This window comes from Triturus cristatus, chromosome 5_1, assembly GCF_964204655.1.
Source record: "Triturus cristatus chromosome 5_1, aTriCri1.1, whole genome shotgun sequence".
NCBI lineage: Eukaryota > Metazoa > Chordata > Amphibia > Caudata > Salamandridae > Triturus > Triturus cristatus.
In genome coordinates, this window is record NC_140587.1 from 75697068 (window position 1) to 75938017 (window position 240950).

Sequence of the window (240950 nt, forward strand, 5' to 3'; positions counted from 1 at the left end):
ATCCCTTTGACGTCCGTGATGTAGCACTGATGGCAGCAACCCCACTCTGAAAATTATTCCAGCACCACTGTGAAGCGGTATACTTTTTGGAAACAAATAGGGGAGACGACCTGGAGGTCTGGTGGGAAACTACAATGCCTTCTTTCGCTCTTTCCCAGAAAGGATACTTGCTTAAGGTTTACTCAGTACCCATCAGCATACGGAATAAAACACTATTTTGGCTACCAATGTGTGTGCTCAGGCCGTGTGCTTACCCACACTCTTCCTCTTTAACAAAGTCTACGTTAGCCGGCACGGACCCTTGTGTTTAACTCTTTATTGTGCGAAATCCAGCGATTAAAGCAAAGGCCTCGCTGCGGCGTTGGCCTGACACCTATCGAGCACCAAGAAGGAAGACAATTGACTCTGACCTGCGGCCAATGAAGTTACTAATCCGTCAGACCCCATTCCAGAAAGATCACTGATTGGAGTTTAATTTGGAACTCTGGACTCGATCCTCGCCCATCCAGATCAATAAGGATAAAACTAATGTCTGCGGCATGTGCACATCCTGAGTCCGAAGTCCCAACGGGGATGCTCCTGCTCTGCAGCATTACCCAGGCCCGACAAATTGTTTTTTAGGTCTTGCCTGAGCCAGCACATGCGCTGCTCTGGCGAGACTTTTAGTAAGTGGGCTTTAAAAAGCTCACCACATGCTTTTTCTTGTGGCCTAAAGCTTGTGGTTACGCGCACTGTTACGCGCAGAGGCGCCATCTGGCTTTCCTCTCTCGTCATGGCACGCACATTGCACACCACTCGCTGGACGTGCCTCTTTTTTTTTTTTTTTTACTTTCAGCATGAGGCGCTCGCGCACACGCACCACTCGCGTGCTTGTTTTCTTTTTGTCCACTCTCCCGCTTTCCTTTCCTTTATAATCCCTCTTGTTCATTTAGCTTCTTGTCACTCAGTTTGCCCGTAGTTCAAAATGTTCATGATATTTTGTGGCAAACTAATTACAAACTTATGTTACACCGGATTGTCTACAGGGATGATATGATATATAGTTATTTGCTTGTTAATCTAGTATAATTCTTGCGTAATAATGATCTTCGTACTCATGGAAAGCAAACACTTTCTTCCAGAATAGTAAATAAACCTCTGCAATGAATATGCTGTGTGTATGGAATTTCTTATTTTTCAGTTTCTGTCATCCATACTGGACAGTTGTGCCTCACTAGATAAGGGTCAGTTCTGACCTGCCTAAAAACACTTCTGGTACGTCTTGTCCTCAATTTTAAACGTTGATGTCTTGACCTCTAGAGGATAATTGTTAAACGTCTACACCCGCTCAAAACCTCTTCAGATCCATGTTTCGTTAACATTTCCGTATTTTCACATTGTTTTGTAAATGAACCTAACTAGATCTGGAAGTACCAGTTTCACCTGCTTGGTTGAGCCATTGGTCGTAGTGTGCTGCAAACTGTTCTGGCTGCTAATTGATATGCTTCCGGTTTTTGTTCTGTCATTTTAGGTCTTCGGATATGAGCACAAGCAGATGGGCTATGGTGATTTTACGTTTGCTTGTATGAACAGTTAGCATTAACATTTTGTATTGTGCAGTATTTGCAAAGATGGTTGTGTAACGCTAATATATTTATAATGCATTTTAAAAGGCTTCTCAATGAATGCCACGAATTATGGAAGTGATGCTCCATGGTACTTGATACTCTGACTGCTTTTGAAACTTAGCGATTTCAACCGTGCACTCAGATTTAATGCCTATTTCAGTGCCTTTGACCTTGTTACATAATCTTGCAAACCTTGTTTAAGAACAAAAAATGAATGCTTTTAGAACAGATTTTAAATATTGTAAGGTTTTTTGCCAACAAAGGCAGGAAGTCTACAAGAGTGTTTTAAATCTTATTCATGATAATCAAAAGCTGAAATGAATACATAATTGACGTGTTCGTTTTTGGTTAAACAGATGAGGATAGCTGTGCATATGAATCTGGCAAATTCTTTTTCCTTTGTGGCTTTGGAATTATAAGCTGTGGTACAACACATACTGCAGTTGCAGACTCTCACTCACAGACTCTCACACTCACAGACTCTCACTCACAGACTCTCACTCACAGACTCTCACTCACAGACTCTCACTCTCACTGACTCACTCTCACTGACTCACTCTCACTGACTCACTCTCACTGACTCACTCTCACTGACTCACTCTCACTGACTCACTCTCACTGACAGACTCTCACTCTCTCACTGATTGACCCTGTCACTGACTGACTCACTCACTCTCACTGACTGATTGACTCTCTCTCACTGATTGACTCTCTCTCACTGATTGACTCACTCTCACTGATTGACTCACTCTCACTGACTGACTCTCTCTGACTGACTGACTGACTCTCTCTCACTGACTGACTCTCTCTCACTGACTGACTCTTGCTAAAAGACTGACTGACTCACTAAAAGACTGACTCTCTCACTGACTGACTTTCTCACTGACCCACTCTCTTTCACTCACTGACTAACTGACTCACTCTCACTGACTGACTCTAACTCTCGCTCTCACTGGCTGACTCTCACTAACTGACTCTCTCACTGACTCACTCTCTCACTGACTCACTCTCTCACTGACTCACTCTCTCACTCTCTCACTGACTGACTCTCTCTCTCACTAACTGACCGACCTACCTTCACCCTCCTGTTATTTATGCCCCCCATAACAAAACACGCTTTTGCAATGCAATAGGTCTCGCATTTGCGAGAGTTTGAGCTATTGGATTTGTAAATGACAATGCTTTTTATTTATGCGTTTGAAAACCTGCAAGCTGTGCGTAAACATGCACTTTTTACTTCTAGTCCTTGCTTACGAGAAGCAAGGCTGGCAGTCTCTTTTTTTTGCCAGCCTTACTTCTCGTAAGCAAGGACTATACAGGTCTGTAAGAGAATCTGCCAACAGAGAATGATGCCAGGAGCCATGGGGTCCAAGTGGTAGCTTACAGGAGGTCTGTAAGAGAGACCCTCCCACCCCAGATAGGGCATGATGCCAAGAGCCATGGGGTCCAAGTGGTAGCTTTCAGAGGCTTGGTTGGCTTTGGTGCTGCAGGCATGACAATGTTTGTTGGCGCACCCCAAAGACCTCTGTCGCTACGGATTCCCTCCCTACCACCCTTTAACAGCGCCCCTCAAGTTTCCAAAACCACTCTCTCACATGCATTTCTTTTGTTTTATTGCACCACTCATGCCAGTGTAGGGTTTCAGAGCACTTTAGATCACACATACACACACTACACAGAGACGATGAATCATACATGTGTAAATCAGTGTATAGGAAAGGTTACATAAGACAGACGACTACAAGGTGTAGGAGTCACATGTCATCCATACTGATAGGCATTATATTTTAAGAGTGCTTGGTCTGGGAAGCACACACTCAGGATTTAAAAACAGAAGACCATAGTTGGGGGGTTCTCTTTAATAAAAATATTAATAATCAATTTTTACCCAAATTAACCCTTTTTGTGAATATAGGATAATGAAAGGCTGGGTAAGAAAACAATGTTCTGTAGTAGGGGGATCTCTGTGTATAGTCATAATCTAGTGAATAGTCCCGCCCATGTGTGCGGACCCCGGAGCAATAAAAATATTCTCTTAAGTTGTCAAGCCATGCATACCTGCATCTATACTTAAGAGAGAATTTCAAAGACAGATAATGCTGCCTATATCCACAGGCTACACTGTCCAGTACTTCAACTAGAAAAATTTCCACCAACAACCACCAACAGCACTGCCTGTCCAGCTTTTTCCACAGAGAAAAACCTGCCTCTTCCAGCAAAAGCCTCTGGAATGATAGAGAGGAAGGAATGGACAGACAAGCCCCATAGGCTGCCATTATGTGGCTCAGAACAGGATACTGTGCCTTTAAGAAAACTTTCCAGGACTTTTCCAGTATCCCAGAATGCACAGCAGGTCCCTTTTACTTTCAGTTCTTTTTTCCGGCTCTTGCTAGCAGGACCCTGCAGCATTGAGCTCTCCCTTTTCAAGGGTTTATTGGTGATTTTTGTCAAATTTTCAAGTGTTTTAGTGTTGGGACTTCCTTCTGGTGTTGTCAACATGCCTGGCTTGTTTGACAAGTGCCCAGAGTGCGATAGGAAGAAGGCTAAGTCAGACCCCCACAAGGTGTGTATAGGCTGCCTTCCCCAGTTCCATGTGCCGGAAGAGTGTGAGATCTGCCACTCGTTCTCAGCCAGGACCCTGAGAGAAAGAATGAAGATTAGGCTCCAAGTCCTGGAGGACAGAAGGCTGAAGGCACAAGGTGGGTCAGGAGGGGCTGATTCTGCCCATGCTGAGGCCTCTGGGGGGCTCCCCAGGGGCAGGAAGACCGGAAAACGCCCCCATTCTCCACCGGCGTCGATGACGTCGACTAAGGCGTCGAGAGGGATGACTACGGTCTGTTCGCCGTCTCCCCAGGGCTCTGGGGAGAAGCGACGTCGACGTTCAACGTCGAGGGAGCTGACCAGGCCGCCGTCGACGACTTCGGCATCGTCTGCGTCGACGCCGTCAACGTCGCCGTCGAGGCATCGACGTTGAGATCAGGCCCGGCGTCGGCGCTAACCATCGAGGGGAGGTCGCCGGTCGCTGTCGGCGAAGAAGAGACGGTCGCCGTCGAGGCGTTCGCCGTTCAGGCACTCGAGGCGGCGTTCGCCGTTGAGGCACTCACCGTCGACGTCGAGGAGGCGATCGACGTCAAGGAGGCGATCGACGTCAAGGAGGCGATCAACGTCACGGAGGCGATCGACGTCACGGAGGCGATCGATGTCGAAGAGGGATTCATCGACGTCGAGGAGGCGCAGGGGGCGCCCAGACACCAGGAGTCCCTCGACGGAGTCCCCGGGCTCGGGGTACTCAGTGGTATATACGCCGCCTCCTCCTCTGCCACCACCACTAACGCCACCACCACCACCACCGCCGCCTCCTCCTCCTCCTCCTCCTCTGTTAGGGTTTGTGCACAGCAAAGAGCATGTCTCCTCTCATTGCACTAGTGGTCTTAGTAATAGCTCTCTTTTAAACATACTATTGAAAGCCTTTCTTGTTATCTCAGCCCCCTCCCTAGGCTTCTGTGTATGTTGCTTAATTTATTCACAAGTTTGGATTTTTCTGTTTGATTGCACATTGGACCTTGCATTTACCAAGGCTTATTTAGAAAACCCCTCCCTAGGCCATGTGTTACTTCAACTCATGTGCTTAATAACTGAAAATCTGCACCCCTTTCTAGAACATGGGCAGCAGGTGTTAATTCTACTCATTAGCATAATAACAGAAGCTCTGCACACCGGCATGTGAGAACCACACCCAGTTCTTTGAACCACACCCAGCTCTTCGAACCACACCCAGTCCTTCGAACCACACCCAGTCCTGTCTATAAAAGACAGCCCCTGAGCCTCATCCAGTGCTTGTGCTCGTCTACCTCCTGCTTACCTGAGGACGTATCCTTCGGCACTGGCATTCCTGCTCTCTCCTGACCTTCATTGGCTGCAACGGGCGTGACTGCTGACTCTTCCTTCTTCCGGTTTCCGGCTCCTTCCTGCCTCAGTCCCTCTTCTGCCCACTGCAATCAACCTGCAAAAGAGAAAGAGGACAAGGTTAGACTGATCAGTATCCCTTTCCAGCAACAAGTAAGTGCAAAACCTTTTAATACCTGAAAGAACTTTGACGGCGATTTCTGGATTCATGTATAGACAATTTGGAACAAGATAGCTCCCACGAACTTGTGGAAGAATACTTTGTGGAACTTAGTGAAATAAACATTGTTTTACTTGGAACTTTTGAAAATCGAACAGAGGAAATCATTGTCAGCAAGGCCAACAGTAAAGCAAGGACTTGAACTTATTACCTGCGTTATCTTGATGTAAAAGTACAGTATTTGTTTTATAAAAGTCTGGAAATGTGTGAAAAGTGAGTTTACAATTAAGAACTTCGGCTTTAGTTATATTAAGGTGAATGTTAGATGTTGATAACTCTGATAATGATATTCGTTTGATTTTTATAGGAATTTTACAGTAATAGAAAACACATCCCAGAACAGTAACACATACCAAACCTGGAGGCTAAAGACCAGGATCCAAGAGGTACTTGTAGAAGGGAATTTCTAATAGATTAAGGGTTAGTAGGAACACATGTAGGGATAGGTTGCACTTATCTGTTCTTTGTTTATATTCCAATAGGCACCAGTTTCTACAGAAATCAGAGAGGGCCGCAGCTTGTAACGGCACTTCAACAGTGGAAACGCAAGAACGGTGTTGTCTCTCTCTTTTTTTATTTTATCCACTTCCCCCCTTCCCTTGAGCTTCTGGTTCTTAGTGCACTGTTTACACTAGTGTGCTAGAACAAGCGGTTTCAGGGTGGGGTCGGACTGTCTTCAACCTCCATCAGAACTGAACAGAAACTCGGGTGAGCTGGGCTTTGACAGAAGCACAAGCCTTTAAAATATTCAGTTCTGTTGGACGATGAACGCCGGGGAAGGAATAGAGGGCATTGACGTCACAGATATGGCGCAGGCCCTAAACGAGGACTTGACCCATAATGAATCTGTGTCTGGCATCTTACAACATATGCAAGAGGAAATAGAGAAATTAAAGTTGGAGAAAACCTCTTTAAAACAGGATTTAAGCAGGTATAAACCTAGGGAATCTCAGTGGAACACAGCTTTTACGCCCTTGTTTAAACCTCCTTCAGAGACAGGGGCGCAATCTAGACATGCAACTTTCCCTCCCCCAGTTGAGGTTACTGTTAATGTCCCTAATGCTGTGCCTTTAGCAGCACCTGAGTGTTTTCATGGAGATAGTAACAAATTCCATGTTTTTATCAATCAATGTCAATTACACTTCGTTTGTAAACCACAACAGTTCCCCACAGAGGCTACGAAAGTGGCTTTCGTCTTGTCTTATTTGGGTGGTACAGCAGCCAATTGGTCAATTCCTTTTGTGGATAGAGATAATCCCATCCTCCATAATTGGAATCAATTTCAAACGTACTATGACCGGCCTTTTTGCAAGACACACTGTTATGCAGGCTAGTGATAATGAGCTTTTAAATCTTAAGCAAGGTAACAAGGATTTATTGACCTATCTCACTAGTTTAAATCGTTTACTCACCGAGACACAGTGGCCAGAAGAAAAGCGTGTCTCCCTTTTTTATAAAGGTTTGAGAGACGAGTTAAAAGACGCGTTGGCTCATATTGTTGATTTGCCAGAAGACTATTCTAACTTTGTAGATTTAGTCGTGAAATTGGAACACAGACTAAGAGAAAGAAAGGGAGATAAATCTAAACTAGAATCACGGTTAACTTTTATTAGACATGAGAAGAAAAAGACAGATAATAAACTCCCTGAACCTGAGCCTATGCAAATAGGAACACTCAGAGGACCACTCACGTCAGAGGAAAACTTAAATTATGTTTATATTGTGGCAAGGCAGGACATTTTGCCAGAGAATGTCCAGTAAAACCTAAAACTTCACGATGGGGTACTGCTTCCTCTATCTCCTCAACTGAGTCGGGAAACGATTAAGCTCGACAGTTTAATTGTAACTACCCAAGTTAGACATTCTCTCCCTGTCCTACTGGACTCGGGAGCAACAGGAAATTTTGTGGACAATAAGTTAGCTAAAACGTTAGGTCTTCCTATTTGTTTAAAGCCTTGTCCCGAAGCAGTATGTGCAGTGGATGGTTCAGAATTGACCTCAGGATTAATCACAAAACAAACAAGTCCACTTATCATGGTCTGTCAAAACGGACATACAGAAATGATTAACTTTGATCTAATAGATACCCCTAATTTTGGCTTGATTCTCGGGGTACCCTGGTTAACAACTCATAACCCAAGAATTGACTGGGTGAACCGAACAGTTGCTTTGGATTCCTCATTCTGTAGAACCAATTGCTATCAAGAAGCAGGTACAGAACAAAGCACGGTAATACACTGTGCTAGTGTTTCACAAGATGAACCAAGTCTCCCTCTTGAATATTCTGACTTTAAAGACGTTTTTGACCCAGTGAAGGCTAGTGTATTGCCCCCACATCGGTTATATGACTGCCGTATAGATCTTATCCCAGGGGCCCCTTTACCTAATAACAGAGTATATGCTTTGACTGACGAAGAGACCAAATATTTAAGAACCTATCTAGACGACCTACTGCTGTCTGGGTTCATCCGACATTCCACATCTCCAGTGTCATCTCCACTTTTTTTTATCCCGAAGCCGGATAAATCTTTGCGCGCGTGTATCGACTATAGAAGATTAAATAAGGCTACAATAAAAAATAAATATCCTCTTCCGCTAATACCTGTGTTGTTGGATCAATTAAGACATTCTACTGTATACACTAAACTTAATCTGCGGGGAGCTTATCACCTGGTCCGAATAAAAGAGGGGGATGAGTGGAAGACAGCTTTTAAAACAAAGTTTGGTCTATTTGAGTACACAGTAATGCCCTTTGGGTTGTGTAATGCCCCTGCGGCTTTTCAATTCTTTATAAATGAGGTCCTACACGAATTCTTGGACGTTTGTGTCATAGTATACATAGACGACATCCTCATTTACTCTAAGAACCCGGAAGAACATACCCAACATGTTCGTGCAGTATTATCAAAGTTAAAAGAAAATCATCTCTTTGCAAAATTAGAAAAATTTACTTTTAATGTCAGCAAAGTGGACTTTTTAGGATACTGCCTGTCACCTCAAGGAATAACTATGGATGTAAAGAAAATTAGTGCTATCACTGATTGGCCAGAACCATCATCTGTGAAAGATGTTTAGAAATTTCTGGGTTTCGCCAATTTTTATAGGAGATTTATTTCTCATTTTGCAGACATTGCGGCCCCAATAACCACCTTGTTGCGACAAGGGCAACGATTTCTTTGGTCAGTCAGTCAGTCAGTCAGAATATCTTTATTCGACTTATTACAAGTCATACAAAGAACAAAAAAATAAAAAATAATTACTTTGCAATGCAATGCCTACTATACATCTATTTACATTTCCCACACAAAAAAACCTAATAAACAAACAGAAGAAAAATTTTAGACATGGATAAAATATTTCTATACAAATCTATCACGTAAACATGCTCAAACAACAAGAGAAGTTTTAAAATAAGCTATGGCTAACAGGTTTCGCCCGCATTGCGGCTACCAGAAAGTTTGCCATACAAAAAGTAACATGTATGTTAGGTAGTAGTTGTAGAAAGAGCAGGGCTGGTCTTACTTGGACAAAACCAGCTTTTTTCAAAATAGGCAACAAATATTTCTTTCTCTGCTCATGGTATATACTACAAAACATAACAAAGTGCAGAGTATCCTGCACCGAAAAATTGTCGCAGCAGCACGGTGGGGCCTGCTCAGGCTTCTGCCAGGTCTTAAATGAACCTAGATAAAAATGTATCAAATTAAATCGGAACTTTGATAATAAAAACCTGTGATATGGGAATGTGACAAAGTTCAAGTAGGGGGCGAGTGAGGGTGTACAAACCAGGAGGTTATGTGCCCTTACTGCGGGTTTCAACACTTCGAGATCCTCCCTCCGTGCTTCCTGCCTATCCCTAAATAACTCTTTGATGGTTACTATGTCCTGTCTCCTAATATTTTCCGGAGATGAAAAAAGATCTGGGCGACCCAGATCTGCAAGGGTTTTAGCTACATATGCCAACCAAGGGATACTGGTGTATTTATCCAAGGATAAGACATCGTGCAAAATCTTGTGGTTCAGAGGTAGGTCATCATTTGTCCACAATTTCAGCCACAAAGTTAGCGGAGCAAGGCTCAGGGTATCGGACAGATAGGGCAGACCCACCTCCTTATGGATGGAATACGTTGGGGTGGATTGCGGGACTGAGAGCAAGGATCTAATGAATCTATTTTCTGCTCTCTGAATTGGATCCAGGTTTACGTAACCCCACAGTTGGGAACCATAGGCCGCTATGGCCACTGGTTTGCTCTTGTAGATTTTCAGAAGGGCTTGCATGGGCCTAGCCCCTAGCTTCCCAGCAAAGCCCAAAACCGCTGAGGAGGATCTTATTACCGCCAATCTTTTTGCTCTTATCTGAGGGCCCCAAGTTCCTTTCTGGTCAAATATTACCCCCAAATATGGAAATGTGGACACGTTGGTGACAGGGACTCCCCTGCAAAAAAATGTTTTGTGTCTTTTTTTGTTGCATTCACGCCCCATGACCATCGTGTGTGATTTAGAGGCATTGACCTTAAGGTCCAGCGTCTCCATGAAGCTACCAAAAGCGTCCAGGAGATGCTGTAGGCCTACCCCAGTGCGGGCTATCAGCACTGCATCGTCCGCATACAGGAGCGCTGGAATTTTGACATCTCCTGCATGCGGAACGTCGGCTGCCTGTCCCTGCAGGTGACTGCCCAGCCTGTTGATGTAGATGGTGAATAATACAGGGGCTAGAATACAGCCTTGCCGCACCCCCTTAAGGGATTTAAACAGGGGGGTACGTCTGCCATCATTTGTGACTCGGACAGCTGCAAAAAGCTCCTGGTGCAGTTTAGCCATAAACACAACCAAAGACTCATCAATGCCCATCTCCAACAATAACTGCCACAATTTCGACCTATTCCCCAGATCAAAGGCAGAGGAGAGGTCCATAAATGCAAGGAACATGGAGCCCTCCTTTGCCACTGTATATTTAGAAATTAATAGATGTAAGTTTATACATTGTTCGATCGTCCCCTTTTTTTCTCTGAATCCATATTGTAGTTCAGACAACCCTCCACGGCTCTCAACGTTGTCATTAAGTCTGGCTAGAAGAACTCTGCCTAATATTTTTACCGTTGAGTCCAAAAGAGATATGGGCCTATAGGAGGCGGGATCATCTCGCTGGCCTTTATTTTTATAGATAGGGACTATGGTGGATGTGGCCCAAGAACTGGGTACATGGTTGTTGGCTGCGTTAAACACTTTCGACAATACCGCCGACCACTATTTGGGAGAGTACATGAAAAAATCAGCGGGAACACCGTCAGGGCCGGGAGCTTTATGTCTTGTTGTGGCCATCAGGGCTTTTTCTACTTCTTCGGGGTTGAAGACCAACGGGTCTGCCACTATAGCAGGTACTGAAACATCTGCAGTTCCTTTGGACCCACCCTCATATACATTTTTGAAGTGGTTTAGCCATTTGTCGTCGGTGATCACACAGTCCATAAGAGCATTATTGTCTTCAGAAAATAACGGTTGTCTAATAATCTCCCAGAATCTTTTACTGTCCTTCAGTACTGCAGCTGAGAGGAGATTTTCCCATGCTTCGCGTTTAAGGGATTCTTTGCGGTTCTTAATGGCAACCTTGTAGCGTTTCCTTAATCTAACAATATCCTCCCCAGCCCTGGGAGAGGTTTTTAACGCTGTCAACAATGCTCTATGCGCTTTTGAACAAGCAGAATCAAACCAACGTTTTGTTCCAGAAAATCCTTTTTTTGGCTTGACTAAAAGATCCTTAGCCACCTGGCCACAAATTTCCTCAAAGGCCTCTATAATTTCTTTACCTTGCGCCCCCGATTTTTGACAGATGGCCACTTTGTCCTTTATTTTTGGAAAATTTATTTCATAGAAATTATCCGGGATCACTTTGGCCCACTTCAGTCGTCTGTCTTGGTCGCAGGGTTTCAGGGGGTGTGCTGGTTTAAGTGCTTTTGGCGGTGCTCCCATCTGGCCACCCCAGGCCACTTCAAGTAGTACAGGGTTGTGGTCACTGTAGGGTATTATGACTGTACAATAGACCATAGACCGGTTTAAAATACCTTGTGAAACAAAGATGTAGTCTATCACTGAGCCATGGTGACTGCCAATGTAGGTTGGTGCCCTAACGCCCTTATCGGGTTCATAAAGGTCATGGTTTGCTAATAATTCTTCTAACTCAAGCCCCTCTGTAGAGTGTTCAAAGTGGGGGCCCCAAGGGGCCTCCTCGCCCCCCTCAGTTACATTGTCACCTCTTCCCATACAACCCAGATTACATAGATGAATATTAAAATCTCCTAATAGGATAAACTCATAAACTAAATAGATATTCTGAGACACTTTATTTAAGATATTATCTAGGTTAGCGACATTACTCCCACTGTGTTCGCTGTTCCTAGAGTTGTAAAAATTAATATATATCGTCCTGCAATTGTTACTAGTCGTCCTTTCAACCATTAGGATGTTTACGGAATCTGTATTTATCTGCCTATAGGTGCCCTTCAGATCTAGAGAAAACAAAATGGCCAAACCTCCTTTAGCTCTGCCCATGCGGCTAGGGACTGCAGGGATAGAGAAGCAGGTGAATCCATCCCACCAGAAATTAGCCGATATGTCCCACGTTTCTTGCAGGGCAATTATATGTTGCATAGAAATAAAGCTCACACATGCTTTGTCCTGTCGTTTTGCAGATGAGCCAGCTATGTTCCATGTTATAATTTTACAGGCGTTGGTAGGTAACCTCAGCTCTTTTTCCCCCAACAAACACCCCTCAGCTAAGCTTAAGGATCTGACCGCCTTGTTCTGAGCTACCTCAGGTGCGTTCTGTGTTGGAACGATGTTCAGGGTTGACGCTATGCAACCCTCCCCCTGGTATGATAGCCCAGGGTTGTCCAACGGGACATAACTCTCAAGTGTTTCATAAAATGTAAGCAGGCGGAGACCGTCATTGGTGTAACACTGGCTAAGGTTTATTTCGGGTCTAGTTATGGACTCACTTGCTCGGACATTGCAAGGTTTAAGTCAATCGCAGTTATTTAGATCCGCTAAGGGAGCATACCTATTCCCCAATCCGCCCCCCCAATCAAAAGGGGTAGCTGCCTGACCTTGACCCATAGCTGCGATGTTCCACATAGGTAAAGGGGTATTTGGGCGTATCGGAAAGTAATCGTTTCTCGCCCATGGTACGAACCTATTGATTCGCCCAATGGGATCTTGGCCCATCCAACCCGGGCCCCAACCATTGACGGCAGGGTCTGGTGGCATGGGAGGCCACAAATTTGACTCATGCGCGTGGTTAGATCTTCCGTGCTCAAAGTTAAATATAGGCCCAGGGCGCTCGTTGGGGAATCTATGTCTAAAACCGCCTTCCCAGTTTGGGGCGTTATTCGCTCTCCTAACTCTAGTAGGGTTAGAAAAGGTAGGGAGCTGAGCCTCACTATAGAAGAATTTTAGGGTGAGCGGGACTATAGAGCCGCTTCGCCTTTGGGGTGGGAAGATGTTGTTCAAAATTTTTGGGAGGACTTCTGTGTTGGCAAAGTTTATAATCACACAGTCCCCCTTAAATTTTTTGGGATTGGACCCAATCCAAGGTACCCTCCTGGTCATAACAATATCCCTTGCTAAACTATCCATCCCTTGGGGGGCCATGGTCATGTTTGTAGTAAGCCAATGAAGAGCTTTATCCTTCAAGTCCTGTTTCGATTCTATTTTGTTTTGTGCTAAGACTGGGACATTTGCTAGTACTAGCACAACTGGGGAGGCTTCCAAAATAAATTGGGCTGATATATCCTCATGTATTGTCCCAATTATGTCTCCTGATGATGATGTCGGCGCGGCTCCGCCTGCTAGGTCCTGACTGGGAGCCGTTAATAGAGTTGAAGCTACTGCTAAGGGCCCCTCTGGCAGTGTAGGCTGTGGGACACTCTCATTTGGTAGAGCCTCTACGGCTCCCGATGCCAATTTTGTGACAAGAGCAGATAGATTGGCCACCTCTACCACCAGATTACTTTGTGCACCCCCCGCCTTCTTAACCTCCGAAGTTAATTTATCCAGTTTACCAATCAAGGGCTTGATGATTGTCCTAATTTTTATATCAATCATATCTTGGATCCGATTAAAGAGTTCATCATCAACAATACGTCTGGATTCTGCATCGGCATCAAAGTCAATTTGTTGCCCTTCACGTCTTGGGGGTGGTGTAGCTGCCTTTCTCCTGCCTTGTTGTTTCCCCCCTCTCTTTGAGTGAGATTTTCTACAGGTTCTCACTGGCCGTGGAACGGGCTGCCCCGGTGACGGTACTTCCTCGATGGAAAATGACTGGTGATTATGCTCTGAGGTATTGCTGTTATTGGCCGACGAGTTAACCAAAACATGAGGATCTTCTGCATCGCTGGCCAAGTCTTGTGGGATATGAACTAGGCTATTTGACTGGGGAAGATCTGGCGGTGTGGTCAGTAACTCTGGAGCAGATGCCCTTGCGGGCGGGCTTTCTAACGGAAGAACTGGCGATTGGCTCAAGCCTAGCGATTGCCTCCTCTCATTGTTGATCTTATTGACTTTTTGAACCACATATGAGAGCATTGTGTTGAGGGGCTCCGTCGCAGCAGATGCGGGCTTTTTCCTTACCATAATGCCTACCTCTTACAAACGACCGAGCCAATTGACCAAGGTATGTGTCAGGATCCACAGGCAGATGGCAGAAGACATGGGGGTAATGAGGGTTAATAGAGTTCTGTACCTTACTAATCCCAGACGGCGAACCTTAGGGGGGTGGCCTCGCCTCGCCTTCTCGTGCCTCTGAGGGCCACAGAGGGCCCGCCCTTTGCCCGGGCTTAGCCCCGGGCACTCCCACGCGCTCCCGCGCAGCGAGGCACGTCACTTCTTGTAGGCGTTGGTTAGGAGGAACATGAGGGGCGGGGCGGTCAGGGAGAGCGGGCCAGGTGACTTGGCCTCGGGATCGCCGGGGCTCCTGGGAGAGTGAGTCCCGGTTCCCAGCGCTCGCAGCCCTGTCACTCGCGCACACACCCTGCAGGTAACAACACTCGGCTGGGCGACCTTGGCGATGCGGGACCCGCGAAGCGGGTTCCGCGAGGTGTTGACTGGGTCCTCCCTTCTGCAGCAGCGAATCCTCCTTCCAGGTAACAGCACAGCAAACTGTAGAACTTCCCGGTTTCCCGCTTGGGCGTGCTCCTTTTCAGCTGATTTGCAGGGCGGGGCGGTCAGGGAGAGCGGGCCAGGTGACTTGGCCTCGGGATCGCCGGGGCTCCTGGGAGAGTGAGTCCCGGTTCCCAGCGCTCGCAGCCCTGTCACTCGCGCACACACCCTGCAGGTAACAACACTCGGCTGGGCGACCTTGGCGATGCGGGACCCGCGAAGCGGGTTCCGCGAGGTGTTGACTGGGTCCTCCCTTCTGCAGCAGCGAATCCTCCTTCCAGGTAACAGCACAGCAAACTGTAGAACTTCCCGGTTTCCCGCTTGGGCGGGCTCCTTTTCAGCTGATTTGCAGGGCGGGGCGGTCAGGGAGAGCGGGCCAGGTGACTTGGCCTCGGGATCGCCGGGGCTCCTGGGAGAGTGAGTCCCGGTTCCCAGCGCTCGCAGCCCTGTCACTCGCGCACACACCCTGCAGGTAACAACACTCGGCTGGGCGACCTTGGCGATGCGGGACCCGCGAAGCGGGTTCCGCGAGGTGTTGACTGGGTCCTCCCTTCTGCAGCAGCAAATCCTCCTTCCAGGTAACAGCACAGCAAACTGTAGAACTTCCCGGTTTCCCGCTTGGGCGGGCTCCTTTTCAGCTGATTTGCAGGGCGGGGCGGTCAGGGAGAGCAGGCCAGGTGACTTGGCCTCGGGATCGCCGGGGCTCCTGGGAGAGTGAGTCCCGGTTCCCAGCGCTCGCAGCCCTGTCACTCGCGCACACACCCTGCAGGTAACAACACTCGGCTGGGCGACCTTGGCGATGCGGGACCCGCGAAGCGGGTTCCGCGAGGTGTTGACTGGGTCCTCCCTTCTGCAGCAGCGAATCCTCCTTCCAGGTAACAGCACGGCAAACTGTAGAACTTCCCGGTTTCCCGCTTGGGCGGGCTCCTTTTCAGCTGATTTGCAGGGCGGGGCGGTCAGGGAGAGCGGGCCAGGTGACTTGGCCTCGGGATCGCCGGGGCTCCTGGGAGAGTGAGTCCCGGTTCCCAGCGCTCGCAGCCCTGTCACTCGCGCACACACCCTGCAGGTAACAACACTCGGCTGGGCGACCTTGGCGATGCGGGACCTGCGAAGCGGGTTCCGCGAGGTGTTGACTGGGTCCTCCCTTCTGCAGCAGCGAATCCTCCTTCCAGGTAACAGCACAGCAAACTGTAGAACTTCCCGGTTTCCCGCTTGGGCGGGCTCCTTTTCAGCTGATTTGCAGGGCGGGGCGGTCAGTGAGAGCGGGCCAGGTGACTTGGCCTCGGGATCGCCGGGGCTCCTGGGAGAGTGAGTCCCGGTTCCCAGCGCTCGCAGCCCTGTCACTCGCGCACACACCCTGCAGGTAACAACACTCGGCTGGGCGACCTTGGCGATGCGGGACCCGCGAAGCGGGTTCCGCGAGGTGTTGACTGGGTCCTCCCTTCTGCAGCAGCGAATCCTCCTTCCAGGTAACAGCACAGCAAACTGTAGAACTTCTTTGGTCTGATGAGGCAGCACACGCCTTTCAACTCCTGAAACAAAAGTTCACTTCAGCCCCAATTCTGACACATCCTGGGCCCGATTCACAGAACAAACTTAAGACAAAATCCTAAACTTAGTACCATTTTGCTATTCACAGAATGTACTTACTACTTCTGATATTCACAGAATGAACTTACTACTTTTGCGATTCACAGAATAAACTTACTACTTTTGCTATTCACAGAATGGATTTACGACTACTAACTTTACGTCCGCACTCGGGCCGGAATTTCCGGCCCGGAGGCGGGACTTCTGGCCCAGAGGTGGGGCTTCTGGCCCAGAGGCGGTGCTTCCGGGCCGGAGGCGGAGCTTTCGGCCCAGAGGTGGAGATTTTGGCCATGGCTAAATCTCCGCCACTGGCCAGAATCCCCACCTCTGGGCCGGAAGCTCCGCCTCCGGCCCGGAAGCCCCGCCTCTGGGCTGGAAGCTCTGCCTCTGGCCCGGAAGCTCCGCCTCCGGGCCGGAATTTCCGGCCCGAGTGCGGACGTAAAGTTAGTAGTCGTAAATCCATTCTGTGAATAGCAAAAGTAGTAAGTTTATTCTGTGAATCGCAAAAGTAGTAAGTTAATTCTGTGAATACCAGAAGTAGTAAGTGCATTCTGTGAATACCAAAATGGTACTAAGTTTAGGATTTTGTCTTAAGTTTGTTCTGTGAATCTGGCCCCCTGATCCTGACTTGCCATTTTTTGTTGAAGTGGATGCTTCACAAGTAGCTTTAGGAGGAGTTCTCGCTCAACGGAATGCTTTAGATGGCCAATTACATCCTATAGCATTCTATTCCAAAAAGTTATTACCAGCTGAACAAAATTACACTGTGGCTGAAAGAGAACTATTAGCTATCAAAGTAGCCTTTTCGGATTGGAGGCACCATTTAATGGGAGCTTAGTACCCTGTTACCATCTTTTCTGACCATAAGAACCTACAGTTTTTCGGATCACTAAAAGCACTAACTCCACGGCAGATGCGCTGGTTAAATTTTTTTAGTACTTTTGACTTCGTTATAACCTATAGACCAGGTGCACAACAAGTTCAATCTCATGTGCTGTCTAGATACAGACATACCTCAGACATGAAACAAGACAAAATAGGAGAACCGATTATTCCTCCCCAAAAGCTTTTGGCACCAGTACAACAGAAGGATTTCATCACAGATCTATATAATGCACACATGCAAATAGCACCTCAAGATTGGTTAAAGGATTCCCATAACACAATACAACGAGGTTTATTGTATTACGACAACATGCTGTTAGTGCCCACCACAGAATTACAAACACAGGTGATAATTTGGCATCACGCCTCACCGTTGGCAGGTCATCCTGGCTGGGTAAAAACTCTGGAAAATGTGCGAAAACACTTTTGGTGGGATAATATGAGTAAGGACATTAAGCAATTTGTCACTACCTGTCCAGTTTGTGCAAGGCATAAATCTTCTCATAAGGCCCCTGACGGTTTGTTAATACCAATGCCATCACCCAAACAACCTTGGCACACTGTGAGTTTAGACTTTATTGTAGGTTTACTACTAGTAAAATCCTTCACAACAGTGTTAGTGATAGTGGATTTTTTGTCTAAAATGGCACATTTTGTACCATTACGGAAATTGCCAACTGCGGCAGAATTTGCCGATATTTTTATAAGAGAAATTGTGCGTTTACATGGTTTGCCAAGTAAAGTGGTGTCAGACCGAGGTAGCCAGTTCAACTCTAGATTTTGGAAAACCATATGCAAAAAACTGAAAATAGATGTGGCTTTATCCACTGCTTTCCATCCGGAAACAGATGGACAAACTGAACGACTGAACCAAACCTTACTTCAAACGCTACGTTGTTTATTGCCTGATTATTCTAGTGAATGGTTGGAAGCTCTCCCAGTAGCGGAGTTTGTTTATAATAATACTGAACATGCAGCTCTACTTTGTTCACCATTCTATTTCATGCAGGAGTATCATCCAAGAGCTATACCCATTTTGTTAGAAGATTCCCTGTTGCCTACAGTCACAGATAGACTAACGAGATTAGGTGACATACAAGACAAGGCCAGGAAACATTTATTAAAGTACAAAGAAAACATGAAAAAACAAGCAGACAAACACAGATCTGAGGCCCCAATGTATAAAATCGGTGACAAAGTATGGCTCTCTACAAAGAACCTAAATCTAGAGGGATCCCGAAAGCTGCAACCACGTTTCATTGGACCCTTTAGTGTAACTGCCATAGTAAACCCGGTAACAGTAAAATTGGATTTAACAAAAGAATACCCAGTACATGCTACTTTCCATGTGTCCTTGCTTAAGCCGTACAACCCAAAAACCCGACCTGAACCACCACCTCCACCCATACCAATTAAGGGAAATCTAGAATATGAAGTGAAAAACATAAAAGACGCAAATAGAATTCGGGGACGTCTGTTTTATTTAGTAGAATGGAACGGTTATGACAAAACTGAGAATTCATGGGAACCAGCATCCTATGTACATGCCCCGCGGTTGATTAGACAGTTTTATCTCAAGAATCCAGGGAAACCCCGTCCAGTAGGAGGGCCTTTGAGGAGGGCGACTGTTAGGGTTTGTGCACAGCAAAGAGCATGTCCCCTCTCATTGCACTAGTGGTCTTAGCAAGAGCTCTCTTTTAAACATACTATTGAAAGCCTTTCTTGTTATCTCAGCCCCCTCCCTAGGCTTCTGTGTATGTTGCTTAATGTATTCACAAGTTTGGATTTTTCTGTTTGATTGCACATTGGACCTTGCATTTACCAAGGCTTATTTAGAAAACCCTTCCCTAGGCCATGTGTTACCTCAACTCATTTGCTTAATAACTGAAGCTCTGCACCCCTTTCTAGAACATGGGCAGCAGGTGTTAATTCTACTCATTAGCATAATAACAGAAGCTCTGCACACTGGCATGTGAGAACCACACCCAGTTCTTTGAACCACACCCAGCTCTTCGAACCACACCCAGTCCTGTCTATAAAAGACAGCCCCTGAGCCTCATCCAGTGCTTGTGCTCGTCTACCTCCTGCTTACCTGAGGACGTATCCTTCGGCGCTGGCATTCCTGCTCTCTCCTGACCTTCATTGGCTTCAACGGGCGTGACTGCTGGCTCTTCCTTCTTCCGGTTTCCGGCTCCTTCCTGCCTCAGTCCCTCTTCTGCCCACTGCAATCAACCTGCAAAAGAGAAAGAGGACAAGGTTAGACTGATCAGTATCCCTTTCCAGCAACACGTAAGTGCAAAACCTTTTATTACCTGAAAGAACTTTGACCGCGATTTCTGGATTCATGTATAGACAATTTGGAACAAGATAGCTCCCACGAACTTGTGGAAGAATACTTTGTGGAACTTAGTGATATAAACATTGTTTTACTTGGAACTTTTGAAAATCGAACAGAGGAAATCATTGGCAGCAAGGCCAACAATAAAGCAAGGACTTGAACTAATTACCTGCGTTATCTTGATGTAAAAGTACAGTATTTGTTTTATAAAAGTCTGGAAATGTGTGAAAAGTGAGTTTACAATTAAGAACTTCGTCTTTAGTTATATTAAGGTGAATGTTAGATATTGATAACTCTGATAATGATATTCGTTTGATTTTTATAGGAATATATGAATTTTACAGTAATAGAAAACACATCCCAGAACAGTAACACATACCAAACCTGGAAGCTAAAGACCAGGATCCAAGAGGTACTTGTAGAAGGGAATTTCTAATAGATTAAGGGTTAGTCAGGAACACATGTAGGGATAGGTTGCACTTATCTGTTCTTTGTTTATATTCCAATAGGCACCCGTTTCTACAGAAATCAGAGAGGGCCGCAGCTTGTAACGGCACTTCAACAGTGGAAACGCAAGAACGGTGTTGTCTCTCTCTTTTTTTATTTTATCCACTTCCCCCCTTCCCTTGAGCTTCTGGTTCTTAGTGCACTGTTTACACTAGTGTGCTAGAACAAGCGGTTTCAGGGTGGGGTCGGATTGTCTTCAACATCCATCAGAACTGAACAGAAACTCAGGTGAGCTGGGCTTTGACATCCTCCACCTCCTCCTCCTCCTGCTATTCCGCCTCGCAGGCCTTCGGGCCCACCACCGGTTCCGACGCGATCAGTCTCGTTGCCCAGGTATCCGCCGCCGCCGCAGGGAACGCCTAGGCCGCGGCACCAGGGTAAGCCACCGTCACCGGGCCCGGCGAGGCCGGCAGACAGACCGAAGCCAAGGAGATCGCGCTCCCGCTCCGGACGGAGAGGGAGATCGCGGAGCCGTGGGCGTTCGTCGTCAACATCGAGGCGACGCCACAGGAGGCGCAGATCCAGATCACGCACTCGATCATCTGCCAGGGACTTCTTGAGGAAATAAAAATTATGAGGCCTATGTGTCCCCGTGTGTTCCCCGTCGCTTATGTGCACATGCATGTATCCTATGCATTTCCCCTCCATGGCCTGTCTATCACGATGCTTATTCTATAACGTGGCCTGCCATCATCCAGTCTCCCATGAGAGAAACGACAAATCTGCACTGAGGCCTACACATTTTGCATCATGTTTTCCTGCATTTTCATGAAAACCCATGTTTGTGGCTCAGCCAGAGCCGAAAAGAGGTTTCAGGCCTCAGATGCTCTGAAAGCTGCAGCTGCGTATCCTTGGCCTTGCACACTTGGGCCTCAGCCAAAGGGGCCCTGTCCGAGGTGCCGAGACAGTATTGAGCACGGTTATCTGCTTACTCCTACTGAACCACATTCCTGCCTGGAGAAGGAGGAATAAACACGACCCGTCTGCAAAGGAGAGAGCCTAGCCTTTCTGTCTCTTTTCATGTGATTGCAAAGCTCACGTCAGTGAAAAGCCCATAGCCCCCATGTAAGGCCTACGCAGTAAATGAAGAAATAGATGCCACATTGGCTCTTGGTGATGGGCAACCTATGTCACAAATCAGTCCCTGCTCCAGACTTTAGATATCAGATAATACAAGATGTGCTGGTCGTCCTGACACTGAAGGCCTCACTTCCAGACTCCCCGATTGCACAGCAACCCTTCCCCACGTCAGTTACACGTCATGCTCAAGTTGAGCACAAGTAAGGCAAAGTTCCAGTAAAATTCCAGCTGATCACGCCTCCCCTTCTAGGCATCCACCCACCTATGACATTCACCTATGATCATCAAGTGGACGCCCACATAGACGCCCACCTTCACGCCTACTTACACACCCACATGCTCTTATCTCATTCTCTCTTGCTCCGCCTGAAGCACTCCTGCTTACGTATATTATTGAAATGTATATATACTGTACTCTGTGAATAAAGTTGGAGAATATTTTGATAATTCTGATCAGAAGACCCTTCCTGATCCCTCGTGGTGATGGAACTATTCTCCCTATAACTCGAGTTATTGGAAGAAAGCCCTTTTGAACCTGATACCACAGACTCGGCCTCTTGCTTTATGCATGATCATATTGATACATAAAGAAATTATGAGTGCGTAATACTTTATTTACGACATTAATGGCGCCCGAACAGGGACTCGTCTCTTTCCCCACGCGCTGGAGATGAAGGTCCAGTTTTGCCCCCTTCTACAGCCGTGACGGACTTCAAGTGCGCACGTCGCGGGTTTTTCCCGCCAACTCCCTCAGGCCAACGAAGGAGACGGACTGCGACCAGGCATCCATACGAGGCGGTGAGGATTGCGGATCGTCCCGACCCAGAGCCCACCCTGCGAGAGAGCTGTGTCCGAGGTTTCTAGAGATCCACCAAAGATACGCCATTCCCTGCGCAGCGTCAAGTGTCCGAGGCCTTCAAGTTCTGCTTCCCGGTGAGTTTTTCATGGGGGTTGCATTAAAGACTGGTTCATTTAATGAACACGGTAAAGACGTGTCTCACTTGTGAGACCGGTATGTTCAAGAGCATGCATCAAGTATTAAAGTATTAAAGAATTAAAGTAATCAAAGTATTCAGGTGCACCGATTCAACTGTATGAATGTTATTGTATTAGTCAGGTTCAGTTAGGTTCGAATGTGTCAGGTTTTTATGTAAGTTTGTTTCATTGTGATTTTTGTTTTTGGGTCATTGTGATTTTTGTTTTCGGTTACATTCCAACATGCCGTTGTTTTCGAAACTGCGTAAGATATGTACCAGAAAAGGTGTACTAGAGGAACCAGTTAACATTCCGCCTAGAGACACACCTGGACATTTCATGTACTGTAAGCATGGTTTAGATGCCGTGTTGTTTTTAGAACTATGGGTGGATTACACGAAGGATTTAGAGACAAAGTATAGATGGCCTATCACGGGAACGTGGGATGCGGAATGCATTATGAAGGTAGAGGAAGAGATTTGGAAGAGAAAATCTAGACCTGCTCAGAAGGATGCCATTGAGTTTTGGCGCAAGGAGTCACATAGAAGAACAGAGAAAGAGTTCCACAAAGCAGAGAGAAGTAGACAGGAGTCCGAAAAAGCCAAAGAAGAGAAATTACAGGAGGAAGGGGAACGGGTAAAAAGAGAGCAGACTGAAAGAGAAAGAAATACTGTTGTTGCTGGTATTTATCCCGTCCTTTCAGAGGAACTAGCAAGAGTGGCCCCAGTAGAAAGACCCATTAGAGTGCCACCGCAAGTACCCCGAAAAATAAAACAAACAGCCTCCGAGACGTTTATTAACACCTACCTAGAGGAATCCCCACCAGCATACGTGGACGGATCTTTCCCTGCACCCCCAACGCAAGACCAGCTCCAGGAACTCGAGGACGGCGGGGAGGGAGGATCCGGGACAACATCAGGAGGGGGGCCGACAGTAAAAGTAGACATCTCCGAATGTATATATGATCCAGATCCAGGAAAGGGCAGAATGCTCGTGTTTTCACTACGGCTTAGACGAGCAGTCGCAGATTTGGAAAAATTACCAGATATGGATAAACATCTAAAGAAAATGTACACATTCATAAGAACAGGGGAAGTTTCTGAGTGCATAGCAGAAGCTATACAAAATAGAAAAGTAATTATTAAGAACTATATCCTTCGCTTCCTAATTAACTGTCTGATCAGGGAAAAAGACGAAGGTGACGGGGACGTAGACCGTTGTTATATTGGTTGGAGTGATCGCATAGATGCCGGTCAGCATGATAAATCAGGACAGACAGACAACATGTTGACTAAAATCCGAAAGGCAATAATAGCGTCACATGAAGCAGGACCGAACGAAAAGACTGAGTTACCATCTGATGATGAAGCAGGGGACCAAGACAGAATACAATATGTGGGCCATGCCCGGCGATTCGAAAGGCCCAAGGGCCTCAATCACCGTAAACAGGGAACGGCTATAAAAGAAAGATATTCCCTTGAAAGTTTGTTCCAAATCACCGAAAAAGCGGTGAATAAATGGTTAGGTAACGATCAGCCCCTCACCCCGACCGAAAATGAATTAGCACGGTCAGCCACCCTGTGGGTATCCCAATATGATATATATAATAATGATATCATAGCACAGACGTTCTTGAGCCTCCCACCAAACGAACAGCGCATAGCTGGTGTTTACATGGTCCAACATTTGATCACGTTGTACGAGAGTCAATATTCTGGTCCTGGTCTATTGTATAAGTTGCTGGACGACATAATACTAGACAGGTGGATGAACATGGGTACTGAATTGATTAATGTCATCCTGGATCAGCGACACAAATATATAGTATACGTGACTAGGTCCCTGCTTCCCGCTCCACCACAGGTTAAGGGACAGTTATACGACAAGCTGAACCCCCTACGAGAGGTTCATCCTGTAAAGGATGCAAACAATGTGCTGCAACGGGTGTATGTCTACACCCCTTTGTCAAAATTAGAGATACTGGAAATGAAAAAAATGTTGCCCTCCCATGATAAAGACCCGGGGGGTTTTCACCGAGAACTAAAAGACATTTTCCGCTTAGGAGAATATACATATGCTGACATTCTAAAATTATTAAAAGTACTATTGCCTGCTGGTATTTACGAGAAGCTTAAAGGAAAGGACTGGGAGGTAGGAGAGAAAAAGATCAGCTGGGATCTGTTGGAAACAGAGGAAGAAGCAAGAGGCCCGGGGGTTGGTCTGGGTCCCCGAGCTAAAGACTTACCTGAACTCCTTGTACAAGTTTTGCCTAGATTATTAGTTACTAAGAAGGAAGACTGGGATGCTATTTCAGCCTGTAAACAGAAACCAGACGAGGACACTAGCGATTTTTACTCTAGATTTGAGAAATGTTTTACTATCAATAGTGGCCTTAAGCCCGGTAGCGATTCATATCCCCATCTTTTCGTGAGCAAACTAGTAGAAAATTCCCTACCAGAGGTAAAGTATAGGGTACTGAAGGTTGAGAGTACTTGGCAAGCAAACAGCCCTTCCCAAATGCTACAGATGTTACAATATCACCAGAACAGAATTAGAGAAGAACATGACCAGGAAAAGAGACGCATGAAAGACACAAAGATGAAGATGCTGGTGGCCCAATCGACACCGGCAAACACAAACACGAACAAGAATAGCACGAAACAAACTAATGGGACCTGTAATTATTGCAAGAAGCCAGGCCACTTCGTAAATGAATGTGCAGTCCTGAAACATAATATAGCTATAGGTAAAACAAAGCCACGTCCTTATCCTCCCAAGGAAAATAACACACATCAGAGATCAGATACGTTTCCACCGCCGCCACCGCCTGTCCATGCACCTGCACACGCCACAACACAAATGTATGAGCACGCTCAAACTAACTATCCTGAATACCAAGCATATTCATGAAGCAGCCCAGAGAGGGAATTCGACTTGCCCCTTATTCCAATTCCTGTCGACCAAAAGGGTCCCTATGTACATGCACGTTTACTAGGACAAAATAAAAAGTTTTTGATTGACATTGGGGCGAGTAGAACTACCATCAGTCATTCCGAGGTTCCAGGGGCACCCCTCTCGAGCTCAAAGAATATATCCCTGGGCTTTTCAGGAAAGCCTATTATTAATGAGGTTTCAGAACCAGTCTCTTTAGGGGTTGGTCCACTAATACATACAACAGACTTACTGCTTACTAAATCATGTCCAGAAAACTTACTTGGTATAAAAACATTAAAGGAACTGGGAGCAATTATCTGTTGCTCGTCAGAAGGAGTGCGACTGTATTTACGTGATTTCAAGGGACATTTTGTAATGAAAGATATTGACATCAGGCTCCAAAATGTACCACAGCACCTATGGGCACAAGGCCCGACTGACGTAGGTTTCATGAACATTACACCACACCAGGTCACCCTCAAGGAAGGAGTAGTGCTGCCACGGATTAGACAATACAAAATCCCACCTGAGGCTGAAGTAGGGTTACTGAAAATAATCGATGAACTCATCGCACAAGGGGTGGTGATAGAGACAGATTCAAACATATGCAATTCACCTGTTCTTCCTATTCTTAAAATAACTGATCCCAATACATCACCTGTCTATAGATTAGTTGTGGACCTGCGAGAATTAAACAAATGTGTGGTGCCACAGTACCCTGTGGTCCCGGACATTTCTTCATTATTGACTGCCATTGATGCGAAGGCTACGTTCTTTACAGTTATCGATCTGAAGAACGCATTTTTCAGTATCCCAATACATCCAGACAGCCAATATCTTTTTGGTTTCAGTTTAAAAGGCCGCAGCTTCAGATTCACAAGAGCACCACAGGGCTTCACGGAAAGCCCTAGCATCTACAGTCAAGCACTCAAAAGACAACTAGACAGTATTCATATGCCTACCACTACAGCACTGATACAGTATGTAGATGACATTCTCATCACTGCAAGATCGGAAACTGACTGTGAAAATGCATCACTCACGGTTTTACACTTCCTGGCTGACAAGGGGCACAAAGTGTCCCCTTCGAAGCTACAATTCTGTGAACAGCAAGTGGCGTACCTTGGGCACTTGCTATCCAAGGAGGGTAGGCGACTGACACCAGAACGTATTCAATTGATTTCTGGCCTTTCACAGCCCAAGACACAAAAGGAGGTACGTGCATTCATTGGCCTCACTTCATATTGCAGGCAGTGGATTCCCCAGTATGCTTACATAGCCAAGCCCCTAATACAGTTGACGACACAGGAGGCAGCTTCTACTAATGTCCTCCCTTGGACACAAGAACACACTGTGGCATTTGAAGAATTAAAAAGAGCTTTATGTCAAGCACCAGTTTTAGCGATCCCTGATTACAACAAATCTTTTATGCTTTTTGTGACAGAGCGGGATGGAACAGCACTATCTGTCCTAACACAAGATCATGCAGGAAAACACAAGCCCTGTGCTTATTTTTCTAGTACATTGGACCCAGTAGCACAGGCTTTGCCTGTGTGCCTAAAATCTGTTGCAGCAACAGCCTTAGCCATAAGACAAAGTGACTCGATAGTGCTGGGCCAACCCCTGACAGTACAAGTACCGCACGCAGTGGAGGTTCTCTTGAACCGGACACAAACACAACACCTGACTGTAGCGAGACTGACAGGTTATGAGCTGACGTTATTTCAACCACACATAGAGATCAGACGATGCAACATATTGAATCCTGCTACTCTTTTGCCCTCCAGTACAGAAAGCGTTTCCCCACATGACTGTGTTGAAGTAATACATACCGTGACTAAACCAAGACAAGACTTGACAGATGTTGCACTCCCAGACCCTGACCTAACACTCTATGTTGATGGCTCATGCATGAGGACAGGGGCGGGAGAATTAGTGGCCGCATATGCAGTGACCACTGCTACTGAAATCATAGAGACTAAAAGAATAGACATACTGTCAGCACAAGCAGCAGAGCTCATCGCCCTGACACAAGCGTGCATAAGAGCTAAGTACCTGAGAGTAAACATTTACACCGATTCACAATACGCATTCGGGGTAGTTCATGACTTCGGAGTACTGTGGAGAGAAAGAGGTTTCTTGACCTCTCACGGGGCCAAGATACAGCATGGCCCCCTTATTCAAGCCCTTCTGGAAGCGATACATTTACCAACAGCCATAGCTATCCTGAAATGCAAAGCACATACTAAAGCCACAGATACCATTTCTCAAGGCAATGATCTGGCAGACCGAACTGCTAAACAGACAGTTCAGACCCCACTAGACATGACGAACTCACAGATACCATCAATGACAGTCAGGGATCCTTCCAGGGATGTACAAGACATACAGACACATGCTACTCTAGACGAATTAAAGAAATGGTCGGAACACGGAGGGGTACTGACTGATCAGGGTTGGATGACTAAGGGCAAAGCAACATGGTTTCTTCCTGATTCGATGGTACAAGTGATCATAAATACCGCACATAGTCCTGCACACTTAGAAGAGAAAGCAATGCTAGACAGCTTACAGAATATATGGTTCAACAAGCACCTGCGTGCAGCAGCGGAACAAAAGGTCAGAACATGTATGATCTGTTGCCAATTCAATCCAGGTAAAGGCATTCCGATGGAACAAGGTGGATTCCATCCACCTGACCACCCTTTTGAAGTCCTCCAAATGGATTATATCCAAATGGACAGATGTAGAGGTTACAAATATGTCCTAGTAGTAGTATGTTCACTGACAAGGTGGACAGAAGCTTATCCAGTCCCTGATTATACTGCTGTAACTACCGCCAGACAATTGGTGCGAGAGTTTTTCCCATGTTATGGATTACCGCGTGTCGTATATTCCGACAACGGTCAGCCTTTCTCCTCTGAACTCATGAAACAGGTGTCCCTTCTGTTAGGGTATACCTGGAAGTTCCATTGTGTATGACATCCTGAGGCAGCAGGCCTTGTAGAAAGACACAATCAGACCTTAAAGATAAAACTAGCAAAGATTTGCGCAGACAAAGGTGTAGATTGGATGGTAGCCCTGCCGGTTGCCCTCTTTTACATGCGAATGGTAGCCCATTCTAGAACAGGCTCATCTCCCTATGAAGTGGTCTTTGGTAGACCACCGAATATGTGGGGCACTCCAATGCCTAAAAAGATTACTGATGTTGATAGTAACATGCTGACAGAGTACCTGGCTTCCTTGATGTCTGCACTACTCTCTTGTCGTTCGCAGGTTGCTGCCGCCTTCCCTGACAACACCCAGGTCAAGGAACACTCCATCGCTCCTGGGGATTATGTCCTAATAAGGAACTTTGATAGATCGAGTCCTCTTGAGCCGAGGTGGAAGGCGCCGAAGTTAGTGTTATTAACCACGAGGACAGCCGTTAAAGTCGAAGGACGGAAAGGATGGGTTCATCTTCATCATTGTAAACGCTACTTCGGGAATAACGATTCTTTTAAAAAGGACACAAACTTTTCAGACTTTGGGCCCCCTTTACTAGAGGAGACTCCCCAGCAGGAGTACAAAGCTAAACTTAGATCTAAAAAGTCAGAACCCGTTTGATCAATTAAGTCCACTAAGTGGTGAAGCGGTTGAACATGTATTCTGGCTTGCATAAGATCTCGGACACTAATAATGATAAAAAGAGCAAGATGAAAAGCAAATACTGTAAAATATTACGTGGTAGATGTATAGTGACATTGATTTTTCTATCTCTTCTGTGTATCACGATAATATGTATCCGCTTAATACTACATGCTATTTTTCCTCCTATTGCCTCACTCTTGCACTCCTCCACTAATGATACCATAAAGCACACATTTAGTGATCTGCCATCCCATGAGCTATCATATCGACTTGCCTTACTCAACAATACCTTTATTCAGATGCTGCACAGTTCACATCAGACTAGTAATGCTACAGACTGCTGGGTCTGTGGCCGACTTCCCCCGTATCAGAAGGTGAAGGGAGTGTTGCCTCTTTTCCCTTTTCCGTTCTCCCATAATGGTTCTTGCGGAGCATGGTTTGCCTTAATGACATCCATCAACGGTGATGCCAAAGAATGTCAAGACAAGGAGTGTAGGGGCGACTGGGTATGGGGTAACTTGAATAAGGTCATGAATAAAGCATGTTTTCAAGATGAAGAAGGTCTTCCCCAAAGGAAAGGTACAGATCTAGAAAATGAAGAGTATCTGCAAGGAAATGCGACCCTCGACTTTATAGTGTTGAATGTCAAGCCCATACACAATTTAGGTCCATCCTCAATTACAGTCCTGCCAGTAAAAGGGAACTTGTGTGTCAGAAAAGAAGGCTCAGTACATTTGGGGCACAGCGAGTGTAATACTATAATAGTGTTTAAAGACAAAGGAAAGTCCTATTTCAGAGCATCACGACACACCTACTTTATTTGTGGCCAGACAGCCTATGTGCAACTGCCCTTAGACTGGGGTGGGACGTGCTACATATCATTTCTTTTACCACCCGTTTTCTTGGCCCCATCGAACTATCATCAAGATCTCCGACTAGCACTTATCAGACACAGACGAGGGCTCGATGCCTCTGGCATTGACCAGACTGAAACAGCTTGGGAGCAGTATACAGATTTCAACAAAGGATTCTTTTTCTTCATAGGTCCCGTCCAGAATAGTAAACTCATCCGCAGGCTAACAAGGATTCTAGAAACAGTTGTTAATGAGACTGCATCAGCCCTGGGGAACTTGACCCAGGAACAGTCTGCTATGAGAATGGTCGTTCTTCAGAATCGTCTTGTTCTTGACGTCATCCTGGCGGATAGGGGCGGGGCTTGTAGGGTCATCGGCTCCAGCTGTTGCGTTTTCATTCCTAATAACGCACCGTCTGTATACAAAGCAATAACAAGGCTCCACAAGATTGCCCAAAGCATACATCAAGACCCAGGCACGTGGACTTGGTCCAGTTGGCTCTGGGGAATAATATCGGCATGGGGATGGAAAGTGTTGACCGTCTGTGGATTAATACTACTAATGATATTCAGTTGTTGTCTATGTCTGCAGTGTGGCCCGGCCGTTTGCGGTCTGTGTGCTACTGCATGTGTTCCACATCCCCATTCACAGAGCATTGAAAATGGAAAAATAATGCTGCAAGAACAGATTGACTGTCTCATGAGAATAGATGTGACATGAAGGGTCCACTAGGGGACAAGGAGGGAATGAGGAAATAAAAATTATGAGGCCTATGTGTCCCCGTGTGTTCCCCGTCGCTTATGTGCACATGCATGAATCCTATGCATTTCCCCTCCATGGCCTGTCTATCACGATGCTTATGCTATAACGTGGCCTGCCATCATCCAGTCTCCCATGAGAGAAACGACAAATCTGCACTGAGGCCTACACGTTTTGCATCATGTTTTCCTGCATTTTCATGAAAACCCATGTTTGTGGCTCAGCCAGAGCCGAAAAGAGGTTTCAGGCCTCAGACACTCTGAAAGCTGCAGCTGCGTATCCTAGGCCTTGCACACTTGGGCCTCAGCCAAAGGGGCCCTGTCCGAGGTGCCGAGACAGTATTGAGCACGGTTATCTGCTTACTCCTACTGAACCACATTCCTGCCTGGAGAAGGAGGAATAAACACGACCCGTCTGCAAAGGAGAGAGCCTAGCCTTTCTGTCTCTTCATGTGATTGCAAAGCTCACGTCAGTGAAAAGCCCATAGCCCCCATGTAAGGCCTACGCAGTAAATGAAGAAATAGATGCCACATTGGCTCTTGGTGATGGGCAACCTATGTCACAAATCAGTCCCTGCTCCAGACTTTAGATATCAGATAATACAAGATGTGCTGGTCGTCCTGACACTGAAGGCCTCACTTCCAGACTCCCCGATTGCACAGCAACCCTTCCCCACGTCAGTTACACGTCATGCTCGAGTTGAGCACAAATAAGGCAAAGTTCCAGTAAAATTCCAGCTGATCACGCCTCCCCTTCTAGGCATCCACCCACCTATGACATTCACCTATGATCATCAAGTGGACGCCCACATAGACGCCCACCTTCACGCCTACTTACACACCCACATGCTCTTATCTCATTCTCTCTTGCTCCGCCTGAAGCACTCCTGCTTACGTATATTATTGAAATGTATATATACTGTACTCTGTGAATAAAGTTGGAGAATATTTTGAGAATTCTGATCAGAAGACCCTTCCTGATCCCTTGTGGTGATGGAACTATTCTCCCTATAACTCGAGTAAGCCCTTTTGAACCTGATACCACAGACTCAGCCTCTTGCTTTATGCATGATCATATTGATACATAAAGAAATTATGAGTGCGTAATACTTTATTTACGACACCGACGCTGTCGGACTCGCCCGGGACGAGGGTGTCGCCGGTTGACGATCTGGTCTCCTTCCAGGAGGTACTACTGAGAGGTGCAGCCAAGTTGGGAATCACGGTGACGGTACCGACACCTACGACGTCCGTGATATTCGAGACGCTGCACAAGAAGCACCTGTCTCGCCCCCTGCTGCCTCGCGTGCCGGGACTGGTGGAGCCCGCTATGGAGTTGTTCCTCACTCCGGCAGTGACGAAATCTGCCCCCTCCCGGCTTATGAAGAAGTATCGGGCCCCGGACTCGGACCCGACCTTTTTGAGGACGGACCCAGTCATTGTGACGGCGGCGAGGAAGCAGCATGCTACCACCCCTTCATCGACAGTTCCGCCCGACAAGGAGAGCCGATGGCTACATTCCGCGGGCAGGAAGGTCTGTGGGACGGCTGCTACCACCATGAAGGCGGCAAGTGCCGGGGCTCTGTTGGGGCGTTACGACCGTGCCCTGTGGGAGTCTCTCCAGCAGTACGCGGAGCTGCTGCCTCGCGACAAGAGGGAAGACTTCTTGGAGACTTTGCGCGAAGGGATGCTGGTCTCAAACCAGGTGATCAGTGCGGCAGCGGATGTGTCCCTGCTGGCGGCGCATGGGTACTGTCATGGCGTCCACCAACGACGTCACGCGTGGCTTCGCCTTACCTCGCTCAAGCCGGAGGCTCAGCATAGAGTGGCCAATCTGCCTTTCTCAGGGGAAACCCTGTTCGGCAAGCATGTGGACGACGAGATGGCCCGCATGAAGACGGAGGCAGAGACCCTGACGGCTGTCGGGTTGGAGAAGCCAGAAAAGTAGAAACGCCCGTTCCAGAGACGGTTCGGGTCTGCGGGCAGAGGGCGTGGGCAGGCCTCTGGACAGCAGCAAAACCAGCAGCAGCAGTTCCGTAAACCCTTCCAGAAACGCCAGAAAGGTAGAGGGGGCCAGCAGTCCGCTACTGCTACCAAGGGCCCGGCCGGGTCGCGGCCCTGAGCGTCTACTTCCCCTGCAAACGTTACCCACTCCAGTGGGGGGAAGCATTCAATTTTTTCCGGCAGAGTGGAGAAAAATTACTCAGGACAAGTGGGTGCCGAATATTGTTTGCAATGGATACAGTCTTCGGTTCATCAGGCCGCCTCATGCGATTCTGCCGGTAAGCTCGTGGTATCAACTGCGAGAGCTCCAGGCGGAGGCAGACATCCTGTTACGGAATAAGGCGGTGGAAGTCGTACCTCTGTCTCAAAGGGGAAGAGGTCTGTACTCTTGTTTCTTCCTGGTTCGCAAGAAGGACAAGAACGAGTTCAGGCCCATTCTGGATTTGCGGCAAGCAAACAAATGGATTCGCAGAGAGAAGTTTTGCATGCTGTCGTTGCATCATATTTACCCTCAGCTGCAACAGGGAGACTGGCTCTGTGCCATAGACCTACAAGATGCGTACTTCCATGTGCCCATTGCACGGAAACACAGGAAGTTCCTGCGATTCCAAGTCGGCGCCAATCATTATCAATACACAGTACTGCCATTCGGGCTAAAGTCTGCTCCCAGGACCTTCTCGAAGTGCATGGCAGTGGTAGCGGCGCACCTGCGAAGGAACAAGGTGTTTGTCTACCCGTACCTGGACGACTGGTTGATCAAGGCCTCATCTTTTTCGGAAGCGCAGGCACACTTCCGGAGGACGTGCGCTCTCTTGAACAAGCTGGGGCTCAACGTCAACATGTCCAAATCTGTCCCGACTCCGGTCCAGTGCATACAGTACTTGGGGGGCCTCCATCGATACACAGTCAGCAAGCGTGTCTCCTTCGGAGGAGAGACGGTTATCGCTACTTCGGAAGGCTCGGGACCTCTTGGGCGCTCCATCGGCGACAGTGAGGAAGGTGTCTTCGCTGCTGGGGTCGATAGCCTCCTGTATCTTCCTAACTCCGCACGCACAGCTTCACATGAGACCACTGCAGGAGTGCTTGGAGGATCAATGGGATCGGAGAACAGGTTCTTGGGACGACAAGATACGGCTGTCTCTACATGCTCTTCAGTCTCTGAGATGGTGGTGTTCGGCAGAGAATCTCCTCAGGGGGGTTCCCTTCCACAAGGACATTCCCGAGACGAGTATCGTGATGGATGCGTCTCTCCAAGGTTTGGGAGTGCACTCCGGAGACTTACAGATACAAGGAAAGTGGTCCCCGGTGGAGTCGACGTACCACATCAATTTCCTGGAACTCAGAGCCGTGTACTTGGCATTGAAGGCCTTCCATCCGTCCTTCCAGACCAACTCGTTGCTGATACAGACGGACAATACAACCACAATGTATTACCTCAACAAGCAAGGAGGGTCGAGATCGCGCACTCTGTTGCAGGAGGTGCAGGCGATCTGGCGCTGGCTTCTGGCCCGGGGACTGATGATCACGGCCACGCATCTGCCGGGGGTGCTGAATGTTCAGGCGGACGCACTGAGCAGGCTGCTTCAGGAGAACCACGAATGGGTCATAAACGGCGAGGTACTAGGAGAAGTCTTCGCAAAGTGGGGAACTCCAGACGTAGATCTGTTCGCCACCGCCGAAAACAGCAAATGCCGAGACTTCGCATCCAGGTACTACCAGAAGGTGACGCTGGGGAATGCGCTATGGATCGACTGGTCGAACAGCTTTCTGTACGCTTTTCCACCCATTCCCCTGATTCCGGCAGTGCTCATCAAACTGTCCAAGTCCGGGGCGCGGATGATCCTGATTGCCCCGGAATGGCCCAGGCAGTGGTGGTTCACGGACCTGCTTCACCGGTCTCTCCTTCCTCACATGCGGCTGCCGTTCAGGCCGGACCTTCTCACGAAGTTCGGGGGGCGGATGGTGCATAGCAACCTCTCGTCTTTGAGTTTGGCGGCATGGCTCCTGAGATAGTGCAATATGGTCATTTGAATCTACCAGAAGATTGTATGGGCATACTGAAGGAGGCTAAACGTCCTTCCACTAGGACTTCCTATGCTTACAAGTGGAAGAGATTCTGCATCTGGTGCAAATCCAAGAACTTTGACCCGACGACCTGTAAGGAAGATGTCATCCTTCCATATCTTTTACATTTGGCGCAGTCTGGCCTTAATTTCCACTCCATTAAGGTTCATCTTGCTGCTTTGACTGCTTACAGGAAATGCCCTTCACAGACTTCCTTCTTTCAGATCCCTGTGGTCAAGGATTTTTTGGAAGGCTTGAAGATGATGTTCCCTCCTGTCAGACTTCCCTCGCCTTCCTGGGAATTGAATGTGGTGCTGTCCAGCTTGATGAAGGAGCCTTTTGAACCTATTCACAAGGCTTCGTTGCAGCACCTGTCCTGGAAAGCGGCGTTCCTAGTGGCCATTACATCGGCCCGTAGGGTGAGTGAACTTCAGGCGTTGTGTTGCCGAGAACCTTATACTGTATTTCATGCTGCTAAGGTTGTTATGCGTACTCACCCTAAATTTCTTCCTAAGGTCAACCAGACCATAACTTTACCTACGTTTTTTCAGAATCCTTCTTCTCCAGCGGAAAGGTCTCTACATTCCCTGGACGTTAGGAGGGTGTTGAAGTTTTATCTTGATAAGACCAAAGATATTCGTAGGTCAGACCAATTGTTTATCAATTATGGATCAGTCAGGACCGGTCTTGCTCCCTCCAAACAGTCCATCTCTCGGTGGATTGTGTCCTGTATACAGTTGTGTTACCAAAAGGCTAATAAGACCTTAGGGGGTAAACTTAAGGCTCATTCCACCAGGGGCAAAGCTGCCACGACTGCTTTGCTGAGTAATGTTCCAATTGCAGAAATCTGCAAGGCGGCCACTTGGAAGTCGGTTCATACCTTTGCTGCGCATTACTGTCTGGACGCGGATGCCAGGGCAGATGCTCAGGTTGGGCAGGCTTCGCTGCGAAATTTGTTCGCACAGTAATGGTATTATTTTGTAATCTTCTCCACCGCCGTTTTGGTGTGGGGATGGGCTTGCCATTCTATTCACTAGATTATGACTATACACAGAGATCCCCTACTACAGAAGGAGTAGTTTCTTTTCTATAACTCCAGTTCTGTAGTAGGGGTATCTCTGTTATAGTCATAAGCGCCCGCCCTCCTCCCCGGTGGAGAGATGAATGTTAATATAAGGAATGCTACAGGTCTGGCGTGGTACGCCTTCAAAAAGAACTGAAAGTAAAAGGGACCTGCTGTGCATTCTGGGATACTGGAAAAGTCCTGGAAAGTTTTCTTAAAGGCACAGTATCCTGTTCTGAGCAACATAATGGCAGCTTATGGGGCTTGTCTGTCCATTCCTTCCTCTCTATCATTCCAGAGGCTTTTGCTGGAAGAGGCAGGTTTATCTCTGTGGAAAAAGCTGGACAGGCAGTGCTGTTGGTGGTTGTTGGTGGAAATTTTTCTAGTTGAATTACTGGACAGTGTAGCCTGTGGGTATAGGCTGCATTATCTGTCTTTGAAATTCTCTCTTAAGTGTAGATGCAGGTCTGCATGGCTTGACAATTTAAGAGATTATTTTTATTGCTCCGGGGTCCGCGCACATGGGCGGGACTATTCACTAGATTATGACTATAACAGAGATACCCCTACTACAGAACTGGAGTTACAGAAAAGAAACTACTCCTTCTAACCTATATCCTGCAGTGTGCATGGTGCCCTTTGACAGTCCATAGGTCACGGTGTTATATTAGGATTTTAACTTATAAACTCAAGGAACAAAAGGATCTCTGTGACAAACGCAGTAACGCACTGAAATCTTTACATTATATGCACTTCTGTGATCTGCATGGTACATGCAGCAAGCATATTAACCCTCTGTGCGACCTTATGAGCAATCAAAACTTCCATTAGACATCACTTCAATCTCTCTCCACCATCAATAGTAATCACATCATTATATTGACATTTTTACTGTTGCCTGGAAATTGCTGGAGGCAAAGAATCTGCAGCAGGTGCTTTTACATCCACAATATATTGTGGAAACATTGCTTCCCCCACCCAAAGTCAGCGCCCGGTGCAGTTGCACCGTTCAAACCACCCTAGTGCCGACCCTGGATTTAGAGGTCTACCTGGATATACACAGCATAAGTGAAGCACACAATCTGTGGCCGATTGGGGGGAGGGGCACCGACAGAAGCAGTGAACCACGGATAGAAACACGCAACCCCCCTACAATCCCTGTGCGATGGATAGTGCTGCTAGCATCACCAAACACCCTCTCCAGGAGCTAGCTTATTGCCAGGGGCCCTCTGGAGCAGCCCTCACCCCACTCGGGTCCTTGACCCCACACCCAACCCTGGCCGTCTCTCAAGACAGACTGGGGATTCGCCTGGCACCCTACTTCTAGCGGCCCCTCGAACACCTTACAAACATTCTTTAACAGATTTGGTCTGTGGTTGGTCTGTAGCAAGACCAGGCTGTCGTAGGCTCTCAGCTCAATCAGCCAGTGGCCCCCTGAGTCGATGAGACTGAGAGGCCCGCTTGTGCCAGTGACTGCAAGCGGCACCACCACCCCACTGCATGACACAGTGCCCAGCACTGGTGCCAGCCAGGCACCCACACTGCCGACAGCCCGGGTCCACCAGCCTCATCCTCTACCAGGAACCGGAGGCCACTTATACAGCGCCAAGTGCGAGGGGAGCCAGCTAGCACTGCCGGTGCTATTAACCAGCAAACTGGTACTTTTGTTACTGACCGACCTTGGAAGTATAAAAAGCTGAACTGGCCCTGCCGAGATCCTCCCTTCTAGATCAGTAAGAGAGACATGCACAGTTTCTTAAGTATGACATGCACCACATTTGCAAGTATGCACACACGCCAATACACTGAGTACCACCTGTGCACACACACAGATAATTAGCCGCCCGCAGTGCACGTACTCAGTACTGAGGCAGCATTCTCGGCACGCCCACTCTTCAGAGGCCATGGGGAGTATACTCAGTGTCCTTGTTTGTGTGCACACGCTCTAAGGAGAAGCATAAAAAAGGTCAGAGAGCATCGTTGCGCAAGCACATTCCGCAATGCACGCACATGCACAAGTGTGCGTGCGTATGCCTGGATGGCTACATGTGTGGATGTGTCTGAGGGTGGGTGGTTGGATGGGTGGCTGTCTGATGGTGGATGGATGAATGCATGAATGTGCGAGGGTGGGTTTGTGGATGGATGAATGGATAGATGGATGGATAGAGGGATGGGTGGATTTATAAATGAATGTGTGTGTCTGAGGGTGGGTGGGTGGTTGGAAGGGTGGATGAATGAACAGATGTATATGTGTGTGTGGATGGATTGTCAGGCAGACTGGTTCGGGTCAGGTTCACCCGCATCACTCTGCACGCACTCAGTGCCATTTAGGATATATGGTTCAAACGGGTATGAATGTTATTTCCGCAGCTACTCCCTCGCTGTGATTTTTCTACAGACGCCTATTCCTTCTGTCGCGTGTTTACTGTAAGTCTTCTCCGAACCCACTAATGCTGGTGAGTCTTGGAATTTCCTGCACACTCGGGTCCTACATTTGTAGGGCGCTCACCCCAAACATTCCAAAGGGGTGCTATCGCCTCACGGCTCTTTGTCGGGGCCATTGCAGCTCACGGGTTCCAATCATGTGCTAATATGACCACTTTCACACGACTCCTGGAAGAATGTGCCGATTTCAGCGCTTCGCTTTCGCGTGGTTTCTCTCGTGAGCAGGTGCCAGCGCCCAGTACCAGCAGCCAAATGGGCTTTCTGCCTGAGGGCGAAAAACCGTAAGGAGAGAAGTTTTGTTGGGAGGAGGGAAGGTGAAACGAGAGGAAGTACAGAGGAGGAAGGGGGGCTCGAGCGTGAGACCAGGACACAAAGCTGTTTCTCGTCCAGGCGCATGCACATCTCCTGTCCGAGATGATCTGGAGCCGTACACGTGCACATCACATGTCCGGGCGCGAACATGTCCTGTCACCCTTCGCCCACCAAACCGACGACAATAGTCCCGGCAAGGCGAGCAGCGCATGCGGTGCATCGCTAGGCGAGACCTAAAAACGACATCATCTGACTCTTTAATAACACACTTCGGTGAGGTGTAACTTAACTCTGCTAATGCAGACTGCAGGAAATTATTATTATTCCCAGCTTTCATATTATTGTAGCCCAGGATACTGCTTCTTTGTGGGACTTCTTTCTAGGACAGCTTCCATCACCCAACTATTATCAAACATTTCCCAATAAAAAGAAACTCTGACCTTTTGGCTTTGCCGATGCATGTTTAAATATGCTTGTGTACTGCTCCAGCCATGGCTCAGTGGAGAGAGCGCTACAGTGTTTGAATGAGGATCTTCCATCCATAAAAGACAAAATGGAGGTGACATACAAGGTCCGTTGCATGTAGACTGTAGGACTTTACTAGAACGAGGCAGTAGCATTTGATATATTAAGCATTGTGTTGCACAGGAGCTTAAGTGGGGGTGGGTCTCAGGCCTGGCAGTAATTAAACAAGCATTTACAATGCAATGGTCTCGGCATTGTTAAAGTTAGAGCTATTGGCATTGCTCATGACATTATTTTTGTTTATGTTTTTGTTTTTAAAACATTTAACCTCTTCAATGCCTATGACGAGCTGGTCTCGTCATGGGCCGCGGTTGCGCTGTGCCCATGACGAGACCAGCTCGTCATAAACCCCGCCCGCTAATACAACGGCCGGCACAGGGCGGGGAAAGGGGCGGGCACTGAAGGGGTTAAAGAAACGGCAAGCTTATTTACAATGTCAATAGCTTAATCACTCTCAGATGCGAGACCTATTGCATTTGCACCCACACACAGAGCCACACACATAGAGCAACCTACACACAAATAGAGCCACCCACAGAGCCACCTACACACACACACACACACACACACACGCAGTAGCCCACTGACCTATTTACATTATGTGAACTTTGTGATCTGCATGGTACATGTTCTTTGCTGCAGGCACATTAACCCTATGTGCTACCTTTCCAGGAGTCAAAACTTCCACTAGACAAAACTCCGATCTCTCTCTGGGAAGAACATTAAACACCAGAGTAATCATGACATTTTTATTGTTGCCGAAAATTGCTGGAGGCCAGGAAGGAGGCAGCAAGCGCTTTTAAAACCTTAATTTACTTGCAAACATAATGTCTCCACCCAAAGTCAGCGCCCGGTCACACCGGTTGCACTGCCCTAGAGCTGGCCCTTCTCAAGGGTCCTGTGACCTCAGTGACAGAGTCACTGTTGTTCTTGGCTGTGCTGCTTCATAGGCCTGCTAGCAAGACTGGAGGTGAACTTCAGTATGGATTGTGGTGGACAAATCTTGAAGGTTAACCCCGACTTGCCAGTGCAAGGGTCCACCTGCTGGTGCTAAGACACCAGCGCTTCTAAGGTCTTGCGAAGCCTTCTAAGGTCTAGCATGGGATGGTGCTCTCTCAGGAGAGTCGTCTGGTGGACTGGTTATTAAGGCTGAACTTGGTTCCCCAGTTCCAAATTCAGCAGCTCTGGCCATAGTGCCACATCGTCTCCCTCACTGAACACCATATTGTCCCACTGAGAAAAACTCACACTGCCTTCAACTAAAACCCAATTGCTGCCGGCTATAAACACCTGGATGAGGCAATAGACAAAGAACAATATGCGGCCTACAAAAAAAAGTAACATCATCCTGGAAAAAGCAAACACTCATAGGGGAATGCAAAATTTAGCAAACCATGTGAAATGCAAGCAGGAACAACATTGTTACCTTAACGCTATTACACTCACTATTCAGAAATCAGTGAGTGCTTTTGCCTGAAAGGGGCCTTGAATGGTCCCATTTCAATGTCCATTGCTGATATCCTTACAAAACGTTAGCAGTATGGTAAAAAGACCACATCCCTGGACGCAGAGCCGCAGTACACATTTTGTTTTCCAATCCACACTTTGCAGTACCTCCAGGATTGGTACACTAGTTGCAAGCCCCGGGAAAACAAAGACAAGAAAAGAGAAATAGCGCTTCACTGGCAAACTCTGTAAAAGTGCCGCTAATGTGTTTGTGTGTGAATAAAATCAATCTGGCCAGTTTGCTACCACTGTCTTACTTTATTTAGTTGTTTTTCCTATTTTTAACCTTTTATTCCAGATGCTGCACCTTAGAATTAAAATACGACATTTCCAGCAAAAATGATTTTCTTTTTTGGATCCATTTCACAGGGGAGCAAATAAAAGAAAGTAGAGGAAAGAGAGTGAGAACCCCATCTTGAAGTCAAGGTTCAGTAAGAGAAGAACTGCTAGACAGAAAGAGAGGGAAGAATGAAAGAGTGGGGGGGGGGGCAGCTGAAGCATTTATTTATTTATTTATTTTTATTTAATGCAATTTTATATAGCGCAAACATTACCCAAAGTTGTCAGAACACTTTACAACAGAACCAGTCGCGTTACATAAGGACTTTGGATTACATGAGTTACATAAGAGATACAAACAGAAAAAAATTGCAAATGTACAAGTTGTAAAGTCACTCAAGGCATGTTAGGGTCAGGCAGGCAGGCAGTAAGGCAGGTATACATTGGCCGAAATCAGTGGTTAGCAGTTAAAAATCAGAACCAATTAAGCCTATTTAATAGCAGATCGTGGTGATCTTTAGTTTTAGCTGAAGGGACTGGCTTTTCCGCGTACGGCCGCACCTCTAAATAGTGTTTCAGAGCCTTGACGAGACCACGAAGAGTTCCGATTACAATGAGCATTATTTTTGCAAACTATTCATGTGCTCCATGGAAACACCCTGTGATACAAGCTGGGCCTCGTGGACCCAGGTGCAAAACAGAGCCCTTCATGCACACGGCCTTGAGCGAAGTCTCAATTCTTTCCCCAGAGTATGCGGCTTAAACAGTTCAAGCCAAATGTTTAACCCGAATTGTAAGCGTTTAAGGGTTTTCCCTAAAAAATGTGTACATTCACTCAAAGCCAACAGAAGGCGCAACTTTCAGAATGTGAAGTTTCTTTTAAATTGACACCAAGACTGCCCGAGACACGCGAGGGGAGCAGTGTGAAGCACGTTTTTAGTCTACAGAAAACCGTACTTACTTTCGCTGCGTTTCCCGCTGATGTCTGAAGGCCCAGTGCAAGGCAACGCAGAAGTAAATCAACAAAATGAATGCGGCCTCTCCTGCCTGATCCGGCCTGGAATTTGGGCAACGAAGGCAGGCCTTGGGTGTGTAGAGAGGATGCAGCTTTCTAGGTAGGCGGTTGGGGCGAGTGAGCAGCGAGGCGGCCACCCCGGTCCCCTCTCTATCTTGTTAGTGCGCGGTCGAAGCAGCAGGCCTGGGGTCTTCTCACTTCAGCATTGTCACACAGGGCGCCACAGGCACTAAAGCCGGCCCTGTGTGCGTCGAAGGCGCTGTACAAAACACTGTTGGGGCAGCTGAAGCGGCAGAGCAGAAGCGGACACTGTATTTTCCTTCTCTAAGTAAGAAGGAAAAGACAGAGTCCTGTTACTTCTCTGCCGCCCGTCCTCGAGCGCCAGGAAGCGCCGAGCTTGAGGGGTGAGGAGGAGGGGAAGGAGTGGGGGGGGCAATTGAAGCGGCAGAGCAGAAGCGGACATTCTATTTTTCTTCTAGTAAGAAGGAAAAGACAGAGTCCTGTTACTTCTCTGCCGCCCGTGAACCATGTGAAATGCAAGCAGGAACAACATTGTTACCTTAACGCTTTTACTCACGGGACTTGAAACGCCGATCCAGCAGCAAGGAAGAGGCGACCCCACGGCCCGCTCCGACCGCGCACAAATGGGCGAATCTTCCGACGCTAAAAAAAAAAAAAACACGCCCACCACGTGTGAAAGGGGCGGGGCTTCAAAAAAGCGAAAGAAGTGAAAAAACATGCCCCCGAATCGGAAAAAGACGGAGCTTGTTTGGAGAGACAAAGCTCTTCTCCAATGGCTGACCAGCATTTAAGAGGCCAGCCAATGGAGAAGAGGGAAGAAGAGGGGCGGGTTAAAGCCCCACTTCTGAAAACATTAAATCTCGCGAGGGAAACTGCGCAAGAGCAGCCTTCGCTAGCCGAGACCTAAAAATGATGTTAAAATGGGTCCTATATTAATGCCCTTAACCTTATAGGCAAAATGCTGACCAATATTTGAACAATGATTGTAAAAACATCAAGTTAATCCATGTCTGTCATGTTTTCTTTTTACCGTTCATTTTCATGCTGCTTTTGCATTCCCTACGAATACTTGCTTTTTCCAGGATGTAAGCTTGTTAGAACAAGCATTGGCATAGCCAATAGGTCTCGCTTTTGGGACCTTATAAGTATTTAGTTATGCAGCACAATATCCTTGGTGCAACAACATCAACTGCATGGCTAAACACTTATAAGGTCACAAAGGCGAGACCTATTGGCTGACGTTGTTAAAGTGAAAGTGTCATGAAGATGTAAAAAGTCAGATGTTGGAGTATGAAGAACTGCGGTTTGTTAAAGTGATAGCGCTATGGAGATCTTAAAAGGCACACACCGGAAAGTGTAGCGTTGTGGTTTGTTAAAGTGAAATCGCCAAGGAGGTGTAACAAGTGATATACCAGAGAAAATGTGCTGCATTTTGTAAAAGTGCAAGCCTAAGTAATTTGTGAAGTCATATACTAGAGAATAATGTGGCGCATTTTGTTAATGTGAAAGCGCTATGTAAATTTAAGTAGTTACATTACGGTGAATGCAGCGTCGCGACGAGCTTCCTAAAGATTTCAACGCCAAGGAAGCATGTTTTATTTAAGTGTTACTTTGGCATAGGCACAGCCCTGATACAATGATGCGGAGCGATAGGTTAGTGGCCGACCAAGGCTTCCTTTGTCCCTTATTTTGCTGCATGGTGTTGTTAAAGGGAAAGCCGGTGAAGATGCAACAAGTCACATACCACTAATGGAAGTGCTGCAATTTGCTAACGTGAAAGCAGCATGGAGAATCAAAAAGCCCCATACCAGAGAATAAAGCGCCGCGATTTGTTAAAGGGAAGCGCCATGAAGACTGAACCAGTCACATACCGGGAATGTAGCACAGCTTTTGGTAAACTGATAACGCTAAGGATAATTAAGAAGTTCTATATCAGACAATAAAGGTGTGATTTGTTGAAGTGAAAGCGCTATGTAAATTGGAAAAGTCATATAGCGGCGTATGAAGCGCCGCAACGCTTAGAAAGCATGGTAATTAGGTCAGTGCTGTATTAATAAGAATCACAGCGGTACAAAAGGGGGTGGTGATGGACGGAGCATCAGAACCAATCAAACACTCACACCCAGTCAACAGATCTGGGTTTAATCCATCACTGTTCTTTAGCCCACTCTGCCACCCCAGTTCAGACATGGCCATATGCAAATCAGTCTGACCCTGTGCCTCATGGGAACAGTCCAGCCCGAATTGCCAAGCCATACCTTCCCTGGACCGGAAACAAGCTTCCTAGGACCGGTTTCTGCCATTTCAGCCGTCTTCAGCCAGGCTTGCTTGAATCCAGTGGCAAAGTGAGCAAGGGACTCACGTCCATCATCCCCTTTGGTATCGCTTTGTTCACCCTAAGTTGGCAGGGTATACCCAGACGTGGGTCCCTTGCTCACTTTGCCACTGGATTCTGGAGAGAGAACTGACTCCTGAGGCGGAAGCCGGGAGATATCGCTCGCATTTTAAAAATTGTATCATTGTCAAAACTGTTTTTACCTGTAACACTCTGCTCCCTGGGCACCTCCCCCCCTTGCAGACCTGCTGAAATATCCCCGCGCAGCTCGTGACAACGCTGCCGCGGGTCGGAAAAAGTTACAGCCGCCATTAGCCTCGCAAGCCACAGGCCACGCCCACTGCCGGGAGGCCACGCCCCTTCTGCCACTACAAAGATGTGCATTCACAGGACGCGCAGCGGGCGCGCCGTCAGCGCGCCAAAGGCGAGCCCATCTGCGCCCGTCCGCGGCTGGTCGGGGCAAGGGGCCACCCCCCCAACAACCTTTCCCTCACGTACCAGAACAAATAGGCAATACAGCATGGATACCCTCTACCAGCTACGGCACACTAACAAAGCCAAGTGCGGCCAAACTTTCCACCCTCTGGAAATCCCCCACCAATGCCCTCACTGCAAAATACACCTCTCCAGCCCTCTGCAGAAGGAGGAGCTGTGGGAATACAAAATGCTGTTACTAAACTGCAGATCTCTCCCAAAACACCGTCTGGAGAATTCAATGCTGCTGGATGAGCTCATGCCAGATATACTCTTCTTAACCGAAACATGGCTCACCCAGGCATCTGAACCTGACCTGGTTCAAGCACTCACACCAGGCTACCAGATTGCACGCTTAGACCGCGCTCAGGAAAAAGGCGGGGGCTCGCCATCTTTTATAAAGACACTTATACCTGCCGATAAACACCTGAGCCCATCGCAGACTGTGAAAGCCTGCACTTCACCATCAAATTCTCCCCCAACAAACGTTTCACGGGCCTCCTTATCTACCGCCCCCCCGGAGCACCCAAACAATTCCCCACTGCACTTCCTCATACCGTGGCCGAATTAACCACCTTATCGGCAAACTTCACAATATTAGGCGACCTTAATATACATTTCGACAACAATCAGGACAATGTCGCCAACGAACTCATAGCTAGTCTAGCAGCAATCGAACTAGAACAGCTCGTCCCCTCCCACATACTAGGCCACTTGCTAGATCCCGTTTTTAGCAACTGCCCCCAACTAACAGTTGGCGCCCCCACTTGCCTCCCAAGGACTGATCACTTCCTCATTCCAATCACCTGGACCACACGCAAGTGTGTCCCATCCCCCCACCTCCCCTCCAGATCTAGGAACTGGTCCAAACTCTGTCCGGATAAATGGGCTAGCAACCTCACTACAACTAAACCGCTACTCAACAGTGACCCCTCAAAAGGCAACATCGAGTACAACAACTGGATCACGAGCTCACTAGACTCCATACTACCCCTTGGCATCACCAGATCAAAAAGACACCATAATACAGCCCCCTGGTACACGGAAGAGCTCCGGAAAAAAAACGTACCTGTAAGAGGCTTGAAAGGAAGTGGCGTCTTAACTACATGGCCACGGATAAAACTATATACAGAGATGCCATCAGAGCCTATAAGTCAGCAATAAAGCTGACTCAATCAGCCTACTATGAGGCTAAAATAATGGCAGCCAAGTGCAAGCCCAAAGAAATGTACCGAACGGTAAAAAGCCTCACCACGCTTCCCCCGCCCTCAACCACTAACCCCACTGAACCCCCACGATGTGACGACCTAGCTGAGTTCTTTTCTACGAAAATAAATAATATCTACACATCCTTTCCAAACACGGGAGCAGAACCCTCCTCCAAAAGCTACTCCTCCGTAGCAGAAACAGAGGTATCTCCCCACAACACCTTAGCCCACCTCCCACAACTAGACTCAGTCACACTAGACTCGTTAATGCACCAAATAAAATCTGGCTCACCCTGTGATCCTGCCCCACCAAACTCACTGATCTCGCTTGGACAGGCAATTCTCCCCACACTACTGGAACTGCTGAACTCCTCTAACAACTAGCACAGTCCCACTAACATGGAAACATGCGAGGGTACGTGCACTTTAAAAAAAAAACAACCTCGACCCTTGCAACCTCAATAACTATCGGCCTATCTCACTACTCCCCTGGACAAGCAAACTCCTTGAAAAGCATGTTAACACCTGTCTAATTAAATTCTTCGAGAGTAACCAACTGCTGGATACTACACAGACTGGCTTCCGACCCAAGCATGGTACGGAGACGGCCCTGGTAGCGGTTACAGAGGAGGCAAGGCGGATCTTAGATCAGGGAGGAGCAGTGGCAGTGATCCTCCTTGATCTGAGCGCCGCATTTGACACGGTGAACCATCAAATCCTCCCCCACCGCCTACTAAGTCTGGGAATATCGGGAGAAGCCCTGGCCTGGCTTAAATCCTTTTTAAAAGACCGTACCTTCAGTGTCTTTGAAGGAGCCTCAGTCTCCGCAAGCAAGCCTCTGGGGTGTGGGGTGCCACAGGGCTCCTCACTTAGCCCCACGCTTTTCAATGCATACATGAGACCACTGGCAGAGATTGTTCGTCCGCACGGCATTACCATCGTCACCTATGCGGACGACACTCAGCTAGTGGTCTCCCTTGCACACAAGGATAGCCAGCAATCACAAACCAACCTGATTCCCTGCCTGGAGCAGGTAAAGAGCTGGATGACAAGCTCATGCCTAAAGGGGACAAGACGGAGCTAATGCTCCTCGGCTCTCTGTCCCCCTCCACTCTAGAGCTTCTGTGGCCCCCTAGCCTAGGCGATCCCCCCGCACCCAAAGACAACATAAAGAGCCTTGGAGTATGGCTAGACAAAGATCTGACTTTTAACACACAAGTCACTAAAGTGTCAGCAACCTGCTTCGGCCTAATTAGGCAACTAAAAAAAATCCTACCACTCCTCCCTTTTGAGGCAAAACAGGTAGTCATCCAGGGCCTAATTCAGTCTCGTATAGACTACAGCAACGCTCTATATCTGGGATCCCCAGAATACTGCTTAAACAAACTTCAGCGGGTCCAGAACTGCGCTGCACGCACCCTCCTCGGAATTTCGCGTAAGAACTCTATAGGGTCTTGCCTGAAATCCCTGCATTGGCTCCCTGTCAGAGAGAGGATCAAATTTAAGGCCATGTGCATTACCCACCAATCCTTCTGGAGATCGGGGCCATTGATCAATCATTCCTTGATCACCCCCTACCATCCAAAAAAAGAACTCCGCTCATCGAAAGCCTTTTTAACTGCCGTTCCACAGATACGAAGAGCCAGAGCAGGTGGTCGCAGCTTTTCCTACAATGCATCCAAGATGTGGAACTCTCTCCCCCTCCACCTAAGATCTAACCCGAACCTGCTCACCTTTCGTAAACAACCGAAAACCTTTCTTTTCAACCAAAAAAATATCTAAATAAAATCATCCACCAGCGATCCACCCCAGCAGAAGTTCCTCTATCCATCAGCGCCTGGATGCCTCAGGGTAACTGTCCGCGCTTTATAAAACTCCTTTCCATTCCATTCCATTCCATTCAAGATAGCCTGGCTGACGAGGGTTATGAACCCGAAACCGGTCCCAGGATGCTTGTTTCCGGTCCAGGGAAGACATGGCTTGGCAGTTAGGGCTGGACTGTTCTCATGAGGCACAGGGTCAGACTGATTTGCATATGGCCATGTCTGAACTGGGGTGGTGGAGTGAGCTAAAGAATGATGATGGATTAAACCCAGATCAGTTGACTGGGGGTGAGTGTTTGATTTGCTCAAACGCTCCGTCCATCATCCCCTTTGGTATCGCTTTAATAAGAATCACAGCCATGATCTATCCCCAGCGTATTGGCTCGGTGGCAAAAAACAAACCAGAGACTCTAAAACATTGCAATAGGTACACAGAAGCTTTCCTGCTGGTTAGCGTTTTTTTTTGTCGCGCACGCACACACGTTCCATAAGATATCACGCATACACAAATACACACCGTTGCCGATTACGGCCTTTATAGGTAGGTGAGGCAGACATCACCAGGCAGTAATCGACCATGAATGAACTTGAAATAATATCTTGTGTTGCTAAAGTGAATGTGGCGTGAAGATATAAAAAGTCCCATAGGGTGAATGAAGCGCCACGATTTGGTAAATGTAAAGTGCCATGGGGATTTATGAAGTCTCACACAGTAGTGTGTAGCGCTGCGGTTTGCTAAAGTGTGGGCGCACGATATCTAAGATTTTACATACCAGAGTATATAGTGCCCCATTTTGTTGAAGTGAAAGCGATGTAAGCTTAAAAAGTCATATATTTTTATTTATTTATTTTATTTACTTACTTATATAGCGCCTGAATCACCACCGTAGGGGTATCTCTGCGCTTGCGGACGAGTAAGAAGATGCTAATACTGTGTGAGACGTCTAGAATAGGTATGTTTTCAAGGACTTTCTGAAGTGGAAATGGTCTGTGCACTGCCTCAGTGTAAGCGGGAGTGAATTCCAGTTCCGTGGGGCATGGTAGGAAAAAGCCTTCCCCCGGTCCTGGCTTTGTTAATGCACGGGACTTTAAGAAGGGATTTAGAGCTGGCTCCCAGGTCTCTAAGGGGAGTGTATTGACTAAGCTTCTCCGCCAAATATGATGGCCCGTTGCCATGCACTGCCTTATGGGTGATGCAGTAAATCTTTTTTTTTTTTCTTTTTTTTTTTTAAAAACCTTTATTTATGTAGGTCTGGAACACAGCTATTCAGCCGACATCCCGGAGGTTCGGCAGCCAATTAAGTACAACACATGGAGGTGTCCACAGCTCTGGTACCAGAAAAACAAAGGTTCCTTTTTTTTAAAACAACCTGAAAGTAAATAACACAAGCAAGGCAGTGTACACAATAAACTCGTGCCAGTTCCCGATGGGGGCGCGGCCCCATTCCCAAAGTCAGAACGAAGCCACCGGTCGGGTGGATGAGGGAGAAGCAGAGGCGCTAACATTCTAGAATATAATCATCATAAAAATCCCAAGTTGGAAGTGAAGCTAGGGGGAAAGTTGCTCCTCCAACGGTTCAGTGGCCGGGGGCAGACATATATCACCCCTATACTGGTTCCATCTCCCCCATATCTTATGCCATTTCTTAGGGCGCCCCCGGGCACCATACACCGTTTTCTCCCTAAACATGCTCCAGTCCATATTTTCCATCCACAGCGGGAGGTCTCTGAGCACCCCACAGTCGTGCAATATCACGCTTCGCCACCATATTCCCTAGGGTCACCCATTGAGTCTGCGCCGCATCATAGTCAGTAGGACCCCAGACATTCAAAAGACAGCGCCGTGCCTCTGGCAGCAGTGCAATACCCGTGACCTCCTGCATCACAACATGAATTCGCTTCCAGAACTCCGTGATCACACCACATTCCCATATGATATGTAGGAAGGTGCCCACCATCCCACAGCCCCTCTTACATAAGCCATCCTCCGAGAAACCCATATGAATCAGTCGGGGCCCCGTAACATAGACTCTATGAAGTATCTTAAGCTGCACCAACCTTAGTCGTGCCGGGATCGCGACCTCCTTAGGAGATGAGATGGCATACTGCCAGTCCTCATCATCCAGTTCAAGGCCGTCCCTAGTCCACTGATCACGCACCCCTAGGAGGAGGTCAGTCCGGACATTAACAAGTTTCTTGTAAATTAAGGAGATTGTACTCTCCGGCATATGGCCATCCAGGATCCGATCCTCCAAGGGAGAGGACTCAGGCACAGTCTCCCCCTCGACGAGGACGGACCGCAGAGCGTGGTGTACCTGTGCATACCGGAAATATTCCGTACCCTCCAAATCGTATTCCGTCCGTAGCTCGTCAAACGACTTCACTCGTCCCTTAACCAGCAGGTCCCCCACCCTGGATATCCCAATCAGGTCCCATTTCTCGAACCCCTTCGTGTGCCAAAGTTTCCCCAACATATCGGAGTCAAACAGCGGAGTAGCGAGGGTAAGCCTATCCTTCCAACCCAGCGAGTTCGTAACTGCCTTCCACACGTGCACCGCCGTCTTGGTTGGCCCCGTGAGGGACCCATCCGTTGAGTGCTCTAAAGTAATTACCCCCGCGCAGCAACCACCGATCCATAGCGAAGCCGGGGCTCAGCGCCGGACCGTAGACTCCATGATTGATCGCACTCAACTGGGTGGCCCAATAATATCTTCTAATGTCGGGAAGCGCGATACCCCCATCGTACCACGGAAGGGTCAGCTTTGCAATAGCTATACGCGGTCAGCCATCCCACAGCAACGAGCGCTGGAGGCTCTCGACCTCCCGAAAATAGCTGGTCGGGACCAGCTCCAGGGTATTCTGTAGGGCATAGAGAAAGCGGGGAAGAGACATCATTTTGAACAGCGCGGCCTAGGAGGGAAAGCGGCAACCGCCGCCAACCCGCCACATCCCGCCGCAGGCGCGTCAATGGAGGGGGCAGGTTTCTCTCATATCGAACAATTGGATCAGTGGAGATATAGATCCCTAGATACAAAAAGCCCTCTTGGGCGATCTGGATCGAGCAATTCCGCGGGAGAACAGGGACGTCTCCACTCAGGGCATACAGATACGACTTCCCCCAGTTCATGGTGAGACCCGAGTTCCTACCAAAAGAAGTCAGAATGTCACAGACTACTATGAGAGACTTCCTGGGTGAAGTGAGGTATAGCAAAATGTCGTCGGCATAAAGAGAGATGCGGTCCTCATGATCTGGTGACCAACGGATCCCCCTTATGTCCGGGTGCCATCGTATCCACGCCGCCAGCGGTTCAAGAGCGAGAGCAAACAACAACGGCGACAGGGGACAACCCTGCCTGGTGCCCCTCCCCAGCACGAACGGGCAGGACGCCCTACCATTAACCGCAACTTTAGCCAAGGGTCCTTCATACAGTAGTCTCACCCAGCCAACAAAGCCAGGTCCAAAGCCGAATTTCGCAAGTGCAGCCCACAGGTATGCCCACTCTAGCGTGTCAAAAGCCATCGTGGCGTCAAGTGCAGCCACAATGGTCGGCTCCCGCAGCGTCCCCGTCCTTGCGAGCACGCCGTGGAGGCGCCTAAGGTTCAATGCAGTGTTACGGTGCGGGATGAAACCGGATTGGTCCGGGTGGATCAGGTCCCCGATCACCCTGATCAAACGGTTGGCCAGTATTTTAGCGAGGATTTTCGGCTTGGCATTAAGTAGCGAAATCGGCCTATATGAGCTGCATTTATTCCTGGGCTTGCCATCTTTGTGTATGACCACAATTGTCGCCAGGCGTTGGTCGAATGGAAGGCATCCTATCTCCCGCGCCTCTACAAACATAGCTCGCAGATGTGGAGCGATCTTGTCCGGCCGGAGTTTATAGAACTCAATTGGCAGGCCATTCGGGCCCGAGGCCTTGCCAGGGCGCAGTGAACGAATAGCACCCGCGACTTCGTCAGCTGTGATGTCACCATCTAGATCTTCCCTGTCTATGTCAGAGAGGCAAGGCAGGGCCAGATCGCGAAGAAGTTCACAAGAGTCCTCCACCGGCCTGTCCGACACTAAGGTGTAGACCGTGCGGAAATAATCTGCAAAGCACTGGACTATGCCATCCGGCTCAGTAACAATAACGCCACCCTCTGTTACTAGTTCTGGCACCACACGATTAACCCGCTCTTTTTTATCCAGCCACGCTATTAATTTCCCGGCCTTGTCCCCAACATCGTACAGTCGCCCCTGCTGCTCCCTACTCAGGGCTTTGGCCGCATTCGTCACCAGGGCCTTATACTCCGACTGCTTAAGGCTCAATTTATGCAGCGTTGCTGCCGTAACCTCCTCCTCCAAAACCAACTCTAGAGCCGCTATCTCCGCCTCAATCTGTGCGACCTCCGCATCCCTCCGACGTTTGGCTGCCGCTATCAAGGAAAGGGCCTCTCCTCTCAGCACAGTTTTAAACGCTTCCCACAAAGACACCGCAGACGTGACCGAGCCTAGATTTTCCTGGAAGTAGAGATCAACCGCCTTCAGCACCGCGCTACGAGTCCTAGGGTCATGGAGATACCAGGGGTTAATCGGAGCCACCCTGCCCACCCCTCCTCGACCAACATCCATACAGATCCACACCGGCGAATGGTCAGAAATACCCCTAGCCATGTGCCTAGCCTCGGACACAAAGGAGGCGTGTGCAGCCAAAGTAAGTACATAATCAATTCTAGAGAGACTGCCATGCACCCCAGAGTGGAAAGTGTACTGCCGCTGAGTGGGATGCAGCAGTCTCCAACAGTCAACCAGACCCAGGGTATCCACGAAGTCTGAAAGCCATTTCTGCGCCCCCCCAGAGCTTCTTGGCGGGTGTCTATCAAGCAATCCGGAGCCAACCGCATTAAAATCGCCACCCACCACCAACATCCCCTCTGGGAAATCCAACAGAGCCCTCCCCAGGTCAGCAAATGTGGAGGGCTGCAGCGCAGGAGGGACATAAACAGAAACCAAGACCAGCGTCCTGCCCTCCCACCTCCCCGCCACAGCCGCAAATCGCCCCCTTTCATCAACAGTGGTGGAGTCAACCTCAAACGGCAGTGAGGCCCTAACAAGTATTCCAGCCCCTCTAGAGCCCGAGGAGAACACTGAGTGCGCAACAAATTTGTAGCCCTTCCTGTTGAGTGCGTAGCACGTGTTACCTATCAAGTGCGTCTCTTGCAATAAAACTATATCAGGGGAGCATCGCTTCAGAAATTGCAGGACAATCCCTCGCTTAATACGATCCCCTAAGCCGTTAACATTCCAACTGAGTATCTTTAAGCCCCTACCCCCATACCGAAATGTAAGGAGACCTCCACCCCCCCCCGTAGAACCGCACTCGAGCTACAGAAGCTTGCATCACTACGCCTTGCAAAACAAAAACCAACAACAACCACCTCAACAACCCCATTCCACCCCCCACCCTGCACCCCTGCGTAAGCTTAAGAAGCCCCCCCAACTTGCAGTGTGCCTGTCGCCCTATTCTAAAACTGGTCTACAAAAAGAACCCCAGAGGAGGAAAAAGCTCCCTTCATACCCCCGCCACCCCCCGGGCTACTACCCTCCCGGAGAGACCGAAAACTGTGATTCACTGTCCTGGGCAAAGTCAAAATGATCTAGCACCAGAGTCCTCACTCTTGTTCATCGCGGCCACCTTCTGCTCCACCAGCATGCTCCCCGCTAGTCCGTCGTTGGGGCAATGTGTCCAGCCAGTCTCCGACCATGTCCGGTGATTCAAAAAAGAAAGTCCGCTCTTCATACACCACACGCAATCTGGCCGGGAAGAGCATGGCGTACTTCAGTTCCATCCCTCTTAGCCTTCTCTTAACCGCCAGGAAGCTCTGCCTTTGCTTCTGCACCGCCTGGGTAAAGTCAGGATAAAAACTCACTGTGGTGTTCTGGAAAGTCATCGGGCCGGACACTCGTGATGCTTGTAGAATGGCGTCGCGGTCCCTGAAATTAAAGATCCTGGCGACAATCGGTCTCGGAGGGGCCCCCACCTTGGGCCTCCCACCAGGGACTCTGTGGGCCCGTTCAACAGTAAAGAACTTACTAAGGCCTTTGGGCGCCAGATGGTTTACCACCAAGTCCTCTACGAACAGGTCCACCGACTGTTCCTCCGAGTTTTCCGGGACCCCAATAATGCGCACGTTATTGCGCCGTGCCCGGCCTTCAAAGTCCTCCAGCCGTCGGGCAAAGAGGTCGTTTGCGGACCTCAAATTTCGGACTTCCAGCTGCAGATCAGAGACATCTCCCAGGAGGCCAGAGGTTTTAAGGTCCAAGGATTGAACCCATTCATTGGTTTTCCCCAGGTCTGCCCGAATCAAGTTGACGTCGATCGAGATTGTGTCCACTTTATGTGCCAGGGTCTCGAATTGCTGCCCGATAGAGGACTGCATCCCCTCGATGGCCCCCATGACATCCTGCAGGGTTAGTTCTGTAGCGGGGGGCAAACCATCTTTCAAGGCTTCCAGTGGCCGTCCCGATCCACCCGGTGACCCCTTCTGCTGGGCATAACGATCCATGTTGTTGGTTTGGGTGTATCCTCCCCGCCTGGTGTTCTTGGGCTTCTGTTTTTCGGCTTCCGATTTGGCCGACATCGTGATCTGCTGCAGAAACAATCCCCTTGCCCATCCAGAGAAGACAATACAACAAGTGACTGGCGCGGCTCACTCCCAGGCCAGGGCGCGATGAAACCAGGAAAGCGAAAGTGAAAGTGATGACACCGTCCTTCCGATGGCTCGCCCCTCACACGGCCGCTGTTGTTCAATTAGTGCTCGGGCACCGTGCCAGCGCAAGCCCCGGGCATCTTCCGGGGAGTAGGCCGCGAACTTCCATGTAGCACAACTTCGGCCTCCGGTGGGCGATTTCAGTCCGGACTGCGACGGTCACCTCAGCAACGGCTCGCCTCCAATATTCCGGGTATTAAAAACAGGATTCAACACAGGATATTTGCCGGAGGGAGCGAGGGTCTCAGGAGCTCTGAGCTCACGCGGCCATCTTGGTCACGCGCTAGGCTGGAAAAAATGATGCAGTAAATCTTAAATTGTATTCGCTTGCGCACCGGGAGCCAATGCAGCTGCCGCAATAGCGGGTTTTACGGAGATCTATAGGGGGCGTTCAGTACCAAACGCGCTGCTGTATTTTGCACCACCTGCAAGCGATCTAACAAGGCCTCATTGGCCGATATCAGTAGAGCATTGCAGTAGTCAAAGCGGCTTAGGACTAGTGACTGGATAAGAGTCTTCCGTGTATGGTCTGGAAGAAACGGAAATACTTGCCTCAGCAGACTTAATACATGAAAGCATGAGCGTATTGTTTGAGACACCTGCTCCTTCATGTTTAAAATCTGCTCAGTGCGCACCCCTAGATTCTTTACTGATGCCTTCGAAGCGGGGGGGGAGCACCCAACTCCCTGGGCTACCACTCTGGTGTCCACAGCAGGGTGGCTTGTCCAAAGATCATATACCAGACGCTATGAGGTGTAGGGGCAGAGAGCAAGCTGAGGCTAAACAAACAAGCATTGGCCGCGATATGAAGTCACACACAGTAGTGTGTAGAGCTGCGGTTTGCTAAAGTGTAAGCGCAAGATATCTAAAATGTTACATACCAGAGTATATAGTGCCCCGTTTTGTTGAAGTGAAAGCGCTGTAATCTAAAAAGTCATATACCAGACGCTATGACACTATGGCAAACAAGCGCTGGCAGGCGGCCGCGAAACAACCCTGAAAGACATCAATGGGCGGGAGGTGGTGTAGAGGCGGAGAGCAAACTGAGGCTAATCAAACAAGCATGGGCCGCGAAAGTAAAAGCGATCGTGCGCGCGTGTGTGTGTGTGTGCGCGCGCGCGCGCATTCAGCTCTTTTTCAAAGCACATACTCATGCTTGTGGTGCGCTACTGCGCACTCCGCAAGCTGTATGCCGCCAAAAGCACGAGAATGTGCTTTGAAAAAGAGCTGCACGATGGCTAAAGGTCTCCTATGCAGTGCATGCTTACTGCATAGCTGAGACCTAAAAAAACACAACAAGCAACCATTGGGACAGGCAGATACATGTTGCCAGCATTGAAAGGTCAAAAAATTCTCAAGACATTATTTTTAATACTTTTTAATATGGTCGTTCAGTTTGACATAATGCTTTTTTGGTCCTATGTAAGGTAACAAAAATGCTTCTGACACTTTATTATAACTTTTCAGCATGCTGCAGACTTCTGTACAGCACAGCTTAAAGACCTAGGTAAATTCAATATCTCTGGCTAAACACATATAAGTTCCCAAAGGCGAGACCTATTGGCAATGCCAATGCTTGTTTAATACAGCCCTGGTGTTGCACATTGTGTGAATTCAGGCAGTATTAAACGGGGTCAACAGAAACTATGTACTTACCACCACAAGGTAGTGGTATGCAGTGCAGGCGATGGAATATCACTGATGGTCATTATTATTATTCTTGATATAGTGTCATACAGCCCTTGTATTCACACTGCAACGTCTAGGTGACTAATTACTCTCTGAGCATCGGGCAAGGATGCTGGCAAGAAAATGCTTTTGAATCAAATAATTTCTCCCCACAATACAGGCAGGCATTGCCTCGATAGCCATAAAGAAAGAAGATCCTACAAGAAAATACTTCTCCTTTCTCCCTAAGGCATGCACTACTCACCACTAATTTAAGGGTAACCAATGCTGCTGTTAGCTCTGTGCACTTCCATTTTCACTGCCGTAGGACCACACTCAATCAGTGTCTTCTCGTTGCTGCCAGTCTGAAAGACAGCATTCCCCTCCACAACCCACCTAGTGCTTGCTCCACTAGGTAAGAACAGGCCTGACCAAGTGCTGAGTTTTGTGCTGTATCGCGCTTGACACATATTTGTGCTAAAAGTAAATCGGCATTAAGACTACTTTCGAAAGGCAATCCCTTCTGCATCCAGGCACAGGATGGGAGCTTCTGCCCACCCCCATCCTCAAATTATTCCCGTAAATATGAAGACCTTCTCCATTTACACTGGGCCTCTACTTGCTGGCAGTCTAAGCAAGGGATTCTGCACAAATTGTTTTTCCACCCCAGACCGTTTTCTGTCTCTGTCTATCAGTAAGCTTCACTTCAATGTGTATAACTTAATACAAGATCTATGACTAGACACAACCCAGAAATGTGTACCCTTATTGCTGACAAAAAAACTTTTTGGGTGCAACTTTTTCTGCACCTGGTATTAAATTAGCGTGCCTAGCTTATAATATTGCTCATCTATTGTACAGCATACCTCTGCCTCCTCGCTTGTTCTCTCAGGTGATGAATGCCTATATTTAAGATCAGATTACAGTCACAAGAAGGTGGGAAGTGTCTACTAGGCTATTTGCCGCTTGGTCTACTAGGTGCTTTTATCCTTCAGTTAGTAAAACAGGGTGGGGAACATCCCCAGACAGATACATACAATTATCTCCTACACAGTGTACATCAGTATAGATCATATCATGTTATACATTACAATCCACCGTACTGGAGATGGGGCACTTTGCAAAAGAAATCTATATAGCAATACAGACATTACAGTGTCGACAATGGACTTTGTTCTGTATCTCAACATCCTCAGATTGCACAAGGGTGCCCAGCAGTTGATGTATGTTTGGTCAAAAGCACGTCGGGTTTACCCTAGAGACAACAAAGACCTCAACCCCTGAGAATCCGTGTACAACAGCACTGGGTCGCTTCATCCTGGTGTGTCTGACTCAGTGCTGGCTACATAACTCTGAAAAAACTCCAGACACCCTTGGGGCGGTTCTGAGGGGGGAGCAGCTCGCTGTATAGATCTGATTTTGTGTTACAATAAATCATATCCCTAGTCCATTCCACTCTTGTAGGCATCGGGCCCCTAGCCCATCTCATCACTACTCTGAGCTTCGCCATCAATAAGCCCATGTCTACCAGGGGTCGCGCTTCCTTTCGCAAACGTCTAGAGTGCCCCAGGAGTGCCAGTAATGGGTCCGGGGGAAGGGGGAATACTATAATGTCACTAAGTTTCAAAAATATTGTCCTCCAGAAATTAGCTGCATACATCCCGCCGGGTTTGTACTACATCTCTCACATTCAGCTGTGTCCTGTAGTCCGTATCTATGGAGTCTCTCTGGGGTATAATATATTCTATTTAGATATTTAAACTGTATAAGTCGGTGTCTACCATTCAGGGAGATGTGTTGCGTAGGTACACAGCAATAACGCCATGTGTCATCATCCAGAGTCACTCCTAGGTCGTTTTGCCATGCCAGTCTCGTCTTGGTATATGCATGTTTACGTTCCTCTTGCATCATACCATAGAGTATAGACACTAATTTATTGGGAAACTGTGCTCGCAAGACAAACGATAAGGGGGCAAACTCTGGAGGCTCCAACATATCCTCCCCAAGTGGTTCTCGGAGGGCATACGTTACCCTATAGTGGTGAAAACTCGCTAATGGCGTCGCGTTATGCCCTTCTGCTTCAATCTCTGCCCTCTTACGAGTCACGCCATCATGAAGCAATTCACCTATTTTAGTTATCCGGCGCCTACCCAGTGCCACAACTACCTCTTTTTCTCCGCAGATTGGTATCCAATGGCACCACTCCAGCGGTGTCAGTGGCAAGATTGTACTCGCCTGTCTCTTCAGTAGATTGTGCCAAGCATGTATTGTGGCATTAATAGAGTCCAATATACCTGTTCTCCTAGTTGGAGCTTTAAACAATCTCTGAAGTGGAGCAGATCTGTCTGCCAACCTTTCGATTTTTAGGTGTGGAAGGGTGTTGTCCTGATGCATCCAGTGGTAGGCGTGCATACTTTGTGCCAAACTCTAAATCTGGGGCCGCTAGTCCTCCCATGGAGTAAGGGAGGGTGAGAACGTTCTACTGAGCATGCGGCTGCTTACCAGCCCATACAAGTTTAACCAATAGTGACTTAACAGTCTTAAAGAAATGTGAGGGAAGGACCATGGGTATATTGAGGAATAAGAATAAAAATCTAGGTAGCACTACCATTTCTATCAGGGAAACACGGCCTAGAGGCGACAGCAGTAAGGTAATCCAATGCTCCACCTCATCCTCCAATTTTGAAATAGCTTTCCCGTAGTTTTCTGTGAAAACCGTTTTAGATGACGTGTGCACCTGAATCCTCTTACCTAGTCGAAAGTCCAAGTGAGAGGGAAGTTCATCTCAATGGGTTCCATGACCGGGGTCAATGGAAAAATGGTAGATTTTGTCCAATTTATCTTAAGACCTGAAAATTCCCCATAACGAACCACCTCTCTCAGAACTGGGGCAAGGTTTGCCTCCGGGTCTCTGATGTACAAGAGAGTGTCATCTGCATACGTGGAAACAATCAAGTTGTAACCAGGGAACCTGATTCCTCTAAGCCTGTGGTATTCTCTAAGGGCACAGGCCAGGGGTTCGGCTACTAAGGTGTAAAGTAACAGGGATAACGGGCAACCCTGTTGAGTGCCTCTGGAAATTTTAATCGGGGCTGTCACCAAATCTCCTACCCTGATTCTGGCAGTAGGGCTGTTTGCCTGGAGGGTTGTGTTCAATACCCTCCAGGAGTAAGCGTGTGAGGTGGCAGTGTGAAAGGTGAACCTTGATTTTATTTATTCTATCATCGGTGACTTTTACCTGCGCATTTGCACTCTGGATTGTATTGCTGCTAAAACGTTTTTACTTATTCAAATTGCACATTGCTTTTATAACGATTTTATAATTGAAAATACACCAAAACTAACCTGACCTGTGCCGCCCCAGCGCCTAAAGCGGAAGCCAGCTGACGCTCGCCAGATAGTCACGGCAGCGGAAGGTGGGGACTGGCAGCCAGTGGGGGGTTAGCGGTCTAGTTGTGGGAGGCTACTTAAGCAGATGCAGACGCAACCGCGCAGCGGACACGCGCAGCGGGCGTGCCGCTGGCGCGATGGCAAGCCTGTCTGCGCCCGTCCCCGCTCGGCCCGGGCTCAGGGCCAGGATCCCTGCTCCCCTGAGGTACACTAGTAATAGGCTACGGAAATTAAACCCCAGAATGTTCAAAGCAGGTTGACACAAAAATCTTGTCCCACATTGCATCTGAGATTTCGAACAAACAATGTGGTACTTGTCGGAGTTCCCTCCCCCATATCTTGGCGCTTCCTATTAGATCCCTTCCTGGTGGCAAATTGAGTGCAGATACACCAAAGATCGAACAATATTTTAAATGTTTACTGCTCAATGCCAGATCGCTAGTAAAACACAGTACGGAATGCTGCCTGCTTATAGAGGCAAATAACATTAAGATGGCCTTCATTACGGAGGGCTGGACCGACCGTGCCTCCGGGCCGGATATCGTCAAAGCCACACCCCACGATTACATCTGTCATACATTAGAGAGACCGTTAAGGAAAGCAGGAGGACTTGCCGTTATCTATCATAAGAGTCTAACTCCCGCATTCGAGGTAGCGTCCAACAGTACTTGTGAAGCTCTGTCAATCAATGTACGCTTTGCACCACAAGACTCTTTTAAAGCAATTCTGATCTATTGACCTCCAGGCCCCAAAGGTGGTTTCCTGGACTCACTTGCGTCATTACTGGAGGAGGGTTTCTGCGCCAAATCCTTCACCATGCTACGTGATTTCAATTTTCACCTGGAGGACCTTACCGATTCTGACACCGCTAGGGTGGCGGGAATCTAATGCAGCAGGTAATTGGCCCCACCCATAAGAGGGGTCACACCTTAGATGGAATTTTTACCAACTCCTCCTCACTTTCCATCCTAGACATCCTGCCACTACCCTGGACTGATCAGGCAGCCATTATTTTTGTAAACTGTAAACTCTTCCCCCCACCCCCCCCCCCCCCCCCGTCATACTGTCCCATTCCAAACCCAAGGGTAAAATAGCCACCCGGTCCTGGAAAAACATAAATCCATCTAATCTTGATACAACCTTGACAGAGTCAGTCCCTCATCTTTCCTCGAATATAGAGGAAGCAACAGCAACATATGAGGACTGTATCAAGGCAGCCTGCCACAAACTGGCTACAGTCAAATGGTGTTCCCCCAGACGATTGCTTCCCTCTGCCCCCTGGTTCTCACACAAACTGCAAGAACTCAAATCAGAGTGCAAAAAGTTGGAGCGCCTATGGAGAAAGGGGTACAATTCAAATGACAAGGAACACTACCGAACCAGCTTCACAACCTACAAAAAAAACCTGCAGGAGGAAAAAAAGGCTTACTTTGCTGAAAAAATCGCCGGAGCTAAATCTTCAGCAAAAGAACTGTTCAAAACGGTAACCTTGCTTATGACTCCCTCCAAGCCCATTGTGCACGGCGACTCTGAGTTTTGTAATACTCTCGCCTCTTTTTTTCTAAATAAAGTAGATACCATCTTCTCCTCCTTTAACAACCAATCGAGAGTAGCCAGTGTTAGAGGTCCTGAGACCACATCAACCCATACTGCCCCCACACTTAATACTATCATCCCTCTGACTAACGTGGAGGTCACCAACCTGCTCATGGGTTGCAGATCTGGTTCCCCTAATGACCCTTGTCCGGCCACTGTAATGAAGATGTCTCCGGCAATCATCACCAACTCCCTTACCCCTTTACTCAATCGGATATTGGGTACAGGGCATTATCCGGCATCCTGGAAAACTACTTCTATCCTACCTCTCCTAAAAAAAAAAAAACCTAGAGCCAAGTGATCCCAATAATTATAGGCCTATCTCCCGCCTCCCCCTACCAGCCAAGATCTTCGAGAAGGCCATGAACAAGCAGGTAAGCCTGTTCCTGGAAAACAATAACATACTGGATCACTCCCAATATGGGTTCCGTGCTGGGCACAGCACGGAGTCGGCTCTCATAAAAGCTACGGAAGAGATACGTGAGGCTGTCGACCAGGGTGGGTCTGCCATTCTTATCATGCTAGACTTGTCAGCGGCCTTCGATACCATTCACCACGAGCTGCTGTTGGATCGCCTGTCGAAGGTCGGGGTCCAAGGTGCTGTCTGGGACCTATTGAAATCATTTCTGACAGATCGAACACAAACGGTGGACCTGGACGGGGAAAGATCTAAACCATTTGCCCTTCCCTGTGGAGTCCCACAAGGATCTTCCCTTAGCCCCACGCTTTTTAATATTTATGTGAAGCCTCTGGCTGCCCTCATACGTTCCTTCGGCCTCCTCAACCTCTTATGCAGATGACACCCAGATTGTGCTGTCTCTACAGAGAGGGAAAGAAGCGGGATTGGCCATTAGTTGCCAGGATTGCATGGCGGCCATCACAGGCTCGATGTCAGCTAACTGCCTAAAGCTGAACTCAGGCAAGACTGAGGTGATAATCTTCGGGAACAATCCTAACCTCTGGACCCTGGCATGGTGGCCCAGTGAGATGGACCTCCTGCCAAAACCCACACGCACAGTAAAAAACTTGGGTGTGACTGTGGATAATACCCTCTCTTTTGGGGACCAGGTCAGCAGAGTGGTATCAACTTGCTTCTTCATCCTAAGGACATTGAAAAAAATTAAACCACTCCTTGAGGAAGAAAGTTTTAGATCAGTAGTCTCTGCATTAATTTTATCCCATTTGGACTATTGCAACAGTCTGTATTTGACGATTAATAATAAACATCTTAACAGACTCCAGATGGTTCAGAACGCGGCAGCTAGGCTGCTCACAGGCACTCCTAGGTCGGTATCAATTAGGAAAGGCATTACTGACCTTCATTGGCTCCCAATTAAAAAACGAGCCCAATTTAAGGACCTATAGACCTAAGAGAACGCATCCAATGGTACGTCCCTGGGAGATCACTGCGCTCAATGGAAGCCAAATGGGCAGCAGTTCCCAGGGTAAATAAGGCCAGCTGGGGCAGAAAGAGCATTGTGCTCAGAGCCACCACCGCCTGGAACGAGCTTCCGTTTTATTTAAGGTGTGCTACGGAACTCCTAACTTTCAGAAAAAATGTGAAGACATGGCTGTTCTCAGCCTAATATCCGAAATAGTCGGGGGGGGGGGGGAGGGGACTCTTCTTTCAGGTAAACAGTGTGCAGTGCCAGGACACCCTCGGGTAACAGTGCGCTTTATAAGTCTATATAACATAACATAACATATAATACTGCTACAAATTGTAAGAAGACTTCCCCTAAGCCCATCCTCCTTAATACTACTATCATAAAAGGCCACTCTACGGTATCAAAGGCCTTCTCCGCATCTAGGAAGACCGCTGCTGCCTTAATATCTGGCTTTGTGTGTTGTATCGTTCCGGCCCAACCAGTTGAGGGATCAGCGGGGATAAGCGATTAGCCAATACTTTGGCAAATAGTTTAGTATCGACGTTGAGGAGCGATAGGGGTCGGTACGAGGAGCATTCATAAGCAGGTTTATTCGGTTTCAGAAGTGTCGCTATCATAGCTTCCCGCATAGAGGGAGGCATCTCCCCGCACTCACCCATTTCCTCGAAGAGGGTAGGCAAGTGTGGCAGGAGGATATCCTTAAATTCCTTGTAAAAGGCTTCAGCCTAGTCCGGGTGCATTGCTCGATTGCATCGTCAACAAAGCAGTAAGTATTTCCCATGATTCCAGGGGTCTCATGAGGTATTCCCTGTGAACATCTGCTAGCCAAGGAATTTTTAAAAAAGGTTCAAGGTACTCTAATATGGCTGCGCTATCCGTAGACCCTTTGGAGCGATACAGCTCAGTGTAGTATTGCCTAAATCTATCAGCTATGGCTGCCAGGTCTCTAAGTGTCTCACCCGTCGCAGAATGTAGCTCTGAGATCCCTGCAGTCTCCCTTCTGCCACGCTGCAATGCCGCCAAGGTTGCCCCAGGTCTCTCGCCCTCCACGTATATTTTCGCTTTTGCGTACTTTCCCATGTGATTAATCTCACTGTCCAAGACTTTGTGGAATTCTTCTAACTTTTTTTTGTATTCTTCGCTGTTTAGACCTTCCCTTCTCGTTAGTTCCTCGTGTTCAATCTCTATTGATCGTTTTTCGAGCATTTCTAGTCTCCCTCGTAGCGTTTGAAGGACTCCTGAATGCTTTGCTATAGCTATCCCCCGAATGTAAACTTTAAAGGCTTCCCATATAGTAGCAAACTTGCTGACCGAGCCTAAATTGGTTGCGAAGATAGTTTCAATACTTTCCGATATTTTAGTTTTTAAAACAGTGTCTAGTAATGAATATGGGTGGAACCGCCACGTGAATGGAGCTGGCCTGTTCTGCAGACTTTCAATAAGTATTTGTATAGAGAGCGGTCAGAATATGAATGTGGGTGTATCTTACAATCACGGGCGCAACAGTGTTCTGAAAATAAACCAATAATCTATTGTGTGCAGATTGTGAGGTGCAGAATAATGTGTAAAGCCTTCCTTCCAACCTTCTGATCCACTGGAGAACCTCTCGTATCCCTACTTTCTCATGTTCGCTGAAATGCTTGTGGCATGTCTTGGGGATGGAGAAGATGACCCTCAGTTTAGCAGGAAAGGGTGCAGCCTTTGGGGAACTTTGGCAACCATTTTTATCCCTTCTTGTCTCAGAGTTCCGTGAATTAACGTGCTCAAGGTACCTACGCCTCTTACGCCTTTCTGAAACTTACACAGTAACTGACCAGGGCTCGTAGCCACCGGACACGGAATAGGCCTCCTTTCTGATCATAGATGACTCAGTGGACGAGGGAAGGGGTGGGGGGAGGCAGGGGGTGAGGGTAGTATAAGTTTCCTTTTTTGTTCACTGTTCAGGTGTTCATTTTGCTAATCACTCATTTTAACAGCACTGTGGCTGCTCCGGGTATGTACAGCCCATGATATCATGCATGTATCACAGTGATGTTTTTTTTTCTGTAAATCACCAAAAAAAAGATGTAAACCTAAAGCCTTCCTTCCCTGCAGAGCGCAATCGCCATACGTCCACCATGTCCAACTGAGAAATAGTATCTAGAATAGTTTTGGCTGTAGCAGACGGGCGCCTGGCGGGGATCCCCGAACGATCTAGCTCTGGGTCTAGGGTGCAGTTAAAATCACAACCCGATATTAACGGAAGGAAGATGCTTTGTTGTAATCTATCCAGTATGCCTCTGATAAATTGGGAATTGTCGTAATTTGGCCCATATGTGTTAGTGACTAGGAAGTCCATACCACGTCTCCTACATCTAGAAATAATATATCTACCCTCCTTGTCTGTCTTCTGTTGTAATGTCAGTCTTGAGTTGAACCATGTGAGGACCCCTCTAGCATGTGTGGAAAAGATAGAGGCGTGAAAACGGCTGTGTAGCCGCCTGCGTGTAAGTAGTTTGCTGTCTATAGGTAAGTGAGTCTCTTGTAGGAGCGTTATGTCCACACCATGTCTAGTGAGATATGCAAGCACTTTATGTAATTTTCTGAAGTCGTTGAGGCATCTGACATTCCATTTGAGAAAACTAATCTGTCTTCTGACCTGACATGATGACAATTCTCACCTGCTATATCTAAACCTATTTAATCAGTCTTTCTGCCCCATCTCTCATCTTCTGTTGTCCCTTCCCCATTGGTGTTACTGCTATCTATATGTACATTGTGTGCATTCCCTCATATCAACAAAACCCCTTTCCCCCTCCCACGCCTTGTCGACCCCAACTTGACATGAACGAGGTCCCCTCCCTTCCCCAACTCAAAAAACTGGAAATCCGCCAGATTAGTGTCTAACACGTGGGGACAGATGTTGCCTTTTTCACCTCCTGAATCTCCACTACTGTGTGGATCTGTTCAAGCCATCTAAGCCAATATTGGACATTTAGCATTCTGCAAAATAGTACATAAATTCAATGTGTTTTACAAACACCACCCACTCTTGCCCAGCCTATAATGTAGTCTGGCTTCTGTTGGTAGTTTCACACATCTAGACCCAGATCATATGAGGTATAACCATACTAAACCCCAAGAGGTAGAGGAATACAAATTATAATGGCGCCCTGCCCATTGTTAAAAACTAGGATTAGTTCCCTTCGGCAGCAGTCATCACTATGTAAGCACCAGCTCCACTGTTCTGTAGATTGTCGTAGTGAAGACGCGACAATTCTACTTGCCAGTCATTCTCATCAAGAGCGCACCCCGTTGCCTGAGATAGTTTTTCTGCTTCTTCATTTCTTGCTACTGGTTTCAGTTAGTCTTTGAGGGCTTTCTGAAGGGACTTTGGATCCAGAAATATCTTAGATTTGCCATGCTGGTGACTCCGAGTATGTCTGGGTAAAGCCTTCATGGGGCAAATTGCCACCTAGCCTCCTGTACTTTCATAGTGAAGTCTGGGTATAACGAGATCCCCGATCCCTCATATAGTAAGTCCTTTTTTTCTCTTGCCTGTCATAATGCCACATCTCGGTCTATATAGTTTAGCAGCTTAGCTACGAGGGGGCGTGGTGGTGCACCCGGGGGAGAAGAGAGAAGTAAGCCAGCTCAACGACGAACATACTGGAAAAGGTGTTATGGCCTAGCCTCGTAATGAGCATCCTCTCGATGAATGCCTCCATATTGCCTGTGGGCGTTGATTCTGGAAGGCCAGTGATTCTAATATTGCTTCTTCTGGACCTGGCTTCAAGGTCTTCGGTTTTGTCCTGTATGTACCGAGTCTGCCTCTGTTCAGTTTTCTCGATCTCAGTAACTCACCTTTCAGCCATGTCGAGACGCTCTGCATGCTTATCTAGCCTCTCGGACATTCAATCCATTTGGTACGACAATGAGTCAATCTTACCGTCAATAGTGAACAGGCTTTTTTGCATGGCTGCAAGGATTTAGCACAGTTCCCCCACCGGTTCATCATCTTCTGGAACATGGGTATCGCAGGTCACTTTGCTCTGTGATTTATGCAGTTCAAATTGCAGCTTTGGGCTTTTTTTATCTACCTTGCCCATTCTGATATGGTTGCGGGAGATATCCCTCTGCATCTCATTGTCAAGTGCGTTTTATTCTAAGCACAGTGTGTGGTGGCCAATGACGCCCGTCCGAATCCTCTGTTTGGTACTTTATTTTGGCAGTGGTTGGATTTGCAGATCCTAAGACACCACCCGCTGATTCCCCTTCTGTAAGTTCAGGCTAGTGAGGGCGGTAGGGATCGCATGGCTCCTCGTTTTGGAGTCTCCTGTGTGACTATGCCGGAAGACGGTTATTGTCTGTATGCCAATTATGGCATAATACCCCCTTTGCCTTGAGCGAGTAAGCATGGGGAAAAACGCAACTAAAATGGCCTGTGGCGTACCAGTTTATGTAGCAAGGTGTTTGTCGCTTACACACTCAATGCGGGCCGATCAGCTCCTCACACAGTTCGCACTTCCAGCGCATGCAGTTCCTCCCTTCATTCAGTTGGCAATAGTGACTTAGACATTGTCAGGGTATATCAGGTGTGGACACTGCAAGGCCAGCCGCTTTAGTTGCCCAGTTTCACCCCAGATTGTATATCCCAGTTGGCAACGAGCGCCAGCAGTTCCCGAGGTGGTGCCCTCCGTACCACCAAGAAGTCTCAGGATTTGTTTCTCTGCTAGGTGCGCAGCATCTGTATATGCTGTCATTGATTCGTTCAGGCCTCACCGGGGATCACCTTCTGTTTCCGGCGTCGTCTCAGGCCCAGAGGGAGTTACCACCCGCTCTGGTCTTGGTGAGTGCAGTGCCCCGCCTCCGATCCCCGTGCAGACTAGCAATCTTGCTGGGAGCACAGCTGAGCCGCTCACGCAAGCCCCGCAAGCTGGGCCAGCCTACACTCAGGATAAATACCTCGCTCTGCTGTGACGTTGGGAGACGCTGGTTCCCACGCGCCGCTCACCTAGTCACCGAACATGTCTCCAGGGCCTCGGAGCTCGAATAAGGCCGCAGAGTCTCCTCGCGTACCGGGCAAACCTCGCCGAGTCTTCAAGGCATCAAACTAAAGCTCAGTCGCTAAACAGGAAGGTGCGTGTATCGTAGTGCAGTTTAAACTACTAAATAGTCAGGATTCCTGCCAGATTTGTATTATGGCTTGTGGAGCGCGTTCAGGCCACAGTCATCTTGTGTCTTGGCAAGCTCCGCCCGCCTCCCCCCCACCCCCCCCAGAGACTCATTTCTGCCCTCCCTCTACTGAGCCAAGCTCAAGCAGGGGAGGCAGAACAATAGGCATCCTGTCACAGGGAGATGTGACCACCTCCCAGACAGGATTCAGTGTATTAAGGCTGGGTGGGTTGGCTCCTGCTCTGGCACGAAACTGGACAAAAGACATAGGAGTAACCTCCCCACTGTCCAGACCCTCCCCTGGGAGGGTCCCCTGAATCTGTTCAACCCTCTCCCGTGGGTACAAAAGAGCTCACCTGGCTGTAGGACCCTAGATGCGACTTGGAGAAGATTCTGAACTAGAAACCACTGGACTTCGACCGTCTGGACACTCTGGACTTCGTTTGGGCCCGACTTTGTCTCCCACTCAAGTCTGCTGCATCGTCTGTTCCCATGCACCGTACAGAATCCGTGCAAGACCTGTGGAGCATCAAAAGCAAACGAAGATTTCTCCCTTGGAGTGAAGGAGTAATTTCCCTGCATTCGCAGGCAGAGCAACACTGCTGTCTGGTCTGCTGACCCTGAGCTCCTATGGACTCCGAAGGTCTCAGCAACACAGGAGGTGGGTTTCTACCTCCCTCGAGGTCGGAGGTGCCCTCTCACCAGGGCTCCGAGTATCCCCAACCTCTGGCACCGTTTTCTACCAAGAACTCTGGCCTTCTCGCACCGAGTGCTCCGTGGGCTGTTGTTTGGTGAAATCCCTTGAGGTCTTCTTGCAACTCAAGTGCCTCTAGCCTGTGAGCCCACTTGAGGGTCAACTTTGCTTTTCTTGGACTCCCCTTGTTTCTCCAGGCCTGCCCTGACTCCCCTTGCTGTGGTTAGTCCCCTGGACCTTGCTGGTTCGAACTGTAACCATCTTTGACCTTCTGCGTCAGTTGCCGTTTCCAAGGCCTGTTGGTGCTCCCGCCAGACACTGACACCTCAGCACTCTACATCCTTCGTGGGACAGCTCATATCCTGCTCCTGGTCTTCCTTGATGTCTCCTGGTCCCCGTAGCTGCAGAGTCATGGACTCCATCAACGCACCTGAAACACCCAACATCAGTGGGCATACCTCTACCGAGCACCTGGTCACCCCTGAGTGACCCAAGAATCTGAAAGAAACACGTTAGTTAGATTCCTCACCTTAGAATATCACCAGGCGTCAGACTGGATCCGGAAGATTTTTCGTCAGCAATACCCCTTGCGCGTCGCTAGGCGTCGTCTGCAGCTCCGCGTCCGTCGTCGGCGTCGTGCGCCGGAATGACGTCGTCGGAATACTTAGACGCCGCCCTCGCGCGCTGACGTCAGTTCTTCTTTTTTCCGCGCCAGTAAGCGCAGATCCGGGAGAGCTACCCCTTTAGTCATTTTTTGACTAACTTTTTCGATCCTTTTTGATCTTGTCTCGACTCCGGTGCCGGTAGGATGCCTGGTTTTAAAGCCTGTGCTGACTGTAGCCGCTTGATGTCGGTTACGGACCATCACCGCCGGTGCCTTTACTGCTTGGGCCTCGACCACGACGCGGAGTCGTGTTCGGACTGCAAGGCCCGTAAGCTTCTCGAGATTTGCCACTCGGCTCCGCGCCCCTCTCGATCCCGGTCCAGGAGGAGGTCCAAGGATCGGTCGCGGAGCCGCAACCGACGTCATCATCGGTCGTCGGGATCCAAGTCTTCGGGTAAGTCGAAGCACTCCAAGAAGTCCAAGAGGCGACACCGCTCTTCGGACTCCCCTCGCCGGTCGCGCGACTTGGCCGAGGGTCAGGGTGGTTCCACCCCCGCGGCTCCGGCGGAGCCGCAGGCGCCGCGCAAGTCCCCATACCCACCGGTCCCTGGGACTGACGCGACGCCGGCGGAAGTCAGTGCCTTCCTCTCGGCCATGAGGAGCCTGGCTCCGCCGTCGACGCCCGCTGGCGCGCCTTCGGGCCCCGCGGACCCGACTGGGCAACCTTGCCTGCCGGCGGTTCCGGCCCCGGCGCCGTTGACTGCTCCGGCCTCGACGCCGCAAGCGCCCGAGGGACCCGTTCCCGAGTCCCCGCCGACGCCGGTCGACCTCGTCACGCCTCCTCTGCCGGCGTCGACACCGGTACCACCTCCGACGCCGACTCCGCTCGGCGTCGAGCCCCGGTTCAGCCCCGGTCCGGGCCCGGCGCCGATACGGCGTCGATGGACGCCGCGTTCGGCGCCGCTGGAGACACATTTTGTCTATCGCCCGGCTCCGATCCTTCCTCCTGCATACCAGGAATCGGATGATGGGGACAACTGGGAGGGATCCGAGGATCCTATGGCCGCTCAGGCTCAACTGTCACAGGACTGGGCAGATGAACTGGGGGAGGCCAGTGGTCTGGATACCTCTCCGGACACTGGATTCATCTCTCCTCCGACTGTGGCTTCGGAGGAGGGTGCTGCTTTCTCTGTGGTGCTGCGCAAGGCGGCTGCAGCCCTTGGGCTCGAGCTACCTGCCGTGGCTGTGAGGACTAACGTCCTCACTGAGGTGCTTCAGTCTGCAGCAAGCTCCACTGAGCCTCTGCTGCCATTCAATGAGGCCCTCACTGACGTTCTGCAGGGCACCTGGTCCAAGCCCTCCACAGTTCCTCCTGTGGATAGAAACGTCGCCAGGCGCCACCGCCCTGCTCCGGGCGACCCCAGTTTCCTGTCCCAACACCCTACCCCCGAGAGCCTGGTTATCCAGGCCTCTACCTCCCAATCCTCCTTCCCGACCGCTCCGCCGGACCGGGATTCCAAGAGGCTGGAACAGTTCGGCAAGAAGCTGTTCTCCTCCCTTAGCTTGGGTCTGCGGTCTTTGAACACCGCCTGCCTCTTGGACCGTTATTCCCACTCTCTGTGGGATACGGTGGAGGACGTGCTGCCCCTGTGTCCGGAGGAGGTCCAGACACGACTTACCCAGGCTCTGGCCGATGGGAGGGATGCAGCAAGACATGCTATCTGATGTGGGCTTGACACTACGGACTCGCTGGGTAGGGCGATTTCTACCTCAGTGGCGCTTAGACGTCACGCCTGGCTGCGGTCCACGTCCTTTTTGGGCGATGTCCAGAGCACCCTCATGGACATGCCCTTTGATGGCACTCGCCTTTTCGGCGAGAAAGCGGACAGTGCGCTGAATCGCTTTAAGGACTCCCGGGCTACGGCCAAGTCCTTGGGCCTCTCGGCCACGCGGTCGCAAACTTCCGCCTTTCGCCCCTTTCGTGGCCAAGGAAGGGGTGCCTCCTCACGTACGCCTAGCCACCAGCCGCAGAACCAACCTGCGCGCGGTCGCGGACGTGGTTTCCGCCGAGGCGGTTCTGGAGGACGACACGGTCAGCCCACCTCCACCCCGGCAGCATCCGCCTCAAAGCCTTCCTAGTCCGAGCTTTCAGGCCCATTCCACGCCAGTGGGCGGCAGAGTTCGCCATCACCTGCTCCACTGGCGGTCCATCACATCGGACAGGTGGGTGCTGCAAATCGTCCGAAGGGGCTACTCCCTCCCCTTCGAGACGACCCCTCCAGCCATGCCACCGCAGCACCACCGTATCTCGGGGGATCATTTGAATCTTCTCCACGAGGAAGTTTCGGCCCTCTTGGCCAAGGGGGCCGTCGAGCGCGTTCCGAGCCCAGAAGTAGGTCGTGGTTGTTATTCCCACTACTTTCTGGTTCCCAAGAAGGGCAAAGGAGGCCTACGTCCTATCTTGGACCTCCGGAACGTCAATGCCTTACTCTGGAAGGAAAGGTTCAAGATGTTAACTTTGGCTCAGGTTCTAGCTGCCCTAGACCCTGGAGACTGGATGGTAGCGTTGGACTTGCAGGATGCATACTTCCACATCCCCGTCCTGCCGGCCCACCGGCGTTACCTGCGGTTCACGGTGGGCCAAGAGCACTTTCAGTTTACCGTGCTCCCCTTCGGCCTCACCAGTGCCCCTCGGGTGTTCACGAAAGTGATGGCGGTGGTCGCAGCTCATCTGCGCAGATCAGGGGTTCCAGTCTTCCCCTATCTCGACGACTGGTTGTTGAAGGCGGGCTCGCTCCAGACAGTCGTCTCCCACCTCCAGACTACGGCGGATCTCCTGCATTTGCTGGGATTTTCCATCAACGTGCCGAAGTCACACTTGAGTCCCTCTCAGAAGCTCCTCTTCATCGGAGCGGTTCTCGATTCGGCGCAGTTCCGGGTCTATCCGCTGGAACAGCGGGTCCGGGATATTCAGGCCCTGGACGTGGACCCTTTGTCAGGAGGCTCTGCGCCTCTGGACGTGGCTGGAACACCAGGGCGTCACCCTAGTGGTTCAACATCTGGCGGGCTCTCTGAACGCCAGAGCAGACTAACTCAGCCGCCGGTGCATGATGGATCACGAATGGCGTCTGAACTCCGAAGTGGCGCAAGGTCTCTTTCAGCAGTGGGGAGAGCCTTGGTTAGATCTATTTGCCACCGAAGAGAACGCGCAATGTCAGCAGTTCTGCGCTCGGCGACGCTTTTCGTCACGAGTGGAGTTGCGGTCTGTTGTACGCCTTTCCGCCTATACCACTTCTGCCCAGAGTGCTGAAGAAGATCAGGCACGACCGGGCCCAAGTCATCTTGGTGGCTCCGGATTGGGCACGAAGGTACTGGTATCCCGAGCTACTCAGTATGTTGACCGATCCTCCGATACGTCTGCCCCTTCGGGAGGATCTTCTGTCGCAGCAGCAGGGGACGGTCCTCCACCCGAACCTGTCCAGCCTCCACCTCCATGCGTGGAGATTGAGCGGCGGCAGTTGATGCCATTTGACTTGCCTCCTGAAGTCTGTGATATCATTCTGGCAGCCAGGCGTCCCTCCACAAAGACGGTATACGCCTGCCGGTGGAACAAATTTGTGGCATGGTGCACAGCAAAGGCTGTGGATCCCCTTTCCGCCCCTCTTTCTGAGGTTCTCCTCTTTCTTCTTTCTTTGGCCCGGCAGGGCTCTGCCCTGGGCACCTTGAAAGGTTATCTTGCTGCCATCTCTGCCTTCTTGCGGCTTCCTGATCAGCCTTCTCTTTTCAAGTCCCCTGTCGTTACACGCTTTCTAAAAGGCATTACTCACACGTTCCCTCCTGTCCCTTTTGTAATGCCTCAGTGGGACTTGAATCTTGTTCTCACATTTCTAATGTGCGCTCCCTTTGAGCCTCTTCATAATTGTCCTCTTCGTCTGCTGACGCTTAAGACTGCTTTTCTGGTAGCCATCACCTCGGCTAGACGGGTGAGTGAGCTCCAGGCTTTATCTTCAAAGCCTCCTTTTCTCTCTGTTCATCCGGACAAGGTTGTCCTTCGGCCTCGTCCCTCCTTTCTTCCGAAAGTGGTGACCCCCTTTCATCTTGGGCAGTCCGTCACCTTGCCCACCTTCTTTCCGCCTCCTTATCCTTCCAAAGAGGAAGAGAGGCTCCACCGTCTGGACCCAAAACGTGCGCTCTCCTTTTATCTGGACCGCACAAAGCAGTTCCGGGTGGACGACCAACTTTTCGTTGGATACGTGGGTGCTAAGAAGGGGAAAGCTGTGCACAAACGGACCATCTCTCGGTGGGTCGTTTTGTGCATCAAAATTTGTTACTCCTTGGCAAAAAAGGACCCTCCTGTTGGGCTGTGCGCCCATTCTACTCGGGCCACGACGGCTACTACTGCTTTGGGACGAGGTGTCCCTTTGCAGGACATCTGTCAGGCGGCAACGTGGGCTTCGCTACACACGTTTGCCAGGCATTATTGCCTTGGCAGCCAAGTCCGGAGGGATGGCTTCTTTGGCCTTTCTGTCCTCCAGGACTTTCTGGTGTGATCTTGGTTCGCAGACCCACCACCGGGGATGGTATTGCTTGGGTATCTATTCTAAGGTGAGGAATCTAACTAACGTGTTTCTTTCAGATGAACAAGTTACTTACCTTCGGTAACGATGTATCTGTAAGAAACATTAGTTAGTTAGATTCCTCACCGACCCACCCATCCTCCCCGTTCTGCGAACTGACATCTAGGGTTAAGGTTATCCTTTTCAGGCCCCTAGATTTTCTTTTTGGCACCAGTGTCGGTCTTTGCATGGCTCTGCGTTCCTGGCGTGGAAAGCTATGTACAAGAACTGACGTCAGCGCGCGAGGGCGGTGTCTAAGTACTCCGACGACGTCATTCCGGCGCACGACGCCGACGACGGACGCGGAGCCGCAGACGACGCCTAGCGACGCGCAAGGGGTATTGCTGACGAAAAATCTTCCGGATCCAGTCTGACGCCTGGGGATATTCTAACGTGAGGAATCTAACCAACTAATGTTTCTTACAGATACATCGTTACCGAAGGTAAGTAACTTGTTCTTCTCTCCCCTCTGCTTTCATGTACTCTTCCATTATTAAATAATGGGGTGACCCATAATAGTCCACGGACCTGGGTAATGTTCGGTATAGAAAACAATGGTCCTAGACAGTTTCTAGTTGATTTTAGTTCTGAACGTTATTCATTAAGTCAAAATGTATATGCATGGTACACATAGAAATCAAATTGCATCCTAAATGTACTCCAATTCTTTCTCAATTCAATTAAATATATATCCTCAAAATGACATACAAGCACCAAAGATAGTTCCAATAGTGACTGTTTAATCTCACAGTTATTATAACAGATCACTGTAAATAATGCTTCTAAACAGAAAAAATGGTTGCTCCAAGGGGAGTGTGAAGAAGAAGAGTGCTTGTAAATTAGAACCGATGTATAGGGAGGGAAATCAAAAGGACACATTTAAACAGTCAATTTCACATAGTAATGTCCTTCGTAAACTGGTTGTTTGATTAGAAGGCTGCAGTGTTGATGGAATCAAACACCGGGGAATAAATCACCCATGGCATCTCATTTGGCATTCAAGATGCAGACCGGGGATCCGTGCTGTACTCCTCAATCAACACTGCAACCTTCTAATCAATTCACTTCACCGCTGATTTACTGTGGACTGCCACCTAAGGGGCTGTAATCCTGACTTCACCTGATCATAGGTTGTTTCCCCTCTTCTCCCCGTCCTGAGGCAGACCCACCTGCAGAGGATATAAACTACCCTGCCTGCGCCAGGGTCGAAACGTCGACACTCTCCCCTAGTGTGCCTATACCCAACTTCACCTTAACCCTGCCTCTTCACAGATAAATAAACTCTGTGCGCTACCGGGAAACAGCAAACACTTGTAAATCCTTGAGAGACAGGCCCGAATGTTGAGACTGTTTTTATTGTAAACCACAACCAGTTTACTAAGGACATTACTAAGTGAAATTGATTGTTTAAATGTATCCTTTTGATTTCCCTCCCTATACATCTGTTCTAATTCACGAGCACTCTTCTTCTTCAAACTCCCTTTGTAGCGACCTTTTTTTCTGTTTTGAAGCATTATTTACAGTGATCTGTTATAATTGTGAAATTAAACAGTCACTATTGGAGCTATCTTTGGTGCTTGTGTGTCATTTTGAGGATGTATATTTAATTGAATTGAGAATGAATTGGTGAACATTTAGGACGCAATTTGATTTCTAGGTGTACCATGCATATACATTTTGAGTTAATGAATAACGTTCAGAAGTAAAATCAACTAGAAACAGTCTAGGACCATTGTTTTCATGTACTCTTAGGCAGGAATCCACCTTTGGATTCCAACAGACACTTTTCTTCCTTCCGGCAGCGGCTCTTCTTCGAAGTCCTCCATTGGGTTCGACAGCGGTTTCCGAAGCCACTTCAGACCTATGGACCCGGCTTCCCTGGGATAGGTAACTTGGATACCTCTGTATCCACGGAAGGGGTGACTCTTCAATCTCCTAACTTCCAAGGGGTTTCTTTGAAGTTCACTGGGAAGGGTCTTTAAACTTTAAAACTTCAACCGCAACTTTCCCATAGAATTGTACGGAGCATGCAGTCGTGTTTCCACACTACACCCGTTCTCCGTGGGCTCCCTTCTTACTCATCTTGGATGGTTCCTTGGGGTCCCATCGATTCTACGTCCTCTCGACCCTGTCTTGACTCGAGTCGTGATTCTTATACCACTATTTTAGTATATGGTTTGGTCCCCCCCTGGTGCCCACTGTGTATTAGTGCTATTGACTATCATTTCTGTGCTTAAGTATTGTGTGCCTTGTGATTATATAAATGTAGCAGATACTGTGTCATAATAGGTAGTTTTATGTAATAAATAAATATTTTTATAACTACTGTGTGGTTCTCATTTCATTTAACCAATACTATAAGGTCGCATTCTTGTAAAACAAGATACGTAACATTCCTTCAAGACTAAGCCCAAAGGCTGCTCTACACAGCTGCAACTTGAATAGCTTTTTAAGGTTATCTTTGACCTCTTAAATCATCATAAGGGTTGTTTGGACTGTTGCAAGGTGCCCACTTTAATTAGTGGACAGCACATACCAGGCCAACTTCTCACACCAGGCATTGGCTGTCTTGGATCACATGTGCTCTGTGAGCTAGGGCGCCTGTGTTGGGAGCACAAATGATTATTGGCTTTGTATTCCCATGTATGTGTGTGTGATTTATGGTTCACTGATTTGTGTCTTTTACTAGTAGTGTGTTGAAAAATATAGAATATATTCCTCCAGAGACCAGTTGTCTGTGTCTATTCTCTGTTGGTTAATTTATGCTTCCTTACCCAGTGTCAGAGTACAAGAGGCGACAGATTCTAAGGCAAACCTCTAATTGGATTTTTTAAATGGAATGACATGTCCTCATGTCGCTGTTTTGTGGGAGATAACTAACCTGCGTTAGCAAATTGTGGGTCTGAAATGGTATAAAACCTCTCCTTAGAATTGAAATACTGCTAATTAGCTCAGAGAAGTAATCCATTATTAATTGCATTATGGAAGTTTACTTCACTAAGTCAATAAGGTCCTGGGGCGGTTCCATTGGTGCTTCCAGTGATCTGGTATTTGGAGTCTGAGTCAGTGCAGGTACTGTTCACAGACTCTACTAGTCCTAGAAGTTACGGGTCCGTTTTCGGAGTACTGGTGTTGTTGCTGGGCAAGCAACCAATTCAGTCAAGTCTGAGGGGCACCAAGTGTTTCAAAACCGAATATTTCTGACCATTTCTTATCTGATTGGTGGAGGCACCAACTGGTTCAACTAGTTCACCAGTTGCTCTGTGACATTAAACCTTAATATCTCAAGTGCAGACCCTGTTGTTTTCTTGTCCCTCCTTCTGTGCCGCTCCCCTTCAAAATCACGTTTCCTCATCCAGTTTCACTATTTTTATAGTCTCTTTGGTGAAAACAGCTACCTGATTTCATTCCCACCCTGACAGAGATATATTTCTCATTCACAGAATCAAAGAACTTGAAGAGACCTGCAGCAGCACAACAAAAGCCTTTGGCAGTATCACCAGATGACCAATCGTATAAGTGTGTAGAGTCTGAAAAAACTCTCAGCTTGAGGTTGGGCCTGTATACACACCCTATGATATACGTTCAGGGGAGAATACTGGCCTACCTAGCGTGTGATAAAACTCATGCACAGCTCATCTATATGGACAGTTTACAAAGATCCACACCAGAGATCATCTTTTTTAGTATACCGCGTGGGGAAACCTTTGCTCTGAAATTGTACCTATGATAAGTACTTCAGATGTTCTATTCTAGTGAGAAACAAAACTAGTGCAGATTGGGACAAAAGCTTCACTGAGAAATTCCACAATTGTAATTCTAATGTGACATTAGAGCAGTTAATCTGAATATCCCGAGGATAGGTCATACCCAGTGTAAGGAGTGTGAGAAAAGGGTGACAGTGCTGTTGAAATATCAGAGAATGCTTACAGGGGAGAATATCTAGCTGTATATGGAATGCGGATAAACCTGCACTGAGGGCACTTCGCTTCACAGGCATCAAATAATTCATACTGAGGGCGGGCATACCAGTGTACAGAATTTGGGAAAAGCTCCACTGAGCCAAAGAAGCTGTTTAGAGACCAGAGTCCATACAGGTGATGAACGCTGAAATTGTACAGAATGTGAGAAAAGCTTCACTGAGCATGTCACACTGGTGAAGCAACAGATAACCCGTGCCGGAGAGAAACCCTTTCATTGTAATAAATGTGGAAAAAACTTTGCTGAGCAGAAATCACTATTGTTATATCATCTATGCTTATTAGAAACCATGCGACTGTACAGAAAGTGGAAAAAGAGTTACTAAGTTGGGCACACTGGTAAAACATAAGATAATGTATACTGGTGAGGAACCCTATCAGTGTACCGAATGTAAGAAAATCTTCACTTGGAATAGCATACAGTACATTCATCAGAGTGCACATACTGGTTAGAAGCCCTATCACTGTACAGAATGTAGGAAATGTTCCAGTGAGAACAGCACACTGATGATGCATCAGACAACCCATTCCGCCGAGAAACCCTATCAGTGTACGGAATGTGGGAAAAGCTTCATTAAGACATACAGTTTGTTGAAACACCAGAGAGTCCATACTGGAGAGAAACCCTTCCACTGCACAGAATGTGGAAAAAGGTTCACTCAGAAGGTCACACTGTTGGGTCATCAGAGAATACATGCTGGTGAGAAACCCTATCGGTGTTCAGAATGCGGGAAAAGCTTTACTATGAAAAGCAATTTGTTACTACATCAGAGAATACATACTGATGAAAAACCATTTCAATGTACAGAATGCAGGAAAAGCTTCAGTTTGAAGTACAAGCTGTTGAGGCATCAGAGAATCCACACTGGTGAGAAGCCCTATCAGTCTACAGAAAGCGGGAAAAGATTTACTGAGAAGAGCACATTGTTGTGGCATCAGAGAATCCAGACTGGGGAGAAACACCATCATTGTACAGAATGTAGGCAACGCTTTACTTGTAAGGGTATGCTGTTGAGCCATCAGAAGATCCATACTGGTGAGAAATCCTATCACTGTACAGAATGCAGGAAAAGCTTTACTTGTAAGGGTGCACTGTTGAGCCATCAGAATATCCACACTGGTGAGAAACCTTATCAGTGTACAGAATGTGGGAAAAGCTTTGCTAGGAAGGGTGTGCTTTTGAAGCATTAGAGAATCTACATGTGTGGCAAACCATTTCAGTGTACAAAATGTGGAAAAAGGTTCCCTCAGAAGGTCACGCTGTTTGAACATCAGAGAATCCATACTGCAGAGAAACCCTATCAGTGTACAGAATGTGGAAAAAAAGAAATAACAAGAGCGCATTGTTAAAACATCAGCGAATCTACACAGGTGAAAAACCGTTCCACTGCACAGAACCTGAGAAAAGATTAACTGAGAAGGGTACACTGGTATCGCATCGGAGAATCCATACTGGTGAGAAACCCTATCAGTGCACAGAATGAGAGATGAGCTTTACTGTGAAAGGCCATCAGAGAATCCACACTGGTAAGAAACCTTATCAGTGTACAGAATGCGAGAAAAGCTTTACGCAGAAGGATACGCTGTTGAATCATCAGAGGATCCACACTGGTGAGAAACCCTATCAGTGTACAGAATGCGGGAAAAGCTTTGCTCAGAAGGGTACGCTGTTGAGGCATCAGGGCATCCACACTGGTGAGACACCCTATCCGTGTACAGAAAGCAGGAAAAGCTTCACTTTGAAAAGCAGTTTGTCGGCTCATCAGAGAATCCACACTGGTGAGAAACCCTAACAGTGCAAAGAATGTGGGAAAAGCGTAAAGTGCAGCCTGCTGGAGCATCAGAGATTCCATACTTATGAGACATCAGTGTATAGAATGCAGGAGAAGCTTCACTGTGAAAAGCAATTTGTTGAAGCATCAGCGAGTCCCTACTGGTGAGAATCCATATTGGTGTACTGAATGTGGGAGAGGCTTCACTAAGAAGGAAGCAATCTTAAAATATCAAATAACCCATGCTGGTGGAAAACCCTATTAGTGCACGGAATGTGGGAAAAAATTCACTGATAAGAAATCACTGTTAATACATCATGAAATCCATACTGATGAGAAACCTTGTCCTTGTTCTGAATTTAGGAAAAGCTTCACTCAGATACCCTCATTAAAGGCAGTTCATTGTGGCAAACATGAGAAAAGCTTCACAAAAATGCAGATATTGTAAAGTAATCAAAGAATCCATGTTCATTGTAGAAAACTCATAGCCTAGAATGTGGAATAGTAGTGAAGCAAGGGGACTTGAAATATATCAGCATTTGGGAGATAGAATGGATACAAAAGCAAATCCAGAAGACCGATTCAAAATACAATAAGAGTCCTCTCTTTCATCTTACTTATTGTATTAGTTGACAATTTCTTCATATTATAAACATTGCTGATTTGCCCTGCACAGGGGTACGTGACTGGTAAATGTAATTGTGTGCACAACTGTTGAAAGTATAAACGTAGAGATCATCATTGCCATGGGGTCAGATCGATAACTTTTTATGTTGAGCCTAGGGTCAGCGTGCATGCGCTGCTCTGCAAGGCATACTGTATTGGACTATACATATAAACCCATGCCCACTCTCTGCACATATTTTTCATTTCCTTGTGTCATTGCCTTTCATAAATGCTGACTTCATAAGTAGGATTGTTAGTCCCTCGTTGGTACCTTCCTTGTCTTAATTTGTAACCTCCCATGGTGACTGGCCCTTTTACTTTGGTTGTTACACGGTACTTCTTCTTTAGTCTGTAGGCATTGTTTTCTTTAATTAGTTTCTCTTACTGGATGCACAACATGCGCAGCTTCAGATGGTTTTTAATGATGTTCCATGACATTGCAGTGTGCTGCGCGCTTTTAGTAATGTATTTATTTTAATTATTAATGATGTTCCATGACATCGCAGTGTGCCGCACGCATTTTTTAATGTATTTATTTTTATTACGGCGCAGTCCGCTTTAACTATAGTGGGCGCGCTCATTCACGATGGGGCCGTATGCACCACTCACGGGACGTATTTGCTCAGCACCTGCAGTTCTAAAAGCAGGTGCTGGGACGGGTTTCTAGCGGGCTCTCCATTTTTGCCCTCACCCTCGGGGGAAAAGAATGCTAACTCTGCAACAGTATAACTACACTTCACAGAGACTCGTTTTAGTACTTTCACAGGCTCACCATTTCAGAACTGAAGCATTTTCAGTATGCTATACCACGATGCCATGGTTAGTGCTTACTTATGTTACGCATCCAATAACCATTGACAAAGCCAATAGTACTTGTTTGTTGTATGTTAAATCTTAACTGTTGGATTATATATCTGGATGTAACGACAAAAGTAGCAAAGTACCAGTTGGGCGGCACACTATGCTAAGCATAGATTTTCAGCGTAAGTGCTTTTAAGCCACGCTCATAATTATATCGAGCATGTCCCTTTGAGAGAGCTCCTCAGTTTTTTTATCCCACTTAAAGCCCTGCTTATGGTAACCCGGAAGTGGTGGTGTCTAAGATAACTAGATCGTTCGGAGTAGTCAGACACCTGATTCACCAGCGCTGTTGTCCATTCACTAACCCCTGTGACCTCGACATTTAAGCCGAAGGGTTTTTGTTGTGGTGAACAAGAACTCCAACTCTAAGATAGCATTGGATCCTTAAACGCATCCCAGTGCGTGACCGTGGAGGCGCGCCTGATCAAGCGCTCTTCTTTGTGCCCACTGTGCCTATTGTAAAAACACACCATGGCTACTGGCTGCCACATGTTCAGGACGTCTTGCTCTGGATTCCGCACACGTGTATTGGGCCTCATCAGTGTTCATGTACTCTTCTGAACATCATGTACACATCTTTGTACATTAAGCAGTAAAGGAAGGGTGTTATACGTACGGTCTTCAGGCCCAAAAGAAATACACCAGATAGTTTCAATGAATTCCAGGAAATATATGAGCCAGGGGTCGTCAGGAGTTAAAAGCAAGGGGTGGAGGACGAGGGCAGCTGTGCCATATTCAGTGAAGAAGTATAAATGTGGTAAGGAAGGCGAGGGTTTATACGTTAACATATGTGTAAGTGCAGTTAGGACCCCGATATTCTGTCAAGAGGGGCGAATAAATCAAGCAAATGAAAATATAGAGGAGAAAGGGCTGAGGATAACTGGGGAAATCATTTTCACTGTGGCTCGTACGTAAGAACTTTACTCAGACTGCCTGCCCTCGTGTGCTTTTAAACCCTTCCACAGGGGCGTAGCTCCCTTGGTGCAGCAGGTGAAATGTCACCGGGGCCCAGATCCCTATTGGGCCCATCAAGAGTATTTTTCTTGTCAGACTGCCTTGGTACGCACGCTACTACCCTTGCAAACAAGTTAAGACCCTTTAGAGTTGGTTTCAAAATGCATCTCTTAGCACAAGGTCATGCTCTTGCGCTCTCAAATATTTCAGTAATTCGTTGCTGTTTCTTTAATTACATCACGCCAATATCTCCAGTTGACATTAAGCTACAGAAGAGGGTATTGTAATATACCCATAATATAAAAATGACTCCCAGGTTATGCTTGTTGTGTTTTTTAACCACTCTCCCTTCTTCCAGTGAGATGTCAGGCATTGATTAACGGTTACACATTCTTTACAGTTAATTGTCTATTTTGTTCCTTTCCAAGCAGATTAACGTAGCAAAATTTGCATATGACAACGTGTGCCTTGGTGTTTTGGCAGATAAGGGATGAGCTCTGTGAGATAACTTGATTTTGTCTAGAATTGTAAATTTGATAAAGCAGAGACGACTGGATTAACACGTCTGTCCCCTGGTTTGGCAATGATAGTCTTACTAACCATGTCTGTGTACCCTCCACCTTGTATTTCAAGTCATCTATTACCACCAGACAATGGCTGTTAGAGAGATATCGAGTTGCACTGTAATCAGGATAGTGCAGTGACCTTTGAACTGTGCTAACATACGTTATTGCTTTCCTTTATTGATGTCATTAAACCCGGCTGTAAAGTAATTTTTTTCATTTTACTATAGTTATGCTGTCATTGCCGAATTGCAGTTAAGCTATGATGTCATGATTTTCTCATTGCAGTCCAGCAGTACCTTTTATTATGGCTGGTATGAGGGTGCATCTCTCTAGTAACTGGTAACAGTTATGTAAACTATACATAGAGTAGCATTTTGCTTTTTATCAGAAGTAGGTCCTCACTTTTGGTTTATTGGTGTATCATTCCGCTTCCTATGGGGCGTATTCATTCAAATGCACAAGTGACTATTTTACATGGGAAGGTGATAAATCACCCACATTAATTTATTTATTTCGTACTTGTATTGAATACATACCGTACAGATGCCATTCACTTTTTTGTTTTCTTCTGCAATAGGCCTTTTTATGTTTTTGACAGGACTAAAGTGTGAGCCCTTACCAAAATCACCATTACTACCATTAACACGAACACCACCACAATTACACCATCACCATAGCATTTGGCAATGCCCTTGTTTGTGCGCTTTACCACGTGAAAGGCAGACCTACTGGCTTTGCCAGTGTTTGTCTTCTCCTGGGCTTATATCTGTGATGTCCCATTTTTCTGTGCTCTGGTGCTATCATTTTTAAGTCGAGCCTGGGCAGCACATGCGCTGCTCTGTGAACCATGCTGTGTTGGAGTATGTACTTAAAGCCCCACTCACTCTCTGCCCATATTTGTCATTGGCTTGTGTCATTGTCCTTTGTAAATGTTGGCTTCTGATTCATTATTGGGCTTGTTAGTCCCTTCTTAGTACCGCCTTGTCTTCATTTGTAAACGCTCATGAGGACTGGCCCTTTTATTTTGTTTTTTACACAGTATATCTTCTTTAGTCTGTAAGCAATATTTTCTTTAATGAGTTTCTCTTACTGCAGGAGGGTCTCGCATGCGCAGTTGTGACCACTGGCTTGTTTATTTAACTCGTAGTAAATGGCTAGCTCTTAGGGAGCCATGAGAGACTGAAGGGGGCTACTCAGCAATGTCTTTAGGGAGGTCAAAGGTGCGTGTTGTAAATTCTGCTAGGTCTGGTGTGTTTATTTTCTGAACAGACATCTATGTTAAACATGGATATGCTTTTTTTTTATAGTTGTATATGACGTGAACCAGACTCTAGAAATTGGGTATCAGAGCGCTTTACACAAGCACCAGTTTCATTACAAATGGACACATTCATTTTTGTTAGGCACAGGGAGATTAAGTGCTTTGCCCAGAATCACAGGATGCTGAGCGTTGTTGCCGAGACACGAACCCGGTTCCCCAGCTCTGAAGCAGATTGCTCTTGCCGAAAGGCTACATCCTCCCCCCCCCCTTTAGGTTTGCTCACTTGCTAAAAACCATGACTTCAACAAAGTGCTGGTACCCTCTTTTCTCAATTTGTTCTACTGTGAAATGGATCCAAAAAAGAAATAAACTCTTTGATGGCAAATGTCTGTTTTGACACACTCTCCTGCAAGTACGAACCGGACCGGAAGGTATTGGAGCGCTTTTCTGAGTAGTTCTCCAGTTCCAAAGAGGCAGCTCGGTGCACTTTGCTGCTCCGCTCAGATTACCTATACATGGTGAGCTTCCACCCCCAGCTTAACGTTGCTTCTCGCTTTGTTTGTCTTTCTCCCCCTACCCGCCACATTGCTCTGTCTATCGTTTGCTTCCCTATGCTCTCCGTGCCCCTTCCTCCACTGCGCAGTCATTTGTTTTTCCCCACACCCTCACTCTGTTTTGCTTCTCCACACCCTCTCAGTCTGAGTTCTTTCTGCTACTTTCTGTACAAACACTTTTAAAAAAGCATTGGAATACAATAGGTCTCGTATTTGCGAGAATTTAAGCTACTGACATTGTAAATGACCATGCCTTTTATTTATTTTTTAAAAACCAAAACATAAATAAAAGGCGTTATCATTTACAATGCCAATAGGTCAAACTTGCGTAAATGCAAGACCTATTGCATTGCAGATGCTTGTTTCAAGTCTAATTACCCATTCACTATCTAACGTTCCTCTCCATGACAAGTCTTTGTCCTTTTTTTAAAAAATACTACTTGTATCGTGAATTTATATGCACACATGTAGACACACCCCTGTGAAAATAAATGTGCTATAACATACAAGAAAGCAAGTGTCAAACATTTGTTACTGTCAAAATTCCATGTTATAGCATCAATTCCAATCAATCGATCTTTATTCCATTTTCCAAAAGCAGATCATAAAAGATCAAATTAAAAACAAGCCATTAAAAGACAATAAATTGTACATAAAACATTAGAATATCCACAGTAAGATTCAGTAAAAGCCATCCACTCAGGGAGATTAAATATACTCCATGCCGGCATGTTTAAGACAAAATGTTCCTCCTGGATAAAATTCATTAGAAAACATCCACTCAGAGAAATTATAAACACATAGATCAAGTTTCAGAGTCATAATTGTAACTGAATTCATCAAGCACTTACTGCCCCAGGCGAGGTGTTGAAGAGCTTTTCGGCAGGTGGAACACTACTCCGGAACCCAAGGTTAGTGGTTAGCCAATTGGATATTGTGATTAGTAATGTGCTCTCAAGAAAACTATCATCCATTAACTGCAGGTACTTTCTGATATTTTAGTACCAGTTAGGTGTGATCATTAGTGGGGGTTCTGTGGTTTCAGATGAATGGTTGGTGGTATAGATAGTCTTGCGGAGATTAGTTAATGTTAGATTACACGGATAGGGATTCAAAGAGGAAAGTTTGTGACCGATGAATGAGGTATCGGCCAATTGCAGAATTACTATAAGGACTGAGGCGGACAGGCATGAGACTGGGGGAAGGCTGTAGTGAGACATAGACAGCATACAGAGGATGGAATGTAAGAAGAAGCACACTCTGAAGAAAGAACGGAGAGGAATCAAGCGAGAGTAAATCAAGGAAATATTTCATGCACGGTTTGGGAGTATAGTTGGAGGAGACTTTCTGAGTTAACAAGTCGGAGAATGTAAGCTGTAGAGTAGCATTATACATTGTGCTCCATATCCAGGCAGACAGATTACACATGTGATTCCGAGTCTATACATTATTCAAACATTAAGAGCCCTAGAGTGCGGTGTGCCAAGCCTAGGACAGCCCTCTTGGGCAGAGTCTGGAGTATCCTAACCTTGGTACAGGGTCTGTACACTGCACAAGGGGAGTTGACGCAGAAAAAGAGACGGTCTTATTTAAATGTCTCCCTTCACTATTCTGTAAATAGTAGTTTTTTCACTCACTCACTAGAAATAAGTTATTTGTCACTGGTTGAGTGTCTCGCCAATGCGCAAAAGATTATAATCTAATTTGTCATTTAATCCTGTCCAAGTGTATGTTGTGTGTCTGACTATTGTAGTAAGTGCAGTATATGTATCAGCGAAGTAGAGTGATGAAGGCCGGTGGGTTTCATTTCGATGTCCCAGAAGTTTCTGTGCACTGGGTGGGAGTGAAGTTGTTTTCCCAGACAGTGGAGGAGTATCAGGAGGGAGGAGACATCGACAGTGAGGTGAGCACAAAGGATATCCGGCTCCTATAGAAATTAGTTGCACTGTCACTTGATGGGTGGTGGGGGTGAAGGAGCTGAGTATATTGTTTAGTGCGAGAAGCTTCCTTTGGGTAAGACCAGCCTTTTTCTCTCTTTCCTGATCACTACCTCTGTGGCGGTTCATAGGCAGATGTAAATGGTTTACATCTCTTTGTGTCTCTGTTGTGGGTTCTCCAGGCTGGAGACTGCCCTGCTGTGAGGAGCATCACCCCCACACATAGGCTGTGTCTACAGAACTGCACATAGAGGGACTATAAAAGGAAGCCACCCTGAACCAGTTCTCTTGCCTGCTCCTCTTGCTTTCATACTTTTAAAATCCTTGTCTCCATCATACCTCAGAACTACAAATAAACATGCATCACTTCCAAACTCCTCAGCCCCTGAATGTGTACAGCCCACCCACAGGCACTACATTCAGCCAGAGGAGCCCGCAAACATCAATCCTCATTTAAAAAAAATAAAATGATAATTAGCAACAGGTTAATGAAATAGTATATAAAATCATATTAAACACCAACCCCAAGTCACATACAAGCTTTACTCAGTTTCACTGTGTGTTTCTCACGTTCACTGCGCTTTTCTCTCACTGCACTGTAAAAAAGCTACAGATGAAACCTCATGCATATTTAATAAAGTTATATTATTGCCGAACACGAATAAAGTGTGTGCCAGTAAAGTGTGTCCCCGTCTTGCAAGAAGAATCTCTTTAGAGAAATCCCAATGACCACACACAATAATAACTTTGTTCTTATGACCCCGTGTGGGTTCTAAACTGCCGGCAAGAAGAGAAGTAACGTTTTCTAATACAATTACATAAGGACAAGAAGCTGGGTGCAGATCAATCACGGGGGGAGGAACCAAACTGGGGTGTCTCCTTTCAACCTGCTTAAAAGCCTGCTTGACAGGCAGAGCTTGATCGTTGTCGCCCTGTGGCGCCCTGTTGAAAGCCAATCCATTAGTAGTAATCAAAACTTGAGTGTTAATGGTCACCCACTTCCCTCCCACCCTCCACTCCCCAGAAATGTTGGCCTAGAGTGACGAGGTAGGTAGTATACAGTTAGATAAAGGAGCAATAAGGGCACACTGGGTTTCCTGGGGGGGCAAGCCAGGGTCTTATTCATGATCGGCTTTGCCAGATGAGGTTAAATGGAGCCAAGGTGCTCAAAGACAGGTCGTAATTTGACGTCCAACAATTCACTTAATTGTTTGCTCATATGCTCCCAAGAAATCAGCTGGTGGGGCAGATGTAGATGCAGGCGCAGGCTCAATGCCAGCCCTCCTATGCATCACTAGTTTACCCTTAGGATCAGAGGGCTTGGTTTTCAGGGTTTTCTTCCTGCGTTTGGCTATTGGTCCATTGTCTAGGCCAGGATCCAGGCCTGGTTCAGGCAAGCAAATATTAACAAGTTCAGTCTCGTGTACTTTTCCCCCTGCCCGCGTGCTCATACAGGGGCGCATCAACAATTACTCCAGCCGATGGATTTGATACAGAAGCACTAATCGTCCCTAAGGAAGGAAGCTCAAGGGTGCTTAGCAAGGCACAGCAGGTGTCCTGAGAGGGGTGTGAAAGAGGAGCAGACTCCTCAGGAGTAAGTAAAAGGCGAAGCTCTGCCAGTCTGATTTCAGTAGAAACAATGTCTACAGCCCACGTCAGAAAATGTCAGTTGTAGAACTTGGACGCAAAGGTAGGACAGTGGGAGGCCCAGAGATACGCGTTCTTTTTCCTGGTTGATGCAAGCAATAGGGCTTCAAGTGAAAAAAGGTAGGAAAAAACCCCTGTACTCCAAGGGGGCACTAAGCAAGACACACAGAACCTTTAGGTGGATATCCACTTCTAGGTATCATAAGGACCCAAATCACAGGACTAAGAGAGGTGGCGCGGCCCAGCTTCAGTGCAATGGAACTGACTTAAGAAAATATTTATAACTAATTCTCCTGAGAAAACATAATGGCGTATGAAGATACGTAACATGAATAAGCTGTTTATTGTCATTGATTTTTTTAAAGACTTATTTTTATTTCATGAGAAGGTGACATGCTGTACTGTTTGGCTGTCTGTAGTAAAAAGACAAAAGCAATTTTTCATTATGTAGATAAGTGTGAGAAAAGGCCCTTTTTGCAGGCTCCCCCCACACTTTTTGCCCTACTACTGCTGGATTTACCCGGGGTCTATACGTTAAGTATTCCACGTGGACTGCAACACTTATTGTGGCACCATGAGTGTGACAAGGTGTAACATCTCTCCCACACTGCCATTGCAGGCCGGAAGAGCAGCTTTAAAACTGCTAACTTGACTGTGCCATTAAAACCTGTGGCAAAGCCAAAACCTTCCTTTTTAATATTTATAAGTCACATCTAATGTAGCTCTAAAGAGCCTCAAAGGGAGGGTGCATTATATTAAATAGATGTATATTAGTTATTTTTTGCATGTCCTGACAGCAAACACCGTGCATTGTTATTTTCACTGTATTAAGCTAGTACCTGCATTGGTTAGTAAGGAGTTACACACTCACAACTCAGTATTGCTAACTTCCAAATAGGACTATTAATGTTGAAACTTTAAGGTATCAAAGAAGCATTGCATTAAATCCAACTAGATGCCCAAGTTGAGTTTAATGCAACTAATTTATAATGGCAATTATTAGAAAGTTGTCACTTTGTTGCCTAAAACGTTCCAGAAACCGTCTTTGGTTGCACACAACTGCTGTCCTAGAGACAGTCTGCTGCACTTCTGCAGAGAGGTGTGAACAACTCTCAGGAAGAGGAACAAAAGACCTGCCATGGGGAAGTGGTGGTATCTTCTGCCAGGGGCCATAGGGGGTGTGAGCCCAGAAAGCGATCTTGAAAAGTGAAGCCACTGTCGCGTGATCTTGCATGGCCCATAGTCGTTTCCCCTATGTAAGCCTAACTGTGCATGATGTAGGCTGCTTTTATTTTGCACACGTTACTACATAACACGCTTGCCGTTTTGCCAAATTGTATTTTTACACAGAACCTGCATTTTTTCGTATTTTACTCTATTCCTGGAATTTAGGCTGAACACACTAGACAAGGTCAAATAACAATGCCCCTTGTTATTCCCTCAAACAACAATGCCCCTTGTTATTCCCTCAAACAACAATGCCCCTTGTTATTCTCTCTGGTCAGTCACTATCACTTAGACATGACATAAGAGAATGCAGCTGTTGTTTGTGAGCACACATATCTTGTCATAACTGAGGACAGGTGTTCTGAAAAATCACACACTGAGAGTAAGGTACTTAAGGAAGAGTGCTGCGCCAGCCAAAATGCAGAACATCCACCTATGTATGGGAAGGTACGGCGTCCAACACTAATGCCAGAGATCTGTAATATTTCATCATTTCGCTTCAGTAGAAAGGGGGAGGGGTTTAGGCTAAGCTGTCTTCTAGCATGACAGGGCTTTATATGGTTTGTTAACCATGCTAATGATATTTTTGGTATGCATTTCTTGTCTAATTGTGGCACAAATGCTGCATCTTAGAGCTCAAAAGTTTAAATAAATAGTCTAAACTTCCTTTGTGTCTCTTGTTTATCTTATTGTGGACAAGTACGAATGAGAGAGCGAAAGGGTGTGTCCTGTAACAGCGATCCCCGAGAGGGTCAAGTGTGTTGTGTTCTGGGGTGCCAACTGGTTTATTTCTCTGGAAAGCTTAGAATGAGGGTAAGTGAGGGACAACAGATAGTCTGAGTCAGACTCATAGATACTGAGGTGGTATGGTGGCTCAGTCCCTACATGCGAATGTTCTATGGTTCCAATCCTAGTTCTGTTCCTGAGCAGAATCCATGCAACATTGCGCCGCCAATGTTTTGGTCAGCAGGGCTTGAAAAATCATAAAAATGTTACTAGACCTGCTTGTAACTTGAATAATCTATGCAGCCTAACTGTAATGTACTTGACCCGTGATCTGGTCTCAAATTGTGTGATCCTAGGCCAATATTTTGTCTTTTGGAGCCACCTTTTTCTTTATTATGTCTTTATTATCACATAAAATAACACCTTAAAATATGCAAGTTCCTTATTTTTGCTGAACAAAAAAACCTCTATTTACTAGACTAAATGTTTGCTCCATGTATAACCAAAATCAAGCCCATATATAAGGTACACATGATTCCTGGCATGCCTGTTAGTTCACTAATAGCATTTTCATCTGGGCAGGAGCAGTAATAAGTCCCAGTTCATGTTTAAAAACTAACTTTTCATAAATAGATTACCCAAGCATGATGTGGTAGTGCATTGTCATTTATAGATAGCATCTTTTCCAGTGAAATGGCCACAAAACCATCCTACTAACGTCATTTTACTGATAATAGCGCATTAACAATGTTTGGAAATTGTTTCAGCAAAAATATAAAAAATTTGCACATCATAAGTAAAGTGTTCTAATTTGTTTTGACCCATCGAAATATTTGTTTCACCACATATTATAAAAATGTGTCTTCATAACTAGTGAAATAATATATTTGAAATGTTTGATCTGAAAGAGACACGTTAGTGATAGATTTCTTACCTTAGAATATCTCCAGGAGTCAGACTGGAACCGGAAATTTTGTTGGCAGCAGTACCCCTGCGCGTCGGAAGGTGGCGTTGTGCGGCTCCACGTCCGTCGCTGACGTCGTATGCGCCGAGATGATGCCACGGAGACTACTAAGGCGCCACCCATGTGCGCTGACGTCAGTTCTTTCTTTTTCCACGCCAGTAAGCGCACATCTGGTTAGAGCACGTACCATAGTCACTTTTTGACTAACTTTTTTGAGACTTTTGTCTCCACTTTTTTGAGTCTTTGACTCCTGGTTCCCATGTAGGGATGCCTGGGTTTAAATGCTGTGGGCCTGTCGCCGTACGATGTCGGTGACCGACCCCCATGGTGTCTGTCTCTCCTGTCTGGAGCGCGACCATGACTCCTGGTCATGTTCCGACTGTGTGGCCGTGGCTTCGAAGGCCTTGTGGAGTGGTCCCGTAAGCTGCTGGAGGCCCGGCAGTCGTCTCCGTGCCGTTCGAGGTACAGGGGTCGCTCGAGGGACCGACCGCGGAGCCATCATCACCGCTCCTCGGGGTTGAAGTCTTCACACTCTGAATCAGGTAAGCAACGTCATAACAAGAAATCGAAGAAGTGCTTATGCTCTCCGATGTCCCCCTGTCGGTCTACGGACACGCTCGAGGAGGCCGGGGGTACTGCGGCCTATCCACCTTATCTGGGTCCGTTGGCGACTCCGGCCCAGGTGCAAGATTTTCTTGCTGCCATGGACTGCCTTTTCAGTTCTCGGGCTCCCGCCGGCACGCCTTCCGGACCCGCGGTCCCAACTGAGGGCCCTCCCTTGCCACCAGCTCTGCTACCGGCGCCACAAGGTCCTCTGCCGGCGGCTCCGGCCCGGGCGCCTTCCGTGGCTACGTTCCAGGCGCCGCAATGGGTTCCGGTTGCTCCACCTCCGCCCTTGCCCGGGTTTCCGGACAACTTTGCTCCAGGTTGGGATCTAAACTGGGATATGGAGCCGGATCGGCACCGACTGGCGCCAACCATTTTTATTCCCCTGTCCCTCCCCTGCCCCCGCAGCCTGTGCCTTGGGCAGTGGGGGAGGGGGACGACTGGTCTGAGGACCCTCTTGCACGGCAGTGCGAGTCGAAACAGGAGTGGGCAGAAGAGTCGGAGGATGCAGGTGGCCTTGACCTCTCCTCTGAGCCTGGTTTCCTTTCTCCTCCTGCTGTGGCCATGGAGGAGGGCGCTACATACACTGTAGTGCTCCGTAGATCAGCGGAGGCCCTTGACCTGCCCATGGTAACTCTATGGAGCCTCTGCTACCGTTCAATGAGGCGTTAACTGATGTGTTGATGGGCACCTGTTCTAGGCCAGCCACGGGGTCCCCGTGGATAAGAACGTGTCTAGGCGTCCTCGCTGGCCCCGGGTGAACCTGCCTTTTAAACGACCCACCCAACTCCGGAGAGCCTGGTAATCCAAGCGTCCACCTCCCAAAGCGCATTCCCTACGGCCCCGCCGGATAAGGAATCTAAGAAGCTGGATCAGTTTGGCAAGAAACTGTTTTCCTGTGCCAGCTTAGGGCTGCGGTCAGTGAACACCGCATGCCTCTTGGGCCATGACTCTCACGCTGCGGGTGACACGGTTGCGCAGACGCTGCCTCAGTGTCCGGAGGAAGTTCAAGCAGTGCTTTCCCAAGCTGTGGCTGAGGGGAAGGATGCAGCAAAGTTTTCCATCCTGTGTGGACTGAACACTGCGGACTCACTGGGTAGGACAATTTACACCACAGTGGCGCTCCGTCGCCACGCCTAGTTACGGTCCATGGGGTTTTCAGGGGATGTTCAGAGTTCCATTATGGACATGCCTTTTGATGGCACCTGCCTGTTAGGCGATAAGGCAGATAGTGCGCTGGGGCGTTTTAAGGACTCCCGGGCTACGGCCAAGTCCTTGGGTCCTTCCACCACATGCCCAGCCACGTCTGCTTTTCGTTCCTTTCATGGTCACGGAAGGGGCACCCCAACACGTTCGTTCAGCCAAAAGCCTGTGCAAAACCCACCTCAGCGCAGCCGCGGACATGGTTACTGCCGCGACGGGGCAGGGGGCCAGCGTGTGGGTCAGTCCACCTCCGCTCCCGCAGCATCTGCCTCAAAGCCTTCCTAGCCGAGCTTTGGGGTGCACCCCATGCCGGTGGGCAGCAGGATCCGCCGTCACCTCCCCCACTGGCGTTCTGTCACTTCGAACAGGTGGGTGCTGCAAATCGTCTGAAGGGGCTACTCCCTCCCCTTCGAGTCTGCCCTCCCAGCCATGCCACTTCAGTTCCATCACATGTCGGAGGATCACTTTGCGCTTCTCCAACAGGAAGTCATGGCCCTCTTGGCCAAGGGGGCCATCAAGCGCATTCCTGGGCCAGACATAGGGCATGGTTGTTATTCCCACTACTTTCTGGTCCCCAAGAAGGAGAAAGGGGGCCTGCGCCCCATCTTGGACCTCAGGAACGTCAGTTTCTTCCTCTGGAAGGAGAAGTTCAAGATGTTGACTCTGGTTCAGATCTTGGCTGCCCTCGACCCTGGAGACTGGATGGTAGCGTTGGATTTGCAGGACGCATATTTTCATATCCCTGTCCTGCCGGCCACCGGAGTTATCTGCGGTTCACGGTAGGCCAAGAGCACTTTCAGTTTGCCGTGCTCCCCTTTGGCCTTACCAGTGCCCCTCAGGTGTTCACAAAAGTAATGGCGGTGGTCGCAGCTCATCTGCGCAGATCAGGGGTTAAAGTATTCCCCTATCTCGACGACTGGTTGTTGAAGGCGGGCTCGCCCCAGGCAGTTCTCTCCCACCTCCAGACTACGGCCGACCTCCTGCATTTGCTGGGGTTCTCCATCAACATGCCGAAGTCGCACGGCTCCTTTTCATCAGAGCGGTTCTGGCCACAGCGCAGCTTCAGGCTTATCCTCGTGAACAGCGAGTCCAGGATATTCAGGCTATGATTCCGATCTTTCAGCCTCTATCCTGGGTTTCAGTCATGATGACCCTCCGGCTCCTGGGCCTGATGGCCTCCTGCATCCTGCTAGTGCAACATGCCAGATGGCGTATGCTGGCTCTGCAGTGGGACCTGAATTTCCAGTGGGAACAGCATCAGGGCAACCATCTCGGAGGGCACTGCATGACTATTGCAGTGGTGGCTCACAAATTGTGATTGGGTCAATGGCAGATCCCTCTCCCTTCCCCAACCGGAGCACACAGTGGTGACGGATACGTCCCTCCTGGGATGGGGTGACCACTTTGGAGAGGCAGAAATCAGAGGCCTCTGGTCTCCGGCGGAGTCCCGGCTCCATATCAACCTTTTGGTGCTTCGGGCGATCCAACTTGAAGGCATTCCTCCCTCTGTCCGGGGAAGTGTAGTGCAGGTGTTCACAGACAACACCACCGCCATGTGGTACTGCAACAAACAGGGCGGGGTGGGGTCGTGGACCTATGTCAGGAGGCTTTGCGCCTCTGGACGTGGCTGGAACATCAAGGCATTACCTTGGTGGTTCAACACCTGGCAGGTTGTCTGAACGCCAGGGCGGACAAACTCAGCCGCCAGTGCATGATGGATCACGAATGGTGTCTGAACTCGGACGTGGTGCAAGGTCTCTTTCTGCAGTGGGGAGAGCCTTGGTTAGATCTATTTGCCACCGAAGAGAATGCCCAATGTCATCGGTTCTGTGCGTTGGAATTTCCAAGGAATCAATCGCTCTGCAACACTTTTCGTCGCGAGTGGAGCTGCGGTCTGTTGTACGCCTTTCCGCCTATACCACTTCTGCCTAGCGTGCTAAAGAAGATTCGGCGCGACCGGGCCCAAGTCATCCTTGTACCCTCCGGATTGGGGATGAAGATACTGGTATCCCGAGTTGCTCAGCATGGCGATCGATCCCCCGATCCCACTGCCTCCTCGGGAGGATCTTCTGTCGCAGCAACAGGGGACGGTCCTCCACCCGAACCTGTCCAGCCTCCACCTCCATGCGTGGAGATTGAGCGGCGACAGTTGACAGGTTTCTACCTTACTCCCGAAGTCTGTGATGTCATTCTGGCAGCCAGGCGTCCTTCCACTAAGACGGTATACGCCTGCAGGTGGAACAAATTTGTGGCATGGTGCACAGCAAAGGCTGTGGATCCCATTTCTGCCCCTCCTTCCGAGGTCCTTCTGTTCCTTCTCTCTTTGGCCCAGCATGGCTCTGCTCTGAGCACTATCAAAGGTTATCTTTTGGCCATCTCCGCCTTTCTATGGATTCCAGATCAGCCTTCTCTTTTTAAGTCCCCGGTTGTTAATCGCTTCCTCAAAGGCATTACACACACGTTTCCTCCTGTGCCTTTCATAATGCCTCAATGGGACTTAAATCTTGTTTTGACCTATCTGATGTGCGCTCCCTTTAAGCCCCTTCATAACTGTCCCTTACGTCTTCTCACTTTAAAGATGGCTTTCCTGGTAGCTATCACCTCTGCCAGAAGAGCGAGTGAGCTCCAGGCTCTTTCTTCTAAACCTCCTTTTCTTTCTGTTCATCCGGACAAGGTGGTTTTGAGGACTCTTCCTTCTTTCTTGCCATAGGTTGTCACGCCCTTCCACATCGGGCAGACCATCACTTTGCCCACCTTCTTTCCGCCTCTGCATCCTTCAAAAGAGGAAGAGAGGCTCCACGGTCTGGATCCAAAACGTGCACTCTCATTCTATCTGAAGCGCACACAACAGTTCCGGGTCGATGACCAACATTTTGTTGGCTACGTGGACACCAAAAAGGTCAGGCCATGCACAAACGAACCATTTCTCGGTGGGTCGTTCTGTGCATCAAAGCATGTTACTCATTGGCTAAGAAAGAGCCTCATGTGGGGCTGCATGCCCATTCTACCAGGGCAACAGCAGCCACTACTGCCTTGGGACGCGGCGTTCCCTTGCAGAACATTTGTCAAGCAGCTACGTGGGCCTTGCTGCACACGTTTACCAAGTATTACTGCCTTGACAGTCCGGTCCATAGGCTTCTTTGGCCGTTCTGTTCTCCATGACTTTCTGGTGTAATCTTGTTCACAGACCCACCACCGGGGTTGGTATTGCTGGGGTATCTATTCTAAGGTAAGGAATCTATCACTAATGTGTCTCTTTCAGATGCAAAAGTTACTCCTTGTGTAACGATATATCTCTAAGAGACATTAGTTAGTGAAAGATTCCTTACCGCCCCACCCATTCTCCCCGTTCGGCGAACTGATTTCTAGGGTTAAGGTCATCCCTTTCAGGGCCCTAGTTTCATGGCACCAGTGGTCAGTTTCTTGCATGGCTCTGCGTTCCTGGCGCGGAAAGTCGTGTACAGAATGGACGTCAGCACGCATGGGTGGCGCCTAAGTAGTCTCCGTGACGTCATCTTGGCGCATACGACACCGGCGCCGGACGCGGAGCCGCAGGATGCCACCTGCTGACGCGCAGGGGTACTGCTGACGAAAAACTTTCCGGATCCAGTCTGACGCCTGGGGATATTCTAAGGTAAGGAATCTATCACTAACTAATGTCTCTTACAGATATATCGTTACACAAGTATTAACTTGTGCAACAGTTCACTTAGCTATTTTAGTGTTGCGGTAGAAAAAAGCCTGACATTTTACAGCCTTTCATTTCACATGCTGTGCACAGTTCAATTGTCACACATTTCACTTATCAAAATCCTCTAACTTCAGTCACAGAGAGATAAATAAATTAAGGCAAACTGGATTTTGACTTCTGTCTCTGAAAGCCAGCAAATGTGACAAGTTAACAAGATTTAAAGGCATCTTTATTGCTCTTTCACTTTGTGAGCTATAAAGATGCCTATAAATCTTGTTATCTTGTCACATTTGCTCCGCTTTCAGAGACAGAGGTCAAAAGTCAATTTGTCTTCCTACATTTAAATTTTTGTTCTGTGATTGAAGTTAGAGGATTTTCAGCTTGCCTTAAAGGGCGAGTTGTCTCTAAAAATAGGTCATCCTGATTAAATCTTGCTTGACAACGCGGGTGGATGTTTCGAGCCCTGGTCAGGTACTTATATGTGGGAACCCTGAGCAGTGCTTGTGCTTGTCCACACTACCCTCACACCTTTTACGGGAGACATCCGTGGATGTTGGGGATTAATCCACCACAGTTTTTAGGGATCACTTGGTTCTGTTGGTTTTTCAGCTTTAATATTAAAAGGATGTAACCCAGTTTGAGTTATACTTAGAATCTTTTGTTAATTAATTATGGCGCAACCTATTGCTATTGTGGCCAACTGCGGACTGACGGTCTATGCATATTAAACACAACATGGAGTCCCTAATGTGGGAGCTCCTATTATCTTTGCAGGAGAAGTAGACGCTGCATTCTGCTTTGAAGATTTTTTTATTCTTGGCCACATTTCCATCTGTGGAAGCTAACACTTTTCATGAATACACTGTCCCACAGGCACCTGCTGCAAATACACCTTATGCACTTATTGAAATTCCTCTTACGGTCTGGGTACACCAGACATGGTTTAATGGCGCCCTTCCCCATATGCCTGGGCCTGTTCGAATGGGTCCTTTCAGCAATGAGGGCGCAACTTGGCTGACATTAGCTGGCTATACACCATATCCAGATTTAGGCAATCTAAATCTTTTGCAAACCTGCGGCTTGTACAGTTATCTGGTTGTTTTATATAGACGTCTAACAATATGTATTTTGTATACATTATTAGCATCACTTGGCCTGCAAGTGCAAGCCCTGTTGCCTGCAGCGCCTGTTATTAGTGTTGTAATTGTTCTTTCAGTTTAGGGCAAACGCCTCACTAATGGAGGACTATTTTTGCCACAGTCTGTACTCTGTGTCATGGCACTCCCTCGATGGCCGTTCTACCGAACGTTCTCAAGCAGATACAGAATGAACATAGGGCAGGTCCTGCCCTAGATTTGGATTTGAAACTAATAAGTAATTTTCCGTAGTTTCCGTAATGTTCTTTCCTAATGTTAAAGGTGAAGCAGCGTCTCTAGCTATATGCCAGTGACTTACCGCGGTGGTGTTTGCTGACTGCAAATGTGATTTGCCTATATTTATTACTAATGTGTATAAATCGCTAGGACGCAATAATGTGGGAGCCAGTCCTTCTGTACCACCGTTTGGCAAGCCTAGTACTGACAAGGATGCCAGCCAGCCCGTAAATTTGCTAAAAAAACATGGGAAAAATCTAAACGGCAACAAAAAAGTAAACCTTGCGGAGGTTCTCCAACCACGGAGTCCTCTGCGAGACAGTACGATTTTCATGATTGCACTAAAATCACGACTCCAGACAGGTCTTAGGTATCCGATACAAGTTCCCCTTGCTCCTTTCAGGAATCGTCTGATCAGCAGTACTAGAGAGGAGGGCGATCTGACCGCAGACAAGAATATTACTTGAAACTGAAAAGGGATACACAACACTCATCTGACTTGAAGATAAAGGAGGACAGACTCCTCAATATAAAGCCCCATTTCAGAAAAAGAAAGTAGCTGCTTTGACTGCTAGATATGCCACAGACCGTGAGAACCCTCCTCCTGAACAGGAGTTGGGCGGCGACTCTCCCCGACAGGGTGGCCACAGTCACCTTAGTATTCTGAAATCTCTAGGAGTTTCTGGTAGCAAAAGCAACTGATACATTTGTTACACTTTAAACCACGTAGAACCTGCAGACAGACTATATCACTTAGATATTCAGACTGAAGGCGACGTTCAACACACTATTAAAGCAACATTCTGTTAAACTGTAAGTACGTATTATGACAATTTCTTGGCCGAGGTTGAATGACACCCACCATGTGTACTCACAAACCCCCAAGGGGAGGATGTAATTCTTCCATCCTTTACTCACGTGTTCCCTGACAAAGTCAAACAAGCTTACGCATCCAAATGGGCCCTTGCATTGGTACCTGCACTTTACCAAAATCATGAGTGTTGGGATAAGGATTCCCCTGATGTTATTCCTATAAGGTCTATCCCACAGGTATATCCATAATATCCTATTAAACTGCACGCTAAGGCACCCGTTAAATGAATTCTCTCCCAATTGGATTAACGGGGTAATTGAACCCTGTGTCTCTCAGATGAATAAGCCTCTTTTTCCTGTTTTAAAACCGGATCATTCCTATCACATTGTCTTAAATTATCCACATTTGAATAGTCATGCACGCATATTCGTAGTGCAAAACACACACAGTACAGCACTCATTAATATTGTATTTCGTAAAAAATACAAAACCACTTTGGACATTTTCAATTTTATTTTCGGTCACAATTTGGCTCCTGAGAGCTGAGGCTATGCACATAACCAAAAAGGGTCCCTTCTGTATCGGAAAATGAAGAAAGCACCCCTTGCAGGAACTTGAGAGAAAGAAAAAAAAAATTCTTTCAAATAACCCTCACCCACCCAGGTTTCCCCTTCGCGGCATGCTTCATCATAGGGTCCATCCCTGCCCCCTACGGACATGGGTGTGCTGCTATCAACGAATACGGGGGAGCACTTGATTGAAAAATAAGGGTGTCCCTATACACCTATGTGGTCTTAAAATGAATATGGAGTGGGTTTTATTTGAAGTGCAAAAAAAGGTTAAAAATAACACATTAGTGGGCCAAAAACAACTTTTATTTCTTACCCCTAAAGTGGTATACTAAAATCTGGGGATATGCGGGAAAAACTCTAGGCATGAATACCTACTGTTTCCCTGGTAATCAGCAATTAGCGCCCCGAGTTTTCAGATGTGCTATGCATGAATTCCTATGCGCTATAAAAACAGCCCAAGGGGTTTTGTGGCACAAATTGTGTCTATACTTCATGACATTGACCCTGACTCTCTGTCCTATGTAGAGGATATCTACTTGATGGATGATTAATTAAAATTCCCATTTGGCCAGAGTAAATCTCATAATATTTGTATTTGCTGAATTTGGATACAAGTTCAACTTTAAAAAATCTAATATATATTTTCTAATTGTCGTTTTCCAAAACTATGAACTTACAAATAAGGGAAAAGAATCTTGCACCTCATTTTTTGAAGAAATGTGCCTATTTGCGACCTCCAAACCACTTTAAAAATTGCAATCTCTGCTAGGATTTCTAAATTTGGACAGAACATACATTCTTGATTATGCACAGTGCATTAAACCTCTTTATGCACTAATATGCCCTGATTTTTAAACTGCATGCTGGACATTAGAACACACAGATACACTCAGATCTTTACAATCTGATTTGCTAGAAACACATCACCGGCGTACACATTTCTATAACACAAACATGGTCATCTGTATTTTACCGGGTGCAATTGAATTTACTTTCATCATCTTTAATGAAGGTGAAACTGTGCCTATAGCATATAAATTTCATTTATATTCTACATCGGAAATGCATTTTGGTTCCACTGAAAAATGCTGACTGCCGTGCAGATGGCTGTCCTTAAAGAATGCCCACTTGCTCAAGGGAAAAGCATTATTGTCGTAGCACCCTTGCCAGCCTTGGAGACTGTCACCAAAGAAAGCATTCCTAACGCTGATGTCCTCCATCCTAGTTGGATACACTGGGGTACATCCTTAACTGCTGTTGATGTCTGCTTTGACCATTATTTGCAAACACAAGAATTTCTACAGAATGAGCATGTATGTCATTTGCCATCTACTGTTCTACCTCTTGATCAATATAAATATATTATTTACACTGAAGGTTCAGCTCAACCTGCCATAGGTTCTAAGCAGCAATATTCAGCTGCATGCGCCATCGTTATAGGTATTATGTTAGATGGTGTTTTTCACCCTCAAACAACTCGCAACTGCACTGTGCAGTTAGCTGAACTGAAGGCTTTACTTCTCGCACTTGAAAATGCTGATCCTGAATTCCCCACGCTTATAGTATGGGATTCGTATTACTGTGTAAAGTCCTTTAATTAATATTTATATTACCTTCAACAAAATTAATTAAAGGGTTCAAAGGGAAGCACATTCAAGCATAAACTGCTTTGGGTTAATGTGGCAGATCTTAAAGCGAGGTTGCCACAAACTCATGTAATACATACCTGGACTCATCATATTGTGGCAGCCCACATGTATAGGGATCTATCAGGCTGATGATGCTGCCAAATCTGCAGTATCCACAGCTGAAGTAGCAGCAGTTAAACACTCTAAAATGTGAGAATGATATCTTGGCTGCCGTTAATGCACTAAAAAAAGGCACCCCTTTACCAAGGGGTTTTCTACACTTGTCATTTAAATAACCAGAATGTTCCTTTTGTAACTATTCCTGGCATTGGTGATCATTTGATTCCTAACCACAGACTTGCTTTAGCTGTGGCTGGACTTGAAGGTGTTGCTACTGTGCATGCTGGAGTGGCAGCCACAATTTTGCTGCTACAGCAGTGGAGAAGTGTGGCTCAATGATTAGAGCGGCAGACCCTGATGCAGAGGTCTAGACCGGGACCAGGGTTCAATTCCCCGCCTCGGCGGGTCTTGGGCTCAAAAATTCCACGGACCTGATAATTCTCGCCTCGGTGCCATTTCAATCATGGAGTCCCACTCTGCAACTCTGGGCAATAGCTTGCTTAATCTCCACAACGGCCCCCACAACGCTAAGGATGCCTGGCCTCCACCTTGGGGGTGCCCAGGAGTGGACGCCTCACAGGGAAAGCCAGGATGGGTTCCACAGCGGTATTCGTACAAGCGCCTTGAGACCCTTGCGGGTGAGTAGTGCGCTATACAAGTATCAATTTACATTTACATTTTACAGCAACAGTATTGGTGACAGGGCTGATATCAGTAGGCCAAACAATTTGTCCTGTGTTGTGACATCTGTCAACAGATTAAAAGCTCCACAGTGGCTCGTCCACCGCAGACACACCATTTGATTTCCAACAAGCCCTTTGGCTGTATTTACCTGGATCATTGTGGTCCACTGATTTTAAATACTAGGTTTAAATTTATTTTGGTGGCTTCGCCCTGATGTACCTCTCATTTGCACTATCTTAACAGTATTTGAAATTGGATGCGCTTACTGTAAAACATTAATAAAGCTGGTTATAAAAAGAAATATTTTGGTTGCAGTTGATTCTTCCTCTAGATTCCTTTGTATTTGGCCACAGCGCTTGGCTGACGCTTGATCTGTTATGAAAGACTTGCAAGTCTTTGTCAGTATTTAATTGCTGTGTATTCCATTCAGACCAGGGTCCGGCTATTGCTTCTGAAGCGTACAAGAGTCTCTGCGCCAGGAAGGCCAACCAACACTGGGCCCCAGAAGAGCAGGAGCCCACAGAAGGAAGCATTTGCCTGCAGCCAGCACCGGGGGACCACAGCCCCCAAGAGTCTCTGTGCCGACGTGCCACAACAGTGCCCGGAGGCGCTTAAAACCAATGCAGGGCCCCCGCAGTGCGGGACGCGTGCAGGACTGCCTGGGCTGCGCACACGCCAAGGGCAGGCCCGGCTGCGCCCATCAGCGCCAGACAGAGGCATGGCAGGGACACCCCACCTTGGTTTCACGCTGGCGGCACTTTGAAACCGTAAGTACCGCATATTGTGACTTGGTTTATTCTGCAGTCCTCCTGGCTCCTTTTCCCTCGGCTACCTCCCTCGCATGGGCATCATGGGCAAAAGAAAAGCGTCCAACAAAAGTATGGGCCCAGGGAGTGTAAGGAATATCCCGAGACGTGCGGCAGAAAACTGCACCTTATCTGAAGTAGAGGAGATAATAGAGGAGGTGGAGGATCTCATAGCTCCCCATCCCAGACCGTCTGGCCCAAAGCCCAAGAACAAGAGAAAAAGTCCCCTGGAGAAAAGATCCTCCAATCCTCAAAGCATAGCTTCCTACTTTGGGACTTCTGCAGCCTCAAGCTCAGCTAACATTTCCCTTAGCTAAAGCCCACCTACTGAACATCAGCTGCAACCCACGCCCAGTGTGGCAGACCCTCCTACCAATGGTAGCGACCATTATGTCATCAACGTTGATTGTGAACAAATACTTGCCCCTGGATACCCAGAGGAAGGTGCCCCCTCACATCAGGGGCAGGTGAGTTCCCGACTGACCTGGACTCTGACTTGGCAGACCAATTGAACGATCTCAAGCAGAAAGTTAAATCATTAAAGGTGGTAATGGAGAGGGTGGCAAATCTGTTGTCCGAAGAAATGGACACATTGACTTAATTTGTAGCAGCACAGGGTGCATCAAGGCCACGTGGGTACAGTGACCCCAGAATTCTGCACCAAATGAGTCCTCCAAGTGGCCCATTAATGGGTCATCTAATCCCACCGTTGCTCATCATACAAACTTAACCATCCAATCACAAAGCCAAACCAGGAACAACACTATGTATGAGGACAATATACACAAACAGGATCATGTTCGCCCAAGGGAATTGACGCCTGCTCAACTTGCTATTCCTACCAAAGCACCTTGGAACTATAAGCCACATACTCTCTTCACAAAGAAATCCCGTATAGGTCACCTCAACAAAGGACCCTTTAACACTCAAGGTTTTGAGCTTTACATGATCAATGTTCCAAAGCTCCAGAGGCCCCACACAGAAACATATGAGGGTCTAGTGAACAAAGTAACTCATTGGATTCACTACAAAAGGGGATGACGTTCAACTATAATAGAGGGCATAACAAGACTAGAGGTTCCCAACAGGGACACCTGAAAGGGACTACATAGGTGGGACGTTTTGGGATCCAGCCCTAGCAAAAGACCTAATTGCATTAGAACTCAGTTTTAGACCAGATACAGATCTGCATATTTAATTAAAAATGAACCCCGCCCGTATCATACATCGGTCACACCCTCCATCACTCACCATAATCGGCACTCTAGCATATTGAAGGTGAACCCCAGGGAAATCGCTAGTGCCAGTACCTCCAACATGTCAGAGATCGATTAACTTACTATCTACTGCCCAGCACCGTGCACCCCAATCCAACCACCTCGAATGACTGCAGCCGAAAGTCATCTACCCCACTCTAAGCGGGGTAGTGATGGGTTGCCAAGGCATAGGGGCTTAGCTAAAGATAATGACAAAGGGGGCACACAACATTGCAGGAAGAATCCACCAAGCTGATTACACGGTCTTTAAGGCCAATGGACGGTGAATACCCAAACTTTTTATCATGGAATGTTGCGGGCAGTAAGCCCAAACTCTCTGACCCGGAGTGTGGAACGTTTATCGATTTTCACCATATTATTGCTACAAGAAAATCGGGTCACCAAGCTGGTGCATTGCCCAGGTTATGTTGCTTTTAACGGAAGTGCAGTTCCATCGCTGGCAAGGCATCCATCAGGTGGCCTCCTAATATGGCTAAGAATGGATTTGTTCCCAGTGGCTAAAATCCTACAAACCACTTCTAAAGATATACTTCCCCTGCAAATTAACATTAACATTGGGCTAGGCCCCTCACATATAATCTTAGTAAATATATATACCAGATCAACACCCCAAAATGTTCACTCTCCAATCGTAAGTAAGCTAGACTATCTTTGGGTCAGTTTGGCCATAAATCTTAAAAAATTGTAGGGGGTGATTTTAATACCTGCCTCCCAATATCTGCAGGGCATATACACGAAGATTAATGGCCCCCTCATGAACGTAAGAAAATAACAAAAATGTCAAAGGTGGGCTCTCAAATTATTGATCTAATTACTTACTATGACCTAAGAGTAGCAAATGGCAGCGCCAAATCTGATTGCACCCCTCGTTTTACCTTCAATAGAGGCTTTAGCAAATCCAGAATTGATTATATGCTAGTGGATAAGGATCTCTGGTCAGAACTGCAGGACTAGCAAGTTATATCTAGCCCAGACAGCAGCCATCAGGCCCTAAGTGCATCCTTTCTAATGACCAGATGTAGAGAGGTAAAACTAGAGGTGATTGTATCAACTACGCTAATTACAACTTCCAACAATCTGAGAAATGTCAAGTGGGCAGAACTGGTGGTAGACTATTACAAACTCTCTTCAATTTATGATCTGTTTGTGTCCAAATTCTCTCAGATTGACACAACGAATATCCACAATATCAACTTTGTCCCCATACAGTGTGAGCTCATGGACACACTGAGACCATGTTTTACGAAAGAACAGAGGAGAGGAGCACCCAGAAAGTCAGCACCGTCCTGGAATGACAAGGCCTGTCAAACAGAAAAGACCCTCCTGTTGAGTGCAATTAAAAGGGGCTCAAGGCCCGAAATAATAAAGACCAGGCGAGATTACAAAACTCTCTTAGTGAAAGCCAAAAGAGAATGGGAGGAAGACCAATGGGCAACGATTGCTGAAGCCTTAGAGAAGGGTGACCAAAAAACTTTTGGGAAACTTAGAGCTGTGAACCCCTCCAACCGGGCCGGACTGGGAACTGAAAGCAGCCCTGGCAAATTTTGCCAGACCAGGCTCCGTCCGGCACGTAGGGAGCGAGCGCAGCGAGCGAGCCTGACCGCTACTAGGGGGGTTTGAGGGCGTTCTCCCACTAAGAAAATTTTGGAAAACGACAGACCAAAATGGTGAATTTTACAGCACATTTTTCATTTACATATTCAAATTGTATCAACTTTCAAAGCACAGTAAATAGTAGATGATGACCTTAAAGAACATCAGGTTACCCACCCAGTCATATGTACCAATACCAACAAAAAATGCTATGCGTTTTTGGCTTATTTTTTTTTTTAAGTCTGTTTCAACGTCATAACTTTACAGCATAAAAACTACATTCTGATATTATTTTTTGTATTTTCAATAAATTGTCACTCACGTTGTCACACATTAAGCACTGAGATGTGATGCCACACAGGCCACCGAGGCCAGAAGCTGCGGAAACGTCACTCATAAGCACCTAGGCACTGAGGGCAGAAACTGTGGAAATGTCACACATAAGCATCTGATAACTAGCACCTAGGGCACAGAGGCCAGAAACTATGGAAACATCACACCCATGCAGTATAACTCTTAATAATGATTACAATTATTCCTCTGAATTTAAGCAGTTTGTGCAAGATCAGTTGTTCTGGGTACACATGTTCTGAATAGTGATGAGGCTCCCTGCCCCCTCTACCCCAACCCCCAGGCGGGTCCGCCAAGAGGTCTGAACACTCATGAAAAACAAATGAAGACGTCTGCATAATACATTCAATGACAAAAAATATTGGATAGAAACGCTGGGAGCATGAACAAGCACTGACTGCGGCAATAGGTCTGGCTATGTTTTTATGTGGGGAGGAGAGAGGGGGGGACAGAAGAAGAGAAAGGGAGAAAAAGAGGAAGAGAATGAGAGATAGAGGAATGAGAGAAAGATGGGGAGAGGGATGGAAAGAGTGAGGGGGAGCAATAGAGAGAAGGACGAGAGATAGAGAGGGAGGGGGAGAGAGAGAGGGAGAGAGAGAGGGAGAGAGGGGGAGAGAAATACAGGGCTAGAAAAGAGAGAGAGGGAGGATAGAGAGAAAAGGATAGAGAGAAAGGGCTAGAGAGTGAGAGAGGAACCAAGAGAGATATGGGGATAGAGATGGGGAGAGAGGGGATAGAGGGAGGGAGAGAGGGGGAGAGTGAGAGGGATAGGTATAGAGAGAGAGATTGAGAGGGATAAATAGAGAGTGCGTAAGGGAGTGAGAGAGAGAGGCATAGAAAAATAGAGATAGAGCGAGGGGGAGAGAGAGGAGAGAGGGAGGGAGGGAGCAAGAGAGAAAGGGAGAGAGAGGGGCGAGAGAAAGAAAGACTGGGAGGGAGGGAGAAGGAGGGCGAAAGAGAGGGGGCGCGAGAAAGAAAGAGACCGAGAGAGAGTGGGAGAGTGAGAGAGGGATAGAGAAAGAGAGAGGGATACAGAGAGAGAGGAGGGAAAGATGGAAGGAGAGGGTGTTAGAGGGGAGAGAGGAGAGAAAGGAGAGAGAAGGAGAGAGAGAGAGAGGAGAGAGACAGAGAGAGAGAAGGAGAGAGGGAGGAGAGAGAAGGAGAGAGAGAGAGAGACAGAGAGAGATTTCCATCATTTCACTACAGAACATACCACTAATTTACTTATAATTTTACTCTCACTACACCAAAGCGCCATCGTTGTTCCACATAATGCAAAATTCTTTTACTACAGAATAAGGGAATAGTTGAACTAGATAATATAGATCTTATTGTATTATAACAAAACGGGTATCATCGTACTGAATAACATGTCATTACGGTACGGCAGTATATGACCATTAATGTAGTACAGAATTTTCCCTTGACAGTACTTCCGAATGGAGCCATCTTTGTACCGAATATAGCTCCTGGATCCCTGGCATTGAGGGAAAGCCGGTCAGCCGAGCTCAGCAGAAAACTGGGCTCAATCAGATGCCAGGCTGCAGACTCCATGGTGTCCCGATGTGTGAGCATCCTACTGTGCGCTCCTTTTTTTAGGTCTCGCCTACGCAGTGCGCATGCACTGCATAGGAGACCTTTAGCTGTCGTGCAGCTCTTTTTCCAAGGACATACTCATGCTTGTGGCGGTAAACGCCTTGCGGGAGTGCGCAGCGGTGCACCACAAGCACGAGTATGTGCTTGGAAAAATAGCAGACTGCTCTCTCCAGCGCGCACGCAGCACTCGCGAGTTCAGCCCTCCGCCTCTCTCTCCCGCTGCAGGGCGAGGTTTTTACACTCCAATTTTGTCCACTCCAGTGGCGACCTTGGCGAACACCTGGCTCGAAATTTGGACAGGCCGCCAAGGCAGTCTAACTTCGTTGCCTTTCTTTTTCTGCTCTCACACTGTTCCCTTTTCTGTCCGCATTTGTCTTTTCTTCTTCCTTTCATCTCTTACACCTTGATTTTCGCTTTTTGTTTCACTCTCTGGCCCTTCTCTGTCTCTGACCCTTTTGTCCTTGCCTTTTTCCGGTTTCTCCCTCTGACCCATTTATCGATATTCTAACTGCTTATTTCTCTGTCTTTCCTTTCGTAACCCTTCCCTCTCGATCCACTTCTTTGTATTTTCTCTTGTGCTCTGCTCCGCGTTCACATTTCTCTCTTCTCCTCTTTCTCTCACCCTCCCTCTCATCCCTTCTCTGCACCTCCTTCACGCATTCTCCTACTCTTTATACTTTCTCACCTCTCTTGTGCACCTATTCTTACACTCTTTCTTTTCTAGCCCTCTCTTCCTCTCTCTCGTCGGAATGCGCCCCCCCAACACTGCTCTCTCTGTGTTTTCCCTTACTTCCGTAATGTCTTATTTTCATGGATAATGGATTTTCAATAGCAGCCGCAGCAATACGATTTCTCTTCATACCAGTGAGGGTCTTGCTGGTTTGTTTCTTCAGTGACATCCAGAGGTCCTAGAGTAGTATTTGTGTACTGAAAGCAAGATTTGTGGCCATATTTGGAATAGGCATTAGGGAGCGCAATATAGGTATCAATTTGACACAGACCATTTGTAATACTAGCCTAGCCTAAGTGATAGTGTTGCCTATCTATAGGGCAGCGAAGCACCTGCTCCGCTCTTCTGGGTGTCTTTTAAGGACTCTTTGTTCAGTGTGATTTTAGTACACAGAGATTGTTTTGCCGTTTCCTTAGTCACCCTCCTACCACAACATGCTTGAAAGAGTGGGGCTTGCAAAACTGGTGGATTACGGGTCTCTTCACATTTTTATAAAGCGCTGCATGCCACAAGCATTTCCTCACAGCACTGTTTCTACTTGAACAAGGTCCTCGTAACGGTCCCTGCACTGCACTTATGGGTCTTTGTCCTTTTATTGCTGTGGTGACTGAATAAGCTGCACCCATCCCACTAACTGTGATTTAAAGCCATGAAAGGCCCCACTCTGTCATGGCCTACCCTACACCAAAACCGAGAGACAGTTGCCAACTGATAACAAGCCTGCTGGCAGTGACACAGGCTTTTGGTGCATACAGATAACCTGCAGACAGTAAGGGTTAAAACCCGAGGCAAGCAATTTAGCCTATGTGTGCACGTTTTGTTCAGCCAGCTTCTGGTTGTTGTTTAATGATGTCATTATTATTTCCTAGTGCCCTCAAGTAACCCAGATGCACCTTTCTTTCAGACACAAATGCCTATTTTCATTGTTCATATTGCAGCACAAGTCTGAAATCCTTTCATTTTCCAGCTCCGAAAATAACTTTATCCTCCCGAGGATGCTGCTCTGCGAGAGCTGCAGTATCTACTCTATGGCCACATACTACCAGATGGAGTCCAGATGTTCATGCAATATTTGGAAGTAGGCTTTCCTCTAGGTGGTTATATGCTGCAACTACAGTGGTTATTGCTCAGAGTTTAGTTCTTGCTTGCCTCTCGTTTGTTTTCCATTGTTTATTTTAGCTTCTCGTCCTAATTTTGTTTCAAGAGGGCAACATTTAGAGTACAATTCAGTTAAAGCCAGCTTATATTTTTATACCCTATCAGTTTTCCGTTTCTTTGGCTCCAACTAGTTGCTCTACAACATACATTGGCTAAGCCAATAGCTCTAGCCAAACACTTATAAGGTCCCAAAGGCGAGACCTATTGGCTATGCCAATGCTTGTCCTGGGCTTGCTTAGGCTTCTGACATATTTACTACCACCCAAATCTGTATTGACAGTGAGCGCCCAGAGACCCCTGTGCCTGTTAACAACAGTGTGATAATGACTCATTAATCAGGTCGTACAGTGGGCTACCTGCTAGTCAACAGTTTATTGGAATTTATAATATCGTAGGTATGGTGCTTTGTACTGGTGTGGTGTTCCCACTATCCAGCAACACGATATATTGACATCTTGAGTGTGGCGAGCTGATGCAGCTCTGTCTGGGTTCAAACATGTACAGCGCAGGCGCGAGGAATGATGAGCAGCCAGGGTTTATTTCACTCAATTCTGGTCACTGCTGTGAGCGTCTTACTTCCTTGACTTGATATTACCCCTGGAGAAACATAAATGTTCCGTGTGCCTGTGTGCCACAGTTTCCAATTACACCATCAGCTACAGAGAAAGTTGTCATGGGTGTGCTACGATGCAAAACAAAGCAACTCTTGCCTAAACTCTTTAATGCATGCGTACAGCAGCTGCTGTCTGACCTCGTTCAACCAATTATGCAGTTAAGTAACACACAGACCCTGCCTCACCCTTACATACATTCAAGCTATATCACTTCTTTCCTTGGAATGATTTACAACGATTCCACATGCCCCAAATAATGTTTGCTCTGGTTTGTTTGCACATACCATCGGATTAGGCCTCAATCTGATGGTATGTGCAAAAAAGATTAATTGGGCCTGTAATTTACTTCCGGTGGCCGCCCCCCTCGCCCCCCTGCAGCCCCCCCTGCAGCCCCGAGAGGCAGCAATCACAGTAGCCTAGGCCGTGATTAAAGTGGGAGAACGAACACAGCAGCCAGCCAGCCTGCATTAGCTTAGGTCAGTTCTCCTACTTTAATCGCGGGCCGCCCGCACCTTGCGCGCCCAATCAAAAACTGTAATCATGATGACGACTGATTCATCATCATAATTACACATTTTGATTTCTTGCCTGCGCTGCACCCGCGACGGTCCTGTGAGAGGCTGAGCGTACAACTCAGGCTGAGGGCCCCTCAGCCTGAGTTGTGCGCTCAGCTCAGGAATGGGTAGCTCATTGAAGGCTGAAGAAGGCGCTAGCAGGCGAGAGGCCTCAGCATGTACACAGAGCTGTGCATATACCCATTAGGTCTAGCGGTTCGACTCCCGGTGTCTATGTGAAGGAAGTAGTGACAAGAGCTCTTATTATTCCTTCCTCCCTCCCCAGGAGTGGGCGCAGATCCTTGCCTGACCTGTGAATCCCCTGATGGCCCCTGGTCCAGGATCCCCCTGAATAGCGCAATTACTGAACTGTCCCAGGCGCACCCCTTCACTGTCCTAGCCTCATCTGTTTGAACATGGCACACTGCACTGCATACAAAGACCGCACAGGCATAGGGCTCCTCTTGGTTTTCATACTTCCAGAATTAAAGCCCTCGGGGGATCCAGGGGGCGCTGAGCGCGAGCCGGTTGCCCCCTGGGTGGTTTCGCACATTGGAGCGGCCACCCAGGTGCGGTGCAGGGTTGATTAGGAAGGCGGGAGGCGCGCGAGGCGAGGTTTTAATTAGTGGTGCTGTGGGGCGGGAAAACCAGTGTGTCGCAGGGAGCCGGGAGAAAGGGTTTGAGTGTTTGCTTTTTGACACATTTCTGACTCCGTACCTGCGTGCGGAGATGGCGTCACAAGAGGAAGTGCGCGCAGCCGTCAAGGTGTTATGCTAGGCCGGCAGGCATGATTTGCTGACGCCGGGCATCCCTGAGCAGGCGTGGTTAGGTTTGGAGCCCAGGAAGGCTGCGGGAGGCGTAGCGATGGCGGTGGCAGCATGTATGTCGCCACAACGAGAAGAAGGCGGCGTGTGCTCAGCGGCAGGGCAGGAGGGGGCCATGGAGGTCGGGGCTGCTGTGTTGGAGGCACCGGTGTCCGGAGGAGAGCTTCTGGAAACGCCCCAGGTATGTGCTGCTGCCCGTAGCATTGTCAGCGGGCGGCGCGCTAAAGGGGGAAAGACGAGGGGGCGGTCCCTGAGCTCAGCTGGGAGGCGGGGAAGAGGCGCTTCATGTCGGGCAGCTCCCCGGGCTTTGTGTGGCAGGCAGAATAAGCGTGCAAGGAGCACAGAGGGACTCAATTCCCACGGAGACTATCAAGAACAGACACATTTAGCTGCCACACGGCCGGCTGGTTTAATATTGCAGGGGAGAGCTCAGTTGTTTACTTTGAATGGGCTGCAGTATGTTGTTAGCCCTGCCACGCCTGTATCTTGCCCCCCACCTTGGACTGTGGAGTCTACACAGGGGGAGTCGTTGGGGTCAGTGCCTCACGGGAGGTTAGCTGGTATCAGGGCCCCCTGTTGTCAGGTACAGCACCCTGGGAGGGAGAACTTTTGCGGCACGCCAGGGTAGTGGGTGGTTCGGAGGAGGTACAGTTGGCAGCTAGGTCCGCGCAGCTTCAAGTGGCAGGACCAGTAGTGTCACCCGGGGTTGGGGGCCAGCAGGTAGCTAGGCATGATGGCAGTCGACTGATAGGAGAGGAACCTCTAGGAGGAGACTTGCGTGCTCCATCCAGGACAGTGGCGCAGGAGCCCAAGGTGGGTCAGTGGGTCTGGGTGAGCAGTGGTGGCACACCTGGCAAGGCGAGGGGTGGTGCTTTGGGGGTCCCGGGGGGCGCATCAGGAGTTTAGGACGTGATTAGTCAGAGCGGTTTGAGTAACACACTGCCAGTTTTGTTCCCAACAGAGTCGGCAGGCAGGCACCCATTACAGCTGGGGCACGCCGCGGCTTCGGCTGTGGGTCATATGGGCGGAAAGGGATCTGGAGCGGATTTCCTTTCTAATGCAGGTACCTCATCTGTCAAGCCGGATATTCATTGGAATTTGATTTCCTGGTGGAAGGGGATTTCTGGACATGCAAAGGGGAAGTGGGGCATTGTGTGGTGGTAATGGTGATGAAGTGGTACTGGATAATGACAGTGATGATTTGGAAGAAGGGGAATTGCGTGAGGGAGCTGGTGGGGATATTAGGAAACAGTATGTGCCATCAATGAAGGGTAAGAGGGGTGTGTCGGGGCAACACAGTGTGCTTAGTTTTTTGCAGACGTCACGAGCGGACCAAGCAAAGCTGCGGGAAAATGCCACTGTTTTTCGGCTGCAAGAGGAGCGTCAAGATATACAGCAAAGAGCGGCTCCGTTACCAACAGGTACGGCGGCTTGGTCGTCGGTTTGGCAACAAGAGGGTAACCCGCAGAAAGCAACAAGGTCCATTGGAGTAGGGGAGGAACGGTTGAGGGTTCAGGCTCATGCTGGGGCGGTGCACCCTGGTAATGTACGGGGTGTTGCAACAGTTGAGGGTAGCGCTAATGCTGACGATACAACTGTCAAGGAGAAGGATAAGGACGGCAAGGATTCAGTGGAGGAAGACAAGAATATACACAAACAATTGCCTTATATGGGGATCGGTATGCCTTTGGGCTCACATTTATCAGACAGGACCAAAAACAGAATTTGGAGGCATGAATTTGTGGATGTTTTTAAGTTGTTGCATCGGGATATTCAGGCCAAAGAAGGGTCTAAGGATGAAGAATTGGAATTGGCTAGGCGCCCTAGGGTCCCCAAATCAATCGAAAATTGGACCTCTGCTTTTCTTATTTACGCCAGTATTTATTGTGAGAAGTACCAGGATAGAGCGGTAGCCTTGTTTAAGTATATGGATATTATACGGAAGGCTCAGAGCTATTTTGGAGGGTATGCCTGGTTGTCATACGATGAGGAATTTCGGGCTCGTTTGAGTGTGTCCCCTGAGAGGCCATGGGGAGACGTGGATTCCGAGCTGTGGTTGCAATGGATGGCGTCTTCACAGCCACCTGCCACCACTCATACGGCCAGTGGGTTACCAGTCGCTTATCGGCCCTTTCCATTTCGTCCCGTCCAACCTGGGGCGGGGTTTGGTGGCAGGGGCCAGGCAGTCATTTTTGGGGCCTGTTGGAACTTCAACAAGGGGTTTTGTGGCAGACAGTTTTGCAGGTACAAACACGAGTGTTCACAATGCGGTGGCAAACATCCCCTCACACAATGCTTTGCAGGCCAACGATCAAGGAAGGGGACAGCGGGGTAGAGGGCAGGCTTTCCAGTTTGTATCAAAAGGCTCCTACCCCAATTAGGTTGGAAGTTTTGGAACAGTGGTTGAGGGAGTACCCGGACACAGCAGCTGCTAACAAATTCCCAGCACTACCATGGGTTTCTTGGGGATTGAAATTGACACAGTGGATATGGTGACACGGTTACTGGAGGCAAACGTGCAGGAGATTTCTCTATTTTTGTCATCAGTGGTCGAAGAGCGCAAATTGGAGCTCAGGAACGTGTAAAAGCTTTTGGGATACCTAAATTTTGCATGTAGGGTGGTGAGGGCCGGGAGAACTTTCTGCAGAAGGTTGGGGCTGGCTATGTCTGGGGCTTTTCTGCCGCACCACAGAGTACGTTTGTCTGCAGCCACTAGGGCGGATCTGAGAGTTTGGTTGACTTTTTTGGCGGAATTCAATGGAGTGTCTTTGTTTTTTGCAGACGAAGATATGATTTGGCAGGTACAGGTTTACTCGGATGCGGCTGGAGCAACTGGTTTTGGCATATTTTGGGAGGGTCGTTGGTGCGCAGAGAGCTGGCCAGAGCGTTGGCTACAGCAGGGGCGCAGTATCGCCTTCCTAGAATTTTTAGGTCTCGCCTGCGAACGCAGCGCGAAGCGCTGTGAGCAAGCGAGATCTATTGTTGCTGACTTGCCTCGGAAGTGGGACAGGAGATGTGCACGCGCAGGCTTTTGGCGGATTTGAGTTGGTGTACGCGCCTACAGCCACGCGGCGTGCACATCTCCTGTCCCCCTTCCCTCGCAAGCCAGCATGCAGTTTCACTTTCGTCAACACGCACGTCCTAGTTGATCTTGTTTTGTTTGTTGCTGCGGTGTAACTTGTTTTAAATTGCAGTGCCTTTAGAAATTTGTAAACTCGTGTGATTGTTGCTTTCACATCCCGCGCTTGCAGCGCTCGTTAATGGTTGATTTACATATGGATTATTTAAAATCGTTTCCACAACTTTGATCTCCTGGGATCGTACCGAAGGCTGGAAACTCGCCAGACGTGCCCGGCACCGGTGCGCATGAGCCGCCCCGCCCCGGCCACTAGGTGAAGCGGTTGCCTCTTGGGTCCGATCAACAGCCATCGCTCGATCTGCACCGAAACAGAAGGAAGCCCCGTGCCCCAGTCTCCGTACTGCAACAATGCGCTTCTCGGCGAGGGACATAGCGCTGCTCCTTTTAGGTAAGTTTTAGGGCACTAAATCTGGATCGTTGATGTACGTGTGTGTGTGCATTTGTGTAAGCGCAGCCCCTGCATGTCAACGATATCGAGACGATAAAATGCAGAGATGGAAACCCTTGACCTGCAAATTAGGAAAGGAGCTCTGCAACTCACCCAAACCACTGTGCCACAATGTGTTTTTCTGTGCATTCTTGAGGCCTTATAGGGGCCACCTAAAGTATTCCGTATCCGGCGTGTGGCTGAGGGCCAGCTTTAGCGTTGTAGGCACCCGATGCGACAGTCATTTTTAGTGCCCCCACACCCAGGATCTCCTGCTCGGATTCTCTCACTACCTCCAGGCAAAAGTGCCCCTCATGTCTACAGTAATAAGTTACTGCTAAACACAGCGCCCCCCCCCTTTCCCCACCCAAGGTCAGCGCCCTGTGCGGCCGCACCTGTCGCACTGTCCTAAAGATGGCCCTGTGTGGCTGTGATGAGCTGTATATAATCACATTGCAGCACTAAGAAATAATGGTAGTGGTGACCCAGAATGTCCTTTAAAATCACATATCGCAGTGCAGTCAGTGCTTCCTCCTTTCAGTGTGTACAACCAAGGGTGTGCACCATGCGAGGACCTGCTTTCGTGTGCGCAGAGATCTCAGGGGCACTATGTCCAGTATCAGTACGTAATATTAATATTGTTATTGGATTTGCCTCCCATTGTTAACACAGGTCCACAAGTACCAGAATGCATGTGTAAAACAACAGTACGAAATGGGCTATTCACGCCTACCATTGAAATAACAGAAGAATCTTTCCTTTTTGTTCAGGGAAGAGAGAGGGATAAAGTTGTATCTCATTACTCATATTCCTGGAAATCCTTTGCGGTTAGAACATTGTGTGCTGCCTTGAATTGTGACTTTGTTTATTTTTGTTTAAATTTCTTTATTGATTTTAAGATAGCCATATCACACATAAAAATGGCATACATTCCATAAACCCTACGTAGGCTACAAGTTCAGTTTTACACATCTCGTTTTTTTTTTACCGAAACAGTTCATTGTTAAAGGGAGCATGATCACAGTAATCAATATATATGCAGTGTTTCTTTACAGCAAAACGCATATAGCAGTCTTTTGGCCAACATACCTCCAGCAAAGAACTGTGCAGTGTGCACATTAGTGTACAGGCCAGGGCTGTTTCTTATGTATAGTCCTATGCTGTAAAGTGTGCCTGTAAGACACCCACAAGCAGGTGGGTTGGTAACCTGGACAGTATATGTGCGAGTGCACCGTGCAATAAATATCACATTTATTTCGGCAGTGGGGCGTCAGTGAGTCACGCAGCTCCTTCTTTACACCAAGAAGTGAAATGAGTGCAATATTGTGATTCCCGCACGTGCTCATGTTTTTAAATAGATCTACGTCACTGTTCGGTTTGTCTGACCCATGGATATTTGGGGTCCTTGTTGTAGCGCTGCATTCCACAATGAGGTTGCTTCAGAGCGCTGTGGGGTGCATGCTTACAGTGCAGGGTTACAGTCTTACGGCTATTGCCTACAGACGAACCATGAGATAAAACACAGTACAACGGTCTACGCTCAAACGTTCTTTGTATTAACTGTGGTATCGGGTCCCTCAATCAGGGTCATTGTTTTTAAAGTAAATATAACATAAGACGCACATTATTTAATGTTAAGGATCTTCCATTCTTCGTGAAATTCTTTTATTCCATGTCGGTATATTTAATGTGATAGACCTATACATGGATGTGCATGACCTCACATGCCTTGGAATATGTAATGTTTTGGGGTATATTAAATATGACGTACTTAACAATTACAGTGCCTGACGTCATATACTTTAAAAGATTGTATTTAAGTTGTCCAGCTGCGGAAAAGCAAACATTAATGGTCTGAGTCAAACATTTTATCGTTCCTTTCAGATTTGTTGGAAGTGATGCATCTCCTTGGCCTGACTTCGACTAGGGTCCCTGGCTCTATATGTGCCATTCTGCACTTGTTTTCTCCTGTCCCCTTCGCTGCCCCCGTGATTCTGTGCCTTTTTCTCCTTCTGTCCCCTTCGCTGCCCCCGTGATTCTGTGCCTTTCTCCTTCTGTCCCCTTCGCTGCACCGTGACACAACCGTACACACAAGCACACCCAACCACACAAAAACAAGCCCACACACAAGCACAACACACACAACCACACACACACCCACAACCACACACACACAACCACACACCCACCCACAACCGCACATACACCCACAACCGCACATACACCCACAACCGCACACACACCCACAACCGCACACACACAACTACACCGTCAGTGCACACTTTCACCAGGCACAGACACCATCAGTCAGTGCACGCTTCCACCAGGCACATTCCACCGAACGTCAGTGCACGCTTCCACCAGGCACACACACACCACCGGACGTCCGTGCACGCTTTCACCAAGCACACACACACCACCAGCCGTCAGTGCACGCTTTCACCAGGCACACACACCACCAGCCGTCAGTGCATGCTTTCACCAGGCACACACACCACCAGCCGTCAGTGCACGCTTCCACCAGGCACACACACCACCAGCCGGCAGTGCACACTTCCACCAGACACACACACCACCAGCCATCAGTGCACAATTTCTACAGGCACACACGCCACCAGCCATCAGTGCACACATCAATTGTTAACGCATCCACAATTAACTATTGTAGCAATCGCAATATGGCGCACTTTACTTTTACACATATTCATCTAAAGCGCAGCATGCCACCATTGCTACAAAAATACACATTTTTTTGACCTACAATGTATAGACTTTTGTTGCAATTGGTGTTGCAATATTTTGCAATGCCAATGGCTCAAACTTAATTAATGCGAGACCTATTGCATTGCAAATGCTTGTTTCCTCTACTGGTGGCTTTGTATGTATGGGTGAGGAGTTCCAGAATCGTTCAGTGTTGTTTCATGTTGACAATCTAGCGGTGGTAGAGCTGATTAATCACCAGAAGGCCAGGGATTTGAGAGTTTTACGTTTGTTGCGTGCTTTCATGTTGAAATGTTTACAGCTTAACATTGTTTTCAAGGCACGACATATTTCAGGTGTCAACAATTGTATAGCAGACTCTCTGTCTCGTTTGCAGTGGGAGAGATTTCGCAGGCTGGCTCCTGGGGCCGCACTTCACAAGACTCGGGTCCCACTGAGTGTCTGGGAGTGGGGGGACTGAGAATTGTCGACTTGGTAGAGCAATCTATAGCGGACTCTACGAGACGGAGCTATCAGCAAGCATGGAGCGAGTTCCTCTGTTATGGTAACACGTGTGCTGAAAGTAGGGAAAGGATGGATGATGAGCAGTAATTATTGGGTTTTGTTTTACACCTGATAGATAAAGGTTTTTCCCACATTACCATTTCCGGTAAATTGGCTAGGAATTTCTTTTTACGGGCATTTGAGGTGGGGGAGGGACCTGGGAGGGGGTGTGCTGGTGAAGAGAGTTCTCAAAGGTTTAAGTAGGGTACAGGCTGGGAACAAGCAGTTACGCCGGCCGGTCACGTTTGATTTATTACAAAGGATGCTGGGGCAGCTGCCACTTTGCTGTTATGACGAGTCTGAGTGCGGCCTGTTTAGGCTATGTTTTGTTTGGCTGTTTTTTGGGGCGTTCAGGGCATCCGAGCTGCTAGGTTTGCGGCACAGGGCTGGGATTCATAGTGAGGAGGTTTTTCTGGAAGAACACAGGTTGCGTCTTTGGTTGAGGGTATCTAAAACGGATCAGCTCGGTAGGGGTAAATGGGTTTCTCTTAAACAGGTGTGGGGTAGGTCAATGCTGTCCTGTGAGGGAATGGGAGGTTTTCAAGGCATCTAGTTTTTTTTCTCCGGGGGCCATATTTTGCCATGCACAAGGGAGTCCGATTTCAGTTGCACAGTTGTTGAGGGTGATGAGGAAAGTGCTCATTCGTTTGGGTGAGAATCCTGTAATTTTTGGAACACATTTGTTCCGTAGTGGGGCTGCAACAGAGGCGGCTAGATTGGGATGGTCATGGGCTGATATACGCCGGATTGGGAGATGGAAATCCAAATGTTGCGAGAAATATGTTAGGAAATGATATTTTCAGTATATGGTTTTCTTTTGTTAACATTTGTTTTTCTGCCTAGGCAAGACTTCGGGGCGTTTAAATTTGAAAAAGACAACGTGGATAGTAGGACACTCCTTCATAAAGTGGGCCGCTATTTATGCTGAGCAACAGATTTGTGGGAGATCGCTCGGACTAGCAAGTGATAGCCATGAAGTGGTTTGGAAGGGTAAAGGGGGAATGCGTTGGGGGGAGTTAATTTCATTGCTGGCCAGGATGTGTTCCAACAAGGGCCCGCCAAACCTGCTTATTATTCATTTGGGGGAGAATGATCTAGTTGCTTTATCTGGGCTGACTCTAATAAAGTTGATGAAGCAGGATTTAGCACACATCAAGTCTACTTGGACAGGCACCACGATAGTTTGGACTGAGTTCATAACGAGGATGCACTGGAAAGGAGCACGAAGCCACGCAGCTATAGAGAAAGCGCGACGGAAGCTTAATAGAGCCATGAGACTGTTTTGTGAGGGTTTGGGAATACAGATTCTCTCTCATTCTCATATACCGAGCAATATACCGAGCACTGAAGGGCATCTTTTTAGGGAAGATGGGGTACATTTGGCTACCATGGGGCAAGCTTTCTATTTGCTGGAGTTACGGGACAGAATTGCTCAGATTTGGAAGGAGAGTATTTGGTGCGCATCTTCCAGATTTTAACATGTTTCTGTTGGGTGGGGCAGGAAAACTCTTTCAGGTTTTCCTGGGTGGCGGGTTTTGTGATGGGGGGGGGGGGGGGGTGAGCAGCCTTGAGCGGGATTGCCCATCCTCCAACGGGGGAGGTAGGGGACGCAGTCACGGGGGCGGGAAATGAGAATGAGGGCGATCTATCAACAGGAGTCATTTTAGTTGTTTTTGCTTGGGGTTTGCATTGGGGGTTATGCTTTATGGATGTAAAAGGAAAATGTGGGGATTTGCTTATTCAGATAATGACATATGGTGTTTAAAGAAAATTATAATTTGGCACCTGTCTTAATAAAGTGGCCTTTTTTGCTAATATGGTGGATCGTGAGTTATTGTGCGAAAATGTTTAGGAACACTTCATTGTCAAATATAAATCTGAGCACAGCCTATCGAAGTAAATAGCAGACAAATAACTGCATTTTAACGGTCATTGTAATTACGCATAAATTCCACAATCCGAATTGTACTCATGTTGGCTTTTACCATAGATATGTAATCACACGTAGGTCACGTTCATTGCCTACATTTTGCATGTTTAGTGAAGAGAAACATAGCTGGATGAGGGGACCGGAATTTTTCTCAGCAATGCCATTTTTATCTGAAATTGTCCACTGGTGTTAGTCACGTCTTATAGTCTCCAGACATGTATTCATCCTTCCCCCACAGCTCTTAGAAGACGCCACCTCGCTCCGCACTGCCTCCGCCCTCCGCCCTGCTCACAAGTCACTCACAACACAGGCAGCAATCAATTAAATTGAATCCAGACCACCACCACCACTGCGCGAGGTGCGACCCGCCAACCTTGTCAGTGTGTGCCACCATTAATTGGTGCCGGAAAAACTCACCTGTTTTTGGTTTCAGACAGGGGGGATACGTCGGCGGCCTAGCCTAGGAATAATTAAATTATCGCTGCCCGCAACTTAGCTCCGGTCAAGTGTGCGCACAGTGCCTCTGACTGCTCGTCACTTGTGATGTCAGCTGCACCCTAGAGAGGCGCGCAGACCCGGCGGCGGAGGAGACAGTGCATCATTCTGCGCGCAGCGCACAGGCACCTCCTCCTCCTCCTGAAAAGTTCGGTTGCACACCGCACGGGTCAATCAGGCTGTGTTTTCCCTGCAGCTGCAGAGAGCGGACTCGGTCGGAGTAGTAGTATTGGAAGTCTGACTGACTGTCTGTCTGAGTCTGACACGCAGACTGTCAGTCTGTCAGACTCAGACAGACAGTCAGACAGTGACTTCTCTCTGAAGTGACTCTACTCAAGGTCGGACTGAAAATCGGCCCCCCAGCCACAAAACCGTCCCTCTGTCGGAAAACCGGCCCCCACCCCATCCAGCCTACCAGAGGATTGCCCGCTACCGGAAAGTACCAGTCCGGCCCTGTCCTCCAACCCTTATCCCCCTAGACCAAACGATTAACCCTGACATCTGGGTCTCACACTTCAGCAACCTATATGATTGCCCGCAGCAAAACAACATTGTAGCGACCTCTTGCCTTGAAGACGTTAACGGCCTCCAAACCCTAAATATGACTCCCAACCTCTATCCCAGTTACAAACTCTACTCTTACATTCACTTTATCTGAAACACTCAACGCAATAGAACAAACAGAAAATGGTTAGGCCCCAGGGATGGACTGCGTTCTGGGAAACCTTTTCCTTTCCGAACGACACATTTGGGCCCCCTATCTGAATGTTTTATCGAACAGCATAATTAAAGGGAACATAATCCCTCCCTCATGGCAAGGCGCCGTTATTATACCAATCTTTAAAAAAGGGGACAGAAACACTCCCTCTACTTACAGGCCCATTAGCTTACTTGATACTACACAAACAATATTCTGCAGACAAGTCTTATTCAAATTAAATGATCAAAGGTCAGTACATTGGACCTGGTCCTCTGCTTCAAGGTGATAACCTGGAAATATATCACCTTTTTGCGTGACCATCTATACGTCACCTTTTTTGAATTAGGAGCGGCGTTTGACCTGGTCCCGAGAAACACACTCTGGGAGGTACTAGCTGGGTATGGCATCCCCTTAGATCTATTGAGAATACTCAGGCTCTTACATGATAACACACACACAAGGGTCAGATGGAACTCCACAGGGAATATGACTGATAAGATAGAGATCCTGAAGGGGGTCAGGCAGGGATGCGTTGTTGTGCCAACACTGTTTAGCTTATGCATCAATGACGCAGTGAAGAGAATGATGGAATGCAAACATGACGCCCCAAGAGTGGCAGGAAAATCAATCCCTATAATGTTTGCTGATGATACCCTGCTGATCTCCCAAAACCCTACGGGCCTCCAATCTGAATTAAATGCTTTTGTTACTTTCTGCGGCGAGAGGGGCCTCGAACGAAACTCGTCAAAATCAAAAGTTATGATGATTAATCCACACAAAGGGTGCAGAGGCAGTATGACTGTGAAGAGGCTCCCACTAGAGGTAGTTCACCACTTTGATTATCTTGGGGTGAGATTAAGTGATACCCAAGCCCGGGGCTCCCGATAGAGAAAAGTAAAACTACCCTCCATCAGAAAGCCTCTGCCATAGCGAGACGGTAGAAAGCAGCGTTAAACGGACCTGTCTCTCTGCTTATCACTGTATGTAAATCCTCAGCAATACCGTCAGCAATATATGGTGCCGAGATATGGGGTTACGCCGATGCTGAGAGTCTTAACAAAAATAGAAAACAGGTTCATCAAAACACTTTTTAAGCTCCCTGACTTCACCGCTTCGCTTAGACCTGGCTCAATCCAATACACTGGGCCAGATTATGGGCAACTACTGAATTGGCAGCCTATAGGGAGTGCGGAAAAGATCTTTTGGTTCTCCATAGAAACCCGAAAACACCATGGTTGATAAACATTAAAGAATTAACGCACAGAATAGGAATGAGTGAGTTATGGACCGCCCCGGAGACAATAGTAAAAGGAGATGCACTAAAAATAAAACAGTCTTACTGGGAGGCAATCTTACTCCAAACATTGGAAACGCACCAGACTAACTCCCTCGTGGGAAAATTTCTAAACCATAAATGTGCACCCAGGCTCGAATCTTATCTCAACAGAATGCACCCATACCAGCTAAAATGTCTGTAAGTACAATATAGGTGCGAAGTCCTACCCTTGAGACCGCACACTTTCAAATGGGCTAATGTTACTTCCCAGGCCGATTGATGCCCAAATTGTCCGAGCTTAGTGGAAACGGAGTCCCACTTCATGCTATTCTGCCCCTCATACAGGAAGGTTCGGAAAAAATGATTGGTGGCTGAATGTAACCACATGGGTGTGAGACACTACTGGGAAGTGGAGAGACTCTTTAAAAGCGACACAAGTGAACCCTTAGCCTTCACAGTCTCGAAGTACTTGTATATCGCTTGGGCATTAAGTAAGAAGGCTATCTGCAAATCTAAACCCCGACAGAGATCTGCCTTATCTCCCCCCCTATTAGCAGGAGTCTATGAATTGTTGCACATATTTATTCTGCCAACCCCTTCTGTTATACAGTCCCCACGATTGCTATTTTGCACATTCTCCTCCTTATGACTATTTTATGATTGTTAGACTACTCACCACCAAAATGCCCAATTGGTTATCTTGCCAGGTCCACAATCCGTTTTCAGGTCTGACGTCCCGTTTTTAGCGCTTTTATCTTTATGCAATGTTTTTAAGCGCTTTCATAGTAATTGTTTTCTACCTTGATGTCTTATGTTTTTAAATTGTATAATTTTCAAAGTATCTGAAATGTACCTTGTTGTATTGATCAGATCTGTTTTATGGGCTGTGCCTGAAATAAACGATTACTTACTTACTGATTTCCCCCGTGTGAGGATCCCTCGCCTTAGGATTTTCCGAGTCCTACTATTGAATCCCAGTCTACAGTTTTTCAGCTACTATATGGATCAAGATGATTTTTCCTCAGACAGTTCTTCTGTTTAACATCCGCCTCCAGCACGGATTTCTGTTTTTATTTCATGGTTGAAACGCACTAATATAGTTCTGCCTTGGATATATGTCTGGATCATACTCGCCTTGTTTTTTTTTTGTTCCCGTGGATGCAATTTGTGACAGTTTTTTTCCTGTTGATCGATGACCACTGCCTCCCGGAGCTGTCTACTGCGGGGCTGGTCGATGGGGTGTTGGCCCCACATTCTTCTTCGCAAGGACTGAGGGGAGACTTGTCCCTAGTCCACATTTCCACTGTTCCAGTGACCGATGGGATTGTTTGGATGGAGTTCCTTTCACTATATTCAGCCCTGCAGAGCCCCTGCAGATGTCATAAGTGTTCAGCACTCCATCTCTGCACTTAATCTGCCCACTCACGTGGAGAACCCCTCAACAGCGAACCATCAAACAGTTCTAGTGACCAGAGAGAAAGGTTGCTGGGGCCTTCGGCGGGGGGGGGGTGCAGCTGGAGAGCCTTCCCCTACTGTACTATGGCCCATCCCCACGGTGGATTGGTAGGACCTGGCTGTGACTTTGGATCAAGCTCCCACTCAGTCACTACTCTGATATTTTCACCCAGTTCATGCTGTCTCTTCCAAGATGATAAAGAAAAAAGCAGACAACCCCAGTCCTTACCTGGGGGAGAGATGGGGAGCACCAAATGTCCAGGGGGCACTGCCCATGCAATCTGAAAGAGACACGTTAGTGATAGATTCCTTACCTTAGAATATCCCCAGGCATCAGACTGGATCCGGAAATGTTTTCGTCAGCAGTACCCCTGCGTGTTGGAATGTGGCGTCATGCAGCTCCGCGTCCGTCGCCGGCGTCGTATGCACCGAGATGACGTCACGGAGACTAGTTAGGTACCACCCATGCACGCTGACGTCAGTTCTTTCTTTTCTGCGCCAGCAAGCGCAGATCCGGTTAGAGCACGTACCCTAGTCACTTTTTTGAGTTTTTTACTCCTGGTGCCACGTAGGGATGCCTGGGTTTAAATTCTGCGCGGCCTGTTGCCGTACGATGTTGGTGGCCAACCCCCATGGCGTCTGTCTCTACTGTCTGGAGCGCGACCATGACTCCCGGTCATGTTCCGACCATGGCTCCGAAGGCCTTGTGGGAGCGGTCCCATAAGTTGCTGGAGGCCCGGCAGTCGTATCCGTGCCGTTTGAGGTCCAGGGGTCGCACGAGGGACCGACCTCGGAGCCATCATCACCTCTTCTTGGGGTCGAAGTCTTCACACTCTGAATCAGGTAAGAGACGTCATAAGAAGAAGTCGAAGAAGCGCTTACGCTCTCCGATGCCCCCCTGTCGGACGAGGGGGTGGGGTGTACCTCCCACGCGGCTCCGTTGGAGCATTTGAGTCCCACGGCTTACCCACCTTATCCGGGTCTATCGGCGACTCCGGCCCAGGTGCAAGATTTTCTTGCTGCCATGGACCACCTTTTCAGGTCTCGGGCTCCCGCTGGTTCGCCTTCGGGCCCTGCGGTCACACCTGAGGGCCCTCCCTTGCCGGCGGCTCCGCTGCCGGAGGCTCCAGCGCCGCAAAGTCCTCCGCCGGCGGCTCCAGCTCCGGTGCCGCAAGGTCCTCTGCCAGCAGCTTTGGCCCCGGCGCCTCACATGGCTCCAGTCAGGGCACCGCAATAGGTTATAGTTGTTCCACCTCCGCCCTTGCCCGGGTTTCCGGACAACTTTGCTCCAGGTTGGGACCCTAACTGGGATATGGAGCCGGGTAGGCGCCGACCGGCACAGTTGGACCATTTTTATTCTCCTGTCCCTCCCCCGCAACCTGTGTCTCGGGCAGTGGAGGAGGGGGATGACTGGGATGGGTCTGAGGACCCTCTTGCACGGTAGTGCGAGTCGGAACAGGAGTGGGCAGAAGAGTCGGAGGATGCAGGTGGCCTTGACCTCTCCTCTGAGCCTGGTTCCTTTCTCCTCCTGCTGTGGCCATGGAGGAGGGCGCTACCTACACTCTAGGGCTCCATAGAGCAGCTGAGTCCCTTGAACTTGACCTGCCTACAGTAACTCTGAATACTAACCTCCTCACTGAAGTCCTTCAGCCGGCGGCAAGCTCTATGGAGCCTCTGCTACCGTTCAATGAGGCGTTAACTGATGTGTTGATGGGCACCTGGTCTAGGCCAGCCACGGGGGTCCCCATGGATAAGAACGTGGCCAGGCGTCATCGCCCGGCCCCGGGTGATCCTGCCTTTTTAACGACCCACCCAACTCCAGAGAGCCTGGTCATCTAAGCCTCCACCTCCCAAAGCGCATTTCCTACCGCCCCGCTGGATAAGGAATCTAAGAAGCTGGAACAGTATGGCAAGAAAAGGTTTTCCTCTGCCAGGTTAGGACTGCGGTCGGCAAACACCACATACCTCTTGGGCCGTTACTCTCACGCTGTGTGGGACACGGTTGCGCAGACGCTGCCTCAGTGTCCGGAGGAAGTTCGGGCAGTGCTTCCCCAAGCTGTGGCTGAGGGGAAGGATGCAGCAAAGTTCTCCATCCGGTGTGGACTGGACACTGCGGACTCACTGGGTAGGACAATTTCCACCACAGTGGCCCTCAGTCGCCATGCCTGGTTACGGTCCATAGGGTTTTCAGGGGATGTTCAGAGTTCCCTTATGGACATGCCTTTTGATGGTACCTGCCTGTTTGGCGATAAGGCAGATAGTGCGCTGGAGCGTTTTAAGGACTCCCGGGCTACGGCCAAGTCCATGGGTCTTTCCACCACGTGCCCGGCCACATCTGCTTTTCGTTCCTTTCGTGGCCACAGAAGGGGCGCCCCAGCACTTTCGTTCAGCCGAAAGCCTGCGCAAAACCAACCTCACCGTGGCCGCGGATGTGATTTCCGCCGCGGTTGGACAGGGGGCCAGCGTGTGGGTCAGTCCACCTCCGCTCCCACAGCATCTGCCTCAAAGCCTTCCTAGTCCGAGCTTTGGGGTGCACCCCACGCCAGTGTGCAGCAGGATTCGCCATCACCTCCGCCCATGGCATTCTGTCACTTCGAACAGGTGGGTGCTGCAAATCGTCCGAAGTGGCTGCTTCCTCCCCTTCGAGTCTGCTACCTCAGTTCCACCGCATGTCAGGGGATCACTTTGCGCTTCTCCAACAGGAAGTCATGGCCCTCTTGGCCAAGGGGGCCATCGAGCACCTTCCTGGGCCAAAAGTTGGGCGTGGTTGTTATTCCCACTACTTTCTGGTCCCCTGCGGTTCACGGTAGGCCAAGAGCACTTTCAGTTTGCCTTGCTCCCCTTCGGCCTTACCAGTGCCCCTCGGGTGTTCACAAAAGTGATGGCGGTGGTCGCAGCTCATCTGCGCAGATCAGGGGTTACAGTCTTCCCCTATCTCGACGACTGGTTGTTGAAGGCGGGCTTGCCTCAGGCAGTCATCTCCCATCTCCAGACTACGGCCGACCTCCTGCATTTGCTGGGGTTCTCCATCAACATGCAGAAGTCGCACCTGAGTCCCTCTCAGAAGCTCACCTTCATCGCAGCGGTTCTGGATTCGACGCAGTTTCGGGTTTATCCTCCCGAACAGCGAGTCCGGGATATTCAGGCTTTGATTCCAATCTTTCAGCCTCTATCCCGGGTTTCAATCAGGATGACCCTCCGGCTCCTTGGCCTGATGACCTCCTGCATCCTGCTAGTGCAACATGCCAGATGGCATATGCGGGCTCTCAGTGGGACCTGATGTTCCAGTGGGCACAACATCAGGGCAACCTGTCCGATCATGTCCAGATCTCGGAGGGCACTGCAAGACAATTGCAGTGGTGGCTCACGAATCGCGACTGGGTCAGTGGCAGATCCCTCTACCTTCCCCAACCGGAGCACACAGTGGTGACGAATGTGTCCCTCCTGGGATAGGGCGGCCACTTGGAAGAGGTGAAGATCCCCGGCTCCATATCAGCCTTTTGGAGCTTCGGGCGATCCGACTTGCAATGAAGACATTCCTTCCCTCTGTCCAGGGAACTGTAGTGCAGGTGTTCACAGACAACACCACCGCCATGTGGTACTGCAACAAACAGGGCGGGGTGGGGTCGTGGACCCTATGTCAATAGGCTCTGCGCCTCTGAACATGGCTGGAACATCAAGGCATTACCTTGGTGGTTCATCATCTGGTAGGTTCTCTGAACATCAGGGCGGACAAACTTAGCCACCGGTGCTTGATGGATCACGAATGGCGTCTGAACTCAGACGTGGCGCAAGCTCTCTTTCTGCAGTGGGGAGAGCCTTGGTTAGATCTATTCGCCACCAAAGAGAACGCGAAATGTCATCGGTTCTGCGTGTTGGAATTTCCAAGGCGGCACTTGCTCGGCAACGCTTTTCGTCGCGAGTGGAGCTGCGGTCTGTTGTACGCCTTTCCGCCTATACCACTTCTGCCCAAAGTGCTGAAGAAGATTCGGCTCAACCGGGCCCAAGTCATCCTTGTGGCTCCGGATTGGGCACAAAGATACTGGTATCCCGAGCTACTCAGCATCTTCAGGAGGATCTTCTGTCGCAGCAGCAGGGGACGGTCCTCCACCTGAACCTGTTCAGCCTCCACCTCTATCCGTGGAGATTGAGCGGCGACAGTTGACAGGTTTCGACCTTCCTCCCGAAGTCTGTTATGTCATTCTGGCAGCCAGGCATCCCTCCACTAAGACGGTATACGCCTGCAGGTGGAACAAATTTGTGGCATGGTGCAAAGCAAAGGCTGTGGATCCCCCTTTCTGCCCCTCTATCCGAGGTCCTTCTGTTCCTTCTCTCTTTGGCCCAGCAGGGCTCTGCTCTGGGCAGTATCAAAGGTTATCTTTCGGCCATCTCTGTCTTTCTACGGCTTCCAGATCAGCCTTCTCTTTTTAAGTCCCCGGTTGTTAATCGCTTCCTCAAAGGCATTACACACACGTTTCCTCCTGTGCCTTTCATAATGCCTCAATGGGACTTAAATCTTGTTTTGACCTATCTGATGTGCGCTCCCTTTAAGCCCCTTCATAACTGTCCCTTACGTCTTCTCACTTTAAAGATGGCTTTCCTGGTAGCTATCACCTCTGCCAGAAGAGCGAGTGAGCTCCAGGCTCTTTCTTCTAAACCTCCTTTTCTTTCTGTTCATCCGGACAAGGTGGTTTTGAGGACTCTTCCTTCTTTCTTGCCATAGGTTGTCACGCCCTTCCACATCGGGCAGACCATCACTTTGCCCACCTTCTTTCCGCCTCCGGATCCTTCAAAAGAGGAAGAGAGGCTCCACCGTCTGGAGCCAAAACATGCGCTCTCGTTCTATCTGAAGCGCACACAACAGTTCCGGGTGGATGACCAACTTTTTGTTGGCTACTTGGGCGCCAAAAAAGGTCAGCCGTGCAGAAACGAACCATCTCTCTGTGGGTAATATTGTGCATCAAAGCATGTTACTCATTGGCTAAGAAGGAGCCTCCTGTGGGGCTCCGTGCCCATTCTACCAGGGCAACAGCAGCCACTACTGCCTTGGGACACGGCGTTCCCTTGCAGGACATTTGTCAAGCAGCTACGTGGGCCTCGCTGCACACATTTACCAAGCATTACTGCCTTGACAGTCAAGTCCGGGGAGACGGCTTCTTTGGCCGTTATGTTCTCCGTGACTTTCTGGTGTCATCTTGGTCGAAGACCCACCACCGGGGTTGGTATTGCTGGGGTATCTATTCTAAGGTAAGGAATCTATCACTAACGTGTCTCTTTAAGATGCACAAGTTACTACTTGCGTAACGATATATCTGTAAGAGACATTAGTTAGTGATAGATTCCTTACCGCCCCACCCATCCTCCCCGTTCTGCGAACTGATTTCTAGGGTCAAGTCTTTCCTTTCAGGGCCCTAGTTTCATGACACCAGTGGTCAGTTTCTTGCATGGCTCTGCGTTTCTGGCGCGGAAAGTCGTGTACAGAACGGACGTCAGCACGCATGGGTGGCGCCTAAGTAGTCTCGGTGACGTCATCTCAGCGCATACGACGCCGGCGACGGACGCGGAGCCGCACGACGCCACCTTCCTAAGCGCAGGGGTACTGCTGACGAAAAACTTTCCGGATCCAGTCTGACGCCTGGGGATATTCTAAGGTAAGGAATCTATCCCTAACTAATGTCTCTTACAGCTATATCGTTACACAAGTAGGAGCTTGTGCGACAAGACGCTGGCGGACAAGCCTCACAGAACATTCTCATCGATTCAATGAACTGCTCTCAGCAGTTCTAGATATTAAATCTACCCTGGGCCCCAAACTGGACTACCTATGCATAGAGGTGGGGCTTCTCCGTGAGGACCATAAAAAACTGAAAGACTGGATAGAAAATTCTGAACCTACACTGACTGCTCTTAGACCCACGGTCCTAGACACTGATGAGCTCCTTACGCTTTTCAGGAGGAGGTCAAATATCTACAAGACCGGGTCTTGAAGGGATTTCACGATCGAAATAACGTTCGGATAGTAAGCTTTCCTGAACGGCCCGAGGGCCAACGCATGGAGCACTATCTTGAAAGCTGGTTCGTCCATGCAGTCCTTCAGGGTAAACAATCTACCTTCTTCTCTGTGGTAAGAGTCCACAGAGTGCCGAGGGCCCCCCCCCCCGTCCGGGTGCCCCGCTGAGACCAGTGGTAGCGCACCTATTTAACTACCACAACAGGGACCACAAACTGCAGGTGACTAGGGTGCGGGGTCTGTGGATTGTCGAGAATGCTCACGTACCTATTTACCCTGACTACACTTTGGAGGTCGAGAGGCACAGATCCTCCTCTCTCGAGTTGAAGAGAAGCCTATGAGAACATAATGTGGAGTACGCTCTTTAGTTCCCAGCAACACTTCGGGTGCAACATGATGAGACTACCACCTTCTGCACTACTCCGGAAGAGGCCTGGACCTGGATGGAACAAAACGGGCTTGCGCCTTCACACCGAGTCAGGCCCAGATCCCACTCTTCGGGACAACCGCAGAGACGTCCAAGGTCGCGCAACAAGCGCTCTCCACAGGGTCCCACCAAAGATCAAGCAGCAAAAGAGAGGGCCCAGGCGGTGAGGAATGTGCAGAAACACTCTGCATCCTGTTATCCTTCACCTCGGGATCAGGGCAGAGAACTCGAAAGAGAATACCCCATCCTTCTTTTTTTATTTCTTTTTTCTTTTTTTTTATTGAAATCAAGGCATGATAGAAGGAAAGGTCACGTTACATGTACATTGGCAATATTAGTTACTCTACAAATGATACTAGAGACATAGTGATCACGAAGTGATAATGACAGTCCCCATTGAAACATATTCATATCCCATTTACAATGTCGTCTCTCGATCTCAGAGGCTCACATATCTCTTCCCTGTGAGTGTTCAATTGCCCCCAGACTTGCGTCCATTTGTTTGGGCACCCCCTGGCTTCGTATATGGACTTTTCCGTGACCATGCACCAGTCCATATCCCTACCCCAGTCCTCGATACTTGGTGGGCTCTGAGCCCTATACAATCTTGCAATGTTGCGTTTTGCCACCATCAGCCCCAAGATAACCCATATGCGCTCCTTGGAAGTCAGGTCAGTGGGGCCCCCAGACGTTTAGGAGGGCCAGTTTAATGCTACAATCTATCTGCTGACCCTACACTTCTTCCATAAGATGCGCTACAGTCTCCCAATATCTCTGGATAGTCGTACATTCCCAAAGTGTGTGGACAAAGGTTCCCAGCCGCCATCTGAGCAATACCCCATGTGAACCAATAGTGGCCCATACAGATAGGACCTGTGGAGAAGCTTCATCTGTACCAGGTGAAGCCTGGAAGAGATGGCCACCTTGCGGAGGGAGGCCACCGCCGCCAGCCACTCGTCTTTGTCCAAACCCGCCACGTCATGGTCCCATTTAGCCCTCAGGTGAGTTAGGGGATCTACCATGTTGTTGAACAATTTTTTGTAAATGAATGATATAGCCTTCTCTGGCAAGTCGCCATCTAGAACTCGATCCTCGAGTGGGGTGGATTCGGGAAGTTCACTACCTTTAGGGAGAACCGCAAGTAAGGCGCATGTCTGATTTGGAGATACCTGAAGTGTCTTGAGTGCGCCAACTCATATTCTTGCTGCAACCATGTAAAGGGGACCACCCTACCCAACCTCCACAAGTCACCCACCCTGGATATACCTATAAGATCCCAGCGATCAAAGCCCCTCGAGCAAATCAGCCTGCCCAGTTGCTCGCAGTGCCAGAATGGTATGGCCCGAGTAACTTTCCCTTCCCATCCCAAGCACTTGGTAGCCGCCTTCCACACCTGTACCGCATGTCCAGTTGGTCAAGTCAGGGCCAGCTTCAACGACCGCACCTAGAGGGCTCCATCAAAGTTACCTCCCGGGAGGAGCCATCTGTTGATCTGGAAGGCCGGGTCGCCCTGCGGCCTATACATACATTGATTTATCGCTGCTAGATGGGATGCCCAATAATACTTCCTTATGTCTGGAAGTACGATGCCCCCATCGAACCACCCTAACGTGAGCTTGTGCGTTCGATACGAGGTGGCTTCCCCTCCCACAGCAGGTCCCGTATGATACAATCGATTTCTTTAAAGTATGAGGGTGCGACAGGGTGCGGAGTATTGTGCAAAGCATATAAGAACCTGGGAAGGGACATCATTTTGAACAGGGCCGCCTGCCCCAAGAGAGACAACGGAAGTGATTTCAAATGTAGGACGTCAACTTTAAGACGCACGAGAGGCAGCAGGATATTGGCAGGATATTTCGATCATAGAATCTGGACGGATCCTTAGAGACCCAGATCCCCAGGTATTTGAAGCCATCAGTAGCTTCCACCAGTTGATTTCCCCGAGGGAGTGGAGGTCTCTTACCATAGAGGACATATAGCACTGACTTGGTACAGTTTATGGAATAGCCAGCGTAGCTACCAAATACATGGAATATATCCAGGGCTACATTGAGTGATACAGCCGGGGATGCCAGATAGAGCAAAATGTCTGCATATAGCGATATGCGGTCTTCCCATCCAGATGGCCACTTGGGGCCTCCTATGGCGGGGTCATTGCGGACCCACATTGCCAGAGGCTCGAAGGCCATAGCGAAGAAAAGCGGGGACAAGGGGCATCCCTGCCTGGTGCTCCTGCTGAGCATGAAAGCGGGAGATTTCCTGTTGTTCACCATGACTTGTGCAAGCAGCTGTTGGTAGAGAAGCCGAACCCACCTCATAAACTCGGGGCCAAAGCCCAATTTGTGAAGGACAGCAAACATATAGGGCCACTCGATGGTGTCGAAAGCTGAAGCAGCATAAAGGGAGACCACGACGGCGTCTTCTCTGATTTTATCGGCATGGCACAATACTCCGTGGAGCCTACGCATGTTAAGGGAAGTGTTTCTCGCTGGCATAAACCCCAATTGGTCCGGATGGACCAAGCGGGTGATGAACCCAAGCAGGTGAGACGCAAGGACCTTCACCTGAATTTTTGCTTCGCAATTGAGCAACGAGATGGGTCTGTAAGAGGAACATTTATGACTCGATTGGCCCATTTTGTGAATTACTACGATATTAGCAAGCCTCTGATTCTCGGGCAGGATTCCCCCCCCTCTTACTTTCACAAAACATTTAGGTGAGATAAGGTGCTGTCTTGCCCACAGTGAGTTTAAACAATTCAATGGGCAAGCCGTTAGGGCCCGATGCCGTCCCACCGCGTAGGTCGTAGGTCGTGTATGGCTTTTTCAACCTCTGTAACTGTGATGTCTAGATCAAGATCAGAACGTTCCTCATCAGTGAGCGAGGGCAATGAAATATCCTACAAAAATGAGGAAGCCTCCTCCTCCATGTGTGGTGTTTGAGATGTTTAGAGTGACTGATAATATTGGCCGAATGTATCCACTCTGTCCTGAGGGGCAGTGAGACGGGAATGGGAGTCTGTCTCTATCTCAACCACAATGCGATGGGCCTGATCCCAAGCTAACAATTTGCCAGTCTTGTCACCGACGTCATAGATTCTGCTGAGTGTGGCCCTATAGTGCGACTTGGCAGTCTCATTTGCCAAGTCGGTATATTCCTTGACTTTAATATGCAATCTCTGCCGCTCATCCACCGAGTCACGTAACCAAAGGGTCTAAGTGTTCAAGAAAGTCATATCTGCACATTTCTTTCACTGTACCGAGATCTGGGCCAAAGCCACCCCTGTATGACAGCCTTGTAGGCCTTCCAGAGCGTCGTTGTCGATTCGACCATCCCGTCGTTCTCTTGGAAGTAAAGATCTGACTCACTTAAGATCTTATCTCTGATTTGGGGAGTCATAAGATACCAAGGGTTGATCGGGGCTGTACAGCCAACCAAGCGCTCTCCCGCCTCTAGGCGACATAGGATAGATGAGTGGTCAGAGATTCCCCTGACCAAGTGCTGTATTACCTTCACACTGTCAATTTGGTGTGCGAGCGTCAAAACATAATCTATACTGGACATACTGCGGTGTGCACCAGAGTAGAAAGTGTATTGCTGCTCGGCCGGGTGTAGTCTCCTCCAGACATACACCAGGCCCATCACTTTGAACCTACGAGCGGGCGGCAAGGCCCTCTGGAGTCAAAGGTCAAGGGAGTCAGAGACGATGGAATTAAAATTGCCCCAGATCAACACTGCCCTCCGGCAAGGCTAGGATGAGTTCTGCAAAGGTTTGGGTATACAATCCTGGCGGCACATAGACAGACAGGAGATTAAGTATGCGCCCCTCCCAGGTCCCGGAGGCAGCAACAAACCTACCCAGGGTGTTGGTACAGACACAGACAATTGTCATGGGGAATGATTTTCAGACTATAATGCCTACACCCCGGGAGCCAGAACCACCAGATGGAAACCCCATCGCGACATGGCCCTACAAGCTTTTCCAAGCAGGTGCATCTCTTGTAAGAGGACTACACCGGGGGAGTGTCTTTTTAGAAATTGGAGCACTATACCCCGCTTGATCCTGTCTCCCAGCCCGTTGACATTCCACGACAACAGCTTGGGCCCCTGTCTAGTTGTCCATCGTGCCCTGTTGCATGTTCATTTTAATTGCAGGGGGGTCCCCCACGAACGCCCCAGGGGGGAACACATTTTTAGACCACATTCCCTTCATAAACAGCAATACCAAAAGCATTTAACCAGTGATTGCCTTTCCTTGAAACAAGTCATATTTGTCATACCTGAAAAACACAGAACAATACAAACTAAAACATCCCCCCTCAGCCCCCCCTCCCCACCCCTCACAATGAAAAACCCTCTGGACAAAGCACTGAATGAGGTGCATGACGGAGAAATGCCGCGAATAGGATGTCCACCCTCCCAACTCACAAATGAGACCCGACAAACAAACTATACCCTCCCCCCAAGGAACAACCCCCTCCCTGCTACCCTGCTGCATAGGCTTAAAACTACCCACATCCCCAACTAGCAGAGCGCCTGTCGCCCCCAAAATAGTCAACTAAGATAGGGGCTGCCGAGCGAGGCCCTGTGTCAGCCCAAGACCAGGAGAGAGTAGTGGCAATGTAGCAGACAGTCGACAGAATCAATCCCCTAAAAAAAAAAAAGGTGCTGGCGCCTTCCAATCCTCCCCAACACCATACATTACATGTGTTAACAAGGAGTCCCAGAGCCAGGCCACTACCGCGACAGGGTCATTTTCTGAGAGCGCCGGGCTCAGCGATCTGGAGCGCCGGGAGTATCGGTCACAAATGTCCGGTCCCTCTTGTCTATTAGAAGAACCTGGGGAGCACTCAAGAGTGTCTCTCCAGCCGCCCACCACGCGTGAACTGTCTTTCTGCAGTCGCGCCTCGTCCAGCCAAGCCTGTACTGCCGATGGAGTCGTGAAGAACAAGGACTTCCCATTCGTGATGATCTTAAGCTTAGCCGGAAAGAACATCATATATTTGATGCCCCTTTCTCCAAGGGCTCTCTTCGCCCCGTCGAAGGTGCGGCGCTCCTGTTGCACTTTTAGCGTGGGAAGAACCACACCACTGTATTCTCATATAGAAGGTCGCCATGCCATCAGGCCGCCTGTAGGATCGCATCCCGATCCCTATAATTAAGGATCCTGGCGATGATTGTTCTAGGGGGTGCCACAGGTTTTGGTGAAGGGACTGGGGCCCTATGAGCCCTCTTCACCATGAAGAGGGTGGACAGTCTCTTGGGCTTTAAGTGATTAATATTAAGTCCTCAAGGAGGAGATCCATGCTAGGGCCTTCTGCCCCTTCCGGGACCCCCACCACGCGGATATTGTTCCGACGGGCCCACCCTTCCTGATCCTCCAGCTTCTGGCCACCTGGCTGTGCTGCTGAACCAACTGTTGGACCTTCTCTTCAAGGCCACGCGCGGTGGATTGGAGCTTCGTAATACACGTTTCCGTTACAGTGATTCGTTCTGAAGTTTTATTCATGTCTGCCCTGAGAAGATTCATTTCGATGGAGACTGTCAATTTTGGTTTCCAGCATCATTCCCAGCACCTGAATGGCGGACATAATTGAGCTAAAGGATGGCTCCGAAGTGTCGGTTTAACCACCTGTCGCACCCTCCTCCGAGGCTGGTTGCCTCGGGACAGCATATTTGTCCAGTTTGTTCGCTTGCACCGATGGAGCCCTGTAGGAGAGTAGGGTCTGCTATCCTATGGTCACCCCAAATTTTTGCTTTTTGCTTCACTGGTTTTTGACATATTGAGGCTGTGGGCCTGCTAATCAGACCCCCAGCCTGCTATTCTCTCTAACTAAATTGACACAATGCACCCTAGGTGCATAACCAATTGGAAGTGGATCACCCTGTGAGCCCCTGTACCAGTGTACACTAGGTACCCAGGGCATTGGTGTATCTAAGGCCTGCCAGGGGCTGAAGCATGTATTATGCCACCCCAGGCTTGGCCTAACAAATTTGACACAACTGGCTGATCACTCAGCTGGGGTAAGTTGGTGTAACCACCTCTTACTTAGGTGTAGTATACCTATACCTATACCTAACCTTAAATGGGACACATGTTAACCTATAAGTCACTCCTATGGCAGGCCTTAACAATCCTGAAGGCAGAGTGCTTGGTTCCATGTGAGATGGTGCTCTGGCATGAGCTGAGCCTGTCTGCAGTGGTCGGAACCACTTCCTTCTACTGTTTCCGGATATCGTCATACCATATACTCTTAAGTGCATTATGAACCTCGCGGTTAAATGCTATCTTTGGTTTGGCTTTATCAAAACATGTCGAGTAAGGTGTCATACGAATTGGAATACTAACCCCTCGCCAATTCTGGCGACGGGGTTAGCATTCCACCCTTCTAGAGGGACACGACATGTACAGTACCTGAAACCCGGGTAAAATCAGACATAGCCTCAGCTCCACAAAATGGATGCTGCCACCACAGACACAAGTCTGCCCTCCTGCTGCTGGGAGTCCTTCCAGCTTGGGAGACATGGACAAAGGGTTTCCTGCCAGGGGAGGTGCGAGCACCACCCCAGACAGGATTTTGTGTATTGGTCAGGTAGGGCTTGAAAGAAACCAGACATGCCTGAGGCTCACAAGGAGCCTCGGTGCATATGCCAGTTCAATCCGGTCCTGGGGCACACCAGCCCCGGACCTGGGGCGAGCTGGACAAAGGATTGGGGGTGTAACAACCCCCCTTCCTGGTCCCACCCTTAGGGAGGGACCTAGCAGGTAGTCCGGCCCCTAGAATCCGCTTAAAGGTAGGAGCTGTGTCCTAAGACTTCAGACATCCTGGAATCAACTTAACCACAAGAAGAAGACGGGAACATCGACGCTCTGCTGCACAGAGGACTGAAGGAAATCTCCCCTATGGTCAGGGAGTGACCATCTTGCTAACGCAAGCACCAACCAGCTATTGAACGTCTGCTTTGCCGCCGCCTCCTGCCGGAGCCCGAGCCCAGAGCCCGACAAGACCTGGACCTCCAGACCTCTCACCGCCCGATCCACAGTCCCTGCAAAGAAGGAACCCGTGGAGGCACCGAGACACGTGGAGCCAGCCATCTTGAAAGACCGACGACAAGCTGCAAGCGCAGCGACAGAGGCTCCCTCCGAGTTGTGCTTTGGGTCCTGAGAAGCCCAACACCCGAGCAGCATCTGCACCAAAGGTGAGCCCTCCAGCATCTCCACGATCTGCGTGGGGCCCCTCTGCACTTTGCATCTTGACGCGCCTGCCCGGTCCCTGGCCCGTTGGCTAGTGGCCATTTTGGCGACCTATTTGAAAATCAATGATGCTGGTCTGGTTGCTCCAGACTGGCCCTAGCTGCTCTCCAAAAGAGCAGCCCCTCTGACCTTGCTGGTCAGAACAAACAGCTTTCTTGAACTTCCCCGACTCCTGCCTTTGCCAAGGCTTGTTTGCTTCTTTCGAGTCGCCGACACCGCCGACAGCGAGAGCCTGCGTGGGACAGCTCGTGACTTGACTCCTGGACGTCATCGACCTTCAGGGACCACGTGGCTGCGGAGACAAGCTACACCTCTTCACCTGTTTGCACATGACATCGCCTGGTACCTACCTGGTGCCACGCCGGTCACTGGCTAGTGACTGTGAATACTGTCCCCTCTGCTTTCAGGTCTTCTACAACTCCGATCCACCCTTGGATCCACCGCATCTCTTCTGGACCGACCGCCTGCAGCATCGATATCATCAGGCTCCATTGAATCGATAGAAGAAACCCGACGCACTTCGAGACCTATGCACCCGCTTCCTGTGGGTGAGGTAAAGCTGGCACTCCGGTGCCCAAGTGTAGAGAATCATCTCTAGTGTCTGTGTTTCGAATCTTGAGATCGTAGTCTACCCAGAAGAGCCTTTCTGCAGTAACTTTGTAACTTTTACGCACCCATTGAAAACCTATGGGAGCACGCGTGTGACTTTCCTCACTGCACACGCAACCCGTGGACCTCCTGGTCACTAACTAAAGTTAGCTCCTTGTAGGCCCAGCGATTCTAGAGGCCCTAGGCCTTTTCCCTTTCCTGTTCGTGGTACTTATACCACTATTTTAGTATATGGTTTGAGTGGCCACCAGGGCCCATCCATATAAAGTGCAACTTCTGTGTATTATAACATTGTCTTGTTTAACGATTTGTGCTCCTGTGCTCATAAAGAGTCTAGGGGATACTTTGAGAAATAAATACATATATATTTTGAATATATATCTGTGTGGTGTCCTTTCATTGGTATAAAAGGGGGTTATATTTGGTAAAACAGCCTGCTTAACACGCTTTAACGAGTTTAGCCTCAAAGACTGCTTAGCCTACGCTACCACTAGGGCAGCTAGTCCGAAAAGGTTGACTTACAACCACACCAAAAGGGTTGCTTGGCATGGTACAAGGTGGTCACTTTAACTAGTGAACATCATATACCAGGCCAACTTCTCACACGCCCCTTTCGATTTCATTATGGAGCAGTCTCAAACCCAAAAGGAGGAGAACTCACTAGGCCTCCAACAACGCCCGACCCCCTCCGCCACTTTAAGATGGTGAGTGCCACATGCGCAGGCTGTTCTAAGTAGCCCCGCTGGAGGCGGGGTCGTCGCAGTCTCCACACGCCCAACAAGACTACCAACTCCACCAATTGAGAAGTGAGCGCCGGAGCACAAATCCAAGTGCGCAACGTGGATAATTGCTCAAATGGGTCTCGCGTAACCACAGCGACAGAGAATGTTCCAGCCAGTGCACACAGGATATAGGGGTCTCAAACTCCGCACTGCTGCACGCTCACTCAAATGGTGCAGCGTCCCACCAAGCCAATTGGGCCCCAGCCAGGGGGAAGGATCACAGAACAGTAATATGGCACATCAAGTGATTTCACACGGCTGGACCTAAGTGGGGAGGCCTCTGACTTGTTCTTCCCAACCTCACAGGCACAGTACTCTGCAGGGGGTCGCCCTCCCACTGCCAGAGACCCCTGCGACCTCGCCAATTATAGCGGAGCACTCGGAGGGCGCCAATCCCTGCCCAGGACACCCTCTGCCTCTGGTCTCACGCTGCCTGGGCCCATAAAGTCAGGGAGGGAGGTTCCCACGCTCCCCCGTCTTCTGCAGCAGTCAGGGGGGCACTTGCACAAGTTCAGTCCCCGTCGCAACATGTGATTGTCTAGGGCCCCCGGCAGGAATCAAGGCCTCGGGCGGGTGCGGCCGCTTGTCACCGGAGATCCGCCGCAACATCCGGGCCTCCCAGGACAAACATGTGGTGGCAAGGAGGGCCACCAACACCTCCACAGCAACAGGGCCACCCCTCACTCACCTTCCAAGTTTGCCGGAGGCTCACCGCTCTCACTGGGGTTTCGGTCCACCCCTGCTGTACGGGCACTCCCGGGCCGCCACCTCCGCCGCCGTCACAGCCACCCAACACCGGACAGGTACGGCAGCGCGGCTTTCATAATGCAGGGCTGGATTCGAGCTGTCCCACGAAGTCTGTCGAGTGCTGCGGTGTCGGTGACCAGATTGGACCCAACAAGCCTTGGCAACGGCAAGTCACTTGGAATCAGAGAAAGGAGGCGGTGCAGACCAGCAAGGTCTGGGGGCCTCACCCAGTGAGGGTAAGTCAGGGCACATCTGGAGCAACCAGGAAAGCCCAATCAGAAGAGGAGTTGCCTTCGTGGGGACCTATAAGCCAACGGGCTAGCGATCGCGAAGGAGCCTCGAGCGGTCGCACTGGAAACTGGCCCACGGGTCACTTGTGGAGTGGAGGCCAGAAATCTTTGGTGCAGGAGATGCTCAAGGCTGGGGCTACTCAGATCCCAAAGCACAACGTTGAGGAAGACCAGGAAGATGATGGAGCTGCAAAAGATTGCGGTGTCCAGGGGTCACGGTTCCACGTCACCCACGATAGCCACGGGCCTCAGCTTTGCTGTGGACTCAGGTTAGCTTCGGGGAAGTCTGGAAATGCACCTCTGATGATGCAAAAACTTCGGCGTCCAGCGGGAGTTTCAGCGATGCAGACCAGTCAGTTGCTTCTTTGGTGCCTGCCAAGCAGGGGAGTCACTCCTTGATCCCAAGGGAGATTTCTTCAGTCTGCTAGTCAAAGTAGAACATGGAAGGTCCAGGATATATGTTGCAGAGTTTCATCCAGGGCAATCTAAAGTCGCAAGGACTGGGTTCCCATACTTATACAAAGTTTGGGGATTGGACATACTCTAGGCACCCACCTATGGGAGGGTTTGGAAAGAGGAGTGGTTACACCCATTTCCTTTGTCCAGTTTCAAGGCACAGCAGGGGCAGGTAGCCCCTGCAACCGGTTTGAACTGGACTATGCACAGGGACACCAAGTGTGCCCCCAGTGCAGGACTTCAAAGCACCAGAGAGTGCTCCCGTGCAGCCCCAATACACATCTGCCTGTCTGGGCAGGTGGTTACACCTCCCTGGGACAGGAAACCTGTTGTCCAGGCCTCCCCTGCCGGGGTTTCGGTCATCAGCAGGAGGCGAGACCCATGTCTGTGGCAGTGGCATCCATTTTATGATGCCAGGGCGGTAGAAAGTCCTACCGGGTTAGACCAGTGTGAACATGTCTCTCCCTCTAGAAGGGTGGAATGCTACCCCCGCTGCCAGAACTGGCGGGGGGTAGTATTCCAAAGCGTTTGACAGCAAACACGACATGTTTCCGTGCAGTCAGTCCAAAGTTAGCATTTACCGTGAGGTTATAATGCACTTAAGAGTATATGGTCAGGCTGCACCACAAACAGCATCAGAGGAGGTACTCCAAACGCTGCAGAGGAGCTCTGCTCATGCAGGGGCACCCTCTCACATAAAAACCAAGCACTCTGCCTTCAGGATTGTTAAGGCCTGCCATAGGAGTGACTTATAGGTTTTATATGTGTGTGCAATGGTAGTGATATAGGTAGCCTATACCACTGTAAGGGGTGAAAGCACCACCTTACCCAGGCTGCAGTAGCAGACCTGTGGTGTCATTTTGGAGTGCTTCCCAGGGGTGGCATAATACATGCTTCAGCCTCTGGTAGGCCTCTGAGTTACCTATGCCCTAGGTACATAGTATACCATATACTAGGAGCTTATAATGCACTCCAGAATCCAATTAGAAAGGTACCTAATGTACATGGAAACCATTTTAGAGAGGAAGCAGCTAGGCTGGGGTCCTGATTAGCAGGGCCACAGCCAGACTAAGGTCGAAAAACAGTGAAACACCAGCAAAAAGTGGGGGTACCCATGTGAAGCAGATCCTACTCTCCTACAATAGCCCTCCTCCGAATTCCACAATCGCACTTAGCGTCACTTGAATCCCCCATAACAGAGATTGAAATAGTGGACAGCATCCAACAGATGGCGAGAAGAAAAACACTGGGTGCGACTGATGGTCCTTAGGATTCTATGCGGTATTCCGCAAGCAACTGGCCCCTCGCCAGCTTCAAGTGTACATAGATGCTTATGATAAGGGATAATGCCTCCCTCATGCCGGGAGGCCAGATTGGTGGTATTTCCTAAGCCAGGCAGGGACCCACTACAGCTTGGTTCCTATCGCCTTTTGTCACTTTTGAATTCGGACTACAAGATACTTGGTAGGGTGTTGGCCAACAGACTAATAGAAGTAACCCAACTTTTAGTACACCCTGACCAAAACGGACTCATACCTGGCAGGAATACTTGCCTTAACTTGTGCAGGCTTTTTCTGCTATTGGAATGGGCACACACTGTGGCCGACCAGGCCTGGATCGCCTCCCTAGATATTGAGAAGGCATTTGGCACCTTGGGCTGGGGAAATGTACATGCTGTGCTCGCTGGCTACGTAATAGGCCCCCAATTTTTACAATGAATCTCCCTACTATACAACTATCAAACAACATGCATCCGGACAGGCCACAGGATATCGGACCCATTTATTATTGAGCGGGGCATGAGACAGGGGTGTTCCTTATCACCAATTATTTTCACTCTGGTAATGGAGCCCCTGGCCTGTGCACTAAGCCTCCATTCTGCAGACTTAGGGTGTTAAGGCACACAACCAATGGCACATAGTCTTGCTATAAGCGCCGGCGCACTGATTTATCTGTGCAGCAACACAACTGTCTTGCTCGAATTCATGGGCACATATCTAGGCTAAAGTTAAATTGAGGTAAATCCATTCTGTTCCCTATGATGCCTTTCACACCGGAGCAGAAGAGAGACAAACCGCACACCCCTCTTCCCTGGTCCTCTGACACCTTTAAATACCTGGGGGTCAAAGTTTACCACTCAACAACAGATTTAATTGATGATAATCTAGGCTGGGTGATAACCAATGCTAGATCCTCCTTGTTGTTCTGCATGGAACTACCACACTCCCCTCTGGGACACATAGCAATATCTAAAATGTTGCTGTTGCCCAAACTGCTCTACTTCTTCGCTGCCCTTCCCTTTCCGCTGCCCCAGAAATTGTTCAGTGATCTTAAGTCACTTCAAACATCCCTTATTTGGGGCTAGAATAGACTATGAGTTTCCCTTTCAAAACTCTACACCCCATTGTCTGAGAGGGGTTTGGGAACCCCCGATTATGAACAAGATTATGCGGCCGCACAGCTGCAGTGGCCGTGCATTGGTTGGCTGGCCGCAACACTGAACAGCTGGGCTACGGGGCTACACCAGTACTCGATATTGCATTGGCTGCTGGGGTCAGAGACCTTGATTCCGAAGAGGGTGGGAAATATTTTAATCTCCAGTGCCCGCTTCTGTTGGTCTTTTTATCTACACAAGGCACAGCCTCTACTTCCTTATGCCCCTGACTTGCCTCTTTGGTTGATTCCTGGCTGTACAACACTGGCCCCTCGCCTGGGAGTGGTGGAGTGGACCAGTGCTGGAGTCACTTCATGGGGCGACCTATTTGTTGACTCGACTCTCTGCATGTTCAAGACCCTGATAGACGAATAATGGGATACCTCCAGGCTCCTCTTTGGTATATGCATTCCTTTCTCATCAATTGAACAAGGTATGGGGCAAAACACATGATGAGCCTACAACATCCAGATGACTTCAAACACTACTTGTACATGGCATGGGCAGATGGGCCATCAACATATTGTATAACTCCTTAAGGCTAGATTATGCGTCCCCTTTTAACAGCACTTAGGGATTACTGGGACACTGGAATCTCGACGACACTATCTGACAGGCAATGGGAGCAGTGCGTAGGGTTTCCAAAAATCATCTCATTTAAAGCCAGGCTTAATTACACACAATTTAGTTTTCTCCATCACATATATCTTACCCCCACAGGCTAGTGTGAATGTACCCGAGTTCCTCCGATGTTTGCCCGCGCTACGGCATCCCAGACGCTATGTTTATACACATGGTGTGGGATTGCCCACAACTGAGATCATACTAGGAGACTATGGCTGACACACTCAGAGGCCACAGTCACCACAATCACATCACACAGTTCAAATTTTTTGCTGGGTATCCCAAAACGTAGCTCAAATTGTAAAACCCTCAACAAATTCCTAGACCTAGCAATGGGTTTAGCCAAACGGAAACTGGCTATGTCCTGGAAGTCATACTCAGTGCATCACATTCAGATGTGGCTCTCTGACCTACACAGATCGTTGGTGGTCAAGCACAAGATACCCCACATGAATATACTGGCTAAGATCCCCAACCCTCCAGACTGGAGAAAGTATCTCACGGTTAGCAAATCTAAACTACCCTGCACCCTCCCAGAACAGCCAGCTTCTTAGGACCATATAATACTCACTGCCACCCAGGGAGAGACTTGCACCACGAAGAGCTCCTTTCTACATGGGCGCCCACCTCCCCTCAGGCATACAACACACTCAAGGCGTGTCCATGCACCAGACATCTGGTGTCACACCCCCTCCCCGCACAATTCTGCGGCTAGCCCGCACCGCACCTTCATATAGATAACTGCAACCTAGGCAACATATAACATGCCCTCCTTTGTTGGTTGATCAGAGTACTTCCAGATGTGAATTGTAGAAATTGTTACATTGATTTGTTGTATAAAAGGTGACTTGGAAATATGGTATGTTGTGAAGACTACAGCGCAACTGTAACCAAATTGAAGTTCCTGCCAATTCTACTGAAAATTTTATTGTACAGTATTGTTGTAGTGCACGATGGGGAACTTAATTTAACACACAAACAACAACTGATGGTGATGAAACACGCAACTTACACAATTCTACATTTAGACAAATTGGAACTACTTCAATTCTCTATAGCTGAAACACATTTGGCTGTGTGGTCAATACACAGAATTATTTATTTACTTATCTCGAGGTTTCAGTTAATACCTTGCTTGAAAAATTCTTCTGTTGGTAGATATGATCCCCTTGGAAGCAGCTTCATTCATGAATTGTGGTCACTTTCCTTTACATCTTGTTGTGAACATGCCAATAATGAAGTTTTCCTCACTGGAGAAGAATGCAACTCTTTTGTCAGACATTCACTTGTTTGCAAACAAATTAAAATCCACGGCACATGTGATACTTCAGTGCCGAATCTGACCTGTTATTTAAAAGGAATTCCAGTTGATTGATTGATTGATGTACTTATAGAGCGCAGCTATCACCCTACGGGCATCTTGGCGCTTGCATTGGGAACCTGTCCTGGTTTTTCCCTGTAAGATAACCCGTACTGGGCATCCCCAAGGTGAAAGCCAGGCATCCCGCCGCAGGGGGCCGTTGTGGAGATTAAGCAGGCTTGTTGCCCAGAGCTGCATAGTGTGAACTCGTGCTTAGAGTGGGCACCGAAGCGAGAATTATCGAGTCCGTGGATGATTGGGCTCTGGACCCTGCCGCGTCGGGAATCGAACCCAGGTCCCGGGTCTGATCTCTGCTTCAGGGTATGCCTCCTCTAACCAGTGAGCTACACTTCTCCCTGCAAGATCTTCCCCTTATATGGTCCTTTCAAATGGGAGATATCTAATGCTTAGCAATCAAGATTGCTGCAGATTGTGAGCCGAGGTCCCCTATATTTTGTCCGTTTCTCAGCTCATCACTTTGTTACAACAACATATTGTTTCCACCCTCCTCATTGGATTGTAGATAGCTCGTAGTGGCCTTCCATTCCAACTTTGAAGGCAGACTTTAGTAAAGCTAAGCAGACTCAAAGCATTATTCTTTCAACATGAGGGAGCTGTCACATCTGCTCGCGAAAGCTTTGAATTGCAGGTGGCTAGAACTTCTAGTGAAATACAGTCATTGTTAAATTCAAACCTTCCCCTGCATTTCTGTGAATTAGTGCATCAAATTTTTAATACCTGTTATACGGCCGGTCTTGCACACTTTTTTAAAGTTGTCAGCGCCGGTCTCATCAGTTTGTTTATTTGAAGGATTTCCATTGATGTTGTTCCCCATTTGCAGCATTCTCATCCTATTTCTACTTCTCCGCAATGGATGTTCCTTTTGTGTACCCTCTGGAGCTGGATCTTGCCTTTTCCTTAACATTCCAGCCTGCCTAGTTTACCTGCATACATCCCGTGTTCCACTGCCTCTGGTGCCACTTTGAATGGGTATTTGCCTGCCTTTGCAGATGCCCACTGCCTTTGACATTGTACTGGTAAGGAGTCCCTTAGCGACCCATTTTCAGGAAAGTTCCTTGGGTTTGCAACTTCTTCACAATGCGAGGTTTGAGCCACTCACTTTCAAGGAAATATGTTCATCGGCAGATGGATCACGGATAACAGGCTCTACTAACACGGATGCAGGTTGCCCAGTAATTATTCCAGCATTGTCTGGGAAAGATGGTCTTGTCCGTTTTTTGAAACTTGTGACTTGGGCTGTTGATCAGTCATCTTCTGCTGAATCAGACTCCTTTATGGAGTCCCTGACCTTTCAATTGGCAAATGACACAATGGATGCCTCCATATCACCAGAATTCGATAATTTTTTCCAAATTGATAATTCCTTTAAAAGATTTTCAGAATATGATTTTTACAAGCTATATTTTGAGTTTGTTTCTCTTTCAATTACATTCATACTTGTCTTTCTTTTATAGCCCATTGTCCCTTTCCCTGTGTTAGCCTAACTGTGCACGTTGTAGGCCGCTTTTCTTTTGCACGTTACTACATAAAGTATAGTTTCTTACCTGTCGGTGTAGTTTTGCAGCTTGAAGACTTTATGGATTCACTATGCTGAGCATTATTCCACCATCTAGTGGTTGTGTCCGGAATCGTAGTATTTCTTCTCTTTTTTTTCCTTCTGTGGCCCAGGTGGGCGCCGACATCCCACCATTTGGTGTCCTTTGTGACGTCGATGCGCTTCCTGCGGAAGCTCCCACCTTTGGTCTCCATCTTCGGATTCTCTTTTTTTGTCTTGTGTTATCTTCTTTTGTTGATCCATTTAGGTATGATTACAATTGTATCCTCCTTTCCTCCTGTCTCATCTTTCTGGCGGAGAAGGGTGGGATCGCTAGTGAATCCAGAAAGTCTTCAAGCTGCAAAACTACACCGACAGGTAAGAAACTATACGTTTTGCAGTGTGAATCTTTCTGGATTCACGATGCTGTGCAAAGACTTAGTAGCGATTTTTCCTTATTGTGGTGGCTGGGTGGAAGATGAGCACTGGTTACTGAAAATGTGTTGTAAGACCTTCTGTCCCACTTGCGCGTCCTTATTCATTTGAATAACCACACAGTAGTGCTTAGGGAATGTATGCACTGAAGACCATGTTGCAGCTTGGCAAATGTCTTGAATAGGTGTGTTCGCTAGAAACGCAATTGTTGCTCCTTTCTTCCTTGTAGAGTGAGCTTGAATTGCTCCTTGTAACTGTTGTCCTGCCTGCTTGTGGCAGAGTTGAATTGTTTGTGCAACCCACCGTGCAATGGTGTTCTTGGTGACTGGCCGTCCCAAAAAACTGCTGGCAAAGGATACAAATAACTGCTTTGTTTTCCTGCACTCCTTTGTCCTTTCTATATAGTGAATCACAGCCCTTCTGGCGTCTAGCGTGTGTAGCGCTCTTTCTGTGCTTGTAGTAGGTTTTTGGAAAAAACTTGGTATTTGGATTGTTTGCTTAATGTGGAATCAAGACACCACCTTTGGCATGAAGTGTGGGTCCGTTCTCATTACAATACGGTCGTTGTGTATTTGTAGGTAGGGCTCTTGGAGTGTTAGAGCTGGCAATTCACTTACTCTTCGTAGCGACGTGATAGCCACTAAGAAGGCTGTCTTTAGTGTGAGCATGTGTAGTGTAGCCTTGTGAATAGGTTCAAAGGGCGCCTTCATTAATTGAGTTAGCACCACGTTGAGATTCCATGTTGGTGCTGGCATCCTTTTTGGGGGTGCGATCCTTTTAGTTCCTTCCAGAAATCTTTTCACAACTTGGGAGGTGAAGAAACTCTTCCCTGTTTCTCCCCTCGTGTAAGCTACTATCGCCGCTAAGCGCACCCTTAGGGATGTGTAGCTTAGTTTGCTTTGTAGCAGGTGTGTTAAGTATCTTAGTACTGTGGATTCCCTTGTGATCTTCCGTTGTAGTTTCTCCTTGATGCACAATTGGGAGAACCTTTTCCATTTTGCTATGTAGCACTTTCTTGTTGTCGGTTGAATGCTGCCATAGTACTTGCTGGTAGTTTGAGGTGCGCAAATTCTAGATCTTCAGGAGCCATGCTGCTAGGCTGAGGCTCTCTGGATCTGGGTGCAGCACCTTTCCGTTCTGCATTGTTAACAGCTCCCTTCTTCTTGGGAACCTGTGTGCTAGTTCTTGTGCCATTTCTACTATCTGTGAGAACCAGGACTGCCTGGCCCACTGAGGTGCTATCAGGATTAGCGTCATTTTGCTGATCCTGCATTTGTTGAGTACCCTGTGTATCAGTGGTATCGGGGGGAAAGCATATGCATATGTCTTTGACCAACTTATCCATAGCGCATTCCCTTGTGACCGATGGTCTGGTTGTCTGGATGCGAAGTGTTGGCATTTTGCATTCTGGTCTGTTGCAAATAGGTCTATTTGCGGTGTTCCCCACCTTTGGAATATTTTTTCGATTTCCTGCTGGTTTATTCTCCCATTTGTGGGAATCTGACGTCTGCCTGCTGAGTCGGTCTGCTTCCACATTGTCCTTCCCTGGTAGATGTATTGCTAGTAGGTCTATCCTTAGAGGAATGGCCCATGTCCATATTTCCTGTGCTAGCCCTGATAGTGCTACCAATTGTGTTCCACCTTGCTTGTTGATGTAGAGCATGGTAGTCGTGTTGTCCGTTTGGATCAACACCCTGTTTCCGTACAGCTGCTTTTGAAATCCCTAGCTACGGCATTTTTAGAAAACAGCTGAAAGCCTTTTTGTTAGACCCGGCCCTCGTAACATAGCTAGACCTGACCCCTGCACCTCACACCAGCCCCCAAACCCACGGCTTAGCCGATCCTTCCCACCAGAACTCACACGCACCCAACCCGGACTTCCCCGTCCGTGGCCTTCCTCCCTTTGGCCACACCGGGTCCGCGTGCCCACTTCATGCACCAAGATGGCCGCCTGGCCCCAGCGCGACCCTGGCCTAGAGGCGCCAATCCGGCTGGAGGACATCGCGCTCCCCTTGGGAGGAGAGAGGGAGGAGCAGATTCTATCACACCTCTGTGCTTCCCTGGGACGGTGGGTTTCGATCGACCTGCCGGCCTCCCCGAGGGCTGGCTCCACGCTTGCTGGGTGTCTGGGACTCCTCCCGACCCAGCCCTGAGAGGATCAAAAGACAATGGCAGGAATCCCCAACAAGCGACCCCCAGGAGACAAGACCCCTGCCTGCACAGACTCCGGACATCAAAGAGGAGTCGCCCTATAACAAGGGGTGCTCTGGGACTGTCCGGCAGATTCGCCTTGGAACACCTGAGCCCTGCTGAGTGACTCGCGGCTCCCTGAAGATCGTAAGACCTCTGAACTTGTGCTTGAGCCCTGCTGAGTGACTCGCGGCTCCCTGAAGATCGTAAGACCTCCGAACTTGTGCTTGAGCCCTGCTGAGTGACTCGCGGCTCCCTGAAGATCGTAAGACCTCCGAACTTGTGCTTGAGCCCTGCTGAGTGACTCGCGGCTCCTCGAAGATCGTAAGACCACCGAACTGGTATCCGAGCCCTGGTCAGTGACTCGCGGCTCCCACAGACTCTCTTGGTCCCGCCGGGCCCCACGACGACAAGCGTATCCCCCAGCTCGAGGATTGTGAGCTGTGCGCCGGGTACGCTCCTGCATTTGATCCATATCCCCAAAGACTGTCCCGCTACCTCCTACCTCCCTCCAAGACTCTGTGAGCCCGCGCTCTACTTGTATATATTTTGCCTTGCGGATCATAAAGATCCTACCACTCCGATCTGATAAAGATTTGCTCTTAAGAACTCCTCGTGTGGTGTCTCTCTGTCGTGTGGTGCCGAGTGTGCGATCCTAGATACGAGGTTCCTCCCCTGAGGAGTCTCCCGCCAGTGCCCGGCTACGATACCTCGAGGGTGGGTCTCAGGGCAGTCAGGGCCCCCTCCGGGCCCCTCTGAGGTCGCCTTCTAACATTGGTGGCAAGCGACGGAATTCGGGCCCATAATCTAGAGATCGTACCGTGAACGGCTGACGCACTACCGACAAAGATGGCAGAAGGAAACGCCGTGGTTCTCATAGAAAACGACGCCAGTACCGTGTTCCAGGTGGAACAGCTGGAAGAGTACACTCACAAAGAACTAAAGCAATTCTGTAAGGAACTCAGAATCGCTACCACTGGTCTCAACACCAAAGAAGATATGCAAAAGGCACTGAAAGCTTGGGTGGATTCTGGAGCCTCCCGCCCAGAAGGAGCGGGGGAGCCCCACGACGAAGCTGGACCCCCCCAAGGAGAACGCAGCAGCAACCAGGTGCGAGGCTTCGTACCAGACGGGGGCCTATCCCCGGAGGAACTCGCAGACAGAGAAAAAAGTCGCCATCACAAGCTCGAATTAGCCAAACTCAAAATTGAGGGCGAGTTGAAATTAGCCGAGAAAAAGCTAGCAGTAGAACAGTTGCGAGTACAAGGAGAACTAGAAGAGAAGAAACTCCAACGAGAACACGAGGGAAGGAGACTTCAACTGGAACATGAACGCAGCCTGAAGGAAATAGAACTGAAAGCAAGAAGCGAAGAAACGCGGCCCCCGGGGAACCGGGAGGCGGCCGCCCCGACGGAGCAGAAGGTCCACATCCCCAAGGATGTGGTCAAAGAATATTACAAAAATGATGACATTCAGCAGTGGTTCCGGGCCTACGAGGTCGCCATGACCTCCCATCGGGTCCCGCAGAAGGATTGGGGGGCTGGGTTATGGGGACAATTCCTGAGCGAAGGGAGAGACACCCTGCTCGACCTACCCACCTCCATGCAAACCTCCTATGAACACATGAAAGCGGCCCTCCTCACAACGTACGGCCTCACCCCGGAGATGTACCGCCAGCGGTTCCGGGACTGCAGGAAGATCCCGGGTACCAACTGGGTGGAATATGTGAATTTCTTCAGCCGCGCCTTCGATGGGTGGATCAAGGGCAGCAAGGTAACCACCCTAGAAGAACTAACCGACCTTATGTTGTGGGAACACCTGGGGGCCAACTGCTTTGTGGAACTACGCCAGCATCTGCTCGACAGCAAGCTCACGGACCCAAGAAAGCTGGCTGTCGAGGCGGATCGCTGGACCAACACCCGGGTCTCCCGGGGCCCTGTAGGAGAGTACCCCCGAGCCAGTCAGGGACCACCCCGCCAGAGAGGGGGGGGGGAACCAGGGAGGGCAGAGAGAGTCCCAGGCTAGTCCCCCGAAGTCCCAACCTCCACCTTTCCCGGCACCCCCACCAGCTGTATCCGGCCCCCCCCTTAGACGGGGGCACCGGGTAACCATCACTTGTTTCCGTTGCCAGAAGCCCGGGCATTACGCCAACGACCCTGAATGCCCCATGGCCCCACGCACCACCCAGGCAGCACCCCCTGCTAGACAGATAGCCAATGTAGCCCTGGGGGAGGAGGTTGAGGAGGCCGAGGAGTGGGAACCCGCCGCTATGGCCCTAGTATCCTTAGGAGATAGAGAGATGGTCCCTGGGAGCCTCCTGCCCTCTAACACAAAGAAATATGGGCAGCTCGTAACGATCAATGGCCACCAAGTAGAAGCCCTCCGTGACACCGGGGCCAGCATCACCGGTGTCCTCAGCCATTTAGTACACGAAGACCAGGTCCTCCCCAACGTCTTTTGCCCTGTCATTTCAGCCGACAACACAGAAAGCCTATATAAGGTAGCCCTGGTGCCCTTTGAGTGGGGAGGGGTGGTCGGTAAACTGAAGGTTGCAGTGAGAACCTCCCAGCCCGTCGACTGTCTCCTGGGGAACGACCTGGAAAGTTCCCCCTGGGGACAAGTTGAGCGCAAGACCCACCTAGGGATGATGAGCCTCCCTGAGTGGGTGTGCGCCACCACTCGATCCATGGCGGCTCGACTGACCCCCCTGAGGGAAGTCGACGACGCCCCGACCCCTGAAGATAGGATGGTCCCAGCCGAGGGTCCCCCCATTCCCCCACCAGAAAAGTCGATCGCCAGTGACGAACCCCTGCCTTCCGACTCCACCCCAGTCACCGAGTTAGGCGATCTGCCCGAATTAGCCCAGTGGTGCCACGAGGGGGGCCCCTCCCGAGAGGAGTTCTGCCGAGAGCAGGCTACCTGTCCCTCCCTGGTCGGGCCCCGGCAACAGGCAGAGGCCCAGGCCGCAGGCGACCAAACGGGGACGCACCGGGTGTATTGGGAGAATGACCTTCTGTACAGCGAACAGAAGTCGGTGGAGCTAGGGTCCGGCCGAGTGCTGGTGGTACCCCTACGCTTCCGAAACCTCCTCCTGGGCTTGGCCCACGATGTTCCCCTCGCAGGCCACTTGGGCCAGGACAAAACGTACAGTCGCCTCGTGACCCACTTCTACTGGCCCAGAATGAAAGCCGATGTAGGAGCCCACTGCAAGTCCTGTCCCACGTGCCAGGCCAGTGGGAAGAGCGGAGGGAAGAGCAAGGCTCCCCTCCAACCCTTCCCTGTCGTCAGTACCCCTTTTGAGCGGGTCGGGATCGACATTGTAGGGCCCCTGGACCCCCCAAATTCCCAAGGGCACCGGTTCATCCTCGTCCTGGTGGACCATGCCACCCGTTACCCTGAGGCCATCCCCCTGCGCACCGTCACGGCCCCCGTGGTGGGCCGGGCGTTGATGGGAATCTTCTCCCGCATGGGTTTCCCCCGCGAGGTCGGGAGCGATCGCGGTACCAACTTTATCTCCCGATACATGAAGTCCTTATGGCAACAATGCGGATTGTCCTATAAGTTCACTACCCCGTACCACCCCCAAGGAAACGGCCTGGTAGAGCGGTTTAACCGGTCTCTGAAGGGGATGATCGCGGGCCTGGAAGAGCCCCTCCGGCGTAAGTGGGACATCCTGCTCCCCTGCCTCCTATTCGCATACCGCGAAGTTCCCCAGAAATCCTTGGGGTTCAGCCCCTTTGAGTTACTCTACGGGCACCCCGTCAGGGGGCCCCTCAGCCTGGTCAAGGAAGGCTGGGAGGCGGCGCCCCGAGGCCCCCCCCGAGATGTGTTCCGTTACGTCCTGACCCTCCGAAATCAGACTAGAAGGTTCCGAGAGATGGCCGAGGCCAACCTGGAGGCGAGTCAGGAGGAGATGAAGCGCTGGTACGACCAGAACGCCACTCTGGTCGAGTTTCAGCCGGGCCAGCAGGTATGGGTCATGGCCCCCGTGAAACCCTGCGCCCTCCAGGATAAATGGACCGGGCCCTTCAAAGTGGTTGAGCGGAAGAGCCAGGTCATGTACTTGGTGGACGTCCAGTCCCCCCGGGACCCCCTCCGGGTCCTCCACGTGAACCGCCTCAAGCCCCACTTTGTCCGAACGGAGCTGAGCCTCCTACTGGCCACTGATGATGGGTCCGAGGAGGAGTCAGATCCTCTCCCTGATCTCCTGTGCACCAAAGAGAAGGACGGCTCCGTAGAGGGAGTGAACCTCTCCCCGTCTCTCACTCCCCAGCAACGTGAAGATTTCCGCCAGCTCCTAGGGCAGTTTTCCGACCTCTTCTCCCTGGTCCCTAAGGTCACCGACTGGTGTGTCCATGACGTGGATACCGGGGACAGTCTGCCAGTGAGACACCGGGCCTACCGAGTCCCTGATCGGGTCCGGTCCTGTATCCAAGCCGAAGTCTCGAAAATGTTGACCCTAGGCGTGATCGAACCCTCAGACAGCCCCTGGGCCAGCCCCGTGGTCCTGGTCCCAAAAGCAGCTGCCCCCGGGGTCGCACCAGAACTCCGCTTCTGCGTGGACTACCGGGGACTCAATGAAGTCACCCGAGCCGATGCCCACCCCATTCCCCGAGCCGACGAGCTCATTGACCGGCTTGGGCTGCTCGGTTCCTCAGCACCTTCGATCTCACCTGCGGCTACTGGCAATTGCGCTCACAGAAGGAGCCAAGGAGCGGTCCGCCTTCTCCACCCCGGATGGGCACTATCGCTTTCGCGTGATGCCCTTCGGGATGAAAAATGCCCCGCCCACCTTCCAGCGACTGGTAAATAGAGTCCTGGCCGGGCTGGAAAAATTCAGTGCCGCATATCTCGACGATATCGCAGTTTTTAGCTCTGAGTGGAGTGAGCACCTCCAGCACCTTCGGAGGGTGCTGACCGCCCTGCACCTGGCAGGCCTCACCGTGAAAGCCAGCAAGTGCCAGATTGGGCAAGGTTCGGTAACCTACCTGGGGCACCAGGTCGGAAGCGGGCAGGTCGCCCCTCTACAGCCCAAAATCGACGCCATCCTAGCCTGGGAACCCCCCACTACCCAAACAGAGGTCCGAGCCTTTCTGGGCCTCACGGGCTACTACCGGAGATTCATCCGGAATTACGGCAGCCTGGTCGGTCCCCTCACGGGACTCACGTCCAAAAAGCAGCCCAAGAAGGTGCAATGGTCCCCTGCCTGCCAAGAGGCGTTCGAGGCCCTGAAAGCGGCCATGTGTACTGCCCCCATCCTCCAGGCCCCCGACTACTCCAAAAAGTTTGTGGTACAAAATGATGCCTCCGAGCATGGCATCGGGGTAGTCCTCTCCCAGGTAAATGACCAAGGCCTAGACCAGCCCGTAGCCTTCCTCAGCCTAAGGCTATTGCCCAGGGAACAGAGATGGAGCACCATCGAGCGAGAGGCATTCGCCGTAGTCTGGGCCCTCAAGAAACTACGCCCTTACCTGTTCGGCACCCATTTCAAGGTCCAAACCGACCATCGCCCCTTGCGATGGCTCATGCAGATGCGAGGAGAAAACCCCAAGCTACTGCGGTGGTCAATCTCCCTCCAGGGGATGGATTTCACCGTGGAACATCGCCCTGGGACTGACCACGCCAACGCCGATGGCCTCTCCCGGTTCTTCCGCCTCAGCGAAGAGAACCCCCAAGAAGATGGGTAGTTCTCTCCGGCTTTCAGCTGGGGGGGGACGCGTGTTAGACCCGGCCCTCGTAACATAGCTAGACCTGACCCCTGCACCTCACACCAGCCCCCAAACCCACGGCCTAGCCGATCCTTCCCACCAGAACTCACACGCACCCAACCCGGACTTCCCCGTCCGTGGCCTTCCTCCCTTCGGCCACACCGGGTCCGCGTGCCCACTTCATGCACCAAGATGGCCGCCCGGCCCCAGCGCGACCCTGGCCTAGAGGCGCCACTCCGGCTGAAGGACATCGCGCTCCCCTTGGGAGGAGAGAGGGAGGAGCAGTTTCTATCACACCTCTGCGCTTCCCTGGGACGGTGGGTTTCGATCGACCTGCCGGCCTCCCCGAGGGCTGGCTCCATGCCTGCTGGGTGTCTGGGACTCCTCCCGACCCGGCCCTGAGAGGATCAAAAGACAATGGCAGGAAACCCCAACAAGCGACCCCCAGGTGACAAGACCCCTGCCTGCACAGACTCCGGACATCAAAGAGGAGTCGCCCTATAACAAGGGGTGCTCTGGGACTGTCCGGCAGATTCGCCTTGGAACACCTGAGCCCTGCTGAGTGACTCGCGGCTCCTCGAAGATCGTAAGACCACGGAACTGGTATCCGAGCCCTGCTGAGTGACTCGCGGCTCCCACAGACTCTCTTGGTCCCGCCGGGCCCCACGACGACAAGCGTATCCCCCAGCTCGAGGATTGTGAGCTGTGCGCCGGGTACGCTCCTGCATTTGATCCATATCCCCAAAGACTGTCCCGCTACCTCCTACCCCCCTCCAAGACTCTGTGAGCCCGCGCTCTACTTGTATATATTTTGCCTTGCGGATCATAAAGATCCTACCACTCCGATCTGATAAAGATTTGCTCTTAAGAACTCCTCGTGTGGTGTCTCTCTGTCGTGTGGTGCCGAGTGTGCGATCCTAGATACGAGGTTCCTCCCCTGAGGAGTCTCCCGCCAGTGCCCGGCTACGATACCTCGAGGGTGGGTCTCAGGCCAGTCAGGGCTCCCTCCGGGCCCCTCTGAGGTCGCCTTCTAACACTTTTTATTTTAAATCCTCTCTCCAGTTTCTTCATTGCTCCCTTGCAGGACCCTATTCTTCTAGGCAGCGCCGAGATGCCCCAGGGTGAGTTGAGCGCTTTATAAACTAACTAACATAACAAAGGCTTTTAAGGCTAAGGACACAGTTTTTAGTTCTAGGTAGTTGATGTGTCTGACCGCATCTTGCTGCGACCAAAGACCCCTCACCTTGAGCTTCTTCATGTGTGCGCTTGTTGTGATGGTCACTGTTTGAGTTGTTTGTGTGAATGGTTTCCCCTGTGATATATTTTCCTTGTTCCACCACGCCAGTTCCTGATGCGCTGCGTGTGTGACAACCACTAGATCTTCCCAACTCCCTGTTGCCTCCATTGCTGCTGTATCCATTCCTGGAATGGTCTCATGTGGAGTCGAATATTTGGGACCAGGTGGATGCATGATGCCATCATCCCCACCGTCAGAACTTGCCCCTTGCGGTAAAGACGATGCCCTCTTCCTGCTGGGGAACACCTTGGCCTGTATGGTGTCAATCTCCGCCCCTAAGAATATTTTGATCTGCTCCGGCTCGGTCGACGATTTTTCCTAATGAATTGAGAACCCCAGTTGGCTCAGTGTTTGTACGACCTGATGGATGTGTTGGTTGCAGTGGCTGTATGAACTTGCCTTTACGAGCCAGTCGGCGAGGTAGGGATATACATGTATTCCTTGCCTTCGCAAGTGTGCTACTACTACTGCTAGGCATTTTGTAAACACCCTTGGTGCTGATTTGAGTACAAGTGCCAGTACTGTGAACTAGAAGTGAGTTTGGTTGATCACAAACCTTAGTAGACGTTTGTGCTTGTGGTTGATCGGGATGTGTAAGTACGCGTCCTTTAAATCTATAGTTGCCATGTAAACCTCTTGTTGTATTTGTGGTATTAACTCTTGCAGGGAAGTCATTTTGAATATTTGAGTCCTTATGAACTTGTTCAAGAACCTTAGATCTAGGATGGGTCTTAGTGTTTTGTCCACCTTTGGCACGAGGAAATAAGTGGAGTAGACCCCCTTGTTCCTCTGGTTGTGCAGTACTACCTTTATTGCCTCCTTGCTGAGCAGTTCTTGTGCTTCTAGTCGCAAGAGCGAAAGTCCCTTTGCTGAGTGTGCCTTGTGTCTTGGTTTTCTGTTTGGGGGTTGTTTCTCTAGTTCTATGCAGTATCCGTATTGTATGATGTTTAGTATCCATCTGTCTGTTGTGACCTTCCTCCACTCCTTGAGGAAGTCCTTTATCCTGCTTCCTACTGGTGTTGTGTGTTCGAGGGACTGTTTGTTGTGTAACGTCAGGTTTCTGTTTTTCTCTATGTCTTTGTGCCCACCCTGAGGTGTTGCTACGGTGGGTGTTGGTTTCATGGTGAAGTCACTTGGAGGTAGGCTGTTGGCCTCCTCTTCGTGTCTGTCCTCGTCCGTTTCCACGCCCTCGAAAGGACTGTCCCTGGGGCTGGTACTGTCAGTTCTGCTGCTGCTGTCCCTGCTTCTGCTGGCCTTAGTTGTTCCCTTGGTAGGCTTGCTGGAACATTTGGTACGATGTGGTAGGCACGTTGCCTCCTCTACTACCTGGCCTTCTCGTGGGTGTGCCCCTTCTCATCCCTCTGAACTGCAATGCTCCCATGGACCTTGCTGTCTTGTTGTCCTTCTTGAGCTGCGTCAACTTGTCGTCAACTGGTGTGCCGAACAGTTGCTCTCCGTTAAAAGGTGTATTCAGGCTGTTGCTTTGCACCTCTGGCTTGAATCCTGAAATTGTGAGCCAATGCTTGTCTTCTCTCGGTCACTACTATCATCATTAGTCTGGTCAATGTTTCTGCAGCATCCAAGGCTGATTTTAGGCATGTGTTCGCCATGCTTTTGCCTTCTTCTACCAGGTGAGCTGCTCTTTGTTGGTACTGATCTGGTAGATGCTTTAGGAGCTGCCCCACTTCATCCCAGTGTTGGTATGCATGCCTGTTGATCAGGGCATTGGAGTTTGCGATGCGCCTATGGATTGCCTCATTTCTCTCCACCTTTCTCCCTGTGAGATCCATCCTCCTACTCTCCTTGTCTGGAGGTGGTCCGGCATTGGTGGGCACATTGACACTCTTCCTCGCCGTTGCTGCAATTATGGAGTCCGCTGGTACTGACCCTTGGATGTATGCAGGGTCCTTTGAAGAATGTTTATATTTCCTCTTTGTTCTTGGAGTCACAGCCTTGCATACTGCTGGTTCCTTAAAGGCCTCTCTTCCTTGATCCAGCACACTAGGGAGCATGGGCAGGAATTGGCTTCTAGTTTGTTGAGGCAGTAGAGTCTCCAGGATAAAGCATGCCTTGGGCTTCTCCTCTTCCATTTTTACTCCATACATTTGTGCAGCCTTTTGGACGACCATGTTGTAGACCCCTATGTCGTCTGGCGGCGAGGGCCTCGAAGGGTAAGTGTCTACCCCTTCTTCTGGCGATTTGGCATCGAGATCTTGCTATTCTAGGTCTTGTGCCTCTGAGGACATCGAGTCCCGGTAGGATTGCAGATCCTCTTCACCTTCTCTCTCGAAATAATAGTCTTTGTCCCCCTGTTCCTCGACTGGTTCGGGTGTGTTTGGCGTCCTCGTCGTCTTTCGACTTCGAGAGTGGGCTTCGGAGGGATGGTGTATTGGCTTATCTTCTCGTCAAAGTCCTTTTTCTGCTGCAGGATGCTCGCCATTTCAGCCTCGAGCCTCCTCTTCTTCCTCTCCATCTCAGCGGCATGTTCGGCATCGAGGATGGAAGCGCCTCTCTTCGGAACCGTCGACGACGATGTCGGCCCTTCCTTTCTTGGCACCGAGGTGTCCTTTTCAAGGGCAACATTCGACGACCTAGGTTTTTCGAGGGTTTTTTCCGATTGGGAGTCCTTTTCGAAGGATCCGCTCGGCTGTTCGAAGGATCCGCTCGGCTGATTGTCCTTGGTTGCTGTTGCCTTCGTCGAGTGTTTCGGCGGCAATGCTCCCTTCGAGGATTTGGCTTCACTTCTACAAGTGTCGCTCGGGGCTCTAGCTTCACCCTTTCGAATTTCGCTCGAGTGTTTAGGGGTTGACGACTCCCTTACCTCCTTTGACGTTTTCTTATGGACCTCGACGACCGTGCAGTCCTACGGTCCTTCTGCGATGTTGTCCTCCTCTCCACTGGAGAGGCCCAGGTCTCGGAGCGATGGAGGTGGCCCCTGCCCCTGCATGTTGTGGTTTGCCCTTCTCTGCCTCTCCCTTACTCTGAGGGTCTTGGGTGTAAACACCGAGCACGCGTTGCAGTCTTTGCTACTGTGGTCGAGCGGCAAGCAGAGGTTGCAGACTGGATTCTGGTCCTTCTGGACGTATTTGTGGTGGCAATTGGTGCAAAACTTGAAAGGTGTTTTGTCCATCCCCGCGATCAGGGAGCCCCCTGCGAGTGCATTCTCCGTAGAACGTCGAGATCTTGGTTGTAAACCTTCTCCCTCGTCGTCCCGGTTACCTGACCTGTAGTTCGGTGTTGCTGAAAACATGATTTTCGTCGATTTTCTACGCTTTTTCTTGATTCCTCTTCCAAAAACTCTGAAACTCTTCGGCAACGATCCAGACCCAACGGCGGAAAAAAGAATCTGAAGATGGCAACCAAAGGTGGGAGCTTCCGCAGGAAGCGCGTCAACGTCACGAAGGACACCAAATGGTGGGATGTCGACGCCCACCTGGACCACGAAAAAAAAAAAAGAGAAGAAATACTACGATTCCGGACCCAACCACTAGATGGCAGATTAATGCACAGCATAGTGAATCCAGAAATATTCACGCTGCAAAACACGCTTGCCTTTGTGCCACATTGTATTTTCACACAGAATCTGCATGTTTTCATATTTTGTTCTTTTCCTGGGATTTAGTCTGACCACACTAGACAAGTTCAAACAACAGAGCTCCTTGTTATTCTCTATTTATGGTCAGTCACTAGCACTTATATATAACGAGAGAATGCAGCTGCTGTTTGTGAGCACATATATATCTTGTCATATAACTGAGTACAGGGGATCTGAAAAAAACACACACTGAGAGTAAGGTCCTCAAGCAAGATTGCTGCATCAGCCGAGATGTAAAAAAAAATGTGTATGCTAAGTTAAGGGGTCCACCACTAATTCTGGAGATCTATAATATATAATCATTCAGCTTCAGTAGAAAAGGGGGGTAGGCTTAGTTGTCTTATAATATGATAGAGCTTAATCAATTTCCTGGAGCTTCACTCTGTTTGGTGATTTGAACTGCCCTGCCCTGACCCCTGTATGGACCTCCATCACGGCTGTTGAATCCTTGCTGAACACCTACCAGGTCGCGGACTGCCCCGGACCACAACTCCCAGGGGGCATAGCGTATCTCGTCGTAGGAGCCGCGCAACACCCGCCGGAGCATAAAACAGTGCCGGGCCTCCCGGGACGCGCGCGGGCTTGCCCGGGCCAAGGGCGGGCCCGTCCTTGCCCGTCAGGGGCCGTCAGAGGCTGGGCTGGGCCTACCCTCTTGGAAATTGACGAGGGATTGTCGAAAGTGTTAGTTCACGTACATGTGGTAGGAACTTCATAATTCATATTTATGTGTAAAGCGGTGGGGTTGATTAAATGTAATCAATATTTTCTTTCCCTTTGTGTAATCCATTAGAAAGTCACATAGGAAAGATATTTACCCGATTGATGTCCTATGAGAATTTGGGGCTTGTATTGATTGACTATATTGATGTGAAGTGAAGTGAAGGGGGGCGGGTACAACTGCTCAAAAGTGACAGGTAGTAAATAAATCATAATGGGCGAAAGGAAAGCACAAACAAATGATCCATTGGTCGGGAAGGATCTTAAAAAGCCTAAAAAACAGACATTGTTGACTTATCTGACTGGGGCGATGGGAGCAATTGAGAAACAGATTACCTCGGTAGAGCAGACATTAGCTGCTGGCTCATTAGCTGTGACAGAGAATCTAGAACATACAAACACTGCTCAGGCAATAGCATTAAATGATGATCAACTAGACAGTATATCAGTGAATGGTTGTATTCAAGGGGCAATAGATAAGCAATAATCAGCGATCCTGAGTTAACTACCTCGCCCCCACAAAAAAGGAAAAAAAGGTCAGTTAAGAAATCTATGGAAAAAAGAGGCACGATAGAAACAGGAAAATTGATAGTGACAAAAGAAAACCTAGCAGGAAGTGTAACATCTGATAAGCAACATAGATTAGAGAATAAAACAACGGGATTAATATCAGTCGCAGCAAGGAACATTTCAGAGCACGGCAAGAAGGACGATGGAGCGGAAAATCTGGCCATAGCCATAAAAGCTTAGAGCGCTTACGAACATTGAAGATAGATTAAGCCAGGTAGAGGTACGGTTAGAAAGATTTCTTGTTAGGAAAGAAGAAGAAGTTAGATCACAAGTTAGAGTACAATATGACAACAACGAAGTGAGCAGTTATAGGGACCCAGAAAGAAACCAAGCGAGAGAAGATCAGGTTAGGGATACGCAAAGTAACACAAATAGAGGTTATGCTAAACCTCTAACTGTACCAACATTTGTTTCATCTAAAAACTTGAATAAAACTATACCCCAAGACCAAGTAAAAACTATGCAACTTGATAACTTCTACCCGCAAGAACCGAGCCACTTGGATCTACCACCAGCCTGCATGCCTTGTACAGTTGTCCTTGCAAATGTACCGCAGCTAGGGTTGCAAGATATTGAGACATGTGAAACACTTAGAAATAAGTCATTGCACTGGCTAAGTACAAAAGTGGGCTTTACGACTAGATTGTTCAAATAATTTAAAATGGCACGTAGGGTGGGATGGGTAGGTAAAGGTAAGAAATGCCTCGCTGGTGATTGTGTGGTATTGAAAAACAGTGTGAAATCTTGGGGTCAATGAACAAAGTATTATGAAAAAGTGTATCCAAGCACTATTCCAATTTAATCAGCTTCTCAGCTCTGAACCAATGACTATACCTCACAGCATAAAACTGTGGGCATATCCCTTTAAAGGACAAATTCCCTCACTCACCATAGGTGATATGCTTCATCATTTGGGAATCTCCTCCCAGAGGAAAAACCTAGTTCCTCTGGGGGCTACAACTTCCTCTCTACGAGGAAGGAGCTCAGGGATGTTTTCGTCAGATATAGGTGGAGTTATCTAAGTTCACAAATGATGAGCAACGCAAATGTGAGGAAGGGCGCAGCGCAAAGCATAAATGAATGTGAAGAAAGTGCAATTAAAACTAGCTAGAGAGTGTAAATCATGTACATTATTCTAATTCTAATACATTCTCTGCCAGAGTTAAACAGTGCACCAGCGGTATAGATTTAAACCGCTTGGGTAAAGTGGAAAATTGTGGCCGACATGTTTCAGCCTAAAGCCCAGTCGTGGGCAAAGCTTTCATCAGGACCTCTCATGGTGCTGCTGCATAAGTGTGTAAGTGATATAAACATAAAAGGATACACGAACAGGAACTTAAGTCAGTCTGTCTGTTCTTCTAGAAAACATTACCCGCAGTCAGCTGGGTAAACAAACCACCTCAACCTGGCAACAGCTCAGGATGGGGCACCGCTCTCTCCGTCGGTACTCCGGGCTTGAAATGAGCTTTCGCTCACCACAACTAGTGGAAAGGATTCTGAGGGAAGGGGGAAGTAACATGTTAGAGGGAGGGATTAATATTTTACCTCTGGGTTATTTTTATCGCCCATCTCCCGAGATAGAGAAATCACGCCAGTTTAAGGGTATGTCATGGCCTATATATAATGTACCAGTAAGAAATCACTTCAGAATACTTTCCCCCTTAGAGGAATTAGATTGACTACATCACCCGGTAACAACTGTCTTAGAGGAATTTACAGAAGGCCAAGGCGACAGTATTCAAGGGAGGAGGCAAAACAAACCAGACCAACCTGTCGACCATAGTATACTACTTAATAGTAATGAGGGATCAAATCATATACTAAAAAAGGTCAGGATATTGGAAAATGAGGCCCCCCTACTAAAAATACTTGCAGCCAACGAGAGGAGGATAAAGATCACATTTTGGAATATAGCTGGCCTCTCATCTAAACTCTCTAATGATCCCTTTCTAGATTTTATTAGGAAAACCAATATTCTCTGTCTTCAGGAGACGTGGGCTCTGAGAGAAATGCATATAGATTGGTTTTAAACTTATCATACATCTGCCATCCCGTCAAACTTTGGGAGACCAAAGGGCGGCTTAAGTATCTATATTTCAAACATGCTGTCAATAAATCTCTCTTGTAGCATCCAAACCAAACTATCAAATCGTAACATTAAATATGGATAGTAATAATTTTGTAATCATAGTACATTTCTATAATAATATCGTCAAGGAAAAGGTGGAAGATACAGTGAATCATCTAAGACACTGTTGGACCTATGTCCCAGGGGTAGCTTGGCTCAGGTCAACAGGCTTACATCTCTACTGGGCCTCTCATGCTTGCATCCTGCCCAGCTCGCAATCTTGCGCAGCCTCACGCAAAAAGGACACTACACTGGTTGAATTTTAAGGTTTACTAGAATTCTTCAACTTTCTTTTCTTTAACGGAGGTACTCAGTTTCCCAAGACAGAGTAAAACATTACATTTGCACTTAAAATGACAGTACCATTCCAACGTTACATCTTATAAAACGATTACAGAAACGCCCCCTGAGCTTCTCCTCCCGCCCCGATTCAGAAGATCTAGGTTAAATTCCTACAGGGAGCGCTCCGCACCACATCTATAATTTCTACAACTTCAATAGAGAATTTGGTCCTAACTCAACCTCCTTCTTTTAAGTGCTACGCTGGATATTCCCTGTTGCTTGCAATTAAGTGGTGACCTCTAACAGTCTACGTACTATCTAGCCAATAAATCATTACATTTCAACATTGTACATGAATTCAGGCAGTTACCAGTGTGGAGATCGCTTTTCTCAACCCTGATGATGGATACCTGTATCTTCGCCTTCCCCCCACCTCAGTGGTCAGACTCTTGTACAATCAAGTCAATCTACCCACATTACCAGTCTCGAATCAGGGTCTCTCAGAGACTGTCACCAGGGTTCCTCAAGGCAACCCCTGGCCGCAATTGCCCACTCTCTGGCGCCCTCCGGGGTTTCCTTTTCCCCCCACCGCCTCCTTCTTGTGCCCCTCTTACTTTGCTCACGAGGGTCCGGTTACAGGGGAATCCAGACTCCCAGCGCCAGCCGAGGAAACCTTGTCATCGGGTTGAGGGCACTTATTAGATACCCCCGCTGAAACGCTGCTCTCTAGGCTTCCCTTTCAGGAGGATCCCCTCCGCTGCTACCTGCCTTCCGTTACAACCCTCACGGCTGTGGACTCGGCCAGCCAGCCGGGTTCCCCGCGTTGCTTGGATTCTCGATGCTTGCGGCCACAGTTAATGACGTATCTCCTGGGGGTGCGGCCACGCTACCGGCATCAGGGGAAGGCGGCGCTGCGGCCCCTCTCACGTGATGCGAGTATGCCGGCCCCTTTGCCTTCCGCGTCCCTCACTTTCCTCAGACGATCTTCCTCACCGGGGCAACGGCGTCACTCGCTCCTCACAGGGAGTCTCTCCACAATCTCCGGTCAGCAGCGAACCACCCCCAGAGGGCGACAGGAGCCTTCCACCCTATTTTGAAGTGTTGACGGTGAACTAATCTGGTAGGATCTCGATGTGGGAATTGGGGGGGGGGGGCAAATTAAGGGTGCCAAAAGTCCTTTCGTGCAGCTAGATTGGAGATCAAAACCCCTCTATTTCCTGGGAGTGGGCATCGCCCTGTTCAGCTGGAGTTTCAGGGAGGGGGGTGATCGACCACCAGCTGATCCTGGGCCACTTCCAAGGAGTTTTGCCACCGGTAAATCTCCAGATAGCACTGACCACCGGTTCTCCGACTGTGTCCAGGGCCCGGTCACAAGGTTAGGGGTGATGTCACCTGGTTTGGAAGTTTGTGCAGGTCCGCAAACCTGTCTGTTCCCTTTCAGGCACAACCACCTCCTCGCACAGGTGCCTTCCTCCTGATTGCCACGCAGTCCATCTAACCTAAAATGGCTGCCCTCCTGCCACCTCTATTTATCACCTTGGGCCTGACTTGCCAGAAGGGCCCAGAAGGTTCCGGAACCTCTCATGGCAAGTCATGGCCCAGGTGTCAAAGTGACAGTTGGAGCCACCATTTTGCGCATCTCACCTTCCTCATCTATTCTCCTCAGAGGAGCACCTTGCGTCTTTCCCTCAAGTGATGAGGAAGAGGCGCCCAGAACCTCTACATCAGCACCTAAAAAAGTTTGGTAGACAGAAAAATGAGAAGGTGAAAAGGGGCAGAAAATAATAAAAATGAGGAGGAAACGGCCAAAGGGCTGACAGGTCTAACACGCGTCCCCCCCCCAGCTGAAAGTGGGGAGAGCTACCCAACCCCTTGGGAGTCCTCTTCACTAAGGCGGAAATACCTGGAGAGACCGTCAGCATTGGCGTGGTCCACTCCTGGGCGATGTTCCACCCTAAAGTCCATCCCCTGTAGGGAAATGGACCACCTCAACAGCTTGGGATTCTCGCCCCTCATTTGCATCAGCCACCTGAGGGGCCGGTGGTCGGTCTGAACCAGGAAGTGCGAGCCAAACAGGTATGGCCGCAGCTTCTTCAGAGCCCACACCACCGCAAAAGCTTCCCTCTCAATTGCACTCCACCTCTGCTCCCGGGGGAGTAGTCTCCTAGATAGGAAAACCACCGGTTGGTCTAGACCCTCATCATTAAGTTGCGACAGCACTGCTCCAATACCGTGCTCCGACGCATCTGTCTGGACGATGAACTCCTTAGCGAAGTCAGGGGCCCTGAGAACAGGTGCCGCACACATGGCCTTTTTCAAGGTGTCAAAAGCTTGTTGACATCCCTCGGTCCAGATCACCCGTCGAGGGTGCTTTTTGGAAGTGAGCTCAGTCAAGGGGGCCACGATGGTTCCGTATCCCTTGACAAAGCGTCGGTAGTAACCAGTGAGGCCCAAGAAGGCCCGAACCTCTGTCTGTGTCTTGGGGGGTTCCCAGGCCATGATGGTTTCGATCTTGGCCTGGAGGGGTTGCACCTTGCCCCGAGCCACCAAGTGACCGAGGTACACTACCGACCCCTGCCCGATCTGGCACTTACTGGCCTTGATCGTCAGACCTGCCTGCTGCAAAGCCTGAAGAACGGCCTGAAGGTGACTCAGATGGTCCTCCCAGCTGCGGCTGAAGACAGCGATGTCATCCAGGTACGCAACTGAAAAGGTTTCCATTCCAGAGAGGACCTGGTTCACCAATCGCTGGAACGTAGCAGGGGCGTTCTTGAGCCCGAAGGGCATCACACAGAACTGGTAGTGACCCTCGGGTGTGGAGAAGGGTGACCTTTCCTTGGCTCCATCCGTCAGGGAAATCTGCCAGTACCCGGAGGTGAGGTCAAAGGTACTGAGATATTGGGCAGCTCCCAACCGGTCAATGAGCTCATCCGCCCTCGGGATTGGATGAGCGTCTGTCTTTGTCACAGAATTCAGTCCCCTATAATCCACACAGAACCGGAGTTCTGGGGTAGTGCCCGGTGGGGCAGCTTTGGGTACCAGTACCACCGGACTGGACCAGGGACTACTCGAAGGCTCAATCACTCCTAGCTCTAGCATCTTGGTAACTTCCTCATGGATGCTAGCCTTCACCTTATCCGACAGTCGGTAGGACTTGGACTTCACAGGTGGGCTGTCCCCTGTGTCCACGTCATGGGTACACAGATGAGTCCTTCCCGGGATAAGGGAGAACAAGGAAGCAAACTGCTCCAGTACCTGGCGACAGTCCTTCCGTCGTTCAGGAGTTAGTGACGGTGAAAGGATCACTCCCTCCACCGATCCATCCTTCTCTTGGGACGCAAACAGATCAGGAAGAGGTTCACTTTCCTCTTCCTCTGACCCATCAGTCACCATCATTAACGTGACCTTGGGTCTCTCTTGGTGAGGCTTGAGGCGATTGACATGGAGCACCCGATGGGGCTGCCTGGGGGTCTTAAGATCTACCACGTAGGTAACCTTGCCCTTTTTCTCAACCACCTCAAAGGGACCTGACCAGCGATCCTGGAGGGCGCTAAGCTCTCCAGGTTCCATCACCCACACCTTCTGGCCAGGCTCCAGCTCCACCGGGTGAGCGTTTCGGTCATACCATTCCTTCATGACCGTTTGGCTGGCTTCTAGGTTTTCAGAAGCTTGCTTCCACAACCTAGCCATTTGGCTACGAAAGGCCAGCATGTAGCTCACCACATCTGGGGGAAGTTTTCTGGGAGTCTTTTCCCATCCATCCTTCACCAGGCTGAGGGGTCCACGCACAGGGTGCCCGTACAACAACTCGAAGGGGCTGAAGCCCACTCCCTTCTGTGGTACCTCCCTGTACGAAAACAGCAAACAAGGTAGGAGGACGTCCCATTTCCTCCGCAGGCCCTCGGGCAGACTCCGGATCATGCCCTTTAAGGTTTTGTTAAACCTTTCCACCAGACCATTAGTCTGGGGGTGATAAGGGGTGGAGAACCGGTAAGTAACTCCACACTCCTTCCACATAGCCCGCATGTATGCCGACATGAAGTTGGTACCTCTGTCCGACACCACTTCCTTGGGGAATCCCATCCGGGTAAAAATTCCCATAAGGGCCCGTGCCACCGCAGGTGCAGTAATGGTCCTCAAAGGTATAGCCTCTGGGTACCGTGTGGCATGATCCACCAGAACCAGGATAAACCTGTGACCGGCCGACGTTGGTGGATCCAATGGCCCGACAATGTCGATGCCCACCCTTTCAAAGGGGGTACCAACGACAGGCAGTGGTTCCAGGGGAGCCTTCAGCTTCACCCCCGTTTTCCCACTAGCTTGGCAGGTTACACACGTCCTACAAAAAGTATCGGACGTAATCCTCATCTGAGGCCAGTAAAAATGAGGGACAAGTCGAGCAAAGGTCTTGTCTTGTCCCAAGTGTCCTGCCAAGGGTATTTCGTGAGCCAGTCCTAATAGGAAGGCTCGGTAACGCTGGGGAACTACCAAGGCCCGGGATGAACCATGCACCGGAGCCTTGGGTTCGCTATACAGGAGTCCATCTTCCCAATATATGTGGAAGTTCCCCGAATCGTTACCCGCTGCCTGGGCTTCGGCCTGCCGCCGTAAACCCTCAAGGGTAGGGCACTCCTTCTGGGCCCGACAAAACTCCTCCCTAGTAGGTCCTCCCTCCACCTGCCAGTCTGCAGGGGTAGGCAAGCCCTCCAGGGAAGTTACATCCCCCTCCGTAGACTCCGGGACCACCTCAGTTGCCCCATCCACCTTTGGAGGGTCAGATGCCGGGGCAGGCTTTCCCCGTCCCCGTCTACCCTTTCCGGCAGCTGGTTGGGCCTTTGTCCCAGGCTCCAACCTCTGTGAGTCCCCTCTTCGGGTGGTCACGGACCGAGTGTGGGCACACGTCCACTCAGGGGTCCCCAACATTTCCATGTGGGCCCTGAACTCAACCTCCTTCCACGCCGAGTGTTCAAGGTCGTTTCCCAACAGGCAGTCGACCGGCATGGCAGGGCTGATCGCAACTCGTAGAGGACCCGCCACCCCTCCCCACTCAAAGGGAACCTGGGCCACCGGATAGTGACCCTCTCGGTTGTCAGCCATCACAACCGGGTGGACTACATTGGGGACCACCTGCTCTGGGGACACCAGCTGACTCCTTACCATAGTCATGCTGGCTCCTGTGTCCCTCAGAGCCTCCACCCTCTGGGCATTGATGGTGACCCATTGCCTGTACTTAGTAGTATTCGAAGGCATCTGGGTCTTAGGAACCATCTCACAATCCCCTAGGGACACTAAGGTTAGCCCTGCCCACTCACCTCCCTTATCTAGGGGCAACTCCTCCCCGAGCACTACACTCGCCACCCCAGGGGTCTTTCCTCCAATGGGAGGGTGTGGTCTCTTGGGACACTTGGCATCCCCCTTATAGTGCCCAACCTCACCACACTCGTAACATCGGACAACCCTAGGATGCTGACCACGGTCAGGATAAGGGGGTTTGTGGGGACCAACCTTAGGAGGGAATCCTACTCCCTTCCCTGGTGAACTCTTTTGGGGGCCTTTAGAGAACTCCCTCTTTTTGTCTTCCCCCCCTTTCTTCTGGGGGGCGCCCTGTCCAGCCCCTTGGAAATTCCCTCCAGTCCCTTTTGAGGATACCCGGGTACTCGCCCAGATATCCGCCTCCTCTGCAAGCTTCCTGGGATTAGTGAGCTTGCTGTCTACTAGGTGCTGACGCAGCTCTGGAAAACTTTTCTCGAGGAGATGCTCCTTTAAGATTAAATTGTACAGTCCCTCATAGTCCTTGACTTCACTACCCTGCACCCAGCCCTCTAAGGCTTTCCGGGCATAGTCCAAGAAGTCCACCCAATTCTGAGTGGACAACTTCTGACTACCCCGGAACCTCTGCCTGAATTTTTCAGGGGTCAGTCCAAATTTCCTGACTAGGGCTACCTTCATAACAGGGTACCGGGTCTGGTCTGGCTGTTCTAGCGCTAACAAGGCATCCCTCCCCACCGGAGGCATATACCTATACAGGCCACCCCCCCACTGGGCTTCGGGGACCCCATGGGCTCTTAGAGAGACCTCATAGGCAGCCAGCCATTTTACGATATCATCCCCTATGCCATAGCTAGCAACCACATCTTTGGGCAGGTAGGGCCTGGACTCTCTCGGGACTTCTCTCGGTATGCTGCCACCATTAGGACTGCTGGGGGTTCCAAGTTGAAGGGCTTTGAGCTCTAACTCTTTTAAGTGAAGCTCATGGAGGAACCTCCTCTCCTCCCTCTCCTTTTCCAACCGGGCCAGATCCATTCTAAGCTGTCTCTCTTCCCTCCGATCAACTAGGTCAGCAGAGGACAGGCTCCCCCCTGAGGCGCTACTTCCCACTCTGGATGGGGCCCTGGACCCCACGTCCATATTACCGCTCCCAGGGGGTAGAAGGACTTCCGGTTCTTCTAGGAGATCTAGTCCTGGTTCTTCTTCCCGTTTCCCGCTAGGGTGGGCCATAACCCAGGCTCTTAAGCTTGCCTGGAGCTCTGTCTTCTTTGCCCCCTGCTTAAAGAATACCCCCCGTTCCTGGCAGAACTCCTTCAACTGTATACTCCTCCAGCCTACCCAATTCGAATTCCATCCTGCCAGATGGGACCCCAACACAGTTAACAAGAACTTTACTCAAGAAAGAGAATCCACAGGACAATTTTAAAAACCTCCAATTAAGAAACAATCTGGAGAAAACTCCAGTCAAAACAATACAGTGTAGGTGGTGTTGCGCGCAAAACTGCTGCCAAGCGGATGCAAGCACTGAATAACTATCCCACCGCTGAGCACCAATTTGTTGGACCTATGTCCCAGGGGTAGCTTGGCTCAGGTCAACAGGCTTACATCTCTACTGGGCCTCTCATGCTTGCATCCTGCCCAGCTCGCAATCTTGCGCAGCCTCACGCAAAAAGGACACTACACTGGTTGAATTTTAAGGTTTACTAGAATTCTTCAACTTTCTTTTCTTTAACGGAGGTACTCAGTTTCCCAAGACAGAGTAAAACATTACATTTGCACTTAAAATGACAGTACCATTCCAACATTACATCTTATAAAACGATTACAGAAACGCCCCCTGAGCTTCTCCTCCCGCCCCGATTCAGAAGATCTAGGTTAAATTCCTACAGGGAGCGCTCCGCACCACATCTATAATTTCTACAACTTCAATAGAGAATTTGGTCCTAACTCAACCTCCTTCTTTTAAGTGCTACGCTGGATATTCCCTGTTGCTTGCAATTAAGTGGTGACCTCTAACAGTCTACGTACTATCTAGCCAATAAATCATTACATTTCAACATTGTACATGAATTCAGGCAGTTACCAGTGTGGAGATCGCTTTTCTCAACCCTGATGATGGATACCTGTATCTTCGCCTTCCCCCCACCTCAGTGGTCAGACTCTTGTACAATCAAGTCAATCTACCCACATTACCAGTCTCGAATCAGGGTCTCTCAGAGACTGTCACCAGGGTTCCTCAAGGCAACCCCTGGCCGCAATTGCCCACTCTCTGGCGCCCTCCGGGGTTTCCTTTTCCCCCCACCGCCTCCTTCTTGTGCCCCTCTTACTTTGCTCACGAGGGTCCGGTTACAGGGGAATCCAGACTCCCAGCGCCAGCCGAGGAAACCTTGTCATCGGGTTGAGGGCACTTATTAGATACCCCCGCTGAAACGCTGCTCTCTAGGCTTCCCTTTCAGGAGGATCCCCTCCGCTGCTACCTGCCTTCCGTTACAACCCTCACGGCTGTGGACTCGGCCAGCCAGCCGGGTTCCCCGCATTGCTTGGATTCTCGATGCTTGCGGCCACAGTTAATGACGTATCTCCTGGGGGTGCGGCCACGCTACCGGCATCAGGGGAAGGCGGCGCTGCGGCCCCTCTCACGTGATGCGAGTATGCCGGCCCCTTTGCCTTCCGCGTCCCTCACTTTCCTCAGACGATCTTCCTCACCGGGGCAACGGCGTCACTCGCTCCTCACAGGGAGTCTCTCCACAATCTCCGGTCAGCAGCGAACCACCCCCAGAGGGCGACAGGAGCCTTCCACCCTATTTTGAAGTGTTGACGGTGAACTAATCTGGTAGGATCTCGATGTGGGAATTGGGGGGGGGGGGCAAATTAAGGGTGCCAAAAGTCGTTTCGTGCAGCTAGATTGGAGATCAAAACCCCTCTATTTCCTGGGAGTGGGCATCGCCCTGTTCAGCTGGAGTTTCAGGGAGGGGGGTGGTCGACCACCAGCTGATCCTGGGCCACTTCCAAGGAGTTTTGCCACCGGTAAATCTCCAGATAGCACTGACCACCGGTTCTCCGACTGTGTCCAGGGCCCGGTCACAAGGTTAGGGGTGATGTCACCTGGTTTGGAAGTTTGTGCAGGTCCGCAAACCTGTCTGTTCCCTTTCAGGCACAACCACCTCCTCGCACAGGTGCCTTCCTCCTGATTGCCACGCAGTCCATCTAACCTAAAATGGCTGCCCTCCTGCCACCTCTATTTATCACCTTGGGCCTGACTTGCCAGAAGGGCCCAGAAGGTTCCGGAACCTCTCATGGCAAGTCATGGCCCAGGTGTCAAAGTGACAGTTGGAGCCACCATTTTGCGCATCTCACCTTCCTCATCTATTCTCCTCAGAGGAGCACCTTGCGTCTTTCCCTCAAGTGATGAGGAAGAGGCGCCCAGAACCTCTACATCAGCACCTAAAAAAGTTTGGTAGACAGAAAAATAAGAAGGTGAAAAGGGGCAGAAAATAATAAAAATGAGGAGGAAACGGCCAAAGGGCTGACAGGTCTAACAGACACGCAGTGCAAAAAATTCAGAATTCAAATTCAGGGATTGCCCAGATCGTATCGGGCGGGGGCTTTAATACCAACATATGTCCACATAATAATGATTTGACATGTGGTTTGATGGATGAGGAAACTCGTAATTTAATTAATTTCCCGCATAACGTCTATTGCAATGCTTTAAATGAGAACATATTTATGTTAGATCTGGGTTTTGCTAACACATTAGTTTCACCCCCTATCCCTTTTTCGCAAACTTTTAATGGGAGAGGCTTGAGTTCCATCATAGATTTTATTTTGTTTTCGAATCGTCTCTCACATAGTGTAATAGGATTTAAAGTGCACAATATAGCTATCAGTGATCACTTCCCACAAATAGTAACAATATCGTCTAAAAACCCCAAACAATATTATAACAAAGAATTGGACCAAACATGTATTAATCTGGAGATCGATAAAATAAATGGTTATTCACCCAAGTGGGAAATAGTTGATCCTGATAAAATAACAAGATTAGTGGTTGGGAAGGCATTGGACTTAATAATGAATTGTTTAAACGAAAATACGTCACAGGAGATGGTCTTAGAAAACTTTCTACACATAACAAAAATAATAAACAAGCATTTGCAATGCAATAGGTCTCGCAATTACGCAAGTTTGAGCTATTGGCACTGTAAATGACAATGCCTCTTATTTATGTTTTTGTTTGTAAAACATAAATAAAACGCATTGTCAATTACAATGCCAATAGCTCAAACTCCCGTAAATGCGAGACCTATTGCATTGCAAATGCTTGTTTCTTTTTCTTTTCTCTTGTGGTGGGAATGTGATTTGTGGGAGCTCCATTGCCTGATTTTTCTGTCGTTTTTTTTAACATAATAATTTGCTTTTTCATGTGCCATGACCACTTGTTAATTTTCAATGATTAAAGATAAAAAAGAAACCTTGGCGGCTATGGGACTCTCATTGCGTGCCCGGCATGCCATCCTCTTAAGCTCAATAAAATGAGCACTACTAAGCAAGGCAATAATAACGTTTATTTTTGGGGGCCAGTATCAAACTCGACCCGAAGGTATTGCACAAGGACACTTTTTTTTCCTAAAATTTGTTAGGCAGGAAGGAGATTACGTGATTTGCCTAGATTCACAGTATGGACGCAGACACTCGAATCTGGTTCTCCAGTTCCAAAGTCGCAAGCTCTGGCCATAACACATACACCACATCCCCTCTTCCATCGATTGTTCTGCATCGCCAATAAACCGAAATACTTTTATCACAATCATCATGTAGGCACAAGTGGTTTACTTTTAAACTGGTAAATATTGTGTTTGCTGAGAAGCATGCGGTGAATAACAGCTTTCACACTAAAGCGTCCTGGAAAAGAATGTTTCGATTCAGCGATGCGTGCACTACTCTGTGCCAATTTATTCACAGCTAGCGATTACAAACGTATCCTATTTCGAAAGAACGGTTCGCCCACATATCACGGAACAGCTGTAAAATCTGCCCTCAAGTTAGTTTCCTTTGTCAGCTGATGGGCTCCTCCTTAGCTTTCAGAGACTTCCCGTGTTTTCCTAGACCTAGAGGCCACATTTCCATTAAAAGCAAAAAACGAAAAATAACTGGCCTTCGTCTGTCGTCATGTGACTTCCATTGCCCAATGGCAGGCTCGCCGGCTGTCACTCACCCGCCTCTTGGTTTCCGAGGCAACACCAAGCTAACAACTCCAGCATGGCGACCAAGAGCAGGAGCAATATTCAGGTACGGGCCAGCACATGTGGAACTCTAATAGAAGTTCTGCTTTGTTGAAAATTCGCCGTATCATTTGTGTTCGAGTAACAGCTCATTTTTACCAGCCGTTAGTGAGGAAGGATATTGCAACCGCTTTTGCTGTCTGTCTGACATTTCCTGTTGTAGCTTGCCGTAATGTCGCCAGTTCAGTGTCGTTTCGTTCCACATCTCGTACCATTTAAAACTAGCACAGGTGAAACCAATCCATTTAAACACCCTCTGCAGTTTAACACGTGACTGTGAACTGTAAAAGCTAATCCTGAATAAACATTAAAGATTACGTGAACAACCACTGCACAACCTTCACGATTTTGATCATGTGAAAGTCGCTACCGAGGTTCCGTGTTCCCAGTAGTCTCCAAAATGGCATTTTTCGCTATTTTGAAAAGTACCTGTGATTGGTGCAGGGAAGGAGGGAGCAGGCAGAAAGAGGAATGAAGATGACATGGTGTAAGGGCCTGATGCTGGGGAACCGGGTTAGAGTCAGCAGTCTGCTAGCTTCGGGTTGTACAAAAGTCAACAAGTTAATGGGGAAAATGCAAGGCTCTTCTGTGCGGCTACGGAGAAGTAACAAATAAAAAGAAGAGGAGGTGGCGGTGCCGATTGAAGTCTGCAACCGGCAGAGAGCAATACTTTAAAAAAGAGAGTTCTGAAGAGGATATGGTATAATGGCTGGGGCGGCACTTTGATGCTGGGGAACCTGGTTCGAGTCAGAGGTCTGATGGTTCCCGAGGGCGGGGAGGGGGTACAATAGTCAATAAAAAAAAGTTAAAGGTGAAAATGCGTGACTCTTCTGTGCAGCTGCGGTAAAGAAACAAATAACAAGCTTTGGCAACGCGGCTACGAAAGTGACGCGGCCACGAAAGTGAAAGTGATCGCAATTACGATCGCGTGCAACGGAGGGCGCGCGTGCACGTTCACGTGCACTGTAGCTTTAGGCCACGGCAGCACTTTGAAAAAGCCTGTTTACAAAATGTCTCGGCCAGATCAGCGCAAGCGCTGGATCAGGCGAGACCTAAAAATAGCCTGAAGGTAGAGACAAAAAGGGGAGCTATTAAGAAAAAGGGGTGGTTTAACACTGACTGCACAAAAGCCCATTGCGCACTTAAAAAAGCAATACATAATAACGACAAAGATAAGATAGAAATAAAACGAGCTAGGAAAGCATATAATCAAGTTATAATCAAGCGATAGAATTGCGGAAAATGGAGATCAAAAAATCTATTTGGAAGGATATGTATAGGGCTAGCGCTTCAAAAGATAGTAGGACTTTCTGGAGTGTAGTCAGAGCCCCTTTTTTTAGCCCTGAGGTAAAACCCTTAATCGAAATAGCGATTAATGAAAATCAGTGGGTGGGCCACTTTTCAAAAAAGACAGGGAGAGGAGCTTGTAGGTAGCCAAGATACAGTACCGCCAACGAAATGGTGAACTACCCTATATATGTACTCTTTACTTTAAAAGAAGTTCAAATAGCATTGAACGCGAGTAAAGGAAGCAAAGCCCCCGGACCTGACGGGGTTCCGGTTGAAATATATAAGCAAAACCCAGATCTCTGGGCTCCACTGTTAACCTGTGTGCTTAACTCTGCCACTACGACGGGACTAATTGAAACTTGGTCTGACTCTATTATGGTCCCCATTTACAAAAAAGGAGATAGGCAGGATCCATCCTGCTTCAGACCTATCTCCTTATTGGATTAGCTGGGGAAGGTAGCAGGCAGGATACTGCTAAATCGCCTACAACAATGGGCCGAGGAGAAAAATATACTCTCGGGTTTACAGTTCGGATTCAGGGAAGGGTTGAACACAATTGATCAAGGGCTCAACTTGTCCATACTAATGGGTAAATACACGAAGGCAAGGAGGGGGAAAATACATCTGGCGTCTGTCGATCTCTCCGCAGCCTTCGATTGTGTTTCCCATGAGAAACTGTGGAGCATTTTAGTGACAATGGGGGTAGAGGCCCCTTTAATTGATTTTCTGAAAGCCCTATACACTAACGCAAAAGCTCGCGTACGCTATGGGTTTAAAGGGGAATGTTCAACATCGTTTCAGGTGAAGAGAGGCGTAAGACAGGGGTGTGTCCTGGCACCCTTCCTTTTTACATTATACACAAATGGCCTAGAAAAGGCAATGTTGGAGGGGTGCCGGGACCTACCCCAATTGGAAAGATGACCAATACCCGTATTATTATATGTGGACGATGCCGTTATTATGGCTAGGACCCCATTGGCGCTGGAAAGGGCACTAGAATCCTATAATGTTTTTATGAAAAAACTTGATTTACAAATAAACGTCTCAAAAACTTATGTAATGAACTGTGGTAGAGGTGGTAAGAAACAGAAGGACATTTTTTTAAATTGGAGGAAGTTGGCGAATACCTCTACCTACCCCTATCTAGGGATATTAATAGACGACAAGGGTTCTTGGGGTCAAGCCATTAATACCAGGAAGCTCTTATTCATGAGAACCACGACAGCCCTTGTTAATTTTTCACAAAAATTGAGCAAGAGGCCCCCAACTGAATTAATCAGGATTTACAAAGCCAAATGTATAAGTGTAGCACCATATGGGGCAGGGATATGGGGCCATCGAAACGTATTAGAAATACAGAAAGTGGAGAATGTGTTTCTTAGATACTTATTGGCAGTGCCCAGAACCATATCCACTTTTATTTGTCATACTGAGTTAGGCTTGCCCTATATTATAGATATTATAAAAATACAACTGGTTGTCTTATGTCACCGGATTTGGAAGTCACAAAATAACAAATTTAATCAGATGGTTCTGCAAGATAGTCTAAAATTAGAACATACTCTAGAGATAGAATGGATGAGATATATAAGGGATTTTATGACCGACCTTGGAAAACCAGAATATTATTATAACCCCCAGATAATCTGTCCTATCCCAGGAAAAGAATTTAAAAAACAGTGTATGCAGCATATGGAGAACATTAGATTTGCGAATGAGGTGTCAAAATCTACAGTCCAATCAAATCTACTGATAACTCTTTCTTTTAACATTCAACCATATCTTTAATATACTCTAAAGGGATATGACAGATTTGTCCTTACCCGCTTTAGGTTGAACGTTTTTCATAGATTGGTTAGTTTTCCAATGGTTAATGATTGGTCTAAAAATTCAATGATCTGTCCGTGTGACAATATATCTTCACAATCAACGATACACGTTGTCCTGTTTTGCAAATTTTATCAGGAACAAAGGAAAAAGTGGATAAAACCGATTTTAAAAATATGGGGTCTGTGACAATGCCGCCCAGCCTTTACTGCTCTTCAATTTTTAGATAATGAATGTCTAATAATGAATGTTGTTTCATTCTTGAAGAAAACAATTAAGTGCAGGAAACAATTTGATTCAGACATTTCTGCTTGTAATAATAGGGTGCCATTGTAACCTCTTTTCTGCAGATTGTTAATAACCTAGAATGTAAACATGAGGGTTCAATTTTTGCCCCAAAAAAATAAATAATTTTTAACATGAACAATTGTAAATTTATGGGAATTCTCAACAATGCTTTTTTACTACACTCGTGGTTTATTGACCTCATAACTTTTAAAAACAATGAACTGTGTGAGTTATCTCATAAGTGTATTAATATTTTAACAGAAATTTTGATAATGTTTTTAAAATGGGTTTGAATTACTGAAAACAAAAATCAATTGATAATTTTATAAGTGTATATGTACGCTTTTATGATATTTTATGTGACAAAAAATCGAATAAAGTATTTTGATTGATTGAGCTTTATATGGTACATGGTTTGTTAATCATGCTAATGATATTTTTGCTATGCATTTGTTGTCTAATTGTGGCACAAATGCTGCATCTTAGAGCTCGAAAGTTTAAATAAATATTATAAACTTCGTTTGTGTCTCTTGTTTATGTTATTGTGGACAAGTACGAGTGCGAGTGTGAAAGGGTGTGTCCTGTAACTGCGATCCCTGAGGATAGAGAGTTGAGTTCTAAGGTGCTAACGCACTTGTTTCTCTGGAAAGGTTAAGAGGGCGCAAGTGAGGCACTATAGCTAGTCGGACTCGGGCTCATAGATACTGAGGTGGTATGGTGACTCAGTTCCTACAACATGAAGATCTATGGCCCCAAGCATTGTTCTGTTCCTGAGCAGAATCCCTGCAACATATTAGGAATGAATGCGACAAGATGAATACAGAATTTAAAGGCATCTTTATTTATTGCTTGTACTTTCAAAACCCACCAGCTCGTGAGCGACCACAGGGTCGCGACCCACAGTTTGGTAAACACTGATATAGATGATCCCCATTGCTAATAGTGGAGACAACGTACAGTGCAGTGGACTGGTGTGCTGCCAAGAGGAAGGCTTCATGGCTGTCTTTATTTCAATCATCTAAGTCTGTCATATTTCGACTTGTTATATTTGTCTCTGTAACTGCTAGCGGAGAGAGCCTCATCAGTAAAATCTCTTGCATAAGGATCATTGCTGTGTTTAGTGGCCTCCCTGAGCTTACCAAAGGAACGCTCTGCGTCAGACTCACACTCTCCAGACTTATCCAAACAAACCACCCACTCTATTGGCACAAGCTTGTCAGCCACCACCCTCTAGAGCCTATCCTGACAAACACACAAACTTTGTTACCAGAGCCATCTTCCTGAATGTGTCCAGGCTAATAGATGCAGGAACTCTGTACGTCTCAACACTTCTCGGATCTAAAGAGGAATCTACTATCTATGAGAACAGCCTTCACTGTCACTTCTGAAGCCTACTTAGAAGTACTTACTCTCTAAATGTCCACCTCCATCTAGCCCTTTTTCCTTCTTCGACGTAAGGATAAGTGCTCTGCTCCAGGAGGTCATGGCAGGGATGTGCTGAAAGACTTGCCATGTTAAACTTCTGTTACCAAACATCAATTACAAATTATTCTGAGACTGGGAAAAGCCATTTCAGTGGCCAAGACTTGCCTATGATAGGCAGCAAGAATATACCAGATTTTATGTTGCCGTCTTTTGTCTTTGCTTTCGGAAATGAGTGACTTGAATTGCATCAAAATGACATCATTTATTGGCATAATGATCAGGCTGTTGCCACAAGAAGTGTATGTCACTATACATCATGAGTAAGAGTATTAAAGGAGACAAGAATGCATGGGGGGGATGTTACAGAAAAAGGCATGAGTAATGTCTCTCTGGGGGATACAGCTGGACCACAAGAGTTGACCAGAGTCTTGTTTATTGTAAATGTGCTTTAAATTTTCATGCAGGCCATAAAACAATGTTTTTCTTAGAGTATTTCCTGCTTCAATCCAATTACATTTGTATGACTTATAAAGTGGGTATGTAGCAAGATGCAGTGTACAAGAGAGAGGCTTACACAGATCTCAATGAAGACCATGTATATCATGGGAAAAACTGAAGGTCGTTGGAGGTATGATTCCAAGCACTGGAAAGGGCCTTCGTTAGGTTCTCAGTGCCCCCGGTGCCAGTTTTCTAGACCTGGACAGCACAACATGGCTGCTGCCGACCAGAGAAACGATTCTGCCCTCCTGCTGCTGAGCAAAGCTCCAGCAGGGAAAGGCAGAACAATATGTATTCGGTCACAGGAAGGTGTGACCACCTCCCAGACAGGATTTAGTGTATTGGGTCCTTGTGGGTGTGCTTGCAAGTGCCACTCAGTCTGCATGAGGGGCACATTTGGTGCCCTCCTTGCATAGTCCAGTTCAAACCACCTCTGGGATCCATTGGCTCCTGCTCTGGCGAGGAACTGGACAAAGGACATGGGAGTAACCTCCCCTCTATCCAAACGCTCCACTGAAGGGTCCCCTGAATCGTCCTAACCCTTTCTTTAGGGTACTTAAGGGTTTTCTTGTGGGTGGGTCCCTAGATTAATCGAGGGACACAATTCAATTCAGACTCCACTTCGACCGTCTGGGCACTCTGGACTTCGCTTGGGTTCGACTTCGTACCCCTGCTCGTCTGCTGCATCGTCTGTGCCTGTGCTCCATACAGGAACCTTCCAAGGCCTGTGGGAATCCAAGACAGCTGAAGGAATCTCCCTTGAAGTGAAGTAGTCACTTCCCTGCATCTGCAGGCACCGCAACTAAGCTAACCGTCTGCTGATCCTGAGTTCCTACGGACTACGAAAGGTTCAACAACACAGGTGGTGGTTCTACTCGTCTCTTGAGGCCTGCCCTGTCCTCTTACCAAGTTTGAGACAAGTATTCCTCGTCGGAGCCGTAGGAACCGAACCCCTGTGCACCGCGTCGACTTGCCATTGCAAAGGCTGGTTGGCTTCCTTCCACCAAGATCTTCAATCAATCAATCATGGAATTTGTAAAGCGCACTCCTCACCCGTAGGGTCTTAGGGCGCTGGGGGGGGGGGGGGGGGGGGAAGGAGGGGTCCGCTATTGCTCGAAGAGCCAGGTCTTGAGCTGTTTCCTGAAGGAGAGATGGTTCTGGGTCAGCCGTAGGTGGGTGGGGAGGGAGTTCCATGTCTTAGCCGCCAGGTAGGAGAAGGATCTTCCTCCGGCGGTGGTCTTGCGGATGCGTGGGATGGTGGCGAAGGCGAGGCTGGCGGAGCGGAGCTGGCGGGTGGGCGCGTAGAATGTGAGGCGGTTGTTGAGGTATGTGGGACCCACGTCGTGGAGAGCCTTGTGTGCGTGGGTGAGGAGTCTGAACGTGATCCTCTTGCTGATGGGGAGCCAGTTATGTTATGTTATGTTATCCGGATTTGTAGAGCGCACAGCTGCCCCAACAAAGTGCAGGTCTCTCAGCTGGGGAGAGATGTGGCTGAAGCGGGGGGTGTCCAGGATAAGACGTGCTGAGGCGTTCTGTATGCGCTGGAGTCTTTTCTGTAGTTTGGCTGTGGTCCCGGCGTAGAGGGTGTTTCCGTAGTCCAGTCGGCTGGTGACGAGGGCCTGGGTGACCGTCTTCCTCGTGTCGGTGGGGATCCATCGGAAGATCTTTCGGAGCATGCGCAGGGTGTTGAAGCAGGATGACGTGACGGCGTTGACTTGCTTGGTCATCGTGAGGGAGGAGTCGAGGATGAAGCCCAGGTTGCGTGCGTGGTCCGTTGGCTTGGGTGCGGAGCCCAGGGCTGGGGGCCACCAGGAGTCGTCCCAGGCGGAGGGGGATGTTCCCAAGATGAGGACTTCTGTCTTCTCAGAGTTCAGTTTCAGCCAGCTGAGCTTCATCCATTCTGCGACGTCTCTCATCCCTTCCTGGAAGTTGGCTCTGGCGGTGGCGGGGTCGTTGGTGAGGGAGAGGATCAGCTGGGTGTCGTCGGTGTAGGAGATGATGTTAAGGTTGTGTTGGCGTGCGATGGCTGCGAGGGGGCTCATGTAGACGTTGAAGAGGGTGGGGCTGAGCGAGGATCCTTGCGGGACGCCACAGATGACTTCGGTGGCCGTTGATCGGAACGGGGGGAGGCGGACTCTCTGGGTTCTACCGGCGAGAAACGAGATGATCCACTCCAGGGTATTTTCTTGGATTTCGATGTTGCTGAGGCGCTGTATTAGGGTGCGGTGGCATACGGTGTCGAAGGCTGCCGACAGGTCCAGGAGGATGAGTGCCGCTGTTTCCCCGATGTCGAGCAGGGACCTGATGTCGTCGGTGACTGCGATGAGGGCGGTCTCGGTGCTGTGGTTTGCTCGGAAGCCGGACTGCGAGGGGTCGAGGGATCCGTTGGTCTCGAGGAAGGCGGAGAGTTGTTGGTTGACGGTCTTTTCGATGACTTTGGCCGGAAAGGGGAGGTGTCCGCGGTGGGCTTCTTCAGGAGGGTGCTGAGCTTGGCGTGTTTCCAGCTCTCAGGGAAGGTGGCGTCTGCGAAGGAGCTGTTAATTATGTCCCGGAGTTGGGGTGCGATGATGGAGTCGGCTTTGTTAAAGATGTGGTGTGGGCAGGGGTCGGTGGGGGAGCCGGAGTGGATGGTGTTCATCGTGCGGGTGGTATCTTCGGTGCTGACTGACGTCCAGGTGTGGAGGGTGGTGGTGGGTGGCGCCGGAGTGGTGGTAGGGTGCGTGGTCTGTGCGCCGAAGCTGTTGTGTATGTCGGCGATAATGCGGTGAAAGAACGAGGTGAGTGAGTTGCAGAGGTCCTGTGAGGGAGTGATGTCATTGTTGCAGGCGCTGGGGCTGGAGAGCACTTTGACGATGCTGAAGAGTTCTTTGCTGTTGTGGGAGTTGTTGTCCAGACGTTCTTTGAATGTGGTCCTTTTGGTGGTGCGGATCAGTTGGTGGTGTTTGCGGGTGGCATTCTTGAGGGCTGTCATGTTTTCTGTAGTCTGGTCGTGGCGCCAAGCTTTCTCGAGGGTGCGGCAGGTTTTCTTGGAGTTTTTGAGGTCGTTGGTAAACCAGGAGGCTTTCTTGCTGCCGTGTCTGTTGGGGGGGTTCTTCGGTGGTGCAAGGGCATCGGTGCAGTTGGTGAGCCACTGTGTGAGGTTGCGGGCTTCTTCGTTGGGGTCCGTCGTGTAGTTGGGGGGTTCTGACTGAGGGAGGTGGTGAGTTGGTCGGCGGTGATCTTGCTCCAGCTTCTGCGGGGGAACTGTTGAGGGTGGTGGCGGGTCGTGGTTCTCCTGAAGTTGAAGTGGACGCAGCTGTGGTCTGTCCAGAGTAGTCCGGTGGAGTGGCTGAAGGAGATGTGCTTTCTGGAGGAGAAGATGGGGTCAAGCGTGTGGCCGGCGTAGTGGGTGGGGGTGTTCACCAGTTGCTTGAGTCCGAGGTTGGCGAGGTTGTCCAGCAGGGTGGCGGTGTTGCAGTCATTGTTGTTCTCCAGGTGGAAGTTGAGGTCTCCTAGGAGGATGTAGTCTGAGGAGGTGAGGGCGTGCGGGCTGATGAAGTCTGCGATGGCTTCACTGAATTGTGTGCGTGGTCCCAGGGGTCTGTAGATTAGGGTGCCTGTGAGAGTGGTCTTGGGGTCGGTATGTATCTGGAAATGAAGGTGTTCGGCGGCGGTGAGGGTGTCGTCGGAGTTGGTCGTGATTCGGATGGTGTTTCTGTGGATGACGGTGATGCCTCCTCCGGTTTGGTTGGCGCGGTTCTTCCGGGCGATCTTATAGCCATCCGGGATGGCTATGGCGATTTCGGGAGCTGAGGAGGCGTTCATCCATGTTTCTGTGAGGAAGGCGACGTCTGCAGATATTGTGTCAAGGAGGTTCCAGAGTTCAACGGCGTGCCTGTGCCTGTGGACGGAGCGGGTGTTGAGCAGGATGCACTTGAGGTGATCGTTGCTGGAGCCTGGCTTGGTGGGTGCGGAGCAGGGTCGGGTGCAGGTGAAGCTGCAGGCGTGGCAGGTGAACGCTCCGTGCGTGCGTTTCGGGGTGGCTTGGTAGCAGGCTGGCTGTCGGGCGGTGTTGAGTGCGTGGATGGTGATGTCGTCGTATCTGTCGGGGGGGGCTGGCTCCGGTGAGGTCCAGGGGTTCTGGCACTGGGCGCGGTCCAGGCGTGGACGGGCATAGACGGGCTTGCCTTTGGCGTGCAATCGGCGCGCCCGCTGCGCGTGGCCGCTGCGCGAACGCGCGGACTCCGCCATAAATGGCGCAGTGGGAGGGAGGAGCAGCTGGGAGGCGGGGAAGGGGATCGGGGTACAGAAGAAAAAAATGGGGCGGGGCCGCAGGAGAGCAGCGGCAGGGAGTGGGGAGGGGTCTGAGGCGGGAAGCGGTCCCGAGGGGAAAGAGCGAAGAACACAGAGGCAGGGGCACCAAGTAGCCCCAACCTCAAGCATCTTCAGTGACCAAAATCTTCGTCCACACCGCATTGCTTGCACCATGGCCTGCATCTTTTGGTGAGCTGGTTAAGGTCATCTTACGACTCCAGTGCCTCCGGCCTGAGGGTCCTGCTGAGGGTCATCTTTCAGTTCTTTGGGCTCCCCTGATAGTCGGGTCGGGTCTGACCTAACCTGACTCTCCTGCCTGTGGTGATCTTGCTGGTCCCGACATTGCACTTTTTTCGACTTCTATGTTGGTTGAAGTTGCCAAAGCTTGTTGGTGCTCTCAACAGACACCGACCCCTCAACTCTCGACATGTGATGTGGGACAGCTTGTGAATGGCTCCTGGTCTTCCACAGCATCGCCTGGTCCTCACAGCTGTCAAGGTCACTGTCAGCTCTCCTGCAACTCCCAACATTGGTGAGCATTCATCTTCCAGGTCTCTCCTGAGTGACATAAACTCTGTCCCCTCTGCGTGCAGGTACTTCTCAACTAGAATCCACCTTCGGATTCCACCGGACGTTTGCTCCTACTCCAGCAGCGGCACCTTCCTGAAGTCCTCCATTGGGTCCTATGGCAGTTTCCGACACCACTTCGCACCAATACACCTAGCTTCCCTAGGGTAGGTAATGTGGATACTATTGTATCCAGGTTTGGGGTGGCTCTCCAACCTTTTATCTTCCATGGGATTTCTTTAGGGTCCACTGGGAAGGGTCCTTAATCTTTAAAATTGCAATTGCAATTTACACGTTGAATTGTTCGGAGAACGAGTTGTGTTCTCACAATGCACAAGCTCTCTGTTGCGGTCTCTATCTACTTACTTTGGGTGGTTCCTTGGGTCCCCAGCACTTCTACGTCCTCTGGACATTGCCTTGACATGGGTCATGGTTCTTATACCACTTTCTCAGTATATGGTTTGGTTCCCCCCTGGGGTCCACTCTGTATTTTGTGCTATTTATGTTATTTCTATGCAAAGTATCGTGTGCATTGTGCATAGCTATGGGTGGGAGATATCTGTATGTGTTAGTGAGGTTTATATAATAAATACATATTTTTATAAATACCGTGTGTGGTTCTTTTTCATTTAATCTATACATATAAGATTGCATTCTGGTAAAACAAGCTGCTTTACACTCCTTCTGGACTGAGCCTTATGACTGCTCTCCACACTTAAGGACTTTCTAAGGTTGTCTAAGACCTCTTTAATCCCCATAATGGTTGTCTGGACTGGTGTAGGGTTTCCACTTACATAAGTGGACATCATATACCAGGCCAGCCTCTCACAATGTGGGTTACAATCGGCAGATACACTCCATATGTTTTATTCTTGTTCTAAGCTGATTGTTTTCCTTCAGGATATGAAGGAGTTTGGGAGGAAGAGCAAGATTGTGCCCAAGTAGTTTGCTGTGCCGTCCTCCTCCGCGACCAAGCTATTTATTGGTTGTTAATCGGCTATGTGGTCTGGACTTCGGCTCCGCTGATTGTGGCAGCTCACACTGGGAAGACGCCGACACTTTGAACTCGGCCGCGGTGGTCTGACTGAGCTGAATTGTCAGGTGGCTGCCGCAGTCACTTCAATCCTGCGTCTTCTAGCGGCCCAGGAACCAGGGCCGTCGCAGACTGTGAGGGCGTACCTGTACGGAGCCATGGCGACAAGGGGTGCGAAGAGTGCTAAGATGCGAGCCCCTCTACCGACAGCTAGTGTAGCAGGTGCCGGTGGATCGGCCTGTATGGCTCAGTCAGAACCAACCCATGAAGCAGGCTCTCAGGAGGAGCCCGACAGAGGCAAAAGAGATGCAGGAAGAGGTAAAAAAAACAGTGCAGCGAGTGACTGGGTTCTGCATATACTGAAGGGGGGGGGTTCACAGCTCTCCATTGCTAATCTGTTACCCCCCTTCTCGCGTGGTTGGCTCCAAGGGGAAAAATGCAGAGGACTCTATGGGGGTTGGTGCTTCCATTGAAACCCGAGGCTCAGAGGTTGAGGCCCGATCTACTGCTTTTACACTCCCCCTGAACAACCTTATCACTATTGAGTCATTCTCAGGAAGCACAGATGGGTTACTGATATGCGAAACTGCGCCTAGGATACAGGAGGACTCTAAATGTAGCTTTTCCCAAAGTGAAGGCCAACGCCGGGGTGTGACACATCGATCCTTGGAAATTTGTCCTCAAGCGATGAAGTGCCCTCAGACTCAAATAGCAGCCGTATCACAAATGATATGATTTTAACACAGCACAGGAAATCAGCGCAGAGTAACAGAAAAGGGAAATGGAGTGGGAATAACCACCAACTAAAATGGGACTATTCCGCCATGCAGCTTACCTTCCCCAATAGGAATGAGTCCTTTGAAGAGCCTGGCCAAGAAGATATAAGCAAACCAGGTGTGGATATGGGAGAACACTCACTGTCTTACCATTTTAAATTCGATAAAGCAGTTTCAAGAAGAAGTACAAAGCAATAATAGCCAGGCAAAGGTGGCTGCTAAAAAACTTCAGGGCGGGATAAGGACGTTGAATAAATCTTGCTCAGATATAGCAGAACACGTAGTCATGGTTGAAATTCATACCGAGTGACTCGAAGCAGAAGTTGGTGCTTTGAAAATACAAAGCACCTCACAAGGACCTTGCATGACTGATGTTATGTGGAAGTTAGATGATCATGAGAATAGGCAGCGCCGAAACAATTTGCGATTTTTGGGGATCTTTGAGGGGATAGAAGGTGATAATCCCAGGCAGTTCATGGTGAATCTTTTGAAAGGTGCATTCCCCGATCAAACTAATTGGAATTGGAACAAAGATTCCACGGGCACATCAATTCCCTTTCATGACAAAGAAGCAGCAATCAAATAAAGTGGAGAGACCTAGAGCCATGCTCGTCTATTTCAGAAACTTTTTTGTTAAGACAACTTGTCTATGAGCAAGCTCGTCTGAACTCTAAAAAATTATATGAAGGGGTGTATTCTTTGTCAAACCCGACTTCGCGTATGCAACTCTCGAATGCAGATGGCGCTTATGCCAAATGTTTTCTCCATTCCAGCAGCTTGGTGCCAACGTTTGTTTATAAAATCCCGCAAAGTTAAAAGTTAGTTTAAATGGTTTTTACTGAAGTTTTACATCAGAAATTAAGACTCAAGAATACCTAAATAAACTTAAGGCAAAGCTGGGCAACCCTAATCTTCCAAGCTGATCATGTCTGTGCACCATAGGTCTCCTGTCTTTGGGAAATCAGGCTGATTAGAAATTGGCTTAGCATGGCAGAATGTTTCTTTTTTTTTAGCATGGTTGGGCTGGTGGCTTACTAGTCAGGTGTACATCATTCAGGGGTGTCCAGATTGCTTGGTTTTTGGAGGGTGGGGTGGGGTATGGGGTGTGGTGTGAAGGTGGGGGACACGGGTGGCCCAAACAAGGAGGTCTGTATGTTTAAATGGAAGTGCTTATTGGTTATGTTGTGTGCTCAGGACGACAAAAGGAATTGCTGAGTAATAATTACAAGTGTGAAACAGAGGGACCTAGGTCCGCTTGAATGCCAGGTATGGAGAAGCTCTGGATTGTCACCTTTAATATTTGTGGATTAAATAATCTGCGGAAAAGGCAGAGGGTTGGCTCTCTTGGGTGCAGATTCAGTCTGCCTGCAAGAGAACCAACTCGAGGAGGCACAGAAGGGCATATTAAACACCTGGGTTATATTCTGATTGGGGGGACATCTTAAAGTGTACGCATTTGAGGGTGGCAATCTTAGCTTGGAGTAAGTTGTTAAAATGCAAGCAAACTAAGGTGCACCCTCATGGGAGGTGGGTTTTAACTGAGTGTCGGCCGTTAGCTCCTTCTCCTTTTTACCCTATGCTCAGTTTATGGTAGCACAGCCGTTGACCCTGGGATTTTTGACTGGCTCTGAAACGAGCTATGACGTTGTCTTCTACCAATCATAATCTGTGGAGATTTTAATATTAACCTACTTTGTGACTGGGTTATGGATGGACATCAGAGCTACACCAGTAGGGGAAAAAAAGAATTGCGATCCCTTAGAAACCTAAGTCGCGACCATGGGCTTGTTGATGTAAGGTCCAGTCTGAGCCCAAACAATTCTGGGTATACATATTACTCTGCTCCACATCAGACGGATGCTCGTTTAGATGATTTTTTAGTATCCTCTTCTCTAATCCAGGATGTCAATATAGAGCTTCTACCACGTATTATGTCGGATCATAACCCATTTATATTAGAGATCAAGGGTAAAGGAGCTGTTTAGAGGGCTTCTGCCTGGAGCTTTGAGAGAGCCTTATTATACAAAAAGGAGTATTGTAACCACAGGAAAGGTTGGATTCCTGAATTTTTTTATAGAAACGTTGGCTCTGCGCCAATAGGGGTGGTGTGGGACACTCTGAAGGCATGTATTCTTGGTGAAACTCTTCAGTTTTCTTTACGGAGGGGTAATGATGAAAAATGTTTGCTGCAAGAACTACAAAAGAAATTGGTGATGGCAGAAGAGAAGCTCATATTGACAGTCCAGAAAAAGAAAAAAGTGGATGTGGCTCAATTGGAGGTAGCGACCGCCAAGGCGGTAATTGGTGACATTTTTGCCAAGAAATCTGCCTCCAAGTGGGCCGCTTCTAGGGAAAGGGCCTATGAATTTAGCAAACAAATTGGACACCACCTAGCCATGAGAACTATTAAGCAAATTACAAGCAATGGGAAACGGTCTATCAAGGATCCAATGGTTGGGGTGGTAACAGAGCCATCTTTTCAGAAGTACTATCACGCACCGTATACAGAGAACACATCGGAGATGATCAGGCAAGACAGAAGCCCATGGGTAAGTATCTTGACCCTATTTTGTTGACTCCATTGAATGGGGAGGAACAAGAGCTATTAGAAGGTTCCCCCTCTTCGGAGGTGATTATTATGTCATTAACTAGTTTGCATGACAGGAAGGCCGCTGGTTTAGACCCCATAACCTTTGAATTTTATAAATTTTTCTCTGGGCAACTTAAGGAGATTATAAAAACCCTATTGGAGCAAACTTTCAATGGCGCAGCTCCTCTTTATTCTTGGTCGTTTGCCAATCATAGTCTTCCCCCAAAAAAGATAAACCTACTCAGGAGCTGGGCTCATACCGCCCGATTACCTTAATTAATGGGGACTTTAAAATTAATTCAAAAATCTTAGCCTCTTGTCTGTTGCAAGTAATTGACAAACTAGTTTCTAAGTGGCAGCATGGGTTCATACCTGGAAGAGATACTATTGATCATGTAAGAAGGGCCATTTCTTTGCTCGAAGCAACACATATTACAGGAGACCCTATGGCGTTGATTTTGCTCGACGCTGAAAAAGCTTTTGATAGGGTCTACTGGTTTTTCATTTGGACCGCCATGCAGAGAATGGGGATTGGCTCTGGGTTTATTCGGGCTGTACACGCACTATATACAAAACCACCAGCGTACTGATAAATGGGGAGTGGACGGAACAATTTCAAATCTCACGGATGTCCTTGCTCTCATTTGCTCTTCGCAATGTATTTCGACCCCTTCAATAAGAGGTTATAAAATAATCCAATTATTCGTCAGATTCTTAGGCCCAGAAGGTCTATTAAGTTTTTATCACTACCAAAGGATAGAGGTGGATGGGCTCTGCCCAACCTAAAACTGTATTATTGGGCGATCACTGTGCAACACTGTCAAGTGTTATTACAGGATTACTCTAATGGTCGGACTTTGGATCCTCCCTCGCCGTTTGAACTCTTAACTGGGCCCGAAGCCTGGGGCTGTCTGTGTCGGCAGCTTGAACTGGGGTATTACAAAAGGGTGAGATTCAAGACCCTTATGGGAGTTTATAAGGTTTTTACCTCTGTTCGCAAACTCTTATGTATTGGTAGAGTTTTTTTACCCCCAACGAGAAATAATGAGACTCTAACTGAGATTTTTGGGGACCATTATTTGGAAACTTGGATCAAGGCTGAGATAAATAAAATCTGGGTCTTCTTCTCCCCTGCTGGAATTATATAATTTAGTAATTTCAGAACTAATTTTAGCCTTAGCCACAGGGAGTTATTTAAATATCTGCAAATTAGGACTTTTTATCAGCGCAAGGGTGAGGGCCCTCCTGTTTTGGTAAAAGTGAACTCATGGAGGAACTGATCGACAGTAACCCTCCTCGAATAGGGACTATTTATAATATCCTCAATAGCCAGATGACAGATGATCTGGGCAAAAACTCTTGGAAATGGCAAGCGAAAATAGGAATTACTGATAAGGCTTTTCAGCTAGCCCTTTCAAACGCACAATCTGATTTACTTTCCGTGTTTTATAAAAACCTGGGTTTTTTTTATATTATACTCCGAATAAAATTGCCAAATGGAGGGAAGGCAAAGGAACTCGGTGCCCCGTTGCACGGGGCTGACTTAGTGCATATGTGTGCCACCTGTGGTGTTCTTTCGCCTTTGTTGGAGGAATGTGCGGGCTATTTTGGAGATACTTTGTCCCTGAATTTAACCCGAACCCCCTCAGTGATATTATTAGGGTACAGGACTCCTTTGGAAGAAAGGAGGGGGGTGCCTTGATTTGTATTGCTCTAGCCAACCTTAGACTTTTTATTGCCTCGGCATGGCTGGATACTAATCCCCCTTCCTTTCAGCAATGGCCGACTCGATTGTTATCGATTCACAATCTGGAAGAGCGATTTACGCTAAGAAAGGAAACTGAGGAATTGGACATATGGAATAGCTTGACCAGCTGGGTATACCATACAACCCTGTAAAAAGAGGGAAAACATAAGTACGAATGGTACACTTGGGGCAATTCAGGATAAAAAAGCATATTTGCACTTGCCACTTTTGAGCTCTTCTTGTCTATCTTTGTTTACTAGAGGAATGCTGCTACGATTGATTTAATTTATATTTAAAACTGGTGTGTTTTATATTTGTATGTAAGACACCATGGTTTAAGCAGGTTTTGTATGGATTAAGCTGAAATGTCATTGTTTGTGTGGGTCCGTGGGCTGAGGGGGGGGAGGGTGACAAATTGTTTTGACAAATGCACATTGGTTGTATATTTTCTTAAAATAGCCATAAAAAAATCTAAAATAAAAAAAAAATGGATAACAAGGAGTTCTTGGGAAAGATCCTAGGTGCATCAATTTGTATTAATCCTGCCCTAATGATCTTGGGGTTTTTAGAGAATACCGAGACAAGCGAGGTGATAATGGCAGAGACAGTTTTTTTTATTTTTTGCGATGGCTATTGCTCCACTCTGTATCACCTCGCAGTGGCTAAGCGTCGACCCTCCCATATTTAGTAGTTGGAGGGCTAGGATATTTGACATCTATAACATAGAAACCCCTGTATATAATTTGAAACGGCGAAGGAAAAAGCCACAGGACGAAAGATCTGGACCCGATTACTACATGGCGGAATGAGGCCAGTTCCAGCGAGGGTTAAAGGGAGAGTCCCCCGGGCCCTGAGCAGTCTATCCACTGGCTGAACCAGCGAGCCCCAGTTCTTCTTATGGTTTGGGAACTCTGGAAAAACACGATCGCGCAATAATCACTCCACGCAAGGTAACTTAGCATAAAAGGCCATTTATTAGGACAGGGTTGGACAACCATACCCAAACATCACACAAACCCCCCAAAAATCCCCAACAACATAATTTCTCATTTTCCCATACTCCAACTACTCCATCCCACTTCACACAGCAACCTCCTCACTTATCCCATTCGCTTCCTCACTTCTCTTCCAACCTCCTCCATCATCTCCATTCGTCGTAAACTGGTATGACGCACCCCCCCCCTTTCACCAGTATCCCCCTCCCCGGAAGGGTGAGTATGCCCGTCATGGACTCCTCCCCCCTCCCAAATCCGCTCCAAGCACTCACAACCCGTCCTAAACTGGCACGCTTATAGAAAAAACTTATTATCCCGCGATCGATTCTATAGACTGTAGGGTGGGCGGGTGGCCAAAGCACAACTAACTAACCCACCCTGAGGCGCTGGGGAAAGGAAGAGGAAGGACTTCCTCTCCCAGCCCCCTTTAACCTCTCCTAACGACCCCAACCCTTATCCCACCCCTTCCTTCCCTGTCCCTCCCTTGCGCTAAATCCCCGGGGGAAGACTAGTCCGCTGACCTTTCTTCCCCCGGGGGCCGCAATTGAGTAGTGATACTCACGAAAGTATGAATATGTATCATTTTATTTATTATTTATCTTGAATCCATATTGCCTGCTTTTAAACTTCGCCCTTCCTAGCGTGATAGGTTAAGGGGGGAGCTATGCTTGCATCATGCACTTTATCTTTCTTATTCTTTATCGTGTCTCCCTGTGACTGGGCAAAACGGGCCCCCTCGAATAATATCACTGTATTTAACCGTATGAAGCACTTGCACTTTATTAGAATTGAGATGCTTTTCAAAGCTGTGGCGAAAGGGATTAGCTATATTTCCCTCTGCATCTGCTCGGAGTGGTATGGTTATATTTGAATATCTATCTGCTTGTTTATTATCTATATAATGAAATATGCTCTGAAGTAATTTCTTTCTATGTATTTGGCGTAAGGACTGCTATCAACATGTATAAATTGGTTTTGTCTGCAAAAGCAAAAATTATAAAAGTATTTAAAAAAAACGAAGTGCCTCCTCTAATTAAACTTGCCATTTGTGTACCCAAATTAAGTTACAATGTCGACCCTTAAACCAGTGCTTTAAATGGGAAAAAATAAGTGCAGGTACTCTTAAAATGAGATATGAGTGTAGCAAGTGGGCGATTACTTATATATTCTTGAGTGCGCACTCACAGAAACAAGCAGCAATGCTCACACAAAGCATTCCAAGAATGTCCTTTAAAATACCTCCCTAGTGTCTGGATTCTCGCCCTCTTTTCTCACACCCACACACACACACACACGCACACACACACACACACACACACACAAACATGCGCACACAAACATGTGCACACAAGCAGGCAAACACCCAGACACAAGCAGAGAGACACTCACACAAAAGACTCAGGTGGGATAAAGACCATTTTACACTCCTTATCTCCCGCGTCTTTCTAAATTGCTGCTGTTGCTGCTGTCAGCGGGATGCCTGGATTCGAGTGTGTGCACAAATACACCATGGTGTGATTGTGATTAACAGCACAGGGCCTGAATGGACCCTGCTCTGTCAAACACAGGTGGTGGTGAACACCAGACTTTATGTATGTGGTCCCGCTGAATTGTTTAGAGGTGGCTCAGCTTGGGCTAGTTGCGCTTTGGCTGTCAGACAGCCTCGTTCGTGCCCGTGAGCACTAGCAACAATGAGCCTACCTTTGATGAGTACCGGTACTCACCTTGGCAGCAGAGAAGTGCCGGTACTCAGAGCAATAAAAATGAGAAGTGCCGATACTCAGTACCGGTGAGTACCGGCCCATTTAAAGCACTGCCTTAAACCATAAAACCGCACGCCTGTCATCCAACACACTGCGATGCGCCACATTCTAAAGGAAGATAACCTCACCTCAGTGGTCATCACGCACGATATGGACACACTTCTCACATAGGATCAAAACCAGGTCAAAAGTTGGGTGGTACGTGCAGGAAGATGGTGTCCACCCATTCTATTCAAAGGATGGAAACAGTCCACCCTGCCAAGAATGTGTGCCCCACTGAAATATGCTGGACTCGCACCGGTGTAATGTTTAGGCACAGAGACACATTCAGTAGCGCCTGCACATTGTCTGCTTTCCTTCTGAGCACAGTGTGCAGGCGGCAGAAGGAGGCTTTCTTGTCTTGAATTCGAGCCCGGCCCTAAACTATGTTCGAAGTTACAGGACCATCTGGCCTCCTTTTGATCATCCTGGCTGGGAGCGATCTGGAGCCTCACACCTAGATGCAAATGCAATGGGGGGAACCAGGTACTTAAGAGAGGCATGAGTTTGACTTTGGTCAGTCTCTGCATATAAGAGATATGCACGCACAGTAAGAATGTCAGCTGTGCTGGCCTGGTCCAGTATTCACACAAATAACAATTTAAATATCACTATTTTGTTTTATTTCTTTTATATCCAGTGCAGGGCGTCAGGGCGCTTTACATCACATGTACACATTCAACATTGAGTTACACACTGAATGATTTATTGTCAATGTACATGATGTGCAACATAGGACAGTGAGGGTTCCACGGTGAAGGAGTCACATGTCCTTCACAGCTCGCGGTGCTATATTAGGAGGATTACAATTTATGAACTAAAAGTAACAAAAGGATCGCCATGATTAAAGCAGCAGTCCACTTACCTATCTACAAAACTTAAAAATCTGCCACCTGCATGTAACATGATGTGCTTTACAGGAGACACATTAACTTTGATTCAAAACTCTGACTAGGCAAAACACTGATCTCTCCAGCAAATATGTGAACCTCCAGAACTGGCTTACCATTATTATTATTTCCTGAGATTTACGGGGCACACAAAGCTCTTTGCAGCAGGTTTCTTAACCCCATACATATTTTAAAATGCAGACTTTGCAACCAATTAAACAGAACAGATTATTTGCCAAGTTTCTCCTTGTGTCAATTTGGCTGTGGTAGAGATTTAAAAAATAAATGTAGAAATTGAGGCCCAGATTTTGCATCGGATTGTGTAACGTTTTTTGGCACAAACCAACGCAAATTCTCATTTGTTAAATCAGGTAATTTGCTCAAATGTACTCCATATGTGTGAGGTCTTAAGATCTGATGTCACTTCCTGAAATGTCACTTCCTGTGAGGTTATATGGTATAATGCTCCTTCCTGTGATGTCACTTCCTGTGATGCCACTTGCGATGTCACACACTGTGATATCATGTGCCATGATGTCACTTGCATTCTGTCTAACTTGGTTAGCGTCCCCACTTCTTTTTTTTAGGACTTGTGCCATGATCAAAATAAAGACATCCTTACACCGCATACCCTGCCTGGTGTTGTGTCCTCACATAGAGGTAATAAGCGCTGTATAAAAGCTGCAGTACAATAGAATACACAATGAATTGCTCAAGGGTGTTAAACGCAAATAAAAATGTTAAAAAACACTAAGTTCCTTGACAAAAAAATCCTACATGCCAATACACCCGATTTAGGCAGGAGACAATATATTTGAAGCCCAAATGGGTATATTGAAATTATTCATTTCTGTCTGCTCGGGTCTGCGGAGCGCCCTGATGCATCTGTTCTTGTCCCCATAAAACTGTCTCTGCCCTTTGTCCATGTGCAGTGAGGCTGCAACGAGCACCCCAGCAGCAGCCCCTGAGGTGCAGGGAACACAGGGGCCCGTGGGAGGCGGTGCTGCTGGGTATGGAAGGTGAGCACTGAGCAGGCAGCAGAGATATACAGGCGCAGCGCTGTGTTTGTTTATCTGCAGGGCTCAGCACACTGTAAAGGTGACCTGTCCCGTTCCAAGATGGTGCCGGGAGAAGCTTTCAATGGCGGCATCTGACCCCTTTAAATGGGGGAATGATTGCAGTGTCAGCATCTTGTTCAGTCAGTTTTCTATCTCCATTGCTTTCTAGTCTCGGCTCAAGATGCTGAGCAGGAAGTTCAGACGAAGAACGGCTCGGTCTGGAGTCAGATCTCCTGTTAGTTTCTTCTGAAAATCTTAAGGTTAGTGCTCTGCTGCTGACCCTGTGGTACCTCTGCGCTCTGCTGCAGATCATGTAGCTCCTCTGTGCTCTGCGGCTGATCCTGTAGCTTCTCAGTGCTCTGCTGCTGATCCTGTAGCTCCTCTGGTCAGTGCTCTTCTGCTGATCCTGTAGCTCCTCAGTGCTCTGCTGCTGATACTGTAGCTTTCCTGCTCAGTGCTCTGCTGCTGATCCTGTAGCTCCTCTGGTCAGTGCTCTCCTGCTGATCCTGTAGCTCCTCAGTGCTCTGCTGCTGATTCTGTAGCTCCTTTGGTCAGTCCTCTGCTGCTGATCCTGTAGCTTCTCCGGTCTGTGCCCTGCTGCTGATCCTGTAGTATCCTGTGTCCCAGTCATCCCGCATGCAGATTCACCTGGATTATTTACACGGCTGCTGCATAGCTGCCACGTTATCATAGTGCTTGTGTGCGCCGTTTTCATGTACTTATGAGTGAAAGTCTACTAGCTGAAGTGTGACACATTCTCCCTAGTAAGATCAATTAGGAGAGTCAATATGAAGAGCTAAATATCGGGCATTGCCACCTCCTGTGCAATAAGCACTATACTGACTATATGGTCCATTCTAACCCCTTTAACATCCATTGGATTTAGCCTGAACTAACCCAGTCCATCCTAACTCCATTAACAGCATCAGAAACAGCTGGCCAGACCCATTGTGTTCAAACCCTGTACACATCCAGCAGGTCTACACATGCTCAATCAGCTCTCACCCTGTTTACATCCATGAGAGCCCGCCAGGCAGGTAAAAACCACTTCAGCCCCAGTCACATCCACCAAATACAGTGCGCCGTGCCTAGTCCATTCTAGCCCCAAGTAGTCCAACAGTCATTTCCGAATGATGATAAAACCATCAGCAGCAATGCATCTTGTGAAGTAATTAGGTACTCAGTTTCAAGTCATCCTCAAATCATCAGGAACAGTCACACTTTGTGAAGTCATCAGATAATCATTTTCAGGTCATCCTGAAATCATCGGGGTCAAGTTTCTAAACTCTGCTGATGACTTTAAGAGCTTGATGATGTCTGATGACGTGAAAATGACTTCTAATGTAGTTGGATGATTATCCAATGACTCTGGGATGGCTTCTAAAGTCATCCTGTTTGACCTGGGGTAACACTTTCTCCCTAGTAAGATCAAGTAGGGGAGTCAATATGAAGAGCTAAATATCAGGCATTGCCCCCTCCTGTGCAATGATAAGCACTGTACTGACTATATGGTCCATTCTAACCCCTTTAACATCCATTGGATTTAGCCTGAACTAACCCAGTCCATCCTAACTCCATTAACAGCATCAGAAACAGCTGGCCAGACCCATTGTGTTCAAACCCTGTACACATCCAGCAGGTCTACACATGCTCAATCAGCTCTCACCCTGTTTACATCCATGAGAGCCAGCCAGGCAGGTCAAAACCACTCTAGCCCCATTTGTATACACCAGAACAGTGTGGCTGTGCCCAGTCTGCTCTGGTCCTATTAACAACTATCAGATCCAGTGTGGCTGTGCCTGGTCCACTCTTGCCCCATTAACACTCACCTGAGCCAGCGTGGTCCTGTCCAGTCCCCTCCAGTAGCCCCATTCCCAATCTAAAACAGCCAGCCCTTCCCAATGTGTTCAAACACCAGCTCAAACCATTCTAGCCCCCAAGTACGTCGACTAGGACCACAGGGTCACCACATGGCTATGTTTTTACCGGCCTACACAAAAATAAAGAAAATCACCTGAAGCCGATATTTTTTCCTCTTTTCAGTGGATACTTAAACTACAAACATGATAAGAAAGGACTTTAAAAGTGTGTTCTAGATCTTCCTCAATGATCTGTGTCTGATAGTTGAATAAAGACAGAAAAGCAGTATAAAAATAAATAACACCGCCTTTTATATAAAGTCCTGTTTATTATGGATCACCTGTCTTAAGAGCCACAAGTCCCGCTGCCGGGCTCAGCCAGGGTATCCTCATCGGGCGGGCAGGCAGGGCTGGAGGAAAGCAGATGGTGTTCTGCAGTTATGTTATGTTAATTGGGTCTTGTTAACCACGAGCATCTCACCCTATAAGGCCAACAGTTATTGACAGTGATGTTAAGAGTGATAAGAACATCCATCGTTTTAGCCCTTTTTTGGAAAGTCTGTGGTCGCTACATGCTCGGAGGTGTGTAGGGAGCTGGTTCCAATATTGAGGGGCTTGGTAAGAAAATGATCTCCAGCCATTTCTGGCAGACCGGGCCCTGTGGGGGAGCAACCAATATTTTAGACCCGACTGGAGACTCCTTATTGGCGTATATCATTTACATTTTATTTGTAAGCACTGTGGCCCATTTCCATGTAGAGATTTGTGTGTTCGGCAGAGGAGTTTGAAACGTGTTGTTACCGTGTAAGTTTCTTAAGATAGAGTCGGGTGGTGAACGTAGAGGAAGATGAAGTACCAACCATGCTGCGATGTTTTGTACCACCTGGAGTCTGGTATATAGTTCTTCATTCATGGACACCATTCAGGCGTTTCCATAGTCCAAGTGACTGATATAGTGCCTGGACTAGGGATTTCCTTGAACTCTGTGAAATCCACTGGAATATATTTCAAAGGGTGCGCATGATGCCATAGCAGGTGCCTGCTATATAGTTTACGTGGTCCTTCATGGACAGTTTGTTGTCTGCTTTTATTCCTAGATTCCTTACTGTTGCTTTTGGGATGGGGCTTGAACCGAGACTTGTTGGCCAACAGTCGTCTGACTAGAATTTGTTTGCTTTTCCAAATAGTACCACCTCCGTTTTAATTGCGTTAAGTTGTAGGCAGTTTGTCTGCATCCAGCTGGCAATATGATTCATGCAGTTTCTAAATCTTATTTTGGTGTCTGCAGGCATGGGTCCCATGGTTGTGACCAGCTGTGTGTCATCTGCATATGAGATGACCTCAAATCCATATGATTTGATGACTTTTGCCAGCGATGCGATGTATACTTTGAAAAAGGTGGAGAGGGGAATATTACAGCGAGAGACCGACCATCCTCAGTCGGCAGGCAGCTGGCTACAGGGGTGCACTGTCATCTGAGGGCCATGCCGCATAGACCCGAGTGGGTGCCATCCCCACTCCCTGGCAGCGGGCACCCCACAGCATGAAAAAGCAAAACTAATTTGCCCATGAATTCCAGCCAGTAATGGTCAGTGACATTACTGCGGTGGGGTGGCACTAGTTGCCTCAGTGCTTCTGGGAGCTCCATGCAGCCTCATTGCTCCTCTGAGCCCCCTGCAGCCTCAGTGCTCCTCTGAGCCCCCTGCAGCCTCAGTGCTCCTCTGAGCCCCCTGCAGCCTCAGTGCTCCTCTGAACTCCCTGCAGCCTCAGTGCTCCTCTGAACTCCCTGCAGCCTCAGTGCTCCTCTGAACTCCCTGCAGCCTCAGTGCTCCTCTGAACTCCCTGCAGCCTCAGTGCTCCTCTGAGCCCCCTGCAGCCTCAGTGCTCCTCTGAACTCCCTGCAGCCTCAGTGCTCCTCTGAACTCCCTGCAGCCTCAGTGCTCCTCTGAACTCCCTGCAGCCTCAGTGCTCCTCTGAACTCCCTGCAGCCTCAGTGCTCCTCTGAACTCCCTGCAGCCTCAGTGCTCCTCTGAGCCCCCTGCAGCCTCAGTGCTCCTCTGAACTCCCTGCAGCCTCAGTGCTCCTCTGAACTCCCTGCAGCCTCAGTGCTCCTCTGAACTCCCTGCAGCCTCAGTGCTCCTCTGAACTCCCTGCAGCCTCAGTGCTCCTCTGAGCCCCCTGCAGCCTCAGTGCTCCTCTGAACTCCCTGCAGCCTCAGTGCTCCTCTGAGCCCCCTGCAGCCTCAGTGCTCCTCTGAGCCCCCTGCAGCCTCAGTGCTCCTCTGAGCACCCTGCAGCCTCAGTGCTCCTCTGAACTCCCTGCAGCCTCAGTGCTCCTCTGAGCCCCCTGCAGCCTCAGTGCTCCTCTGAGCCCCCTGCAGCCTCAGTACTCCTCTGAGCACCCTGCAGCCTCAGTGCTCCTCTGAACTCCCTGCAGCCTCAGTGCTCCTCTGAGCCCCCTGCAGCCTCAGTGCTCCTCTGAACTCCCTGCAGCCTCCGTGCTAATCTGAGATCCTTGCAGCCTCAGTGCACCTCTGAGCCCCCTGCAGCCACAGTACTCCTCTGAGCTCCCTGCAGCCGTGGTGCTCCTCTGAACTCCCTCCACTCCCCCTGTGCAGCCTCAAAACTCCTCTGAAGCCCTACAGACTCAGTGTTCCTCTTCTTTCTCTGCGGCCTCAGTGCAACTCTTAGTGAATACAGCACCGGCACTCTTCTGAGCTCCCTGCAGCCTCAGTGCTCCTCTGAGCTCCCTGCAGCCTCAGCACACCGCTGAGCTCTTTGAAGCCTCAGCACACCGCTGAGCTCTTTGAAGCCTCAGCACACCGCTGAGCTCTTTGAAGCCTCAGCACACCGCTGAGCTCTTTGAAGCCTCAGCACACCGCTGAGCTCTTTGAAGCCTCAGCACACCGCTGAGCTCTTTGAAGCCTCAGCACACCGCTGAGCTCTTTGAAGCCTCAGCACACCGCTGAGCTCTTTGCAGCCTCAGCACACCGCTGAGCTCTTTGAAGCCTCAGCACACCGCTGAGCTCTTTGAAGCCTCAGCACACCGCTGAGCTCTTTGAAGCCTCAGCACACCTCTGAGCTCTTTGAAGCCTCAGCACACCTCTGAGCTCTTTGAAGCCTCAGCACACCGCTGAGCTCTTTGCAGCCTCAGCACACCTCTGAGCTCTTTGAAGCCTCAGCACACCGCTGAGCTCTTTGAAGCCTCAGCACACCGCTGAGCTCTTTGCAGCCTCAGTACACCTCTGAGCTCTTTGCAGCCTCAGCACACCGCTGAGCTCTTTGCAGCCTCAGCACACCGCTGAGCTCTTTGCAGCCTCAGCACACCGCTGAGCTCTTTGCAGCCTCAGCACACCTCTGAGCTCTTTGCAGCCTCAGCACACCTCTGAGCTCTTTGAAGCCTCAGCACACCTCTGAGCTCTTTGCAGCCTCAGTACACCTCTGAGCCCTTTGTAGCCTCAGCACACCGCTGAGCTCTTTGAAGCCTCAGCACACCGCTGAGCTCTTTGCAGCCTCAGCACACCGCTGAGCTCTTTGAAGCCTCAGCACACCGCTGAGCTCTTTGAAGCCTCAGCACACCGCTGAGCTCTTTGAAGCCTCAGCACACCGCTGAGCTCTTTGAAGCCTCAGCACACCGCTGAGCTCTTTGCAGCCTCAGTACACCTCTGAGCTCTTTGAAGCCTCAGCACACCGCTGAGCTCTTTGAAGCCTCAGCACACCGCTGAGCTCTTTGAAGCCTCAGCACACCGCTGAGCTCTTTGAAGCCTCAGCACACCTCTGAGCTCTTTGAAGCCTCAGCACACCTCTGAGCTCTTTGCAGCCTCAGCACACCTCTGAGCTCTTTGAAGCCTCAGCACACCGCTGAGCTCTTTGAAGCCTCAGCACACCGCTGAGCTCTTTGCAGCCTCAGTACACCTCTGAGCTCTTTGCAGCCTCAGTACACCTCTGAGCTCTTTGCAGCCTCAGCACACCGCTGAGCTCTTTGCAGCCTCAGCACACCGCTGAGCTCTTTGCAGCCTCAGTACACCTCTGAGCTCTTTGAAGCCTCAGCACACCGCTGAGCTCTTTGAAGCCTCAGCACACCGCTGAGCTCTTTGAAGCCTCAGCACACCGCTGAGCTCTTTGCAGCCTCAGCACACCTCTGAGCTCTTTGAAGCCTCAGCACACCGCTGAGCTCTTTGCAGCTTCAGCACACCTCTGAGCTCTTTGAAGCCTCAGCACACCTCTGAGCTCTTTGAAGCCTCAGCACACCGCTGAGCTCTTTGAAGCCTCAGCACACCGCTGAGCTCTTTGCAGCCTCAGCACACCGCTGAGCTCTTTGAAGCCTCAGTACACCTCTGAGCTCTTTGAAGCCTCAGTACACCTCTGAGCTCTTTGAAGCCTCAGTACACCTCTGAGCTCTTTGCAGCCTCAGTACACCGCTGAGCTCTTTGAAGCCTCAGCACACCTCTGAGCGCTTTGAAGCCTCAGCAAACCGCTGAGCTCTTTGCATCCTCAGCACACCTCTGAGCTCTTTGCATCCTCAGCACACCGCTGAGCTCTTTGCAGCCTCAGTACACCTCTGAGCTCTTTGAAGCCTCAGTACACCGCTGAGCTCTTTGCAGCCTCAGTACACCGCTGAGCTCTTTGCAGCCTCAGTACACCTATGAGCTCTTTGAAGCCTCAGCACACCGCTGAGCTCTTTGCAGCCTCAGTACACCTCTGAGCTCTTTGAAGCCTCAGCACACCGCTGAGCTCTTTGAAGCCTCAGCACACCGCTGAGCTCTTTGCAGCCTCAGTACACCTATGAGCTCTTTGAAGCCTCAGCACACCGCTGAGCTCTTTGCAGCCTCAGCACACCTCTGAGCTCTTTGAAGCCTCAGCAAACCGCTGAGCTCTTTGCAGCCTCAGTACACCTCTGAGCGCTTTGAAGCCTCAGCACACCGCTGAGCTCTTTGAAGCCTCAGCACACCTCTGAGCTCTTTGAAGCCTCAGCACACCTCTGAGCTCTTTGAAGCCTCAGCACACCTCTGAGCTCTTTGAAGCCTCAGCACACCTCTGAGCTCTTTGAAGCCTCAGCACACCGCTGAGCTCTTTGCAGCCTCAGTACACCTCTGAGCCCTTTGTAGCCTCAGCACACCGCTGAGCTCTTTGAAGCCTCAGCACACCGCTGAGCTCTTTGCAGCCTCAGTACACCGCTGAGCTCTTTGAAGCCTCAGTACACCTCTGAGCTCTTTGAATCCTCAGCACACCGCTGAGCTCTTTGAATCCTCAGCACACCGCTGAGTTCTTTGAATCCTCAGCACACCGCTGAGTTCTTTGCAGCCTCAGTACACCTCTGAGCCCTTTGTAGCCTCAGCACACCGCTGAGCTCTTTGCAGCCTCAGTACACCTCTGAGCCCTTTGTAGCCTCAGCACACCGCTGAGCTCTTTGAAGCCTCAGCACACCTCTGAGCTCTTTGAAGCCTCAGCACACCGCTGAGCTCTTTGAAGCCTCCGCACACCGCTGAGCTCTTTGAAGCCTCAGCACACCGCTGAGCTCTTTGCAGCCTCAGTACACCTCTGAGCTCTTTGAAGCCTCAGCACACCGCTGAGCTCTTTGCAGCCTCAGTACACCTCTGAGCTCTTTGAAGCCTCAGCACACCGCTGAGCTCTTTGAAGCCTCAGCACACCGCTGAGCTCTTTGAAGCCTCAGCACACCTCTGAGCTCTTTGCAGCCTCAGTACACCTCTGAGCTCTTTGAAGCCTCAGCACACCTCTGAGCTCTTTGAAGCCTCAGCACACCGCTGAGCTCTTTGAAGCCTCAGCACACCGCTGAGCTCTTTGAAGCCTCAGCACACCTCTGAGCTCTTTGAAGCCTCAGCACACCGCTGAGCTCTTTGCAGCTTCAGTACACCTCTGAGCTCTTTGAAGCCTCAGCACACCTCTGAGCTCTTTGAAGCCTCAGCACACCTCTGAGCTCTTTGAAGCCTCAGCACACCGCTGAGCTCTTTGAAGCCTCAGTACACCGCTGAGCTCTTTGCAGCCTCAGTACACCTCTGAGCTCTTTGAAGCCTCAGTACACCTCTGAGCTCTTTGAAGCCTCAGTACACCTCTGAGCTCTTTGAAGCCTCAGCACACCGCTGAGCTCTTTGAAGCCTCAGCACACCGCTGAGTTCTTTGCAGCCTCAGTACACCTCTGAGCTCTTTGCAGCCTCAATGCTCCTCTGAGTTCTTTGCCGCATCAGTGCTCCTTTGAGCTGTTTGCAGCCTCACTGCTCCTCCGAGTTCGCCACAGCCTCAGTGCTCCTCCGAGGTCTCAGAAGCATCATTGTTCCTCCGAGCCCCTCCCAGCCTTAGTGCTCTTTGGAGCCCCCACAATCTCAGTGCTCTTCCAAGCTCCCTGCAGCCTCAGTGCTCTTCCGAGCCCCCTCCAACCTTAGTGCTCTTCCGAACCCCCCACAGCCTCAGTGTTCTTCCAAGCGCCCTGTAGCCACAGTGCTCCTCTGAGTCCCCTGCAGCCTTAGTGGTCCTCTGTGTCCCCTTATCCTCAGTGTTACACTGAACTTCCGGCATCCCCAGTACTCATCTGAACTCCCTGCAGCCTCAATGCTCATCTAACCTCATTGCAGCCTCAGTGCTCCCCTGAGCTCCCTGCAGCCTTATTGCGCCTCTAAACTCCCTCCACCCCTGTTCAGTCTCAGTGCTCCCCTGAACCCCTGCAGACTCAGTGTTCCTCTTGTTTCCCTGCAGCCTCAGTGCAAATTTTGGTGACTACAGCACCGGCACTCTTCTGAGCTCCCTGCAGCCTCAATGCTCCGCTGAGCCTCCCTGCACCCTCGGTGCTCCTCTGAGTTCCCTGTAGCCTCGGTGCTCCTCTGTTCCCTACATATCCTCAATGCTCCTCTGAGCCCCCCACAGCCTCGGTGCTCCTCTGAGCCCACCACAGCCTCAGTGCTCCTCTGACCCCCTGCAGCCTCAGTGCTCCTCTGACCCCACCACAGCCTCAGTGCTTCTCTGAGCTCCCTGCAGCCTCAGTGCTCCTCTGAGAACTATGCAGCCAGAGTACTCCTCTGAGCTCCCTTAAGCCTCAGTGCTCCTCTGAGCTCCCTACAGACTTAGTGCTCCTCTGAGCCCCCTGCAGCCTCAGTGCTCGTCTGATCCCGCCACAGCCTCAGTGCTGCTTTGAGCTCCCCACAGCCTAACTGCTCTCCTGAGCTACCTGCAGCTTCAGTACTCCTCTAAGCTCCCTTCAGCCTCAGTGCTCCTCTGAGCTCCCTTCAGTCTCAGTGCTCCTCTGAGCTCCCTACGGCCTTAGTGCTCCTCTGAGCCCCCTACAGCATTAGTGCTCCTCTGACCCACCATCAGCCTCAGTGCTCCTCTGGCCTCCCTGCAGCCTCAGTGCTCCTCTGATCTCTCTACAGCCTCAGTGCTCCTTTGAGCTCCCTACAGCCTAACTGCTCCCCTGAGCTACCTGCAGCTTCAGTACTCTTCTGAGCTCCCTGCAGTAACAATTCTCCTATTTGCCGCAGCACTCCTCTGAGCTACCCCCAGCCTCAGTGCTCCTCTGAGCTCCCTCCAACATCAATGCTCCTCTGAGTTCTCGGCAGCCCCAGTGCTCTTCTTAGCTCCCTGCAGCATCAGAGGAGCACTGAATAATGGAAACGCTATGAGAGAAATTGGTTGATTATTTCCTGGCAGAGCTGCGTCAAGCGAGGTTAGTTTCAAAAGAGGGATGACTTTGGTGTGTTTCCATGGGTCATGAGAGAGATGAGACATCACTGATGGATGGGGCACCAACCCCATGGGGGAGTGTGGCTGGATATTACTGAAGAGAAAGATGAGGCATCCCTGAGAATGGGTGATGACCCTGATTGGGAATGTGGTTAGTCATTGCTGAACATCTCACTTATACAAAAATGTTAATTGGTCACAGACTAGTGCATACACAATACTGATCCTGTATTGTAACTTTGTAATCACTATATGCATTCAGTGTTCTTTTTGTAATTGTCTCCACTGGAAGTTACCTTTGAACTCTCTTGCACATCTAGTGTTCTCTTTAAATTGTATTGAATCATAAAGAGCCTCGACTTAAGACTAGGCCTGATGTGGGTTAAAGAAATACCACCAGGAAAACATTTCTCCACATTCGTGGTTTGAGACAGAGCAAAGATATGCGAGCACTCTTGATTTGCAGTTAAAGTGGCACCCGTCATCCTGGCTGCGAACTACCCCTCTGCCAGGGCTGATTACAGGGCACATTGTGTTTCTTGGGGTGCTGAGGAGGATGCTGATTTCTGTCCCTGCACCTCAGGGCACATATCATGTCAGACCTTACATGGTTGTAGATCTGAGCTCTCTCTGGAAAGTGCTTTTTCCCTGTGGGCTATCAGCTTTGGAATGTTCATTTTTCTCCCTTAGTATGTGTGGAATGTATAGAGAGTTGGAAAAGAATTATTGGTGTGTTGGGAATGTTTGCATGAAGAGTGAAGGACTTTGTGGCAAAATGGTTGTGTAGAAAACATATGAATGAAAGGTTACCTGGGGTTAGTCTAGGGCCAGTTTTTGTATGTTCAGGACCAGGTCTCTATTTTGCATGTCGAAAATCCCCTCTCTATATAGAATTTAGACCATGCAAGACAGAGGTGGTCAGACACTCCCCCGTCATGCACAGTCTTAGGGAGGTGACTCTTTGCCCAGCAGTCAATTCTGTGCTGAGCATGCTCAGTGGTTTCTGGCAGAGGTGAGTGTCACCCTCCCAGATCCCCCTGAACCTTTATCACACCTATTACCCCAACCCCCATTCCCTTGGACCAGCATGGTGCTATGGTGGGAGAAAGCCTTCAGGATAAGATTGCTGATGGGTGTGTGCAGGCGTCCTATGGGCTATAACTTACTTTGCAGGGCTGGGGAGGCTCTCGTGGTCCTGGATTCTTTTTTGGCGAGAGAAGGATGTTGTCGGCCCTTCCTCACAGTACTAGGCATTGGCTGTCTTGGATCCCACATATGCTCTGCGAGTTAGGGCTGCCTGTTTTGGGATCATAAATATTTCTTGGCTTTGTACTTCCATGCATGCTTGCATTTATGATTCACTGATGTGTGTCTTTTACTAGTAGTGGGTTAGTAAATATAGAATATGGTCCTCCAGAGACCAGTTGTTTGTGTCTATTCTCTGTTTGCTGGTTTATGCTTCCTTACCCAGGTAGAGTCAATGAGTACAAGAGGAGAAAGATTCAATAGCAAAATCTCTATATGGATTTTTGAAATGGCATGACACGCCCTCACATCGCTGCTTTATGGGAGAAAACTAACTTGCCTTCGAACATTGTAGGTCTGCAATGTTATGAAACAGCTCCTTAGATTTGGAATACTACTAATTTACTCAGAGAAGTAATCCAATATTACTACCATTAGGGAAGTTTCCTTAATAAAGCCAATAAGATTCTAAGGCGGTTCCAGTGGTGCTTCCAGGGATCTGGTATTTGGAGTCTGAGTCAGTGAAGGAACCGTTCACACACTCCACTAGTCCTAGAGGTTACTGGTCAATCTTGGGAGTACCAGTGCTAGAGCTGGGCTAGCAACCAGTTAAGTGTCATGTTATGGGGCATACATTTTTTCAAAACTGAACAGTCTGATCAGTTCTGATCTGATTGGCGGAGGCACAACTGGATCGACTAATTTGCAATCAGAAACGTGTACTTTACATTTATGCTCTAACTATGACATTAAACCTAGATATTGTGAGTGCAGACCCTGTTGCTTTTCTCCTCCCTCCTTCTCTGCCTTTCCCTTTCACAATCACTCCTTCCTCATCCAGTATCTCTGTCTTTTATAGTCCCTTTGATGAAAGCAGATACCTGATTTCATTCCCACCCTCACTAAGATTTGTTTCTCATTTACAGAATCAAAGAGCCTGATGAAGAGATCTGCAGCACCACAGCACCAGAAGAGCCCTTGGCGCACCACCAGATGATCCATCGTATCAGTGTGCAGATTCTGAGAAATCCCTCAGCTGGAGGTTGGACCTGGATACTCACTCTACAATATACGTTCAGGGGAGAAACACAGGCCTAGTGTGTGATAAAGCTCATGCAGAGCTTATTTTTAAGAACAGTTTAAAAAGATGTACACCAGAGATCATCTCTTTGAGTATACCGAGTGTGAAAACCTTTGGTTCACTCAGCACTCCCACAATTGTAATTCTAATGCAAAATTAGACCAGTTAATCTGAACAACCTGAGGATAAACCATACCATTGTAAGGAGTGTGAGAAAAGCGTGACCCAAAGAACATTTCTGTTGAAATATCAGAGATTGCTTACAGAGGAGCAAATCTAGCTGTGTATGGAATGTGAATAAACCTGAAGTGAGGGGTCTTCACTACACAGGCATCAAATAGTTCATTCTGAGGATAGGTCGTACCAGTGTATGGAATTTGGGAAAAGCGCCATTGAACCAAAGAAGCTGTTAAGAGACCAGAGAGTCCACATAGGTAATGAACTCTATAACTCTACACCGAGAATGGCCCACTGGTAAAGCAACAGATAACCCATTCTGGTGAGAAACCCTTTCACTGTAATAAATGTAAGAAACACTTCGCTGAGAAGAAATCACTGTAGTCATATAGTCCATACTGGTTAGAAACCATTCAACTGTACAGAAAGTGAAAAAAGATTTATTGATAAAGGCAAACTGGTGAAGTCGAAAAGGAATGTGGATGTTGTGGGCAGAGTTAAACCGAAGAGGGAACCACTGATGTGTATAATGGTAGTAGTGATTCAAGGAAACCGTCTAACAAGAAGAAAAAGAAAGGTGCTGGTGACACATGTTATAGGTGTGGAAGTAAAGAACATTTAGCTAACAGCAAAAAATCAAAAGTGTTTTGGTGTGATTTGGCTTTTTTTAAGGGTGTGTAACAAAACCAATAAACAGAAGGAATTCAGCACAAGGATTAAGTGTGTGAATAAGGAACGGGAATTAAATACCTTATAGATTGAGGAGACTGTCAAAGGCAGTTGTGTTCTACATGTGAAGGAGGGTGTGTTGGGTTTGAGTGGTAAATCTCGCAATAAGCCAGTTTGTGAGATGTGCATTTCAGATGTGGACATAAATATTGTGGCTGATTCAGGGTCACCGTACTCAATTGTGAACCAGGATATGAGGAAAGAGAAGTTTTTTGGGGTGGCAGGAGAAATGTTGGAGCCAAGTGATGTTAACACTGGCAGTTTAATAAGGGATCCTAGTCTATGATGGGTTTTCTTTGGGTTACCGTTGAATTTAAGGGAAGGAGAGTTATATGTAGGAGAAAATGGTCCTTGTGTTTTGAGTTTCATTGATCAAAGATATCTGGATATTATCCTGGATTCAAATAGCCTGGGACAAGTACTTGAGGTTAATGAAAATGTTGATGCAGGGAAAAAGTCTGGTGTGAATTTCTTAAGGTGTTTTCTGGTTGGCAAGTTAGAGATTATTTAACACAATATTGTTTTGAAGGATGGCGTTAGTCCTGTGATCCACTAAGTATGGAATATTACTATGTTGATTCGAGAGGAAGTTCAACAGGAATTAGAGAAGCTATGTGAGCTGGGTATAATCAAATTAGTTGAGTCTCCAGATTGGATCTTTACTGTTGTGGTGGCGCTCAAAGCTAATGGGAAAATCCGACTGTGTATTGATTTGCAAGATCTCAACAGGAATATATTGGTGTACAAGTTCCCTTTGCCAAAATAAATGTACTGACATCTCAAATAAAGGGTAGTAATTGGTTTTCAACTATAGACTTGTCAGTATCAGGTACTACTCCATTAGAAAATTAAGATACTTTTTGCTTTCATCACACTGGTGTTGTGTTTCAAATTTGTAAGAATGCCATTCGGTTTGCAATCAGCAGCTTCAGTCTTCTAGAGGCTAATGCATCAAATATTAAAAGGTATAAAAGGAGTGCTATTTTTCCAAGATGACATTCTGATTATGGGCAACGATGAAGGTGAAAATGATAAGCGACTAAGGAAGGTGTTGTTTGCTCTATAAAAGAAGGGTCTTTAAAGTGCATTGTATAGTCATATCATGGCTCTACCTATACCTCTTAAAGTTGACTCCTTCCAAAAAGCACGCTTATGGATTGCAATGGGGAAGGGAACTGGTTATCCAACGACATTTGTGTAGGGGCATTTGGCAAAGAGCAGCTAAATCTTTGATTTCATGGACCACAATTCTTTGGGGTAACACGCTGGTAGGACTAGCAGAGTGCGGCCAATCGGATTTTTGTTAACATTCAGGCTCCCTTGAGCCGGTGGGGCTGACGAGCCCATGGCTACGCACCTGCGCGCCTTGAGTGGTACTTTACCTGAGAATATTTTTTGGCAGCCTACGCAGCAACCCTACACACATACCTACTCCCTGCTGACGAGAGGCAACTACCTCGAAACACGTGTCCAGGGATGGCTAACGCGACACTTATTTTCATTTTAAACTTTTGGCATAGGCGTACCCGCCGACGCTACTTCATGGACCACAATTCTTTGGGGTAACACGCTGGTAGGACTAGCAGAGTGCGGCCAATCGGATTTTTGTTTACATTCAGGCTCCCTAGAGCCGGTGGGGCTGACGAGCCCATGGCTACGCACCTGCGCGCCTTGAGTGGTACTTTACCTGAGAATATTTTTTGGCAGCCTACGCAGCAACCCTACACACATACCTACTCCCTGCTGACGAGAGGCAACTACCTCGAAACACGTGTCCAGGGATTGGCTAACGCGACACTTATTTTCATTTTAAACTTTTGGCATAGGCGTACCCGCCGACGCTACTTCATGGACCACAATTCTTTGGGGTAACACGCTGGTAGGACTAGCAGAGTGCGGCCAATCGGATTTTTGTTTACATTCAGGCTCCCTTGAGCCGGTGGGGCTGACGAGCCCATGGCTACGCACCTGCGCGCCTTGAGTGGTACTTTACCTGAGAATATTTTTTGGCAGCCTACGCAGCAACCCTACACACATACCTACTCCCTGCTGACGAGAGGCAACTACCTCGAAACACGTGTCCAGGGATGGCTAACGCGACACTTATTTTCATTTTAAACTTTTGGCATAGGCGTACCCACCGACGCTACTTCATGGACCACAATTCTTTGGGGTAACACGCTGGTAGGACTAGCAGAGTGTGGCCAATCGGATTTTTGTTTACATTCAGGCTCCCTTGAGCCGGTGGGGCTGACGAGCCCATGGCTACGCACCTGCGCGCCTTGAGTGGTACTTTACCTGAGAATATTTTTTGGCAGCCTACGCAGCAACCCTACACACATACCTACTCCCTGCTGACGAGAGGCAACTACCTCGAAACACGTGTCCAGGGATGGCTAACGCGACACTTATTTTCATTTTAAACTTTTGGCATAGGCGTACCCGCCGACGCTATTTCATGGACCACAATTCTTTGGGGTAACACGCTGGTAGGACTAGCAGAGTGCGGCCAATCGGATTTTTAAATCTTTGATTTATATCTGCTATGAAGAGAATGCATAGAAAATATTGACTTGCTGGCATCTTTCATCTGTTAGACTAGCCATTAGTGTAGCGCGGTAGCCCACAGTTTGCACAGCACCTCACCACTTTGTACAGGGGATTCCAGCTCTCAACATCCCTAGCGCCAGGAGACGCTGACTCCCTGTCTCTGCGCGAGGAGGCGCATAAAGTCGCTCTGGGCTCCCCCGGCGTGGGATGTGCCCGGGCTAAGGGTGGTCCTATCTGTGCCCGTCAGAGGCTGGGCTGGTCCTGTCTCTTGGTTTTATTTTTTAATTAGTGCCCTTATACTTGGACTCTTGCACAGTGGGACTGTATAGACCGCGGGTCAAGAGGTTACCCAAGTTCTTAAAGAGCTCCGGAAGGTAATTTTTGTTGCAATCCACTGTAACTTTATGATGGGAGAGAGAAAGGGGAGCCATTTAGACCGTTCTAGGGCGACGCACAAAGTAATTCAATCAAAAGCTTTCTGACCTCTGTAATGGGGGCAATTGAAAGTGAGATAGCGAAATTTGAAGAAAGGATGGATTCAGCTATTAAAGGATCCGCCCCCACTGCTACAAAATCTACCAGCACAGAATAAACACAAAGAGAATATGGTAGCCCGATGATGTTAACATCAAAGTCTTTAAAGAGACGGGATTCATCACAGTCTAGAAACCCTTTGGAGCACTCTCATGGTCAGTTCCCTAACCCCTGTGTGATTAAAGACATGCAAACACTGACCACATTAGAAGTGATATCACAGCTGGATAGTCTTCCCTGCAAAAAAGCAGGCAAGACTTAAATATAGAAGAATTGCCAAAATCAACTTTACCGGAATTAACTCCCTCTTCTCTAGTTAAACAAGGTGAAAAGAAAAAGAAAGGCACAGGGAAAAATCCTACAAGAAAGATACCCAAGGGGGACCCTGCTAGGAGAAAATTGGGTGCAAACAATATTGCCAGTTTTGATCAAATGCGTGAGCAAGTAAATTCTATACTTAAGTTGTGCTCTGGACCATTGGAAAAATTAATCCATTTAGAGGAAACGATTGAGAAAGTAATCACTGCATATGAGAAGCCCTCATAAGAAGGGTAGACACTCTGGAAGAACAGGGGAGTTTGAAGGGGGCCCAAGGGGAAAACCTTGGACCTGCAAACAAAGTGCATACTAACCCACAGAGACAAGAGTTAAAACACAAATTCACTTTGAGGCCTGATACATTACCACCATCTGGGCTACCACTGGATTAACCCCTTCGGCGCGGGGCAAATTCTGCCGTGGTTCGAGAGGGGTTGGGGTTGGGCGTGGCGCTCCCGTACTCAGGACGGCCCCCGGCCGTCATAAATCACGGTGGGCGTGTGCTCATGACGGCCGCCCACAGATTAATTCTCTCGCACAGGTGGGGAATTAATACCGCGTGGGCGGAGCGGCAACGTTCGGATGGCTCCCGGCCGTCATGAGCACACGCCTACTGTGACTCATGATGGCAGGGAGCTGTCATGAGCACTCAAGGAGTTAAAAACCGGTGCGAGACACAAGGGACATATATCACCGGGCGCCCAAAGGTCCCAGTGGCATCAATCAAAGTAACCAAAATAATATGTCTTCATATTCCACCAGAGTGTACCCCTTATATAATAGTTTTAGAAAATGTTCCCCCACTACAGCAGGCACAATATGAATCTCATGGATCCCTGGTAAATAAGGTCTCTTTTTGATTGAAAAGAAATTCAAACTGGTCCCACGATCTATCCAGGGAAATAATCTCCACAAGAAGAGTTAACTGGGTGGGCCCAGCACTGAAGTAATCTTCTTGGGACTGTATAATTATCTACTTTAGGAACCCGTGCTTGGTCAAAAATCTCCTTCAAAGCTTCGCTATCTGATGAAGGTGTAAGAGCACAACCCCTAGACTTCTTTTACCAACCAAAAGCATGCATACTGATAGGTCATGTAAATAGCTTACCACAATCGGATCCTAAAATAGATAAATCCGCCTTCCTTAGACCAGCAAATTGGCTCCCACTTTCAAACAGATTTGAAGTCTTGTCAGAATTGGATGCACAAGACTGACAGTTACTAGAATCAGAGGGAAAAGAAACTTTACAAAAGTATTCTACTGTATTATCGGCATTAGATCTCCCCGCGTCTAACACGAGACAAGAGGGTCTTAGTATTGTCTCATGGAACATTGCGGGTCTTCTGTCCAAGATCGATAATCCTGACTGGAGAACTTTCCTTGACCAACATCATATTGTTTGTTGCCAAGAGATTTGGTCAGTGGACCCTCTGCATGTTGATGGTTTTGCCTCTTATTGTATACCAGCTGTCCCCTCCAGAGCAGGCAGAGCTAAAGGGGGCTTAGTCACTCTCACATCCGTGGCATTGACAGACATTCCAATAAGAGTATTGTGTAAATCTCAATATTATCAGCTACTTTTAATTATTACGCCAAAGTGATTTGATCTGCTTTTAATTAATTTTTATTATAATATTTTTGATCCATCTGTGACAAATATTGTTGATGACCTAGAGGATGCAATAACCGATGCCCAGAAAAAGCATAGAAAGGATCTACAAATAATCTGGGATGGGGATTTTAATATAGGAACTTGTGATCCTAGTGTTAAATGGTAGCGGCAGTTTCAGTCGATAATCTTTCAAGTATTTGCCCGGCGGTAATCGCCTCTCATACCACTCGATAATTTACCAATAAAAGAGGCAGGCGCCGGAGACTGGAAGGCAGGAAACAAAGTTTTATTCCGTCGGAGCAGAACACATCAGATCAGACAGCAAGGTATCGTCACGAGGTGCTCTAACTGCATCTCTGAGACCTGGTCTCTTATACACTGGTTTATTGCTTTATTACACACAGTATATTCTTGAGATTCCCTTGATGCCTGAAAGAACATCCCCTGAAGCCCCGGCTCAGATCCGATCCCACACATAGATACAGTAGAAGTTCCCACCCTACCCGCAGTGGGAGATGGCTATCGCGCAGCAGGGAATTCCGCTAATTCCCGGGGGTGTGTGCAACCGGCCGGGTCTCAGGGGGTAGGGGCTTTGATTCTACTGTAATCCCTTTGATGTGGGGTGTTTCCCTTACAGTAGGGGCAATAAACTGCATCCGCAGGGCTAGGTGATGGCCTGGGACTAGTTCAGACAATGGGGTGCAGAGGAAGGGGGTTATCAAAGGAGAGGCATGACCATGTATGGGTTGTCGGTCGGAAGTGGTTCCGTAGCAGGGTCGCGCAGAAGGAGAGGGTTTATGGCCTGTATGAGAGAGCGGGGGTGGCCAGTGCGCGGGGGATGCTTGCAGCGCCAGGGGAAAGCGCTGGCGGTCGAGAGTGAGCGGGGAGAGAGTGGGGTGCCTAAAATGGCGGCCGTGCGTTCGCTTGTGCGTGGTGCTGGGGAGGGGCAAGATGGCGCAGATAATGTTCAGTTTGCGAGCTAAATTTCCACACTAGGGTCCAGAAATCTTGTGGCATTTGTGACGAGAGGGATCAGCCCCTGAACCATTTTAATTATACACCGTATTGGGGATACATTGAATAGAGTTACCATTGCTAATGATCTGAAATTTGCACAAGTGTGGCTATCACCTATTGACCATATTTTAATTAGCAAAGAGCTAGTGCAATTTTTAAGGGATGTTGTTAGAAATGGGGGTCTCTTCCCTTCTTTCTAAGTCAGAGTGAAGGGCTGCACCCCTTTGACAACCCCTGCTCCACCCTGTGGTAACGTAGCACGAGCAGTTAGGCTAATCTCAGAGGCAGTGTGTTAATCATCTATGACCATACACAGTAATACAGTGAGGAAACTACAAAGGGACACAACACAGGTAGTTATCAAAAATAGTTATCTTTATATATAGGCTTATCACAAGACCAAATAACGAGAAAGCCACAATACTGTACACAAATAATACTCTTAGCGCTGCAAAAATAGTTCAAATGGAGAATGCAAAGTTCAGTCAGGACAGTCTCTCTGCAACCCTTTTACTCACAGTTCCTGGATGTTGGTGTCAATAATCCACAACATGCCGCTACGGCGTGATAGCGATGTTTTTCCTCATGCCCTTGGTTGCGGCGGCTCGCAAACGGACCTTAGCGATGGTTTCGAGGCCCGCAAACGTGCGGGCGATTATCAGGTCAGCGAGCACTCAGCGGCAGCAGTGCAATGTTTTTCCTCATGCTCTTGGTCGCGGCGGCTCGCAAACAGACCTTAGCGATGGTTTCGAGGCCCGCAAACGTGCGGTGCGATGATTTGGTCAGCGAGCACTCAGTGGCAGCAGTGCGACGGATTTCTTGACGCTCCTCTGCTGCGGCGGCTCGCTAACAGGCTTTAGCGACGAAATTAAGTCTACTGGGCCTGAGACTTCAGTCAGGAGGCTAGTTCTCTCTCTAGCCCTTGGGTGATTGCAGGTTCAAGATTAAAAAGTTCTCTTACAGCTCCTTTTCCCTCTTCTTTCCAGTCCAATGACAACTACTGCAGGCCAATCCAGGGAACAGCACACAACACAAGGACAGTCCTCTCCTGCAGTTTCCTTCAGTTCCACGGACAGAGGTTGGTCTTGAGATCCAGGGGCAATACATATTGTAGGGGTTTGGGCACAAATATTTATACCCCAGCAAGTCTTTGTTCTTCCAAGCTACCAGGCACTGAACCCAGCCAGAACCAGTTCTGCATCTTCTCTTTCAGAAAAGGGGGCCTGCTATCAGACACACAGCAGGAGGTGGAGCCAGCATTCACCTTGCCAGGCACAGCCCTATTCAGGTCAAGCAGCTGCCCCTCCCCTCACTCAGGAAGGAGACCCCTCTATTCAACCCAGGTCTGACTCAGCCCGCCCTGCCCCTCCAAAACCAGACAGTCAATACACAAGACAGCAGAGCACACTGGAAGGCTTAGGCAAGAAAATACTCACTTTCTAAAAGTAGTATTTTCAAACAAAGAATATAAAAATCAACTCCACTAAAAGATGTATTTTAATATTCTGAGCTCAGGCATACTAAATTTGTCTTTCTACCATGTTCCTGGGCTCAGTTAGGACTATAGGGTGTAATAGTCAAACCACCCATTCTGGCCTATGGGGAACAGGTAGCCTTACAGTAGTGAAAAACGAAATTGGGTGTAATTCACTACCAGGACATGCTACATACACCAGGGCATGTCCTACCTTACACATACATTGCCCCCTACCATAAAGGGGACTTACATGATGCCAAGGGAAGGTTCAGGGGCTGGCAAGTGGGTGCACTTCACAGCCAAGATGGCAGTTCTGGACTGCACACAGACTCTGCAGTGGCAGGTCTGAGACACAATTTACAAGCTGCTTCTGTGGGTTGCACAACCCAGTGCTGCAGGCCCACCAGCAGCATTTTGGTTCACTAGCCCTGGGCACACACAGGCCACATTACTAGGGACTAACAGGTAGACCAAATAAGCCAATCAGGGATACATCAATTCATATGTCATCTTTACACAGGGAGCATCCGCGCTGCGGCACTGAATGGCAGTGGTGCAGCGCCCAGATCATCTATTACCAGAAAAAACAGAGGAGGCACAGCGAAAAAATTGGAAGGGAGACTCACGCCAATGGTGCCAGGTCTAACAGATATGTAGTTAAACCCTTGTATGCCCATGACGAGCTGGACTCGTCATGGAGCACAGTCGCGCTGTGCCCATGACGAGTCCAGCTCGTCATGAGGCATACCCTAGGGAATCCCTCTGCGGGCACCAGAGGGATTCCCTTTCTGCAAAAATAGCCTCAGGAGCTGGGGAAGAGCTTCCCCAGCCCAGGGGGCTATCTCAGCCCCCTGAGCACGTAGAAAGACGGGAGAGGTATCGTTGGAAAGGGGAGAATCTCCCCTTTCCAATGGTACCCCTCCCCAGTGGATCCCTGCTTGGGGATCGCCACAGGAGGGCAATCCCCAAGCAGGGATCCACCCACTAGACACCAGGGAGGGGGGAGCGGCCCCTTGGGCAAGGGCCTTTGCTCCCCCCTGTGTATTTTTGGGAATTTTAGTATTTTTGCCCCCCCTGGGGGGCAGATGGGGGCATTAGCCCCCAATCTGCCCCCCCGGGGGGGGTAAAAAGCCCACTAGACACCAGGGAAGTTGTGTAAAAAAGAAATAGGGGTGGGGGCTGCCCAAAACGGGCAGGCCCATGCCCCCCCCCAATTACTACAGTCTTTCTGCCCCCCCAGGGGGCAGATGGGGCATTGGCCCCTAATCTGCCCCTTCGGGGGGGCAGAAAGCCCACTAAACACCAGGGATTTGTTTTTAGTTTTATTTTTAGGGTGGGGGCTGCCCGCAACGGGCACGCCAATGCCCCCACCCACCCGCCACCATTACAGCCTTTCTGCCCCCCCTGGGGAGCAGATGGGGCATCGGCCCCCAATCTGCCCCCCCCGGGGGGGGGGCACAAAGCCCACTAGACACCAGGGAATTGTCAAAAAAAAAAATACCCCCACCCCACCCCCCCCCAATTATTACAGTCTTTCTGCCCCCCCCCCCCCCGGGGGGAAGATGGGGCATTGGCCCCTAATCTGCCCCTTCAGGGGGGGGCAGAAAGCCCACTAAACACCAGGGATTTTTTTTGCGCAATTGTTTTTAGGGTGTGGGCTGCCCCGAAACGGACACGCCAATGCCCCTACTCTCCCCCCCACAAAAATGTCAGTCTTTCTGCCCCCCAGTAGGCAGATTGGAGCTGTAGCCCCCAATCTGGCCCCCCCTGGGGGCGCAGAATGGCCACTAGAAACCATGGATTTTTTTGTTTTATTAGTGTAGGGGTAGGGGCTCCCCAAAATGGGCATGACAATACCCCACCCCACCCCACCCCCAGAGAAATTCCAGTCTTTCTGCCCCCCCGATGGTGGCAGTGGCCCCTGATCTGCCCCCTGGGGGGGCAGAAAGCCCAGTTGGCGCCAGCAAGTATGCAGGCTTATTTTATGCGTGGGGGTGGGGGCTGCCCAAAATGGTCATACCAATGCCCCCACCCCCACAAAAAATAGCCACAGTGTTTCTGCCCCTTTAGGGGCATATCAGGATGAAACCCCCTTCCCCGATTTTTCCCCCCCCCCCCCCCCCCCCCCGGGCGGCAGAAAGGCTACTGGGCTCCGATTTTTTTTTTTTTTTTAGCAATGTGCATACCTGTGGATTTTGGGCCCTAGCGCAGTTGGCACGTAGGCAAACCTAGCAAAACTGTACATTCTTTAAAACTAGACACCGAGGGGAATCCTGGATGGGGTGACTTCACTGGCTCTCACCAGGTTCTGTTACCCAGAATCCATTGCAAACCTAAAAATGTGTTCAAAATAACACATTTTCCTCACATTTCTTTGTCGGAAAGTTCTGGAATCTGCGTGGGTCCACAAAATTCCACCCACCCTGCGTTCCCCAAAGTCTTCATAGAAAAATGGTACCTCACTTGCGTGGGTAGGCATAGTGCCCGCCTCAGGCAAGGGCCCAAAACCTATTGAGGAGACATCAAAATTACCTATCACAAAACAACCTGGTTTTGCAAAGGGGGTCCTATGAGTTTTTGGCCCCAGGCTTGGCGGCCACCTAGGGAAACCTACCAAACCCACACATTTCTGAAAACTAGACACCCGGGGGATTCCAGGGAGGTATGGTTTGCGTGGATCCCCCAACGTTTCCTTACCCAGAATGCCCTGCAAACCTCAAATTTAGCTGAAAAAAATCACCTTTTTCACGCATTTTTGTGTGGAAAAGTTGTGGCATCACCGGGCTGACACAAATTTCCTACCACCCAGCGTTCCCCCGGGTCTCCCGATAAAAACGGTGCCTCACTCGTGTGGGAGACCCAAGTACCCGCGACAGGCAAGGTCCCAAAACGTATTGAGGCGACATGAAAATTGCCTACCTCAAAACGACCTGGTTTTGCAAGGGGGGTCACCTGGGTTTTTGGCCCGGCTCAGCGGCCACCTAGGGGAACCTACCAAACCCACACATTTCTGAAAACTAGACACCCGGGGTTTTAACTTTAAACCTAGCTTTGACAAAAAAGGACAAGAAAATACACCATAGGGCAATATATAATAGAAATATTGGCATTAGTATCAAATGGGAAACGGTTGATAAGACGGCCTTTCTTAAAGAGCTTATAACAAATAATAAGGCAGATATAGACAGTACTCTCAGACTCTGCACCCCCAGAGAGCGTCAGTGTCCTTTACAAACCTAGCAAATGGCATCATGGCAGATAAATTAACTAAACATAGTAGAAAATCCTCTGAACACCCAAGGTGGTTCATTAAGATCTGCTCTGAAGCACATAAGGTACTCTGGGTGGCATTGAACAAGACCCAGAGGAATAACGATGAAATAATAAAAGCAAGGAAGAATTATAGAAAGGCAATTGGGGAAAGGAAACGGTTCCTGAAGGATAAGGCTTGGGAAGATCTAAAAATTGCATTGACCCTAAAATATTCTCTTGCTTTCTGGGAGGTGGTTAACTCAGTTCCTATGTCTGGTGATAAAACACCTAAAAAAGATACCGTAGTCCCACCTGAAGCCTCAGTTAACCATTTTTCAGCAATATTTTCCCCAGAGCCAAGGACAATTAATCTATCACTGGCTATAGAAATTCCCTGCGATATAGGATCAGTCCGGGCCCTAAGCAACTCAATAGAGGTGAGTGAGGTACACTTAGCTATAGAAATAGTTGCCCAGAGAAAGCCCCGGGACCGGATAGAATCCCTGTGGATCTATAGAAGTATTTACCGTATTTCTGGGCCCCATTGATCACAAATGTTTTAAAAGCTGCAAAAGTGGGCCCTCTAGTCAAGACCTGGCAAAAAGCCATTATAGTGCAGATTTTTTTAAAGGGGGCATGAAACCAAATCCCATTGCTATCACCCAATTTCCCTGCTTGATGGTTCAATTAAAATATCGGGCAGGGTAGTTTTGGCTAAATTAGAACTTTGGGCACTGGAACATCAGGCGCTTTCAATCTATCAATATGGATTCCATCCAGGACTTGGAACAATGGAACAATCTCTAAATCTGGCATTAATTGTCCAAAAGTATACCAAGGCACAAAATGGTTCTGTTCATTTAGCTTTTATGGACCTAACTTGTGCCTTTGACACAGTGAATCGCAGGTAACTATGGTCCATAATGATAAAAATGGGGATCAATGGAACAATTATCACCTTGCTCAGTAGGCTTCACGAACACACCTCGGCCTCAGTACGCTATAGTAATCGGGGAGATTTTTTGGCTGAGGGATTCCCCTCTGATATACGGATGATCCAGGGCTGCGTCCTGGCCCCATTCCTCTTTTTACTATATATTAACGGGCTGGGAGACCAACTATGTAAGGTGGGAAAGGACATTCAAAAATGTAATATGTGCTAAATCTCCGTTCTCCTATATGCTGATGACGCTGTCCAGATACCCAGGACAGCAAATGGTCTACAAGTTCTGTTTGATTCATTTAATGTTTTTATGAATGAGCTAGGGCTAAAAGTAAACCGTACAAAATCATTCATTATGAAATGTGGTCCAAAAAAAGCCAAAACGAGAAAACGTTTTTGGGGTGGGGGGGGGGGGGGCGAAGAAATTGAGAAAGTTCCACATTTTACTTATTTTGGGGTACCATTTGATGCTGATTTTAATTAGAAACGTGTTTTAAATATTAGAATTATGCAACTTAAGAAATCTATCAATGCTATTTTTAGATTTGCTAAAAGACTGGGATATAAACCAACTAAGGAGATTTTATGCATTTATAAGAGTAAAAGCCTTTCTATGGTAACCATTGGGGCAGGGGTGTGGGAGCATGTAAATTGTAAATCCCTCCAAATAGTAGAGAATAAGTTTCTAAGAAGACTTCCCTCAGTGCCCCAGAGTTTCACTGTTTCTTTTTGTCTTGAGGATATTGGTCTGAGTTATTTGAAAGACTATATAGCAATCGAACCGCTGTTGCTCTGGTTAAAAACTTGGAAGAACTCAGAGGCTGCCCTCTGCAGAACAATACTGACAGACTGCATGAAGCTGGATAATAGCTCAGACAAACCGTGGCTTAGGTATGCCAAATCGAGATTTGCCAAAATGGGTGTCCCAGAATATTACACAAACTCCGACACATTAAAAAATGTATCATCTGTCACTATAAAGTCACTGTTTTATCAAAGTTATGTCCGGGCAGGCCCTATATGTAGTGTGATTGGTCAGCCACAACCACACCACAACCACAAAGAGAACCTGCCCTGTACTTGCAGATTGACTTAAACAAAAAAAGGAAATTCTGTTGACAAGGCTGCATTTAAAAACTGTACATTTCTTAGCTGCTTTCCGTATTTAAGGTTTGTGGTATGCTTTACTCCCTGTTTGTCGGTGTGACAGTTGTTCACCTCAAAGCACTACGCACTTTATTCTTTTCTGTAGATTTTTCACCCCCCCCCCCCCCCCGCCCCCCCGAGGAGACATTTTATTCGCCCTTTATTACTTTCAGCAGGGATTACGAACTACAAACTAGCAATAGAGTTTTTTACTCTCCCTAGGAACTGATGAGATCATATATTGTATTTTAAATTATCTTTTTACGGTTTTTAAGATCCGCAGCAGACATTGATAATTTTTTCAATCTGTAAATTTTATATATGTGGACTTGCTGTCTTTTAAATGAAGATATGTGTGTACAATCTTTTATGGCTCTTTTAGAGTAGAAGTAACGTATTCTTGACTTGAGCGAGAGTGTCAGTTATGTATGGAGAAAATGATACCTCCAGTGAATATGAAGGACTTTACAGTTGTCACGTTAGTACGTTAGTCATTTAGGAATAGTGAAAACTAACAGAAGAGTAAAAGGATTGTATTGGTGGCCCAGAGTAGATAAGATCACAGAAAGACAGGTGAGGATGTATGTAGAATGTTGCAATGCGGACAAAACACTTAATACCTTCAATCCTACTTTAAGTCCGATAGTGTCCTATGATGGTGTGGGGAAACTCTTGGAGTGGCTATCTTGGGACCAGTTTTGAATGATCAAGGTGGATACAAGTATGTAATCATTCTGGTGGGTCATTTTTCAGTAGGTTGAGTTGGAGATTATGGAAAGTGCTAATGTGAAAGCAGTGGCTACGTTTTTGGATGGGGTCTTTATTCAGGAAGGGTTACCCAAGATTTTGATTAGTGACAACCGTAGCGTCTGGTGACATTTGAAAGTGGTGGGGCATACAATTTTGGGGTGAGTGCCCTGTGGTGAGTGCGCCTGACTGCCTTAAGGGAGGTTCAAGGACGTTCTCCCCCAGGAAAAATGTTTTAAAAAGAGTAGGCATACATTGTCTCCACTTGTATGTTATTTTTTCAATAAACAGATTTGAAACAAAAAAGAGTAGGCAAATGGTGCATTTTCAAGCAAATGTGAGAACACAATAAGGTTAATTAAGCAATTGTAGTTAGGACATCATTTGGGCAGAAAGGAATTTAAGCCTCTAACACGCGCCAAAAGGCTGATAGTACTTTGTATATTATGGAGCCTCTGGTGGTCTTTTAATAAAAACTCCACTGTATTCCGGGAGCATCCATGGTCCTATCGTAAGGCAGAATACAAAACCTATTTAACTGGAAGCATTACAGAAACATACCAGGACAGATACGACTTTATAACTGTTGAAACATTCTTCCTGACATCCAACCATCAGCTCAGAGAGCCATCATTTCAGTCACCACACTGGCTCAAAGCCCCTCCATATATGTTATTTACCCTAAATGTATTTTTTTATAACAGGAGTCTAGAGCCCAGACCTAAAAAAAGATTAAAATTCTGAGGAAGCAAAAATATTCATGTGATAAGTTGGTTTTACACGAGAAAAAAACAAGATCTACACAGTGGTTAATTTGTAAAAAAAACATAAGTGCCGGGGCTCTCATTAGGAGGCAGCTTGCACCAGCCATTTTCTCCTGTAACACCACCTAAAACATGAAAGTGGGGTGAGGAGGTGGCGTAATGGTGCTGCCACCTTCAGAGCTGGGGAACGAAGTCCGAGTCTCGGCATCGGTTCAACATCCGGTCATTCAGCGCAAATCACTTAATCTCACCGTGCCTACCAAAATGAGTGTGCCCTTAACTGGTGCTCATGAAACTATAGTGTTGTGTTGATGATTAACTGGTGGTGCTGAGCACCGGAAACCATTGTCTTAAATTAAGCTCTGGATCTACACAAGGATGTCTTGGTGTGACATAAAGCACATGTAGTGCATTCACTTACATTGTGATGGGTTATAAACTCCAATTATCCGCTACCTTTTTGGAGTCCTATTATGTTCCTTGAAAGCCACCCCCAACACTCCCTTTTCGCATCTGAGAGTGCCCTTAAAATGCGATGAACAGATCTCGGTGCAGAGCTTCTGGTCTGTAGCAAACACCGATGCTAAGGAGCTCCAGTTTTTAATATATTCATGAACTATCATGAGCCTTATCTACCGAGTGAGAACACTATCTTCCCAATACATGTTTAGGTTTTTGTGGGCAAATACTAGAAGCACTACACATACATTAAAACGGAAGTCACTAAATTAGCTTTTTTTTTACCAATGGCTGCAGAGGGGATCAACTGACACGTTTGGATCATTTCATTTTCCTGACTCCTGCCAGCACACTTACCACGGTATATCAAAAACTATTCTCAGGGTAGCACTTAGAAATGCAGAAAAATCGTGCTGATGTTGCACAATTTTTAAGTGGTACAAAATACTCTGTAGTGATGTCATAAATTCTGCCACACATTACACCATGTGAGGCAATAGTATGTATTTATTCAACCATGCTTTCACGTGCAAAAAATGGCTTCATGAATCACCTGCCTGTGTTGCAGTGTTGCATGCAAAGTTTCTTTACTTTCTCCATCAGAACAACTTATTTACACATAGGAATATTTTTGTCACTCAGTGTGAAGAAGGGACAACATGATTTTTTTCGACTGAGCTGGTGATAAAACAAAAAAACATACCGGTTATTAAACCTGAATCATAATGTAATAACATTGTCTTGTGTTCATGCCCTGCAATTTTATGGTGTGAAATCGCATACAAAATACCTATGCTTGTTTCTTTGTAGACGAATACACCTAGAAGCTACTTATGTACACCATCATGACATACATGTGCTTATCTAATGACATACCCCATATTTGTGTACGCACTCCTGTCTATCCACCGAACGTGTTGCAGGCTTGGTGTGCACTGAAATGGCTGTGTGTGCCAGTGTATGGCTCCTGACAAGTGATGCTGTGTGTGGTGAGGCAAGGGCAGGGTTAAAACACCCAACGCCTTGACTGCAGCTTATTGCCTTTGGCTGTTCAGACTCAATTAGTGCAGCTTGCAGGGCAGTTTTTAGGTCGAGCGTAGAGTCAGCTCACAAGCGCTGCTCTGGTGAAGATCTGCTGTAGTTCAGTTTATGAGGGAAGACCCACCCATATTTTTCATTGGCTTGTGTCTTTGTCCTTCATAAATGCTGCCTTCGGATTTGTTTATAGGCTTGTTAGTCCATCCTTATTATGGCCATGTCGTCATTTGTATCCTCCCATGGCTCCTGGCCCCTTTACTTCGAGTGTTACACGGTACGTGTTATTTAGACTGAGAGCACTATTTTCTTTAATGAGGTTCTCCTACTGCCTTCTCTACTCCCCCTCCCTCCCATTGTCCGTGCCTTCTCACTCCCTCCCCCTGCCCGCACTCCTGTTGTCCGTGCCTTCTTACCCTCCCCTCCCCCGCCCACACTCTTGTTGTCCATGCCTTCTCACCCCGCCCGCACTCCCGTTGTCCGTGCCTTCTTGCCCCATTCTCCCTCCTCCCGTTGTCCGTGCCTTCTCCCCCTCCACCCCCACCTGCCCTCCCTCCCGTTGTCGGTGCCTTCTACCCCCTCACTCCCGTTGTCCGTGCCTCCCCCACCCTCCCTACTGTTATTCGTGCCTTCTCCCCACCCTCCATCCCATTGTCCGTGCCTTCTCTCCCCTCACTCCCGTTGTTCATGCCTCACCCGCCCGCCCTCCCATTGTCTGTACCTTCTCCCCCTCCCGCACTCCCATTGTCCGTGCCTTCTCACCCTCTCCCCCACCTGCACACCCGTTGTCTGTGCCTTCTTGCCCCCTTCTCCCCCTCCCATTGACCGTGCCTTCTTCCCCTCCACCCCCACCCGCCCTCCCTCCTGTTGTCCGTGCCTTCTTACTCCCGTTGTCCGTGCCTACCCCCGTTGTCCGTGCCTTCTCCCCCTCACTCCCGTTGTCCGTGCCTCCCCCACCCTCCCTCCCGTTGTCCGTGCCTTCTCCCCCTCACTCCCGTTGTCCATGCCTCACCCCGCCCTCCCTCCCTTTGTCTGTGCCTTCTTGCCCCCTTCTCCCCCTCCTTTCGTGCCAACCTCCCCCGGCCCTCCCTCCCATTGTCCGTGCCTCCTCCCTCTCCCGTTGTCCATGCCTCCTCCCCCGTCCTCCCTCCTGTTCTCCCCGATGACTACCGTTTGCAATGCAATAGGTCTTGCGTAAATGCAGTCTTGCCAAGTACCACGCATCATGCATTAGACTAACGCATTTCAGTATGGTGCTCCGCAACACTGCACTGAAATGCATTGTCATGCTTAGCACCTCAGCTATCATATGAGCTAGCGCTGCCTAAAACTAAACTGGAGTGGTAGCTGGCAGTGCACCGTGTCGTGTGCGCGCTGCTCCAACTGGCCTGGGGCTCACTGGCTGAGCTAGCAGCAGCTGCTGCAGGCAGTGTTAACATTTATTTTATGAAAAAGAAGTTGGAAAGAAGTTTGATTCTTACTGCTGCGCGGGTGAATTCACATCCTGCTGCCGGAGTTGTGGGAGACTGGCTAGTGGTAGGTATTTGCGGCAAATTAGGGAGCACAGAGTAGCGCTTGCTGCTTGCACCAGCAGCAGCGTTGTGGCTTAGCTTCAATTAAAATCAAGAACCTCCTGTCCCTCAGCGCCGTGGCAAATTCTTTTACTGAGGTAGACCATTCTCACTACTGACAGGCGAGCCAGGCCGGTGATCTTTCTTCATCCCTCAATCTCTGGCCTGCACAAGTTGGTTGCACGCGCACTTCAGATTCATGCCATGTCTGTTCCAGTGCCAACGACAATGATCTGTCTCCTGAGGAATGACGTTAGGCTTCACGACAATGAGGTAGCGTGGTGTGTCATATCATTTCAATGTGAATAAATCCCAAAAAGTGCTAAAATGGGCTGTGAATGTCGTAAACACGGGCAGCTTCAATGTCTATACTGAGCTGCATCTGATCCAGCGCAGAGTGCAAAATCCCTCCCAGCTGCCACGGACCAAAAGATCTCACACACATACATTATCCATACATTCGCTGGTGGGGCCCATAACACCAACACACACTTACCATTAGTCCGTGCGAGAGGCGATCTATCCTTCTAAGCGCTGAATAATGAGGGAGGAAGATACCGCTTTACCCTAATGAGCAACACACCTACAAACCCTTCTAACACTCATTATGCCCTAGACTCCACATTTGGTATTATCCTCCCAAGACCGGGATGAATCTGTTAGTTGAAGTTTTAGTGAAACCCTAATTCTCTAATTAACCTTTAAATTAACACATTTCAATGAATAAACAACCCGACTCATTTCTGTAGATATTCAATTTCAATTTTATATTAATATTGCAAATTAAATCATTCATTTGATCAAGTTGCCATTCATATTTACCTATTCTGGCTAAAGTCGTCCTCTATGTCAAATCTGGTAGTCTCGCAATTCTATGCCCATCAATTTAGCAGGTTAAATTCATCAGGAATTTGGGCATTAATTCAGTCCATCAATGATTCGGCTAACAACTGTCCTGCAGTGTCACCGTCCTCTCCGTCAGCATATCATCAGGAAATCGAAGGAGCGACCTTCCGACCTCTCTATTCTATGGGTTTTTATAATAATTTCAATAACAAAATGTAACAAAATTTAGTTTTAAATTGTTCTGATTGGCTGATCAGGGGTCAACCTCTCTGTTCCCATAAGGTTTAGTCCATGATGTCAGCATACTTGCTGATTCCGGTTCTTTAATAAAGTCTTTTGTCTGTAGCGTTGGCATCATTCCCAATGGCCTTGATAAGTACAGCTTGCCTGGGGTCAGGACGGGGCCATTGTTGCTAATTTTAGCGCAGGCGCACTTCACCCAAGCCTTGTTCAGCGTTGGCAGTCGGGTTAGGCACCGAAAGCAGCCTTCTTTTGGCAGGCCAAAATGGACAACTTAAGTAAAGAAACACAAAAACGTAATTAATACATAGAAATTACTAATTAAATGTTATTCCCTCGCTAATACCCATATGTGTGTGTATTTATCTAGCAAAGCAACATTCATTGCTGGTTATACTTACAAAATAAAGCACAAATCACAATTACATCACCAAAGCAACATATATCATGCAATGGTCTATTTATCTATCATTAGTATGCGTAAGAAATTTAGTTCACGTCATTAATTAGGCCATGCAGATGCAAATCCCACGTGTATTTCGGTCATTATTAAGGTTGGCTAGTTATTTTCACATCACTCCAAACCATTAGTATGATTATAATTAATCAATTAATCTAATTAATAAAATGATATGCAAAATGGGGTGGGTATACAAAATTTTGCATAAACCACTCCAGCAATCCCCCCTTTGGTGATTTTATCACCACACCACCCAAAATTTTGTTCTGTCTTTACGGAAGCTTTAAAATGTTTTCTTGCTCTTAATCATAATTCAGTTTCACCCATTTCTTCTCTTTTTGCAGTTTTATAAATACTCTCCTTCCATTCTTCTAATGTTATCTCTTCCAAATCTCTATCTTGTTTCTTATCTTTTCTTTTTAAATTTTCTCTTTTTATTCTTTTCTTATTTTCCTTATTTCTACCGTACATACAACATAATCTTATCATTAAAACTATGCAGATTACACATGTTAATGGAAACAATATTTTACCTATAAGAGTACTACCTATTTTTACTAAGAAATTCTTAATAGCAGCTATTTTCTTTCCAATTCTATCCCAAACACTTTCAACCTCCAGTGGTGCAAGTTCATCATGCAATTCAGTAATATTCTTAATATAAGTTTTCAGATCTTTGCTTTCGTCAGGAATGTAAGTACAACAATGTTGAACTTTCAGCATTCCACAGACGCCACCCTCTTTTGCCAATAAAATACCAAGGGCAAGCCGATTTTGCATTACCATAGCACGCATGGCAACCATTTCAGTATTAACCAATAAAAATCCTCCAGCGGTGCTTGTTGACAAGCGATCTACCACTGTTGACAATTTTCTAATTTTGTTTGCATTCAGAGTTATTCCCACTGCTGGTATTAATGCCTGAAAAATATCACCTACAATTTCTGCCCAAGATTCTCTCTTGGTCCTCGCTAATTGATTACTTAAGCTATGTACACCATCTTCTCCTCTATCCATATGAAAGATTTTTGGAAAGACCAGGCCTACGTAACATGTGCCATACCAATGGTCTGGCAAACGATAATATGCCCTGTTCCCACAAATAAAATATAATCCAGGAAAGACTGGATCTCTTCCACCTTTGAATCCCCATCCACCCATGATTCGATATGTATCATGGCACTCACTATTACCTAGAAAATAATTATCATACGCCGTTTGATTCCTTCGAATGTAAAATTTCCCTTTCTGAGGCCAATCTAAAGCTATAGTTGGACTAGCTTCTCCTTTCAAATGTTTTTCTTTCTCTATATCCCAGATTGTTTTCTCCACTTTCCCTTCTGCTGCTTTCTTTTGCATTTTCAATCTTCTTTCCTCAACCATGTCTAGGAATGTCTTTTCCTCGTTCTTCAAACTGCATGTTAAATTGTTTCTAAAAATATACTCTAATGTTAGTTCATTAGTTTCCAAAAAGAATTCACCTAATACCTTTGCAGGCTTTATTTTGTTCAACTTATTATAAGAAGGCACTTGCGCAAAAATGTTATCTACATCTGAAAAATAATATTCTAATTTCCCTGTCTCATAAAACAAACTAGCTATTACACTACATGTTATACCATACGTTGCTGGAAGGTGATGATGTGTCACTCCCTCAGAAACAGATGCAGGTAACTGCATGCATACGTAGCAGTCCCGTACGTCCATTGTCTTTACATATTCATACAATAATTTTGAAAACACGTTATTATAAAAATCTGTTATTGACCTGTCTTTATGCAAATAATTTTTATCTATTCTAGTTGGAACTACCTTAGGAATTTTCCCTATATTAGTTTTGTTCTCACTATGTCCTTCTAAAGTGTCTATAGTGGCTTTAAAAGAAATGACAAGAGCAAGGATGCTCCATAAAAGTATTAATAATCCTGTACAACAACAACACATTTTACACCATTTTTCATGAATGTACATCTACCTTTACTACTTTCTATGTTAGCCATCTTGTTAAAATGGACCGTGTCTTTTGACTTAGCCTCTTTTACTTCACAACTAGTTTTTCTAACCTAAGGTTCTAACACCTATTTGGTTCTACCAGTCACTATTTTTAATTCAATATCTTGTTTTCTTCATCAATAATTTTCTTAACTTATTCAGTTTGGCATCTCATCGTTCTTCACTCTCCTCTCGTCTTCCAAATATGGATTTTCCTGAACTTCCGTTTCTTCTTCTCCAATGTCGGACAAGAGAACTCTCAGGATTTCCGATTCTATTTCATCCTCAACCACTTTCAGTACAGTCTCCTCTGGATTTCCTTGACTATCTGCCTCTTCTCCCTGTTCAGGCAGAGCCACATACGTCCATTCTGGTGACTTATACTTCTGGTTAGGTTTCCTTGTTCTTCTACTCTCTTTGTCTTCAGTTAATTCGTCTTCTTTTGATTTTTCTTGACTGGTCACTTCGATCACCTGTTCAGCTCTGGGTGAATTCACTCGTGTCAGTCTGTATCTCAGTTTCCTTATTTTATTGGGCCAAACATCCTCTCTTGCAACTCTTTTTACTTTACTTCCTTTGTCATTCTTTTCATTCCTCCAAGCTCTCTTAGAACTCGACCTTCAGGTATTTTGTTTTCACTTTCTTCAGACTCTGTCTCAACTTGCTTTGTCTTTTCAGCAACTTCTTCTTCCACCACTTGTTTTGTTTTCCCTACTTCTGTGCCTCCTTGGGTCTCCGGCACGCAATCTTCCTGCTGGCTACTTATCCCTTCACCTAACTCGAGGTCGCAGTTCCCTACACCTCCTCGGGGATCTTCCACAATCTGTCCCTCTCTCTCTCTGTACCTGTCCCTTGTTCACTTAGATTTGTTACTTCAGGTGGAATTCCTCTCAGTCTCTCATCTTGTACTTCCTTTTCACGAATTTCTTTTGTTGCGTCTTCAGTACTCTTTCCTCTTTTCTTCCTGTGTTCCTTCTTGGAACCCTGCGCTTCTTGCTCGTTTCCAGAATCGCTAGACTCGGAAATCTGCAATCTTCTTCTCAGAGCGACACTTCTGGGGACTAAAGCTGATCTTTGTTCTGTTTCCCCCCTTTCAGACTTTCCTTGTGTCTTTGACCCTTCGTCATCTGATTCAGTGCTTGATTCTGATTCATCAAAGTATTCTTTTCCTGTGCTGTCCACTGCATTTGGAATTCTCAATGTATGACTGGCATGGATCCAGTTTTTCAGTCCAGCACACTTCACAGCTATGGTCGTAGTTAAAATGACTTGTTGTTTTCCCCACCTTGGAACCAGACAATTTCTTCTTCTGTGGACTTTTATCCTTACCCATTCACCTGGGCTCAGATCATGGGCTTGCTTCTTTTCAAGTGTGGTGGCATCTGGTCCAACCTGATGAAACACAGAATGAACTGTGTCAGCCAGGCCTTTACAGTATTCCAACACCATGTCATCAGAAATCGTCATCAGCTTGTTGACTGGTATAAACACATGTCTCATTGCACGTCCCATAATTATTTCATGAGGACTCAATCATGTGGTTCTGTCTGGAATGGCCCTAATTGTCATGAGTACAAGAGGCAAGACATCAGGCCATTTCATACCTGTGGCCAAACACATTTTCCCTATTCTATTTTTGATAGTACCATTCATCTGTTCAACCACACCAGAAGCCTCTGGTCGGTAGGCACAATGTGGTTTTTGTTGTACATTCAATGCTTCACAAATTAATCCTACAATCTCATTATGGAAGTGTCCTCCTCGGTCTGACTCAATTGTCACTGGGAACCCGAACCTGGGGATGAATTCTCTCAACATTGGCTTGGCTACTGTCAACCCATCATTTCTTCTTGTTGGGAATGCTTCCACCCACCTGGAGAATAGGCAGACCACTACCAAAACATACCTCAATCTGTTACAGGGAGGCATCTCAATGAAATCTACTTGCATTCTGGTGAAAGGCCCTCCTTCTCGACCTATTGTTCCCAGACTCACTACTGTCTTCCTGCCTGGATTGTACTGCTGACATATTAAGCATCTCTGACAAAGACTATCTGCCACAAGTCTGAATTTTGCATTGTACCAGGTCTGTTTAAATGACCTGATCATAGCATCCCGTCCAATATGTCCCTGGCCATGATACATCCGTGCCATGGTAGACATCATGCTATCAGGCATGACTGGTCTTCCATCTCTATAGACCCACACATGATCCTTTTCCCTTGGGGCACATCCTGCTTTTACCCACTGTCTCATTTCCTCAACTCCTGCCTCATCCTGCAATTGTTTTACCTCTTCCCAAGTTCCCACAATGTTAGTGAACATCAATGAGCAAGAAGACATTTCTCTTTCCTTAGCCCAATTGACCGAATTCTGATTCCGTGTACAATACTGCGCCATGTCGTTTGCATACCTATTCCCAGTGGCAATATAATCACCACCCTGACTATGTGCAGCACATTTTACAACAGCCAATTGTTTAGGCAGCTGTATCGCCTAAAGCAACTTTCCAACCACTTCTGCATTCTTAATGGGAGTTCCACTCGAGGTCAGGAAACCTCTTTGCAGCCATAGTTGGCCAAAGTCGTGGACGACTCCAAAGCCATACTGGCTGTCAGTTATCACAGTCACTCTCACACTCTTCCCAATCTTGCATGCTCTAGTCAAAGCCACAAGTTCAGCTACCTGGGCTGATTTCACTCCTTTCAAATATGAGGCTTCAATTACTGCTGCGACTGTGCATACTGCATACGCTGCACTCAGCACTCCTTCATCTGTTCTCAAACATGACCCATTAACGAACATCACAAAATCACTTTCTGGCAAAGGTACATCTTTTATGTCTGGTCGTGGTTTGGTACAAAAATCAAGTACATCCAGACAATCATGATCAACTTCATCTCTTACCTCCACAATCTCATTATCAGGCAACAATGTTGCTGGATTCACATTCACACATCTCGGAAGACTCACATTAGTTGCACCCAATATGACCTTTTCATACTTAGTCAGCCGACTGTGTGTCATATACTGAGTACGACTCCTTGTCAACAGAATTGCTACATCATGGGGTACAAACACTTTCAATGGATATCCCATCACAATTCCTTCACTCTGCTCCAGACTTCGACATGTTGCAGCCACTGCTTTCAGACATCCAGGTAAGCCTACAGCTACTGGATCTAGCATTGATGAAAAATATGCAATTGGTCTTCTCAATTTTCCATGTTTCTGGGTCAACACAGAAAGTGCACATCCATTTCTCTCACTGCAATACAACTCAAATTCTTTTTCATAGTCAGGCATATCTAATGCAGGTGCTTCACACAAACCATCTCTCAATTGTCTAAATGCTGCCAATTCTTCTCTGCTTAATTCAAGGGGATCTTTTACATCACTTCTTGTTAATCGCACCAAAGGCTTTGCGATCAAGGAGAAGTTCCCTATCCACTGACGGCAGTACCCTACCATTCCCAAAGACATTCTTACTTCTCTTTGAGTCATGGGAGCTCTCATCCCTTTTATTATTCTGATTCCGTCTATCGTTATTTTCCTTAGTCCTTTCTCAATGTTGTGTCCCAGATACTGCACTTCCTTTTTACAAAACTGTAGTTTTGCAGGTGACACTTTAAGTCCTCCATCTGCCAAATGATTCAGTGAGGCTATTGTATCTACCTCACAGGCTTCACGTGTCTTTGACGCCACCAAAAGGTCGTCAATATATTGGACCAATACAGAGCTTTCTGGCATTTCTAGACTCTCCAAAGATCTCTTTAACAATTGATTGAATATTGAGGGGCTCTCTGTATACCCCTGTGGGATTCGGCACCATGCCAAAATACACTCACCAAACCGAAATGCAAAAATTTGCTGACTGTCATGGTGCAATGGGATGGAAAAGAAAGCATGACACAGATCAATTACTGTGTACCATTCTGCATCATGGGGAATCTGATACAAAATCACTGATGGATTTGGTACAATGGGACAGCATGATACCACAATTTTGTTCACCTTTCTCAAGTCTTGCACTATCCTGAATTTCCCATTAGGCTTTTTCAGTCCCATTATCGGTGAATTACATGGATTACTCATTATTTTTCTCAGGATTCCTTGTCTGATCATTTTCTCTATTATAGGAGTTACACCTTCAATTATTTCAGTTGTCAATCTGTACTGTGGAACATTTGGATACGTTATTCCTTCTTTTACAGTCATTTTGACTGGATCTACATTTCTCATCAGTCCTACATCCTCTCCAGTAAAATCCCAAACCTCTGCCTTTACAGAGTTTCTCAGTTCTTTTGATAATTCATCAGGGTTGAATACAGCCTATGTTTCAGTAACTTCACTTTCTCTGTTAGCTAGGGTCATCTTATACAATACATCATCATCTGGTGTTTCAAAAGCTATTCCATCCGGAGTACAAAATATAGTGCAATTCATTTTGCACAACAGGTCCCTACCTAATAAGTTCACAGGACTGGTGTCACACACCACAAAGCGGTGCATTTCTGAAAATTTCCCTATGCTGACTTTCACTGGTTCTGTAAAATAAGTCTTAATTTGCCTGTTGGACACACCAACTACTTGGATCGTTTCATCCGAGAGAGGAAGATGCTTAAACATCAGTTGATCTAACAGTTGATCGAGTAGCACCAGTATCCACTAGGAAAGTAATATTTTCATCATTAACCCTCCCATCTACAAAATGTCCTGTCTGGTCTACTTCTAGAGTTGCGCCAAGTACGCACTCTTCTTCCTCCCTTCGGCACCGTCAATAGCTCTCTTCTGCGTCACTCTCATCGCGTTGCAGCCAATACTGCGAAACAGCGCTAGCGCACTGCAGTTTATTTACCTGTTCTTCATTGTAGAATCCCGATTCACTACTATACTTCTGTGTGTTTCTGCTCTGTGGAAAAGGCGGCTTTGGCACCTGATTCTGTGGGGGACCAACCTGCTGCTGTTGCTGCAGTTGACCACTCACCTCATGCTGCACCTGTGGGTTCAATGATGGATTTTCATTGTTAGTACTCGGGGGAAATTTACACTCAGATTTCCAATGCCCTATCCTGCCGCAATTATGACACGGAAATTTCTTCTTAGCTTCTTCAATGTTCCCTTTGTACTTCCCATTATTAAATTTTGGCTTGTTCCCTGCTTGTTCCACCAATTGTGCTTCCTGTCTCTCCGCTACCTTTACCTGTGCCCACATTGCCTTCTCTTTTAACTTTCGCTGTTTTGCTTCAATTTCATCACTGAAGTATTTAGCATGTCTCAATACTTCATCTATTTTCTTGTTTTGCCAATCTACCGTATGCTGTTTAATCATATCACCAATTTCTGGTCGTAAACCATATACAAATCTGTATACAAAATGGCTCAAATCCTTTTCACTCAGATTCTCATCTCCGCTAAACTGATTAAAAGCTTGTATTAGCCTCTCATAGTACGCATGTACTGCCTCTTTACTTTCCTGGTGTGTTCAATCAATTTTTACCCAGTCTGTTTCTTTAGGGGGCACTTTATTTTTCAAAAATACCATAACCTGCTCATATTTCTTCATTACCTCGGGGTCTGGTGCTCCTGTTTTAGGATCCCTAGGATATTCCTTGGTTGGCCAATTTATCATTAGTTTACATTCTGACCATAGGTCTGCTGGTACTATTATGTCAAACAGACTATTTAAATCAATCCATAGTACTTTAGACAATTTTACAGATTTGTCTACCTGTCTGTACCACTCGACTGGCTTTTCGCTTAGTCGAGAGAAGTCATTCGTAAATGACAAACTATCCTGTCTTGTCCATGGAACATGTACATATCCTCCTCCTGGAATCTCTCTCATATGGCACTCTGTCACTACCTTCTCCTTTTCTCTTACAGGAAAGGCTGAAAATGTCTTATCTGAGGCATCATCGCGTTTTCTATACCACCTGCTTCTCAATTTATCCACGTCTCCCCATTTTCTCAGTAAAATGATTATGTCCTTAATTTGACCTATTCGTCCTGTGGTGTTCATGTTCTCAATGTCCTTTTCAGTGAATTCTACTCGATAAGGTTTCTGTAAGGCTTTTACCTTATCAATATCAATTCCCATTTCATTTGCTACTTCTTCTAACCTTTCATGCAAGTTTTTCGCTCTCCAGGTTGCACTTTTACATAGAAATAACAATTCTTCATCCTGATAGGTTTTCAATTTCTCTGTCGGGATAGTCCCTACAATTAATTCTTCCAATACCATTCGTAACTTGGCCACATCAATTGATTGGGATTCTTGGTCTTTCCTCTGCAAGCTTCTCAACCATTCACTTAACTCGTCTGTTGATGGTCCTACTGGTTTTTCTACACTTCCGTGTCAAAAATCATGTTGTGTTTCTGACACTGTCTCTATCATTGTCATGCGTCTCTCTGCACAATTCCGATCTACAAATGGATTATTTGTAAAATTCGGTTCCATTACACTCATAGTCTGTCTCCATGGATTCTCATTCTGACTCACTCTTGGTTGTTCTACAGGGTTACTATTTCTGTAAGGGACTGTCAATCACTGTCCTTCTGTTTTTCAAAAATAGGCATTACTGGACCTATCGTTACTGGAACAGTTACTGCTTCTAGAGTCTTGGTCAATTCTCTTATTTTCTCAGTTAATTCCAGGGTTGTTTTTGCTAATTCTACTGAATTTTCTCCATCTGTTCTTCCTTCTGATCTCTTTTCTACTTCCCCGATACCGCTGTCTTTATTCACACTTTGGGATTCTGGTTCCGATTTTATAAGTCGCATTGTCTCCCTCATTGGGGCACTTGGAGTTAACATTCCTGGCTCTGATCTATACGGTGGTGGATTTTTATAAAACATATCGTCAAAAACATCATCCTCAGACTCATTCGCTCCATACCCTCTCGACTCCAAATTATGCCTCTTTTCCGCACACTTTCGACCTTCATTCTCTCCTACAGTTCTTACAGGGAACACACCCTCAGTCATGCTCGCATCTCGCCATCTTTTCATTCGATCACTATGCGTTTCATGTCCGTATGGTCTTCCAAACCAATACCTATATCCTCTACCACTTCTGTTTCTTTCTCGTTCATGCATTTCGTCTTCCCATTCGGTCAAAGCCTCAAACTGGGTCGGTCTAGGTCTTGGTTCCAAATTCGTCATCCTTTCCCTCAGGTTTCTTAAAACAGCCAAATTAAATGAACCATGCTCTGGAAAAGCTAATACTCCGTCGTCCTTGGTGTATCTTGTAGGAGAGTAGGGTCTGCTTTCTATGTTCACCCCCACTTTTTGCTTTTGCTTTACTGGTTTTCGACTTAGATGTGGCTGTGGGCCTGCTAATCAGACCCACAGCCCTGCTGTTCTCTCTCTAAATTAATACTATGTACTTTAGGTGCATAACCCATTTGGATAGGATCACCTTATTGGCCCCTGTACAGTGTACCCTAGGTACCCAGGGCATAGGTGTACCCTAGGCCTACCAGGGGCTGCAGCATGTATTATGCCACCCCTGGCCTGGCCTTCCATTCTGACACAACTGGCTGATCACTCAGCTGGGGCAAGGTCGTGTAATCACCCCTTGCTTAGGTGTAGTATTCCTATACCTAACTTACATATAGACACATGTGTACCTATCAGTCACTCCTATGGCAGGCCTTAACAATCCTGGAGGCAGAGTGCTTGGTAACATGTGAGATGGTGCTCTAGCATGAGCTGAGCCTGTCTGCAGCTTTCGGAACTAAGTCCTTATAGCTGTTCTATGATATAGCCTACCATATACTCTTAAAGTGCCTTATAATCTTAGACGGTTATGGTAACTATGGTTTGGCTTTATCGAAACATGTCGTGTAAGGTGTCTAACACTGTGGAATAATACCCCCATGCCATTTCTGGACATGAGGATATTATTCCCCCCTTCTAGAGGGAAAGACATGTTAAAATCATACTTCACTGTTAGCCTCTGACCAAAGCCTCAGCATCACAAAAATGGATGCTGCTGCCACGACACAAGTCTGACCTCCTGCAGCTGGGAGTGATCCCAGCCAGGGAGGCCTGGACAATAGGTTTCCTGCTTGGGGAGGTGCTAGCACCTCCCCAGACAGCCTTTAGTGTATTGGGGCAGGGTGGGCTGAAAGGAATGAGACATGCCTGGGGCACACAAGGTGTTCCTTGCACAGTCCAGTTCAAACCGGCGCTGGGGCACTCCAGCCCCAGCTCTGGCGCGAAACTGGACAAAGGGAAGTGGGTGTAACCACCCCCTCCCAGGTCCCACCCATAAGGCGTGACCTAGCAGGTATCCCAGCCCCCCAGATTAGTATAAGAGTGGGAGTTGGGCCTCAAGACTTTAGATTATCCTGAACCTGCAAACTTGAACAGAAACTCTGGACCTTCGACATTCGACGAAAGAAGAAGACTGAAGAATCTCCCTTGTAGCCAAGGAGTGGCTACCCTGTGCAAACAGGCACCATCAAGAGACTACCCTTTGCTTTGCCCACGTTCTACGAGGAACCGACTGCAGAGCCCGACCAGAGCCTTGACTTCCAGACTTCTCCGACCCTGATCCACATCGACAGCAAAGCTGAGATCCGTGGAGGCGACGAGCGACGTGGGACCGGCTACCTGGGAAAAGTGGCTAGTAACTTAACGCGCAGCTTCTGAGGTAGCCTCGAAGTTGTGCACCGGGGATTGAGAAGCCCCAACCCCAAGCACCATCTGCACCGAAGATCAGCCCCCCACACTCCACAAGTCCTGCGTGGGGCCCTTCTGCATTTTCCTGCTTGCCGCGTCTGTCCGGTTGCTTGCCCGCTGGCTAGTGGCCTTTGTGACGACGCACCCTGAAATCTTCTGCGCTGGTTTGGCTCCTCCAGACTGGCTCCCGCTTCTCTGCAAAGAAGAAGCACCCCAGACCTTCCTGGTCTGCACCAGAAGCAAGTCCTCCGTTCTTCGTGGGTTCCGCTTGCCAAGGCTTGGTGAGTCCTAGTCCAACTTCGACGCCGCCGACAGCAAGAGCCTTCGTGGGACAGCTCGCCTCCTGGTCGTCCTCGACGCTTCCTGGTCCTCCTGGCTGCAGCGACAAGCTTCACCTTCACCTTCAATCTTCACGACGTCGCCTGGTTCCTTCCTGGTTCCACGTGGTCACTGGCTAGTGACCTTGACTCTGTCCCTTCTGCTTGCAGGTTTCCTCTCTTCTTGATCCCAGCCTTGGGATCCACCGGACACTCTTCACTGACTGCCTGTCAGCATCTTTCTTCAGGCATCCATAGGAGTCGACGACGAAAACCGACGCATCTTCACCCCTATGCACCCGCAGCCTGTGGGCTAGGTAACTTGGGTACTCCGGTGCTCATCAGGATAGTGACTATCCTAGTGTCTAGTTTTCAAGTCTCAACTTCCTAGCTACTCCGGAAGTGTCCTAAATCTACCGTTTCCTAAACTGTACTATTGCTATTGACTTTTACGCATTACGCGTGAGTGTTTCCACTCTGCACACGAATCCCGTGGGCCTCCCACTTCCTAACTAACGCTAGTGTAGTGTAGCCCCAGCGATTCCCTAGGCCTAGGCCTACTCTATTTCCGTGACAGTGGTCCTTATACCACTTACTTAGTATATGGTTTGCGTGGCCCCTAGGGCCTAACTGTATTACTTACCTGTGTGACTTAATGTATGCTTAAATAAGACTGTGTTGTACTTGCCTCTAATCTCATAAAGAGTGCTGAGGGTTTGACTAGAATAAATACACTTTATTTTATATATATATCTGTTGTGGTGTCCTTTCATTTGGTATTCAAGGGATTATATATGGTATCACAGCTGGCTTCACATGCCATTCAGAGTTTAGCCTAAGACTGCTCTTGTCCATGCTACCACTAGGATAGCTGGTCTATAAGGTTGACTTTACAACCAATCACCATAAGGGTATTTGGACTGATATAAGGTGTACACTAGAACTAGTGACATCATACATCAGGCCAACTTCTCACATATCTCACCCAGGTATCCAACCAAATACAAGTATGATACCCATACTTCGCAATCATAAAGGATGCTGGGGTTTTCGGTGGAGGAAGTAACTGTCCTTCCCTAGTCTTAACTGGTTTGTCTTTCTTAAACCACTTCTTAATTCTCCCTAACCAGGTCTTCTTCTCCTTCTCTGGTGGGTCGTAATACATTTTCTTGTCTTTCGCACAACGCTAGTCCTTCTTACAACTGTACCGCTAATCTATCCAATCACAGCGCGACTTCACACTAACGCACCTATTCCGAGCGTCCACGTCACTGTCACAGTCCTCGAATCCTAGCGCGACTCACACTAACGCACCAATAGGGAGCGTCTACGTCACCCTGTTTCTTCTCGAATCCTAGCGCGGCGTACACTAACGCACCAATCCGGAGCGTTTCACAGTTCTGACCGACTGTCCAATCCCAGCGCGGTCGTTCTGACGTCAGCAGCCGCTGCGGCAGCTCCTGCTCCTGCTTCTGTCTACCCCTCCTTTACAAATCCGCTCCGTAAGTTTTTGTTTCAATTTTCTACACTTCTGTTAGTAACAACATAGAAACATCTCCATTGTCCGCTTCGCTAACCAAAGAACAGCAAAAAGACCTTTCTCACGAGAATTCCGTCTTTCCCGAGAGCAGCGCTTACCTCTGCCCTACTACAGAATCATTACTTCCGTTGATAAAGTAGCACATCCCTCTACTTCACCCTTCTAACAAGCATTAGCTAATTGTTTCTCTAGTATTTAAGACACATAGTTGGAGACCCAATGCTCCTGAGAAATAAACCTAGAGTTTCGTAATCAATCCAAATGCCTTTGCATTCACATTCGTTCACACCAGAAAATATAGTACATTCACACAGAATCCTGTCTTTCCCGAGAACAGCGAACAGTCTGTCCTACTACAGAATTATGACATGCGTTAACAAAGCAGCGCTTACCTCTCCTTTGTCTTTCTAACAAGCTCAGAGAGTACCTATTACCTTTCCAGTGATAAGCGTTATCGGAATGCCAGTTGGATCCCTGGTACCTAAGACCAAAACTTCACAGGTAACCTTCGCTATCATACACACTTCTCTCACACAGGAAATGTCAACACACGACGATGTCACCGAATCGAACCCAGACAATGCGCCGTGCAACTTCAGTGGTCACACGTTTCCCCTGTGTACCTACAGGGCAACAACAATTCCGTCTTTCCCGAGAACAGCGCTTACCTCTGCTCTACTACGGAACCATTACAAACTTCCGACTTCCTACATCCCAGAAGTCGTGCAAACAACATATAACTCAACGTAACTCAACATAGAGTGTTAGTACATAAATCAATACCAATCAATAACCAAATCAATAAGCAATGTGCAAGCAATAATCACTAAACCAAACAATAACAAACCATAATTCTGCTACCAGAAAAACGGATCCAGCTCAGAGTGCAAAATCCCTCCCAGCTGCCACGGACCAAAAGATCTCACACACATACATTATCCATACATTCGCTGGTGGGGCCCATAACACCAACACACACTTACCATTAGTCCATGCGAGAGGCGATCTATCCTTCTAAGCGCTGAATAATGAGGGAGGAAGATACCGCTTTACCCTAATGAGCAACACACCTACAAACCCTTCTAACACTCATTATGCCCTAGACTCTACATTTGGTATTATCCTCTCAAGACCGGGATGAATCTGTTCGTTGAAGTTTTAGTGAAACCCTATTCTCTAATTAACCTTTACATTAACACATTTCAATGAATAAACAACCCGACTCATTTCTGTAGATATTCAATTTCAAATTTATATTAATATTGCAAATTAAACTGATCGGACCTTTAAGGTTGCTATTCCACCGTTTGAGTCTAAGTCCTATCCGCTGGAGCTGAGTGTGCCGCAGGGTTCGTCGTTGAGTCCCATATTATTTAACCTCTATGTGAAACCGCTAGCGGCGGTCGTCAAGCATTGGGGCATCACGATGGTCTCCTATGCTGACGACACGCAGCTGGCGGTTGCCCTGAGTGGAGACTCCGACCTTGATGCCCCCAGATTCCGGGAGGGTCTTTTGGCGGTAGCTAGCTGGATGAATGCCAACTGTCTCCAGTTAAATGCTAAAAAAACCGAGGTCATGATTGTGGGGAAGCGGACGGACCTTTGGGGTGACATGTGGTGGCCCCCTGAACTAGGTGTAACTCCTATCCCAGTTTTAGAAGTAAAAAACTTGGGGGTGTGGTTGGATTCCGCCTTAAGCTTTAGTACTCATACTAAAAAAGTGGCGGCCACTTGTTTTGGCATCTTACGAGGGTTGAAACCCATTCTGAGGTTCTTTGACGCTCCCACTAGGCAGCTGGTTATACAGGCATCCATACTATCTCGGCTTGATTACGCCAGTTCGCTCCTGCTGGGGGCTAACCAGGCGGAAATTGCCCGGATGCAACGTATTCAGAACGCCGCAGCCAGAGCCCTGATAGGGTTACCGAGGTCCTGTTCTGCGGAAAGTACCATCCGTTCTCTACACTGGCTTCCTATGGCACAGAGGATCTCTTTTAAAACCTTGTGTCTTTCTTTTAAGATCCTCAAATTGGCCTCTCCCCAGATTCTTGTTGATCTTTTGGTGCCTTACGTGCCCTCGCGCTCTCTGAGATCCTCAGGGCAAAACCTGGTGGTGGTTCCACGGTTTAGGCTTTGTAGGGCCGGTGGCCGGTCTTTCCGGGTTCAGGCCGCAAAGTTATGAAACTCTCT

The 240950-nt window shown here is 48.2% G+C and overlaps 2 long non-coding RNA genes and 1 pseudogene across 3 annotated transcripts; 2 read left to right on the forward strand and 1 right to left on the reverse strand.

Annotated features, from left to right (window-relative positions):
• Window positions 1-5469: 5469 nt before the first annotated feature.
• On the reverse strand, window positions 5470-110885 carry LOC146830218 (uncharacterized). The gene is made up of 3 exons (XR_014961389.1): window positions 110574-110885; window positions 19454-19594; window positions 5470-5610 (listed from the first exon to the last, which is right to left on the reverse strand). It is a non-coding gene; the product is annotated as an uncharacterized LOC146830218 (long non-coding RNA).
• LOC146830219 (uncharacterized) lies at window positions 77706-101792 on the forward strand (annotated as a pseudogene).
• LOC146830220 (uncharacterized) lies at window positions 110721-207229 on the forward strand. Of its 2 annotated transcripts, XR_014961387.1 has the most exons (3): window positions 110721-110861; window positions 111642-111743; window positions 206191-207229. It is a non-coding gene; the product is annotated as an uncharacterized LOC146830220 (long non-coding RNA). The 2 variants fall into 2 exon arrangements; XR_014961388.1 differs by lacking the exon at window positions 111642-111743 and having other exon boundaries at window positions 110723-110861.
• Window positions 207230-240950: the final 33721 nt, after the last annotated feature.